The sequence below is a fragment of the Ambystoma mexicanum genome, chromosome 2p (assembly GCF_040938575.1).
Source record: "Ambystoma mexicanum isolate Mex_15411 chromosome 2p, UKY_AmexF1_1, whole genome shotgun sequence".
Classification (NCBI taxonomy): Eukaryota; Metazoa; Chordata; class Amphibia; order Caudata; family Ambystomatidae; genus Ambystoma; species Ambystoma mexicanum.
The window spans coordinates 1156488293-1156776650 of record NC_090923.1 but is presented as its reverse complement, the minus strand read 5'-3'; the positions used below and the strand labels follow the sequence as shown (position 1 = coordinate 1156776650).

Here is a 288358-nt window from a genome sequence, read left to right as displayed (position 1 = left end):
GGCCCAATGCCACAGATCCTGCGCCTCCCTGGACAGGGCTGGAGACCTGGTTCCGCCCTGTTTCCTGATGTAGAACATGGTGTGGTGTTGTCGGTGAAGATCCTCACCACCTTGCCCTTGAGGGACAGAAGGAAGGACCTGAGGGCCCAAAACACTGCACGGAGCTCCAGGATGTTGATATGAAGGGACTTCTCCGTCGGGAGCCAAAGGCCTCTCGCGTGCAGATTTTCGGTGTGCGATCCCCACCGTTCCAGGGAGGCATCCGTGGTCACTGTCTCCTGGTGGCCGGGGGTCTGGAAGTCCATGCCCGCCGTCAGATGCGCGCGGGTGCCCCACCACCGGATCGCTCGTCGGAAACTCTCGTCGAGTGTGATCCTCTCCTCGAAGCTGCCTGTCATCTGGATCCAGCGCGTGTCCAGGAACTCCTGCAACGGGCGCATCCGGAGCCTGCACAGGGGGATGAGGTAAATGCAAGAAGACATCATTCCGAGGAGGGACTTGATGGGCCTCACTCTGGCCGCGTCCGCAACCAGCATCCGCTGCACCTTGCCCAAAATGGCCCTCGTCCTTTCCTCCAACGGAGAGGCCAGAAGCGACACTGTGTCGAGCTTCGCTCCCAGAAACAGTGCGTCTTGCGCGGGCACCAGGTGGGACTTGGCGTAGTTTATGGAGAATCCCAGGTCCGTGAGAAGTTGGACGGTCCTTGCCGTGTGCTCCACGGCGAGCTCCTTCGTCTTCGCTCGGATGAGCCAGTCGTCCAGGTAGGGGTAGACGTGGATCCCCTCTCGGCGCAGATGCGCCGCCACCGGTGCGAGGCACTTGGTGAACACCCTGGGTGCCGACCTCAGTCCGAAGGGAAGGGCTCTGAACTGATAGTGACGCCCTTGGACCACGAACCTGAGAAACTTTCGGTTTCCCTTTAGGATGGGAATATGGAAGTAGGCATTCTCCAAATCCAACGACGACAGGAAATCGCCCTCTTCCAGCTGATCCAGGACGTGTTGGAGGGTGACCATCCGGAACATCTGTGCCTTGATGAATTTGTTCAGTCGTCGTAGGTCCAGGATGGGACGCCATCCTCCCGTCTTCTTCTTCACGAGGAAGTATCTTGAGTAAACTCCGGAGCCCCGAAGCCTCTTTGGGACGAGCTCAATGGCGCCCTTCTTGAGCATCGCCTTTACTTCCAAGAGAAGTTGAGGGACGTGATGTTCTTTCCTGGCCACAGGGGGGGCGCGCGGGCACCTCTTTAGAAACTCGAGCGCGTGACCCTGGGCTAGGGCGTCCAGCACCCAACGGTCAGTGGAGATGGACTCCCACACGCTGATGAAGCTCGCCAGCCGGCCTCCCACCGGGGTGCTTCGGTGGGGGCCCGACCCCACGGCCGGTTCAGTCCTGCTTCGACGAGGCTTTGCCGCCTTGACCTCCTTGGCGACGACGGCGGGGTCCGCCTGACTTGCCTCGTCCCCTGTAAGCTTCCTGCGACGACGAACGGGCCGCTTGACGGTAGGTGGAAAATCCGCCGCTGGAACCTTTGGAGGTTACCCTGTTTGCCTCCGCCGCTCCGAAAGGGCGGCCGCCGTTGTTGGAGAACCCCAGGAGCCCGGGCCGTCTCCGTGTCTGCCTTGATGGCTTGAAGGGAATCGTCCACTGTTTTCCCAAACAGGTTGTTTCCGTCAAACGGCATGTCCAAGACTCTGGTCTGCACGTCCTGACGGAAGTCAGTAGCCTTGAGCCATCTACACCGCCTAAGGCACACGCCGTTGCCCAACTGGCGAAATCCAATGTCAGCGATGTCCGTTGCAATTGTAATGGCGTGGTCCGACGCCACCTCTCCCTCCTGCAAGATCTCTAGGGCATCCGCCCTCTTGTCGTCCGGTAGGAAGTCCAGCAGGGGGGCCAGTTTGTACCACAACTCCCTGTTGTAGCGGGCTACGATAGCCAAGGCGTTGGCCCCCTTAATCGTCGTCGCTGCAGACGAGATGACCCTGTGTCCCATCGTATCCAATTTCTTTCCCTCGCCGTCCGGTCGACGTAGAGGCCGCGCCCCCCCCCCCCCGCTTTCTTCCTGGCCGCCGCGGAGAAGACCGAGTCCGGGGACGGCTGTGCCCGAAGGCACAAGGGGGCCGCGTCCGGGACCCGGTACTTCTTCTCGTACCGATCCCTTCTAGCTGGCGTCGTGGATGGGTTCTTGAGGAGGGCGAGGCCCTCATCCCAAATATCGTCCAGTAGAGGTAAGGCGGAAGCCCGGGTGGGAGGTGACGATGGCAGATCCTCATCGTAAACCTCGTCGTCCGTACCCGTCGCGGCCGTGTCAGTCCCCGTATCATCCCCACGAGTCGTGGACGGGGAGGAGGGCTGAACAGGGCGCGATGGCTGAAAAGGAGGTGGAGGGTGAATCCTTCTTCTCTTAGGGGGAGGGCTCCCAGAAGGGCCTGGCTCCGGGTCCCCCGTCGGGAGTGGTTCCTCCGCTGGTGGTAACGGCAGTCTCGTCCTTATCTCCGAGCATAAGGACTGTATAGCCAACAAAATGGCCGCCGAGTTGTCTTGCGGCACTGGTTGAGGGAAGTCCGACGGGCGGTCAGGGGCCCCGTCGGCACCCTCGACATTATCGTCGTCTCCTACGTCGGGGTCCCTCCCGACGGGCTGGTCTTCTTCCACGCCAACGCCGTGGTTTAAGACTTCGATCAGCTCTTCCTCAGAGGTTGAGGCCAAATCCACGACGACCTCCTGCCCCCCCTTTTTCTTCTCCGTCGGAGGTTTCACGGGGGTCCTGTCGATGGGCATAAAAGAGGACTCCCTCCGTGGTGGCAGGGAGACTCTGAGCCCCGAGGTCGCCACTACTGGTGTAGCCTCCACAGGCTGAGCCAGGGCCGCCGCGACTGTCTCGATAGAGGCCTTGGCCGGATGGATTAAGGCTTTCACCACCTTAGGTGCGCTCACCGCCTTCTCCTTGGGGGGAGGGTCACTGCCTCGCTCTCCCTCCGATGGGGCCTTCGAGCTCGACCGGGGCCTCTCCAGGAGCTTCGCCGGGTGCTCGGCCTTCCTCTTACCCGAACCAGAGCGTTGGCTCGTGGTTGATGGTGCCGGGGAGGATGCGCCCTGCCTGTTGCCCGTAGAGCCCGACCGTTCGGCGCTCCCGGTGCCAGCGGACTCGCGGTGCTTGGCCTTGTGTTGGACCCCCGTCGCCGGGGCGTCCTCAAAGGTCTTAGAAGACCGCTCGGATTTCTTCTTCTTCTTCTCGCCTGACGGGCTCTTCCCTTCCAGCCAGTTGGCGAGATGTTGATGGCGGTCCTTCATGGTCCGCTCCGACATATTGCCACAAAACGCACAGTCCTTCTCCACGTGCGTCTTGTCCTCATGTAGGCAGTAAAGACAGAAGGAGTGTTTGTCCCCCTTAAAGACATTCTGAAGCTGGCATCCAGGGCAGACCCTTAACAGCTTTCCGGGTGTCGAGCTTCCCTTCTCCTGGGCAATGTCCAAGATGGGCCTGAGAAACTTCTGGAGTCCTCCAAAAGCATGGCTCGATGAAATCTTCACCCTTGAGGGGCGTAGACGAATCCGAAACAGGTCCCCATTGATCGGATGAAGAAACGGTGGAGCTTGAGGCTCTTTTGACCGAAAAATCGAAGTTTTTGAGAAAAAAAACGTGAAAAAATAGCACTAAGCTCGAGAGCAATAGCACGAGGATCCCAACACTTGAACGTGCGGTAAAAATCTGAAGATGGCTGCCAGAGGCGGGGCTTAGATAGAGGGCAGTCATTGGCTGTGGTCAGTATGATGCAGAGATCAGTGATTGGTTACTACTACGAAAGACAGATCAGAAACGAAACTGATACTGGTTTTTTCTTTACCGAGGATTCCCAGCCTGACGACGGGGAATATTCATGAGCATGTGAATCCATGCCAGACCCTATGCTGGAGAAATGTCTCACTTGCGATTTGGCCCACTGTGTCCTAGGCTTTCTTTTTCCTACCTTCAAGTTTGAGTTTATACAAATTAAAGTGGAAAAGTAACGGTGTCACTTCCGATCAGCGGATGCTGCTCGCCACCGAGTGGGGAGTGTAAGGGTGGGCAGCTCAGAGCAGAATAACCTGATGCTGTATTACCAAGTAACAAGTAAGGGAGCACCTGTAAGATACCTCCTGCTAATAAAGCAACTGCGGCCTGTACATCCACAACCCGAGTCAGTGTATTATTTCTGGGGGGGTGTTGGGGGAGGTTATGGGAAAAGGGAAATGTGTGGAGGGCCACAGGTTAAACCAAAGTGAATTTATAAACCAGGTAAATCAAATGCAGGGCATGTGGAAGGGTGTGGGGTGTTGCGGCTAAGCAGGGGGATGCACCGAGTGCAAGGAGGAATGTAGCAGACACCATCATAGCCGCTACACACAGCCGGACACACTTGGGCCCATGTGCCCCATCCCCCTCCAACAACAGGATGGGGGGATCAGGGGTGGGGGGACCTCCTCAAACTGGATGGCACAAGGAGACAGGAGAAGGGAGGGAGCAAGGAGGTGCAAAAGGGGGTTTGGGGAGCGGCCTAGACCATCCCCTATCTCAGGCTTAAAGGCACGGGGAGGTGAGGGAAACAGCCTCATTCTCCAACAACCAAGAAGTGTTTTCCAACTTTAAAGCATTATACTTTCTCAACCCATATGTGGCCTTCCCCATCCATCCCACTACTAGCCTGTGCCAGCAGTTGCTGCAGCACCAAACATGTGACATGGAGCAGCAGCAGTGTGATGGGCTGGTGGTGGGCCAATCTAGGTCTAGCTCTGAACTGGCATTATGGGGCCAATATCTTTTGGGCACTGGCACTTATTTTTTTACAAATTAAGCACTGGATATCATCATCCACTACAGGCAGGCTGGATCTCTAGCGTTTGGTGGCAGTGGCCTGGCTGCGTCACGTGGACAGGGTGCTGAAATTGAAAGAATGAAAAACGCACTTCCGTGCAAATGAACATGACACTCTCCATTCTTACGGGGAAACTGACATGCCCTTAAGACAGTCAGTACCGGGAAACGCTGTTTTCCGTAGTTTCTTTTATCATGTTGCGGCTTTCGTGCAACATGACACAAGAGGGCACTGTAAGCTAGGTTACTGCTCTCTTGGGTCTCTAGCCTTCTACGGGCCCTAGATACTCTTTTAGGATTGTAACTGATCGGTGCAAGTGATTCACGGACGGGAATGGTGGCAGTGATCGTTTCTTGTGTTTTGAGCTCCTTTTGGCGTTTTAAGCGCGTTTCTCGCGCTTAGCCCAAAATGGTGGCCTGGCTCCCAAAATGGCCAGACCACGAGGCTCCTTTGTCCTGTCCGTTGACCGTCTTGCTCCCTTCGCCTTCCCCAGGTCGAGCCGACCCGGGGCCTTCCTTATTTGGGCATGTACTTTCCCGCGAAACACGGATGCTTTCGCGGGCTTCTACATGCCTGGTGTGTGCCTCCAGGATGTGGGCTGGGATGTCTGGTCCCAATACACATCCTGGGTGCCAGAGAGTCTAGGGTGGTGTGAATGCCTGGGACCACCGTGGTCCGTGATAGGTCCACGTATGGTGTGAGTGTTGATGAGCGGATCTCCCATTGGGTCCCCTCCGTTTTGGCGCGAAGGGAACCGTGGATAAGAGGGGGCTGGAAACACCACTACCATGTCGATCTCCTGAGTTCTCACGAACAAAGGAATACAGGAGCCAAGTATCATGCAACCAAGAGGCTGAACCGAGGAATCGCTGGTGACCCGCTGAAGGACTGCTCCTCTGCACTGCTGTCGCCTTGTGAAACCCTTTTCACCTTTGATCGAACCAGAAGGCCTGTACTGGTACTTCGACCCTTGGAATAGCGGGGACAGCTATTCTTGGCATCTTCACCATCTCCTGCTAGTAAGCCTTCGGAAGCGTCTCTGGGCCATCCAGCAGACTGACCAGCCTACACAGGAGTCTTGCTCTGTAACTGCCGCCAGGTTGTGTAGTATTTCGAGTCCTTGTCACTCTCACACGATTCGTACACTTGGCGTTCCCAGGTCTGAAGTGAGTAGTGTACATTTGGCTCAGATACACACGGCCGATCCGTTGCCCTGCTGTGGTAACAAACTGTGCGTGTTCCTTCGTTTGGGACGTCTTTTACACAGCTCTGCTGCTGCAGACTCAACACGACGACGAGACGTCCCCTGCTCTTCTGAACCTGCCAGCGACTGAAACTGACGCGGAGAAGCTTAGGTCTGCTTGCATCGGGGACCGGTGAGTAGCATAGATAGGAACTGGTCGCCCTCCTGCAGGAGCCCATAGCTTTTCCCCGCTGTGTCAAAACAGCACGCCTTTCCGTACTCGCGCTCTGCTTCTGCCCACAGTGGAGGCTGCGCTTGAGTTGCAGAACACTGTTCTTCTTCATTTGTGCACTAAATTGAACTGCCTGATTTCCCTCGAAGAGACTCCCCTTTTGCCCGTTGGCACCAGCGTGTGCAGGTACCTTTGAGCACAAGGCTCCACTCTTCGTAGGGCTCGGACTTCCTTTCAGTTAGGTGCCGCTGAAGGCGGACTGGGTCTAAACATTATTTTGCACTGCCTGTTTTCCTTCCCTTTTAGGTGGACTACACATTTCGTGCATCTAACGCTTGAGACTTGTTGTATTTGTATATATATTGTATTGGTATGGTATGTGTTGGTTTACTAGAGTTGTATTGTGATTTCTCGCTACGGTCATTGTTTTAAAGGCCTTGGAATAAATGTGTATATATTTTTAATATAACACCTGTTTGGAGTAGTTTGTAAGTGTCCTTGCTTTGTGTGCTCATTGCGGGCTTTCAGTCACCCTCACCCCTCTTGAGACCTAGTCTTGATCGCTGCGATCGCTACCCTGATTGGTCTGGCTTGTCCAGAGGTTACCCTGTTCCAAGTAATTAGGTTGACCTTCTGAACTTCTGCGCCACTAGGACAGAGTTCAGAAATCTGTCTTAACAAATTGGTGTACAGCAGTGGGATACGACTGAAGCTATCCAGTGTTGCGCACAAACTAAGGCATTTCAAGTTATTCCTACCAGGACACGTAGTGAATTGTTGTAGTATAACTTTAAAAAGGCCATAGTCCTATCTAATAGTATGGAAACAAATACCTTGTTAACTTTAAATGCTTCCAAATCAGAAACATTGAAAAAGATGTGTGCGGAGAGAGGTGTTTCCTCTCAAGGCACGAAATTGGATATGATCCAAAGAATCGTGGCGTGGCAAGAAGCGCAGCTTGACGCTATAACTTCTGAGGACAGTGCGGAAGGAGGTGGGGCTGCTCTCACTGGTAGAACCGACGGTTCGGCCGCTGCACTGATCCACCGCGACCACGAGGACAGGGAGGATGAGATGTCTAATGTTTCCTCTGCCAGTGCTGATGGGGAGGCTATGCTTGAATTCAAGAAGCAAGAGCTGCGGTTTAGGCAGAAGGAGCTTGAATTCAGCATAGCCAAACTAAAAATCGAATAGGCAGAAAAACAGAAAGACAGGGATCACCAGTTGGAACTGGCCAAGCTTCAGGTTGCAAATGGGTCCAAGGGTCCTGGACATGGGTCTGGGGCCTCCTCTCATCCACGGTTTCCAAAAGATCTGCTCAGTGTGTATGAGGAAAGGAATGACATTATGGACTGGCTGAATGCGTTTGAGTATGCATGCGAAGTTCAACAAGTTGACAATGCTGATAAGATTGCCTGGTTACTGAGCAGACTGCCCCATTCTGGCTGTAGTGCCATTATGGAAATGTCGAAGGCTGAGCGAGCTGATTTCGCAACGTTAAAGCAAACTCTCATTTTAAAGTTTGGGAAAACTCCGGCCCAATATTTGAAACGATTCAGAGAGTATAAGAAAAAAGAAGGTGGTACTTGGGTATCTTATGTCACCGAATCCTTGAAAAACCTAACTGGCTGGGTCGAAGGTTATAAGGTTTCTACCTTCGAAGGCATGATAAATCTTGTCATGCTGGAACACATTTTTGCATCTTCTTCCCCGGAGCTTAAGCAGCATTTGGCCGATTCGAAGGAGATAGATCCTAAGAAGCTGGCCATTGCAGCAGACTTATGGGTGTCACATCGAGTGTCCCATAATCACAAAACTCATCCTGGTAAGCAGGAGGAAGGGAAAAAGTCCAAAGATAAGGAGGGTGGAGAATCTGATAAATCTTCTTCTCAAAAGGGCCACAAAAAGAAAAATAAGGGTAAGACACAAGAGAACTCACAGGGTAGTGGAGGTCAGCCTCCGAAACAGAACTCTGGTTACAATAAGCCTCCCTATGTAAACAGACCCAATGGATCTTGTTTTGCTTGTGGAGCAACTGACCACGTGAAGGGGGATGCCCGGTGTAAGGTTAGACCTTTGGGGGTCCACTCCGCTAATCTGGCCTTCTCCTCCTACGAGGAAGAAGAGATTACAGAAGCATCCTTCTCCTCAGACTCATTCCCCAGCGGGATAGAAGCTGAGGTAGTTTTAGTTTCCCTGGGTTCCTGGGAGCCTAAAGTCGCAGAGGCTTATGCTAGGATTCCAGATAATACCAAGCACTACTTTAAAGACAGTGTGCTGATCAATGGAGTAGATACTCCAGCTCTTAGGGATAGTGGGTGCAGTCGAACTGTAGTGGATTCTACCTTGGTAGACTCAGAGGAAGTTGCCAGAGCTACTCTGATGCCCACTAAGTTGGCTGACGGCCCACTCCGCATGTTCCCAGTAATACCTGTAAATCTTACTTTAAATGGTACAGCAGTCAGGATTCCAGTGAGCATTCAGAGAAACGTCCCAGGAAAGGTCTTGTTAGGTAATGATCTTAGAGCTTTAGGGCTCGTAGGAGACACTGCCGAAAGACCCTACACACGGTCTCAAGCACGGGCAGCATTGGCCAAGACCAATATGCCGCCCCAGCCGAAGGGGAAACCCAAGGCGAAAGGAGTAAACAAGTCAAGACGAGGGAAAGAAAATATTCCCCCGAGCTCGCCTACCAATGCGGTGGAGGAAGTTGGTCAATCGCCCGGGCCTGACGAGGAGGTGGCGATGCCTGAAGTATTTGACCCCAACGACCATCCTGAACTAAAAGACTTGTTAGTTGAAGGAGGTCCTGATAGGGACGAATTCAGTAAAGGCCAACGTGAGTGCCCATCTCTGGAAGGCCTAAGGAGACAGGCCTGCTCCCAGCTTGAGAGTGAACCTCCTGGGACGCATAGGATTTATTGGGAAGGTGGACTCCTGTATAGTGAGCCCACAGAGTCTACAGAAGGAGACCATAGGAGGTTTGTGGTTCCCCTTGCTGTTAGGCCCTTCCTCCGGCAGTTGGCGCATGAAGTGCCCCTTGCTGGTCACCTTGGTATTAAGAGGACCAAGCAAAGGTTATCCATGCACTTCTACTGGCCCAAGATGGGGGTGCAAGTAGAAAGTCACTGCATGAGTTGTGCCTCCTGCCAGTTATCTGGTAAGGTTGGCTCGACAATCCAAGCTCCATTGGTACCACTCCCAGTTGTGGGGGTACCATTTGAAAGGGTAGAGATCGACATCGTTGGTCCCCTTGACCCGCAAACATCCTCAGGCAATAGGTTTATCCTGGTGCTGGTCGACCATGCAACCAGATATCCTGAGGCCATCCCATTGAAAACTGTAACTGCCAAGTCAGTTGCAAAAGCTTTACTTGGCATATTTACTAGGGTTGGCTTCCCTAAAGAAGTTGTGTCGGATCGGGGCAGCAACTTTATGTTGAAGTATATGCAGGCTATGTGGAAGGAATGTGGGGTCACCTACAAGTTCTCTCCTGCATACCACCCCCAGACCAATGGTCTGGTGGAACGTTTCGACAGAACGTTAAAAAGCATGATTGGGGCTCTGGAAGAACCTCAGAGAAGAAAATGGGATCTTCTTTTACCATGCTTACTGTTTGCCTACCGAGAGGTATCACAGGAGGGTGTTGGCTTCAGCCCCTTCGAACTTCTGTTTGGTCATCCTGTACGGGGACCCTTAGCCATAGTCAAAGAGGGATGGGAGATGCCCACTCCCCCTGTTACTACCAACGTAGTTGATTATGTGCTAGGGCTCAGAAAACGGATGGTACTTCTGATGGGCTTGGCTAGTGATAAATTGAAGGCAGGACAAGCGCTGGTGACACATTGGTACGACCAGAAAGCTTCCCTCATCAACTTTACACCTGGTCAGCAAGTCCTGATCATGAATCCCATAAGGCCTCGAGCTTTACAGGACAAATGGTCAGGCCCTTACACAGTGGTGGAGCCCCTGGGTGAGGTTAACTATTTAGTGGACCTTGGAAGGCCTGGACAGGCTCCAAAAGTGTTTCACGTGAATAGGCTGAAGGCTTTCGTCCCAAGAGTCGAAATCGCAGCACTGCTACGGGCTTCAGATGTTGAGGAAGAGGAGTCTGAACCTCTCCCCGCCCTGTTCCAAAGCGGTCCTTCAGATAGCTCCTTTGAGGGTGTCCGAGTGGCCCCTCAATTGACTTCTGATCAGCAGGCTGAGGTGAAAAGTTTGCTTAGGCAGTTTTCCCCCCTGTTTTCACAGTCGCCTGGTTTGACACCTTGGTGCAAACATAACATAGACACAGGAGACAGTGTACCTACCAAATGTAGGGGTTACAGGATGTCAGACAAAGTACGCTCTTATATTAAGACCAAGGTCAACAAGATGTTAGACCTTGGGGTGATTGAACCCTCTAGTAGTCCTTGGTCCAGCCCTGGGGTTTTGGTTCCAAAGGCAGGCACTTCTGAATTGAGGTTCTGCGTGGATTACAGGGCTCTGAATGCTGCCACCAAGACAGATGCACACCCCTTGCCCCGAACAGATGAGCTGGTGGATACTTTGGGTGCCTCCAAGTACCTCAGCACGTTTGACCTCACTGCTGGCTATTGGCAAATAGCTTTAGCAGAACATGCCAAGGAGAAGACAGAGTTTTCTACTCCATACGGCCTTTACCAATTCCGGGTAATGCCGTTCGGGTTGAAGAATGCACCTGCCACTTTCCAGAGGCTTGTGAATCATGTTTTGAATGGGTTGGACGAATTCTGTCTTGCATATCTGGACGATATAGCAGTTTTCAGTGCCACCTGGGAAGACCATGTGAAACACCTCGGGATTGTGCTCCAGGCTCTTCAGAAAGCACACTTGACCATAAAGGCTAGTAAATGCCAGATTGGACAAGGCTCAGTGGTTTACCTTGGACATGAAGTAGGTGGAGGCAGGATACAGCCTCTACCCAGTAAAGTACAAGTAGTACAAGACTGGCCTACCCCCACTACACAAACCCAAGTGAGAGCCTTCTTAGGACTCACGGGGTATTACCGCAATTTCGTGGCAGACTATGGCACCATAGCTGCCCCTCTGACTGCCCTCACAACTCCGAAGAAACCCAAGAAGGTAACTTGGACCGACGAGTGTGAGAAGGCCTTCAATGGCTTAAAAGACTCCTTGTGCCAGGCCCCTGTCCTCAGGGCTCCTGATTATCAAAGACCTTTTATCGTGTAGACGGACCCTTCTGACACTGGGATAGGAGCTGTACTATCACAAGTAGATGAGAAGGGTAAGGAACACCTTATTGGTTTTATTAGTCGCCAGCTTAAGGACAGAGAGCTCAGATGGTCCACGGTAGAGAAAGAATGTTTCTCTGTTGTGTGGGCCCTAAGGAAGCTGAGACCCTACCTCTATGGGACCCACTTCACTGTGCAAACTGACCATAAGCCCTTAAAGTGGCTAATGAACATGAAGGGGGAGAATCCAAAGTTGCTTAGGTGGTCCATAAGTCTACAAGGCTTCGACTTCACTATTGAGCATAGGCCAGGTGTCCAACATAGCAATTCTGATGGGTTGTCCAGAATGTTTAACCGACCTGAACAAGAGACTCATCCAGGGGTGGATTAGTTCCCCCTGTCTATAGTCTGGGAGGGGCGAGTGTTAGGAAAGATTTCGTAATTGTAGGTAATTTTCCTTCCATGTGGCAACCCCTAAACTTATTGCTGTTGTTTTTCACCTTGTTCTCGACTTTGCCAGAGAAGTGCAGCCTTCTGCCGTACTCCTCTGGGCTTTCGCTCCATTCTTACGGGGAAACTGACATGCCCTTAAGACAGTCAGTACCGGGAAACGCTGTTTTCCGTAGTTTCTTTTATCATGTTGCGGCTTTCGTGCAACATGACACAAGAGGGCACTGTAAGCTAGGTTACTGCTCTCTTGGGTCTCTAGCCTTCTACGGGCCCTAGATACTCTTTTAGGATTGTAACTGATCGGTGCAAGTGATTCACGGACGGGAATGGTGGCAGCGATCGTTTCTTGTGTTTTGAGCTCCTTTTGGCGTTTTAAGCGCGTTTCTCGCGCTTAGCCCAAAATGGTGGCCTGGCTCCCAAAATGGCCAGACCACGAGGCTCCTTTGTCCTGTCCGCTGACCGTCTTGCTCCCTTCGCCTTCCCCAGGTCCAGCTGACCCGGGGCCTTCCTTATTTGGGCATGTACTTTCCCGCGAAACACGGATGCTTTCGCGGGCTACTACATGCCTGGTGTGTGCCTCCAGGATGTGGGCTGGGATGTCTGGTCCCAATACACATCCTGGGTGCCAGAGAGTCTAGGGTGGTGTGAATGCCTGGGACCACCGTGGTCCGTGATAGGTCCACGTATGGTGTTAGTGTTGATGAGCGGATCTCCCATTGGGTCCCCTCCGTTTTGGCGCGAAGGGAACCGTGGATAAGAGGGGGCTGGAAACACCACTACCATGTCGATCTCCTGAGTTCTCACGAACGAAGGAATACAGGAGCCAAGTATCCTGCAACCAAGAGGCTGAACCGAGGAATCGCTGGTGACCCGCTGAAGGACTGCTCCTCTGCACTGCTGTCGCCTTGTGAAACGCTTTTCACCTTTGATCGAACCAGAAGGCCTGTGCTGGTACTTCGACCCTTGGAATAGCAGGGACAGCTATTCTCGGCATCTTCACCATCTCCTGCTAGTAAGCCTTTGGAAGCGTCTCTGGGCCATCCTGCAGACTGACCAGCCTACACGGGAGTCTTGCTCTGTAACCGCCGCCATGTTGTGTAGTATTTTGAGTCCTTGTCACTCTCACACGATTCGTACACTTGGCGTTCCCAGGTCTGAAGTGAGTAGTGTACATTTGGCTCAGATACACACGGCCGATCCGTTGCCCTGCTCTGGTAACAAACTGTGCAGGTTCCTTCGTTTGGGACGTCTTTTACTCAACTCTGCTGCTGCAGACTCAACACGACGACGAGACGTCCCCTGCTCTTCTGAACCTGCCAGCGACTGAAACTGACGCGGAGAAGCCTGGGTCTGCTTGCATCCGGGACCGGTGAGTAGCATAGCTAGGAACTGGTCGCCCTCCTGCAGGAGCCCATAGCTTTTCCCCGCTGTATCAAAACAGCACGCCTTTCCGTACTCGCGCTCTGCTTCTGCCCACAGTGGAGGCTGCGCTTGAGTTGCGGAACACTGTTCTTCTTCATTTGTGCACTAAACTGAACTGCCTGATTTCCCTCGAAGAGACTCCCCTTTTGCCCGTTGGCACCAGTGTGTGCAGGTACTTTTGAGCACAAGGCTCCACTCTTCGTAGGGCTCGGACTTCCTTTCAGTTAGGTGCCTCTGAAGGCGGACTGGGTCTAAGCATTATTTCGCACTGCCTGTTTTCCTTCCCTTTTAGGTGGACTACACATTTCGTGCATCTAACGCTTGAGACTTGTTGTATTTGTATATATATTGTATTGGTATGGTATGTGTTGGTTTACTAGAGTTGTATTGTGATTTCTCGCTACGGTCATTGTTTTAAAGGCCTTGGAATAAATGTGTATATATTTTTAATATAACACCTGTTTGGAGTAGTTTGTAAGTGTCCTTGCTTTGTGTGCTCATTGCGGGCTTTCAGTCACCCTCACCCCTCTTGAGACCTAGTCTTGACCGCCGCGATCGCTACCCTGATTGGTCTGGCTTGTCCAGAGGTTACCCTGTTCCAAGTAATTAGGTTGGCCTTCTGAACTTCTGCGCCGCCAGGAGAGAGTTCAGAAATCCGTCTTAACAACGCCTTTCTGGCTCAACGCTGCAGGACAGGTAAGAGAGCAAACGCACTGGCATCCAGCGGGCTGCAGACTCAGCCCATTACAGGCTGGGCAACACCCTGCGTGGCCAGGGAAACTACTCTGGGCATTTATTGAGATTGAGAGATGAACGTGCACAATCAGCGACATTTTGGAATGCAATTATATAGCACCCGCAACCCCCCCAGTCCCCACCCCACCTCATTTCCTAAAGAAAGGAACCGGATCTCCATTGCCCTTTGCAGATGTCTGGAATGCCAGACTGGGGGACGGATCATCACAGAGTCAAGAGCTGCATTGCTCAGCCCTGCACACAGGCAGCTAGGCTGGCTGGTCCTCGGGGCTGTACTGGAGTGGCCTATTTTCAGCAATGTTGTTACTATTTCCAGGGTGGCTGAGTTAGAGGGCAGGAGGTCTGCTGTCACTGTATCATTTTCTGTACCCCATCAGTGTACTTTGTGCCGACCTTTTGCCACGTCTGATGTGTTGAGGTCTTAACGATTGGAAACTGCCAGGTGATTTTGCAATACTAGTGGATCATTATCAGTGTTTATTAAAGTGTGAACCAGAGCTGGGGCTGGTAAAGTGTAACCAAGCTAAGCCCCTTTCTCCAAAGATGTTTTTTTGGGAGCGGGGGCTCAGGGTAAAGGAGTCTCCCTGGCTGCATACCTCCTGTATTGTTGGGCTCTGTGTCCAGTTCTACAACGTAGAATCTTTTACACGTAGAATCTATGTGTAACTTTGATCGTGTTGAGTTGAAGAATTGTTTTTTGTTGCTCTAAGAACTTGTTAGAGTCTCTTTTAGGGGCCATCCACCCAAGAACAGGTCAATGGGCTGTGTTCGTGCTGGGAGAGGGATTCCCAGAACCCCCCTTGTTTTGCATATTAAGTAACTTTGGGTCTCAACCTAAATTACCAGGTGAATCCAGACGTGAACCCCTTGCTCACTGTTCTTAGAGAGGCACAGCTCCACCTCACTGATGATGCCCAACAAGGCTGAAACATGTGTATGGGATTGCTGTTGGTACTCTTGTTCAGAGGAGAATTGCCTAGCATTTCGGTGCTGGACTGCCACTGGGCAGGACAAAGACTAATATGCAGGGAAATCTCTCCTCTGTGAAAGGGACAGCGAGCTATAGACTTGGCAGAGTCTCTCCCAGGGGCCATCCACCCAAGAACAGGTCAATGGGTTGTGTTCATGCTGGTAGACGGATTCCCAGAACCCCCCTTGTTTCGCATATTAAGTAACTTTGGGTCTCACCCAAAGTTACCAGGGGAATCCAGACGGGGACCCCTTGCTCACTGTTCTTAGAGAGGCACAGCTCCACCTCTAACAAAATAACTCAGCATTTCTGCAAACATATCTCACTCAAAAATCTCACACAAGCATCTCTCGCACAACAACCCGCACGCACTTCACAACACCGCAACAACACATAAGCAACACCAACAGCACACGAGGACTGGCATCGACCCAATACTCGCACCAAAGCTCAGCACCCGGTGTATACCGAGTTGAAGCTGCCAACAGAACACTACTCCTCTCACTATCCTACTCCCGCTTCACCTACTAACCTATCCCACCTTCTCATTTACAGATCCGCCAGAGCGCCTGCGGTGCGCGGTACAAATACCTTTAACATTTAACATTTAAGAGAGTACCAACGTTAAAGACTGTCTCGTATTTTAATGCGAGGATTGGCAGCATGTCTGGGTTCATGAGTTTTTATTTTTAACAGGGTGCACATAGAGTTGCCAGTGTGCCATGCCCGAACAGAACTCATTGCGAGAACAGGTGTGGGGGGTATTGCATGTACATTTCTGCCTTTATATCCTGTACAAAGTTTAATCACCCAAAACATTTCTCACTGTAGGTTTGCTCTTGCGACCCCTCCTCTGCCTCCGAGCCACTGTGCCCCCTTCACCTCTTGATGTTGTTAATAATCTTTGTGTCTATATTGAATAGGAGAGTTTGTCAATGTTAAAGGGCGACGCCCAAGAGTGCACATGTCAGTTCGCACACAGCGTGTATCCTCGCCCGTCTTCTTCCAGCTGTTGCTACTCAGTTTGGAGTATGCAGAAACGATAAGGCTTTGTGTTGTAGCTTGGATGATCAGTGTGACTGTGTGTGTGTGTGTGAGTGCAGGGCCTCACGGAATGGTGAAGTGGAGCTTGGAGTGTTGGAGGCTTGAGAGTTCCAAAGAGTGATGGTTGGGGACTTGGAGTATAGCAGGGAACCAGGACAGATGCTTGTGACCTTCTCTCCCACCTTTCATGATCTGCATCTATGTAACTAAGTAAATAAAGCATCTTCTGTTTCTACTTACCCGGGTCCGCCTGGTTCCTACACCATGTCATCTTTCATCCAGGCATATCTTGCAGGAGTCAAGATACTACACTTTGCAGCGAAGGCCGAAGGCCGGCGCTGTGTTTGGATAAGGCCAGATTAGAGTGGACGTGGACATGCTAATCAATGGCCCCTTGCAGGGGGCGCTCCATGCCTTTGTGGCCCTCCTAATCCATTTACCTCTCCGCGGGAGGTGACAGATGCCCGAATTCTTGACTTCCTGTTGTTCTGCACTGCCATTTGTTCCGTTTGTCCAGGGGAGGAGAGCACTGGCAGCCTGGGGATGATGGTGGAGTCCACTGCAATGCGCTCAGCCCCTCCTTGGAATTACTTTTCTGCAGGCATTTGGAGCTTTATAAATGCGCCACTGAATGTTTCAGGCGGCTTCAGGGGTTTGTGTGGTGCTCTTGTTGCCTGGTGTTGGGGGGAGAGCGATTGGAGATGAGCGAGTACTGTTTTTTTTGTTGACCAGGTTTTATTTAAGCCATTTACTGTGTCTCTATCACGAACATGGCTGCCGAGAGGCCCTAAAGCAGCATGCTTGTCTATGTGACAATGGCTGTAAAATAGCACGCATTTGGTCAATATACCAAATTAGCATTTCTTTGGTGGGGGCGGGCTCATTGGTCATTTGAACGTACGATTAGCTCTTTAAACTTTCTATTTATTGCTCAAACTTAACGTTTGCAATCTACTATTTCAGGATGCTCTTTGTTTGGGGGTGGGGGAGGCAACAATGGGTTCGAATAACCCGGTACAAATCAATCTACCTGGACACATGCCTTTGGCCCCGCCGGAACGTTTTGCGGGGGATCCCAAGAAATATGCCGTTTTTATGAACCAATGCCGTTTACACTTTTTATGCAGGCCCGGGGCCTTCCCCAACGACCAGACCAAAGTAGCCTTTGTACTATCTTACCTCAGTGGCTGTGCTGCCGATTGGTCTATTCCATTGGTAAGGGTTCCCTCTACCTGAATGTTCACTTGAATATTTTGTCTAATGTCGCTGTGCAGTCTGCTTCTAGGTTCTTACAATACTCACACAATATGGGACGTAGGCTCAGGAAAGTACATTTATTTGCACTAGATCACAAAGCAAAGTGTAGGGGTCGCGCTATTCAACTGCCAAGAATGACTAGACGCCATGTGCTCTGCTAGGCGCTAGCTTGTGCAATTGTCCCTTATGAAAGGTTCTGGAGGGGGCAGTCCTCACAGCTGGGAAGAGTTGCCCACGCGCTACCTCGATGCCTCCCAGGATGGTAAAAAGGTGCTCATTGTGGTCTTGACTCGCTCCGCAGAATCCGTTGTGTGTACCTCATGGAAAAGAAGGTCTGCGTGAAGGCACCCACAGCCAGCTGTGGTTCATGCCTGCGCATAGGCTGTGGTAATTCTGACAGGCAAAGGGGCACGGGAGGAAAGACCACTCAGAGGTCAACCATGGATAGCAAGGGAGGGCTGGGGGTCACTGCAAGTAACTGCTGCTTCTGTTCCGCATCTGGTCACCAACAGGGTATGAACTTTTCTTCACTGCTCTTTCCCAGTTGTCAGTGGCAGGGGGCAAGATGAGCAGACCCTGCCGGGCTCCCAAATGGTAGGGTGACCAGACGTCTGGGTTTTCCCGAGACAGTCCGGGGAAATCACCCTCCGTCCCAGGAGTTTTTTCATTTTTGAAACCCTTTCCAGGGTTTGCATATTTGGGGGGCTACACCATAATTATTTTCAGCATTTTGAAGTTGGAGGAACTCCCAACCTCTCAGGTACAAGTCAGAACACTTACTGACTGTGCTGCGGAGACTGACTTGCAAACGGTTGTCCAGAAGGCGATGTAATATCAATTAAAGCTAACGCTCGTCTTGAATTAACATGCCACGATCCACAGACAAAACTGCACAAATGTGATCATATACAGTTTATTGAAAGGAGAAGTGCTGGAAATATGGTTGGGGGTGGTTGTGGGGGCGTGTTGGGGGAGGGGCGGTAATTGGTGGGCTGCGATGGGGTAGTCCCTCTTTTATGTTGTTGGCCGTCCCGGTTTTTTGTTTTGAAAATCTGATCACCCTACCACATGGTGCTCAGTGCACCACCCAACCTCCGTCTGGTGCCCTATTATCCGCCCCCCACCCCCCGCCCAAGCACAAAAACTGTCTCAGCCACTGCCTCAGCTTCCAGCGCCCTTACCTTTTCTGCCTGAACGGAAACAGTCCCCCTCCCCAGCTGCCAGCTGGTGAGGGGCAGTGCCACCATTAAGGCTGAAAAGGCGAGGCAATGTCCCCTGCCAGGCAAGCCTTTAGAAAATAAATGCAGAGATCAGCACCCTCTCCCTGACCTCTACAAAAGGCTGCCTGGCGGGGGTGCCTGTAGCCTATTGAGCCGGGACTCGTCAAGGGGGCCTAACAGCAGGGGCGGGGGTTTGCCTGCTTGCTTATTAGGCCACCTCCCCTTGATGAGCCCTGACTCATTTTGCAGTACCACTTAAGACACTGGCCATGTTCCTTAAAGTGAAAGCAACCCTGTTCCCTGTCATAAGGACCAGACCTGCATTCCTCAAAGGCACAGTGGTGCTGCCCCCTGTCTAAGAAGTGCTGAAAATAGACATTGTTTACTATGGGATCCCATCAGCAATGGGGAAGGGGGTATTTTTCTCACTCTGTCCTCCCCAATGCCCCCATGAACATTTGCCTCTCAGAAGATTAATCATGAGCACCTGAAAAATAACCTGAGATGGGAGCCTTTCCTATTATGTTGCTGGCAAAGTTTAAAAGATGCACACCTTTTAAAGCTAAAATGCTGTATTTGAGTATTTCCTGCAGATTACAATCCTAACAACCAATTTCACAGGCCTCCTGAGCAGATGTTCTAGTGGTCTTGTAGGTAAGTGTCCTGCCCCTAATCCTAAGGACCTGGGTTCAAATCCTGGAGACATTCTGCCTGATCCTGGACCTGTGAAAATCTGTCCCAATGAAAATCTGTCCCAATTCCTGGTGTCCCAGGAATTTATAAGGCCATAGTCCTTCAAGAAATAGTAACCCTACTCCCAGTCCTGAGGGTTTAGCCCCCTTAGGGCTCGGGTTACCGACTGGTAATCTTCATTACTCCTAGTCCTACTTGTCCCCGATAGAGTACTTCCCTTTGAGCTGCCCACCTCCATCACAGGAAACATTTCCAACCTTTATTTGTCATGCCTTTTCAGCCAGTAGAGGTATTAATACCTCCCCAATCCAACAATCCTTTAGCTAACATTTCCCTAAGTAGATTCTGGACCCCTCCATCCTTCCATCATGTGCCTGAAAGCTTGGCGTTAGAGGAACACCTGCCACTTCTTAGACCATGACTCGACTTGAACAAATCCATCTTCTAATGCAGATGGCTCACATCTCCTTCTTCAGCTGCAGCCGTTCTGAAAGACACCAAGGGACTGTCTGAATTTCTCACAGTTTCCTTTCACTTTAAGGGAATATCGCCTTTAGCCCGCAATCCTGAGGAGCCACTTCGTCTACTGTCAAACATTCTTTGGAAGGAAGCAGGCCAAATATTGGCCTGTCGCCTATGGAATTTAGGACTTTCCGTTTGGAAACACAATGGACTCCATTCTAACATTACAGTATCCTGTCGGTAGAGCCGCAAGGATATCAGCAAATGTTTTGACCATTTCTGGCACCCGGCCTGGCGGCATTGCCGCCAGATTACGGGTGCCAGAGTGACAGTGTTGACTCCATGAGGGTATTTGCCATCATGACAGCTTTTTTGCCGCAAGGGCACCTACCTTACCTCCAGCGTTTGGCTGGGGGTAACTCAGGTGCCCCACGTCAAACCGGTAGTCGTCCTGTAAAGTCCCGGTATCCATGAATACCAGCAGTTATTTACCAGACCGACCTATTTAGAATGAGGCCAATGTTAGCACAATAGCATCAACCACATCCATGGGTGGTCATGAATTAGCTGTCCCAAAAGGATTTCCCAGAAGAAATAGTTTCACAGGATCAGATTCACCAACCCCTTCACTTATGATTTAGTCATCTCAAGAATCCCAGAGCTACTAATAGCTTCTCACTGATAGGATAGGCTGGCTCTAACCCAGAGGAAGATCCTGGATAGAACCACTATATTCATGCCACCAAGGTGAAACCGAGACATAGAAGCCCCCACGCAGGGCTTTAACAAAGGAATTCCAGCGCTCTACTTGAGCACATATCAGACTAAAGTGACCACTGTCAAAGCAGTAGGACAGAGGGCAGGAAGGTGAAACCAGACTGGACAATACTACCAGAGGACCTGGACTGGAGTATGTGACTGCAGCGGGTGGAACCTCCCATGTAAAGAGCACAGGACGAGGAGACATAACAAGCACAAGAACAAGTGGCGTGCAGGATGAAGTGTACACAAGACAAGCCAACCCAGAAGAAAGGATAGTTTGTTGGCTGCACGAATGATGAGCCCCGACTCATTTTGCAGTACCACTTAAAACACTGGCCATGTTCCTTAAAGTGAAAGGAACCCCGTTCCCTGTCATAAGGACCAGACCCGCATTCCTCAAAGACACAGTGGTGCTGCTCCCTGTCTAAGAAGTGCTGAAATAGACATTGTTTACTATGGGATCCCATCAGCAATGGGGAAGGGGGTATTTTTCTCACTCTGTTCTCCCCAATGCCCCCATGAACATTTGCCTCTCAGAAGATTAATCATGAGCACCTGAAAAATAACCTGAGATGGGAGCCTTTCCTATTATGTTGCTGGCAAAGTTTAAAAGATGCACACCTTTTAAAGACCACCTTGAACTTGCAGAGAGATCACCAAAATCATACTGCAGCCCTTTCTCTTGCACAGTGAACCAGCATCTCTATGGGGAAAGAGACCTAAGGCTGTTGGTTTGTGCTCAAGTTGCTGTGAAGCACCTACTCACTGGCACCTTTGGTAAAAGGATCGGTAACAAAGTGAAACAGATACAAATCACAGGAGAGCGTGGATTAGTCTGGTCCCGGTAAACACAGGAAGGCTGAGGAGGGAATCTATGACAGAGCTCTAAGGAAAGGTGGGATAGGTCGTGGAGCCAGAGACTGGGACAATGGAACTGCAGCCAGCGGCTGGAAATACAAGACAAACGAAGGCGCAGGGACAGCAGGGAAGAAAAGAATAAGCAGGAAACAAGTTTAGACAGCACAGCCCTGCCTCCCTCCGGAGCTCCTTAAGTTCTGGAAACTTCTAAAAACTCTTCTCTTCTCTACTCCTTCCCTCTCACTGTCCCCTGCTAATCACCCCACTGCCGCTGAGACTGGCAATGGAAGGGGAACTGTACACTAGAATGTGGCACATATACATGGAACGACACTAGAAACTGATAGAAATCTATCATGGATCATTGGTATTTGTAACAGTAAAGGGAAAACAGAATGCTATCACAATACCTGAAAACTGGAGCGTAGATATTCCTAATAGCAGCAAGGAACTGAAATCTGCTATAAAACGCACACACCCGAAGCATTAAACTGGTGCTGCATGGGAGACTGGGGAACACTGGCATCAGCACCACACAACAAATCAGCAAGGTAAGGCTTCAAGCTGGGACAAGGAGCTTGCAAGCCAATGCTTCACTCTGGGAACTGTGCTTGCAAGCCAGGCTTTAGACTGGAAAACAAGAGGTTTGCAAATCTTGCCTCAGGCTGGAAAGGAGTGCAGATGGCTCTCCTAATCGGGAAACAATGTAGAACAGGCAAACCACAGGCTCAAGATCTGGCTCAGAGTGGCAAAGTCTAGGAGGAACAGCAATTACAGGAATCCTGAACTGAAAACTCACAGGGCTTTTAAAGGCATGCTGCTCACAGGTGATAGGCACGGTCAGTTGCCCCAGGGCCGGCATGTAGGACTCCACCTCTTAACAATGCTCTTTACCTAGTTTGAGGCAAAGCTACTTTTTTACCTCCGCATCCCTGATGATGATGCTGCGCTGACGCGGCCTGGCTTGCTTGCCGTGACGTGGAGGAGCGAAAAAGGCAATGCACCTGCACGAGCGGCGACAGTTCGCGCTGCAGGAAAATAAAGGAATTACTGCTTGCCGCTCTGCTACTTGTTCTTTATTTAGTTGCGGGGGCTGCTATTCACCATTATCACACGGCAGCCCTAGGTTTGCACTTTATCGGGGAAGCAGGGGCTGGTCGTCCATAATGGCTGACTGCAAAACTGCTTGCCTCGCAAGGCCCATTGGGCATGGGAGCTGGGGAACTAGAATATAAAGGGAAATTACTTTTCCCTGCTGTTGGTGGCTGCTCCATAAAGGGGGGTGGGTCAACTTTTGCTTCCCCAGCCTTATATGGTCCATTGGGCAAGCAGGCTGGAGAACTGCAGGATCAATTCTGCATAGGGGTGCTCCGGGCCCTTCCCACATATGAAAGTCTTACTGGCTCCTGACTGTGGGGTGCACGGAAGCCAGAGGTCTCGGGGGAAGAACCCGGGGAAATCCTGACGCAAGGGGAGGAGCAATAAAAATGGGACCAATAAGGCCAGATTTCACTATGTGAAAGGGAACACCATATACCAGATACCCGTCACCATCCAACAAAAACAGGTGTGGGCCCAAGTGGATAGTGAGAGTAGAAGTGTGCCATTAGACACAAGTTGTTGCTAAAAATTGGAGAAGGTCCCACACTGAAGAAATGTACTGTGTCCCTGGGCATATAGAGACGTACCCTTTTGTAGGATTCCCAATCCCCATCTTTAAAAAAGAAACTTGAATAACAGCAGCTGTGATCCCACAATTACTGGCCCAGATAGTTATAGGGAGTAACGTACCCCAGTTCAATCAATGGGTATCCCAGGTGGTCAGATAGGGATAAATATAAAAACCAAAAGGTGGGAATCCCCCATTGATTAAGTCACTTACTACAAAGTCAAGGGAAATGGCATCTTCCTTTACAAAAGGAGAATCCAGAAGGATAAAGTGTTGGTCTCTTGACCTTCCATTTTTCCAAAAATGCAAAAATGGTGCAGAACCGGGGAAATTGGATCACCTATATCCCTTTCCCCTGAAGGACAAAGAGACCAACAACCTTAGTGGAATCTAGCGAAGTAGTCACTGGTTCCCCGGGGAAAAGCGCCCCTCATGTGGCCAGGGAAAGGCAGAAGCTACCTGACTCTGACCCTGGGGGTGGCTATCTGTGGGAGGACCACATGAGGGGAGACAACCCACAGGGGAGTGGGATAGAATCGCTAGAGAGAACATTGTATCCCGGTTCTCCATTAGAGCCTCATAGCTCATTTTGGACTCCCAATCCTCCATGACATGTTGTCAAATCAAACAAGAATATCCGATGAGGGATAATATATTGGGCTTCATTACACGGAATGCGGTAAACCATGGTGCTATTAGCACCATGGTTGCCGCCGGTACCACCATGGAGGAAAGGGGAATTACCACCCCATTCCAAGGTTGGTGGGGCGGTAATTCCCCCTTTCTCCATGGCCCTTCCCCATTCCCATTTTTTGCCCCATAGGGCTCAATGGGAATGGGGAAGGGGCTAATTACGGTACCACAAATTGTGGTACCGTAATTAGCACCAAGGTCCCTTTGCAGGTCCCAACTTTAATGGCTGGTCTACACCATTATTTTACGCCGTAAAATAATGCTCCCCATTCCCATTTGAGCCCTATAGGGCTCAATTGGAATGGGGAGGCCGAATGCACCGGCACCATTCGTGAATGGTGCCGGTGCATCCGACATGGTCTGCTCGCGGGTGCCGGTTTGTCCGCCAGGACAGACCTGGTGGGCGAAAAGGCACCCACAAGCAGACCTCGTAGTTTGCCGGTCCGGTATCAATGGTACCGGTAAGTTTACCGGTACTGTTGTTACCGGACCGGCAACCTTATAATGATTCCCATTGACTTTTTGCATTTTAAACAGCACACTGAGACGAGGAAGAGGGCTGGAGTGGTGAGGATTACTGGAGCCGGCGAGCAACAGGCACACTTTAGTTGTTTTGAGCATGTGATAGGTACTGGGACATTCAAAAGGACCAAACAGTCTGGAAGAAGGAGAATCACTGATCAGACCCGGGTCGGGTAAATCGAGAGAAGCAGGGAAGCGCCTGGAGACGCCGTCCAGGGAAGCTGAGAAGTCAGAGGTTTGCCCCAGAAGTGCCAGGCATAAGCAGAGGAAGCTGCCGGAGGGAGGCGGAGGTACTGCAGGAACTGGGGAGCAGATTAGATGCCTACCAGACCCGATGGCGGGCTGCAGAAGGAATCGGAGAACACAAAGGTCCTGGAAGCACCCACTGGAAGCCAGTGAACCAATGGAGAGAGGCTGGGATACCGGGGAGCTTCACTGGGTATAGCATGCACTGATAAGGGTGAATTATAGGAACAGGGGAAGCTGGAACAGGGAAGTAGGGCCCCTGGGACATTTGGCAAGAAAGCAAGAAGTGACTAAGAAAAGCTCTGAGACCCGGAGCTTTAATGGAAGAAATATAAAAGTTGAGAACAGTGTGACTGAGAAAAGTAAAGGAAGATTGTGTTTTAATCAAGCAAGTCCTGGCAGGAGAGTGTATTAAAAAAAAGGGGGCCCTTATATTATTAGGATTTAGGGCTGGAATACTATTGTAATGCAAGGTGTCCCAATAATCACATTTTCCAAAGATGTCAATTTCTGTGTCATTCATTAAGAAATATATGGTAATTAATAAACATTTCCCTTCAAATAATCTTTTCAGCATTCATAGGGTTCTATATTGAGCGCCTTTTATTGTCCCATTTTTATCATGCTTTGTTATATAATAATAATAACTCAATTTGTCAAAAAACATAAACATTCATAGCAAACATTAAAGGGAACTTGTGACACCCAATAATCCGTGTTTTTTCTGTACATCCATTTGCTGACATAACACATATGTAAATATATAGACAGAACCTAAAATACAACACATATATATATATTTGATTTGAAGGTGGGGATGACTAGGAGGAGTGCTTAACAAACAAAAACAGTACAAAATCTGATTATTTAAACTTACAATCAAGTAGATAGCATATATTTGCACACGGGGAAGGGCGCTCAGTCAATCAGCTGGCTGGAACAGCGGACGAGAATACACAGGGTACTGCCCGCTGTTTCCAGCTACCATGGGCCCTTTCCCGGGTTGCGCCATGTTGATTGTGGAGAGGCAATAGGGAGCCTCTTCCTGTTGCCCCCACGCGTCCCCACCCCCCCCTCTACCCCTGCCCCACTTACTTCGCTTCTCACAGGCCTACCTAGGCTCGGGCTGTTAACAGCCATTTCTGACCCCAATGCGGGGGTGATTGCCATGGTCTTTAGGATGAGAACAAAAGTGAGGAATGGAAGACAGAGATTGAAGAGGTAAAGGAAGTGTGTTCCAATATTTAAGTGCAAGGAGGGAAAATGAGCAGAAACGAGATTGAGCGCATGGCAGGTGAGGAGTAGATAGAAAGAATTGGGACAGTGAGCAAAGAGAATGGTGAAGTGCCATAGAAAGAGGTCAGGAAAGAAAGGTAAGGAGGAGTCATGCCATAGAGGCATTTAACACAATACAGAGAAAGTTAAACAGTTAAACAGCAGACGAGATTTGAAGACAAGCCAGTGAAGTTATAGCAACCAGGGAAAAAGGAGTCATGAGGGGATAGGCAAAAGAGAATACGAATAGAAGAATTACAGATGGAGAGGAGAGGGGCCTAGCTGATAGGCAGGAACACCAAGAAGAAGACTGAAGCAGTAGAATAGCTGGGAGAAAACAAGGGATAAAACAGTGTTAGGCAGAATCCTGTGCAGTTCCCTAGCAGTAAACCCAATTGGTAGCAGTCTGCACCACCCAGATCTACCTGGTAACTGCGGCTGAGCAGTCAGACTTCTCTCAAGAAGAGTAGGGCAGTATACAGAGGATACACAATAGGGCTAAAAACACAGCAGAGCAAGCAAACACTGACCAGAGCTTTGTATCAAAAGTATATAGTTATTTATTTAACACACACTTAAAGAAATACACTAGCACTATAAATCCAAGCAAGTTCAAACACAGTCAGAAAAGTATACCCCCCTCTCTTAAGAATTATTAGATAAGTCTAAGTCAAAACACCACTATTTGTCAAAACAGATGCAAGCGCGTAACTTAGATGGTACTCCAATAATTAAGTAAAAGGGAGAGAAAAAGGCAGGTCATAAAAATAAAACAGTTCCCAACACTTTTATAAGACCAAAACAAGTTAGTGAAGGCAGAGTCTACTGTAGAGCCAAAGTTCATAGGCCAGGCCCACTTTAAATGGAGCAAGGGAAAATGTGCCCAAGATCACACAGTTTAGAAATGCATTCAAGTCTTTGTAAAAATGTTCAAAAGAGGTCGGGTTAATTTAGAAGGTAAAGTTAGAAGGTCTGGGGGCCAACCCAGTTGGAAAGCCAAGGATTTAAGGGTCACCTTTAGCAAACTGTAGAAAGGGAGGCCAGGTGGAACACAGCACCTTTAAAGTTGAGGAAGCTCCAGCGGTGGCAGTTGTTCCTGGCAGCGGGTGCAGTTCATGGTTTCGACCAGGGGAAGAGAAGATCTCGTCGAGGAGGAAACGTGGAGTCATTGCACTGCCCAGGGAAGAGACCAGCCGCAGAGTTTGTTGGTTAAAAGGTGCGTTCCTTTTATTCGCGGTCACAGTGGTGAAGCTTGGCTATCCGGCCGCCGGGCTGCTTGGCACGGGCGATTCGACCAAGAGATGTCCTGGAAGGCAAAATGGCGAACTGGTTGATCCCACCAGCTCAGAGGAAGAAGACTCTTCCAGCAGAAGATCTTCTCTTGTCGTCGGGAAAGTGGTGAGGTTGTTGCAGCAGGGCTCCACCGGTGGGGTCGTCGTTGCAGATGGCTCAGCTTCTCCCCTCTTCGGATTTCGTAGGTCCTGTGGCGACATCCGAAGTTCCAGCCCTGCTTTTATGCAGAAAAACCCCCATTCAACAGCCTATCTGTCACTCATACATGCTAAGTGGTGAGTCGAGCGGCTCACCACTGGGCCAATCAGAGCAGAGTGCGACTTGAGTTGGTAAGGCAACGCAGTCCAGGGTGCCCATTCCCCCACCCACACATCCTGTGGAACCCAAACAGAGTGGCACCAGTTGGAGGGCTTCTGTGGAGAAGCCCGCCAAAAAGTGGAACAAAGGGCCCGACCTTGGTTGGAGTTACAGAGACGGACACAAATGCCATTTTAGAAAAGAGTTCTGGCGAAAAGACCCAACCAGTGATTTTTTTTAAAATAAATAACCCGGCGGTATCTTTCACATTGCACCAAAAAGTGGTGCGTTTAAAATCAATGGGAAAATCCCATAGGAAATATTCCGGTGGAATATTTTGCGTGGTAACCACTACCACCAGCCAGAAACTCGACAAGTGGGGACTGGACTAATGAACCCCTTCCAGTACTTCCACAATATGATGGTTTGTACTGGTTCTGTTCACAATTTTGGACTAGTAAAGTCAATGGTGACTTTACATGCCCTGGGAGACAGTAGTCAGTCCCAGGGTATGGAGTCTATGTTTGGGGGTCACTATGACACCCCTGTGTTACTGCACCGAGGGTGCTGTGTAACACATACACAAAAACAGATGATACCCTAGGGTGTAAAAAAAGAAACAGCCCAAAGCACACAAAAAGTCAAAGACATACCTAAAATCATGCCTAAGAGTGGGAGGAAAAGAGTCTCACTCTTAGCAGGAGATAAAAACAACCCCCAAAAATCCAGCAAAGCTGCTGGGGGACTCACTAGGTTTGGGAAATTAGCCTTATAAGAGAATTCTCCCTAACACAAGGGATAAGACAATAATGTTGGTGCCATGAAAGGAACATGCTCGCCGAACGTTAAAGAGATGAAAACGACAGGAGCGAATAGGGGTGGAAATATTAAAAGAAATTGAAAGAGTAAAATCAAAGATGACTCAACGATTAAGAGCAGACGAGGTAATTAGAAAATAAGATGGGGAAAAGAAATAGAAAAGGGAGGTAAAGGTGGAGGAATGGCAGTTAGGGGTGGGTAAAAGTGAAATTTCTGCCTGTGTAGCGAAAGGTACAATAATCTAACTGTAATCCGCGTCCACCTGTTCCGTGAAATCAGCATTTCACCAGGTTTGGCGAGGAGTGTGGTGTTTTGTTTCCATGTTGGTTTCGTGTAGCGAGACGAGAAACATTTGCACAGGTCTTTTTTCGATCTGTGCTAGTTTCATCCAGCAACACATGAAACTATGTGCGTTTTTTCCCAAACCATGTTAGTTTTGCGCGGTTCTTGCAGCGACACGAGAAACTTTGTGCGGTTCTTTTATGAACTGTGTTAGTTTCGTGCAGCAACATGAGAAACATTGCGTGGTTTCCCCAATCCATGCTAGTTTCATACAGCGACACGAGAAACTTTGCACAGTTTTAGGAGTTGTCCAAGCCGCCGCAGGGGGCGCTAGAGAGACATCCCACATAGCGGGATGGCCCTCTGGTAACCCCACCCCTCTACAGGGTCTCTCCACCCCTCCCGCAGAAAGGGGGGGAGCCAGTCCTCAGGGCACAAGCTTCCGGCTCACCCTGGGGACTGCTTATAAGCTGGGGAGGGACTGGAGCCCAGTCTCTTTCCAGTGCCTCCCCAGCTTGAATTCGTGGCCGCCCGTGCTGTGGAACCTTGACGCAGTCGCGATCAAAGGGTAAGCTGTTGTACCGCTGCCGTTATGGCGTGTGTGTGAAGAGGGACATGCTGGGGGTGGTTCATGCGGGCCCAGGGGGGAGAGAGGAAACGGAGGAATATGCTTGCGCTGTGCTTGAATTTACAGGGCGGGTTATTACTGTGTAATGTGAAGCATGATGTATGGGTTGCTTATGTATACATCGATGGACGGCCGCCGTGCCGCATGGGTTGCTGTTTGCAATCTATACTGATGTTACCACGAGTTTTTGATCACGTCACTTGTTCGCTAATTGTCATGTTGTTCTGTCTGCAAGCAATTTAATTGCCCAAGGACGGACAGCGGCCTCCTGGGCTGCTTTATCTTTTGTGGATTTGTCGTGTCTCAAGGAGACGGTGTACGGGGGTTGCCTCATATTTAGTTCGGGTTCCACAACTACGACGGTAGTTTGAACTAGGCCCCCCCTTTTGCCCTGCACATGTGGGCCCCCCTTCTTGCGCAAGGGTATCAGTAGGTAATATGCGGAAGTATAAGGCAGGCGCAGGGTTTGGGGGGCTACCGCGAAAATGGCATGTTGAATTTAAGGGAACTGGGGCCTGGCCAACAGTATGGGTCGTGGTGAAAATTTCGGGCAATGGCCGCCACGCAACACGTGGAATGGAGTATTTTCACCAGTTGTTGCTCGAAAATGATGGAATGGGGAAGGGGGCCTTCTTCCTCCATGTATGTAAATATGTGCTCTGTAAAGCGCTCTGGATTAAGGCGCCATATAAATAACACATCAGTATCCCGTTGCTTGTCTAAACTGTGGGGAAGGGCAATGATTTGGGGCTAGGTGCCCCGGGGCGCATTTATGACGCCGTGTTTTTACTTGCACTGCCTTGTTTAGTGTCACACAACACGAGGAACCGAGCATTTTGTTGTTGCTCCAGGTTGATTCCATTGGGAAAGGGGGGCTTCTTACTCCATAAGCGCTGCAAGTGTTTTTGCATAGTACCGTTGCTTGTCCGGAATGTTTGGAAGGGCAGTTATTTGAATGTAATGATTTGGCGCCAGGTGCCCCATGATGCATCTAGGATTATGGCGCGAATATTGACTATTTCACTATTTCTATTGCAATGCGAATGTTGCTGAATTTAACAGGGTGACGGCCAAGGGGCCCCCGTGCTTGCATATGTTAGGATGAGTTAGAAGCTAGAGTCGCATCGCTCTTGGAAGCAAGACGGCGCAGGGCGGCAAAGGTCAATGCGCCACATGGATAGCGAGTACTTTGGGGTTATGCTTGTGGCGGGACAACGAACAGAACACTCTTTTCTGCTTACCAGACAAAAGGAACGTGTCTAATTTAAAACACAAGTATGCTGGGGGGCTGGACTACTCAAAGAAGTACAGATTGCCGCTAGCCAGACGGTTGGCCTGTTTAAGTTGCAAAGGACAGTTGGGGGGGGGGAGGGGCACAGGTGTGAAAAAAGGAGCATCATGCAAAAAAACCTTGTTGGACAAAAATATGAAGTAACCTGTTTTAATTTTGTGTCAAAAACAGGTTTAGTCCATCTGGAAAGAGTACTTGTGTACGGTGAAGAGGGCCTATTTATCGGTAAGGTCGATTGTCTTTTTCGTAATTGCACTCCCCTTACAACAGCCAGGAAAGGTGGGCAGGGTACATAGCAAACCACAAGGCCTTTTTTGCCCAACTAACAAAGAGGGCTTCGGGTAACAAGGACTGAAGGTCAAGGCTGAACCTTGGTAAGGGGTGGGAAGCAACAGAGCAATATACAATAATTGACGGTTTCTTTTTTCACCCAACTACAGGTTTATACATGTCTCAGTTAGGGTCACCAGACTTGTTTTCAGGTGTTGAAATAGTTTTGAACACCTCGGGCGACGAATTCGAGGATGAGGCCAGATTGATTGCGCATTTCCAGGAACAGATGCGACAGAGGGGGGAAGGACTGGGCAGAGAAAATGTTGGAAGGGGGGCAAGGACTGCTCCCTCACCAGCAGATTGTCCAGGCACAGGTGTGTGTGGTTCCCGACACACCACCGCCTACCGAGGTACCTGCAGCTGTGACTCTGGAAACGAAGAGGCCGACACAGGGTGCAAGAGGTAAGACTGTGACAGTGTTGCCTGTTGATGATGTATTGCAACTGCAACCGGGGGTGCTGGTTCAGAGGGCACCATCACCAAAGAAACAGCCAGCTAGAAAGAGCAGGGCTAAACAGCCAGTGACCAGCCCACTGGGGAATGTTACGCCACAGGCAAACATTGTGTGGGTTAACCTACCACAGAACATCCAGGCCCCCCTTTCTCCCCCTGCATGTACTTTATCTCCCCTGGCCCCAGCCAGCAATGATTTATTGAGTTCACTTCCGGGTGTTATGGCAGGAATGAGTGAGAAAATTAATGAGACTTTAGGGGAAATGTTGAAATTACTAAGGGCATCGGTTTTACCTGCGCCAACTACACCCAGCACGGTATTGGGGGAAGTGTGGGGAACACCACCACAGCCGCCGGCAGTTATTGGGACCAGTGGGACACCGGCTGGACTCCCCCAACCTAGTCCACTGGCTTTGCAGAACCAAACTGTTTTCGGGGGCACAGGGTTACAAGTGCTAGCTGGAAAAAGTGTGGGTGCCTCTGGATCAGAGCTAGGCCAGCAGTCTGAAGGCAGGGCAGGTGACAATGCTGAGAGCAGCACTACAGGTTCAGTCATAGGTGGAGTCGTCCTTGTACCGCCAGCAGCAACACCTGCCCCAATGGCTACCCAGTTGCCAGTGGGAGCAGGGGTCCCAACCACCAAGGCGAATGCACCTAGGGGTGGGGGAGCTGAGGGTACTATCCAGCGGGTTGCAATCGCGCCCTTAATAAATGACAGTTTTGCATCAGCATGGCATATCCCTATGGAATTTAAGCAGAGGATTTGGGCAAGGGAGCAATTTGACATTTTTTGCATATTAGAAACTGAAAATGCAGGCCCAGATTTTAATCTTAGCAGGGAAGAGGACAAGAAAAGGCAGAGGAAGGCCAAGCCAGAAGAGAATATACAGAATTGGGAATTAACTTTTGAGCTCTTGTCAGCAGTGTGGCTAGAAAAATTCCCTACCCATGGCCAGGCGTTGATCACATACAAAAGGGGGATGACGATGGAATACAGGCAATATGAGACCACGGGTTGGATTGACTATGATAGAGCATTTAGGAGGAAAATGGCCTTAGTACCAGAAATGACTTGGGACCAGAAGGATATGGAGGCACGGGTAGCCTTCATGGGAGGTAAGAATAGGACCAGCAGGCCTAATGATGAGCTGTATAAAGGATCTAAGAAGCCATGGTATACAAAAGGGGAGCACAATAAGAAGAATGAATGGCGGCCCTTTCAATCACCCCCGCAGGACAAAAAGGGGGGGATCGAGCACGCAAGGGCCCCATGGCAGGTAAGGCATGTCGATCATTCAACAAAGGATCCTGCACTTGGGGGCCCAGGTGTAAGTTTCCCCATCAGTGTTTCAAGTGTGGAGGTAGCCACCATATCACGTCCTTCTTTAAGACAGAGGGGGCTCCAAGGGCAGGGGGGCAGCATAAAGAGGGCCAGTAACGGGGGGCTGGCGATGGGCCCATCCCCAGTGGACAAAGGGGTGCTCTGGGAATTCTTGCAGGAGTATCCAAGAGTGGGGGGTAGGGATTTGTTGTGGGAAGGTTTTTCTAAGGGGTTTAAGATCCCCTATGGGGGTCCCTTGACAGGGCGGATGGCAAGGAACCTGCTGTCTGCACTCAACCAACCCCAGGTGGTGACACAAAAAATTGGCAAGGAGTTGGAATTGGGCCGGGTGGCAGGCCCCTTCCTCACCCCCCCCCCCCCCTTCCTAACTGTATTATCTCACCCCTTGGAATTGTGCCCAAAAAAGGGAAAGGCAATCCACCACCTGTCCTACCCAAAAGGAGACTCTGTGAATGACTGGCTGAACCAGGACCGGTGCTCGGTACACTATGCCTCATTCGATCAGGCCATGCTGATGGTCGCTGCCACAGGGTGGCGGGCACTCCTAGCAAAGGTGGATATTGAGTCTGCATTTAAACGTCTGCCAGTCCACCGGGATAGCTTTCATTTGTTGGGGTTTCATTGGGAGGGGCAGTTCTATGTGGACAAATGCATGCCAATGGGTTGCTAAATTTCTTGTGCTTATTTTGAGGCATTTAGCACTTTTCTAGAGTGGCCAGCACGCAAGGTGGAAAGAAGGGGCGACATGATCCATTATCTTGATGACTTCATGTTTATGGGTCAGGAGGGATCCAAGGATTGTGGGCTCGCATTAACTTCATTTCAGAGATTGATGGCCAGGATGGGTGTTCCACTGGCGCCTGAGAAAACACAGGGACCCACAGAGGTGCTGTCTTTCCTGGGGATTAAGATAGATACCAGGAAGGGGTCTTGCAGGCTGCCACTAGAGAAGGTGTCTGAGCTGATTGAGGAACTAGAGTCTGCTTTAGCAAAAGGCAGGACCACATTGGAAAGGGTGCAGCAACTGTTGGGAAAGTTGAACTTCGCAGCCAAGGTTATCCCGGCGGGGAGGGTCTTCGCCCACAGGTTAGCCAGGGCCACAGCGGGGGTAACAGTGCCCCACCACCACATCCACCTGGGGGCATCTTTGAAGGAGGATTTGCGCATGTGGCAGGCATTTCCCGCTGATTTCAATGGGGTACTCTTATGGAGGAGCCCCTGGCAAACCAGCAAGGAACTGCAGCTGTACTCCGATGCTTCAGGAAGTGAAGGTTTCGGGGTTATTCTGGGCCAGGAGTGGTGTGCCCAGAGATGGCCAGGGCAGTGGCACAAGAAGGGCAGGACTAAGGACATAATGGCTCTGGAGCTATTTCCCATTGTCCTGGCTCTAACGCTGTGGCCCAGGCAACTGGGCAACAGCAGGGTGCGTTTCTGGTGCAATAACAAAGCTGTGGTTCAGGCCATTAACTTGCAGTCTGCCTCTTCCCTGGCAGTGTTCAGCCTACTCAGGAGACTGGTGGAGGCATGTTTAAGAAGGAACATTGAATTCAGGGCACGGCATGTATAGGGTGTTGTAAACGTGGCTGCTTATGCTCTTTCTCGATTTCAGTGGCGCAAGTTCCGGGCAGCACACCCAACTGCAAAGATGGAGGGAGTGGTGTTCAGGGATGAATGGTGGCAGCTAGTGACGTGGACCAGGCGCTTTGGAAATTGGGGGAGCGATCGCTCACACCAGGCGTTAGATCCCGGTACCGGCAGTGCTACGGTAAGTTTATCAGCATGATTGAGGGTCAAGAAATTGCTGGAGTTTCCCTGGAAGAACAGGTAGGGGCATTTGTTGTCTGGGCTAATAGTAATGGTAAGAGCAGGTGTTGGGCAACGGGCCACCTAGCGGCCATTGCTTTCCATTGCAAATTGCAAGGGTTGTGTGATCCTACCAAAGGGTTTGTGGTGCGCACAGCCTTGAAGGGGTGGGGCCGGGTGGAGGGGCCCAAACAGGACACTCGGAAACCCATTAGCTTTGAATTGCTTGAGAAATTACTGGGTGCACTGCCTGAGATATGTTTTGATGGTTTCGAGGTGGCACTGCTCAGGGCAGCATTTTCACTGGCATTCTTTGGGGCCTTTAGGATCAGTGAACTGGTGGCAGCAAGAAAGGGAGATCTCTCTGGAAGGGCTCTGGCATTGGGTGATGTACAGTTCAGGCCAGAGGAAGACAAGTGGGGCTTAACAATAAAACTGCGCTTCTGTAAGACAGACCAAAGCGGAAGAGGGAAGCTCGTGGTGCTTCGCCAATCCAGCAGCAGCAGCTTTTGCCCAGTCACTTTGTTGAGAACGTACATGACGGTGAGAGCCCAGCATCCAGGCCCCCTCCTAATGCACGAGAACGGCACTCCACTCACCAACTACCAGTTTAGGATGATTTTATCAGCCTCCTTGGGGGCAGTGGGGGCTAAGGGGCAGGGCTGGTCCTCTCACAGTTTTCGTATAGGTGCAGCCACGTCTGCCTTTTTACAGAGCATGCCTGGACCTGCCATTCAGAAAATAGGGAGAGGGCAGTAAAAGCGCTTCCAGCTGTATGTGAGGCCACAGGAGACCAGGCAATCCGGGCCAGGTAGGACATAAGGGGGACCTGCTGCATCGACAAATGGACAGATTTGAAGTTGTTGGACTTGTGTTTTTCCAGTTTGTTTGCTCTGACCAAATTTTCTTTGCTCTGACCAAATAATAATTTAATAATTTTGTACCCGCAGAGGAGAGCGTGTGGATGGTAGGCCATTCTTTTATAACACGGGCGGAGGCAGCGGCCCGCCAATGGCACCTGGGCCTCAACCTGGGAATGGAAAGGAACAAGGTGGTCTGGCTAGGCACGTCAGGAATCCGGTGGCACTCATTGTTACTTAAGGTGCACAGACGGTTGCAGTGGAAGCCTGCGCCCAGGGTGCTGGTGGTGCATCTAGGTGGCAATGACCTGGCCATTATGGTAAGAGGGCGATTGTGGGCCCAAATACAGGTCTGCCTCCGTGCCCAGGCACAGGAGTTGCCGGGCACCGAAATCATCTGGTCAGAGGTGGTGCCCAGGCTGCAATGGCGGGGGACGGACTCGCACAGGGGTATGGAGAAGTCCCGACGCAGGTTCAACAGGGGGATTGAGAGGTTTGCAAAGGCAGAGGGGTTTGGTTTCGTGAGGCCCACTTGCCTGAATTCGCTTCCTTTCCACTATGCGACAGACGGAGTACATCTGCCGAATAAAGGGAACGATCTGTTCCTCACGGCCATCCTGGGGGCCCTGCTGAAAGCTGGGTGCAGCTAGTAACATGGTAAGTTTAAATTGAGCATGGGGGCATTGGAGGCAGCGGAGGGGCCACCCCCAGAGCGTGGCGGAGTTCGGGGCAGTCCTAGCCAGGGAGGAGAGAATGCCCCGGCTTGAACCATGGGCAGGTTTCCCGATGGCCGCACGCGAGCCAAAATCGGACGAAGGGCACTGAGTCCCTTAGGGACACTTGAGATTCCTCACCTTCAAGATTCAGTGGCCCGAGGAGGAAGTGCTCCGTGCAGTACAAAGCTGGAGCGTATGTGCGGTGCCTTGCGGAAGCCAGATGTGGCAAGGGGACACCGAGAACATTCAGCAGTAGAACTTTGCCCTGCTTTTGGGCCACTTTGAAAGTATGGTTGTGAACCATGATGTTTGTGGGCTGGGGCTGCCCCCGTGTTGTATGCTCCAATAAATTGTGACCTGTTGTTTCCAAATGTAAAACCAGTGTCTGTCTTTTGTAGTTAGTATGTAGGTCTCTAGATATGTTTCTTCCTCACAACAAGAGGGGGGGTGGTCAATGGGGGCTGACACCGCTATGGTCGATTCATGCTAGGTTTTTCAATTTGTGCTAGGTATGTGAAACTTTGGGCGGCTTTTTTCGATTTGTGCTGGGTTCGTGCAACAGCACAAGAAACTATGAGTGGCTCTTTTCAGTTTGCGCAGTGGCACCAGAAACTTTGTGCTGCTCATTTCGATATGCTGGGGTGGCAGAACGGCGGATTGGGGAAAGCAGATCAAAATCAAACAGATTTTGTTTCAACAGCTGGCAGAACGGAATATAACTATTTCGCCCAGCCATAATGGTAGTAGCAAGGAAAAGGAGAACTTGTATTTTGGACGGATTCAAATGTAAATAATGATGAGACATGAAAGCTGGTCAGATAGCACAGCGAGTGCACGCTTTGACATCTGTGCAGAGCCTGCTGATGTAGGTTCGAATCCCGGCAGAGCCAAACTCAGCCTTTCATCCTTCCGAGGTTGATAAATGAGCCCCACACACCATGGGAAATAAGCAGTGCTGAGATACCTGAGGGTTCGTAGCGCTACATAAATGCACAAACAAACTGCATGGCCAAGAGAGGTCGAGTGGCCGGTTTCAGAGAATAACCAGAAATACAGAAAGATCAGAGAAATGGTGCCAGCCATTTTCAGAATACTCCAAGTGCCGCAGCTAGGAATGTTGCTTTAATAGTGTTGCAGAATCTACGGAGGCCTTCCTCTTCTTGGCTGCTATATTTGAAATTTTTATGTGGCTTTTCTGGCCTTCAAATATCCAAAAATAACTGGTCCATCACCTGCTCCCTGGCCTGCAGATCAGAACTGTAGTCCTTAAAGAGACAGTAACAGTGTCGCCTAGACTGAGAATTAGAAGTGTGTCTAGCGAGGAGCAATACTTCGCCATGGCAAAGGAAACACGTAACAGCTTTCTCAGCTGGCGCTCGAATAATCGCGTGTGAGTAGCCATCCATCCATGCCTTAATTCGACTCGCATTCTAATACTTTGATGCATTTACAACAGAAAACAAAAAGCGACTTGTATCGCAGCGGGGCGGGTGGCGGGGGGATGATGTGGGGAGACAACTTGAGATGGGTGCATTATTTCAGAGTTGCACCTCCACGTCAGAGGTGGAGGCTTTTAGGGGAGGTTTGGCCTTTACACGCCTGCATCCCTATGACACCGATCACCTGTCGCGGAAAGAACGCTAAGTGGATTAATGACCCTGCGGAGAGACCGCTGTGAAGCCTTCTGCTCACAGGATCCAGCCGCATAGCTCAGAAGAGAGACATGCCTGCATCAGAGATCTGTCTACCTCTGTACCTCTGGGGCTATAGCCACCAGGTGCAGAGGGAAGTGTATTATTTAGGTCTCAGAGAAGCAAGACGGCTCGAGTGATTAATGTGTCTGTTGAAAACAAATGGCTGTAACCTGCTTATTATCACAGGATCAAATCCCAGTACCAGGTTCTGTCTTCTTGTCCAGCACCTAAAACACTCCTCGAGGCAGGCCACTGTAATCGAGTGCCTGGGAGTAAGGAGAGAGGAGGAAGCAGGGCAGAAACAGACAACCTGATGTTATGCTGATGGCTCTAAGTACACTAACATGGGGGGTACTAACTTGGGCTAGGGCCGGCTGGTGGTGAACGGAGGCTCCTTTCCAAGGTCTGCTAGCCCACCCCACCTGCCAAGACCTGGGGGCCCATTTCAAAGGTCTGCTTCGGGCCCCCCCCTGCCAAGACCTGGGGGCCCATTTCAAAGGTATGCTTGGTGGACCCCGCTGCCAGTACGCGGGATTAACCATTCCCAAGGGGTACACATGATGCAGGGCAGGCTGAAGATCTGGCAAGGCTGATGGGAGGCCATTTCGATAAGATATTTGCCCTCGCCCCCCCATCTCTTTGCCTTAGTGGTGCAAATCCAGCCCATCAGAAGACAGCAGCAGGAGGAATAATCACGGCAAATTATCGCTGGACAGGCCCCCAGCAGGGAGCTGAAAAACCTAATGTCCTCTGAAATGCTACTAATGCAAAAAGGTAATGGGTGAAAGAAAAAGGGGACATTTGGGAATAAGAGGGCCTTTAAAAAAAATCAGCAGAGCTGCAAAGCTAACAGCCACTTTTGAATACGATGCAAAGTGCACAGCGGAGAGGAACGCACAAAAGCAATACTGTGTAGCGATAATGTAGCTGTCATGAATATTTCCCTTGCCCCCCTCCAATACCCATGGACCAGAGGCACACGCCCACTCATGTTGATCAACGCTCGCTGAGCAGTCGTTCACGCTGCAGAGATTGCTGACCTCATACCGCACAACAACCTTGATGCCCTGTTCATCACTGAAACATGGTTTACCCCATTCTCCCCAAATGTTCATCTAACATGCCAACCGGCCAGGAAAGCAGAGTTGGACTGGGACCAGAAATAGGCCTGGGCACCAAAAAAAAGAGGCCCACCCCCTGCCTCAAAAAAAGTGTCCCTCAAATCATCATCGGTGAATCGCGTTAATTCACGGGTTCCATGTGTTAATATCCCGGCAAAAATATCGCCATATAAGAATGGCGCCGTTTTTTTCCGCAATATTAACCCATGGAACTTGCGGGGGACACCCTCACAAACCCCATATTTTTTTAAAGGGTGCGGGGGACACCCCTATAACCTCCGCTCCCATTTACCCCATAAATTATCCCCATAAATAATGTCGCCTATGGCCTTTCCCGGCGACCATATATATGGTGACATTATTTATGGGGATAATATTACCTGATACCAATTCACGAGGGTTAATGTCTTTGTTGCATGTTATGTTTTGTGTAAACGCTTGAGAAAGTGATAACATTCCTTTTGTTCTTTAAAAAAACACCATCATCATCACATAGCTAAATACTGTACTTATTTTGCAGAACCAGACTCAAGGCATGTCTACTAGTTGCCACCAGTAATGAAAATAGAGTTGCATTTAATAAGCAGTACAGCCAAATGATGACACCGGAAAGTACCTTCCCAGTTGTATTTATGCTCAAATATTACATTAAAAACACAACTCATAAAATAACATAACATTCCATACTTACAGTTCTGTGACAGGGTCCACAGCTCGAAGGTGCAGCAGTGGCATGAACCAACCACCCCCACTTTGGTTTCTGGGTCCTGCACGTCAATGCTTATACAGGGCGCTGCAACCCCAGCAGGGGAGGAGGGTTTGGGTGAACATGGTTGGATAGGAAGGGGGAAGTAGAAAAACCGGAATGAGGTTTAGAGAGACGTTATGGATAGATTGGGGATGTTAGGGTAAGGTTTTGACCACTGCAATGATGTTGGAGAGGGGGTATCAGTATGGGAGGGAGCGACGTAAGGCAGGCGTATTCTGGTGTTTCGCCCTGGGCAATATGGTCTAGAAATTGCTCTGGAAACAACAGCACAGCTTTTACCAGAAAATGTGTTGTGGGCCTATGGGCTCGTTATGAAAAAGTTGGACTACCACTGCATAGATTGTGATATAGCTCAGGTAGAGAGTGCGAGAGCCTGATGGCTGCATCAATCTGCGTGGAACCTGCATGTGGCCATGTCAATGCACCATTACCAAGCCACCACGGCTAGAAGCTGTTCGGTTTTGGTGCACAAAGCGTTTATTTGGGCATTTTCTAATGTGCCACCTATGTTGGCAGGAGGTGGGCACTTCATGGGCAGTGAGCGAGCAGTGGCTAGTAGTAGTATAGCGAATAGCGAGCAGGCTAGTGTGGGCCTGTTTTTTTTCTCTCAAAGTGTACCACTTTTTTGGCCAGTGTGAGAAGTTACTTCACCATCACCATGCGGCTAGTAGTTTTGACCACTTAATGAATAAATTGCACAATTTGCATCACATTTATCAAACACCTCCCCCTTGGGTACTACTCAAACGGTCTGTCCCAAAAGGAAGGAATGAATTGCCATTTGCAACTGTGGGCCACTTATTTGTTGATGAAACAATGTTATGCCCCAGTGACAGTCCGACCCTGATCTCGCAGTATTGACGCTATGCAAACGTCAAGAAAACACACATGCAAGACATTGTACAACATAGTACAGCTAAACTGGCACGGTGCCACCCCGCCTCCTCTCCTCCTCCAAAATGGCAAAAACATCAGATTGTGGTGGAATCTCAGAGCAGAGACTTCCTGCGCATGCAGGTGGATAGTGTTGGCAACATTTTTTGGGCATGGTCTGTGGTCACTCACTACCCAGTACCCAGTACTTACCACAGTATTTGTCCTCCGTCCTGACGGTTGACATCCTCTCTGACTCGCCATCGGCGGGCTGGGCATGGGTCAGCACAGGCTGCCTGCCAGTGCCTGGGTGGTGGGTAATGCTGCAGCAGCAGCCAGGCTGAAGCAGCTCAGCAACTGACCCTTCGCTCGGCGCAGCCAGGCAGCAACGGCACAGGCATGCATGCACACCAGTTTTTCCTTTGGTTAAAAGCAGAGATAAGTATGGTCCACCTCCTGCTCCCTGAGTCCTTGTGTCCTGCTGCGCTGCCTGCCTCGTGCTGGGGTGTGCAATTAGTGGCCGCAGACCCAAGCTCACGCTCATGCGCATGCCATCCGGGCCAGCCTAGCCGCACAAACTTGGTACTGACACAACAGGAAGTCACAACAACGTGAGGAGGCACAAACTCAGCGTTCTGCACCCCCGACCCCAGAACAATTGCACTTGCAAAGTTGCAAGCCACTTGCAAATGCAATTGACGAGTCAACTTGAGTATGTTGTTACAATCCGCTGGCCGGCTGCCTCAGCAGCCTCCTGACTGGTGCCAGCCACGCCACCGCCGGCAGGTGGGAGGCTTGGCTCAGGGGCACTGCCAAGCCAGCAGGGCCTATTGGGATCCATTCATCAAAGCAAGGTAACACTTAGCTGTTACCTTTCTTTGATGAATGCATCCTGTCTGTGCCACGAGCTAGCTGGCTGCTGAGCAGACCGCAGCCAGCAGCCCGCACTCTGTAGGCAACTGAGGCAAGCAAAGTAATTTACATTACTTAAAGTAATGTAAGTTACAAAAATATTGAACCTTCAAAAAATTGCCCAGGATGGTGGCTTGTTATGAAACCGGCCCCATGGCCTCCAAATCATTTGGCCCATAGCTGAATGCTCGATAGCCCCAGTCTGACCCTGCAGGAAGGGCAGGAGGCGGAGTGGCGACCATACACAGGAGTGATTGGCCATGCTCCATCATCCCCTCTCCCAGAACAAGCTAATTTGAATCACTCATCTGCCGGTTCCCTCTATCACCTTTCACCTCATCTACAGACCACCTCACAGGAGTGACTTTTTCATTGCAGACATTTCCAATGTACTCTCCTCTGCCAAATGAGCACATTCAAATAATGTCTTTCTCTGTGATTTTAACATCCCAGAGCCACAGGCTGACAACCACACTCGAAGCACGCTTTTTGCATTGATCACTTCCATGGGGCGTAAGGAAATGGTGTTCTCCCCCATGCGCAACTAAGGCAACACCCTAGACTTAGTCTTCACATCATCCCCCTGCATCACCTGTTGGCTGGGCCTGGGGTGTTTTATGATCCGTAGTCATCGTGTGCTGTTGTGCAAGTCTATGTGTGGTTTGTTTAGTTGCTGCATTGTTGTGAAGTTTGTGCGGATTGCTGCGTTTTAGGCTTGTGGTTGTGTTTGGTTATAGTTTGAGAGGTGTATGCAGAGGGATGGAATTGTTAGTTGGTTGGTTAGTTGGCATTGCTGTCCTTGCAATTGTTGGATTCCATCTAGGTGCGATACATGCTAACAGTCACATTTCTATCTAGATGCCGTGCAAGCTAAAGTTCGGAATTCCATACTAGTGTGGCACATGCTAACGGTCACATTTCTATCTAGATGCAACGCAAGCTAGGTTCAGAATTCTAAGTGTGGTACATGCTAAGAACCACATATGCTAACAGTCACATCTCCGTCTAGATTTGACGCAGACTAAACTTGTGAAATTCCATCTGAGTGTGGCATATGCTAATAATCACATTTCTGTCTAGATGCGACGCATACTAACTTGAGAATTCCATCAATAATAATAATAATAATAATAATAATAATAATAATAATAATAATAATAATAATAATTTAGCATTTATGTAGCACTATGAACCCTCAGGCATCTGAGCAATGCTTATTATTACCCATGGTGTGTGGTGCTGATTTATCGACCTCGAAGGATGAAAGGCTGAGTTTGGCCTTGCCGGGATTCAAACCTGCGTCAGCAGGCTCTACACAGATGTCCAAGCGAGGACTCTACTCGCTGTGCTATCGGACCGGCTAAATCCAGCCGGGCTAAAACCACACCATTCGCCCCATGGTAAACCACTGAGCTAGCCTCCAACAAACGCTCACTCCGAGCCCTAAGAAACAGTGGCACAAAAAACATAAATCGGGAGACATTGTCAACCTCAATTCTCTGCACGCAAACCGTAGGATTCTGATTATGGAGGCGAATGCTGCTTAATACTCCAGCACCATTGCAGCAGCCTCTAACAGGGGCAAAGCCCTCTTTGAAGTAGTAATGCATTGTACCAAACTCTCACCTGACCCTGAGGTACTAGCAACTCAGGAGAAATGTGACAGAATCAACAGAATTTTCTATTGAAAAAAATAGACAAAATCTGAGAGACTAACGAAGCAACCTCTCACAGCATTGCATGCCCTGCACCTCGGCATTCACACTGCTCTCTCTCTGGACTGAATTCTATCCTCTCTTTCCCCTGAATCTCCTAAAAATGATTGCCTCCATCAAACCGACTTCTTACTCAGACAATATAATTCCGGCCTCCATCATTAAACAATTCAGCATCATCATTGCCTCCTTTGCAGAAAGATCATTCCTAGACACCCTCAAGACTGGTCTCATACGACCCCTTTTGAAAAAACCAACCCTATATCCATACAACCTGCCAACTACAGGCCCACTTCGAACCTGTTTATTGGCAAAATCTTGGAAAAAGTAGTTGCTACACAACTATTGCCCAGAATCGAACAACTCAACCTCCTAAATGACTATCAGTCAGGGTTCCATCCCAGAGTGTAGCATCAAGACAGCCACCATCCAGATGGTGGATGATGCACTCCAAATCATGGATAAAAGTGACGCATGCCTCCTCCTCCTTGACCGTTTGGCTGCATTCAACACAGTCGACCACAGCATCCTTGTCTATCTCCTTGCTGGCATGATGGGAAGCTCTGGCATGTCCTGAACTGGTTTACTTCCTACCACTCAGGCAGACACCAGGCTGTCCAGATGAACTTGTTGAATTCTAACTGACTCCAGGTCTCCTGTGTAGTCCCCCAAGACTCCATCCTCTCACCAATCCTTTTTAACCTTTACATGGAACCTCTGTGCACTCTCCTGAAAGATCTGAATATAGCCATCCACCAATATGTAGATGATATTCAGTTGTACATGAGAGTAATGTAACGGTTTATTGAGAGGTCACCCTGAACACGGGGAGTTCCTTCCCTGCCCACTCCAGGCGTCACGTAACAAACTGTTTAATGGACTCTTTTATTCAGCCCTACGTCAGACACATATCATGCCCCTTGGATCCCTCCTCCTGAGCTACCAATGAACCAAGAACCAGGCGGTGTACAGGAAATATATTTGTATTTATTTAAATTAAAAGTTATAGAAATTGCACAACTACACCTGCCACCTTCTTTGCGACTCACCATTAACTTCTTGTAATACAAATCAATTATGCAAATGAGTTAAGAAAGAAAACACAAATCACAATTCTTTACTTTCTACAAATTTCACTTCAAGAAATAATTAAACTGAACAATAGCCAAAACAAGCATAAATGTAGTGCTGTGCAATTTTGATTTTCCTGCTGCTTAAAAGCTAGCAGTTTATTTTTACAAATTTGTGCAAATGCATATGTCCATTTTTATTTCACCTAAACCTTTGCTTTAAAATAAACACAGTGTGAGTTAGTGGTTTGTTTTTCAGACGCTCCACCCCCCCCTACTATTGGTTTGTTTTTCAGACGCTCCACCCCCCCCTACTATAGTCTGGGTTGGGAAAGTCTGACAGAAAAATTGGGATGTTTTGAGAATTTAGGATTTTCAGCCCCTTTACCACTTATAGGCCTGTGTTAGGGGAAGGTTGGACAAAAAGATTGGACTGATTTAAGAACAAAGGCAACCCTCTTCTTGAAAGAAGTCAGGGTCAACGTGACAAAAGGGATTATCCAATTAAATTATAGGTTATAGGTTTTCAGCGCACACTGGGAAGTGAGCTTTGTTAATTTTGAATTTTAACAAAATCTCCCCAGGGTGTTCTGCCAAAGGGAATTAATTACATTTATATTTTTAGTTAAATAGGCAAAAGATCTACACACTTTTGCCCCGCCCACTATAAACAGAAAGGATTTAGGGCAAGCAGTTTCCCCCACCTTTTGGTTTCCCAGGGCTCAGTTCTACTTACATAGAAAGCATCTGTTAAAAGTTCAGGAAAGCCAGCTGCGTTTCAGGACACTCTGGAAAAATAAGGAAGGGGCCTGGTCACTCCACTCTCAAGGATGGCCTCCCGCTCTCCACCATAGGCCCCAGTCAGCTTTTAATTCTTCCTAGCAATAGAGAGCTACATGCGGATGCACTCTCACCAATCTCCTCTGGTGTTTCCTTGCAGCTGTCAGATGGTATCTTTCAGCAGCCCTATTCGATGGTAAATTCTAACAGCTCTGTCCTTTCCTCCTAGTGCAGTCCCCCTTTTATAGCAGCAATGACACACCAATGTTACAATCTTGGGGAAGTACCCTGCAAGAGTTCTCGCAACTAGGATTGAATAATTACCATTCTCTCTCCTCCCAAATCAACCCAATCTCAACTGATAGGTTAAAGAGTCTGGAGCAGACATATGGCAGCCCCATTTGCAATCCCCATTTGTTCTCCTGTCAAATTTGTGGCAGAATTTCATAATTTTACTAGCAACTGACATAATATATATATATATTTTCTTTTTCAGTTAATCATGGGGAATCAATTAATACAACAGCGTTTTAGCAATTATCCGCCGTTAGGAACATGCAATTATTACCCATATTCCTAATTTTATCCTCTACCCGATCACCAACTCTCACATTTGGAACATTTTTAGTTCAGCCAGAAACCCATTTTAGTTGGCCACTAGAGATCCCTGCATCGCAGGTGGGTGAATTTGAGATCACTATGATCGTCTGGAAATTAAATAAGAAATTACACAAATAAAACATAAATGTGACTTATGGTTGCTGGGGAAAAAGGCCTAAATCATAATAGTCCTTTTAAAAAAAAATAGTCAAATTTCATGTGGAACAAATTGCAATTCTCCAACCTTGAGGCCATTTGTTCTTACTGGACCTGCCTGTAACTAGAGTTTTTTTTTGTTATCAGTCTCTTTGTGTTGGAAGCTTCTTCTTTGAAGTTGGAGATCAGCCTCTCTTAATGGTAGCCCCCATCTTCGCACCTACTGTCTACATTCTGGTCATGCATCAGCTAAGGGAAATGGTTCTGAAGAGACAGCCAGTCTAAAGGACTCTTGGTTTGAAAACCGCTGGGGGATGTAAACCAGGCTTCCAGTGAGGGAGTTATTTGTGCCATGTGCCCAAGACTGCAAAAGGGTTTGCCTCTGGCCTACAGAACATTTTACATGGAAAACAAAGTGGGTTATTCTTTTCAAAATGTCTACTCATATTTCTTTTTTGGTCAAAATCTTTTTATTGAAACATCGATGATATTTTGCATGCGATACATAACATACATTACTTTTTGTCAACTCGCAACATGTCTTTTTCCCTGACATTTTTCTGTTAACAGTGGTACATTTTTCACATTTAAACTGCAAGCACACATGCAAAGCCATTTTTGTGTCCGTGTTTAAAAATCTTGTTTTTCATGTGAAAGGGATCTTTGATTTTTCTTCCTGCTTTTGTGAATTAAAATACTGCTTTTCCTTTGGTATTGACAGGTAGGCCTTTTCCACATGTCCCTTCAATTTTGACTCGAAAAACACACATGCAAAGCCATTTTTGGGTCTTCAAAAATCCTGCTTTTCAGGTGAAAGGGACCTTCGGTTTAGGGCCTTTAAATGCACCCCACATGCCCCCCCTGTTCTTCCATGACTCTTTGGGGGGAAGAGCAGGGCAGAGTGGGATTTCATTAAACACCCCTTTTTTTTCTTCTTATGTTGCTCTTTCTGTTGGAGTCCATCCAGCTCAATTTCCTTTGTTAGGGTGAGTGCACTTCAGTCTCCCCTTCTGTCTCTGGGATGGGGGGTGAAGCATGGCACCCCCTTTCTTCCTTCATTAGGGGTGGGCAATCTAGCCTCCCCTTCCATCTTTGGGTTGGAGGGTGTGGCACGGCACCGCCTTTCCTTCCTTCTTTCTGGAGTCCCTCGGGTTCTCACCAGACTCCCCTCTCACCTCCAGGCTGGAAGTTAAGGAGGTTAATTCTCTAACAATAGAAAGAAAAAGAGGTTCAGTACTTTTTACACACATATTTCCCCAGGAAGATTTACATAGAATTGACAACAATAGCATACAGATATAAAAAGACATTTTCGTCATTTCACAAAACATATTTTCATGTATTTCCTTCCTTTTCACAGGGAGCATCAAGTAAATTACTCCCTGTTATATATCTATTCATCTTAGTTTCCATCTGATTTTTTATCCTTCCTTTTCATGCTTCAGGGGGTTCCTCTGCTCGACTTTCATTTGGCTCCTCAATCAGTCGTAAAGGGAGTCTGGGATGACAGCTTTTCAACTGATTGATGTGGACCCATTTTTCTTCTGTCTGATCTCCTTTTGGGATGCAGATCTTGTAGACAACAGGTGATATTTGATCTACAATTTCCAAGGCACCATGCCAAGATGGGAGGAAGTTCTGCTCCTTGGCCTGATTACTTTGAAAATTGTACAAGTAAACCTTGTCCCCTACTTCATAATCTTTCTTAGTGGTCTTTAGGTCATAATAGGTCTTCATTCCTTCAGCCGACTTTTCTAAATTGCATTGGGCATAAGCAATATGTTGGAGGTCGTTCCTTACATTTTCAATGTGCTCATGAGTCGTGGATGCATTTATCAGTGACAGCTCTTGAGTTCTATAGAGCAGAGGCTGCGGTAACACCATTTTTCATCCGGTCATGAGCTCAAATGGAGACATCTTTGTTGCAGAAGATGGTGTAGACCTAATAGCCATCAGGTCAAGAGGTAATCGAATGTCCCAACTGGGTCCAGAGTCTGCCACAAACTTCTTTAAGATACTCACAATTGTTTTGTTGTATCTCTCTACCCCCCACTTGAGGCCAGGTGGAAGGCAATGCAGAGTTTTCTTTTTACCCCTAGAATCTCCCACATCTTCACCATCACCTCATTGGAAAAATGGCTTCCTCGGTCCGACTCAAACCTTTGTGGCAGGCCTTCCAATTGGGCGCTGGAAGACATTCTACCCACTTTGTGAACAAGCCTGTTACAGTCAACATGTACTTGTTTCCTCTAAAGGAGCGAATCACTGGCCTGATGAAATCGACTTGCAAATTGGTTCAAGGCAGTGTCATTCCCCATTTTTGTAGGGGGGCTCTGTGTGCGAGTGAACTGGGTTGAAATTGAACACACACAAGACACCCCTTTAGGTAAGTGTCAAGGTCCTGGCCCATGTGGGGCCAGTAGGCAACCTTGTGAAAGATTTCTAATGTTGTGTGAAACCCCCTATGACCGGCAGTGGCTGCGTCATGGATGTGGTTCAACATCAGGCTTCGGAACGAGGTAGGTACCACCCACTGGTCAAAGCCAGATAGGGCTCCCCTTACCAACAGATGGTCTTGGATCAGGGAACATCTTGGAAAACTTCACCTACACCCGGAGATCCTCTTTACCGGTATGATCTGCCTCTGTTAGACAAAAGCTTACAGGGTCTTTAATGTGTCGATGACTTTTCCCAATGAACGGGTCCTCTTTCTGTGCAGTGATCAATTCTGCATCTGGGGTCTCTTTACTCCACTGGGCTGTCGAGAGTTCGCTGTTAGCACGGGTTTGTAACCTGGTGACAGCAGCAACTTGGATTTCACCCAGCAGGGATTCTGTTTCTATGAAATACCCCCGCAGAACTCTGGTTTCAGCCAGCTGGTCAGCCAGGTAATTCCCAGTCTTATCTGGCCTCTCTATTTTGGAATTAAGCCTTATTTTCTTCCATTAGATGGTCATCTCATTGGAGGTCACCAGATCGTCAATTGACTGGATCAGTGTGGCATGCTTTAGGGGTTTATTGTTATGATATGATGTGATATGGCATTTGTAACACGCCTATACACAAGTGTTTCAAGGCGCGACGAGGCGGGGGGGAACAGGGGGAGACAGACAACGATCCTACTAGGCCAGGTGTCATTCAGATCACGCAAGTGCAAGGATAGAGGGGAAAGGGAAAAGTGGAAGGGGAAGGGGAGAGGGGAAAGTGCAGTACATGGTTAGTAGAATACAAGATAAATAATAGGGCCAGCTGGTGGCAAGTGCAAGGTAAGTGCCGGGAGGAGGGGCTGTAGGATACAGAGACAGTCCCGTAGTGCAGGTAGGCAGTGCAGGGAAGAGTGGCTGGGCCAAGGACCGAGATCGGTGAGTGGCCCAGTGTCAGATTCAGTGCACGTTTGCTGATTTTAGCAGGGGAGAGGGGGAGAGGAAGCGGAGGCAACGAGGAAGGTTTTGAGGTGCTTCCGGAACCGGAGATGGTTCTCCTCAAGTTTCAGGGAGGCAGGAAGGCTGTTCCAGAGGGAGGCCCCTGCTGCAGAGAGAGATCTACCCCTAACTTGTTGCTTGGAGAAGCGGCTGACCCTGAGGGAGTTGGAGGTGGATGAGCGAAGAGCTTGAGAAGGAAGATGTTTAGGAAGAGAGAGTTGAAGGTATTTTGGCCCAAGGCCCCAGAAGGCCTTGTGGACAATGCAGAGGGTTTTGAACTTAATCCTCGCAGCCACTGGGATCCAGTGTAGTGATTTCAGTCCTGGAGAGATACGGTCCCTGGGCTTGAGGCCAAGGACAAGTCTCGCAGTCCTGTTCTGGATGAGTTGCAAAGGGCGGAGAGTAGAGGCAGGAAGATTTAGATAGAGGCTGTTACAGTAGTCCAGTTTCGAGAGAACCAGGGCTCTAGAGACAGTGAGCTTCTGGGGGAAGGAGAGGAAAGGAAGGATACCTCTGAGGAGGTGTAGCTGGTAGTGTGACTTCTTAGAGACATCAGATATGTGAGAAGAGAAAGAGAGTGTGGAGTCGAAGATGACCCCAAGGTTTTTTGCCTTGCAGGTAGGAGCAGGGAGAGGGCCAAGGGGGGCCGGCCAGAGAGCTGCAGGGAAGGAGGAAGTGGGTGTGCCGATGAGTAGAATCTCAGTCTTACTGGCATTAAGGCAGAGGTCGTTGGTGGCACACCATTCATGGATAGCAGAAAGACAGTCAGAGATGAGGGAAGGGGAAGAGGAGGCCGAGGGTAGCCTGAAAATGAGCTGGGTATCATCCGCGTAGCACTGAAAGTTGGGACAGAGAGCGGTGATGCGGTGAGCAGGAAGTGCCAGATACTGGTTGAACAGCCAGGGGGAGAGGTTAGATCCCTGGGGGACACCACAGGTAGAGAAAAAGATGTCAGAGAGGAAGGACCCCAGTTGGACCTGGGAGGGTCGATTGGAGAGGAAGGAGGTCAGCCATGCCAGAGCCTTACCAGTGATACCCAGGTTATTGCAGAGACGGTTGAGCAGGATGGTGTGGTTGACAGTGTCAAAGGCAGAAGAGAGATCGAGCAAAATGAGAACACAAGGGGTGTTAGAGTCAAGGTTTGAGAGCAGGTCCTCACGGATGTTCAGGAGAGCAGTTTCGTTGCTTCTGGCAGCTCTGAAGCCGGACTGATGGTCATGACGACTACCAACAGATTCAGCATGGAGATTAAGCTGGGAGATGGCCAGTTTCTCCAGGAGCTTTCCCAGGAAGGGAGTGATAGAGATTGGGCGATAGTTAGCTGGGCAAGAGGGGTCGGAAGAGGGTTTCTTAAGAAGGGGGTGCACAAGGGAGTGCTTGAGGGGGGATGGGAAGACTCCAGAGGCGAAGGAGTGATTGCAGAAGTCAGCCAGGGCAGGAGCCAAGGAGTCGATGTGGTCCTTGATAGTTTTGGAGGAACAGGGGTGGACCTGTGTTGACGAGACTTTCATAGATCGGACTTGGCTCGAAACCTCGTCAGCAGAAAAAAGGGGAAAGGCAGAGAAGAAGGGAGGAGGGGTGGATGCAGAAGGGCCAGAGGAAGAGCAGGGAATAGAGGGGGGAGGTCATAGGAGGAGAGTGAGGACAGGATGTCCTAAGTTTTTTAAATGAAGTGAGAGGCCAGTGCCGTGCAGAGGGCCTGGGAGGGGACAGGAGAGGTAGAGACTGCAGCAGGGTTGGCCAGCTCCTTGCAGATTTTAAAGAGTTTGGTTGAATTGTTAGATGCCGCAGAGATACGGGCTTGGATAAGGGCTCTCTTCTTGGTGAGAACGGAGAGCCGGTATTGCCTTTGGAGCAGGCGGCAGGCCAGTTTGTCAGAGGATGAACATGAAGCACGCCATTTCCTCTCTGCCACCCTGCACTTGCGTTTAAGGGTGACGAGATCTGAGTCATACCAGGAGTTACATTTGGCTTTAGGCTTCAGGTGGATTCTCATGACAGGGGCAAGGATATCAAGAGTATCAGATATAGCAGAGTGGAGAGGGCTGTGTCAGGGTGGGACTCAGCCGAAGGGGGAGGTGGGGCGAGAAGGTGGTAGCGAAAGCCTCAACTGACATGCGCTTCATGGGTCGGATGACCGCAAAGGTGGGTGACAGTGATGAGGGTGGCTTTGCCTGTGGGGTAGGGAAGGTGATGTGGGAGGATAGGAGAAAGTGATCACTCCAGGAGAGGAGCAGAGAGAGGGAAAGAGAGGGGAAGGTCAGAAGAGATCAGAGCATCAAGATTGTGCCCTGCAGAATGGGTCGGCCCAGATCGGAGAATAGAGAGTGAGAGAGAGTCACAGAGGTCGCGAAAGAGTCCAGAGGGAGGACAGGAGGCATCAAGGTGGATGTTGAAGTCTCCAAGAAAGAGGAGTTGAGTGGTTGAGGGCAGGAGTGAGGAGGAGAGGTCAACCCATTCAGAGAGGAAGGAGGAAATTTGACGAGGTGGCCGATAGATAGTAGCTACGGTAAGGGAATGGCTAGGAGAGAGAGAGAGTCGGCAGACAAGGCATTCCAAGGAGGAGTAGGTCTGTGTAGCAGTGGCAGTGGCAGGAATCCACTCAGGGAAGATAAGGGCCACACCCCCCCAGCACGGTTGGGCCTAGGCAAGGAGAGGATCTTGTAACCGTCAGGTAGGAGTGTGTCAAAGCTGGTGACAGAGCTGACCGTGAACCATGTCTCAGTGAGACCGAGGATGTCAAGGTCCAGTTCCTCAAGAAGGCGACAGATATCAGAGGAATGTTTGATGGCAGAACGAGAGTTGAGAGTGGCAATGTGGAGAAGGTTGCCATCCTTGAAGGACTTCCTGGGAGGGGTACAGATCAGAGGTACGCCCTGTGGAGGGTAGAAGAAGGAGCAAGAGAGGGGGCAGGGAGGGAGGGAGGGTAGAGGCAAGGTAGCCGAGGACAGAGGAGGGGGGACAGCAGGAGAGGAAAGGAAGTTGATGAGGCGCGGGAAGCGTCTATCAAAGAGGTGGAGGTTGGCCTGAGGGCCTTGGACCAAGACGGTCCCATTAGCGTAGACATTAATGATGGCCTTAGAGGAGCGTAAGGGGGCCAAGAGGACATCCCAACGGGTGCCACCATTGATGGGAGAAGAGGAGAAGGGAGAGAGCACAGAGACCATTTGAAGGGTCCATAGGTCAGGGGAAGGCACGAAAAAGAGGATGTCAGTAAAAGTTTTCTTGGAGGAGGCACTAGTGTAGGTGTCAGCGATAGGGAGGCCTGGGTTGGAGACTAGGATATCCTTTTTAAACTTTTTCCTATCAGATTTAGTGAGGAGAGCAGGATAGTCAATGGAGAAGCAGTTAGAGAAGATAGGCGAGATAGAGAGCACCATGGAATAAGGAGGGAGTGGGGGAGGAGGACAGACGATACAAGAGCATGCAGGCAGTGAGAGAGCGGCCAGCCCTAGTTTACCACATTACAGAACAGTGCACCTCCAGTGCATGAGTGCGTATTAGGTACAGAGGCCACCTAAGTTTGAGAATCCTGCGGGGGAGAAAAACCCTGATTACCACAATTCAGAACAGTGAGAGCGTATTAGGTACAGAGGCCACCTAAGTTTGAGAATCCTGCGGGGGGAGATAAAACCCTGATTAACACAATTCAGAACAGTGAGAGCGTATTAGGTACAGAGGCCACCTACGTTTGAGAATCCTGCGGGGGGAGAAAAAACCCTGATTACCACAATTCAGAAAAGTGAGAGCGTATTAGGGACAGAGGCCACCCATAAAGAACAAGGAGTTTTTCTTGGAGACAGGGTTCTCAGATACTTGCTTAACAGCGGTATTGTACCAAAAGCATGACCAGGTCAACCGAGTAATCAAATACACGAGAAATACTTTTTCCTCTGTGGAGGACAAATTCAATGACTGCGAGAAGGCACTCCTGACAATGGTGTGGGCATTGAAATATTACCACCTTTTCATACAGGGGGGCACATGATTGTCGAGATTCCTCACCAACCCTTGCAATATCTACAAAGTGACAGAATACGTGCAGGGAATGTTAGTAATTCCAGAATTACTTCATGGATTCTGTCCATGCAAGGCTTTCCTGTGGAGGTCAGATATGGTCAAAATAAGAAGAGTCCCCTAGCGCAAGGGTTGGCGGATTTGCATGATTGCGCTCAAGAAAACTGTCTTGAGGACGAAAGTCTAATGACCAACTACAACATAAATGCATGCATCACTTCCCCACACAAGGTCTATGAAGAAGACACGTTTCAGGGGATACCCACAGTTTATGTGGATGGGTGCTACTACCATGTTGATAACAGCGGGGAAAAATAACTGGTGGCTGGCATTGTGAATGCCTGTGTGAATGATACCACGGAACCCTCTGCTGGTTAAAAAATAGGATCACGAAGTATTCAGGTTGCAGAGTTGATGGTCGTTCATCGAGCCATCCTCACTGCAATGCACCACCAACTCAATGAGGTGACCATAATCACTGACTATGATTATCTCAGATATGGGTTTATGGAGCACCTGATTAACTGGAAAAATTCGAGGCATGCTTTGTGCCAACAATGAACGGGATTGAGCGGTCGCCCATAGCCCTGTGCGGCCAGCTGTGAGGCTGCCTTCCTGGCCCCGTTGGGCTTACGGGAAGTTTAGTTATTGAGGCACTGTTGTTTCTGGCGCTCCGTGCGCGTTGTGCTGCCCCCTGCCCCCTCCCTCCACCTCACTTCCTGGTCCTCCTCTCCCCTCTCTCTTCCCGCCTCCCTGCCCACCCACACCTCCCTCCCCTTCCTCTCCTCCTGCCTTAAATCCCACCCCACTGGGCAGCCCCCTGCCCGGCAGCCCCCTCGGCTAAGGGCGGCTCCTACGGCTGCGGCTCCCAGTGTGTCTGCAGGTGTCCGCAGGGGACGCCATGTGCCGTTCTGCTGTTCTTTCTGGTTAGCTCCACCTGCTCGCCCAGCCCACCAACCTACACCTTTTCATTTCATTCACATGGTTTCTACACTTCACTGTGTTCCGCTAATTGTGGTAAACTAGGGCTTTTTTCTCCCATCGCAGGACTCTCAAACTTAGGTGGCCCCTACACTGGGTACCTAATACGCATTTACTGTGTTACTGTTGCTCTGAAATTGTGGTAAACTAGGGCTTTTTTCTCCCATCGCAGGACTCTCAAACTTAGGTGGCCCCTACACTGGGTACCTAATACGCATTTACTGTGTTACTGTTGCTCTGAAATTGTGGTAAACTAGGGCTTTTTTCTCCCCCCGCAGGACTTTCAAACTTAGGGGGCCTCTACACTGGGTACCTAATACGCATTTACTGTGTTACTGTTGCTCTGAAATTATGGTAAACTAGGGCTTTTTTCCTCCCCCCGCAGGACTTTCAAACTTAGGGGGCCTCTACACTGGGTACCTAATACACATTTACTGTGTTACTGTTGCTCTGAAATTGTGGTAAACTAGGGCTTTTTTATCCCCTTGCAGGACCCTCAAACTTAGGTGGCCTCTACACTGGGTACCTAATACACATTTACTGTGTTACTGTTGCTCTGAAATTGTGGTAAACTAGGGCTTTTTTCTTCCCTCGCAGGACTCTCAAACTTAGGTGGCCTCTACACTGGGTACCTAATCTGACCTTCCCCTCTCCGTCCCTCTCTCCACTCCTCTCTCCTGGAGTGATCACTTTCTCCTATCCTCCCACATCACCCTCCCTACCCCACTGACAAAGCCACCCTCACCACTGCCACCCACCTTCTCGGTCATCCGACCCATGAAGCGCGTGTCAGTTGAGGCTTTCGCTGCCACCTCTGCCCTCTCCATGCTCCACTCTGCTATATCTGATACTCTTGATATCCTTGCCCCTGTCATGAGAATCCGCCTGAAGCCTAAAGCCAAATGTAACTCCTGGTATGACTCGGAGCTCGTTACCCTTAAACGCAAGTGCAGGGTGGCAGAGAGGAAATGGCGTGCTTCATGTTCATCCTCTGACAAACTGGCCTGCCGCCTGCTCCAAAGGCAATACCGTCTCTCCGTTCTCTCCAAGAAGAGAGCCCTTATCCAAGCCCGAATCTCTGCGGCATCTAACAACTCGGCCGAACTCTTTAAAATCTGCAAGGAGCTTGCCAACCCTGCTGCAGTCTCTACCTCTCCTGTTCCCTCCCAGGCCCTCTGCACTGCACTTGCCTCTCACTTCATCTCTAAAACTCAGGACATCCTGTCCTCACTCTCCTCCTATCACCTCCCTCCCTCTCTTCCTGGCTCTTCCTCTGGCCCTTCTACAGCCACCCCTCCAGCCCCCTTTTCTGCCTTTCCCCTTTTCTCTGCTGATGAGGTTTCCAGACAAGTCCGATCTATGAAAGTCTCATCCAAACAGGTTCACCCCTGTTCCTCCAAAACTATCAAGGACCACATCGACGCCAGAAGCACGGAAACTGCTCTCCTGAACATCCGTGAGGACCTACTCTTGAACCTTGACTCCAACACTCCGTGTGTTCTCATTCTGCTCGATCTCTCTTCTGCCTTTGACACTGTCAACCATGCCATCCTGCTCAACCGTCTCCGTGACAACCTGGGTATCACTGGTCAGGCTCTGGCGTGGCTGACCTCTTTCCTCTCCAATCGACCCTCCCAGGTCCAACTGGGGTCCTTCCTCTCTGACATCTTTTTCTCCACCTGTGGTGTCCCCCAGGGATCAAATCTCTCCCCCTGGCTGTTCAACCAGTACCTGGCACTCCTTGCCCACCGCATCGCCGCTCTCTGCCCCAACTTTCAGTGCTATGCGGACGATACCCAGCTCATTTTCAGGCTACCCTCGGCCTCCTCCTCTCCTTCCCTCATCTCTGACTGTCTGTCGGCTATCCAGGAATGGTGTGCTGCCAATGACCTCTGCCTTAATGCCAGTAAGACTGAGATTCTACTCATCGGCACACCCACTCCCTCCTTCCCTGCAGCTCTCTGGCCGGCCTCTCTTGGCCCTCTTCCTGCACCTACCTGCACGGCAAAAAACCTCGGGGTTATCTTCGACTCCACACTCTCCTTTTCTCCTCATATATCTGACGTCTCTAAGAAGTCACACTACCAGCTGCACCTCCTCAGAGGTATTCTTCCCTTCCTCTCCTTCCCCCAGAAGCTCATTGTCTCACAAGCCCTGGTTCTCTCAAAGCTGGACTACTGTAACAGCCTCTATCTTAATCTGCCTGCCTCCACTCTCCGCCCTCTGCAACTCATCCAGAACAGAACTGCGAGACTTGTCCTTGGCCTTAAGCCCAGGGACCGTATCTCTCCAGGACTGAAGTCTCTACACTGGCTCCCAGTGGCTGCGAGGATAAAGTTCAAAACCCTCTGCATTGTCCACAAGGCCTTCTGGGGCATGGGGCCTAAATACCTTCAACTCTCTCTTCCTAAATATCTTCCTTCCTGAGCCCTTCGCTCATCCGTCTCCAACTCCCTCTGGGTCAGCCGCTTCTCGCAGCAACGAGCTGGGGGTAGATCTCTCTCCGCGGCAGGGGCCTCCCTCTGGAACAGCCTTCCTGCCTCCCTGAAACTTGAGGAGAACTGTCTACGGTTCCGGAAGCACCTCAAAACCTTCCTCTTTGCTTCTGCTTTCTCTCTCCCACTCCCCTGCTAATTCTTCGCTGAATCTGCACCGAATCTGCAACTGGGCCACTCTCGCCGACCTCGGTCCTGGGCCCAGCCACTCTGCACTTGCACTGCCTCGCTGGCAACCCCTGCTCTGCGGGACTGTCTCTGTATCCCTACAGCCCCCGTTCCCAGCACTTGCCTGCACTTACCTTGCACTTGCCACCAGCTGGCCCTATTCATTTTATTATATATACTTACCTTGTACTGCACTTGCCCCTTCCCCTCCCCTTGCGCTTTGTCCCTTCCCCCTTCCCCTGCACTTGCGCGATCTGAATGACACCTGGCCTAGTAGGATCGTTGTCTGTCTTCCCCCGTTTCCCCCTCCCTGCCTCGTCGCGCCTTGAAACACTTGAAACGCTTGTGTATAGGCTCGTTACCAATGCCATATCATATCATATCATGGGGTAAACCAAACAAGGATCCTGGGAAAGGCTTTTTTTTCAGTTGTTTAACTGCCTCGTATTGTTCCGGACCCCACTCCCACTTGTCTCCGGCCTTTGATAAATGAACCAAGGGTCCAGTGACCTCTGCGTAGTCTTCAATGAACTTCCGGCTATAATTAATGAATCCAAGAAGTCTTCTTAATTCTCGAAGAGTGGTAGGGTCTTTTAATTTCAATAAGGCTTCCACCTTCTTCGCCTGGGATTAAGACCCTATGGAGTGATCACGTGCCCTAAGAGGTGCACTCAGGTCTTACACCACTGTGCCTTCTGAAAGAACAGTTTTGCTTTGTCTTTCTGCAACTGGGCTAGAACATAGCAGATTTCTGCTATATGTCCCTCCAGCGGTGAACTCTTGATCAAAACATCATCCATATAGGCCAGGTTTCCCCTTTCGCCCAAATCAGGCATGGCCTTATATAGGAAGACGTTGAACTAATTGCCAGAGTTTATGTATCCAAAGGGGGTTCGGGCCCATGTGTACTGCTGTCCCCGAAGGTAAAGTCAAGCTTCTACTGGCCTTCCCTACTCACGGGTACTGTCCAGTAACCATTGGTCAGGTCAATGGCGGTGTACACCTTTGATTCTTGGATCTGGGCCAGTCCCTGATCGATGTAGGGAAGGGGCCATCTTGACATGTGGACCCATTTGTTCAACTCCCTTAGGCCTGCACATAGTCTCCATTGGCCATTTTGTTTGAGTATGCCCAGTACCGGGTCATTTAAGGTACTGTGGATCAGACGAATTATGCCACGAGATTCTAAATTCTTAATAATCTCTGTGAGTAATTCCATGGATATGAGCGGTAATTGGTATTGTTTCACAAATACTGGAGCCTTCTCAGGGTCTGTGGGAATGGTGGTTGAGTGAATGGATGTGCGTCCACATTCATATGAGTCCACTGAAAAGGTATCTTGGAATTCCAGGAAGACCTGTTTTGGCTTTTGTCTTTGCTCCTCAGTTTCATAGGCATCAGCAAGATTGATCCTTTCCACGACCATCTGCTTGAAACCTGGAAAGACCTCAGGCTTGGCAATTTCAGGGGTATCCTCCAGTTGGGTGGAGAGATCTCTTTTGGTGGTGTTGATCTGGACAGGGGATTTGAGGTAGCGGTCCTTAACTCCGAACACTACCTCCTCCCTCCTAATGTCACAGGTCACCTCTTCTACTCCATAGGGGCAGGAAGAGTACACCAAGAAATCCCCCCATGTCTAGTAAAGATCTTTTCTGGAGGAATACCGTCGCTGCCGTCTAAACAGTCATTTGGGATTGGCCCCATGATTTAATTACCTAAATCAATAGAATAATGTTGGGTATCAACCGCCATTCCAGTAAAGGTGTCTGCGCCGAAAGTGATACTTCACAGGTCGCTGTTATCCACCAATATTCAAATGGTGCCATGTTCTAGGTCTACTAGAGGTGTTGGATTTAAATACAAACCTTGTTGTTGGACATGGGAATTTAGATTTATATATGCATCCTGATGTTTGGGTTTCTGTCATCGCTTAATTTTGAGGGGAAGAGTAAATTGTTGCACCTGTCCTCGGTTGGTACCTCTTCTCGCACTTCAACTTCAACGGCATAAGGCAACAATTGAGCTGACCGGAATGCTTTTTCAGTGTTGTCAAAGCCCTTGGGGTTGCCCCCAGTCGGGACCAGGCTTTATTATTAATTAGGTCCAAATTGATTGCGGACCGTTTGAGAATGTCACTGCCCAAATAAAGGGCAGAAGAACATCTCTCACAATCTAACAATTATGCGCTATGCACCAATGGAAGTCTTTAGCATACACCTGCTAGACAGGAGATGTTTGGAATTTGGGGTTTCCAGACCTACTTCCCATTTGTCAATCAATTTAAATGTGGGAATGGTCTGATCTTTTGGGAGTTTCCTGAATAATTTTCCACTGATGAAGCTCCTTCCATTATTCAGGCTTACTCTGGCGAGCAACGGCTTCGCCCACTCATTCAGCTGAATCGGGAAAAACAACTGCTCACCCTTTTTCTGAATGTCAGTCAATCTCTGAGCGGGTTCTTCCTTGTTTGATTTCACGGGACTCAATGTTTCTTCTGATTTTGGACTGGTGTAAAATGTTAGGGTGCTCCCTTTGTAAGGAACTTGTGGAGGAAACAGTAAAGACAGACACAAGTGATCACAGTTCAAGGATGTTTATTAAATTTCAAAGGTAGGTTGCAAAAACACCTTATCTAAACCTAAATCTGAGATGGGAGCAAGCTTCGACCATCAAATAATAATAAAGCAGTCCTAGTGGCGTTGTGTCAAATAAAAGGGCCTATACTAAGAACAACCTATTGCCAATCCTTATCCTAAAAACTAAAAAGAAGTGTGGGATGATGTTCTTAAGAAAGAAGGAAGTGTTCACAAATATAAGTCAGGAAGTGGTACTTGAGATGGCTCTTCCCCATGTTTTCAGCACTGGACAAGGTGAGACTTTGGAGAACAGCACACGCTCGAGCTATCCCAGCATGAGCTAACAGTTCCGCTTTCAGCAATAAGGGCATTCAGTGGTTAAGTCTCTTTTCTATCAAAAAGTCTCTTGCCGCCGTAAGTCTGATGTATTCAAATAATCGCAAAGAGTTCCTTTTCACATATACATCGGGTGATGTCTTTCACCTCTGGATCCCCCTCTTCCAGGCACAGATCCCTAGAAAGTTATTTAATGACACCAGAACCTTTGATAGTTATTTCTCCTGGTTTCGGGGGTCTGTCAGATTCACAGTATCAAAACAAAAGTTCAATAAAAAGGTTTTTCTCTATTTTTGGATGATAGTTCTTCACCCTTGAGTTCCCCCTCTTCCAGGCTCAGACCCCTTTCGAATATCACTTCTCTTTGTCGGGTTCCCTCTGGTATGTCATGTATTCAAAAGGCTTTCCCTCTTGTATTTTGATTTGTTACACTCACGGGTCGCTGGGTGTCGGCTTTTCACCCTCGGATCCTCCTTTTCAGAGCTCAGACCCGACTCAACTGTTCGCCTCCCTCGATCAGGTTCACTATGGCTTTCAATGCAACTTATCTGGTAACTTTTCGTAAATCTTAATGTCTTTTTGTACAGTTCACTGTGGGCATCCCTCTGCCGGGTTCACTCTTGTCGAAACACTGTATTTCGGGCCTTAGACTTTCCCGCTCTCTATCGGCATCCCTTGTTCAGGTCCACTCTTGTCAATCTGTCTATTGCACCTTTTCTTATTCAACTCTTACGATGTGAGATTCACTTTCCTTAGCTTCACAATCATCTGTCGGTCAAAGACTTTCGACTGTACAGAGGATTTTTCAAGACCCCGGTATTACCACTTTGACCCCTCTTCTCGCCTTTCTCAAGGCCTTCTGGTTTCGGTAGTTTTAATAATCCGGTAATCGCTGAGAGTTTCCTGAGTGAGCACCCTCATGGTGCCGGACTCCTCTGTTGCTGGTTTTCCCCGTTTCACATCAATCGCTCTTTATGCTTTCAAAGTTCAATTAGCAGTTTGCTACTTTTCATTCAACAGTTTGGTTTACTTTTCATTCAACAGTTTGGTTTCTTATCGACTCTCCCCTCAACTCACCGGCTGTGATGAACCGCTTGGCCTTCGCTCTCGTTGGAGTCAATGTTGGTACCACAGAGACAAGCGTCTCTCCCCGGCTTGGTTATCAGCGGAGGAGGGTCTCGTGGCCCATTGACATCTGCTGCAACACACGCTGGCTATTGTGCGCAGTCTTCCAATTCCTTCTGTGGAGGTTTCACAGGCCTTGGTCGGAAAGGACAAGGTCGCTTCTCTCCTTGTCACCCTCTCGGTGTGTGCCGTCTTTCTCCTCCTCTTGAACTGCTGTGCTGAGTTAGCTCCCTGGACGTGTGATGTGCCTTCCTCGTATTGTGCTCTTGTGCTCCACCTTTTATCCATATGGGGAAGGGAAAGGGCCATCAGGTGTGTGGTTCTGGTCAATTGCCTGACCCTGGGGTTGGGACATGTCAGGAAAATAGCTTGAGTGTTAGTCTGTCTTCCATTGTAATATCCGAAGGTATTTGCGTCGGTCCCACCTCCACTCACCAAGGACCCCCCATCCAGCTGATCCTCCCTCATTGGTCCACCCCCAGGAACTGGCAAAATGGGAAAGGTGGTCTCTTTGTAGTCGCATCTTCAGCCACTCTAACTCCCTCACTATCTCATCATAAAAGTTTTCATGGTCTGAAGTACTTACAGTATTTATCCTTACTTCCCAGAATACACTGGCCCAGCCACTTTCCCTTCTGTGTGGTAGAGATTAATACTCATCAGTATCAGACAGGGACTAGCCTTCTTGATCAGTTGGGCTAGGCCTGGTTAAGTCTAACTGCCTCAAGTCACCCTGTTCTTGATAGGTGGCATGCATGAGGTTAGTTCCCATTTGGACATGGGGGGGTTGTAAAATGACTGGCATGAGGCCCCTATTGGGAAGTGCGCCTCACCTTGATCAGTGGGCCTTTCCCCATATTGTCACGCTACGCTCGCGCGCGCCACTTACCTGTTCTGGGGTCCCGGTTCTTCGGCCACGAGGGTCTCCCTCGTGGAGACTGTATCCGCGCTGGCGTCTTCCCTCGCGACGCCCCGCGGTCCGGGTCGGCTCCATGGGCGCGGCCATCTTGAATGTTCTGCGCATGCGCGGATCGTCAGTATCCGACGTTCCGCGCATGCGCAGTAGCGGGTGCTTGCGTTCCAAGCCTCGTCTTGGCCCGGAACTTTAAAGAGGCTCCGTACGCACGGAGACTTGCGTCTCAACGTGATTCTTCCGTGTGTACGCTGCTGGAGCCTTGCTTGTCTCTGCCTCCAGTTCCCTTCCTGATTGTGCTTACCTGCCTAGCCTGCTTCTCTGTATTCTTCTTGGGTCCCCAGTCCCAGTCCTTCCTGCCCACTGCCCTTCCTCTACCCCTTGCCTGCCCCCTGATTCTATTACTGGGGTTCTAGCTGGCCTGTCTGGGTCTTCCTTCCCCTGCTCCCTCTTCTTGGAGTTTTCTTCCCTGGGTGGGCTGTTCTTCCTGCCTCCTTCTGCCTGTGCTGTGCCCTGCCGGTATCTGTGCTCTACCTTCCGGAGGAGTTCTGAAGACTCGCTTTTGGATCTGCTTACTGGACTCTGCTTGGCCTTCTCTGTCAGTGGTAACACTGTCTCAACGTCACGCTAATACAGAGAAGGACCCCTCGTGGCGTTGGGAGCTGATTCAGTCCCATCCTCTCGTTAATCGTCAGGAGGGGGTTGGGTCGGTTCCTAGCGTTGCACTTTCCTCGGCTGTGATTCATCGACATACTGGCAGCCTCAACTCAGCGCTCTCCAGTAAAGAAAGGTAATTTAAGCTCTCGTGACGCATCTTATAACACATATCCTGATTGGGCAGGGTGCCTCAGGGTCTGTTTATAATTTTCAATTTCATTGTTGAGGCTCTCACACCTGCTTCTCTCTGTGCTTATTTCCTGTTGGTATTCAGAGAGCTGGCTTTTTAATTCTGACACTAAGGCCTGATTAATGTCATGCACCCTGCTCTGAGCTACCAACCAATTTTTTGTTTCCTGCACTTCATGCTGAAGTGATTCATTCTCCCTCTGTGAGCCTTGTATGCTGTGTGCATATTCAAGGCGCTTTTCCTTCAGGAGAATTATCTTTCTCTTGCTCAGCCCACCAATTCGCTGGCTCTAATAGTTCAGCTTCTATTTGCCACACACGTTCTACTAGCTCACTCCTTTCTTCTCTAATTATGGCCAGTTCCTGAGGACTTGACTGTTTTTTCTCTGCATCCATTTTCAGCCTGAATGCATCTTGGTCTTTTCTGTTGTTTCAGAATATGTACATTATGCCGCATTTCATCAAACTACTTTTGTGAGTCCATCTCTTTAATGATCGACTGACTGTTTTCCCTTTCCAATTCCCTAATTTGTTGTTTGGGGGCCATAATGTGATCTAACAACCGTCTGTGATGACCAGTCTGATCATTCAATTGGGAATGCAGGTGAATTATGCAGTGCATTGAACTCTATCTCTCTTCACTGGCTTGCTGTTTTGTTTTCTGCTCATCCTTTAGTTGCTCAACAAGTCTTTTTTGTTGTAACTCAAAACACTTGCAATGCTGCACTTTTCTCCAAGTTGTGTGAGTTCTTTCTGAGCCTGTTTCCAGGCCTCAGTCTGCTTCATCACATCAGCCTCTTTATTCTGCCATCTTTCCTCAAGTGATTGCATATGAAAATATAAGTGAGCAATGAGTTGAGCCATTTGGGTCTGTTCTTCACGAGCATTCTGGGTCATATAAAATGCCTCTAGTGCTTTGGGCAATAGCCCACCTTCACATCAAATATCAGTGCTGACTGAGGTGACCTATTGCACCATTCTAGTTTGCCAGCTCCCGGCTTTGCCCTCACTCCATTTCTCGCTTGAATTATAAACTTAGCCAGAAGGTGCTTAGTCCTATGCTAGTCATTTTAAAGTGGCTTTTTGCAACTTTTGTCGAACTTTGTCTGAGCAGGGGCAAAAATCACCCTGTTTCTGCTTGATTTCCTCACACAAATCAATTCTTATACAATCTAAATGTTTTACCTATACACCTCCCTGGAACTCAGGGGTCAAGTCCCTGTGGCACTTTAACAAAACAATAATGACTTTCCCTCCACCTTAATGCAATGGCATCAAAATGAATAGTCTGTCACAATTACTTGTCATGGGTCAGAAATAGGCAGCTAAATCCTGGCCACGAGCCCCCAATTTGGAACAGTTTATTGAGCGGCCTCCTTCAACACAGGGAGTTCCTTTCCTCCCCACTCGTCATGCAACTAACTGTTTAAAGGGGAAGTTAGCTCAGAACTTTTATTGTCCCAATTGATCGGGCATGCATTTTTATGCATACTGTAATCGATCTTAAAAAAACTTCCTATGCATCTTACCTTCGTTTTCCTCACATTTACACATGCGAAAACAAGTGGTTGGGTGCCACCATCTTGTGCTAATCTTATCCGTCAATACTTCGCCCTAAGTTCAAGTGACCTCACAGCAAGAATATAGATTGCCCGCCCCTCAAACTGACATCACTAGATGCTTACGTCCCTTTTCACAACTACAATGCACGTCTCATGTCAACGTCCTCTGTGCGCAATCTATTGACGTGTCTCCATGGAAATGCCAAGACGCCTCGTTCCTCAGTGTTATAAAAGCTCTTTCTGATCACACAACATTGGAGTTTCTTTTTCCTTCGTGTCAGTGTATTTCGTTTCAAGCCTTTGTAAGTTGTTTATGCTCTTTTCAGCTATCTTCCTAGTTTGACACCCTGCGAACAGGTACTTACACTATCTGAACTGATAGAACTCAGTAGTTGCTTTTTAGTCAAACATTTCTTATATTATGTGCAAATGTTTTTGCCAAACTTAAATTGTACTTTTACAAGGCTTATTTTTTACATGTGTGAATGCGAAATTTCATAGTTTGTGTCTATTGTTCATGTCTTTCCACTATGGGTTTTTGTAACATGGCAGTGTGTTCTCTTCTCCTTCTTTAACAGTAGTTCTTGTGTACAAACAAAGACATTCTTATTTTTCTGAATGTTGATTTTGTACTTATTCAATATTCAGGAACTATGGCAACAATACAGCCATACCATTACGAGCCTGAATATTCAGAGGAGGAATTAATTGAAAGAGAAAGAAACGGAAAGAAGTGGAAACGAGGGGGAATCAGATGAGAGGCATGATGATCAATCACCGGAGCCTGAACACAGTTGCATGGAAGAAGTTTTGACCTGGAGCACCTGCAATGGCTGCGAGGTTATGCCAACCGAAGGTGGAGAACTGCTGCTGCCGAGAAAACTATGGATGCTTGTCCTAAATAGCCGAAAAAGACACACCACTGATATGCGTTACGGAGCTGCGTGACTTCAGGTCAGCCTGACTCACAAGAGCTGTGTTGCGTATGATGATGGTCCTAATGCATGAACTTTGAGCAGCACTTCTCCCTCGTAATCCAAGTAATGAGTACGTTTACTCTAGATCTGATGTATGTTTGACAATTGAGACAGCTAACATTTGATGTTGTTCTCCTAAATCATTGTAACTTCCATCGTTCACCGACAAAGGTTTTTTTATGTAATTTGAATACATTTCTCATACTAATGTAAACCTAGAGTATTCATCACTGGATGTAACGTCCAAATAATTACATTTCTTTCACTTTGAACTTAAAACTAATATTTCCTTAGGTCCCAAACTGTTCTTGCTTCAATTGGAGTTCACATTTGTAATTTTACAATACTTCAAATCACAAGTACTTTACTCTGAAAGCTACTTTTTTAAGGGTAACAATGACATCGAATTTAGAGAGCATTTCAAACTAAATAAGTACAGTTATCTGGTTCATTCTAGTAAAATATTTCAGTTTCTCTTTCAAAGGTGGTACAGGCTTGTGGCCTATCGTGTGTTTACATGGATTCATGGAAGGCTTGGATTTCGCGTTCGACAAGTAGTACATGCCTGTGCTGTCCTAGCCATTCGCGTGATATTCCCCAGTGACAACGGACAGTACAAGGGATTTGTTATACACAATACTGCAACCGCATCAATACAATTTGTAGTTTGTTTGTGCCATCTACATTACCAAAGTCAATTAAAAAAAAAGAGTTAATATGAAAAGTTGTTTGAATTTTTCAGGCAGTCAACAACGCGTCCAACAATCTAGGAGGTTCATGAACAAAGTTTGGTGGCATTTTGCACTCGCCTCATGCCCATCCATCCCCCTCCAGTGTCAATGGCAGTTCACACCTATGACCGTGCATTCCCGGAGGACTGGGTTATGGGGACGCTTAAGGTGCCAAACACCATATATACCTCAAAGGGGTCTACCGCACTGCGACCATTGTCTACATGGGCTCCCCAGACCTGGAGTCTCCACACTCCCCTTTGAAGACCCCGTCCCTGTATCAATGACAGTTCGCACCTATGACCGTGCGCTTCCGAGGGGCAGGGTAGATGGGGATGCCCAAGGTGCCAAACACCATGTACACCTCAAAGGGGTCTACTGCACTACGACCATTGTCCACATGGCCTCCCCAGATCCAGTGTCTCCAGACTCCCCCTTGAAGAACCCCTCCCTGCAATCAATATATGTAATCAATATATGTATGCATCTCTTGAACATTGTTCCAGGCTTATTGCGCTCACCTCACGCCCATCCATCCCCCTCCAGTATCAATGGCCGTTTGCACCTATGACCGGGCGCTCCCGAGAGGGCTGGGTGGATGGGGACGCTGAAGGTGCCAAACACCATGTACACCTCAAAGGGGTCTACCGCACTGTGACCATTGTCCACATGGCCTCTCCAGACCCGGTGTCTCCAGAATCCCCTTTGAAGAACCCATCCCTGCAATCAATGTATGTATGTATCCCTTGAACATTGTTCCGGGCCTATTGCGCTCGCCTCACGCTCATCCATCCCACTCCAGTATAAATGGCAGTTTGCACCTATGACTGTGCTCACATGAACAGGATGGATATGAGGATGTCAAACCTTGCCATCAAGGCTTGGTTGGTGTCAAAGAACATGTCACACATTCACATAGGGACCCACTTTTCTAAGACTTTATAAACACCTTGATAGTTACCTCGGAACATCTCTGAAGTCCACAAGGTATATCGCCATTGATCTACCACACTTGCTGAATCGGTTTAATGTTCGTCCAAGTAAGGGCTGGTCAACTATTTTGTTCTGTAGTTTCATTGATCGCTGCTCGGAAAGTTTCTATTACTTTATACCCAATGTACACCGTATTCTCATTTTAAGAGTTCACCATTATCAAACGTTTTATGTATTTTTATCTCTGGAATTACCACATTTCATTACAGAGCATTGTATCAGAATGTAATGTTTAGTAGTCCATTTTTTAACGCATGTTCTTTTGGTGGCTCAAAGTTTATTGAATAGACTAGTAATACATTACAATGTGTGGTATAACAATGAGTTATGACTAATTTGATCGCTGTGATAATTAGACAAGGTTACAGAGGTTTTAAAAAGAAATGTCAAACAAAGTTTATAAACAAAGCTATGCGATCGTTGCTTTGCTCACAGTAATACTTTATTAATTGTATTCATTATTTATATTTCTTTAACAGATCTTACGGACATTTCAAGAATGCCTTCATGTATCGTTTTTGATTGCCCTACTGTGAGCCATGTCAAAACTCCTGGCACACTCCTGCATGCATTCCCAACGGATTAGATTGCGAATTCCATTATCCTAGATTGAAAGCAGAGACAATAATGTCTTGGAAGACGTAAGGGGCAATTGATTCAGCGTCTGCAGCATGCACTTCTCAGACGATACATACGAAGCATCCCACTACACTAAAAAGCATCACCCCAGACGCCTTCGCAAATTACTTCTCAATGCAGTCCCAACTAAATTTCAGCACACGCTGGCTCCAGTGAGTAGTGGAGGATGAATTTGTTATGTATGTTGGTACATAAAAAGAATGTTCTAAATGATCTCTCAATCTAATGAATTAGTGTGTGGAAAAGTTAACATGATGAAGGTTTGACTTTTTGGGGAATATTTCCATCAATGTTATGTTACACAAGTTGCGCTTGCGACACAAAGCACTGTATTTTAAAGAATGTTCACTTTTGACTACTTTGTCTTTTCCCACATTCGCTTAATTTTTTTAAATGTATTGGTTAACATGTCTTTCTTTACGTATAGCTTACTGATGAAAGTACTGACCTTCAGCAATGAAGAAACCACAGACACATCAAATATCTTAATGGTGAGGCCAAGCAACATGCATGTAGTAATGTTTTTGAGCGTTCGATGTGGCAATATTTATAATACTAATGTACATTTTCAATTGGACCAGTTTTTGCATATATACATAAAATAAAGGAGCAAGATTCATCATCAATCACTATTCAGGAGTCAACAGCAACATCACTCACCAATCAAGTAATTATTGTATACTAATCCGTCATATACATGTGTAGGAGTGTCTCAATATATACCATCATCTGCATCTGAGGTTTTCTTTTTAATTTTGCTTTAACATCTGTATTACAACAATTACTATGTTATAAGGGGATGCTGGAACTTCAATACTTTTAAAAAAGTGCAAAAAATTCAATCAACAACCTTGTTGTATTTATCGCCCATAGACATGCAACATCGAAAGTAAAATATCCCCAAAAACAGAATATAACATTGAAATACATGTAGCCTTTTCTGTTTTTGTTAATAACATTTTACTTCCTACCCAAAGCAGAATAGATTCAAAATCAAACATTACAGCGCAAACTAATTTGGGAGGAAACATTTAAATCACTATGTTTTGCATGATGATATCACATCGGCTACATGTGACATCTCAGAAGGTTATCAGGTGAAATGTAAAATATATATGTTGAAAACGTCACACGTTCCTAGTGTTCGACTTTATCTTGCTACGTATTTTCAAATTGTATTACGACTAACCTTATCATTTCAGGTCGACAATTATTTAAAACAACTTTGTTGAGATGTACTTTGTGAGATCAAAGAATGTATAATTAAATGTGCTTGACAATTAACTTTTTTAAATTAATGTTTTGTCCAAGGAATGTACCACTGAAGCAGTCGAAATTGAAGATACATAGAGACTAGAGGTATACATAACATTATACGTAACATTATCTGAAATATAATTTATCAACACATCTGATTAGCATGTCATTTTTAATATGTTGCAATGTTTTACGTTTGTTAAGTAGGTTCTGTTTGTAGATATGTACATATGTTTCTTTGAGTGGAAAACACATTTGCTGGGTTTATACTTGGCAAAAATGCTTATTATGTTTTTAGTTGGTAAATGTTATCTTCTGTATGTGTGCTATAAATTGAGGATGTTTTTATTTCAATCTGTTAAAGGGCCCAGGAGGAAAAGGAGCATAAAAACTCAGACAACAACAGAAACTAACGCTGTCACTTGCCAAACGGATGTCACTATGGAACAACTACTTTTCGAGGCACGGCATGGTCCAGTCAAGAGTCGTGATGCAAATGTTAAGTGGCTAGAATATGAATGTAATGTCACCAGCGAGCCATGGAAAGTAATTTCCATAGATCATTGCTACATTGCAAAACGTCTAGATGAAACTGAAGACACAGAAGATATATTGGAATTGTTTGTAGACCCGTTGACACAATCTACACCCTCTAAAAAAATGTCCACCGACGAAACATTAAATTATCCCTGTTTCTACAATTCAGGCCAGCTGTGTCCACCAACATAACACATTTTCAGGGTCAGCACAACCTATCCTTAGAAAGGTGGCTGCTGGAAATCTACTTTTTTCATCTGCTTTGCTATTCAGTGGATCAACGTTCAGTAAAATGTCAGGTTTCTGTCAATTTGTGGGACTTCAGTTCCTTGCTAAAACCCACTAGTACAAATATCAGAACGATTTCTTGTTCCCTGCTATTAGTCAGGCATGGAAACTTGAACAGTAATCAACTGACAGTACACTTGATGGCAAAAGGGTCATGCTTGCTGGCGACGAACAGTGTGATAGTCCAGGATTTTCCCACTAAATATTGCACTTACCACTTTCAAGACATGAAAAGTAAAAAATAGTGAGTTAGGTCATTGTGCAGTGTACATCATCTGTTGCCATGGAGAAACATGGTTTCATTAAATCAGTCGAACTTCTGGAATCCAGGGCAATGCAAATATACCTGATAGCCACTGACAGGCATGTTGGAATACCAAAGGCCAAGCAAGAGCAGTTCCCACAGATATATCATCAATTTGATGTATGGCACGTTGCAAAATCAATTTCTAAACAAATCACAGCTGGTAGTGAAATAAAGCGTTCAGAAAACATTTTAAAGTGATTGATTGATAGGTTATTTAGAATGCAGTTATTTAGAATGCGCCTATACACAAGTGTTTCGAGGCACAACCAGGGAGGGAGAAAAACAGGGGAGACCAAGACAAACAATCTTACTAGATCTAGTATAATTTAGAGTGTGCAAGTGCGCAGACAAGGAGTGCAGAGGAGGAAAAAGGGGGAGAAGTGTACCCACTGGAACAGTGCCCTTGGTTAAGTGCAGTAAGGCAGGGCCTCCAAGGCGAACATGTCCAGGAAGTGCAAGGAAGGCCAGGTGGTAGTGCAGGAGGGCCCAACGGCAAGTGTTAGGGACTGGGCAGGGGGTGGGGGGACAGGTGTCCTATATCACTCAGAGGAGCAACAGGCAGCCAGTCAATGTAACAGGAGGAGGAAGGGAGGGATAGCAGAGGGAAGGCACAGAGAAAAGGAAGGTGGGAAAAGGTTAGCCGGAGAGAGGCAGACAGAAGGAATAGGAGAAAAGTAAGGTCTTGAGGAGCTTCCAGAACTTAAGAAGGACCAGCGCAAGGCAGAGAGTGGCAGGGAGGCCATCCCAGAGGGAGGCACCTGCAGAGGAAAGAGAGCTACTGCCCAGTCTCTGCTTGGAGAAGTGACTCACCCATAGAGAATTGGAGATAGAGGAGCGGAGGGCTCTGGAAGGAAGGTACTCAGGAAGAGAGCGTTTGAAATAGTGCAGGCCACAGCCCCAGAAGGCCTTGTGTACAATGCAGAGGGTCTTGAACTTGATCCTTGCAGCCACCGGGAGCCATTGTAGGGATTTCAGAGCCGGTGAGATGCTGTCCCTGGGCTTGAAGCCAAGGATAAGTCTCTCAGTCCTGTTTTGGATGAGTTGCAGAGGACGGAGGGTATAGTAAGGTAGATTGAGAAAGAGACTGTTGCAATAGTCAAGCCTTGAGAGAACCAGGACTCTGGAAACAGTGAGCTTCTTGGGGAAAGTGAGAAAAGGTAGAATACCTCTCACAAGGTGCTGTTGGAAATGGGACTTTTTAGAGACGTCTGTGATGTGTGGAGAGAAGGAGAGAGTGGAATCGAAGATGACCCTGAGGTTTTATGCCTCACAAGAGGGTGATGGCGCAGGGCCAAGGGAGGCCGGCCAGAGTAAAGGGGAAAAGCGGGAGCAGGGGTTCCAATGAGAAGGATCTCCCTCTTACTAGCATTAAGGCAGAGATCATTAGAGGTGCACCGTGCCTGAATAGTGGTAAAACAGTCAGGGATAAGCAAGGAAGAGGCCGAGGGTAGCCCGAAAGAGATCTGCGTGTCTTCCGCATGACACTGAAATTTAGAGGAAAAGGTAGAGATCATCCGGGCAGGGAGACACCTGTTTGGATGAGACTTTCATAGACCGGATTTGTCTGGAAACCTCATCAGGTGTTACAGGAGTGAGGGAGTAGAGGAGGAGGGGGAGAAGGGGCAGCAAGGATGGCCTGAGAGAGGTAGAGGGGGTGAGAACAGGATGTCCTGAGTTTTTGTGGTGAAATGAGAGGCCAGAGCCGTGCAGAGGGTCTGGGTGGGAGTGGTAGAGGAAGGTACTGCAGTAGGATTGGCCAACTCCCTGCAGATTTTAAAAAGCTTGGCCGTGTTGTTAGATGCCACAGAGATGCGGGCTTGCATGTAGACTCTTTTCTTTTAGAGAGGATAGAGAGTCTATACTGGCTTTAAAGTAGGCAGCAGGCCAGTTTGTCAGAGGGTGAACCTGAAGCTCCCCATTTCCGTTCAGCTGCTCTGCACCTGCATTTCAGGGTGGCCAGGTCGGAGTCGTACCAAGAATTGCACTTTTTGGCAAGCCTCAGGCAGATCCTCATGACAGGGGTAAGGATATCAAGAGTGTAAGAGAGTGAAAGTTGAAAGTTGGCAAGGGCTGTGTCAGTATAGGAGTCAGCCACAGGAGCAGGCGGAGGAGAGTAGGTGGAGGCAAAGGCTGCCACTGACACTCTCTTTTTGGGTCGGATGACTGTGAAGGAGGCTGTCAGTGCTGGTTTGGCCATTGCCAGGGGAACAGGAAGCTTCTAGTGCGAAGAGTGAAAAATGTGATCAGTCCAGGAGAGAGGAGTAGTGAGAGGGTTAGTCTATCAGCAAACATCTTTGGTGGAGCTCAGAAACTTGTAATGGATCTGTAGATATTCTACTTGAAAAGTGGCACTCATTGATGCACCATTGTTCCAACATATACTCTTGGAGAGAAAACAAACATTTCCTCAAATATGGACATGGACCTTTGACTAAGGAGAAGGAGCATAAGAAGAAGTGGTTGGTGTCAGGTTCTCCTCCTCACGCAGTACTGGAGAAAAGAAAATTGTGTACAACAAAACGCTTTCAAGAGACCTGAAAGGACTCACCAAATTCTGCCACACTGGAGATTTGGAGGTGTTCCATAAAATGTGCCTAAAGTGCAGGCCAAAAAGGTTGCATTTCGGCATAGACGGTATGGAGGCCAGAACAAGACTGGCTGCACTTGTGCACAATGAGAACATTGGGAGGGAACAAGCAAAAACTGCAGGACTTTCGGGATGCTTTGTTACCACATGGCGTTTACAAAACGAAGCAAACAGTGGGTGGCCAAGCCAATATTCCAGGAAATCAATTTTGAATTTGTGAAAGATCTGACATTGGCTGTGCTGGCCAGGCATACACATGGAATGGCTCCAGATTTTGTTTCCAAGGCCTGGACTATGCCACAGAACATTGCAAAAGAAGCTTGCCCTCCAAAACTTGAACTTGTTGAGAGGTTGATTTCCAGATTGAAATGATTTGTAGCTGTCTTCCCAAATTTTTCACAAGCAAGTTTCAATATGTTACCCAATGATTGGACACTGTATCGATTTAAAAAATAACATAATAGTATAACACTTGCTATGTTAATGTTCAATAATGTATTTTTATTTATTTATTTTTGGCAATGTAATCGTGTTAAATATGCATAAATGGTTTCATTTGACCTTTGTTTATATTGCTTTTTCTCTGTCATTGTATATATATTAAAACCTAAAATGTCAATGTGATTATTTCAAGTATGTTCCTTTATTTCAAAATCATGGAAACGTTTTTGGATTGAAATTCTTGAGACACATGCTTTTCCATTCTCTAATACTTTTTTAAAAGTCTGTGTAAAATGTTCAGTACGATAAATCAAAAATCACCTGTAAATAATGCGATCACATCTTTGAATATTTACAATACAACAGAAGCAAGATATAATATTGACATTGTTCAAATTTATCGTGAATACAGAACAATCGCTGCCCGGCCTGCCCATCGCTGACACCAACGTCAATACTGCTTCCAGGCAGACTGTCACAGACACCCTCTTTGTCGCTCCTTCTCTGGACGCATGGACTACCCACATGGTCTCTGTCCTCACTCCCTTTCACGTCGTCGCCCATTAATAGTGACACTAGATGGGAAGTACTCTTGCCTATCACAATGGGCCCCTCTTGTTGACCCTCAACCCATACAAACATTTGCACTTTCGCTCATGGCCTCTCCTTAGCAGTCGCCCTAGCCCCGTTGCTGTCTCCATCCCCCCTTTCTCCACCCGCCCATCCCTTTCACCTACACGCTCTCCTCTTTACCTGTGATAATCGTGATTCTGCGCACCCCAAGGTTTGCATATGTAGCATAGAAATAAGAAAACATACCGAGCTGAATCAGAGGCCGCAGGTGAGTAGCCGTGAGAATCCATCTAGTAATTCTTCCCTTCCCTGAGATAATGCTAAGGCATGGGTGAGTTTTCTGGGACGCAGAGGGAATCACGCATTCTGATGGGATGTTCAGATATGGCCTTCTTTGTAGTGTCCAGGCAAGGGCCTTCAAGTACTGCAAGGAATAGAAAGTGAGAAGTTAGAAAGGTTCTCTAAGGGAGGTCTTTCCATTCCTAGGAGAAGGGTCAGAGTATACCTGGTATTAGGCTATTAATGTCCAGGAGTGTTTGAGAGGTAAGGGTCCCTTTCTGGATACTTGGTAGTATTCTGAAAGGGAGGTGTTTGTACTGAGGAAAACAAGTAAGGTTGTGAGAAAGAGGAGAATGTGAGCCCGGCGATGCAGGCAGGAGGAGAGGAACGGCACCCAGTGTAACTGGCTCATGTGAACAGCTGACTAGAGACAGCTGCTGCAGAGACACAGAAGCCGGGAGTCTTGGAGTTCCGTGAAGAGCGGCACGAGTTCAGCAGAGGAAAGGCTGATCCTGAGGTGAGTGGGGAACAAGAAGGATTGGTAAATTCACTGATGTAGGAAAAGAGAGGTTCAGAATGGGGAGATCAGAAAGTAGTGGCCGCAAACGTACTGAAAGGAGAGAGGTCTCCCAGTGTCACGACCCTCAGCCCTGACCCCCACTGGCAAGCCCACAAGCCAGATGGGATCAGGGCTTGGATCTTTAATAAGGCCAGACTTCCACTTTTCAAGCCCTCTTGGGGCCAGTCCTGTCAGTTGGGAGAGGCATCTGCTTAAGGGACTATTTTATTAAGGCTTTCAGCCAACATGGAGGCATCCACATAGCTAGGTTCCTAGAACCAAGCTATGCGGTCTAGTGTTTTGGGTGTGGCGGCCTAGGGACTACTTTACCTGGTCTACTTTACAGTGGCTATTTAAACCACACCCGAACAAGAACACAAGCTTCGCGTTACTTTGCTTCTAGCAACGTGACGCTCACCGTGTCCAGCTTCTCGTGAACCCGACGAATTCCGGACCTGCAGAAAAAACAAAGAAACATTGTTAGCAGCAGAATCTTACCTGCAATCTTCATCCATCTCTGCTCACAGCTCCTGGGCATCTCTGTTGGAGGAGTTTGCCGCCCGAATCGAGGGACCAGAGAAAAGGAGAAAGACATTGTTAACGGAGGTACTAGAGACATTACAACCATAAAGCGCTTAAGGACTTACCTTGTTGGCTACTTCTCGACCGGCACTGCTCCGGAAACCCCATCTGCACTGGGTACTCTCTGCGACCTACAAAAGGGACAAAAACAGGTCAGTGAGAACAAGGCATCGCTGCGTTACGCAAAGTTCCTCCTTACCGCATCATAGCGCTATAGTGCGCCATCACCTCCCAGTGAGAACCAGCACATCCCGTTCTCCGAGTGGACACTCCACGCCCCTAGAGGAGATAAAAGAGACATTAGAACAGACAAAAGGCATGCAAGAAATACGACGCCATTAATTGCAATAAAACCTACCTGAAAGACACTACAAGGGCTGCAGTCAGTGAAGTAACTGGACCGCCAGCGCCCACAAAAGCCAATGCGCCCCTGCCCAGAGAGCAGGACGGAGAGCCCACCGATTCCGGCAACCAGGTGAGAAGGGAACCTGGAGGGGCTGGAAATATAAGGAGGTGGGGGATTAAACTGCTTACCTCGGTCGCTCAGTCCTGACATAGTCTTCATTTTCCAAGCAGAATTCCCTCGACACCGAGGCCACAGGGGAACCATCAGGAAGGACATCAGTGACCAGCTGGCTGGGTGGCGTCCCCGTGGATACCAGGTGAGCGTAACAGAACGCAAAGCCTCACATAAATAATCCACCTGGAAACATCAGAAATTGACCAATTGGCCCAATTGTTGGGGGACCTTCGTGCTGAGGTTCTTTCCGCTCAACAAGAGACTAATACACTCCGGAGAGACTTAATAGTGACCAGGGAGCGAACCGACGAAATCAGCAGACAATTCTTGCAATCGCAGGCAGGGCAGACTCCTCTGCCTGGGGGAAATACACCGATGCAAACTCCTGTTCCAACATCTCATGCCCCCACACCAGTACAGATCACGCTGCCTGGAACAGTTCCCCTCGCACCACCAGAAAGGTTTTCAGGGGACCCACGGAAGTATGCAACATTTATAAATCAGTGTCACCTTCATTTCCTTTGTCGCCCTGGGGCATTTCCCAATGACCAAGCTCGGGTAGCTTTCATCCTATCATACTTGAGTGGAAGTGCAGTGGATTGGTCAGTGCCGTTAGTGACCCATAACGATCCGTTGTTACAGGACTATGGGGGGTTCCAGAGAGAGATGGAAAAACTGTTTGCTCGCCATACCCATGAACAAGCAGTGGATAACAAACTTTTATCCCTCCGGCAGGGAAACCAAGACTTGTTAACACATATTGCAACCTTCAATAGACTGGTGGCTGAAGCCAGGTGGCCAGAGAACAAAAGAACCACGTTATTCCATTGAGGCTTACGAGGTGAATTAAAGGACGTCTTGGCCCAGGTAGTTGATCCTCCCAGAGACTGTACCGAATTCATAAATCTAGTCGTGCAGCTAGATCATCGTTTGCAGGACAGAAAAGCAGACTGGTTCAAAGCAGACTCACGGATAGTTTATGTTCAGCCTAATGACAATGCACCACGGGGAGAGACAACACCGTAGAACCCATGCAGATCGGAGGATTATGACCTCCATTAACAAAACAAGAGCGGGAAAAAAGGAGACAACAGCAACTTTGTTTGTATTGCGGAAAACCAGGACATTTCCTGAAAGACTGCCCAATTAAACCCCTTAGGAGAACAGTTGGGGCAACAGAAAAGGATGAAGGAAAGGAATCGGAAAACTACCAAGCTCGGCAACCGTAGAGGTCAGTTTGTCGAGTGATGAAAAAGAGCCACTGACCTCACACTTTGCGATACCTGTGATCTTAATAAATCACCAACAATCGTCAAAGATGCATGCCGTAGAAGCGTACATTGACAGCGGAGCAGTTGGGAACTATATAGATCAAGAGTGGCAGCAGAGATGAGGCTCCCTTTGTGTTCTAAATCTACCAGGGACAAGGTGACGACCGTGGATGAGACGGAAATCGCCTCCGGGCCAGTAACCCAGTGCACAGCAGTAGTAACCTTGTTGTGCCAGGATGGGCATCGGGAGTGTATTTCATTCGATCTAATAAAGGCACCTCAATTCCGGTTGATACTAGGGATGCCATGGTTGGTTGCTCACAACCCTTTGATAGACTGGCGGACACGAAAATTAACCTTCTCCAGCAACTGCTCCATAACCTGCTATTCTCCTGACCCGAATCCCGACTCCTGTGGCTCCAAAGCTTCCAGTATTAAAGCCTCTACCTTGGGAGTAACTAATACTTTGCCAGATGAATATCGTGACTTTCAGGATGTATTCCAAAAAGACCAGGCTAACACGTTGCCGCCGCATAGGCCTTATGATTGTCAAGTCGACTTTGTTCCTGGGGCACAAATCCCATGCGGCAGGATTTACGCTCTCACCGAGCCAGAAAACCTTCACCTGAAAACCTATTTGGACCAGTACCTCGCAAACGGTTTCATCCGCCCATCTAAGTCTCCAGCAGCCAGTCCTTTGTTCTTTGTACCAAAAAAGGAAGGGGACTTGAGGACCTGTATTGATTATCGCACAATAAACCAGATAACTGTGAAGAACCGCTACCCCTTGCCTCTTATCCCGGAAATGCTAGACCAAGTTAAAGATGCCCAGATCTATAACAAATTAGACTTTCGGGGAGCATACCACCTGGTCCGGGTCAGAAGTGGAGATGAGTGGAAAACCGCTTTCCGTACCAAATATGGCTTGTTCGAAGATCAAGTCGTGCCCCTTGGCTTGTGTAACGCTCCTGCAGCGTTTCAATATTTCATGAATGATGTCCTGAGAGAACTGATTGACATTTGCGCCTTAGTATACATAGATGACATCTTGATCTACACAGCCTCAAAACAAGATCATATCAGGCATGTTAGTTCAGTCATCACCAAGCTGCGCCAACATCGTTTGTACGCAAAGCTGGAAAAATGCTTTTTTCACGTCACCGAAGTAGAATTCCTCGGTTTCATCCTTTCGCCGAAAGGCATCAGAATGGACGTGCATAAAGTGGACACAATTTTAAAATGGCCATCACCAACATCTCTGAAGGGAATACAGAGCATGTTAGGCTTTGCAAACTTTTACCGCCGGTTTGTTCCAGACTTCTCTCAGGTGGTGCACCCGATCACGGTATTGCTACGAAAAAAGCAATACAAAGTTTGCTTGGACTGAGGCAGCGGAAAAAGCCTTCCAGGAACTAAAACAAAGGTTCACCTCTGCTCCCATCCTCTGGCACCCGCGTCCAGACCTCCCTTATGTCATAGCGACCGATGTTTCCAGTATGGCGATGGGAGCGGTCCTGTCAAAGAGGGACCCAGAAACCGGCCAGCTGCATCCTGTGGCCTTCTGGTCGAAAAAGTTTTCACCTCCGGAACTAAATTACACTATCACGGATAAAAAAACTCCTAGCCATCAAGTCCGCTTTTAAGGCGTGGCGGCACTATCTTCTAGGAGCCAGACACACCATTACAGTGGTCACTGACCACCGGAACCTGCAATATCTCAAAACAGCCAAAGCCCAGTCTTCACGCCAGTTACGGTGGGCCCTCTTCTTTGCCGAATATGACTACGTAATCACCTTTCGACCTGGGGTCAAGAATGGGAAAGCTGACGCCTTATCTCAAATGAGCATTGATGAAACAGTGTATACAACTCCAGACCTGGTACCCATCATACCTGAAGACAAACTCTTGGGCATCACAACAACCTTATCACAAGCCAAATTACGGGACAAAATTCGTCAGTCAATGAACCCGGATGCTTTCCTTACATGGCAAACTCAGGGCGAGCAGTATTGCATCATGGATCAGTTATCTTACTTTGGAGATCAGCTATATGTACCCGGGAAGGAGTTGCAACAGCATATCATTTCAGATTATCATGACTCCCTGATTGAAGGACACCCTGGAATCGCTAAAACTTTAGCCAAGGTAAAGAAGAACTTTTGGTGGCCTACCTGGCGTAAGGACATTGTTCAGTATGTTCAATCCTGTGGCGTCTGCGCACAAAACAAATCACAGAAACAGAAACCATCGGGTCTCCTACAACCACTGGACATCCCTCCCACTCCATGGCACACTCTTTCCCTCGACCTTATCACGGATCTGCCACCAAGTCAAGGCTTTAACACCATTCTTGTAATCGTGGATTTGTTCTCAAAGATGGCACATTTTATTCCTCTTAAAGGCCTCCCGGACACATCCACTCTAGCAGGAGTATTTCTGGAAAACATTGTCAAGCTGCATGGCTTTCGATCAGTTCTGGTCTCCGATCGAGGCAGCCAATTTATATCCAATTTTTGGAGAAAATGTTGTGCGATGGCTCAGATTGACGTCCGGCTATCCACCAGTCACCACTGGATCTTTAATAAGGCCAGACTTCCACTTTTCAAGCCCTCTTGGGGCCAGTCCGGGCGCCTTTGGCGCCATGCTCATCAGTTGGGAGAGGCATCTGCTTAAGGGACTATTTTATTAAGGCTTTCAGCCAACATGGAGGCATCCACATAGCTAGGTTCCTAGAACCAAGCTATGCGGTCTAGTGTTTTGGGTGTGGTGGCCTAGGGACTACTTTACCTGGACTACTTTACAATGGCTATTTAAACCACACCCGAACAAGAACACACGCTTTGCGTTACTTTGCTTCTAGCAACGTGACGGTCACCGTCTCCAGCTTCTCGCGAACCCGACGAATTCCGGACATGCATAAAAAACAAAAACATTGTTAGCAGCAGAATCTTACCTGCAATCTTCATCCATCTCTGCTCACAGCTCCTGGGCATCTCTGTTGGAGGAGTTTGCCGCCCGAATCGAGGGACCAGAGAAAAGGAGAAAGACATTATTAACGGAGGTACTAGAAACATTACAACCATAAAGCGCTTAAGGACTTACCTTGTTGGCCACTTCTCGACCGGCACTGCTCCGGAAACCCCATCTGCGCTGGGTACTCTCTGCGACCTACAAAAGGGACAAAAACAGGTCAGTGAGAACAAGGCATCGCTGCGCTACGCAAAGCGCCTCCTTACCGTATCATAGCGCTATAGCGCGCCATCACCTCCCAGTGAGAACCAGCACATCCCATTCTCCAAGTAGACACTCCACGCCCCTAGATGAGATAAAAGAGACATTAGAACAGACAAAAGGCATGCAAGAAATACAACGCCATTAATTGCAATAAGACCTACCTGAAAGACACTACAAGGGCTGCAGTCAGTGAAGTAACTGGACCGCCAGCGCCCACAAAAGCCAACGCGCCCCTGCCCAGAGAGCAGGACGGAGAGCCCACCGATTCCGGCAACCAGGTGAGAAGGGAACCTGGAGGGGCTGGACATATAAGGAGGTGGGGGGTTAAACTGCTTACCTCGGTCGCTCAGTCCTGACATAGTCTTCATTTTCCAAGCAGAATTCCCTCGACACCGAGGCCACAGGGGAACCATCAGGAAGGGCATCAGCGACCAGCTGGCTGGGTGGCGTCCCCGTGGATACCAGGTGAGCGTAACACCCAGGTGCTGGAAACAGGACTGGGCTCTTATGATGTCACGTTGAGAGTCACGGGACGAAGAAAGAGATTCTAGGAGTTAGGGAAATGGGACAGGAAAGTTAGCAAACTAGTCCTAAGTTAGGGGAGCGTTGTAAGTGTAACCTAATACGAACTTACAGAGCATAGCTGCATAAGGAGTAGCTATGCAACTCAGCACCAGTGGAGACTGAAGATAAACATCCGCCCACACCGGGGGAGGAGCCAAGCTCTCAGGAAAGACTGCAACGCTGCATGGCATTCGAGTCTCCATTTTGGGAGAGAAGCAACCCTGCACTCCATAGCGTTTCTATCGGGCCCAAAAGGACCAAGTGCGCCTTCTAGGCATGACATTACCCTGCACTTCCCTTCCCAAACTAGCACTCTGCATTTACCCAACCAGCACTCACAGCCATACCTCTTCCTTGCATTTCTTGTTAATGCACTTCCACTATACAAATATCCAATGACCTAGTAGGTAGGACCGCTATTGTTATCTTTCTCCCTTGTCCCAGACCGCCCCAACTTGTCAGTCTTGTGGCACCTTCAAACACCATTAGTTGTATAGCCGCATTACAAACATCCCCATAAAATGTATTAAAATAAATACAATTCAAACAAGGATGGACGGAACAATAACTATTAGTTGTGTGGTTGATATTAATCAAGCAATCTTATCAGGAAGAAGTCGTAGGAGTGCTAATGTTTTTACATAGTAACCGAACTGCATTAGCCCACATAGCTCGTTGACCTCTTGTTTGCAACTCACCACCCGACATTGCCCTGGTTTGGTTCACATGTACATGGTAGATCACATTTATTTACCATTCAGGTTACGCGAAACACAAGAAGTAGTTGTGGTCGTGCACTTGATGGTAATTGTATCTATGGGGACCAACCCACAAATAACTGAGCCCCCTTGAGCTAATCCAGAATAGGGCTGCAAGACGTATCCTTGCCTTCAAGCCCAGGTACTGCATCACTCCAGCCCTACAATCTCTGCACTGCCTCCCGGTGGCTGCAAGGATCGAATTCAAGACCCTCTTCTTCATCCACAAGGCCCTCTTTCATTTTCGCATCATCTCTCTTTCGCTTCACCACTAATCACCCCACTGCCGATCTGACCAGTAGCCTGCTCATCATGAATTTCACAGGATCCCAGGACCATCCTCTCAGTCAATACAGCACCCCTCCACCCCACTTCACTGTCCTGCAGTCCATCACTTGATGACTCCACCTACCACCCTTGAGAGCCCTGAGGTTCTCCTCCTTGGCTCCCCTTAGCACTTTTCCCTTCTAGGCCCTTCTCCACCACTTCTAGATAAATAGATAAATACACCTCTTTAAAATTAAATAAACACATCACATTGAATTCCCACAGGGCAGAAAATGGTCACTTCAAGTGCGCCAAAAGGCAAGAGACACAATAGGTAAGAGTACACAGTGTTTTAAAGCCTCACCTTCTGGTGCATGTGGCTACTTGACATGAGAATAAAAACACAGGAGACATATGTAGTGTGAGCATGCAATCTAACCCAGTCTTGCCTCATGGTACACAGGGCTTATTCAGGAGCGCAAGTGAGCATAACCGGACATGCAGGAATTATAGTAAGAGGCGTACAATATGTGCCAGAAATGAGGTAGCGAACAAACAAATCAACGTTGGAACAGGGACTTAGTAATGAAGGTCAGTAGGTTTGAAGGAGACTAGGCATAGGGGTATGCTTTGGGCAATGAAGGAGTGTAGGACAAGCGAGAAGGGGGTATGGATCTCCTTTTCTTAAAGCGCACAGATAGCCCCAGAGGTAACAGCAATACATAATGCTCTCCTGTTGAGGCACATATTGTAAATCGCTTAACTGTCCTTAGTTTTCTAAACTACGTGTCAGAAGCATGGTCTTATGCTGTGTATCTTTGTGTGCCACTTTCTCCAAAATGTAACCTACCTCTCTCTGGCTCAGATCACTGAATACAGGTTGGCATTGTTATTTGTCCTTGAATGAAACACACTAACAGTTTGAAGGACACAATGTGTCGAATAGCCACAAAGAATTTATAACATTGATATATTGAAAGTGGACATACAAAACTTCAGTTTCTATTTCTGGGATCTGTTGTTCGGAGTGGTTGTTCAGCGTGACATCGAGAGAATGGAATGCCTTGAAATTATGTAGGTGTAACTTTATATAATATTTGGCCGATTGAAAATGGCATGTGTGCTGTGCGCTTGATGACTAACTATGTGACGGACGAATGTACTTTTTGACGAAAGGAATGCACATCATATGTTATTTTTTGTCGAAGAATATTTATACTGCATGGTTTAACCACCCGAGTGTTGTACTTGCGGTTTGTTGTGCCTTTCGCAATCATATATTCTGTGCAGAGTCGTGGGTTGTTAGGTGGCCTATATTGTGGTGATGACTGCTCCAATACCTGAACCCACAATCTGTGTTCAGGCTAATGATGTCTGAATCACTTTGTCCCATGGCATATCCCGGTGTGCAGCCACCATCGCATCCCTGGTCACCGTTAACGGGGGGGGGGGGCAGAACCTTTTCCCTGGGCCCTTGGGCTCCCTGGGCCCGGGGGTTATCTGTTCACTCGCTACTCTTTCCACTTCAATTATAATGCCCTCTGTCTGTGGTTCAACATAAGATGTTCCTACCTCGGTCCTTAGTTTCAGGTAGAGGCTGCTATGGGAAACTGGTGCACCTGGGTCTCCCTCCCATTCGGTGGTCTGACTACTTCCCTTAACGTCATGGTGTGACTTACTCCCCCGTCTTGATATCTCTGTGTTAATTCTGTGTGGTGTGGGTTTTGCTCATTCGTTTTTCGGCCTGTACTGAACTATAACGTAACTTGTTAGCTAACATATTTTAATGTGTATATTCAATTATAAAACATCTACTGAAATATATTCTTTTATTCGGTCATTAACATAGCTATATTCTACCATTCTGCACATGTCATCGTTTTCAGCTCCCGTCTGATGGATTCTTCATTCAACATTGGATGATAATAATCAACGGGCCTTCTGTGATTACCATTATGTGGGACGATCGCCAGGGACCAATCTGTCCTTTAGCGGTAGCAGCAATAAGGAACAACCTTTTCCGTGTTTATGATGTGAAAATGAGCTGATGTGAAGGTGTTGCATTTGAAAGTGAAATGACTCCTTATCTTCTGACTAATGGAACACCATGTGGGTTCAACAAAGATCGGTGATGGAAGATAAGGACACAAGGAACATCGAAGAAATGAAACACAACGATTAATCGATTGCTGAATGCAATCAGCGTTTCATGAGGAAATTATATAAAACATTTGAAGCATGCAATGTTCTCTAGCTATAACTTCTAATGGCTAAAGATATACATTTTTCGTGGACATAATCTTCCATTTTGATCGTTTTGTGAAAAATAAAGGGACATATAAGATTGCAGGTCTATTGTTTTCTTCAAAATAAAAGTTTTCTTCTCCTATTTGTGAAAAGAAAGAAAAGTTTGTGCTGTGAGAGGATGTGTGTGTTTATCTTCCTGGTTCTGCATAAGGTAACGTTATGGCGTGGGTGATGACGGGGTACGTTTGGCTACGCTGGCTTCGGCCGTCATGAAAATAGGTTTAGTATATTGTTTGGACAATTGATGTCAGTTTGAGGCGTGGGCAATCTATATTCTTGCCGCGAGGACACTTGAATTTAGGATGATGTATCAACGGATAAGATTAGCACAAAATGGCGGCACCCAACCCATTGTTTTCGCATGAGAAAATGTGAGGAAAACTAAGCTAAGATGCATAGGACATTTTTTTAAGATCGATTACAGCATGCACAAAAATAAATGCCTGATAGATTGGGATAGTATAATTGCAGAGCTAACTTCCCCTTTAATGGATTGTTTTCTTCAGCCCCACTTCAGAAGCATATCATGCCCCTTGGATCCCTTTAACTGACCTACCAATGAACTAAGAACCAGGCCGATGAACAGGTAATATATATTTATATCTATTACTTTTAAAAGAAATCGCACAACTACTCAGCATTAACTTCTTGTTACAAAAATCAATTATATAAATTAGTTAAGAAAAAAAAAACACAAATCACCATTCTTTACGTTCTACAAATTTCACTTCAAGAAATAATTAAACTGAACAATAACCAAAACAAGTATAAATGTAGTGCTGTGCAATTTTGATTTTCCTGCCGCTTAAAAGCTAGCAGCTTATTTTTTGCAAATGTGTGCAAATGCATATGCCAATTATTATTTCACCCACACTTTCGTTTTAAAATAAACATATGGTTGGGACGTTTTACACAAAAATTGGAAACATTTGGGAAATTTGGGATTTTGGACTCCACTCCACTGAAAGGCCTTTGTTGGGGAAGCTGAATGGTAATAATTGGGATGATTTGAGAATTAGGATTTTCAGGCCCCCCGCTCACCTATAGGCCTTTCTTAGGGGAATGTTGGACAAAAACATTGGACTGATTTAAGAACAAAGACACCCCTCTTCCTTAAAGAAGTCGTGGTTAACCGGACAAAAAGGATTACCCAATTAAATTATAGGCCATAGTTTTTCAGCACACACTGGAAAGTGAGCTTTATCAATTTTTGAATTTTAACAAAAATCACCTGCAGTGTTCGGCCAAAGGGAATTGATGAAATGTATATTTTGTGCTAAATGGGCTAAGGATCTACACAATTCCCACCCCCCCACACCCGCCGTGCCGACTATAACAGGAAAGGATTCAGGGCAAGCAGATTCCCCCACCTTTTGGTTTCCCAGGGCTCAGTTCTACTTACATAGAAAGCCACTGTTTAAGGTTCAGGAAAGCTAGCTGCATTTCAGGACACTCTGGCAAGATAGGGCAGGGGTCTGGTCACTCCACTCTCAAAGACGGCCTCCCGCTCTCCACCACAGGCCCCAGTCAGCTTTTAGGCCTTCCACAAAATAGACAGCTTCAACCGGATGCACTCTCAGCAATCTCCTCTGGCGTTTCCTTGCAGCTGTCAGATGGAAAGTTTCAGCAGCCCTCTTCGATGGTAAATTTCAACAGCTCTGTCCCTTCCTCCTAGTGTAGTCCCCCTTTTATAGCAGCAACAACACCACCAATTTTACAATCTTGGGGGAAGTACCCCGCAAGAGTTCTCGCAACTAGGATTGGACAGTTACTCTTCTCCTCCCAAATCCAGCCCATTTCAACTGATTGGTTAAAGAGTCTGGAGGAGACATATGGCGGTGGCATTCGCAATCCCCATTTGTTCTCCTCTCACATTTTGAGCTAAAACTAGTTATGTAGCAAAACGACCTAATTTTACTAGCAACTGCCATAATATATATATTTTCCTTTCCAGTTAATCATGGGGAATTACATAAAACAACAGCTAGGTCCAGGGGAGTTGCTAGGTCTGGAAAAGACCAGGGGCTAAGCTGATGTCGGAACTGTTGGGACTGGGGGCTAGCTAGTCTTTTGGCTGTAGCTCCTGAGATTCTATCAGGGGCTACAACCAAAAGATCAGGGGCTATAGCCCCCTTAACCCCCCCCTAGCAACGCCCCTGGCTAGGTCCACACCATGTCTTTTTCCTTGAAATATTTCTGTTAACAGTGGTACATTTCTCAATTTTAAACTGCAAAAACACATGCAAAGCCGTTTTTGTATCAGTGTTTAAAAATCCCGTTTTTCATGGCAAAGGGACCTTTGATTTTCTTCCTGCTTTGTGAATTAAAAAGCTGCCTTTCCTTTGGTAGTGACAGCTAGGTCTTTTCCACATGGCCCTTCAATTTTAACTTGAAGAATACACATGCAAATCCGTTTTTGTGTCAGTCTTGTGTCAGTGTTGAAATATCCTGCTTTTCGGATGAAACAGACCTTCAATTATTTTTTATTGTGGTGTATTTAATACAGAAGTCAAATCTTTTCACATATACCCTGCACTTACTTTAAATTCAGGTGAAAGAGACCTTCAATTCGGGGAGTTTGAATGCACCCCACAGTAAATAGCATGCAGGAAATCATTTGTCTCTGCGATTACCTAGCCATCATCCAGTCCCGGACGTCGAATGCCTACCTCAAACTAAACCCACCCAAGACTAAATTTCGTCCTCATCGGTCCGCCCACTAAAAAACAACTTGTCCAACAATGGCTCAATTATATGCCTTGAAGGATTTGATCCACAACTCTCAGACTCAGCAAAATCCTCAGACTTCACCATTGACAGCAAACTGTCCTTCTAGAAACACATAGCCAAGAAGGTCCAAGTAGCCTGCCTCAGAAATCTCTAACCTTCGAATAAATCAAACCCTTCATCCTGCTGCAGGACTTCCGGACCGTAGTACAGGCCCTTGTGGTCTCCCACATTGATCGGGGAAATGATCTGACAAGACTCCCAGCTGCTCACTTGCCTCTCCTAAAAGCAGGCAAGCACGCAGCAGCAAGTCTTATTACAGGAACATGGAAATGTGACCAAAGTAACCCCATCCTCGTCGAACTACATTGGCTTCCACTTCAAGCAAGGATACTGTTCAAGACTGCATGTATCATCTACAAAGCAGTCATGAGTAGCACACCAGCGTACCTGGTGGCTATGCTCCACGTATCTGGTGGTACACGCTCCTTGCGCAGCAGATTGGCCAACCGGCTTGAATCACAATTCATCCGCAAACTTCTCTTGTCATGCTTCCACCCTCTGGAACTCGATCCCGGTGTTGGCTCGGAATGTCCCCACCATTCTCCAATTTTGCAAATCTCTCAAAACATGCCTTGTTAGGTAAGATTTCCACAGAGCTGGTAAATCTTCCTTTCCTGGTTCAACACCAGAACTTTTTGCTTTTCTAGTGGGATATTTTTCATTAATACCTCAGTGAGTGGGAACCTTTTTCCACACTCAACTGATCTTTAAGTCTTTTTATGGGTGTCATTTTTAAGACTCTCCATAGTGTCTTTTTAAAGTCATCATGTCTAACAACTTATTGGCAATAAGTGCCTGTTGTTGCTGGGTTGCCCTAGGGGCTCCCCATTTAACTTTCTTGTGCTAACCTTGAGTGAACTACAGTTCCCAAGGGTAGAGAGGATCTTTGGATCCCTTTTACATTTTATTGTGTGAAACCAGCACCCACACCTTATGTGGAGTGCTGGGGAGATACAATGTACCCCCTTTCACATTTAAACTGTAACAATTATGTTACAGTGACAAGCTTACCTTTAATGGCTGATGGCAGTGATACCTTTTACTAATTTGGTGCACCTTTACCGCGGGCTGTAATCACAGCTGCAGTAAAGGCACCTAACGGTGCTTTACCAAAATGGCCCCTGTCTTCTTTTTCTGCCATTTTAGTGTTTCGTGTCGTTTCTTGTTCCTTCCCCTGACATCCAGGGTGGGAAATTCTTTTGTTTGAGTTTTGTCTTTGGCGGGAGTCCCCTGGACACCCCGCCCAGGCTCCAGTCAGTCTGTAAACACAGGAAGTGGGGGAGGAGTCCGAAACTTCCCCCTCCTTTGTCTTAGGCCTTCCTTCAACTGGGCCAAATCCCAGTGGGGGGTTGGCTATCCTGATTGGACAGCCAAACGCCCCTTTCTTGTAAAATGCGGGAGAGAATGCAGGGGTTGTGTTGCAGTTCCTGATAAATACTGGAAACCTGGAAGCTGAAGTCATGTTGGCTACTGGAACCAAAAACCGAAGAGGATGACAAAGGAAAAGCGGCGGGAATGATTTCCAGCGGCCAGAGAGCCTGCTGTGTAACCGGAGCCTGCTGCAGCCCTTCCTTCCGATCGACCTGGGGTCTCCTAAAACGACGACCCGAACCCAGAGCCTGGTGAGACCCACTAGACTCAAGACGACCTGCATTTTGAGACATCCCACGGGTTGCTGGGACCTTGCGTTCTTGCAATACCCCAATACCCTGGGACCTCCAGCCACTGTGCGGTGCACGGTTTTCCGAATTCAAAATCTCGCTAAAACTTTGTGGGCTTCCTGGTCTATCTCCAGAGACACGTAACAAGTCCAAAAAGTCCCCTCATAAGAGTGCTGGACCTTTTAAATGACGAGAATTCAACTGCGATTTTCTGTCTTCTTCTGTGCTCCTTGAAAAGGCGCCAAACCTGCAGGACCGCATTCAGCTGCGAGAGAAATCTTGCCTAGAGCCTTCTTCATCGATCCCTGCTGCAAAGTCCCTTCTGAGGTCTTGTGTTCCGTCTCCAGGACAAGGAATCCAGTGACCGGGTATTTCGCTGCAGTCCCTGAAGTTCGCCTGCTGCAATCTCTTCTTCATTGCTGAGGTACTGTGTTGGCTTGGGTATATACTTACCTTAAGCCTGTTGGGATTTCTGTGTAGTCCTGGGGTGTTTTCTGTGATTGGGAGGTCCCTCGTCCAGTACACCCAGCCCCACTGCTAGAATCCTGCTGGGGTGTCTTCTGTGAAGCCCCTGGACCCTCTTCTAACCCTAGAAGTAAAGTACTCACTTGTTTGCCAGTTTTCCTAAGGAAACTCTGACTTTTGCCACTAAAGAACTTATTCTAACACTGCCTGTTGGTCACTAGTCCTAGTGACCCCCCTTCTGCCACTGAGAACACTCATTCTCTAAGTGAAAGACTTTGAAGGGATTGGGACTTCTGCCTAGAAAAGAAATCAAGTGTTTTACTTACTTGTAAAGAGTTGGTTGGTTGGTAACTGTAATTCTAAGAGTGAATAGTTACAAAAGTTCTTACTGATCTTGAAGGTGTGATGCACTATTCTTAAAAGTATGGTTAACATCTTTTCTTCCTTAGCCACTGTTTTATCAGTCTAAAAGAAAGTAGATGTGAAGGTATTTTACTCTCCTGTGATTAGGTTGTGCCTCTTTACAAAAGTAATGTGTTGGTTTCACCAGATTATTCCTGTAGGGCAATTGTATGAGTGTCTTCCAACTGTTGGTATCACCAGGTTAGTCCTGTTAGGATAATTGTATGAGTGTCCCCCAACTGGGTCTTGCTTCCCCTGACTTGCTGCTAGCCTGTCCTTAATAAGTCTACATTATGTTGTTGCCTACCTAGAATAACTATTCAGTAAAGTGTGACATTGGGTTTTACTTTCCCCTTCATTGTGAAGTTAAAGTAAGTGGGTTTTACTTACCTTGTGTTAGCTGTGTGCCATCCAAAACAAGTTACCAGAGTTATTGCTTACCTCAATCTGGGGTTCCCTGATTTCCAAAGCATCTGTAATTGTACATTACATCCTTAGGTTTTACTCACCTGGTATAACTGTGTGTTATGACAAAAGTAGTTATAGGTTTTTACTGCACCTACAATAAGTGTTTCACTATTCACCAAAAGTATATTGTCCAGTTGACTGTTTATGTGATTTGTTCCAAGAGTCACTGTACAACTGGAAGGGCCTACTGTCCTTGTATTACCAAAAGTAATCTAAAAGTAACCATTGGTCTTTTACTCCCAAAGAATAGGCTTGACCTATACTAAATGTGTATAACAAGGTTTTGACTTCCCTAGAACTACTGTTAGTTGTTCCAAATAAGGTCTACACTTGGGTCTGTGTACTTTCAAGTATAGTGTTGTGTTTTATATTGTGATTTCATATAATGTGTTAGTACTTACTTAACCCCTAGATTTATCTGGGCCTACCTGTATTTAAATAAATCCTTTATTTTTACAATACATAGTGTTTCAGTGTTTCTTTGGATCCTTTGTATTACAATTTCACTTGTACTGTATCTACTGCCCTCTCTCCCTCCTAAAATAAGCCTGGCTGCTCGGTCTACGCTACCCCGAACTCAGGTGGTACAGCCTTATACTAAGAGTGGAGTCTTGTACTGCCTCAGTAGAATGGTTTTGCTAGGCCCTTAACTGGACTTCAGAAAAACTGTCCTAACACTGTTGGCATGCGCTGGGATCAAGGTGGATTGCATTACATTGATTATTGATATACTTTGTGTCCAAAGGAAACCATCCAGTAGGTTTGGTTTAGCCGAGGCAAAGTGTACTTATTGTATTTGACACAAGAACCAACACCATGCCCTGCTTTAGGCATGAGGACTACTCTTATGCTGCAATGGAAAATGTGGTCACAATTTGTATAGAGAAGGGCCTCAATTGTGAAGGAAGTAAGCTTGAATTATTACAAAAGTTATGGGACCATATGCATGGTTTCAGTGAACCTGTGTCCACTTCTTACAATATTGCTGGGAGTGAGGATGATGAGGGTTCAGACAGCTGTCCAAACTCCTCAGAGGAGGAATATGAGGGTTCTGATGAGGAGGATGTTAGTTCACCCCCCTCTCCTTCTCTTGCCTCTACCTTACTGCCTACCATGTGCTCTGAGATATCTAAGGAACTGAATATAAGAAAATTCCTGTGTGAAAACAATATGAAGATGTGGGAATATGAGAAAAAGTATAACAGGTCTGCAGAAGACCATTTTCTGCACCCCTCTTCTTTTTCCAGGTCTTCTGTGTCTACAGCTTCCATGTTCCCAGAATTGGTGAGTCAGTATGATATGAAGTATGACATTGTTGTATGGCTGAAAACTTTTGACCTTACTTGTAAAAGGTTTGGTCTGGGTGAGAGTGATAGAATACCCTGGGTTCTTTTTAGACTTCCCAAGAGAGACTACCAAGTGCTCTTGGATTTACCTGAAGTAGAAAGAGGTAACTGGGATAGGCTAAAAACAACTCTCATGGATAGATATAAGAAAAAACCTTCTACATATCTACACTCCTTAAGGGACTCTGAGCATAGATGTAGGTGAAAAAGTGCTGTCTCCTCATCCCTTAAGAAATCTGGCAATACTGAGTATAGCAGAAAAGCAGTGGTCTTAGACTCAGATGAGCCCCCTTGTAAAAAGGCTGAGGCTCTTAAACTTGAAATAAGAGAGGCCCCCTTAGGAGACCCCTCCTTAGAGATAAAAGGCATTAACTGCCACTCGGAAGGGCACTTGGGTGTGGCTCCCACAACTTCAAATAGGGACCAAGCCCCTAGGCCCACAAAGCTAGAGGTCACTCCTGTGACCCCACCTGTAGCTGCTGCTAAGGTGATAGAGCCTCTTGAAAAACCACATGTAGTGGAAGTGGTTCAACTAGTTCCCAGAATCTTAAAAACTTCTGTCCTAGTACCAATATGGTGTAATACCATTAACCAGGTCACTGTTGTGACTCCAACTTCAGTTAACACTGAGTTGAAAGAACCTCTTGAAAACCCACCTAGAGTGGAAGTGGTTCACCATGTGGATAGAAACTTATATATTCCTGTCCAATCTATAACACTGTGTAAAAACTTTGTTGAACCTGACAAGAACCTTAGTGTTCATGGCACACACACACCCTGTGTGGTGTATGTCCTTTAGAATAAAGGCCCCTTCAGTTAAACCTGTAGTGGCTGAACCACTTGAAAACCCACTTACAGTGGAAATGGTTAATTAAACTCTAAACATGAATACACCTGAAAACCCACTTACAGTGGAGGTGATCCAGATGGATGTACAAAGCTTAGGCGTTTTTAACAACCCTAGGAGGGCAAGGAGTTTCCTTGACCCCAAGGTAGGAATTGAGTTTTCTCCTTTAGTTCAGAGTGCCCAGAATGTAACTTCTAGGCCTGAAAAACTGAAAACCAAAAAGAGTTATAAGAAACCTAAGGATAACTTTCTTACTAGGCCTTCTAATAAAAAGCCTGTGACTCCAACTACTCCTACGGGAGAGATGGATAGGTGTTCTGACAAGGCTAGGCCTGAAAAACTGAAAACCAAAAAGAGTTATAAGAAACCTAAGAATAACTTTCTTACTAGGCCTTCTAATAAAAAGCCTGTGACTCCAACTACTCCTACGGGAGAGATGGATCGGTGTTCTGACAAGGCTAGGCCTGAAAAACTGAAAACCAAAAAGAGTTATAAGAAACCTAAGAATAACTTTCTTACTAGGCCTTCTAATAAAAAGCCTGCGACTCCAACTACTCCTACGGTAGAGATGGATAGGTGTTCTGAAAGGCTAGGCCTGAAAAACTGAAAACCAAAAAGAGTTATAAGAAACCTAAGAATAACTTTCTTACTAGGCCTTCTAATAAAAAGCCTGTGACTCCAACTACTCCTACGGGAGAGATGGATAGGTGTTCTGACAAGGCTAGGCCTGAAAAACTGAAAACCAAAAAGAGTTATAAGAAACCTAAGAATAACTTTCTTACTAGGCCTTCTAATAAAAAGCCTGTGACTCCAACTACTCCTACGGGAGAGATGGATCGGTGTTCTGACAAGGCTAGGCCTGAAAAACTGAAAACCAAAAAGAGTTATAAGAAACCTAAGAATAACTTTCTTACTAGGCCTTCTAATAAAAAGCCTGTGACTCCAACTACTCCTACGGGAGAGATGGATAGGTGTTCTGACAAGGCTAGGGTCTCTGTTTCAAGAGACCACTCTAAACCTGTAGGATCCTCTATAGCGAATCCTACTGAAAGTCCTAATGTTAGAAGGGAAACCTCTAACAAAAGCAAATCAAAATCTAGACTATTAGGGAAATCCAACCCATGCTCTACCATTTCAGGTCCAATTCTAATGTCTTTGACCCACACTGCTTCTGAGGAAGGGGTGGATAGACAAGTTGGAAACCTAACTAGGCCTTTGAGGACTGGTAAACCTCAAAGCTGATGGAAATCCAGAAAACATATGTCTAAGGCTAAACCCCTTGACATTGTGGGCTCTTCTGCTGAAGACCCCCTTGTAAATCCTAGTGTTAGAAGGGAAAACCCTAACCAAGGTAAAAACAGATCTATGAGGAAGTGAAGGATGTACAATGCTTTGCCACAACCCCTCCAACTAGGATACCTGAGACCCAACCTGCTCATGTGAGAGAGGTGGTGAGGAATCATGGAGACCCCTCTAGGTCTAAGGGATTTCTCTATAAGAACCCTTTTAAAAAGCCTATTGTAGGTTCAGAGGTTGTCACAACTTCTGAGGGACTGTTTAAACAGATCCCCTATACTTTAGACAAGAGTAAAGTGCCCAACACTACTTGTAGGTCATATAGTTGGCAAATGATAACTAATATAAGAAAATGTATCACAGCAAGGGTTACAAAAGATTGCTAGTTGACTCAGCAAACAGTTTAACCGACTTGAAACAAGAGATCCATCCAGGTGAGGAATAGCTTCTCCTGTTCCTTAGTCTGGGGGGGGGGCGAGTGTTAGGTAAGATTTCCACAGAGCTGGTAAATCTTCCTTTCCTGGTTCAACTCCAGAACTTTTTGCTTTTCTAGTGGGATATTTTTCATTAATACCTCAGGGAGTGGGAACCTTTGCCCACACTCACCTAATCTTTAACTCTTTTTATGGGTGTCATTTTTAAGACTCTCCATAGTGCTTTTTTAAAGTTATCATGTCTAACAACGTATTGGCAATAAGTGCCTGTTGTTGCTGGGTTGCCCTAGGGGCTCCCCATTTAACTTTCTTGTGCTAACCTTGAGTGAACTACAGTTCCCAGAGGTAGAGAAGATCTTTGGATCCCTTTTACATTGTATTCTGTGAAACCAGCACACCCCACCTTATGTGGAGTGCTGGGGAGATACAGTTTAAATGTGAAAGGGGATACATTGTAACAATTATGTTAAAGTGACAAGCTTACCTTTAATGGCTGGTGGCAGTGATACCTTTTACTAATTTTGGAGCACCTTTACCGCGGGCTATAATCACAGCTGCAGTAAAGGCACCCAAGGGTGCTCATTTTACCAAAATGGCCCCTGTCTTCTTTTTCTGCCATTTTAGTGTTTCGTGTCGTTTCTTGTTCCTTCCCCTGACATCCAGGGTGGGAAATTCCTTTGTTTGAGTTTTGTCTTTGGCGGGAGGCCCCTGGACACCCTGTCCAGGCTCCAGTCAGACTGTAATCACAGGAAGTGGGGGAGGAGTCCAAACTTCCCCCTCCTTTGTCTTAGGCCTTCCTTCAACTGGGCCAAATCCCAGTGGGGGGTTGGCTATCCTGATTGGACAGCCAAACGCCCCTTTCTTGTAAAATGCGGGGAGAGAATCCAGAGGTTGTGTTGCAGTTCCTGATAAATACTGGAAACCTGGAAGCTGAAGTCATGTCAACCACTGGAACCGAAAACCGAAGAGGATGATGAAGGAAAAGCGGTGGGAATGATTTCCAGCGGCCAGAGAGCCTGCTGTGTAACCAAGTCTGCTGCAACCCTTCCTTCCGATCGACCTGGGGTCTCCGAAAACGATGACCCTAACCCAGAGCCTAGTGAGACCCACTAGACTCAAGACGAACTGCATTTTGAGCCATCTCACGGGTTGCTGCGACCTTGCGTTCTTGCAATACCTCAATACCCTGGGACCTCCAGCCACTGTGCGGTGCACGGTCTTCCGAATTCTGAATCTCGCTGAAACTTCGTGGGCATCCTGGTCTATCTCCAGAGACACGAATCGAGTCCAAAAAGTCCCCTCACAAGAGTGCTGGACCTTTTAAATGACGAGAATTCAACTGCAATTTTCTGTCTTTTTCTGTGCTCCTTGAAAAGGCACCAAACCCGCAGAACCGCATTCAGCCGTGAGAGAAATCTTGCCTAGAGCCTTCTTCATCGATCCCTGCTGCAGAGTCCCTTCTGAGGTCTTGTGTTCCGTCTCCAGGACAAGGAATCCAGTGACCGGGTATTTGGCTGCAGTCCCTGAAGTTCGCCTGCTGCAATCTCTTCTTCATTGCTGTGGTACTGTGTTGGCTTGGGTATATACTTACCTTATGCCTGTTGGGATTTCTGTGTAGTCCTGGGGTGTTTTCTGTGATTAGGAGGTCCCTCGTCCAGTACACCCAGTCCCACTGCTAGAATCCTGCTGGGGTGTCTTCTGTGAACCCCCTGGACCCTCCTCTAACCCTAGAAGTAAAGTACTCACTTGTTTGCCAGTTTCCCTAAGGAAACTCTGACTTTTGCTACTAAAGAACTTATTCTAACACTGCCTGTTGGTCACTTGTCCTAGTGACCCCCCTTCTGCCACTGAGAACACTCATGCTCTAAGGGAAAGACTTTGAAGGGATTGGGACTTCTGCCTAGAAAAGAAATCAAGTATTTTACTTGCTTGTAAAGAGTTGGTTGGTTGGTAACTGTAATTCTAAGAGTGAACAGTTACAAAAGTTCTTACTGATCTTGAAGGTGTGATGCACTATTCTTAAAAGTATGGTTAACATCGTTTCTTCCTTGGCCACTGTTTTACCAGTCTAAAAGAAAGTAGATGTGAAGGTATTTTACTCTCCTGTGATTAGGTTGTGCCTCTTTACAAAAGTAATGTGTTGGTTTCACCAGATTATTCATGTAGGGTAATTGTATGAGTGTCTTCCAACTGTTGGTATCACCAGGTTAGTCCTGTTAGGATAACTGTATGAGTGTCCCCCAACTGGGTCTTGCTTCCCCTGACTTGCTGCTAGCCTGTCCTTAATAAGTCTACATTAGGTTGTTGCCTACCTAGAATAACTATTCAGCAAAGTGTGACATTGGGTTTTACTTTCCCCTTCATTGTGAAGTTAAAGTAAGTGTGTTTTACTTACCTTGTGTTAGCTGTGTGCCATCCAAAACATGTTACATCCTTAGGTTTTACTCACCTGGTATAACTGTGTGTTATGACAAAAGTAGTTATAGGTTTTTACTGCACCTAGAATAAGTGTTTCACTATTCACCAAAAGTGTATTGTCCAGTTGACTGTTTATGTGATTTGTTCCAAGAGTCACTGTACAACTGTAAGGGCCTACTGTCCTTGTATTACCAAAAGTAATCTAAAAGTAACCATTGGTCTTTTACTCCCAAAGAATAGGCTTGACCTATACTAAATGTGTATAACAAGGTTTTGACTTCCCTAGAACTACTGTTAGGTGTTCCAAATAAGGTCTACACTTGGGTCTGTGTACTTTCAAGTATAGTGTTGTGTTTTATATTGTGATTTCATATAATGTGTTAGTACTTACTCAACCCCTAGATTTATCTGGGCCTACCTGTATTTAAATAAATCCTTTATTTTTACAATACATAGTGTTTCAGTGTTTCTTTGGATCCTTTGTATTACAATTTCACTTGTACTGTATCTACTGCCCTCTCTCCCTCCTAAGATAAGCCTGGCTGCTCTGTCTACGCTACCCCAAACTCAGGTGGTACAACCTTATACTAAGAGTGGAGTCTTGTACTGCCTCAGTAGAATGGTTTTGCTAGGCCCTTAACTGGACTTCAGAAAAACTGTCCTAACATGGCTCTTTCAAAAAGACCTGACCAAGCACTAATTCCAATGGACGCACATACCGACCCACAGACCTCACAGTACCGTGCTACTGTTAAAAGATGGCCACCCAAATGCTGGCTACTCACACTCTTTACAGTGCTCCACTGCCGCGTTTTAAACAATAAAGTAATTACAAAAATAAAATAGCAGCGGGTGCAGTGAAAAGCATTATACTGTAGAATTCTACAATTGAAGCAGTGCGATATTTGCCTAGTGAACTGTTCGCGCTATTTCATCTATAACATGCCATATCTCAACATGTCCTCAGACAGTCATTTACCTCTGAGTGGTAGGTGACTGCCTGAGGACATCAATAAAGGCAGCCTGTAACGTGCGCGCCCTGCACATTTAATTTCCGGAATTAAAGACTTACGTTTAGTGTCATGAGACTGCTAACCTGGGGCAGCTCCTCAGGGCTCACTTCAAATGAAAAGGTTGAAAAGCCCTGACGCTGTCCATGAGTCAGGCAGCAAGCTTACCACTTCCGGAGACCCCAGCTTGCTAACACGAACTATGCATCACATTTTCCAAACCCAGGAAGACCATTGGTTAATGCACGATCCGAAGAGACCCAGGTGTAAAATCTAGTGTTCCCGGGACCCTTGCAAACCAGATAAGATAGATCAGATGGACATGGGGCTCTGTGTGTCACCTACAGGTCGGATGTTCTAAATCAGCAACATAGTTGACCGGTGATAAACCAACTGCAGAGATTTTTTTGATTGACCTGCAGCTGTCTAGCTCCAAGCCCAGTAGAAAAAGGCAACATGACTGCTTTAGAAATAAATGTAACCAGCTTGTCATACATTGTACCAGAGGAAAGCAGAGCAGTGGTTTCCGGTACTTGTGTGGTACTAGAATGATTGATGTGTAACCTGCAGATCACATTTTCGGATTCCAAGTGAGATAGCCCAGAGGGTTAATGCGCCAGCTGTAGAGAACTGGCGCCAATGTGCAAATCGCAATTTCTAAGGATGGGTTAGTATATAACACGGTCTTCGCATAACAGGCTGCAGTCGAGAGTACAGATTTACTGCACCAGTTACATATAACCGTTGTGCAGATCAGACCTCGGAGAATAGCTGAAGTTGTTGCCGGGGCAGCTTGCAGTAATTAGCTGGGCTATTTTCCGACGGGCAGCTTGTACCCTCACTTTACGAGCGCGTGTGCCCAGCCCTCCACTGGTCCTCCCTTCCCAGGGTGCTCCGAGGTGTTGGGGGTGTGCCAGTATTGGAAGCAGGAGCCGCCCTGCCCAAGGAGGCGTCAGGGCAGACAGGGGCGGACCAGGTTCAAACCTGCTTCTGACAGGCGCCTGCTCGCGCCCCCTCCCTTCACCATCCTCCTCCCCCTCCTGTGCGCAGCTCACACCCTCATCCGCCGCGCCCAAGAATCGCCGAGACGTTCGCCCGGCCCGCTCTCTGCAGCCCTACTACCGTAGTGGGTGACCCCCTTGTGACCCAGTACCCGGACCCTCGCGCTCGGTGCACCTTCTCGCCGCCAGCATGTCGGACACTGGGGATAGGGGCGAGAGCTCGCCCGGCTTCATCGGGGGCTTCACTTCCTACCTGAGGACCCTGAAGGGCATGATTCTGGCAATGGAGACGGTGAGTGGCAGCTCGTGTGGTGAGGCAGAGCCGGGCGCTGGGGAGAGGGGGTGCAGAGTTTGGGCTTGAAGTGACAACAAACTGACCTGGCGCCAACTCCGGGCTGAGACCCAAAGGCAGCTGTGCAAAGCTTGCCATGCAAGCCCGTTAACTTGGGAGGGGAGGGGTTCTAAGGCTGCAATTCAATGTCCCTGTTCTGAAAGTCTTGTCAACGTGAAGGCAGCCTTGGGTTTTATCAGCCCTAAAGAGGAGTTCAGATACTTTTCCTTTTCGTTCTCCAGGCGTGCCACAGTAGCCAGGACCACGAGATGACGGTGGAAGCCCACACGTGCATGCAAACTGGTGCGCCAGGAAGACACGCAGGCACGGGTACAGTTTGTCCTAGGGTGCGGCGTCCCAAAAGCATAAATGGGGCGTTGCCTTTAAGTCAGGGGCGTGGCATAATGGTTTTTACTCAGTATTGCCTCCAACCGTTTTGGAACTCATCCATGGATATTTCGGGGGATTATTTCAATAAATCTTGCGCTATAAGAATACAGGGGAGGACACTGGCACAGATCAGCGTCGCAGTGGAAAAAGCCCAGGCAGAACAGAATGCCCAATTTGTATATTTAAAAAAAACTATGTATTTTGTACAGCGCTTCCTTGCTTGAGACCCGAGTTTTCATTTGAGCAGGATCACATAACATAATAGTTGTATGACCCGGGGAAGCCGGGATTGACACCGAAGTCTTCTGAATACACATCTCGTAAACTAGAGTTATTCAAACACGTGTTTTTTTGCATAGAAATATTGTCCCCCCCCCAGACGCCATATTTGCCGATACTGTTTATTAACAGCAGTCATGGTACTCCCTTTTGGGAGAGCCTTGTACACCCCCCCTCCATTATTTGGCCTGCCTAGGTGGGGTCGAGAGGAAGAGAGAAACCACACTGCTTGAAGACCACTATCGTAAACAGTTATGGATTTGCAGGAGAAAAGGCGAGAGACTGAGGTGTTCTCGCAAAAGGGCGCAGTATGGCACCTCGCCCATTTACCTTTTTTCTGAAAAACGATTCATGAGGCTTTTCGATGTCTATTTGGTCCCCTTGGCCGCCTGGTCTCTACCTTTCCCTCTAACTTTCAGTGTTAAGCGGATGACACGCAGCTCTCTTTCAGGCTGCCCTTGACCGCCGCCTCCTCGCCCATCCCTGTCTATGCGCTATTCAGGCACAGTGCGCCTCTAATGATCTCTGCCTTAATGCAAGTAAGATGGTGATCTTTCTCATTGGGACCTCAGCTCACACTTTTCCCCTTTCACTCTGACCAGCCACCTTTGGCCCTCTGCGCTCCCCCTCATGTGAGGCAAAAAACCTTGGGGTCATGTACGACTCCACTCTCTGCTTCTCTTCACACATCACGGATATCTCCAAAAAGTCCCCTTTCCAACTGCACCTCCTCTGAGGTGTTCTACCTTTTTTCACCTTCCAGCAGACACTGTCTCCAGAACTCTGGTTCTCTCTAGGCTGGACTATTGCAACAGCCTCTTTCTCAGTCTACCTAACTACCCTCCAAAGCTCATCCAAAACAGGACCACAATACTATTATCCTTGGCCTCAAGCACAGTTACTGCATCTCCCTGGCTCTGAAATCCCTTCACTGGGTCCCGGTGACTGCAAGGATCAAGTTTAAGACTCTTCATCATCGACAAGGCCTCTGCGCACTCCAACGCTCTCTTCTTAAGTGCCTTCCTTCCAGAGCCCTCCGCTCGTCTACTTCCAACTCTCTGCGGGTGAGTCGCTTCTCCAAGCAGAGACTGGGTGGTAGATCTCTTTCCTCTGCAGGTGACTCCCTCTGTAATGGCCTCCCTGCCACTCCCCACCTTGAGCTGGACCTCCTTAAATTCCGGAAGCTCCTCAGGACCTTCTTTTCGCCTCTTCCTTCTCTCTGCCTCGCCCCTTCTAACCTTTACCCACCTCCTATTCTCTCTGCCTTCCCTCTGCTATCCTTCCCTTCCTCTTGCTTAGTTACGTTGACTGGCTGCCTGGTGCTCCTCTGAGTCATATAAAACGCCTGGCCTCCCTGCCCAGACCCTATCACTGGCCTCCCTGCCCAGGCCCTATCACTGGCCTTCGGACCCGCCTGCACTGCCACCTGGCCTTTCTTGCACTTTACGCAGGGCACTGTTCCACTGGGTGCACTTCCATCCCCTCCCTCTCCCCTGCACTTCTTGTCTGTGCACTTGCACGATCTAAATGATACTAGACCTATTAAGAACGTTTGTCTTGTCTTTCCCTGTTTTCCTCTCCCTGCCTGGTTGCGCCGCATTATAAATAACCTATCAGTTAATCAATCAATGTGCTAAATGGTTGATTTTGAGTGTTAAACTGCAGACTACCATAAGATCTCTTGCACAGGCTTTTTTTGGCAAATAGGCTAGAACCCTCTCAGCTAGCTTGGTTGCTCTGCACCAGCAGCTGGCAAGGGGTCCCATGCCACCTTTGGCCAGTCCCGGCTTTTCTTGTTGGGACTTATAATGAGAAAAACAACACTACAAGTACGAACATGCAAAGGGAAAAGCCAGGACTGCCTCGAGGTGTTAAGCAGACATGGGTAAAGGGCACAAGTCTTTGAAAAAGTGGGTGTGGGTGTTTATTAACATATGCAATGGAAAGAGACATCAACAGGAAGTCGAGTATCAAAGTGAAATATGCAAGTCTGTGAGAAATCCTTTAATGGTAGATTGGATTGCTGAATATCTCTGATTGAAAAGGTCTTGTTTTCTCAAATGCAGAACCTTTATGAAAAGATTTGGGACAGATTCATTGATATGGACCTGTGAATTGTATACCCTTAAGTCAATGTGTACCGCGAGACTTGCAGAATTTGGTCGTCATTTGTGCTGTTCTTCTTTTTTTGTAAATATATAAATAACAAAATAAAATTGAAATATGCAAATTGCATTCAATTCATAATATCAGCACACAAGAATTTACCGAAGAGGATATTTTCTTATAATGGTGTTGGAAAATGATAAAAGGTGTGCACGTTTTATACTTGAGAAAGCGTACCAAAATCTTCCTGAAGAGCAGTTCCAATGTTTGCATCTAGTCTTATTGTCTACTGGTGCAGTGTCCATCTGGGGACCATGGTTCGAATCCCCAGCCTCAGCTGTGTAGAGCAAACTATTTCACTTTAATTTCCCCTCAAATACAAAGGATGGGGGAAGAGGGGATGCAGTATCTGCCCTCTGAAAAAGTGGGCTGACGTTGTCCACCAGCATGTACCCTTGACATGATAGTTTTTTTGACAGTGAAAGTTTTCTCCACATCGGCAGACCCAATCCAAAGAACATGCAGTGTCCCTCAAGGCTCTTGCGTCTCACCAACTACGTATAACATATTTACCAAGCCCCTATTTGACAAAATTGGACAGACTGGGTGTCACCTACATGAATTATGCAGACAACACCCAGATCCTCATTCCCCTTTTGAGCAGCTTTGTCTCTTATACGGCCTTGGTAAATTAAATATACCTCCTCAATCAGGCATGGATGGCAACCCACGGCCTCTGCCTGAATGACGACAAAACAGAGATCTTGATCCTTGGATCTGCTGCTAACCTACAAAAAACGTATCCCCAATTACTCTGCTTTCAACATTGATGGTAACACAATCACAGCAGCTAAAGAAGTGAAAACGCTAGGCTTTTCCCTCGATTCCACACTAACATTGAGGAAATGGGTAAACTCTCTAGCATCATCCACCGCCTATACCTGCAAACTTATTAGGGCATGCAGAACCTTTCTAACGCAAGCTCGATGCATTATACTCGCCAATGCCCTAGTACTCTCAAAACTAGATTATTACAACACCCTATACCTGGGAGCTAACAAGTACATCACTGACAAAATTCGGATATTGCAAAACAATGCCTTTAGAACGGCCCCGAACCTACCCACTAGAGAACATGTACAAATATGAGAAAAAAACACCACTGGCTAAAAATTAGCGACAGGATCTCACTTGAAATAGCCTTGCTAACATTCAAGTGCCTAAATAACGCAACTCTCCCCCTTAACTTACGGAGAGAATAGTCAGAAGAACATCGACTCGCCCCACCAGAGCTGCAAACTCCCACTGCCTACAGATACGCAGATTTAGGCTAAAAAGAACAGGCAGAAGTAACTTCCCGGTGAAAGCTGCCCAGTATTGGAATGCACTCCCACTTGACCTCAGAATAGACCAGTCTTACTACAGCTTTAGACGTAACATTCTCAAATGGGCAAGATCCAACGACCTTCACGACTAACCAATATGCACCATGTACTAGCCTCTGAACCCCCTCTGGCACTTGTCTAGTATTCTGTACCCGATCCCCAGATGTATTGTGTCCCTCCTTTGTAGGCATATCTGCATGTTCCTTTACTAGATCTGTCAAATGTGTAATGTATGGATGTACCTCACCTATCCTCCCTACTGTGTAACTAAGCTTTCAGTATCCTTGTATTCCCAGTTACCTAAGCGTTCGGTGCGCCCTACAAATCAATAAACAAACAAACATGGGGTCACTCATGGGTGTAATTTTGGGGGGGCATGTATGTTTGTCTCTCCCCCTCTTCGTGGCACACCATTTTGTCCTTTATTTGGCAGGGGCCCCTTTCCTTTCTATGTGATGTCCCTCCCAACATTTTCCGCAAAGTTACTCCACTGGGGTCACTTGGCAGGCGTTATTGCCATCCTTGGGCCAGGCAAAAACAGGAGCAATGCAAGGAATGGTAATGAACTGAAAAAAGGAAGCCTTGGACCCAGGGGCAGAGCCGAGCTCAAATCTTTGGCGATGCTGGATGAGTGAGGCCAATAAACCCATTGCACTGTCAGTCTCCATACAATCCACCCAGGATTGGCGGCCGGGCCTTTCAACCTTTTCAGTTGAAATCGGCCCTTGAGCAGCCTCCCATGTTGGCAATCTTATGACACAGAAAAATACTCCTTTAATGCGGGTGTTAAGTGTGCAGCAATGCCTTTTCTGGCGACCTCGGGCCTGTCACCTCTCTCTTGCAGCATTTTTATCACCTCGTTGCGCGTGTTCCTAACATTGGCACTCTCCTGTCAATATCTTTTCAGCGGACTTTTAAGTGTTTCAGCGTCCCGCTTACTGCAAGCTCCTTGTTGATCTGCAGCTATTGCATTCTTTTGACTTCATTATAATGCAAGCGCTCCACCAGTGATTCAGACTGTTTTTCCCAGCAGTCATGCAAGTGTCACCCCCGCCCCCAAACATCATATTGAAATGGGGCCCCGAGCAACCCTGACACATGGCCAACCCCCACCTTCCTCTGGAATAACTTTCCCTTCCTTTCGCTGTTAGTTGCATCTTTCACGCCAATTCAGAGGCTGTTTACTTTGGCAAAGATGCTTATCTCTGGAGGCGTGGGCCATCTAAAAGCTGACCCCAGCAGTTAAGCCCTTGGCTTTGCCATTCATGTTGCCTGGGCAGGCACGTTTGATTCTGCTGCTGACATCACGTGAATGCTTTTTTTTTTTTAAAGTCTTAAGTAAATACACCCGCTCTCCAAGGTGAGAAATGTGACAGGCTCTTGACATAGCATGGCTGTCTGAGCCCTGGGCTGGGTGTCACAACACAGTGATGCCTTCTGCCTGCGAGTAACTAGGGGGTGGTGCCGCCCCTGCCAGCACATCTGGCGTTGATCATTGGGACTTGCCCGACTTTAAGCCCTGGTACAGCTGTCAACATTCACGTAATCATCCCCATACACTGTGAATGCACACCTGTCTGAAATATTGTGATCCGTGTACCCCGCAGAACACTGGTTCAAAGCCTGGCAGTGCGGACTCAGCCTTCATCCTTCTGAGGTGGCATTAAATTGGGTAATACCAGCACTTATTATTTCAGAGCTTAGAAGGTGGCTGTATCTGGACTGAAGAGCTATATGAAAACATTATTTAACGGCACATAAGAATGTCCTGGTTGGAGAATCAAATTCCACCAGAAATGACTGCGCTGTGTGCCACTGTGCTGCTAGTAGGATACAAGCAGGTACTGATGCTCAGTATTTTATCGTGTTACTGCTACTGTAGGGGTACTGCCCAATGTATGTGTGGGTGTGGGGGGGCATTCCTCAGTATGCCTGGGGAGCTATTCATGGATGCCAGCGTACTAATAGTAGACGCGGAACACTGCTCGCACATGGCCAGGTGCTGTTTACATGTCAATGTACCCATAACTGTGCCATAGTGCTGCTCAGATATGTCCGTGGCATTGCTTATTGGCGTGTCAATTCGGATAGCAAGCTACCCTATGTGCAAGCATTTTAGGGTGCTTCCTACAGGCTTCCCCCTCCATTCTCTGGCCACTTACCCTTCGAGTGTAACCTAATGTGCTGAGCAGCGGGAGCCTGCCTGGTGTATTTGTGTGTTGAAAGAGAGGGCCCAGGCAGAGGCGTAGCCAGGATGCTCTGACAAGTGGGGCCTGAAGCTAATTTAGTTGGACCCACCCCAGAAGCGGACATTAACATCTGTAAATGACCACACAGTGCTGCTGAGTGGGCATTTACAGATTTTGGGTGGGCCTTGCCCACTCAGGCCCCACCCTGTCTACGCATCTGGGCCCGGGAAGATTGGAATCCATCATAAGACTTCAAGCAGCGGGGTGTGGACAATGCCAGCCCTTCCTCTCACACATCCCCACCTTGCTTTGCGCCATGGGATGGGACGAGCCGTGCACCAGGTATGATTTTGAAGTGGGAGTACGCTTGGGCCACAATTGACCTCTCTGTGTCTCACTGGCTGCAGAGATGGATCTGTCTTCCGAAACACTTCACTTGATCTGCCACCAATGGGACGGGCGGAGGCTCGAACTATGTCTCAACACGTCGCATCACACCACCACTCACCTCTCCTGGCTTTGCCGTTGTGAGAAGCGTCTTGACGCTCTGATAGTGGACTTCCACGGTCAGGCTACGCTGGTCTGTGTGGGCCTCCCCTGTACTCTGCTCCTCTCACTGGTGGCAGCGCGTGACCTCTCCCGCGCTCTGGCCTGTCAGACGGGCGGTAGATGCTGGCCTCGCTGCTCCTCTGCGTCACACTGACTGGAGAGCCTGGCATCTCACTATCTCTCTCTGGGCTATCTTTCCCCTGTCGGCAGACACAGGTTCCTTCCCGCTTGCATTAACTGAAGAGCCGGTCTCCTCGTTTATCTCCTCTTTATTTTTCTTCCACATTAGTCTTTCCTCTCTGTTTACTTGTCTGAGCCTTTCCCCTCTGGGCACTGTCCTGCTATATTCGATTCACGTGTCCCTCTTTTCGCCCTCAGCCCCTCTCTTCTATAAATATATACTAAAAAATCTAAGGCAGAATTGGTGTTTTCTCTGGATAAAAGACTGTGGGCCAACGTAGAGGTCCGCCCCCCCCCCCCGCACCTCCATCTCCACAGTTCAACCCTTGGCACATATCCACGCAATTCATACACCCATTAAAAATGAACAGAAATGTTATGGAGGACAGTAAATAGAAAATGCCTTACCTCCGTATTGCGCTGTAGTGAGTTGAAAGAATAAAATCTAATCTGCACGTTAAAATCAGTGGAGTAACTTTCCTGAAAATGAGGGGCACATGACATCTAAATGAAAGGGGCCCCTAGTGAGTGGGACAAGGTGGTGTGCCACAAACGTTGGGGACAAACGCCCTTGTCCTCCCCTAAAATTACACCAGTGCGTGGAATGGTGCAGATGTCTCTCCACACTTATGGCAGGAGACGCCTGTAGTTTAGATTGTAATCCTTGTCATCACTACAGCGGATACGGAGGTAGGCATTTTCTGTTGACTGTCCTTCATAATACCTGTAACTTTTTAGTGGATAGATGTGAATGGCTGGACTGTGGAGATGGGCAGAGCCTCTGCGTTGGCCCACAGAGAACTTTATCCGGATAAAGTACCAATGCTGCCCTAGGTGTTTGTATGTATGAGTTTGGCGTTTCACCGCTGTTATTCTATAAATATATATACTTGGATGAACATTTTCCATGCTGCTGCTGGCGGCAGAAACTCGTGCGTGTTTTTGTCTGTGGAGTTTCATTACTTCCATGTCATGGCGTGTCCGAGCAGAACGCTGCTCTGTTATTGCACCCCCAAACGTGCCCTGAAACAGTCCCTGTAGTCCCAGTCCTGGAACCGCCACACAGCTCAGCTAGTCCACCGCCATTATCTCCTACAGCACCACACGATTCCCAGATTTGTGAGAACTATACACAAATGTACCAGCGCTACACCCCAGCCAAGAGTGAGGCCTCGTATCTCGGCTTTGAGTTGCATCACACCTGGCCAGTGCCGCGGAATGAGGGACACATGGAGCTACAGGGCACGGGGGAATAAGCAGGGGGCTAAGGGCAATGCCATAGGACACAAGAAATATAACAGGGACATACGCAGCAACAAGTATCAGTGCTCCCTGCCATCACACATGGCCCAATGCCACCAACAACAGACAGGAAGGGAGGCACACCAGGGTGCTAATAGCAGCCAGGGGACGAAAACCTAAGAACAGGATGAGGCAGGGAAGAAGGGACACCAGCAACAATGGAAGAAAGGCCCATCACAAAGGGTGAAGGGCCTTTGGGCGCCAGCCAACCAGGCAGTGCATCCAAGCACCCAAAGGACAAATGGCGTAGCTTCAGGCTATGGAATACTAATATAAGGAGAGGCCTCTGAACGGAGCACCAAAAGTCACCCCGCGAAAGCAGGAGACTAAATTTCTTTTCCCAGAAAGAAGAAAAACGAAAAACGAGAAAGGAAGACGCAGAGAAGGAAAGGACAATGAACCTTGTTCGCAAAGTCGTGGGTAGAAGATGGCGGAACGGGCCAGGAGGTCGCCCTCTTGCAAACATGCACTTGGGGTCACACAAGATGGTCTCTGAGTTTGTTTTTTATCCAGTCTGCCTATTCTAAATGAATGTATGTGGGGGTTTGCAAATTAATCCCTCGTTCAGTAAATAAAGAAGTAAGCAAATGGCCATCATTCTCTAAATCGCCTATGAGAAGGGCTGGGGGGGGGACAAATGGCACCACTGTGGTTTTTCCCAATTTACATAAAATCAAACGGCGTTTGGGGAAACGAATTTTATATATGAAATATGACTGTGATAGCAATTTAAGCTTGAAATCCCTCTGAGCATACAATGCACACAGGACGGACACAGGCATGTATGCTCATTTCATTCATTACAACACACTAACAGTAAAACCACAAGACACGTACACTCTTCCTAACAGTGTCACGGTGTGGCTGTGAGGCGTGGCTTGAGCACGAGAATGACCCCAAGATCACTTCCGGATTAAGGATGTGTGCCGAGGAGAGATCGCAGGGCCTGCTTATGGGTGACCGACGCCGGACCCCAGCTCGGGGGCAGTTTTTTGGAGGCTGTTTGGCGCTGCTCCGGCCCGCTGAATCTCTGCCCCCACTCCCCATGCAGCTCTGCTGATGCACCCCGTCCCATGCCTGCAGCAGCGCCCCCCTTGCTCTTGCAGTATTCAGATGCACACGCAGCTCTCCTGAGGCACCCCAAGCCTAAAGTTTGACGTTATAAATCGACCCTCAGTAAACGAAAGGCTTGATTGAAGCTTAACAAGCAAACGCGGGCAGAGTTTCCGCCAAATGTGCCTGAAGTAACGTCATGACGTGTTGAGCGACCTTTGACCTCAAGAGACGCCGTTCATCTCCTTTCAGTAGCACAACCAGGCGAAAGCGCCCCTGCAGGGTTGTCACGCGAGGCCTTAATTAAAGGAGCAGTGAGAGGATCACGCTAAACCAGCAAAAAGCGTTGCCTAGGCAATGCACTGAAAACCTAATATCCGTGTTCACAGTTTGGATTTTCAGCAACCATAATACACAGGGCACTCCCAAACATATACCAAAAATGCACCTTTATAGAAACCCCTTTGGTGGGAGGTGAGGGGGGCCTAGGCTTTGAAAGCCAAGATAATCATAATAACGAGGAATCTTTGCAAATGTATGCATTCACAGGGTTCGAAATTGAGGGGAGCTGGGAGCTATTTAGTTCCTGCTTGTACCCTTGAATAGCCTGGTTAGCTTGACAACAACCGCTACCAGGAGCTACTTTTGGCTCACGGGTAAACTGATGCCAGAAAAACACACCAATGTGAATTTAACTCTGTGCATTTGGGACAATCTATAAATAAACATGACACATGTATAGGACATTTAAAGCGTAAAGGGTCATAAACAACGGACACAATGATATATTGCCATCTTATGTCAAAGTTGGATTTGCAGAAGGCTGTATACTAGATCCACATTCCCCAGTGGTACCTCCTGGTCACTGGTTAAGGCTGGATACCCAGGAGCGGCTTTTGGCTCTTGCTTCTCCAATCTTAATTTCAGGCCCCGCTGCATGTATTTATTTGAAATATACGCATTTTGAGTTCGCTGCATCCAAGGAATAGGCAAGAAAGAACTGGTTGTAAAAAAATAAAGAGAAAACGATTATATCAAGGAGGTGTGTGCAGATTTTGGGATGCTGAACGCTATGTATGGCCTAAAAGCAGGCCAGAATATAGCATGCAGGATATAGCCCGACACCCCACTGGTATAGTTGAAAATACAGAGGGAGAGAACTTAGGCAGGGATCAAAATACGGATTTGATAAGCAGGAGCTAAATCTAGTTCCGGTGTATTGGGCATCACCAGTGGCGTGTCGGGGAAATAACCCTGGCTGCTTCCTTCCTCTTTTCTCCTTAGTGCCTTGATGCCTTCATTGCTCTTGTTCGCGCTTCATTAAATTTCAGTACAATACCCGGAAAGCTGCAGCTACTTCGGGGGAATGAGGAACTGGTGCATTGCGAGTCCTAAATCTAACTTCTACACCAGAAGTACACTACAATCGTTTGCTCATTTTGTATGACCTGTTAAGCTGCTCCGCCACATTCCTAAACATCCAGTATTAATGGCGCATATGTATGTTTCTATGGCACCAGTCGACATGGACAGTCAACATCAGCGCCTGGTTATGACTCCTGGGTGTGGTTGCTCATGCTATTGAGGAAAAATTGGGCGCTGATAGTTATTTTTACTTCGTCATTGCCTTGCTTATTTATTTTCAGGGGAAAACACACCATGGTAATTAAGTGGGCATTTTTCAGTGAGCCATTTTAACCGTGCAGGGATTGAAATAAAGATTTGATGAGCAGGAGCTCAAAACAGCTACTGGGCATCAGTTGGTAAGCAGGAAAGCTACCTCTGTGGAACAAGGAGCTAGCACACAGTGAGCCACTTCCGCGTGAGATGCAAGCAAATATTTGTTCACTATATAAACCTAGGTTTCCTGATGCTCCTCTTATATGCATTGCCAAGCTCAGTTAGCATTGCATAGGTACACTTCCCTAGTCCCTGTTGGGCGCTAGGGGTCAAAAGTAGGTGCTGGCTTCAAGCTAAGCAGACACTTCTTGGCGACAAGCAGGAGCTGAATAGCTCCCAGCAATTTCAAACCCTGGAACAAAAATCAAATGATTTGTGATGATTATCTGCGAGAGCATTGCTGTCTCATGTATATGTACATATTTTCAGGGTGGCGAAGAAGCAAGCTGACGCAACAATGGCATGTTGGTTGCTATAACATTTTATTTGTGGAAAAAAAGAACCTCACAATCCCTATTTGGCGGTTCCCTGCCTCAAACTAATACTAAAGGATCTGTCAGAATGTCCGTCAAAATCCAACTCCACCATATTGAGTTACAACCGACTTCTATCCCTTACACTAAAGAACAATATAATTCAACAGAAAGTTCCTTCTCCAGGAGAATGACTCCCATCTCCTGGTATTTGGTTGTCGTTCCCAAAATGTTCTCTAGCAAACAGGTGCCAGGGGGAATGACTCCCTTCCCCTGACTTGCAGCAATCTAACAAAGTTCCTTCTCCAGGAGAATGACTCCCTTCTCCTGGTATTTGGGTGTCGTTCCCAAAATGTTCTCTAGCAAACAGGTGCCAGGGGGAATGACTCCCTTCCCCTGACTTGCAGCAATCTAACAAAGTTCCTTCTCCAGGAGAATGACTCCCCTTCTCCTGGTATTTGGGTGTCGTTCCCAAAATGTTCTCTAGCAAACAGGTGCCAGGGGGAATGACTCCCTTCCCCTGACTTGCAGCAATCTAACAAAGTTCCTTCTCCAGGAGAATGACTCCCTTCTCCTGGTATTTGGGTGTCGTTCCCAAAATGTTCTCTAGCAAACAGGTGCCAGGGGGAATGACTCCCTTCCCCTGACTTGCAGCAATCTAACAAAGTTCCTTCTCCAGGAGAATGACTCCCTTCTCCTGGTATTTGGGTGTCGTTCCCAAAATGTTCTCTAGCAAACAGGTGCCAGGGGGAATGACTCCCTTCCCCTGACTTGCAGCAATCTAACAAAGTTCCTTCTCCAGGAGAATGACTCCCTTCTCCTGGTACTGCTCCGTACTCTTCAATATAGCTCACAACAAGGGCTAGGGGGAATTGCTTCCTTTCCCTGGCATCTCTTGAGTGCACTTGAAAGGATTCTGTTTCCCCACCAGAAGAATGACTCCCTTCTCCTGGTTTTTGAGAGTTCTTTTTCAACTTGGGGTTTCTCTTGGCACTCTCTCACATCATATCGGCCAAGTCCTTCTCTGGATCCGAGTGGGCTTGGCTCTGCCACTGCGATGAGGAAGATTTCCTCAGATGCCTGTTCCAGTGGCTTTAGGGTCCCAGACCCTTCTCTGGTGGTCAGTGGGCTTATTTCTGCCACTGAAATGAGGAAGATTTTCTCAGATGCTTGGTTCTCTTCTGTTGGGTGTCTCAGGCCTTTCTTTGGTGGTCAGTGGGCTTATCCCTGCCAGTGCTATGAGAAAACACTCCTCAGATGCACTCTTTGCTCTGTTTCGGGTCCCCGGCCCTTGACAGCCCTCTGATATGCTTTATGCTTGCCCTGGCATGAAGCGGAGACCTCTGTTCTGTCCCCCGACCCCACGTCACTAGTCTGCCTGTGCTTCCTGTAACCTTCTGGGATTTGCTTGCATGTTGCCGGTCTCTGCAGGGACTGGGGTCGGTCTCCTTCCTGCTTCCTTCAGCCGTCTGCTTCATTACTGCTTCTGCAGCAATTCTGCGTGTTGTGGGTCCTTGAATTCTCAGCACTGTTGGTGGACCGCACGGTCCACCTCCTTGTGGAGGTTGTACCACTGCTTCGTCTGCTTTCAGCTAGGCTTGGTCCTGCAGATGTAGGACCCGCCACAGACTCCCTTCTGTGCTCTTCTTCACTCTAGTGTTTTCTGTCTTTGCTGTACCCCAGGTACAACAGAAGTACATTGGTCTACTCTCAATACAGTGGTTTGAAATGGAGGGGGGGGGCTAATGAATATGGAAGGGTGATGTTATTTAACAGGTTCTCCTCCCATATTAAACCACCCTTTGGGGGACTATTGGGTACCAGCCGCACCTCCCTAGCCTCATGGGAAAGGGCTCCCCCCAGGGAGAAGTGACGACGCCCAGTGAATCATCACAATATACAGTCATTGAAACATGTGGTTGCTTATGACCTCTATTGCTATACACAAGATTTTTAGAAGTAGTACGTTCTAGGGAAGGGTTTTGATGTATTGAGTGGAATGGGAACCAATCCTGTAGGCCAAGTAAATTCAGTAGGTGTAATTCACAAAGATTAACCCACTTTTCAACTGCAAATTTTGCTTGAAATTGTAACTTTGATTGCAACTATCTTACTTGTTTTAAAGGGTCATGGCGTCCCTTTTGGACATACTATTTAATAACTACAAATACAATGGAATACAAATAATATTTTTTGTAGTTTGTGTTAATGAGGGGTCATTTCAAACCCCTCACCAGAGGCTCTGAGAACCTGAATACATACATGGCAATGCTCATTGAGTATGATTGGTGTAATGTTTCACCAATTGGTAGCCATTTTGTTGTACGGCTCCTAGGAGGATGTGGTTCTCAGCCCGCCAAAGCTGAACCTCCTCTGCTAGGGATGCCTATCTATTGGCTGTTGGCCAAATGGGCATCCACCCAGACCTGGCCTGTCCGCGTGTCTGTGCCTAGAACCTGGACGAGGTGAGCAATGTCTCACATAGGAGCCTAAGTGCCAACACATTGCACATTTCCGCATGCATGGTACGAGTTAAGTGGCTAGTGAAGGGAGTTGAGCGCTCGGCATGCAAGAATCCAGTGACGATGGCGCTACTTGCTAAGCCCAATCTGGGCCCGACCTGAAACTCGTACTTGTGAAATTTGCAGCGCTGTTTTTATGGGCAGGCCTACCGGGTAACGGCCTGGGGCACAGATGGAAAGTGGGGGTGCAGCACAGGCGACCTGTTAAATCTCCCGCCTGGGAGAGAAGTGAGCCTTTCATTAAAAGGCATCAACACTAGACGACTGAGGCGGGTGGCAATAGTCTGCCTTGTCCAGGTCCATCTACTCCCATTAAGCAGCCAATGCCTTAATACATTGGCCACGTGTTTTAAGAGGGCTCCCACCTCCCAAATGAGTATGTCTTTGCAGTTTGATCATTGGTCCACAGAGCCGACCTGCTGAAGTGAAGGGTTGACGCCTTTGCTGGCTTAATCAAAAGAGCCAGAGATTTACTGCAGGCGTAGGGGGTTGTGTGGACAGGGTTGGAACACTGAAATAAATGGCAAAAGGTAGGAAGGCTTAATTATTATTATTGTTGGTTATTTATAACGCGCTTAATACCCAGAGGTAAGATCGAAGCTGTGTTGCTCTGCGTCGTCTTGCTTCCAAGGCAAGTGCGTTGCCCTTGAGCTATCCTCCCGAGACCTGCAGAAGGGAGGAAATGTGGATCATTACTGGTCTTGTACAAGGTGTGTAGGCTACATTTTAATTATTTTGATTTTTGTGGCATATTTTAAGGAAATCAAATGAGTGATTTTGTCATCTGAACACCATTGGGGTTTCTTTTGAAAATCATTGTTTTCTGCTGTGTTAATCAGTTGAAACAAAAAAAAGACGGCAACCCCCAGAATTCACTGATTTATACATGAACGCTTAGGACTGTGGCGTCACCTTGGCAAACTGTTGGGCAGGGAGGGGAACAATATTGTTACCCGTTATGTTGGTTGCTTCACCTAGCAAAGGGGCCAGAAGTTGGAAAAATAGAAGGTTTGACGGTTGAGGGAAATGCGCTTAAGGCGATTACTTCCTTTATTTGGTGTTGGATGTGTCCAGGAGCAATTGTTCACATGTTATGTACTGTGAAAATGATGTGCAACGGTAGAAAGCAAACATTAACAAAGCCAACAGTTTTTGCGTGGGTATAATGACAATGTTTTCCTTTGTTGCTATCACGGGTCCATGTACCATCATGATTTGACTATTGTTAAAATTGCATGCCCAAGTTACCATCGGATGATGGGTTTTGCCAGCATATGTTAACATACAACCTACACCTTCAATTGAGCAGGATATTTTTGGAAAAGTTGTTTACACAGCAGCAATATATGCTTTTGTAGCAGAAACTTCTAGGGGGGGTGCCCTTTATTTAGACAGATGAACATACACATGGGTTCATGAAAATGAATTCCGCTTTGTAATATTGTTTATTTGATACATTGTCTACTTCAATTTTAAGTACAAGTGTTATTTAAATTGCAATGATCTAATGATTTTGGAGAGGGGGTGCATGGTAGCAGTAGAAGAGCAACGTGGGGGACGGGGGCGTGTATTCAGGTGTTTCGCCCTGGGCGCCATATTGTCTAGAAACTGCTCCGTCTTATTCATGAACATCTGTGATCTGAAGACACATGCTGCACTTCCCACATGCTGTACGCCTCTCTCCCCAGCCAATCTGCTGCACCCAAAAGCACACACTTCAAGAACATAGAGGTGCACAAGATATATGCAGTGCAGCCGCATGGGTGTTACCGCCGCAGCCAGAGCGCCCTCCTCGGGACTATTATTCCCACCGTCGCCCCAATTCCTCTGCTACATAACTCTTAGAAAACCTCAGCGGTGGCACTTTCCCCATGCCTCCCAGCGGAAACCCGCACAACTTCCTGTACCGCCGCCTATGGCAGTGGTGCCCCATGCATATCCCGGCATGAAAAATACATTGGTCTACTAGGCCTCACCAATTTGCCCTCCACTGCCATAGACCACATCAACACTTTTCTCCACATATATCCAGTCACCCTTTACACCCACATCACCACCTACCGGCATATCCTACCTCTGTCGTGCATTCTACCACAATTAGGCGCCACGTGACCTCTCACAAGTAGCACATCGCAACAGACACACATCTTTTGATCTCAGGCTACACTTTAAATCACTCGCCACAACTCCAGACACACGTTTTCCCTTGTCTGATCCTGATCCAGACTCCACATCACAAACACAAAATGCCCAGCTCCACACCAGTCCTCACCAGTGCTGGAAATGGAAATGATTGGCTGTGGGATCCCAACAGCAGGGTGTGGGATTGGGTTGTTCAGTCCACCCCGCAATAAACATTTCCATTTCAGGAGATTATTTTCCCGTTGTTAATACATTTTTTATTCAAACGAGAAAGGGGCGTTTCCTAGACTGGTGCAAGCAAATCATAAAAGGTGCACAACTTTCAAAAGTACAAAGCTGTACTTTATTTTTTCAGAGTACTGTCTCTCATCAGACGATTCAGTAGTCGTAAGTTTCTCCACTGTGGCCAAGACGACCTGAGTTTGAATCCTGCCATCAGCAACAAAAACATTGATTAAAATAAAGGGTGCAAAAAGAGGTCATGGGGGGAAACAATTTGTTGCTGGATCTCGGATCTGGGAAAATCCGGGCGCAATGACCAGCGCTGGTCCTCACTACAGAACCCCACATTCACACACCATGCCTCTCCACAACTCAATACACCACACCCTACCGCTGACCGCCAAATTTGCCCCAGATTTCCCTACACCACTGCCAGTTCACCATCAATTCGCAGCCATGGCTACAAAGTCATGCTAGTGCCACATTGACATTCAGCAGACCCCCCCCCACCCCATTATCCTCCCAAGGAACACTATCCACAACACCCCGATTTCCTTGATGCCTTGCCTCCTGCAGCAGTGTTATGCTGCATGCAATCGCCACTCTCCATGCTGCCATCATTCCCCACACCTCCATCACTTCCCGCGCCAGAAGTTCAACTTTCCAATACCACCTCTTGCTCCATGTTCCAACCCCACGATTGCAGCACTACACACACCATAGTTGCGTGCGTGCTCTACAATCCTTATAACTCCTCCACCACTATCCCACCTCCTACCATTCCCGCTCCGTCGCATAACCTCCATATTCCTCCCTCTCAACTCCTCTTCTTTACCCAATCAACCCTCCACATTCTTAAGGGACCACCCATATGCCCAGACCAAAATAGACCCTGGACCCTAGCCTTTCGTGCAAACTGCCAACCACAGTCATACATGCTTCAATGCAGGCCATCTCGCACCGATACCTGGGGTCACGGAAGTCGGATCAATCTTTGCCAGTTCTCCACACTCGGTGCTCACTTCAAGGAAAGGGGAAAGTGGTAACGCTCCTTTTCCCACAAACCTCTGTCAGGTCAACCCAACCCAACCCGGAAGAACTCCCTCTCGCTCATAACCACGGGCTGTGCGAAGGGGGCATGACATTTGCGGACCTAACATTCTATAATAACTGTCTACCAAATTCCCCCCGCCCCACAAACACCTGTTATTCCAGGAAAGACTTGACTCTTACTACAGCTGTAATCGTAACTGCTTCCCTATACTTTCTGGCCATAGCCCATAGCACCAGGAGACCCCACCAACTGGCGGCTAATGATAATATTTGGTGATCACTTATCAAGACGGTGCATCATTTGTTTCTCAAGATTTCTGGATGGCACGGGTTCCTTCTTTACGCGGTCACTTCTCTAATCACTGCCCAGCTTCCTATCCTTGTAACACACAGTCATGCAGGACACTTAGTCCAGCAAGGTATATCTGGAGGCCAATAAACGTCTCCTCTCCCTTGGACATGTCCCATTTAATAAATGTTGCCCAAGCAGGGCCGGGCCTAGGATTTGCAGGGCACTGGGTGGCAAAGGGTGTATAAATGCTGGCATCAGTGATGTGACTGAAAATGCTATTATGGAACGAGTCTTCAATACGCAATAATGCGTTGCCATGAGTCGGCAGGAGACAAACTGCGATGTCTAGTATATGAATGGTCACTGTTAATATTTAGCTATCTGGCAATATCGGATGGAGGCCTTTTTTGAAGTAGCAGACAGAGTGGGATGAATACCTTGTAGAGGCTTCTAATGTTGGCAGATACAGCAATGTCGGATCAAAAGATTCGCCTGGGAGCACACACTTTGGTTTAGTGCAAAGCCGGGATTGGAGAGCAGTCTGCAATTCAGACACTTAAACGCATCTCTTCCCAGATGTCATTGGTAGAAATGTTTGCAAAAGGTCTTTTTGAAACTTTGGTTTGGAAACACCATCTGACTATGTAAGGCATTGCAAATCTATGGCGATTGCGTTTTGCTAACTGAAACTTGCTGTTTTTGCACAAGTTTCACAATTGTTTATATGTGTATTGTTTGTGTATCTGGTCGTATTGTCCCTATTAGCAATTGCTTTTATTTCAGAAGCTGCATATAAGGATGATTTCACTGTCGGAAAGAAATAACCTCGAAGCAGATAATAACTAAGCTTATCAAGCGCTGCTCTCTACAGAATAAGAAGGGATAGTCGTTAATGTACACCCCGAGCCTTGATTGGAGGGGGTGAGCAGCTCAAAACTGTTTGCCGGGTGTGGGAATAGCAGAGGATCGTATAGTAGAATGTTGCAAAGGCAACTCGGCAGGTTAGGGGACTTGCTGAGATGTTCTGTGTTTATACCCTCAGGTAATTTGGCTTTTTTCCTATTCCTGTTGCGACATGTGCTGTAAAATGTGTTGTGCTGACCTGGGGATGAGATGGCTCTCGCTTCACTCGATGTGGGAACTTCTGCCCTCATAGCGAATCCAAAGCTGCACCCCCCAGCCCCCCCCCCCCCCCCGAATACTCCCAGTAAGTGAACCAACGTTAAGGTCAAATACATTTAGTTCAATTAACCTATGCCCTTGGAAGAAAGTACACAAGATAAAAGGGCATTTGCCTTTTCAAAAAAAAAAAAGAGGGATGAGAGTTTCCAATAACTACACTGGCAAAGTATAAAAGGTGCTCACCTTTTAAACCCAGCAGTCTATAGTGATATATTCCCTGGGAAACAAAAGCGCAATACGAGACATGTGCTTTGATGACAATTTGATGTGGTCTTGTGGGTAAGCGTCAACACCGGGAACATGACAACCTGTGTAAAATCCTTATGGCCAAACACTTGAGTAAGCTTGCCAGTCTCAAAAACACACAGGGGGTGTTGCGTCCAACCTCTGGGGAAAAAAAGCAATGCTGTTCACCCACATGTATCCTTTACTTGTGCCCTGAAAAGCAGTAGATGGCCACAATCATGGGAAAACAACCGCTCCAGTCTCTAGGATTGCAACCTCTCTTGCCACATCCTGGGCAAATATTCATTACTCACTTTGCCCTCTCATCATCTCGCCTCCTCACCCACCTGTTTGGATTTAAACAATACTCTGCTTATAGTAAGGTACTTGCACAAATGTACACATTCTTATAGAAATTGTATTCACCCTCCCTGACCCCCCCCCCCCCCAGGCGCCCCCTATCTTGACTGGGGTAACAACAAATAACCGGAATGCAATTCAGCAAAAGGCAAAATCATTGCCTTTTGGAGTTTGAAACTTTAGTTTAAAGACTTGAAACCTGTTTGTGTTTCAGTGTTTGACAAATGCAGGCTTCGTATATGATGAAAATATTACATTCTACCAAAAATAAACGCTTTTTGGTGTCTTCATCTGAAAATAGTGTAGTTTGTTTTAAACTGTTTTGTGTGATATACGCCGCCTGCCAGTGGGCGTAGTTTTAAACAGCTAACTGGCGCTTCCTGTGTGCTTTCAGAATGAAAATTCCCATTTGTATTTCTTAACACGGAAACGTTATGAACGTCTTGTCCAAAACAATGGCCCCTTACATGAGCCATGAATTATTACTCGCTTGTACTTTAAAAGCTTTGCTTGAAGAAATCGTGTTCAGCGTAATTATGGGCCCTGCAACCTCTGATGGGCCGCTGGGAGGGGCGCGTTTGTGTCTCGAGGGACACAGATGGTGACACAGTGGCCTCCCTAGACAAACAGAAAAGCGAGGCTCGTATATTCAAGCTGCAGACGTTACCCCTCTTTAAAACAATATTCCTAATCTAGTCGATGCAGGCACTGGTGCCTGCGGGCCACCTCTGACAGCAGGGCCCTGGGCCACCGCACAGACTGCCTATGCCTCGGGCCATCTCTGTGTCTAAGCCTACCACCACGCCTTTTGGCGCGTTATGTGGGTTCCGGCTCCTGGTTAATCAGTAAACCTAATGCTGGGATAAGGCTGTGTGCGTGAGCTATATACATCCCGATTGTGACAGGAAAACACTGACGTCCTGGCAGTATATGGGCTGAATCCTTCGAAGCATATGGACCACACTACCTCAGTCAGATAATGAGCATAGCCAAATCCAAAGGTTTCGGCTTTTGTGTTGGCCGCGGGTAGGCATTTGCTAGGCACTGCCATCTAATCCCCATACACAAGCCCAAACTAATGACTGTGCCAATGTTTGTTTTTACAGGATTTCTGTGCAAGGAACAGGTGCGAGGGCACTCATGCTGCTTATACATCAAGTGGCCGAAGGCGCGCTTAGTTAAGGAATGTTATATTGCACCTGTAGCCGATTTACAGATGCAATTAAGCCATTCACTTTCAGCAGACGGTTTTGAAAGAACATTGGCAGGTCGTATACATTTGATCGTTGGAGCTATCTGAAAGCGGTCCCAGGAGGATGTGTTTTGGGTGGGGATGGGTAATGTCCACAGGGACTCACATGGCAGTGGCTGTCAATGGGTAGGGACATTAACATACAGCACCCACACGCTGTTTTGTTCCTCCTCGCATCCCACCTCCCTCCTATCTGTACTCCAGGGGAACATTTTCAGCACCACCCAAAACCCAAAACTACAAATGACGAGCTGAGCGCTAGGATTGTGGCCCATACACCTTTTGCTACTTGGGCACCGCACCAGTCTGGAGCCCGCATCCCATCTGCTGTTGCATTTTCGCCCTGCACTCAGTCCTGGCAACCTCTGGCTGACCTTTGACCTCAGATTACCTGGCCTTCAGCTTCTCAAGCCGGCCCTGGCGCACCGCTCAGGTCTGCTGCTCTGCAGTACCACTCCATCACCTTCTGCAGGCTGTTCCGCCTGGCCCCACTGGGGGCACTCAACGGCTGCAGCAACAAGGCCGGCCGCGAGTCCGTGTGTCCTGCAACCCATCTGACACACATCTCGCCACGGTTGGCAAATGCTGCATCCAACAACATAACTGCATGCCAAACCCCTGCCACCTTTATTGACTGCCTCTTTTCCTGCATAGTGACTGTGAGTGTAGGGCAGGAGGTTGCCAGGGTCCCCCCCTTTTCGCCTGTGCAGTACCCCCACACCATTCAAAAGTAGCTGACTCGGTGGCATGGGGAGCAAGTCATAAATGTGCCTAGTATGGGGGAGGGGAGCCTTGGTTACAACCTGGAACCCCAGTGATGGCATGTTCCATCACGGCAAGAGAGCTCATTGGAAGTGAAGCCACATAAAACGCAAGACACACGTGTGGCCTCATCTGGACCACACTTGTTCCGAGCGCATGATTGTGTGAACAGAGCCAGGCAGGGCCACCTCTGATTTAAAGGTAGTTGGTCACAGTTTGTGGGTAAAGATACTATTAACTATTGTTTTTAATTTTTTTTCTATAGAGCGCTTCATGCGGATTTTGTCTTGCTTCGAAGTGCTGTAATGGAGGGTGTTAAAATCGGACAGTTTAATGGTACTCCATTTATTACCCCTAGACGGATGAAGAGCTGAGTGGCCCCTGTCACAGGATTTTAGTTTGCAAAGCGCAGACCAGGCCTTTGTCTGAGGTGAGCACTTAACCCGTGATTTATCTACCGGGAACTTGGCTAGGTGGCAAGAGAGGTCAATGAAGCCGTTTCTGGGAATTGGGCCATTTACCTCTCGCCACATATGCCATGTCCTTCCGGGTGGATAGATCACGATTTAAATGCTCAAACCTGCCTGCACTTCGCAAGTTCGAAACCTGCGACAGGGGCAACTCGGCGTTTCTGGAAATTGGCTCCGCCGTGAAAGATTTTATTTTTAAAACTTTCCAGTGATCACCAGGGGCACCTTGAGAAACCCAACAGATTTATGAAAATGCTAGCCCTGCTGGTGGCTTTTAGGGGCAGCCATCTTTGCCACAGTCTTCAATGAAGCGACACCTCCTGTTGGAAAGAGTTAACTCATCACTGCGGAACAATTCCTTCCACGGAGAGGCAATGGTTGCTGTTGAAAAATATCAATAATGTGTTTGTTTGACTAATAATATTGGACTTGACCGCAGGAAACGTTGTGCATTGATAACATTCTGAAATTGAAATAATTCACAAGTGAGACATACTTAATGATATTTTACAAGGATATTTTGACACTATATTTTTGTTCAAACATGGGTTTATTTACAAGTAAGAGGTAGTTGGGTTAAATGCCTGTGTGGAGTCTGGTTTCATCCATATGGAACAAGGAAGCCCCTCTTTGGATTGGTCAACATGACCAGAGTCAGGAGGGCCAAAATGATGTGTGTCAGGGCTGTCTCCCAGTGAGGATACCGCCGTCCCCCTTCCCCAAATGCAACACTTGGATGTATAGTGCAGTGCCGCTTCTTGGCTCAGGTTGCAGTCCACAGGGAATAGGGCTCGGCTGCTTCTTTGTCACAGACCCCTTTCAAAGGGCTAATGTCACCCACCACACCATTGCTAAGCCATTCCAGAAGGGCAGTGCCTGGCTCGCTTCTCCCTGACCCGAGGTTAAAGTAGCGGTATCCCTTTCACCCTAGCAGCCAATTGGTGCCTGTGTCACTATATTTGGGATCTCTCCTGCGTTCGCTCCTCCCTGGTTTCCGGCTTGCAAATTCTGATCTCTAACGCGCTTCTCACTGCTCTCCTGTAACTTCCGCTCCCCACCCTCTGCTTCCGTCTACTGGCTTTTTATAAACCAATCACAAGAGCAATCATTCTTTATTGTTTTCAGATTGGCCCATCATGTTTTTAACCTGTTTGTCGTTTTGCTATTGGCTGAGCCTCGTTTCAATTTCATTCGCCGCGCTTGCATAGGTCCATGGTTCAGAGAGGTTATAAAAGGACGTTTTCAAGTAAGGTAGAAGTCGCACCTTTTCTTTGCGTCCACACGTCCCTGCGATCTCTGAACTCGCCATCCAAGTTCCCTTTGCTTTTCGAGCGAGTCTCCTCCGCGGTGTCCTGCCATCGGATCTTTTTTGCAATATTGGGATGTTTCTGAGTGGGGCTAGCAGCAGGCGCATGAGTTCTCAGCAGCTGCTTCCGCCTGGCTTATGTTGGTTATCTCTGCCCCCCGCCGCACCACAGTCCACCCACCACATGCTGTCGTGCAGGCTCTGATCCACGTTAGCACCCACTTTCTGAGATGTGAAGGTGCACTTTGGTGAGGTTAGGTTTGGCTCTTAGGCCATCCGCTACGTTTTTGGGCCTTGCGCTGACCACTATAGCTGCAGCCTATCACGCTATGGCGTGGGTCTGTACTTGCTGAGATCTACTCGTACCAACAGGGACGCGGTTTTGGCCACACAATATAAGCACAGCGGTCTTCAGAGTCTGAGACTACATCACTTAGGTCAGTGCAGGGCCCCGAAATGGAGGATGGGGTGGTCCTCTTACACTCCCACCCTCCAACCCATCCAAGGTGGCAAGCCTTCTTTCCTGGGCTGCAGAGGCCACTCCAGGCCTTGTTGATCTCAATCCGATCTAAGCCCTCCTTACGACCGGCAGCCAAGTCTTGGCCTTCCTCCAACCTGGAGTAAGGTAGTGATTGGCCCACTCTTCGTGATTGCTTCCTATCTTTTTTACTCCGCCTCAAGCATCAAACATCATTTAGTGTATGGTGTGTGGTATGTAAATGATCCATTTTGCATAAGCTTGTGAGCCTCCTTTTCATTGGTTATTTGGCACGCCTTCAAAGCAAATGAGGGAGAAGCTTTGCATGAAGTGGTCTGGTGTTAAATGATTTCATTAGGCACCTTATAGAAGCAGCCTAAGGAGCTCATATAGATGAGCTCTTAGTTTTTTTCCCCCAAATGTTCACTGTGACTCCTCTGTTTCCAGAGAGTATGGGGCAGAGGGAATATGCTGGTTTAGAACTCAGCCCCCGAACAAGAGACCCTGTGCCCATCCACTGGGGCTGGATGAAAAGGGGAGAAAGAACTAATGGGAAAGGGTTCTGTCACAGTGTGGCGGCTCCCATCTGATGTAATTTGTTTTATTTTACTTTGTTTAAAATGTAAACTACCACAAACGCACAATTTGTAATACGTTACCGTATTCCATCTTTAACAATATTAAAATCCAAACATATACTGTAACTTTCAATTCATTCTTAAAACAAATTGACGTACACTAATTTCATTCATAAAATGCAATTAAAAAAATTCCAAAAATGTAAAAAAATAATGATTTCATCACAATAAGCAGTAACGCTGATAATCAACAAGAGATGGATTCCCAACATCATCCTTGACCAAAATTCCTCTGTACTTAACCGTGCCACATTGTGCACATAGCGCTGGGGAGTGTATGTTCCTTTTGGTAAGGCTGCCCCAGACTTTAATACACAGATGTTTTAACCTTTCTATTGAAGCCATGTTTAAGTGCAAAATAGGGTCTATTCTGGGAAATGTTTGTTTGTGCTTGCTCCTAATCTTTTGTATGTGTCCAGCAAATTTAGACTGATTCTTAAAAACCGCAGTTTGCTCTGAACCAGCTGATGTAGAGCTGTATCGATGCTGCGCGTGCTGTACGTTCGGAGGGTACGCCGTCAAATGGAGTTTTTGTGTCCAAGTAAATACAATTTTCGTTCAAATCCCAGAAGAGTTTCATCGATGAAGTGGGATTGTACAAGTCTGTCACTGGGAACTCGTCTGCGTTGTAACCAATCTTCACAACTTGCTGTAAATTTGGTTAATAGTAGATGTGGCCCTTTGGCCGTTGCCTTATTTAGCCTACCCAAGGGTGTTCCTTTCTCTGCTGATGGGTTAGATAACGTTATGGCTTGCATACACGCACCTGTAGGGAGACTGTGCTAGCTTACACACTGGACTATTAGAATGTTGGGAGGTCATGTGGAATGTGGGGAGGGGGTTGTCAGTTGGAAAGAGGGATGCTGCTGTTGGGTCTTTATGAATAAAGCTTAACTTGTTGCAACCATAACAACGTGCTGGAATACATCAATTTGGCAACGAGCATGACTGGCTGGCTTGCTGTGTTGCTGAGGGCCTGCGGAGCGAACACCAGTGCTGGCAGGTGCTTTTGACCCTGTGGCGGGCACAGTGGGGAGTGCTCTGTGGGCGGTCCTGGATCGGCAAGGCTGCTGAGGTGCCAACATTGTGAGGAGCAAAGGGCGGCATCGGATTAGCTTTCCTTGCATCGCCGCCTGAATAAGAGGCAAGTGGCAGAGTGAAGCTGCTGACACGTTCGTGGGTTAGAAGAGAGGACACGCGAGCGTTGAGAGGCATCAGGTGGCCATTTCTGCTGCTGTAGCAACATCGTGCTACGTTGACTTTGTCCCGGAGTGCCTGGAAGCTATTTCCAGCAGTTTGTATGCTTGCAGATTAGAGGAAAGGACCCATGAGCATCGTAAACCACGAGGAGGTCATTTTGGTTGCTGTAGCAACCCACCACAACAACTTCACGGAGATCTTTATTCCCTGTTCTGATCTTCTTCGTTCCAGTGGCTTGCATTCACCTTAATTGTCCCTAATTACCACCCTGCGCTAACATGCAGGTGCTGGGTGTGGAGGAGGGGGAAAGGAAAGGAGTTTGTGGTGGAAGTGTCATTAGAAGTGACAAAGGTTGACTGAATACTTGGTGTTGCCTTGTCTTGGTGTTGGGAAAATTTCGGTGACTGTCCACCACCCCGTAGACCTTCCTGCCGAGTCCAGGTATGCCCAACATACCGTGGAAGGAATATTGGATGAACTACTTGGGTGCCATTGAATACGAAGGGATGACACCTTTCAAAAAGAAAATGTTGCTGTTGGGAGGACAGGAGGGGCAGAAGAAGTACCGAGATTTGCTGCTCGTGACAGAGACCCAAGGGGGCGGTGGGACGATATGGATGAATATCAAAAGGCTCTCATGCAATACATTTTTTGCACCCAAGACCAATATAGTGATAAACCTCTTTAATTTCTACACTAGAAAGTAGCAGGAGCACATATCGGCAGAGGAGTATGTTAGTGTACTGAGGACATTGGCAAGCACTTGTGAGTTCACTGCGAGGATGGGCACTGATGAGTTGATAAAAGATCAAATCATTATTCACACGAACAATGCAGTCATCCAAGAACGCTTATGGATGTGTGGGAATCCCACTCTTGAAGAGGCTATTGCGATTGCTAAAAAGGTTGAGCACACCTGTTGTGTTCCCGTGCCATACAGGAAAAGAAGAGTGACTTGTCAGAGACGAGCAAATGTGATTTGGCAAAAGAACTGAACCAGGTGAACGTTTTTACCAAGAGATGTAAAAAGGACAATGTGAAGAAGGAAGAACCCAAACGGGAAAGTGAACCCCTGGTTGAGAAGAAGGCATGGTCACCTTCTGATGGTGAAAAAGTGAAATCTTTAAAATGTGGCCGTTTTGGACATTTTGCCAGCTTCGAAATTGTGTCCTGTAATCAATCAAAAGTGCACGAATTGTGGACTCAAGGGGCATTATGCAGTGACGTGCAGGAGGAAAAAAAAGGTTTCCTGTGTTCAGGAAGATAAGAAAATAGCTCGGATGAGGAGGAGCGGGTCGTGGTAGTTCAAGAGAATAAAGAAGATTATTTTCAAAGGAAGTGCCTGAGCTGTAAGATTAGGATAGACGGTTTCTACGTTAAGGTAATGGTGGTCAGCTGTTCACCTTAAACGATATTGTCAGAAAACAGAAAGAAAAAGCTTCAGGAAGCAGGGTTATGTGGAGTGCTCAAGAGATCCAACATCGGGGATCCTGGTGGATTTGAAGGTTCTAGGATCACCATGAAGGGGATGTTCCAATCTGTGCTGCAGGACATAGGAAGGCTGGCAGTGGTCAATGAGGAAGGGTGTGGACGTTTTGTGTTGGCGACATGTACCACACCTTTCAGTTTGTTTTGGTTCCGTAGAATGCCGTTTGGACTAGCGTCCGCTGTGGCCATATTTCAGATGGTGATGAGTATGATACTCAACGGGATTGAAGGTACGTTAGTGTACCAAGATGATATTTTGATACATGGGCAACATTGGGACATAAGAAGAGATTGTTTGAAGTATTAAGTAGGCTTGGGATAGAGGGTTGACAATAGAGTTGAGTAAGTGTCGTTTCAGGGTGGAAGTAGATGAGTATCTGGGACATGTGATGAGTGGGAAGGAGGATGCCATGAGTGTGGTAAGAGAAGCTCTGGTACCTTAAGGATGAAGTGAGGGGATTTTTGGGACTAGGTGAATTTTACAAGTTTGTTGGGAATTTTGCTGAGGTATCGGAATGCATTCGCAGACTTTTGACGAAGGGAATGGAATTTGGGAGGAGAAGTGTCAGAGGGCTTTGGAGGTTATAAAAGATGAGATTTGTGATGCACGGAATTTGGGAGGGTTCAGAATGGAGGATGCGTGCACTATTATGGTAGATGCCAGTGTTAAGGGGTTAGGAGCGGTTCTTTCTAAAGGTGTTGGGAGAGAGAAGAGCACAATTTGCCATGCTTTTAGAGCAGTTACGGAATGTGAAAGTAGATATTCGGTTATGGAGAGGGAGTTGCTGGTAGCTGTTTTTCTGTCGAGGGCACTGTTGGAAAGGGCAGAGGTTAGACGTTGAGCAGGAGGAAGAGGGGCTCATGGTGGCATTCTTTGAGGAGGTTTTTTGCGGATGAATATATGGGGATTAAGAATGAGGAGTGGAAGGACGGTTTGGCAGAGGATCCTGTACTTGGTAAAGTGTGGATGAAACGAGGTTGACCATGCAAAAGGGAGTTTTCAGATGATCTGAAGGCATACTGGGAAATTCAAGATCAGTTGACTTTGGAAGGTGAAGTGTTATTGAGAGGAGGGGCATTGGTAGTACCAATGTGTTTTAGGTAAAATCTTATCAACGAAGTGCATTAAGGGCATTCTGGCATGACGTGCACCAAAAGGAAGCTGAAGGAGAGGTATTGGTGGCCAGCGATGGATGTGATGGTGGAGAGAGTGATTAGGGCATGTAGCGTGTGTTGCAATTGCGATAAGGCTTTGAAAACTCACAAACAAGAATTGTTGTCGCCACAGTTGCCCGAAGAGGCGTTGTCGAGGGTGGCCATTGATATTCTAGGTCTGTATGAAATGTTTGGGAAGGAGCATAGGTTTTTGATTGTTCTGGTAGATAATTTTCCAAGGTAGCTGGAGGTAAAATGGGTGAATAAAATTTCCAGTGGCGAGGTAATAAATTTCATGAAACAAGTGTTCAGGAGAGATGGTTTCCAGTGGAAATGTGGAGTGTCAATACTCAATTTGAAAGTCCAGAGATAGCGGAGTATGTGAGGAAGAGGGGTTTCAAATGGAAGTTCACATCCTCAGGAGGATGGCTCAGGGGCAACGTGCTCACCTTGGAAGCAAGACGACGCAGAGCAACACAGTTTCAATCTCCGGGTCCACGCTTAGAAACCTCTGGGTATTAAGCATGTTATAAATAACCTATCATATTGTATCATATCATATAGTCTCAATCCAACAGTGTGGTCGAGCGGTTTAACGTGGTGTTGGTTGGAGTGATCGACCAGGCAGTGAGGAATGGAACAGAGGTGAAAGAGGCGGTTCAGAGATTTTTGTGGAATGTGAGAGGATCTCCCAAAGTGGGTTACTTGGGTATCACTGACGAGGATCATGAGAGCTAGAGAGGCCAACACAGGTCTTTTTGCGTGTGTGGGTGAAAAGGATGACTAGAGGCGATGATAGGGCAAGGGGTGTCCAGGAAGGTGCAGAGTTTGGTGCCAGGTTGAAGGAATGTGGTTTTGGAGGATGTGTTCAGAGATGATTGTGTACAGGAGTTGGAGGGAACGGCAGTGGAGTGTGCTCATATGGGGTTAATGGTAATGTGATGGGTTCAGTTGCGGTTGGTGTTGGCAGTGAGTGTCAGTGGGATGAGGAGAAGAAGAGAGCCAGTATGGATGAAGGATTAGATTTGGCGATTCTGATTGTGTGTCTGGAGGTTCGATGTGAATTTATTTGGGTTTTCCTTATAATGTCCGGTGACGAGGTTAATTTAGAATGTTAGGAATTTTTACAGATCAGCAGCGTTCACTATTTTCTTTGCATGTTTTCTTCTTTCTTATTGGCTCTTTGGGGGTGGGAAGACGGGTGGTGGTATGGTTTAGTGCCATGTAGTTTTACAGTATGCGTTTGTTCACCTTAGAATGCAACATTTGTTCTGTAGCTTATCCCTGCTCTTGCGGAAAATATACTATTGTGTATTGTTAAGTTCAGAGTGTTGGGGTGAAGGGGAGGGCGTTAGATGGGTGGTAGCTTACACACTGCACTATTAGAATGCTGGGTGGTCATGTGGAATGTGGTTGGAGGTTGTCGGTTGCAAAGAGGGATGCTGCTGTTGGCTGGGAGTCTACTGCGGGGTCTTAGTGAATAAAGCTTACCTTGTTGCATACATAGCAGCGTGCTGGAGTACACCCGAGACCCAGCCAGCATTTCCACAACCTCACTTCCACTGCGTCCAACCACTCAAAATTGAGGTTCAAATGAATATTTAGCTTATATAAAATGATCGGGCTAACTTTTTTGTTCTGTAAAATGTGAGGATTGGAAGGAAAGAGAAGCCTCCAACCCTCAGATCTATCTAGTGATTTTACTGAGGACAAGAGGGTGTTTGCTTTGTTTGAGATTTGTCAACACGGCTTTGTATCGTGTTTGCCATTTGTAAATTAATATCCTAAATACAATATTTAAGTTCTCACCTTCTAGCAGTTCCGAGTTTAAATATCAAGCAGAGTTTGTATTCTTCTCACCAGTGGTGAAGTGCACGACTGCTTTATTATGTTAATTTCTAAGTGGTGTTTATCGATGTAGTCAGCAAATACGTTCAATGACCGGCTGACGGGAGTCTGATCGATTTTAATGCAAAATTCTTCGGCATAAGGGAATCGCGATACTCTTTCCGATGATTCTACTTTAGGTGGAGCTGTTTCTGCCGCTGTTGTCTCCCAGACATCTGCAACGTATGAATTAAATAATTTAGATCCCAAAATGCATCAGCGTCTGAGGCCAGCAGATGTATTCAATATGCTGGATACCGTGGTATTTGGGTAGAGTAAAAGTACACATTATAGAAGTACGTCATGTTAATGTTAAAGGATATTTGTACCGCGTACTATCACCACCGAGTGGTCCCTTGATTTCTTAACCTGGCCCTCAGTGGTTCTATCCAAACCTAGCCGCAGCAGCAGTTTAAGTTGTGACTTTCTAGTTTAAGTGTGTGTTAGCATAGGCCACTTCCGCACATACCTGTACCTTTGCGAAAGCCCCTCTAGAATGGCGACAAAATTCATTTCGCCTCCATCCAAAGATTGAAATACCATGGTCGAACTGAGGCAACCACTTTGCTGCTTGTGTAAAAGGGCAATTGTCCAAAGATCTTAAGAGGTTACATCTTGAGCGCTTTTTAAAGATCATGGTACGTGCAACCTTCATCGCGTGGCGGAAGAGTGTGGAGACTGCACTTTTGGGGGTAATTGGGGCAGAAATCAGGCTGCCCTTCCCTTTTTATAACTAGATTGCCAAAGACTGCACGTTGATATATCAGATTTTCTAACATTTCAGAGGACCACAGAATTTGGGACTATAGTTAAGGAGAAAAAGAAAGCAGGAAAGGGAAGGAAAAAGAAAGAAACGAGAAAAAGCAAGAAGAAAATAAGTAAATAGATGGAAGACAAGAAATGGCTAGATTAAATGAAAGAAAGTTAGAAAGCAGAAACATTGAGAGTGATGGATAGATGGAAATCCAATGGCCAGAACGGGAGAAAGACATTGGAGGGCAGAGTCAGGAAGCAAGAACACAGAAAGAGGAATGAGGAAATAAGAGATGGATGGACAGAAATGAAGGCATGGAAGTACAGAAAGCAGGAAAGAGAGGGAAAGGGGGTGAACATGTTGCGAAATATAATTTGTCAATTTCAGAATTGTATCACTGCAATTCAGTATCGGCCCCTTATTCTTGCAGCCACGTCTGCTCGTGTTACTCTGTAGTAGGAGGTTGCCTCTGTGTCCCGCAGCCGTCAGCCAAGGCTACTCTGTAGACTAGAGTGAGGCACGGGCGCGCACCCGAGGCCGCGGGGGTAGAGGCTTCGTGCTCTCCAGTGGGCCACTGCTCAGTACTTCAATGTTTTAAGATGGAATTATTCCTGACGCCGCCCCTTTAAGGAGGCCAGTGTGGCAAGCACGCGATCACCTCGGCTGCAATATGTTTACATTGTATTGAGCAAGTAGGCAGCCGCTGAAGGCTTGTGCCAAGTGCCGACCTTTGTCCTCACTTTATGCAACAAAGAAATGCCGAAGGTCTCGCGAGGACAGGGCTGGGCTAGCCAGTATTCTCTGGCGTTCTCCTGCACTTTCTCTTAGATTGTTTTGTTTTGCACAGCAGTTCCTAAATGTTACTGCATAAAAGCACCCGGGCCACGTCCTATTTGAGCTAGTCCCAGTGGCGAGGCGGAGCACTGTTCTACTATCCTAGGCCCGTGTGATTGGACCTTCCTGTGGATAAGTTTGTGCACAAATTGTGCAATGTGCAGTATTGTGGTGGTGGGGATGAGGCGGGTAGCATCACACTGGTTATGTGGCACCCCACGGAGATTGTGCAGGGCGCGGGCGATTAAAGTGGGAGCTGTGGAGTGCAGGCAGGGGGCGCACCTTGGTGGTGCGGCTATTCGGTGCTGTGGTGGTGATTGTTGCGGAGGGTGTGTGGGGTGGATCTGTGCGGTTCGAGAAAGCAGGGCCGTAGTAAGGGCGTGCGGTGGAGAGTATTGCGAGTGCACGGAGGCGCTGCCCGTAATGACGGGCTTACGCGGCGGCGTGACGTTGCACGCCGCCGCCGAGTGTATAAATAAAGGGGCGTTCCCGGCCGCGAGCAGAGCGACCGGGAAGCCCGAACCGAAAGGCTGTGTGCGTGTGTCCTTTCAGGTGGGGGGGGGGCTTACGGGAACGCAGTGGGGGGCTTAGGACCGCCCCCCAACAGTGGCGACGAGCGAGTGCGGAGGCCCGGGCCCGGCGGTGCAGGCTTCCGAAATTTTTTCTGCATAAACGGAGCGCCTGGATGCTCCGCATTACGCCGTGGCTGCGGCTCGTACATGCGGCCGGCGGCCATTTTGTCTGACAGGCCGCGGATATTCTCCAAGCTCCGGTTTGGAGGGGGAAGTGAATCCGGGCCAAATTTTTGGCAATTCTGCTTGCAGGCAGCATGATCTGCACACCCATGTTTGGATTGTGAATTTTTATGTAGTTTTGGTGCAACTACGTCGTGTGAAAGCCAGGAGAAGGGTTAATATGGCTGGACCTTCTTAGCCTACTCCATGCTCATGGCTTAATTTTTGGGACACCTATACATTGGTGGATGCCAGCGGATGGAGACAGCAGTTTTTCTTCGTCCCCTTCATCATCAAGTCGCTGTGGCATCTTCTTCATCCTCTTCATCTTCGGTGAAGGTTGTGATTGAGAGACATTCACACCTGCATGCAGTGTTCCTGGTCCTTGGAGCTGGTGCCCGTCCCAGGTGAGCTGTCAGGCTCGGAGTGTGTACCTGGTATCGGATGTGACTGTTATATGCACTCACACTGTGGTTGGTGAAGGCTGAGTTGCGGCCTCCAGGACAATTGGTGGGGGTGCCTGTGCGCTCAGACCTATGTTTGACTCTGAAGATTCGGATGACGGGGCAGGGGCTGCGCCGATTCCTCAACAGCCTGGGCAGCCTCCAATAAGTTCAATGCAACAGCCGGCACCGGCTCCACAGCTGCCCCTGCAAGGACCTCCTGCAGTGCTGCCAGCTGCCCAACCTGGAATCCCCATTATGGCTCAGGCGAGAGCACCTGCGGCCCACGCTGCTCTGCAGCCCATTCCGGAATTTGATGCATCGGGGCCACCTTCGAGCATGGGCCCCCGGTGGAGGAGATGGATGAGTCGCCTTGATATGTATTTCAGGGCCTCTCAGGTGACGGACGATGACAGCAGAGTGGCCACCATGCTGTATTCCGCAGGGCCTGCGGTCCAGGAAATATTTGAATCCCTCACACCTGCTAATGCCTCCTATGATGCAGCCAAGGCGGCACTCCTTGCACATTTCCTCCCCCTTGCTAATGTGGACTATGAGAGATTTGTTATGCTATCGGCCAAACAGAAGGATGATGAGACACTGGACACCTTCTATGGTTGTTTGCGCCGCCTCTCCCTAGGATTTGCATGGACGGACGCAGAAGACATGATGCGCACGATGTTAATCCAGGCATGCTCCTCTGGCAAACTCAGGAGGCAGGTCCTGAGAGAGCCAGGCATCACTCTGCCCCGCATACTGGAGCTCGGCCGTTGCCATGAGGTGGCAGAGGCTCGGGCCAATAAGATGGAGGCAGGATCCCGGTCAGTGAGATCGGAGGAGGTGTGCGTGGTGTGGCGAGGTGGCAGAGGCATGAGACGTCCTGGTGGAGGACCCCGTGACAGGGCAGGCAGAGCCGCGGAGTCGTGCCAGAAATGCGGGTACGACCTTCCTCACCCGACAGAATGTCCGGCGGTGGGAACGACCTGTGGCAGATGTGGACTCGCCGATCATTTTTCAAGGGTATGCCATGCAGCCCTGCCGGTGATGGTGCCGAGAGGCCAGCCACGGACGTGGATTCCACGCCAGAACCCGCCGCCAAATGTGGCACAGGTGGATCAGGGCGAAGTGGATCCCCAGGTGGAGGGTGCTGAGGAGGAGGACGAGGAGAACATCTTTTTCGTCTCGAGCGTGAAAATTCTGAAAAGGAAGAGCCGGAGACAGCCCAGATGTGTGGTGGAGGTCAACCACTCCCCAGTCCCGGTGCTCGTGGATACGGGGGCCTCCGTCAATGTAATGGCCAGAGGACATTATGACACGCTTGAACCCCTCCCAGGTCTGGACACACCGAAGGCTCGCATATTTGCGTTTGGAGGGCTGGAACCGATACCACTGGATGGTGCCTTTGTAGCCTGTGTTGAACATGACGGCTCACAGATCAAGGCTCGCTTCTATGTGACTCCTGTGAGTGACAACACCCTGCTCAGCTGTGCCGCTGCCGAGGCCCTGGGGATTGTCAGTTTCGCCTATTCAGTCTACATAGAAGACATCAATGATCTCCTAGACAAGTACGCAGCACTCTTCAGTGGGATCGGGAAGATGACCGGCGAACCAGTTTGGCTTCACATTGATGAGTCGGTCCAACCTATTGCCCTGAAACATCGTAGGGTACCGTTTCATCTGAGAGAGCAAGTGGACAAGGAGCTGGACAGTTTGGTAAACCTGGACATCATCGAGAAGGTGGGGGGCCCGACCCCCTGGGTGTCTCCGATTGTGGTGGCCAGAAAACCTAAGCAACCTGATTTGGTCCGCATCTGTGTCGACATGAGGCTCCCTAACAAGGCAATAAAGAGGGAGCGGCATCTCACACCCACGATCGACGACATAATTGCGGAAGTACAAGGGGCTCGGTTCTTTTCAAAACTGGATCTCCGAGCAGGTTACCACCAGGTCGTTCTCCACCCTGAGTCCAGGTACATAACAACGTTTACCACCCACCGGGGGTTGTACCGATACAAGAGGCTGAGTTTTGGCGTGTCATCTGCCGCCGAGGTGTTCCAGAACATCATCAGGGGTGCCCTGGCAGATCTCGAGGGCGTCCTCAACATCAGCGATGACATTCTGGTGTTCGCGAAGACAGAGGTAGCCCATATGAGGAGGCTTGGTAAGACCCTGGAACGGCTCCAATCACTGGGCCTTACCCTTCATAAGGAAAGATGCGAGTTCATGCGCACCTCCATTGAATTCTTCGGTTTTATGTTCAAGGAGGGAGGGGTATCGCCCGATCCAAGAAAGGTCCAGGACATCAAATCGGCGCAACCTCCCGAGTCGGTGTCTGATGTGAGGAGTTTTCTGGGGATGGTGACCTACTGTGGACGTTTCATCCAAAACCTCGCCTCAAGGTCGGAACCACTCCGGGCCCTGACGAAGAAGGAGTCAACGTGGCACTGGGGCCTACTTGAGCAGGCCGCTTTTGAGGACATTAAAGCTGCCCTCACGACGGAAGACACCATGGCATTCTTCGACCCAGCCCTGGAGTCAGAGATCGTTGTTGATGCCAGTCCTTTTGGCCTGGGGGCCGTGCTAACTCAGGTGGATCGCAACGGGGGAGTTCGGCCCGTGGCATATGCCAGCAAGGCACTCTCAGAGACTGAGCAGAGGTACTCCCAGATCGAGCGGGAGGCCCTTGCGGTGCTGTGGGGCTGCAGACATTTACAACTCTATGTCTTGGGTCGTCCGGTGACTGTGGTAACCGATCACAAACCGTTGCTTCCAATCCTGGTTGGGTCATCGTCAAAACCACCGGCCAGGATTGAGAGGTGGATGCTCGCCCTCCTTGAGTATTCGGTTACCCTGGTGTACCGGCCCGGGGCCAACAATGCGGCGGACTACCTGTCCCGCCACCCGGGGGTGTGCGGGAGAGAGGGGCATGATATCTGTGAAGAAGAGGCTGACAGCCATGTACGGATGGTGGTGGAGGCGGCCACACCAAACGCGATGCCGCTGGCGGAGCTGGAGGCTGCGGCGGCCCATGACGAATGTTTTCAAGTACTGAGGCACTCGATGCAACATGGCTCCTGGAAGTCCGTCCTCGAGGCTGTGGCCAGGCGGACACATGAGGCCAAAACAACACTTGAACAGCTGTGGAAAGTGAAGGACGAGTTGTCGTTTTCGGAGTCTGGCCTGCTGCTCCGGGGTGGCCGGATTGTCGTCCCCCTGTCAAAAGTGAAGGAGGTCATCACTTTGGCACACCATGGACATCAAGGTGCAGCCAAGACCAAGGCGTGACTCCGGTTGAAGGTCTGGTTTCCTGAACTAGAGAAGAGGGTTGATGACTTTGTGGCGGCATGCGTGTGGTGTCAGGCAGCCTCTCCTCTGCAACGGGAGCCAGCAATAGAGGTGATGCCCCGAGGCACCCGGCCTTGGGAGGTCGTCCACGCGGACTTTGGATCGACGTCAGTGGGCACCCACTTCCTGGCAATTGTCGATGAGTACTCTAGATATCCAGAGGTGGAGTTTGTCGAATCCGTGGCGTTTGAGCATGTGGTGGTCGCGGTGGAGAAGATCTTTGCAGCCCACGGGTTTCCCCACACCCTGTGCTCAGACAATGGGGCTCCTTTCCAAAGTGAGCGGTTCTCCGAGCTCATGGAGAGCTGCGGGGTGCAGCACAGGAAGGTGTCACCGCTGTGGCCCCGAGCCAATGGCGATGCGGAGAGACTCATGCGGACTCTTAAGACATTCCGAATCGCCCAGGGACAGGGTCAGCCCCTACAACGGGCCCTGTACCAATTCCTGCGGGTGTATCGAACCACCCCTTATGCCTCAACTGGAGTGGCTCCTGCAGAAGCCTGTTCAAGATATGCCCCCGGGGTCTGCTACCCGAGGTTGTGGAGAAAGAACCGGGAGTGATTGATAACCAGCGGGTTGCTATGGAAAGGCGAGTGAGAATTGACCAAGAAAACCTGCGAAGGGGTCTCCGGCCTCAACGGCTTGAGCCGGGAGACGAAGTTCTAGTCCGCAACCGACACCCCCATGGGAAACTTTCACTCCCCTATGAACCCGAGCCTTTGGATGTTGTGGCTGTCAAGGGATCCATGGTGACGGCCTTGGATGGGCGATCTGCCGTCACCCGGAATGTGAGCTTCTTCAAGAAACTGGGTGATCCCCGGACTGAGACTCCGCCTGAACCTGACCCACCAGAGGACCCCGATGCTGGAGATTTCCGGGACGAGGTCCCAGGCTCCCCAATCCGGGGAGCCGCGGCTGAGGGACACCATGGGCCGGAGGTACCCCCAGAGGGCTGGGCGAGGGAAACCTGCTTACCTCAGCGAGTATATTCTTGGACACTTAGCCAGTAAACTGTGATGAAGGGATCCGGGTGGTTGACAATAAAGGGGTGTTGGGTGTGCAGTGGTGGTTTATAGTGTAGCTGTGTGTTAAAAGTTATTATCGTTAAAAGTGCCGTTGTTGTGGTTCCTCCCGAAAAAGGAGGAGTGTGGCGCAGCCCGTAATGACGGGTTTACGCGGCGGCGTGACGTTGCACGCCGCCGCCGAGTGTATGAATAAAGGGGCGTTCCCGGCCGGGAGCAGAGCGACCGGGAAGCCCGAACCGAAAGGCTGTGTGCGTGTGTCCTTTCAGGTGGGGGGGTTACGGGAACGCAGTGGGGGGCTCAGGACCGCCCCCCAACAGGCACCGCGTGGCCCTGGTTGATGTGGCCGTTGTGAGTACACCAATAAGCTGTGGTGTGAGTAGGGCACCCGGTCTCGGTGGCTACCTGGCAAGGGCTGAGAGATATGCAAGACGAGGGGGCGGGGCTTCTCTGGGCTTACAGGTTTAACTACCAAATATTCTAACTTTGAAGTAGAGCAGGCAGAGAGAGTGCTGCAGATAACACGTTGCCTAGGCACGGTTTGCAAATTGACATTGGTGGGGGTGCGGGAGTGGGAGGCAGTATGCAAACACAATGTAACATATCAGTTTTAACCACGTGTACCTGGTCGCGCGGGGGCCGAGCCGGGGCCCCGTGACAGGATGGCACATCTCACCGAGCCGGCTGCGATAGGCGCCATCTGGCTCTCTTCTGCACACCTGCTGACCACGGAGACCCATGAGGCCTCTGCGCGTGCTCGATTTTGAAGTGGCAACTCGTGATTTAGATGCACCAGTGCCTTTGAGATGTGGGGGCTCTTTATCTGGGAGCACCCCCGCTTTTCTACATGGGGAACTATGACGCATAGACCAGATAAGCCGAGTACACTTGTCTTGCCTCCACCACGCCTTTCAACACGGGGCGCTGGGCCATTTGTTGCATCCAAGAAACATAACATTGGCAGGAAGTGCTCTCCAGCTGTGCAGACGAGTCGCACACCCCCACCCCCCAAAATAAACCCTTCATCCAAGGGTACACATTTCAGGCTGCAAGCTATTAGCCAGCCATAAAGTCAGTCACCCCCTCAATTCTACACATGCACACAACACCATTTCTTACTCGCCAAGACTCCATTATCACTAGCCATTGGATACAGTGCATTGTCTATGCTGTGTGATATTTGTATAGTGCTTAACTGCCATTGTCTTAGGGGGATAGCTCAGGGGTAACGGGCTCACCTTGGAAGCAAGACGGCACGGAGCACCACAGGTTCGATCCCCGGGTCCGCGCTTAGAAACCTCTGGGCATTAAATGCGTTATAAATAACCTATCGTATTGTCGTGGCCTCGTAGTGCTTTAGTTTGTCCGGGAATTCAGCAGACTGTAGTCTGAATGCAAATGACTAACAGTACATTGCTCTGCAGGAGAAGGACATTCTATGATACTAGACATTTGCAATAACATGCACATGCCAGTTGTTGACGGTGTAGACTTGCACTATAACTCTGTTTAGCAGTTGTATGTGTTGGGTGCAGGGTGCTGTGTGATTTGCTATGTAAATATGTGGTTGCTAGCATGCACCAAATTTGTTGTGGGACCCCGCCAACTAATATGGGTACACTGTATTAAATGGTGGCACAAGCAACCTGCATACCCACAGCTTTCTGACCCTAGAGCAACTGATTGCTGTTGAGGGTCACTAAAATGACATCACAACAGGGCCATGTCAACTGTTTACGATTTGCACCCAGTTCTGTGATATTCTGAGACCTGTGCGAATATGTGTGGGGGCCCATTATAACATGGTGGTTGTGCCCCTGCCCTTACTTAGCGCGTAACAGCCTGAGGCACCTGTGGGGTCATGCAATGCAATGCCAACAAATAAATGATTAATAGCCATCAATTACCAACGGCCGGCCAGCCAGCAGGGAGCTGAAACACTAAATGCCCACTGAAAAGCTATAAAGCGTTCTTTGTCAGCAAGGGACTGATGTTGGGCGCCCTGTGTTAGTTGATAATCCTTCTTTATACCAAGGGAAGTGATGCCAGGAAGGCCTGCAGCAAACGCAGCTTGTATGGTGAGTGCCGCAAAGCGCACATTTAAAGCTGCCCGAACAAAATATATAAGGAAATATATTGATGTGTTCTAAGACTGGCAACATGGGGCTCCCCTGAGGCCGCTTGCATTTGAAAAGGTTGAACGGCCACACCGGCCTGTGCAGCAATTCATAAGCCAGATGGGCCCCAACCCCAAAGAGCCTTATCGATGGCAGATGTTTGCTGTACAAATAGCAAAAGCATACCATTAGGACCTGCCACCTGCCCACGGTACCCCACCAGGTGGAAAAAAACATGAAATGGGTAAATGTACCACTGTCCATTCGGCTCAACTCTGGATTTGCTTATTCAGTCCCACCTGAAGCCAGAGGACTACCTAGACTTCAGGAAGGAAATACAAGCCAGACTTTGCACGCCTCCCAATGACTAGCACGCATCTCTCAGCGCAAAGAAACCCGCCAAAATGCAGGCGGGCAGCAAGAGCTTTGCCCTAGCTGCCAGTAGGAAAGGCTGACCTACACGCAGGCACTGCAGAACAGACGCCCCACTGGAAACATACTTCCGGCCCAGGCCAGGACCTGAAGGGGCGGTGTCAATGCTGAACGGGTTCCTCAAAACACAGGGAGATGGGACGCACTTAAAGGTAAGCGGATGTGTAAGTCCTTGGGACAGTGCACGTACATCCAGGAGGTTCTGACTGCCCTCCCAGCAGAAGACTTTTTACAGGACGAATGGGAGGAACTGGGCCTCTTCCACCTTCCTGCCCAGCTGGCACTCTTTGTGTACCCTCCACTCTACCGCTTTTCCTAACACCTCCATCATGTGACCACCCTGTATCCCTTCCCCTTCCCCCTCCCTCTCACGTGAAAAATGCTTGCATTATAGGCTCCTTCCAACGGACCCGCTCACCTCCCTAGCCTTGCATGGAAGGGCTCCACCATGGGGAGAAGTGGCGAGACCCAATGAATCGTCACAAACACCTGTCAGTGTCCAACCAGTGGCGGGGCAGAATTTGGTGGCAGACGGGGTGGGGGGGGGGGGTGGAATCCCAAAGGGGGTACCTCCGTGGTAAGCATTTGCCGATTTCTAAAAGGATTTTTTTTTATTTGAGGTGCATTAAAATGTCCTGCTAATGAGCATATGCAATCTAGAGTAGATAGGGTGCCGCAAGCAATCTAGACGCATCGGGAGATATCCATTCCCGAGAAACTTTCCCAAATAATGAGTTGAGATGGTGCATTTCATGACACAAAGAGGGTAAAATCTGGATGAAAAGCCAAAAAATGTAAATTCAGTTTTATAGGGTGACGCATTAAAAAATCCAATCCATGGATCCCGGGTCACCAACAGAGCACAGGAGCTTTGTGCAACATTTTCTGATGACGTCGTCTATAATATATGCCAGCACTGCCATGTAAAGCACATGTTCATTATTCCTGTTTATGCAGCCTGTGCCAAAATATATGCCACTATTGCTACTGTTATTACTTCAAAACACTTTATGACTCGTCCCACAATATATGCCAGCACTGCCACTGTAAAGCACAGGTCATGATATATGCCAGCATTGTTCCGTAAAAGAGTGTTTTATCTTTCCTGAGCCCACATCTAGGTCAGTATTTCCACAGTTAAATACTTTCAGTGTGCATATGCTATATTCTTCTAGTCTAAAGTATATGTTCACAATGCCTATGTTTGCCTATATCTGCTGGCATTGCCCATGTTCAAGGTGCTAGTGCCCAAAGATATATTGAGTATTTCCACCGCAAAAACTCTTCCACCATGGTGCACACAGCATATGTTCAGCGTAAGAATGCAAGATGTTAGCGCTGGTGTCTTTCCGCAGTTAATAAACACACACGCACACGCACACGCACACACACACACACACACACACACACACACCCTCACCCCTCTCTCACCTCTCTCTCACACACACACACACACACACACACCCTCACCCCTCTCACCTCTCACTCACACACCCTCACCTCTCACCCACACACACTCCCCTCTCTCTCTCTCTCACACACACCTCCTCCCCTCTCTCACACACACACACACACCTCCTCACCTCTCACACACACACCAACTCTCTCCCCTCTCTCACACACAACTCCTCTCGCTCATTCACACTCGCCTCTCTCTCACACACACACACACTCACCTCCTCACCTCTCACACACACACCTCCTCACCTCTCACACACACACCTCCTCACCTCTCTCACACACACACTCACCTCCTCACCTTTCTCTCTCACACACACTCCCCTCCACAACACACTCACACACACACCTACCTCCTCTCCTCTCTCTCACACACACACTCGCCTCCTCACCTCTCTCACCTCCTCACCTCTCTCACACTCACCTCTCTCTCACACACACCGCTCACATGCTCCTCTTTTCTGTACTCTCATTCAAGTGTGCGCACAAACTCTAATCCATGCACACACACACACGCATTCAAACTTTCTTTCTCTCTCTCACACACACACTCGCCTCCTCAACTCTCTCGCACACACACACACTCACCTCCTCACCTCTCTCACACTCACCTTCTCACCTCTCTCTCACACTCACCTCTTCACCTCTCTCACACACACACACCCACCTCCTCACCTGTCTCTCACACACACTCACCTCCTCACCTCTCTCTCACACACACACTCAGCTCTCTCACACACACACTCACCTCCTCACCTCTCTTTCACACACACGCTCACCTCTCGCTCACACACACACTCGCCTCCTCACCTCTCTCACACACACACTCACCTTCTCGCCTCTCTCACACTCACCTTCTCACCTCTCACACTCACCTCCTCACCTCTCTCTCACACCTCTCTCTCTCTCACACACACACACACACACACACACACACACACACACACACACACACACACACACACACACACACACACACACACACACACACACACACACACACACACACACACACACACACACACACACACACACACACACACACACACACACACACACACACACACACTTTCCGTTTTTTTTGTAAACTAGAAACTGATATTTGTATGGTAGTTCCACAGTGTCTCTGCTCCCTGGGGTCCTCGCTCTTCCCCTGCGTACAGGGCACCCGTTTGCCATCAGCAGGAACAGTGAGTGACACTGTGACTTTGGGTCTGGGTGGTATCAGGGGTCAAGTCCTAAAAATGTATGTGGGGGGACTCATCAACAAACGCAATGGAATGTGACGTTGCCAGAAATTAGCATATCAAGGTGAACTATGCACATTTCATTCAATTGGCTTCGCATAACCACCCAAATTGCAAGGGACAAATGGCATTTGCCTTTCGTAAAATCAACACACACACAAAACCAAGAGAGGGTATTTTCTTCTAATAGTGTTTTTGAAAATGTTAAAAGGTGCGCATGTTTTACACTCTAGGAATAAATACAAATGTTTTCCCTGGGACTTGCAGAACCTAAACGGGACATTTCACCTTTAGTTTGTTATTTTATCATCGGGTTATATAGAGCAGTGGTGAAGTGTCTGGCCTGCAAACCTGACAACTGTGGTTTGATTCCGTGGTCGGAAAAAAAGTGAGGGGACTGTGCAACCGTGACCTTCTGAGGAACGGTGAATGCTGGGCAGCTTTAAAGAAAATCAGAAAGATTATACCTACCCGTTTGGCGGCAATGTGGTGCCACCCCCGTCCACCAGCCTATGGACCACAGGGCCTGAGAAATTCTGGAGGGGAGGCGTTTACAAGGTACTTTGCCGCAATCCTTGGGGTCTTCCTGCAAATATTTGCAAACTGCAATGCATTCGGACACACAAGGACACATGCAGGGTTCTAAGAGTGGGCACCTTCTTCCACTGCAATCACCTTACCTCCTCCACAGCCCAAAGGATTGAAATAAGTATTTCACTAGCAAGAGCTGAAAGCAGCTCCTGGCTAATCGGCATCACCCAGTAAGCAGGAGCTATGTGTTGGGAACCAGGATCTATGATATAGCGTCCCTCAATGGTAACTCCCATGGGAAATGCAAACTTTGTCAGTTACATATGACAATTATGCCTTAAATGTCTTCTAGATGTGTCCTAGTGTTCATTTATGCTCATTCCCCAACACACAGATTTATGGTCATGTAGGTATGTTTGTGCAGCCCAGTTAGGCTTTAGGAGCCAAATATAGCGCCTGGTAGCTGTTGCTGTCGAGTCAACCAGGCTCTCTAGGTTTTCACCAGGAGACAATGGCTCCCAGCAATTTCGAACCCTGCCAGCACCCAGCCCTGACCGCACACACGGGACACAGAAGAATGATGACCAAAAGCAACTAGGCTCCCAAAAAGCAAGAAGAGTGAGATCAAAAAAGACAAGGGGCCTGATTACACATTTGGCAGTAAATCCGCCGATTTACAGGCAAACCTGATTACCATTACGAGCATTGGGTCCTCTGGCATCACAGTGGGGTTAGAAGTGATGGTCTGGTTGTGTAAATGCCCATTTTTTGAGTCTATAGGACTCATCTGGATTTTTAGCAGATTACCGCTAGCGGTATTACAGTGCAGTAAATCGCTGATTTTTGGATATACAGAAGAGGATTCCATTTTTTTCCTGGAGGTGAATCCTCCGCTTTGCCTCGATCGGAATTTCGGCCGCTGCAACGAGGAGACTCCTGGCAACATCAGGAGAACAGTCTAAACCAATGCCTGAGGAAATCGGGATACTGTCCACTCTCCACCTGTCCCCCTCACACATGCCTAGATTGACATGCTCAGATCAGGAGTTTTAAGAACCTTGTGCTCAGTTCATGAGATGGGGTTGGGGGCGGGGGGAGGAGCTTTTGATCAAGAGGGACATAGGGGATGGGGGGCTGGGGTGGTGGGGGCGGGTAAGCATAGTTGCAAAGACTACCACATTGTCCATTGCCCAATGCCAAACGTGCATTAGGAGAGGAAGTGAATGCCCCACCAATCTCTTTTCCCCAAAGAAAGGCTGAGGGGATCAATGCATACCCATCTCCTGTGCCTGCTGATGGCAGACTGAGATAGCCACTACAAACCACCTCCCTGTGCCCATGGCCGTTTCTAGGGGCGGTCAAATTGGGTGGCTGCCAGGGGCGCAGGTTGTGAAGAGGCGCTCCAGCGCAGATGTGAATCTGCCCCAGGCCCCTAGGGAAAGGGAAAGATGGACGAAGTGTTTGAATAATTAATAGCAACACATCAGTAGCACACAGACAACAGTGCCGAGGATGGAAGCTTATGCACTATCCTCCCACATGCAGGCAGTTTAGCCGTTCTTCAACAGAGTCTCTTTTACCATTCCAAACATGTGCACCTCTCAACACGTCCTAAACTTTTTTGGGCCCCTGCTATTCTTGGACAAGGTGTGACGAATAACTTCCAGGACTTCATAAGAAAGCAGAAGGAAAATGGGGGAGGAGTAAAGGAAAGCAAGTAATTTAATGAAAAAGAGGAAGGCATGTGTGTCTACATTCACATGCTTTTTGGCTTGTCGCCCACCTTGGAATAGATGACGCAACACACAGCAAGCCTCAGAAACACCCATAGATTTAAATGTGCTATCGCCCATGTCCTCTCCTCTCTCTGCCCCTCCCTGGCCTTCCTCCGTCTCCCTCCCCACATTCCTCTTCTGGCCTCAGAGGGCTCTACTCTCCCCTCACTGGAGCACACCCCTGTTCTGCAGTTCCAGGGGATCTCTTCTGCAAACATCCCCTCTTCCGCGGATCAAAGTCACTCTCTCTTTCTACTTTGTACCCGTCCTTGGCTCACAGGACTCTCTTCCTCTCCCTCACTAGAGCACATCCCTCTTCTGGGGTTCCAGAGGCTCGTCTTCCCCTCACTGGAGCACTCCACTCTTCTGATCTACCTGGGGATCTACCCCTCCCCCACAACCCCTTATTGGAGCACAGCCATCTTCGGTAGTTCAAGGGGGATCTCCTCTTCTGTTACACATCCCCTCTTCCAGGGATCAAAGTAACTCTCTTATGTAAGGGAGGCATGGTATTACAAGTATTACACTGACACTCAAGGTACAATTTGTAAAACATTTATTCATTTCTCAGGGTTTGGAAAAACTCCTACTTTGCCCTATAGCTAAGATGGGCGTAGTCTCTACCATCAACTAATAGAGAAAACACAAACTCTGAGTCAGTCTCTGTCAAATCAAAAGGGCCAATGCTAACAAAACCTAATGCCTGCCCTAGCTCTTGTAAAAAAAGTGTGTAAAGGGGAATATGGGAATATGCATGCAAAGGAAAATCAGTGTAAGAATATACAGAATCAAAATGGCTTAGTCGACTCTCCTCCGCAAATTGGACAGCACGGAGTAAGGCAGTCCCTGTAGACACTCTGGCTCAGGTTCTCAAAACAAAGCAGTTAAAAATGTGTAGCCAGGCCTGCTTGGCTTTCCACGTTAGTCACTTTTCCAGCATTCCAAAGGTTTCACAGTTCAACAAAAAGGGTTCACAATTCAACCCAAAGTTCGCACAGGCCTCCCTCGGGCTCGGACCTCTCAAAGTAAAACATTCATATAGGCCTCTCTCAGTCAGGTTCAGAGCTCTCACTCACATCACTTGTATCGGTTCCCTTCCCCAAGCTTTATTCACCTTCGTTAGGGGTTTCCTTCCCCTAACTTATCACACTTCACTTCTGGTCTCCCTTAGTCGGGCTCTGACCTTTTTCTGATGTTGAAGAATTTCAAATGTCCAAGGCTTTTACAATAGACCTCCACAGGACCACTTTGACTTTCCCTTCAACTCGCACTCTTGTGTTATTTGCCCCCAGAGTTTCTTGGTCTTCAATCTCATAAATACAAGAGTTCAACATTCCTTCTCTACTTCCTGTAAGGAAGGCACAGTATCAAACAGTGAAGACAGACACGTGATCCCATTTCAAGGGTGTTTATTGAACTTCACAATGGGTTGGATGAACACCTATCTAACCCTAAATCTAAGGATGGGAGCAAGCTACAACCATCAAAGTAAAAATAACACAGTCCTAGTAGAGTATTGTCGAAATAAAAAGGGCCTAAAGTAATACACCTATTGCCAATCCTTACCTCTACATACAATTGGTGTGTGGAAACTGATGTATGCAAAAGAAGAGTGTTCAAGAAACAATATGTCAGGACAGATGAGTGATAAGCTCTCCTTCCCCACGTTTCAGCACAAGACAAGGCGTCACACTTGAGCTTTGCACACACTCTAGCTTCTTTGAGCACAGGTGTGCAGTTCAAAAATCAAATAGTACCTTCTGCGATAAAGTCTCCCGTTCTCCACAAGTCTCTCACTTGCAGAATGTCACGGCTTACCAATACAACACTTAAAGTTCTCTCTCCTCAAAAGTTCACTGTCCTCATATATAACATTCACTTTGGGTCTCCCTCAGCCGGGCTCGGACCCTCTTCTAACACAATGTCTCAACGCGTCTGTTGATCGGCCTTGGACCCCTTTTTGACAATTCAAAGGCACAATAGGTCTCCCTTGATCGGGCTCAGACCCACTTGATATGATATGATATGATATGGCATTTGTAACGCGCCTATACACAAGTGTTTCAAGGCGCGACGAGGCAGGGAGGGGGGAACAGGGGGGAAAGACAGACAACGATCCTACTAGGCCAGGTGTCATTCAGATCGCGCAAGTGCAGGGGTAGGGGGAAGGGAAATAGTGCAAGGGGAAGGGGAGAGGGGGAAGTGCTGAACAGGGTAAGTAGAATAATAAATAAATAAATAGGGCCAGCTGGTGGCAAGTGCAAGGTAAGTGCAGACAAGTGCTGGGAGGGGGGGCTGTAGGGATGCAGAGACAGTCCCGCAGTGCAGGGGTGGCCAGGGAGGCAGTGCAAGTGGAGAGTGGCTGGGCCAAGGACCGAGGTCGGTGAGAGTGGCCCAGGTGCAGGTTCAGTGCAGTTTCAATGAAGAATTTAGCAGGGGAGAGGGAGAGAGAAAGCAGAAGCAAAGAGGAAGGTTTTGAGGTGCTTCCGGAACCGAAGATGGTTCTCCTGAAGTTTCAGGGAGGCAGGAAGGCTGTTCCAGAGGGAGGCCCCTGCCGCAGAGAGAGATCTACCCCCAGCTCGTTGCTTCGAGAAGCAGCTGACCCTGAGGGAGTTGGAGACGGATGAGCGAAGGGCTCGGGAAGGAAGATATTTAGGAAGAGAGAGTTGAAGGTATTTAGGCCTCAGGCCCCAGAAGGCCTTGTGGACAATGCAGAGGGTTTTGGACTTAATCCTCGCAGCCACAGGGAGCCAGTGTAGAGATTTCAGTCCTGGAGAGATACGTTCCCTGGGCTTGAGGCCAAGGACAAGTCTCGCAGTCATGTTCTGGATGAGTTGCAGAGGGCGGAGAGTGAAGGCAGGCAGATTAAGATAGAGGCTGTTAGAGTAGTCCAGCTTCGAGAGAACCAGGGCTCTGGAGACCGTGAGCTTCAGGGGGAAGGAGAGGAAGGGAAGAATACCTCTGAGGAGGTGCAGCTGGTAGTGTGACTTCTTAGAGACGTCAGATATATGAGGAGAGAAGGAGAGTGTGGAGTCGAAGATGACCCCAAGGTTTTTTTGCCTTGCAAGTAGGAGCAGGAAGCGGGCCAAGAGAGGCTGGCCAGAGCGCTGCAGGGAAGGAGGGAGTGGGTGTGCCGATGAGTAGAATCCCAGTCTTACTGGCATTAAGGCAGAGGTCATTGGTGGCACACCATTCATGGATAGCAGACAGACAGTCGGAGATGAGGGAAGGAGAGGAGGAGGCCGAGGGTAGCCTGAAAATGAGCTGGGTATCGTCCGCATAGCACTGAAAGTTGGGGCAGAGAGTGGCGATGCGGTGGGCAAGGAGTGCCAGATACTGGTTGAACAGCCAGGGAGAGAGATTAGATCCCTGGGGGACACCACAGGTAGAGAAGAAGATGTCAGAGAGGAAGGACCCCAGTTGGACCTGGGAGGGTCGATTGGAAAGGTAAGAGGCCAGCCACGCCAGAGCCTGACCAGTGATACCCAGGTTATCATGGAGACGGGTGAGCAGGATGGCATGGTTGACAGTGTCAAAGGCAGAAGAGAGATCGAGCAGAATGAGAACACACGGAGTGTTGGAGTCGAGGTTCGAGAGCAGGTCCTCACGGATGTTCAGGAGAGCAGCTTCCGTGCTTCTGGCAGCTCTGAAGCCAGATTGATGGTCATGAAGACTACCAACAGATTCAGCATGGAGGTTGAGCTGGGAGATGGCCAGTTTCTCCAGGAGCTTGCCCAGGAAGGGAGTGATGGAGATTGGGCGATAGTTAGCCGGGCAGGCAGGGTCGGAAGAGGGTTTCTTAAGAAGAGGGTGCACAGGGGAGTGCTTAAGGGAGGATGGGAAGACTCCAGAGGCGAAGGAGTGGTTACAAAAGTCAGCCAGGGCAGGAGCCAGGGAGTCGATGGGGTCCTTGATAGTTTTGGAGGAGCAGGGATAAACCTGTTTAGACGAGACTTTCATAGATCGGACTTGTCTGGAAACCTCGTCGGCAGAAAAAAGGGGAAAGGCAGAAGAGGAGGGAGGAGGGGTGGCTGCAGAAGGGCCAGAGGAAGAGCCAGGACGAGATGGAGGGAGGTGATAGGAGGAGAGTGTGGACAGGATGTCCTGAGTTTTAGAGATGAAGGGAGAGGCCAGTGCAGTGCAGAGGGCCTGGGAGGGGACAGGAGAGGTAGAGACTGCAGCAGGGTTGGCAAGCTCCTTGCAGATTTTAAAGAGTTTGGCCGAGTTGTTAGATGCAGCAGAGATGCGGGCTTGGATAAGGTCTCTCTTCTTGGTGAGAACAGAGAGACGGTATTGCCTTTGGAGCAGGCGGCAGGCCAGTTTGTCAGAGGATGAACATGAAGCACGCCATTTCCTCTCTGACACCCTGCACTTGCGTTTAGGGTGACGAGATCCGAGTCATACCAGGAGTTGCATTTGGCTTTGGGCCAACCCCTCCCTCAGCCGGGTTCTGGCCTTGGCGGGGTTCACTTTAATGAGTAGTGCACTTTTATACAGAAGACTTTCAATTGTGCAAAGGATTTTTCTCAGACCCTCACATGACCACTCTGATTTTCTCGTATTGGATTTTCATCTGCAATGTCGCTATTCAAATATCAAAGTTTTGCTGCTTTGTTTCTTTGTAAGACACCTTTCGCCAGAGACCTTCGAATGAGCACCCACGCAGTGCCGGACCACTCTGCAAACTTGTATCTTTGTTTTCGCTCATAAAATGTTCAACACACTAATCGGCTTTCTGTATTTTACTTGGGTCGTTCATCAACATTTTCAACGTTCGCTTTCTGAGGATACATTGTCGCTGTTCGTAACCTTCATTTAAACACAGACCAGCCTCGTACAGTTCCTCCTGACTCACTGGCTGTGTTGAAGGTTCTGCTTTCGGCCTTGATCCGGGAGCCAAGGGCGATACCACAGCAGCTGCTGTTCCTTCCTGACTCTGCCAGTCATGCACGAGGGCCCTGGGTATCTCGGACACATAGAATAGGATTATATTGCTTCACGTCCTGGCTTTACACGTGCTGCTTTCAAATCCTCAAGAGTATAATGATCACTCGTCGAAAAGCTCAAGGGCATCTCCCTCCTTTTTTTTTTTCTTCTCGACCTGTCCACTTTCTCCATTCATTCAGCTGTGGCCTGGAAGAAACTGCTCCTTCGTGTGCTCTGCCGTGCTCAAAATATGCTCTTGTGCTCTGCCTTTTATCCGTGTGGAGAAGTTCAAAGGATATCAGGTGCAAGTTGACGGTGATTGCCTGACTCTGTCTGAACATGGTAATGGGGACATGTCCGGTACATTGTTTGGGTACTAGTCTGTTTTCTCCCAGAGCGGGCTGTCTGTGTAGCAGTGTTCGTGAAGGTAAGGAGGGGGGGGGAGTTACAGTCCCCAGATATCCTAACTGGTAGGATGGGTCAAAGGGATTATAGGGGGCGGGGGGTACTGTGTCTCGCCACAAGGTGTCCCACTCCTCCAGGACCCCTCACCCATGTGATCCTCCCGCACTGGCCCACCCCGAGGAACTGGATCCATAAGTGATGCTTGTGTCCTGGCCACCTGGATGACAGACCCCGGGGACTAGTGTCACATTCCCCTTTCGCCGGGGTCGGTCTTGATTATCATGCTCTTTAAAGTTCATTCACTTCATTGCTTTACAATAAAACATTTCATCTTTTGCTGAGACGTGGGTTACTGCCTTTCGCCGGACCACTCTGCTTCTCTGTGTCACTGGCTTCACAGTTATTGGTAATTTAAAGTTCACCACAGGTCTGCCTTTCTTCACATCTCATCCACACGCGTGCAGCCTTCAATTGTGCGATATACTTTAGCAACTTCAATCTTCCCTTAAAGCACACCAGTCTCATGTCACTCGCAAACTCACTGGCTGTGTGCATTCCTTTCTTGTCTTTGCCTTTAATTCATGAGTCAAGGTTAATACCACAGACTTGGCATCGCCTCCCCAACTCTGTCATTCACCCGAGAGGGTTGCAGGCACCTTTGAAACACAATGCAGTCTTCTTGTTTGGAATTTGGCCTTCTCCACGTTTCTATTGCGATTCTTTGGAGGCAACAGCCTCTTGCAGGGAACTCCTGGGTTCCTTTACCCTTGGTTCTCGTCCCTCGATCCGTCGCTGTGCTCCAGTAGGCCCTCGACCCGGAAGTTCTGCTTCTCGTGTTCCATCTTGCTCAGAGTGCATCTCTGTTCCGCCTTTTATCAGTGTGGGGAGAGCTAATGGGTATCGGATGTATGTGATTGAAGTCAAGTGCCTGACTTTGCCTGACCTGATTAGCGGAACATGACCAATGGGATGTGTAAGGGTTAGCCTTGTTACTCTGTCACCCTCTTCCTCGGCCCATTGTTTGTTTGGAAAAGGGGGTGGTGGAGTTGGGACATTGGAGAATCCTATGAATTGGGAGGGGTCATGGGTACGGGAAAGGGGGGAATACCGCGTCTCGCCATTGGTTGCCTCACCCCCACTCCCTGAAGAACCCTCACCCAGGTGATCCTCACGCACTAGTCCACCCCCAGGGTCTGAATCCAAAGGCGATTGCCGTGCCCTGGCCAAATAGGGGAGCGATCCCTGGGGACTAATAGGTGAGACATCCTTTGGTTTCTCACACTTACTACTTTTTACCCCTCCTCTTTTGGGTAGGGGTCTCTTCCTTCTGGTCTCAATGGGCTGTCATACCCCCTCACAGGACTCTCTTCCTCCTCACTATAGCACATCTCTCTTCTGGGGTTCCAGAGGCTCTTCTTCCCCTCACTGGAGCCACTCTTTGTAGATTCCAGAGACCGACCCTACTCCCCCTGACCCCCATCCCCGCCCTCCTCACCGGAGCGCAGCCATCTTCTCGTTTAAAAGGGTTCCTCTTCATGGCATCTCCAGCTTCTTCAACAATCTCCACAGCAGGAGCTGGTGTATGCCTGCTCCTTCCTTGCTCAAGGTTGTCCCCTTGCAAAAAGTGCATTTTGTGGGTTTCTGGTATTTAAATGGCCATAATAAGGTACACGAAAATCAGTCCCCACCTGTACAAAATCGTTCCCCTTTGTCTAGGGGGAAGAAAGCATGTATCCCTTTAAATGCTGCAGCGGAGGATGAAAGGTGGTGTCCTTCGCATGCATTGCTGCTGGGAGGGTGGGGATTGGAATGAGCTAAGTTTTTCCTTTCGATGATCCACACCTATGGACTATGGGATCTCTCCGAATGGGCTGACATTCTGCAATCCGCTCCGAGTTTTGAATCTCTGAACATGATGCATCCTGGGAGATGCAGTCCTGAATATCATGTCAAGGTGCGTAATGTGGAGGAGAGGATGGGGAAACATACTGGGCGAGCAAAGGGACCAAGGATGGAGGTCGGGTGGTGTAAGGAGGAAAGGGCAGGAAAGAGGTGAAGAAGATGGAAAGAGAAGATGAGAGCCAATGTTAAGAGGGGAACTGGGAGAGATGGTGAGAGGGCAGTTGACCCGTTCTTTGAGAGTTGTGCGTGCAGGAGAAAGGTTGGTGATGGCGATTTCGATGGTTACACAAGCGACAGGATGGTTAGAGTGAAAGATGATGTAAGGGTAATATAGAAAGAAGATGGAAGGAAGGGGGAGAGACTGGGTTCAGAGGAGAGCACATGGAGAGGAGGTTGATAAGGGAGAGGGGGGTATGTGTGAGAGACGAGACTGGGAAGCGAAAAAGCAAGGAAAATGAGACGCAAGAGAGGGAAGTAGAGACTAGGAAAGCGGGAGAAGTGGCTAGGAGGGGTATACACCTGATGGGGGGGGGGGTGGGGGGAGGGGGCATAGGAGAAGGCAACGGGAAGAGAAGGACCGGACCAGGTGAAGGGAAAGGCCTAGACACTTCATGGGCCAGTGCCTCTGTTTTACACACACTCTCCATACCTCGCTTTTTGCAAATACTTTTATCAATGGGGCCACTCTAATCGTAGCGCCATACCCAGTGAAGTTCAGTCTGGCTCTAGAGTGCCCCCTACTCCACAACCTGCTAAGTCTTTGCCTGGACACGTTTTACCTTACCTACGCGGTGGTGGTTACCCGGTAAGTTTCCGAACTCTGCCCTGTCTGCCAATTTCTGATCCTGGTGTTCAGGTTGATTCTCTGGGCTTCCCGAAACATTTTGAGATGTACCACGTCGTTCTTTAATGTGGCCCTGGAGACAGCAGTGGAATCCATGTAGGCCACAACAAATTAATCTATGTCCACCAGCAGCTGCTTGGCTAACCTATCCGGTTGTGCTCCACACCACAATGTATCATCTTGCACTGCACAAAAAACATTCATTTCATGAGGATTAAAGAACTGCAGTACTTTTCATACATAACGCGCATACATTCGTGTTCTGTGCATCACAGGCTGAATTGGCTCACTCATGACCTCCTCACTTGTGGGCTATTGTCCTCTCGAAGGACGAGCTGAATGATATACTGCATGGTGGAACAGATTGTGTAACATGAGAACGAGCTGGGCTTGCATGGGGGTGGGGGGGTGGGGCCATTGTTGTTTGCCCTGGATAGGTACGGTGTTGGAGCCTCGATCTCCAACTGCCCCCATGTTGCCAGTCAGCAGTCTTGTAACACGGCAATATTTTCATTCTGGGGCTTAAAATGCGCGCTTTGCAGTGCTCGCATTACAAGCTGTGTTTTCTCTACCCACAGGATATAGATAAGTGTTATCAACTCATTGCCCTCTGACACTGATTCCTCCACATAAGCCACTTGCGGATAAAGAAGGGTTTAGAGCTCTTCAGTGGGAACAGTTTGATGTTCAAGCTCCCTGGTGGCTGGCCATCTCGTGATAATCAGCGGCTATTAACCTCATCGTTGTCGCCAATGTGATGTATGCACCCCACAGGTGCCTCTTTTTGCTGTAAGCAGGCCCGTCCTCCCCCACCATCATGTTGAAATTGGCCCCTACACATCTTGAGCCGGGCCTGGCACTAGGCACCATATTTCCTAGAAACTGCCCTGCCTGTGCTCTCAGAGGGGAACTGGGCACACCCGCCAGTCTGTGACCACTGAGAGTAGACTGAGAGGAAAAACTGCACATCGCTTGCCTGTGCCCTCTGATTTCAGACTAAGGGGAATACTGCATAAATCGGGGAGTGCCATGTCCTGATGCGCCCTCCCCGCTGGAGAATGGAGAGACAGAGACCTCTTCACTGTATCGGGATCCCGTGCCCACAATGCACTTGTTGCACGGGATGGCCCCTTTTATTAAAGCTATAACGTGTTACGCCATAGCTCTCTTAAAGAGGCACACACATAAAACGCATCATGCACTCAATACCACAACGGGTGGATAGCACTCAATACTACAACGGGTGGATATAACAACAATGTCAAACAGTTATTGGTTCAGGTCAATAACAACGTCACCATGTACTGGTCAATGGGGACCTACTTCAAAGTTCTGCATGTAGCGTGGCTGCCGCTGGCGTTCCGCATGGGATAATGCCTCTCATCCACCTTGGTCAGACAACCTTCGCCCATTGCAGCAGCGTCTCCTTGATCTGGTTGGCTGTATTCATCACTGCTGGACAGGGAGCCCCCGTGATCTGACTCGTCGCTGCCAAGTCCTGGCCATCGTGGCGGACTCTATGTCCTCCTCCCTCTATCCTCACTCGCCGTAGGCGACCTCGCCAACTTCTGAAAGAAACTGGAGTTCCTTGTAACTGTTGCTTGGCCGTCTGAAACGGTAATCATGGAGCCTTTTGCGTCCACAAGACTTAACGGGTGTGGCTCATGTGGGAGCGACAGCTTCCCTGTCGGGTGTCTGGAACATATCAAAATGTTATCCCCCACTTAGAGGTTGCTCTTGCAGCCTTCTCCAGTCATTCTGCATCTCATTCATTCGCTCTTCTCCTATTGAAAACAGCATCATCGTCGATCATCCCCGGACTGCGAGGCGTGTGATCTGGCAGCAGCCGTTTTGGATTTCATTGGAACAGTGCTCCCGCTGGCGGTACACCAGTTGAGCTATGGCGGGTGGTGTGATACTTAGACAGGAATTGGTACAATGCCCTCTGTCCACATTTCCCTTGTCCATGTGCAATTTGAAATACATTATAGAGCATGAGCATTAGCCTTTCTGCTTCCCCGTTCGCCCTTGGCCAGAAAGGTGTCACCTTCCGGTGTCACACCCCATGGTGTGCAGGTATTCAGAGAACCCCCCACTTTGGAAGGGCGTGCTGTTTTTGGTGCAGAGTTAAGCGGGGAGTCTGTGGGGGGGGCAAGATCTTCTCTAACGTAGGCACCACGTCTTCCAGACAAGTGGAATCCACAAACTCCACTGCTGGGTATTGACCATTGATCCACGAGCAGTAGGAAGTGTTGCGGCACGTAGACCCAAAGTACATGTGCACAACTTCCCACGGGCAGGTAGCTCCGGTCCATGGACTCAATGCGGGGTTCCTTCTGGTGGGGCATTGCTACCTGGCCCCACACGCAACTGCGAACAAACTCCTCAACCTTCTCCTGTCCTGTAAACCAAACCTTTAGGCAAAGACACGCCTTTGTCTTGGCCACCCCCTGGTGACCTTTGTGGGCTAGCTCCAGCACTGTGGTACTAAGATCACTGGGATGACCATTATCGATCCTCGGAGGACTAACCCATCTTCCATGAACGTGAGCTAATCTCCAATGCACCACATCTGCTTGAGTGCTTGACGGGCCTTGCGTGTGCATTGGTCCAACTTCTCGAGCACCCTCTTCCACTCACCGCTGTTCCCAGCAGACTGCATTCATCGCCTGCCAATGTTTCTTTGATGCCTTTTGGACACTTGAAGTTCTCTCTTGCTGGGGATGAAGAAAATATCTTCCTCGTCCTCTTCTTCCTCTCTTTGGTCCACCCCAAGGGGAGGCTGCTCCATTTGGCCAACCTTGCATGCTGACCTTTGGAATGTATGTTTTGGGGAGGCCTGCCCTCTCAAATCTGTGGAGGATGCTGATGCACGTCAGACAAGTGCAAAGTGATTCGATATGTCACATCTGTCACAGACGTTGCCTTTAGCTGGACAGTCTTTGGAGTGGGGGAGGTTGTAGCCACATTGGGGGCACAGAGTAGCATTGTTCCCTGGGACCTCTTTCTTGTTCCATGACTGTCTTCTGTCCGTTCTTCGGGACTGTTGTCTCCCCAGGGCACATGCATCTTCTAGCTTGACTGGTTTCATGGCGGCACACATCTTGGTAGCCCTGATATGTGCAAGCTTGTGCAAGCGTCCCCGTTTTAGGATGCTTGCTAGGGTAATGCCGGGCTTGCACAGTTTCTGGCTCCTAATCTTTGATGAGCAACCCAGGATAACCTGTGGCTGCATTTCGTATTCCTCATTGGGCCAGGCACATGTTATTGCCATGCGCCGCAGTCAACCTTGGAAGGCGTTGAGGGATTCCCCTTCCTTCTGTGTGGCAATCCTCACAAGGCACCTATGAGGTTCGCCATTGGCGCGAAATACTCTTGCAACGCATTCTTCGCAGCATCAAACTTGCCATCAACAGGTCGTAGGGTCTCAAAGATGTTGTGCACAGCTGGGCCAGCCGAGTACAGCATGATTGACTTTTTGGTGATATCATCGTCTTCACCCGTGGCTGCCAGGAACATTTCTAGATGCTTCACCCATGTGGACCGTCTTGGACCCATAGACGATGGGGCCCCTTTGATGTCAAACTCTTGCAGTGGGGCAAGGAAAGCTTGTGGGCATGACACCCTGCTGCCAGAGGGCACCCCACCCCCAGCATTGTTCGCATTTTATGTGTCCAACAGAGTGCTTTACAGGTAAATGCGTCAAGAAAGCAGTCACTGAAATGGAGAACTTTGGCTGGAACCCGGGGCAGGCCAGTGGGCACGTATCGCCCTTGTCTTGGGTGGGGAACCAACGATGGGGCGCACAAGCATCCCAGAAAGGAGCTACAACTCCTTCTAGGTCTGGGAGTGACAAAGTTCCTTCATATGTAGTATGAAAAACATGCAGGCCTTCTTTTTTTTTTTTTCTTTTTTTTTTCTTCAAATCATTCCTGGCACGTACCTCGCACGTGGTCACCACACTGGGTGGCAGATATCCACAGGCCTGCTGCCATTCCCAGTATGGCGCGCTAGCCCGATAGTGTCTCACCGGGAACATTACTCCTCCCCAGATTATACGGTGCACAGGAGGGAATGGGCAGAATCCCGGAGCCCTTGCACGCCCACAATTTCACCAATGAGAGGGTGCCGGCGCTGTAGTGTCAACCGAAGCGCAGCCACCATCCAGCCACCATCCTCTGGCGTGTAGCGCTCATGCCAGTGCAGCTCCCCAGCATGGCCCAGCGTCATATGGCCGCTCTGGAATACAGGCAGCAGGCCGGGACCGTAAAAGCAGTGCTGCCGGCAGTCAAGAGGGTGTCTGCCACAGGGATGATATTCCGGTGTGGCAACCGCCTCGTCACCAGTGTTGTCAGGGAGTGCCACGTCCTGGTGTGGACTCCCTGCTGGAGAAAGGAGACACGGGGACCTCTTCACTGTATGGGGCTCCCGTGCTCACGATGCCCTTGTGACACGAGACTGCCCCTTTTATTAGCAACCCGCTATGACGTGTTACACCATACCGCACACCACTCGCATGTTCCCGGTGGGGGCAGACTGAGGGGAAACCTTTTACATTCCACCTCCTACCTGTCCCTCTCCTGATGGTAGAGTGAAGGAAGCACAACACCCGCTGTGCAGGTTGAGGCAGGGCAATGCCATATAAAGTGGTCTTCTATATCGCAATCTGTCCCATTTTGGCAGTCTGTTGGTGCATGCCAGACAGCCCGGCGCCAGTGAATCCTGCTGCCTCAATACTGCACGGGGGTTCCCACCACCTGAGGGATATCATCTGCATCTTGTCTTGAGTCTTGAATGGCTTTTTCGCCTTCAGACGCCGCACCACCTCGGTTTGAAGAGGCTGTGGTCTTGGTAGACACCTGCCTGAGCTTTGCTTGTACCTTCCTGAGTGCCCTATGAACCAAGGCATCTTGATCCTGTCTTGCTTATCTGGTGGCACCATTGTGGAAAGTTGAACCAAAACCAGGCCGTCTCGTTGGCTATTTAAAGAATGACGTGTTTATTGTAGACCCACACAGGCTATGCACTCTGGGTAAAGATAAGATGCAAATAACGAGCTTTTTTTTTTTTAAAGAATAAGTTGGGTAGACGGCATCTCAGTGTCTTTAAAATAGTTGCCGGGTATCTGGAGCCCTCTCTTTTTTGCCGTGCTGGACAGGTACGTTTTTGTGGGTAACCACACACTCTGGCAGGTTTTTCATCAAAACGTCTAGCTTTTTGCTGTCAAAACTGGCAGTGGCTGAAATAACAGCCAACTGTGGACTGGGATTAAAATCGGATATTTGTGGCATGGGGATATATAGAAGTTACACCTCAGCAGTGCTCATTTTACCATACAGTCAAAGAGGATCTCCGCTGATGGAGATGGGGCCCATCCAATCACGAGCTTACCCAGTTCTTGGGCCCATCCAATCACGAGCTTACCCAGTTCTTGGGCCCATCCAATCACGAGCTTACCCAGTTCTTCAGGTGTAGAGCTTGATTTTAGGAATATTATTTTAGGGAGACGCTGATTCTATTTAGTCCGACACTCTTCTCACTAAGGTGATGGGCACCTGTGTGTCTACAAAGCAACGGCCTTAATATATAAGGTGCCGGATGCGCTCGTGGGTGGCAGCAAAACTGTGGTCAACATTTCCTCAACCCCTCTAAAATACCACCTGTACAAGAGTAATACAATTATTATAAATAACCCTGCCGTACTTGGGAAGGCAGCAGACTGTCCATCCAGGAGCGCCTGGCACCTATAAGGCAAGCTTTGGGACTAAATGGGCCTTCCTTATTGAATGGGACAACTGTAGCCCCTCTCTATAATGGAGCTCCCGTTTCAAGACTTTTATCGAAAGTTAAACCAGAATCAGAAAAAGTAGCTAGCCCGCCACCCCTTGTTAGTAAGGACCTTTACAGAAACACCAGCGGGGCCTGCAGCACATCAGTTCTTGGTCACTGTGTCCATATAAAGAGCCTCACCTCCCCGTCTGTATTATTGTACTCATTTAGAGTTTTTTATAGTGCCCGGTGGGGCGCAGTGGGCTGTGGCTCGCTGAGCATTAAATGAATTCCGGTCAAGATTAGGGAGGCCATTTATTCAGGATGATCTGAAAGAGAAGAATATGGCCATAACGCAGCAGCCATTTTACTGGAAGTAAAAATGGCAACAGGAGTGGTTTCCCTGGCAGGTAATTGCAGTACAGCCCTCTGCACGCAGGAGAGCTCAAAAATGCTATTTCATTTTTTTATTGCAAAGACAGTGTATTGACTAGATGGTGTAGAAACTGTTCACCAAATAAATTGGTTTATTCTTAAATACTTATCAGTACTCTATAACTTCATGAATTGCAGCAGTTGTGATCTATTCACTTATATTGAAATGTATTAAATTAAGTATCTTGCCTTTCTGTTATGTTGCTTGGTCATCATTGACCGTTTTGTGCTTAAGTATTGCTGACAAAATATGCCGGGTCAGTTGTTCTCTGCAAACATGCCAAGAAATGGCGAGAGGAGGCGCTGTCCTTATGAGTTGCTAGGCTTATTTTGCTGCACACAGGTTTTCTCCTGTGAAAGTGACCAGCAGGCCCTGGCACTGACCAGTCCATGTCCGACACCCTGGTGAGTTACCTGTGAAGTAGAAGAGAACTAGTCTGCAGAGCATTTGCACTCGGGAGCAGTGATTGCAAGAACCTAGAAGCAGGCGGGTATGGACAGTCGGTAAGATCTCGATACACTAGTATTACCCGCTGGTTACACAAACGGGGTTGGGGTGATACGGGCACGGACACCCTTACGGACAGTTTGGACTCCTCGTCAACTGAATGCAGTGCACCTGGGTTGTTTGCTCCATGCCAGGACGTGCGAGACTCACTGGCCTGGCAGTAAAATAACAAGATGCGGTCGGCCGCTAAGGAATAAAACCCAGATGTGACGGGGACACTGGGGGAAGGACTTTAAACCGAAGTGCTGGTGCACCAATTGTGGAATCCCACGAATGGCAAATGGCTACCCGGTGAGTGTTTTAGGCCAAGTACAATGAGCAAGACTGTATCCGCCCATTATGTTGACTCCATAAAATGTGATCTGTTTTTTCCAATCAGAAATTGTCCTTGTCCGTTGGGCTACCTTCCCCGCGTTTTCAGCACAGGGCAAGGCGGTACGTTCGAGCTTTGCACACACTCTGGCTTCTCAGCCACAAGGACACAGTTCAAAGCATAGATATCGGGGCCTTCTGCCAAAGCCTCTTTTGCATTAAGTCTTTCACTGCAGAGGTGCTGTCGTGACAAACAAGCATCAAAGTTCCTTTCTTATTAGGATTTTCACATGTACCAGTCCTCACTTTCAGTGTTCATCATGGGTCTCCCTCCTTCAGACTTGGACCCCTTTTTATCACAATGTTTACATTTGGTCTCCCTCGTTCGTGGTCATACCACGGATTTCCCTCATTCGGGGCTCGGATCCCTTTAGCACAATATTTACATTTGGTCTCCCTCGTTCGGGCTCGGACCATGTAATCTCACTTTCTACATTTTCCTCTTGATATCAAAATCGAAGACTTTCGAAGGTGCGATGGGTTTTGCTTAAACCGTTGCAGGACCATTTCGATTCACTTCACACAATGTTCTTATCAATCTTCTACTCGTTTCTGCCACTTCTTGGCAGGATACCTTACCAAGACCTTCGATTGAGCACGTTTGCGGTGCTGGACCACTCTGTCAACGGTATCTTTCCTTCTCAAGTTCAAACATTCATCAGCAGTTAGCTTTATCCGCGTCTTTCTTCACACTATGTTTGTTCCTGCACTCGGTATATAATGTTGCCTCCTTGACTTCAACACAGATCGGCCTTGCATCAGTCTCCCTAACTCACCGGCTGTGTTGATCTGTCTGGTGCTACTTTGTTCTTGGGGCCAAGGACGATACCACAGCGGCTGCTGCTCCACTCCGCCTTGGTCAGTTACGAGGGAGGGCCTGCGGTATCTGACACACAATGCAGGATTCATCAGTCTGGTTTCCAGGCCTTACGCTTTCTGACTCGAAGGCTTCTGGTAAGAAACGGCTTCTTGTCGAAAAGGTCAAGGGTATTTCCCTCTTTGTGAACCCTTTTTGGTTTGCCGTCTTTCTCCCCTCGTTTAGCCGCCAACTCGAAACTGCTGTTCCTTCATGTGCTTTGGAGTGTTTGTTAGTAATTGCCTTACCATAGTAGCGGGACATGTCGGGTACACTGCTCGGGTGTGAGTCTGTTTTCTCCCAGAGCGGGCTGTCCGTGAGAAAGGGAGAACGTTTACGAAGTGAAGGGGGCAGGGGGTGAAGTTCCCACATATCCTACCTGTTAGTGTGGGGTAAAGGTGTTAAGGGAGGAGGGATACTGCATCTCGCCATCCGGTGTCCCACTCCCGAAGAGCCCTCACCCAGGTGATCCTCCCACACTGGTCCACCCCCAGTGTCTGGATCCAAAGGTGATGGCTGTGTCCTGGCCACTTGAGAGAGAGATCCACGGTGTTAAGCAGAAACCTGTGCAGTTCCCTTTGTGAGCACTGCAAAAGATTTAGGACTACAGGTGTTAGCAGTAAACCCACTTGGTAGCAGTCTGTACCACCCAGATTTACCTGGTAGCTGTGGCTGAGCAGTCAGACTTCTCTCAAGAAGAGTTAGGCAGTACGCAAAGTATACACAATAGGCACTCAGATACAACAATACAAGCAAACACTGACCAGAGCTTTGGTATCAAAGTATATAATTATTTATTTTAAAACACACTGGTTGAAACACTCCAGCACTCTTATCGTAAAACACTCTAAACACAGTTACTATTATAGTACATACAACCCTTGTTCCTTATCAGATAAGTCTTAGTTAACACCACTTATTTTCATACAGAGGTGAGCGCTTAATTATAGATGGCACTCCAACAAGTTCATGAAGGGAGGGGAAAAAGACAGAATATGGGAAGGTACACCACTCTAAGCTTTAGGAACACTATTAGCAAGGCAGAAGACCAAAAGTCACTTGTGAGCCAAAGTCCATAGGCTGGGCCCACTCTTAGAGAGAGCAGAGCACAAATGCACCCAAGATCACACAGTTACACTAGGCTTAGAAAGTCTTGCAGAGAGTTCAAAAAGAGTTTAGAGAGGCTCAGAAAAGTTTAGCCAGGGTATCCCAGGCTAACCCAGGTTCGAAAGCCAGGGGCTAAATCTACCCCGTACAGTCGGTGGCAAGGGAAGCCGGGCGGGACACGGTACCTTAAGTGGGAAGGATCCTCCAACGGTGGCAGTTGTTCCTGGCAGTGGGTGCAAGTCTCGTCGTCGTCCAGGGGAAGAGAAAATCTCGACTTGGAGGGAATATGAAGGTCGTTGCACTGCCAGGGAAGAAACCAGCCACAGAGTTTTCCGGTTAACGGTATTACCCTTTAATTCGCGGTCGTGGTAAAACGTGGTATCCCGGTTGCCGGGGTGCTTGGCACAGGCAAGGCGGCCACGAGATACGTCGGGAAGGCGAAAAGACGGTGAAACTGGTTATCCCCACCAGTCAAAGGAAGAAGACTCTCCGGCGGGAGATCTCCTCTGTCGTTGGGAAAAGTGGTGAGACGGTCCAGCAGGGCTCCACCGGTGATGTCGTCGTGGCAGGTCGGCTCAGCTTCTCCCTCGTCGGATTCTTAGGTCCTGTGGCGACTTCTGAAGTTCCAGTCCCCAAAGCCCTGCTTTTATGCAGAAAACCCCCATTCACTCAGCCTAGCTGTCACTCAAACATGCTAAGTGGTGAGCCGGCCGCCTCACCACTTGGGCCAATCAGGACGGAGTGCGACTTGAGTTGCCTGGGCAACTCAGTCCAGGGTGCCTAAATCCCCCTCCACCCCTCCTAAGTACCCCAGACAGAGTGGCACCACTTTGGAGAGCTTCTGTGGAGAAGCCTGCCAAAAAGTGGAACAAAGGGCTCGACTTGGGTTGGAGTCACAGAAGAGAACACAAACGCCATTTTAGAACTGAGTTTTGGCAAAAAATACCAACCGGAGAATTGATATTAATTAAATAAACCAGCGGTTTGTTTGAGGCTATCGTAATTAAATAAATAAAGATAGTAGCCTCGAACAATGGGAAAATCCAATAGAGAAATATTTGCAGTTGAATATAAAAAGTAGTATCCAGTGCCACCAGCCAAAACTCGATCGGGGGGACGGAGACGTGCCCCCTCGACTAACAGACCCCGGGGCAATCGAATTGCCTCAGCCAGTACGTCCACAATATGATGGTTTGTACTGGTTCTATTCAGAATTCAAGACTAGTAAAGTCACTGGTGACTTTACATGCCCTGGGAGACAGTAGTCAGTCCCAGGGTATGGAGTCTATACTGGGGGGTCACTATGGGGGGTTACTGCACTGAGGGTGCTGTGTAACACACATCACAAAAACACATGAAGCCCTATGGAGCCCTATGGAGTAAAAGACCCCATAGCCCATTAAACACATCTAGAGTCAAAGAAACATACTCAAATCATGCCCAAGAGTGAGGGTAAAAGAGTCTCACTCTTGGCAGGAGAAAAAAAATAAACCCCAAAAATCCAGCAAAGCTGCTGGGGGACTCACTGGTTACGAAATTCAGCCTAAACGGAGAATCCTCCCTAACACGCGGGGACTAGCGGGTGAGACACCTTCTGGTTTCTCACAGCTGCCACTTTAGGGGTTAGCCCTACTCTGCACACTGCCACAGACGTAGGCTGTTCTCTGGAGGGCTGACTGCATGGAGCAGTCCTCTGCCAAGGCTGCGGCTTGCCGTCGTGCACTCCATGCATCTTCGTGCCAATGGCAACCCAAATAAACCAAGCATTGGTAAAGCAAACCTGTCTTGCTTTGCTCAAGGAATGCTCTTCAACCACTTGGGCCTCGTCCCACGTCCCTGGAAGAGAGACTTGGGAGACGGCTTGCGTGGTATCTGAGAGTGCAGGGCACTGCCCTCCCTCCACCCCAGGCCGCATCCATCTCCTCAGTTTCGGTGTCTTTTTAGTGATCATGGTATGTTGCACGCCACTTCCACTTCCCATATTTCTATAATAATCTCTTTGACTCCATCTGGCACTTAAGGGTCAAATAGGAAGCAGAACTAATAGTCGCACTAAACTCCCACCTATGACTCCAAATTATGTCACTTCGCTAGGTGGTGAAGTGCCACCTATCAACTGAAAATAATGGTTCTAAGAAACCAACACTAATCAGCCTAAGATAATTGTATACCTCAATATTTATAAATGTGCATGGCGCTGCAGGCATCAGGGTGCCAACATAAAGACAAAGGTCCACATGGATGAAACAGGATAACACGAAGAGAAACAAGGAGAGAAAAGAAGAAAAAAAGAAAACCGCACTGTCTCGAAAAGCTCACTTGAATAGGAAGGTCTTCAAAGCTCGGCAGAACTTTAAGCTGTTTCTTTCAAGTCTCAGAGCGGTTGGAAAAGCGGCCCATAGCTTAGCGGCTCTATCGGAGAAAGATCGACCCAATCCATTGTTCCGCTTGTACGCTACACAGTTAATCTGACCGTGGTTTCCTGAACAGAGGGGTCTCCTGGGAACCATGGGTATACCGGTGGCTTTAAATAGAGAGGAGCATCTCCAAAGAGGCAGCAGTGTACTAATGTGCCGGCTTCGAAATCAATCCGATCTTTCACCGCCAGCCAGTGAAGATCTCTTTCCGGCCGAGATGTGCTCACCTCTTGGAATCTTTTTGATAATGTGCACAGCATTGTTTTGAATGGTCTGATATTTTGTCAGGCAGGCAGTATTGACTACTATCAGAAGCGCGTTGCCGGAGTCCAGCCTCAATAGTATAGTGGCTCGAGCAATGGTGGCCCAGTTCTTCTCAGTGACCAGGGGCCTGATGTGTCTAAGCAGGCATAGATAGTGCCATACCCTACTTCTGCACATACCATACCAATATTTTTGCCTAAATACCTGGTGCTAGATGAAACTAAACAAAAGATTTACGAAGAGGTGAATTTTAAAGAACGTCAATTCAGTTGCTTTGGTGTTGGGTGGCAGCTATAGCACAGTAACGGGAGCGGCCATCGAATGCCCTCATGGGAGCTTAGACATCCGGTATCCCTTGGTGTGATGCCATCAAAAGCACATAAGCTTGTATGCAACACTGTCCTATATCTCTGACCCTACTTTTTGGCAACACTTGTAGCCTCACACGCCATGGTAAAAAAATAGCGTGCATTTCTGGTGACAGGTCGACATGTGGAGATCTTGTGGAGGCCTGCAGGCTTTGAGCCCTTCACTGACATCACGTGGGTGCTCATACATATCTGAGTATCCATCACTCCACCAAAATGCTGCCTACCCAGCATAGATGACTTGCCAGGAGCGACACCGGATCAGTCTTCAGATAGTCCAGAGCAAGGCCCTGCGAATAGCGACTGGAGCTCCGCTATTCACAAGGACATCTGACCGGACATTGAGATGTTGGACGAACATCTAGCAAAGCTGAACAAGAACTTCTGCCAAGGACTGGATCAGAAAGCGAGCCTCTGATCAGGAGACTCGCTGCCACCACTACAAACCCTTTCGACCGCTACCCGCGGCCCATCACGGCGAAGACCCTGTGATAGCAGCCTTACTGTGACAAATACACACCGACCATGAAGAAATCCAACCCACAACTACACACTTAACCCGAGAGGATAGATTAATGAGGGTCAAGCTCGGTATTCAATAATCACTGCTGATGGATGCAATCTGTCAGCAAGAAGAAGCAGAGGTTGCGCAAACGCTCACAGTTCAGCCTCCTACTGCACGCCAGTTTCCTTTGTGAATATGGATCCAGCGTTTTGATCCTGCCGGTTTCAGGTTGTGATGGGCCATCTGTGCATGGAATCCTGCTTCCTATAGGAATTGCGTGACCTGGTCTTAAATTATTTGGAGGCAAATTCAGAAGCCTAATATGCAAAACTAAAACCCACTAATGATTCAGAAGTGGATTACCAAATACAAATATGTGCGTCAGCATATGTACCATGTGAACTTGTTAATGATGGCTACTGTTTGCCCTTTAAGTCAGACTGTGGAAATATGAACTAGTTTGCCACAGTCCTGGACTATGTTGGGGCCGCTGGATTGAGTGCCATTGTGTAGGAGCTGCTTAGGAAGCCTTATCGAAGGCGGAAGGCGGAACTTAAAATCAACAGCCTCGCTGGAGAGAGGACATCTGTTTTCCCTTCCTCTAGGAACTTGCCACGCCTCACTAAACGCAACACAAATAGAACCACCTTATCAGGAAATGAAATGTGTATGGACAGTGCCTGGAAAAACTGTAGCGCGAAAGCTAAAAATATAAAAAAAATGTAAAACCTAAACCCACAGAGAAGCATTGCAAAAAATGATTATGTACATCACACGCACCCATGTAAGCTCTAGGAATGGATTCCATACCATCTTTCAATGTTACCTGTTAAAACTATGCACTTCTTTAAATTTTAGCAGGATAATCATCCATCCGGGCTTGGGATTTTGCAAAGATATTCTTTTTTTAAAACCCCCTTTACTCTTTCTTCCACCTGATGGCCATGTATTTTTTTTTTTGGTGTACAGGGTTGGAGGCACGAACTATTTATTTTTTAAAAGGCACCTAAAAGCATTTCTTTTTATATCCACTGAATAGATGACACGGAACCGGGATTCGATACATGATTTCGCCAATATGTTCACAATGAAACAACAAGCAAATACGGGATTCGAATTTGCCAGGAGCTGGGAGCGATTTAGCTCCTGGTTCTAGCCAAGGGGGTACCTGGTAAGCTTGAAGCCAACGGCTACAAGCAGACACTTTTGACTCCTCTGGGAAGTGGTGCCTTTCAAACATAGGTATGTGATAATAACTGTGTAGGTTTAGGAAGGTGTATAAAAGAGAGTGAAGGACGCACAAAGGGCATTTAAAGCATATTGGCTTTTATAATATGGACACAATGTTAGTTTGCGTCTTGCGCACAAGTTCTATTTGATGCGCACTACGTACTCACTCCGGGTTCCTCAGTGGTAGCTCCTGCCTAACAGGTGATGACGATACCCAGGAGCTGCTTTTTGCTCCTGGTCAACAAATCCTAATTTCGAGCCGTACTGCTACACAACGCGCCAAAAATCTTGCTTCAACATGCAGTGTATATTTCTCCTCTTTTCCATTTTGTATAATGACCCGTTATGCTTTTCATTACTTCTAGTTGTGTGGTAATGTTCTTTTTTGCACGTTCCTAAAATATACAGAGTTAATAGGCCAGTTTGCAAAGCACCAGTTGGCTTTTGGTGTTGAAAGTCACACCTAGTAGCTGCTGATGTCAATATCCCCAGGAACCTCTGCTACATGCAGGTCGTCATTAGTAGCCCTAATTTTATTAGACCCCCCTCAGGAGGAAGGCCTCTTGATAGCCTCATTACCTAGGTTCTTTTTTCACAACTCTTCTCAAAACTTGACTGAATCATTTTGGAAAGATTCATGAGCTTGTTATGGACAGGGGCTGCTATAGAGTCACGGTAGGTTGCAAAACGTGCGTTGCCTGTGCAATTTTTCATTTTGCTCTTACGTACACCCCAAATTGCTGGATGGATTTGTGCAAAATCTTAGTGTGGATCTCGTCTAGTCTGACACGCCGTCCTTTTGTGGTTCGGTGCCAATCCATCCAACAGTTCGTTTTAAATCTTGCCAAAAAGCTCTCCGGGATTTGAATTCACTGGGATGATCAGCTGACCCAGATGCCCTTTCTTTCTGGAAGTTCATTGGACTTAGCCTTTGAACCCTGCCAGGATCCTGGGTTACAATAAAAAAGCTACCAGATTGGCCAGTCCAAAGATAGCTGAAGGGGTTGGAGAATTGCGAGTTGAGGACGTTTTTGAGTGAAAATGTTTCATGATGTTACATCACTGTATATAATTATTTATAATTCCTCTTTTAACATATATGAAAGAAATGTAAACCTCCTTTAACAAACATATTTTTTGCAACGCATACCGAAGTGTCGTTATCAGCAGTGCATGCTGGGGATGCAAGTCCAGGTTGAATTGCCTAGGGCATGAGGCTCGACCATGACCCCAGCCCCACCAAACCACCCTAGTTATCCACCGTACCTACCATACATTCTAGTTCAGTGTAAACTATACCGTCATAATGTGACCAATGGCCAGTGGCCATGGCTTGCCGCCAGGGCCAGTTTCCAGCTTCGGCCCTGCCGCATGGCCCAAAATGCAAATCAGATTAGACATTTGTCCTTGCTCAGGGCCAGTTTACACTGAAAAAATAAAATGCAGGACAGATTTGCAAAACCATGCTTTGAAGTCCTTGCTGATTCCCTTCGCAAATATTTTGCTTTAATCCTGTCCAGCACTTTGTGCAGAATTTGTTTTTCCATTCAAACCTATCCCGATTTTCTTTACCACATAGCCGGTCGCTGGTGGCCATGGCTACTGTAACCCCATTGCTGGTTCCTCGTGGTCATGGCCTGTAGCCAGATTGTCTGGGCCATGCCCGCAGACCGGACCCAGACATCACAAATTCTTTTTACCTACTTTTTGCCCACTTTTTTTTCAAAATCTACTGCCCAGATTTACACCAAATTTACAAAAGCACGCTTTTGGGACCAAGACGCTGCTGCTGGCGCATATTGGGTGAAGATCTGTCCAGTGGTTTGGGCTGTAGCTGTGAGCACTTTATTTTTTTTCCCATTGCGTCTATGAGGATTTCCACAAATGTTGGTGCCCCCCTGGGCTTTAAGTGGGCTGGGGTCAGCCGGTGAAGGGGCCCTGGCAGTCTCCAGAAATGGCTTCTGAGCCGGGGCCCTGCCGTTGCCCACCCCGACTAGCCCCAGCAAGCCGACACCTCAGGCAACCCGTGTAGAGGCTGCACAGTTATACGAGCTGCCTGCAGGTGTTAGCACTTCGGTGTAGAAAAAAGAAAATGCATCGCCTTTTCTTTTTTCTAAACTGAAAGGTTGAGTCAGCAGGCCTAACCGTGCAGTGTGGTCTGTCTGATGTCTACGCACTTGAAACAGGAGGAGGGCTGGACTGCCCAGCTCTCCTTTTGTTTCGAGTAACAAACTAGTCATCACCCAGCATGATGCTGGATTAAGACTAGTTACTCGAAAACAAAGGAGAGACTGGGCCCTCCAGCCCTCCTCCTGTTTCAAGTACAGACTTTTCATTCAAGGAGCCCATGGTTAAAGCGGGCTCTTTGAATGAAAAGGCTGCCTGCTTGGTGGGAGCTGGGGCACACTGGTGTCAGACCTTTTGGTGCGCCCAGCCCCTTTTTTTTTGTTTCAAAGGAAGGGCTGGGCACATCAAAGGTAATAATGCCAGTGTGCCCCAGCTCCACCTTTTACCAGCCACACCCCCCCTTTCACTTAATCCCCCTAACTAGAGCCCCCCTCGATTTCTAATACCACTTAAAGCACTGGGGCCACCCATGGACAAAGCCACACCAAACTTTGCAGAATCATTCCGAGGGGGGCCATATACTTGTTTTGAAGTCTGGTGAGGATTCGTCCCGAGGGGGGGGGGTTATAAACCTCTCCAGAAATAACTTCCTATGGGTTGAGCAACTTATATATTTCAGTCGCAGATTCAATACAATGTATGCCTCACAGTTGCTGACTAAATGCAATTTATGCATCAGGCTCTGACTAAATGCAATGTATGCCTTGCAGTCCAAGGCTCAATACAATGTATGCCACTGTTGCAGAGGGAAAGGGTCCAGGTATGGCTTAAGAGTCTGGAACAGGCACATGTTATATTAAATTATATTTATACTAGGCACTATCACCACCGTAGTGGTCATGACAACTTCCCTTTGAGATCCCCTTTTTGTTTCTATGTCTGCTTTTGGACAAAATTTTGTTTTGTACCAGAACATCATAATTTTACTCGTAACTGCCAGGACATACATATTTTCCCCTTCAGCTACTCGTGGGGAATTTAATAAAACAGCCATTTCCGCATCATGCTGCACGGCCGTGTGGCAATTTTCTGCCATTTACACAAAATCCATAACAATTATGAACACGCACTTTACTCCCCGCAGTACTAATTTTACCCTCCACCAGTTCGCCAACTTTTAAATTCGGGGCATTTTCAGATCAGCCAGAAAACCATTTTAGCTGCTCGTTGCAGTTCCCTAAATCGGTGGTTGATGATATTTTTTGCAACAAAATTGCCTGAAAATGACATACAAATCATTGCAATACGGCTTGTGGTTGCTGGGGGAAAAAGGTCTAAGTTAGAATAGTCCTTTTTAAATTAATTGTACATCTCTATGTTCAGCAAATTGGAGCGCTGCTTCCTCCAGGCCATTTGTCTTTGCTGTTTGAAGTTGTTGTGCGGCCTTGGCAGCACAGAGATCCCCTCTCCCCACATTCCTGTCATGCACTGGCTAAGACATTTGCCTACTCAGAACTGCCTTCAGAGACCGCAGGTCTAGGGAAACTTGGGTTTCGACACCCTTCGGGCCACATTTTATTGCAGTTAACAGTTGGGATGCCCAAACCAGGCTGACAGGGGGAAAGCCATTTGTGTATTTTTACCATTGTCCTTGACTGTCATTAACTTGCATACTGCATTTTCTAACATCGGCCTTTAGTCTTTGGCACACAGTGGCCCTCATTACGACCCTTGCGGAAATCAACCGACCGGACCGCCATAGCGTAAATAGCGTTTCCGCCATTGCACGATGGAGCAAAGTGCGGCTCATTCCGACCCATCGGGCACGAGCACCACGCCATGGCGGAAGTGCAAAGTCCGCGATGGCGGAAATGACCCCAAAACGGCCCACACCGCCGCCGTACGGCGCCCTAGGTGCAATACCGCCACCCATCACAGCGGACACCGCAGTGAGCGCCAACCGGAAAGTACGGTGACCGTAAATATACGGAAACGGAAGTAAAAGCATGGTCCCGGAACGGGAAACATGCCGCCGTACACCTATAAAACCACAAAATCCACACAACCATAAAAAAATACTACCCTGAGACACATCCCAACCCGTCATCCACCCTAGTGAAACCAAGAAAAATGGGAAAAGTAGCGAAGAAAGCGTGCGACCGCAAGCGGCAGGTCCACTTCTCCCGTGAGGAACTCACGGTGCTCACGGAGACCCTCCAGGAGAATGCTGCCGTCGTCTTCTCCACGCAAATGACCAGGACGGCACTTGCGAACAAGAAGGCCATATGGGCCCTGGTGGCACAGCGTGTAAGTGCGGTGGGGACCGCACCCCGCAACCCACAGCAATGCAGAAAGCGATGGGACGACCTGCGGATACGCGTCCGTAGCATACTTTCTGCCAACCGCAACATTGCCACAGCTACCGGGGGAGGATCGGAATCACCCATCAAGTTGACCCCCTGGGAAGAAATCTGTGCCTCCACCATTGGAATGGAGAGCATAGAGGGAGTCGGAGGGATGGAGAAAGGAGTGCAGACATCCGAAGATTCAGGTAGGTGCCCCAAATAAAACAATGCCAAAACCACAATGTCCAATCATGTGAAGTACCACGTGCCCACACAGTGCAACAGGAACACATGTCCAGGAGAACGTCCACATACATAGGCCTGATAGCACACTTTAAAACTCACATCAAATACATAAATAATTAAAAATCCTAAAAACACCCTCTACACGTGCAGCAGGAACACCCTAACTGCAGGCTGCCAAACAACTGCACCCTCACTCCACACACAAATGAAACCACCTCCAAGGCCCCGACCCAAATCACCCTCAGGTACCACCCCAATGCATGTGATACATTGCCATTCCAATTCCCACAGACCCATTAATAACGCTCGCCCTCCTTTACTCCACCACAGGGTCCGATCCAAACGACGAGCTCCAGGACACCCCTACCAGCACACCTGCAAAGAGGGCCAAGACCAACGGCCAAAGACCCTCCACCTCAGCTGCACGCATCAAGACACGGCAGCAGCACAAATCAAGTGACAGCACACAGGAGGGAACTCCAACAGGCACCCCAGCAGCCAGCATGCCCACAACACCACCACCACAGGTCCCCCCAATGGATGCCACAGTAGGCACTGCTTCTGGTGGCAGCAGCACCATAGGTGATACTGCATTAATGGCAGCATGCTCCGACACAGAAAACGGGGATGTCGAAGTTAGATCCATCCATGACCTGTCTCAATCCCCCTGTCTGTTCCATCCCGTACACCATGAGGATACCATGCAGGGGCACCCACAAGACGACGACTGGCCATCCCCCACAAGCCCTGTGGCAAGGCAACATGAGGTGATCAGCCCCTCTGTGACACCACCGCAAATGGCCATGGCCCAGCAGAGGCAACAGTCCCTCGACCAGTTAATCGTGCAACAGCAGCAACTGGCCACGCTCCTCAAGGACCATGCCGATGAATGTGGGGGCACTAAGGCAGACATAGAAACATCAACTGAGACACTAAGGGCACAAATGGAGAGTAGCACCGAGAGCCTGAGAGTACAAATGGAGAGTAGCACCGAGAGCCTGAGAGTACAAATGGAGAGAAGCACCGAGAGCCTGAGGGGGGAACTGCATGCGACGTCCAAAGACGTATGTGCCGAACTTGCCGCAGTGCGCCGTGTGCTCACTGAGCTCTCACAAACCCTTAGGGACATGCATGGACGTGAGCAGGCAGAGACATCATCCGTTGCAAGTTCCGTCCAGGGCAGCCCCCAACGTAGATCTGGGAGGAACCTGCGCTCCACAGGCAGGGGTGCCCCTGATACCCGCAGAGGGGGCTTGCAATATCGACAGCCCACTGACAATGAGCATCTTTGGACACTGGTGTTCGGGGGGGAGGTAGGAGGGGGGAGGGGGTGTGTTGGGCTCACTTGGGTGGCAGGTCGATAGGGTGTTCAACATGATATCACATATGCCATAAACAATGCACGATCATCCAATGAGATGTGTGGACATTGATCTTTGTGTACGAGGCCATTATAGGCGTACAGTCCATATTGTGCATGTCCCAGACACACACAGTGCCACGAGTCCCGTGTCCATGTATCAGCCACCAGGCGTGAGTGCTAGAAGCATGCATCTATGAGATGCTGACGAATGTCACGGCCCTCCTGTGCCTCGCAGACTCCTTGAGGTGCTGCCACATCCCCACCCTCATCATGACCATCATCAGGTGCTTGCAGTTCTGCGTCAGGGGGCATGGGCACATTTCTACGTACGCACATGTTGTGGAGCATGACACATGCCATGACCATCTTTGCAACCTTCACATGGCGGTACAGGAGTGCCCCGCCAGACCTGCTGAGGCAGCGGAAACGAGTCTTCAGTAGGCCGAATGCCTGTTCTATGACTACACGGGTACGTGAGTGGGCATGGTTGTAGTCCTCCTCATGCTGGTCCCGTGGGTTCCGGACTGGTGTGAGGAGCCATCTCTTCAGTGGATACCCGGCATCACCTGTATGTGGACAAGAAAGGAATATTGAGGAATGCCATTGCTACGTACGCACCCCCCCCCTTCCTGCCAGGTCATTGCCGCATCACATACCCCACATCATCATGCATGAAATGAGACTCACCGAGTAGCCAGGATCTGTTCCCTGCGTGTCGCTCCATGTAGCGTGGTATAGTGGAGTTCCTCAAGACCATAGAATCATGGGTAGATCCAGGGAATCTGGCACAACAATGTGTAATGATCCTGTTGGAGTCACACACCATTTGTACATTCAGGGAATGAAATTGTTTTCGGTTGCGGTACTGGGCCTCCATGGCATGTGGGACGACCAATTCCACATGGGTGCAGTCGATGGCACCAATGCAACCCGGTATGCCGGCAAGTGCATGGAATCCCACTTTTGTGTTCGTAATTTCCTGCTCCGAGCGTGGTAGAGAGATGAAGTCGTCTGCGTGCTTCAGGAGGGCATCGAGCACTTGCAATAGTGTCCGTGAGAACAGTGGCTGTGAAATGCCATGCAACTGTCCGACTGTGTGCTGGTAGGTGCCTGTGGCCAGGAAGTGTAGTACAGACACCACCTTCAGTAGGGGTGGGATGGCGGTTGGGCTATCTATCATGCTGACAAGGTCAGCCTGTGTCATGTCCACAATGGCGGTTATGGTGTCCCGGTCCAAACGGTAGAGGGTGTGGATCTGCTCATCAGTGAGGTTGAACGGATGTGCTCGGAGGCGTGGGATTGCGGGCTGCCTGCGTGGTGGTAGTGGCTGTGCTGGCGGCCCTTGCTGGCCCTGCCTTGGCCTCCTCCTCCTCCTCCTGCGTCTCCGCCGTGCGGCCGGTAGTAGTTGGTGTTCGTCTTCTTCTTGAAGTTGGAGTACTTGCAGTGCTATCAGGTCCCCCAGGGCCAACATGGCTAGTCCTGCCGGTAGCATTTCGGAGTGGGTGTGGTTGTGGGAGGAGACTGGGTGTGCAATTTATGTGTTTTCAGGCTGTATGGCCTCCACCTGTGGTGATTCATTCCACCTGTGCAAGCTGCACTCCCCTTTGGGCGAGCACGTCCCGCACACAACGCTGCAATTCGACGAATGGCATCTTGCTATTGCAATCATGTATTTGTACCCGATGGCAGTGTAACATTGGTTCATATGTTCATTCGGCTATGGTCCCATTGTTTCACATACAATCTTTGCAGTCGCGAACAGACTTGTGAAGGGTCAGTGGAATGTAGTACTCGAGTAACGGTGGACCCTCATGCAACACTGTACCGAGCTTCACCGACGGGCGGGGCGTTCCATTTGTGAGTGAAGGCAGTTGCCATTTTCACACACAGCCGCACTAGATGGATTAATTTGTGGTTTCAAGCGGCCACAGATGCCTTTGTGACGTGATGTTGCAAATGAGGAATTCGAAGGGCGGCGCTTTCGGTTTTCAGCTAGCGGCGAGGAGATGCCCACAGGTCTGACTGCAAATATAACGTTCTATTGTTCAATGTCCTTGGGACAGGGGCCATGGCGAGGATGCAATGATTGATATGAATAGTATGGGATGCGCAATAGCGACGTGGGCGATGAGGCCGGACGTTCCCAAATACATGTTACTTCACAACACTTGAATAACGGGCTGGGGCACGGTGGATTTTGCAGGCTGCATAACGCACAGACTCAATGGAAATTTCACATGTTATGTGAGTATGGAAACAGGCGTTTTCATTACGGGATGAGGGAATGATGTATGGATGCATGGACAGATGATTTGATACAGAGTTTGCCATGTACAGGGCTTCTTGGAATCTATCCGCCTCCCCTGCGCTATGTGATGCAGGGCTGCCATAGTGGGGCCATCGTCTATCTGGCCTTGTTGAGCCCTCCCTGTCTCGACGCGCCTTCAGACACTTGTGTCTATGCACGTTACCAATCCCATCAGATGGATTCTGTTGTAACAGACGCATGCACAGGTGCACTCGTTTGTGATAGTGTTTTCACCTCGATATAGATAGTTATGATTCGCAAGTGGTTTGTGGGTGGTGATGATCCTTTGGAGTGGGCTAGCATGCATATGGCTGTGGATTTGGTGTGATCATTGAAGTGGTTAATTCAAATGTAGTTCTGATGGCCATACTATTCTTTTTCATTTCATTTGGTTGACAGGTATCTCCTCCCCTTTTGCCACTGCCATCTGTATGCCACTCCTGCAGATGTATTTTACTCCCGACACCTGCTGCTTCGTGTTAATCAGTGGAGCAGCATTACGATCTTATGGGACGATCGCCAATGGGCCACATGCCCTTACGCAGTACTAGTGGCTAGGAGCAACATTTCGGCCTTTCAGCTGGACTAGTGCCTCCCTATTGGGACGGCCCTGCGGTTCTAGGCGCTTCCATGTTGCCTTTTCGTACGGGAATGTAGCCCCTGTGTACCATGAAGGAACAGGGCGTCACACAAGAAGTAGCTGGTCATTTATTGCGGATGCAGCCCACGATAATGAAATATATTTTGGAGTTCATGGCCTAATGGCTGTATGGGCTTGGTGAATTTGTTGTGCATTAAATTTCTATTCTGATATGAACCGTGTAGCGTTCTTCTTTGCGAGTGATGTGGCATATTCCTATTTGGGGAGCGATGTATTGTGAGGAGATCTGCATTGGGTTCCAGCTTCGGAGTATAGTTGCGTGGTACTGTGCTGGGCGCGTTTGCCTACGGAGCCCAGTGAGGTCAGGGATAAGGGCTGCCATTATGACTGTTTTGATGATGTCATGCTCAGGGGCGGGGGATTAGCTTTTGTGTAACAGATGCCGGTCAGCCAGTTGGATTGGTGGAATGATGTGATTATCGGAATTTTGCTGGTCACAGGTGCCTGTGTTTGCGTGCGTTTCTTGGTGGGAGACTGAGGTCATGTCCATTTGTATAGCTTCTGTATTCGTGCCATCTGTGCCCTGCAGCTCCCATTGGGCACTCTTGAGATTCATTTGTTCGTTGGCAGGCATGGATGACTAGTACATTTCACTGGTTGCATTGTGTGACTTCATTGCACCTACGGGGGGTTGTACAATGTGGCCAGGGAGCGGTGTACAAGCACTCAGTAGGGCCGTTTACGGTTGGTTCGCGATGCCGTACTTCTCACCATGGCGGAATGGTACTTTCCGCCGTGCTTGATGGCGTTAGGTGCATGTCCGCTAGGGTCGGAATTCGCGTACCGTTGCGCCATGGTGGTAATTACGGTTTGGCATGGCGCGCGCGCGCGTGCTTGGTGCAGTTAGCGTTGGCGTTCACTACGGTGTCGCTAATGGCATCGTACTTTGCGGTGACGGGTCATGATCGCACCGAGCGCTATTCGATGGCGGTATTGCATTTCCGCCATCGTTTTTCGATTTCCGCCAGGGTCGTAATGAGGCCCAGTGTGTTTTACTGATCAGAGTTCTTGCTTTTGCGCTGAAAGTGCAGGGCTGTTTCTTTCAGTCATTCACAAAATAGACTTTTAATTATTTGCTGTTCGTTTTTTCTGCTGAAAAGTTGGCCTGAATTGTCAGAGTGCACCACCTTTTGATGGTTGGCAGTTTCAGTGAAAATGCTGCATTTATTTCTCTGCCAGTAATGTGATGTGCTTTTCCAATCTGCATTTGGATTACATTTTTGTTTTAGCCTTCTCTGGATTTCCACTGCAGAAAGACACCCACATAGTCTGCCTCAGGCCTGCAGGAACGTTTCATGGAAACAAAGTGGGCTTTTCTTTTCAAATACTTTCTGGTATTTTGCAAGTGAAGCATAATATACATTACTTTTTGTCAACACACACCATGGGCCTCATTAGGACCCTGGCGGAGTGGGTTTACGCCAGCGTTATTCGCGGCGGACCCGTCCGCCCCACTACGAGTTCCCGTAGCGCCATGGAGCGTTTTCCGCCTGGTTTTTCCGGGCGGAGAAATCCATGGCGCTACGGGACCTTGTTGATAATTACGCCACCGTATTTTACGGTGGCGTAATTAACGCCTTCCCCACTCCCATTATACCCTATGGGGCAAAAATGGGAATGGGGAAGGGTAAAATGGGGATTTACCGCCCCGCCAAGGTCGGAATGGGGCGGAAAATCCGCCATCCCCCATGGCGCTATCGGCAGCTTTCCGCCATGCTCCATGGTGCATTTTGCACCGCGATTTCCGCCAGGGTCGTAATGAGGGCCCATGTCTTTTCCCTTACGTCTTTATGTTGGCAGGGGAAAATCCTGTTTTTCGTATAAAAAGGGACCTCTGAATTTCTTCTGCTTTTGTGAATTAATATGCTGCTTTTCCTTTGGAAATGACCGGTCGGCCTTTTTCACATGGCCCTAGTTCTGTTGCTTTTGGTTTTGATTACACCCCACAAGGGGAGGGCAGGTCAGGCGCTCCAACCCAGAGAACCCATATTCTTGAAAATTGGGATTGGGTTGCAATAGGGGCTTGTTTTTTCAAGATTATCCCCTCTTCGGTCTCTCTTGGCTGGCATTAGCTTTGTCTCGGAGTTTACTGAAAGTAAATTCCTTTTTTAGATTCAGGCAGTTATGGCCAAACCAGGAATGGCAAGGAGGAACGTCATACCAACTTTTCTGCCATTTCTGCCCATGGTCTCTGATAAATGGCTATCTTAACACACTGCCCAACGTATCGTGAGCGATCTCTCGATTCCTGTCTGGTCCCTGGGATTTCGAGTCCGGTGGTCCGTTCCATGTGAAAATGTCCCTTGGGAAATTGTAGTCATGTGTGAAGGTAGCCAACAAAAATTTAAATGTAGCCATTCAATGCAAAGTGTGAAAATATTGCCAGTAATAAGGTTGCCAAAAAAATGTTTAAATAAAAAAATGTACTAGACTATAACCCTAACAATGACTCCAATCCTTTCATAAACCCTCCACAATTGCCCTAATTACATTTCTAAACCTTCTCCTAATTACTACCCTGAACTCTTACAGAACAAGAACTGTTCAGCGCCCTAAAGCATTTTATTTGCAGGTTACTCAATACAAAATCAATAAAAAATGAACAGTGAGCCTAACCCCAACCCCAGCTCACCACAAATGACCTAGCCCTTGGCCTCACCTGAAGCCTTGCTCTAATCATAACCTTAACCTTGCACTAACTGCAACTCTAACACGTACCCTAATGCTTGCTTTGCTCTAACCACCAGGTTTATCCTAATACCTATTTTATGACAACATCGCCAGCTCGCCCCAAATTCCCTATCCCTTTCTTTAACACCAACGCACCCCATTACTCTATTTTCCCTGACCTTACCACAACCCCTATCCTAACACTTACCAAGACACTTAATCCACACTAACAATTCACCAAACCCTTATATTTTGTCTACTTTTCAGCTGCATTTTTTTACTAGTTTTGCTTGGCAACTTTTTCACTGCTGAGGTATTTTCACCATAACTTTTTCACCGACTCCATTTTTACTGGCAAGCATTTCACTGGATTCCCTCTGGTCAGGCCAACAACTTTAGACATAATCCGTACGATAGCTCTAGTTGGGAGGTCCCCAGACTACATCAATAGCGCCTGGTGAAGCCATGTAGAGATCATCTAACTCTATCCATCTAACAACCAAAACAGCCATTGAGGCATTCTAGAAAACTGAACTGTGTGCATCCAAGTTGAGCTTTTTCCACATCCAGAGACTCCGACGTTGTCCCTTTTTTGCGTTTCATTACCCCCCACCCTGTAATTCTGCTGTAAGACTTGTGTGCGAGAAGATGTCTATTTTTGCAAAAGTCCTTTGTCTACACTACAGCTTCTTCTTTCTCCATAAAGTTGGAATCGAAGTCTGCAACCAGACCTTTTGGCTTTTCCCAAGATTTGATGTGGGCGTGTCCCTTGCATTCACAGACTGAAAGGGCAAAAATAGACTGCGGTCCACGAAGGAAGAAGGCAAGGGAGCAGGAGGCCTTGGCAGGCGCTGAGAAACACGCCAGGCTACTAGGTGGGGCACCACTGCAGTGGCTTTTGGGTGCCAGTGGCGGTTTGATAACTCAGTGTACTGTGCTGCCAGTGCTTTAAGTGGCAGGCAGACTCGAGGGGCCTGGCGGGTGGTGGTGGGGGCTGTAGTTTTGGGGCAAAGCCTATGTATGGGTGGGTCTGGCAGCGGGGAGTACACCACCCCCATCAGTACATGAGGCCACACCCCTAACTACAGCACCCCCATCGCCTATGGGGCCCTACTAATTGCTTGGCTCACTGGCAGTGGAAGCCATGCACGGGTGCTGGGGCGCACTGCTAACAGACCTTTCGTGCACCCAGCCTCTCCTTTTCTAAATCACTGGCTCCAAGCCCCGCTGGCACTGTGCCTGTACGTGGTAGGAGGGGGGGTGGACCCTGTGATTATGCCTGATAGCAGTGCGTGACTGCTCCCCTTTTGTCTATTAATGAGAGGAGCTAACCCACAGCATGCAGCCCTTTCACTTGAGGAGCAGCATGTTTGGTGGACTGCCTGCAGGTGTCGGTGCTTCCATTAGAAAAAAGGAGGCATTGGCCGGTGCTCCGCCTTTTTTCGAATCGTAATCACTGACACCTGCCGGCAGCCTTTTAACCATGCAGCTCTTTGGCTAAAGGGGCTGCCCGACGGGTTGACGTATCTGCGGCTAGTGGGGACGGGGAAGGGAGCCCTGGCTAGGGAGCCCTTTTTGGAGTCTGCCAGGGTGCCGCCTTGGCTAGACCTAGCCCACTAAAAAACCCTGTAAACAGCTGATGGTTATGCCCGTTATTAATGGCACACGTTACTGCATAATTTCCACTGATCTCCTCCTTAAACAGTCCCCCAAAATTGAATCTGAAAAGTCATGAACACACGAATGTGGGGCAGTTTATATGTTGGTATACGGTTGGTATAGTGGTCCGTTTGTTTGGGGCTGTGACATATATATTTTTTTGTACACGGGACAGCCAGGTGCTGTGTGTCTGTCTCTGCCGCTGCTCGCGAAGAGGCCCCTATGCCAGCTGCGCAGTGCGTGTGGGCCGCACTGGTCTTCAGACGGGCCCTGTGAGAGCCTCTTTTGTTCCCTGCAAGCCGTGTATGGCGTGTGTTGGCCCGTTGCATGCCCTTAAAGGCACTCTGTGTCGGTGTGTGCCGTACCCTATTAGTGGCTGAGGAGGACTGAAACAAGCCGGTCCGAACTGTGCCTCTGCTTTCGTGCGGGCTGGAATAAAGCAACCCTTCGTTTTTTTTGTTTTTTGTTTATTTGGACCGAGAGCTTGGAAAGAAAGTGAGTACATGGAAGAGTGCCCACTAACCTTCGTGGGCGGAGCTGCTAATACCATGTGGACAATACGCTCTTTTTAACTAGGATACAATACAGGCGCGCATTTGCTCCATAAACATCAGAAAGACCGTGTCCCACCTGCACCAGGACGGGGTTATGGCCTCCCAGCGAAAGGCGGGCCTGCTTTTCCTGATGACCTGTCTTCACTGGTGCGGTTTCCCCAAAATAAAACCGTGTGCTAAAAATAGTGTGACCAGATTTTATTTTGTGGAAATCCATTGCATTTCCTAAAAAAGAAACCATTAACACAAAAAGCAGCAATAACCTAGCAGCACAAGGTTACACGGTTACCTACATTTTCCATGGTAACAGTTTACAGATTAACAGACGAAAAAACCGAGTTGATCATCCTTGGCACTCACGCCAAACTCAAAAAGCTCAATCCTGCATTTAACTCCTTCACCATTGATGGCAATCTCATCCCCGTGTCAAATAACACTAAAACCCTTGGGGTCTACATCGATGCCACCTTATCCTTGTCCAAACAAACTAATGCAGTAGCATCATCAGCCGCTTACACCTGTAAGTTGATCACTGCATGTAGGCCATTCATCTCCTCACCCAATTGCATTACTCTTGCCAGAGCATTAGTCCTTTCCAAGATAGACTATTGTAACGCCCTCTACTTAGGCACTAGCTACAAGAATATCAACAAGCTACAAGTAATTCAAAATAATGCCATTAGAGCTGCCCTCAACATCCCCAAAAAAATGCACATTTCGGAGACCAGACGCATGCTACACTGGCTTCCAGTCAAGCACAGAATATCCCTTAAAACTCTTGCCCTCACACATAAAGCCAGGGCCAACCTTGCACCAGCCTACCTCACTAACCAACTTACACCTCACACTTCATCAAGACCACTTAGAGCAGCACAAGCTAACACTATGTCCATACCGAGATTTAAACTTCACAACTCGGGCGGTGCTAGCTTCCCTGTACAAGCCTCCAAATTATGGAACACAATACCTGCACTTTTGCGAGCAGAACCGTCATTTAACCTATTTAAACATAACACTAAGCGCTGGCTTCACAACATGGACTCTATGACAGCCTAACTGCCTGATTCTAGCATGATCAACTGTCACTATACACTCGGGTAATTTATATAATTATACTAGACTATGTATATATGCATCTGCATGACTAAGTTTGTACCCACTTGTAACTGCAATGTAACGTAACCCTATTGAATGCCTTCAACTGCAATTGTAACCAGATCTAACTTATGCGCCCGTATGCCCTTGGGCCTGGCCGCGCTTTATAAATAAATAAATACAAATACAAATACAAAGCTTGAACGCCGCATCAGGCAGCCCCCCCCCCCCTCTTCTCAGGCAAGAGCTACACAGCTCAACACAGACCAACCCATGCCAACTACGCTCTCATTGACTTCTCTATCCACCCGGGAGACTCGTGGTTCTCGAAATCGGGTCCCCATATGCCCCTTGGCCTGGCATTCGCCACCGCCGTGGCCCTGTAGTGTGCTTCCATTCCCCCCCCCTCCGCCCCCATCCCCCTCACAACCGTCCAATCCCATTGTCCCACGTCTTTTGGTCAGCAGTTGTAACAACCCTATTAACATTCTCAAGTGACCAGATCTTCAAAAAAAAATTAAAAAACGAGACTAGAACCTACAATGGCTACAATGCTTCGACTTTAGTGGGATGATGGGGGGCATAGCTCTCAACCATTTGTGTCGAAAAGGCGGGTGAAATCACCCGATTTTGTTTTTGGCGGGTGAGACGCCCATTGAAATGAATGGGCGTGCAAGAGGCTTGGCGGGTGAGTCAGCTGTTTAAAAGGCGGGTGACCCCCGCCAAAAGCGTGTGAGTTGAGAGCTATGGGGGTGGGGGGGAGACGCGGCGCGGGGTTATTCCAGTTCCAGACATCCGCTGGATAGCCACACTGAGATTTGGCGCTGACGTGTTAAAAATGATGGCGCTGCTGGTCGCTATTTCAAGCCTTGCTATGAAGCACTTCCCCGCGAGGTCTCTGTGGCACAAGCGTAGCCGTGAACTGAAAGGCTGGGCCGTGCGTTCGGCCTACCCTAGATGCCATATATCCGGCTTAAGTGTTAATGCACGTACATGGTGGCAATAGGTAAGTGACCAGGCCTGGCTTCCGTGCAAAGGGCATGCAAATCAAGGATGCCTTGAAGTTAGTCACCTACGTTTGTGCCACTCTGCTTGCGCTCTGCTTTCTTGAAGGCAGTGATTCGTTTATTTATTTATTGTGCACTTGTAAGGCGCTTATACAACAAGAAATTGTGTTTCAAAGTGCCCACAGGACAGCAGGGAGGGAACATGGGAACGAAAGGCGAATGTACTAACATTGAAGGTAAAGCGGTCCTACAGGGCCTTGTGAGCATTCAGAACGTGCAAGTGCAGAGAGGGAGAAGGGACTAGGGAAGGGGGTATAAGTGCTGGGAGTTCAACTGGAAGTGCTGGGAAGTAAGTTGCGAGCAGTTGTTAAGTGCCTGATTTAGTAACGGGTAGGTCACGCCACCACACACCTCCCCATCCCAGAGCCTGTGGCCTGCTGCTGCAGCAGCTGTGCTGAAAAGAAAGCACACATGGCTGATGTAGAAAAAAGCACGCTTCCTTTTCAGCCAACCAGTCAGTGCTGAAAATTATTTTTAGATTTTTTTTTTTTTTTTTTTTTTTTTTTTTACTATGGGGGTCCTGCCAGCTAAGATGGGGGTAGGGTGGTGAGGGCTTGGGGCTTTTGTTGTCACCCCACATAAACATTTGCCGCTCAGAACATTAATAATGAACACTTAGAAAATAACCCAAGAGAGTGGTGTGGTGTTGCCTTTAAAGTTGCTGGCAAAGTATAAAAGGTGCACACCTTTTAAAACTAGAAGCTGCATTTTAAATTATCCTGCAGAGTTCAATCTTAACAAGCGATTTCACAGGTATTCTAATCGGGCATTCCAGTGGTCTTGATGGTAAGGGTCTCGCCCATGGTCATAAGAACCGGGGTCCACGGTCTTGTGTGAACACTATTAACCAATGGAAGGCTCCAAATTGATTTCCCTATATCCAGGGAGTATTTTTTTGCCGGATCTGGGAAAATCCAGCCCAAGTCCAGCACTGCAACCAGTCCAATGTTTTTTCATCCGGCATATCATTAGAGTTCATCTGGATTTCGAGGCGGATGTGGAGGGTGATGTACCGCCTTAGCACTTTACTTCATGGCACTTTATTGCGCGATCTGTTGGCACCAAGCATTTCTCATTTTTTAGTATGAAATGTCTTCTGCAGATCTGGTTTGTTTCAATTGTACCTACTTCATTTGTACTTGTTTGCAATGTAGTGATGCTTTGATTAAAATTAATAAACATATGCATCTACATTATCTGCTAATTAATATGACCCCGTTTTTGAGTTATGACTTGTGCGTAATGTATGATGCTTATTTTACTTGTCTCGCGCTCGTACACAGGTGTTTCCGGGCGCGAGAACGTAGAATGTAACCTTTTCCCATTCGGTAAACCTGGCTGATGCAACAGTTCGTCAACAGCAACAATAATGAAGACATATTTTCTTTTACTTTGGTGCCGCTCTCCTGTTGCCAACCTAAAATATACCATACCTTCATGCCCGTGGGCTGTAGTGCGTTTTACAAATTCAAATAAATAAAGTTCTAGGGTACATATATCGCCTAAAAAAATAGATGCACGAACCCCAAGGTTGTTCCGAATCCTTAAACCAACAAAATAAAAAGAAAACCTGGTGTACACCTTCAAAAAGCTAAATATATTTCTGGAAAAATACAGCCAGAACTCTGGCTTAACCCTAATACACTATTTAAACCAAAAAGTATGTAACGATGCGTTGAAGACCACAGACATTGAGCATTCGTTGCACTCCTGAGTGCTATTGCCACATCCAGAAGTGCAGTCTACTAAATGCATTTGTTTTCTTATTTTTTTTTTACAAAAATAGTCACACCTATTTTTGCCAGTTTATACAGAAAGTGTGTCTGTTGTGATCCCGAGACCATCCAGGTGCTGAGTGATTTTCTGAAGGCCACCTGTAGTCTGTTCTGTGGAGTTCCTTTGGCACAGTGTTCATAAGTTGGTTGCCAGGAATGAGGAGGAGGATCTTCCTTAGGGGTTCAGTTCGAGAGCGGTGTTGGAAGGGGCGAGGGGTGTTACCAGGGCCTCATGGCTGAATAGGAATGTTCTAGTAGGTGTGTAATGGCGAAACAACTTCTTGATGGATTCTGGGCCACTGCCATTGATGTTGCGATGTGTGATACCATAATGTTTGGAATTGTAGTCTGCATTTTACCAGGAGCCATTAGTGTTCCCAGAGCCACAGTGACGCGTCTTACCAGTGTGTGTGTGTATGTGTGTGTACGTATACACACATATGCAGCCACCGGTGCCGTTTGGAAATCCTCTACAAAAGGAAAGGATGCAAATATAAATGCCACATTCAAAATTAAATATACAAACTGCATTTTGCGCAAAGCATTTGAAAGAAACCCATGCAGGGAAATATTGTGGTCAGCAGTCCTTTTACAACAACAAAATTGTATTGGTCCACACAGTAAATGGTAAGGCCCAAAATAAATTGTTTCAGTTACATGAAAGTATACAGCAATCTTAATTAAATGGAGAACAATCAATCGGGGGAGAGGGAGGGGGGTCTGGGGAGGGGACAGCGCAGCATTTTATAGAAAAGTGAAAATCAAATTGTGTCCTGCATCATTTCTGCTTTCTTGTTTACAGGATAGAAAATCTGCCTTATACAAAGAAACCTACAGAGACTTGAAGTGTACATTTTTATTGACTGGATCTTGAATTGCAAACATGTTATAGTTATTGACATTAGCCCATGAAACCAACAGCATTGGCTAAAAAGCAAAATTGCCATTTCTCTGACGCTGACAACAGTGTAGATGAGATATTCGCCAAAAAGAAATTAAACCAAGGACTTTTAGACTGGGTTATACAATTTGACACAGACCTTGCACCAAAGGATCAACTGCTCTTTGGTCTCAAAAACAGGCCTTGGTAATAAAAGATGATGCCCATTAACAGCTTCTATTTGTCACTGGGTCGATCTAAGAATTTGCACATAGTGCCCTAGCCCCAATTATCAGCACCTCTAATCAAACAAGCTTTCCATTTAAGGACGGCATTCACTCTTGCAGGGGCATGAAGTCTGGCATCTGTGACACCAGTTGGTGTAATCGCACAAGGAGTAGAGATCCGTGTCAACATTTGGCTCTGAGCAGCATCATTCCAAATAACTTTCTGGCAATAGTGTCATGACCATCTGGCCTCTCGGGCGTCATAAATGGCTCATCTGTGAAGCCCCAAAGGACTGACACCATATGGCCTGAGACCAGGCCTGGGAATGGGAACACAGTTTAATATTTTGTTAAACCTATTACATGGAAAGAACAAAAAATACTATTTGGATGTTACATAGGGCATCATATTTTCCAGAATATCTTTTGGTAAGAGTGTCATAGCAACTTAATTTCGTTAAGATGTTCAGAGTGAAAAACATGTCCGATGAATGTAAAATGATATTTTTGTGGTATTTGTTTAATTATGCAAGTTATGTTCTAGATATTTCAGCACAGAAAAGTCACAAACCAGTGATTCATATATCTTATCGTTGGTGATGCCGATATTCTGAGATGGGAAAATAATCTTTGAAAGCATCAGAATAAAAATCAAAAATCTGTCCCATGCAAATCATAGGTCGTGCCGAGATGAGACTAGCATTATTTGATTCACCTGTAGGAGAGCAATCTGGCAAACTAATTAGTAATTTAATCACGTGTGGAACATAACGTTTTAGAAAATCGTAATTGTTTAATGTAAACGATCCAACATGACATCACATCAAATGGGCGGGAAACTGGCTTTGGAATGTTACTCTCATTGGACTGCCTCTTCATTAATATTGCCAATGAGTATAAAAGGGATGGTTTAGTGTGATGTTACTTTTGGAAAACTGGCCAATAACATATACTAACCAATTAAGTAGAGAGATGGTACACACCTCTAAAGGGAGTGGTCTGTAATCTATAAACGTCCAAACCCATAGATTTAATGCGACTGACTTGGAAGTAAGGGATTGCAAAAGAATCGACAACAACAGAAAGGAGAATTGAATTGTTAACTTTCCTTTAGACTCATTTTGGATAGCTGGCATTTTGGAGGCTTGTGGAGTTCAACCCCAGGCTTTCCTCAGTGGAAAAGCAAGCACACCGGCCCAATACAGAAGGAGATAAACCAGACTGTGAATGGAAGCTGGCCCATCTTGCTGACTGATGCCCTCCTTTGAACCAGTCCTTAAGAGGGCACACATCTGTTTGAGAGGACAGCCAAAGAAAGTCATTTTGATTTATTAGATTTATTTATTGGATATCTGTAAGACGCCTATACAACAAATGGTGTTTCAGTTCTCCACAAGACAAAAAGGGGGGGCAGGAGAGAAAGATATGGTAACGGTCCTTCTAGGCCTTGTGACTTTCGGATTGGGCAAGTGGAGAACAAGAAGTGCGCCGGGGCGGGGGGGAAGGGTTGCCTGTCTGCGCATAAATGAACTGCTAAGGGAAATGGGTGAGAGGTGAAGTGCAAGTGTTCAGGGGAGGCCAGAGGGCAGGTGCCAGGGAATGCAGGTAACTGCAGGGAAAGTGAGGCGATGGACTGGATGGAGGGGGCCTGGAGCCCAGTAGTACTCAGAGGGAACCAGGCAGCCTGTCACTGAGGCAGAAGGTGTTGGCAAGGGAGGGGGAGAGAGAAGGAGGAGAAAATGAGGTTCTTGAGGAGCCTCCTTCCACTCCTCCAAGACTATCATTAATGTCTATCTGAATGGCACTGTCTGTGGCCCTCAGCCCAGTCGCCTCCTTTTCGATAGGTGAATCCCGTGTCTTATCAACTTCCTTCCTTTTTCTGTTCTCCTATTACTCCTACTAACACCTCTCTTGCTCTTCTGCCACTTCCTGCCTCTGCCACCTCTCCGGCACCTCTTTCCACCTCTCTGGCTACTATGCCACCTCCGGCTACCACCTCTGCCCACTCCTGGGCCGCTCTAGCACTTCCACTGGGTGTACCTGTAGCCTGTTTCCCACCCCGGAAGACTTTCAAATGTGGCAACCTGCTCCACGTCACTACTCTCAACTCTGGCTATGCTGTCAAACATCTGCCACCTCCTTGAAGAACTTGACCTGGATGTTCTCGCTCTCACCGAGACTTGGCTCACGGCCAGCTATGTCACAAGTTTTGACACTCTCCTCCCTGATGGCTACATAATCCTCTTTGAACCCAGAACCAACCGACCCGGAGGTGGAGTAGCTCTGATCTTCCTGGAGTGAGTCCCTGTTTCTGTCACTCCTACGCAGGCCTACTCCATGCCTTGTCTGCAAACTTTCTGTCTTTCCTGGCCTCTGTCTGACTGTGGCCACTATCTGCAGGCCACCCGGCCATGTTGCCCTCTTCCTCTGTGAGTGGGCTGACCTCTCCTCTTCTCTCCTTGCCTCTACCTCTCAACTTCTCCTCGGAGACATCAACATCCACCTTGGTGCTTGTAATCCCTCTGGGCTCTTCTGCAACCTCTGCAACATTCTCTCTCTTTCCACTCTACCCTCTGGTCTGACACACTCTTCTGCACACTCCCTGGATGTTCTCATCTCCTCTGACACCCCCCCTCTCTAACGCCCTCACCACTCCTCTCTCTTGGACTGACCACTTTCTGCTCTCCTCTCACCTGAAATTCTGTTCCTCAAGCTAAACCCACCCCAGCACTGCCACCCACCTTCTCGCGCCATTCGGCCCATGAAGTGTGTGTCAGTGGATGCCTTTGCCGCCACCTTCTCTGCTCCTCGTACACCTCCGGCTTACTCAGACTCTGACACAGCCCTCTCTAACCTGCATCTTTCCTTTTCCATTTTTCATTGTCCCTGTCATGAGAATACATCTGAAGCCTACCTCCGAGTGCAACTCTTGTTATGACTCCGCCATCGCTGTCCTTCACCGCAAGTGCAGTGTGGCTGAAGTGGAAGGCTTCGGGCTCATCCTCTGACAATCTGGCCTGCGGCCTTCTCCAAAGGCAATACAGACTCTGTCCTGTCCAAGAAGAGAGTCCACATCCAGGCCTGTGTCTCTACGGCCTTGAACAACACTGCCAAACTCTTCAAAATCTGCAAGGAGCTGGCCAATCCTTCTGCAGTCTCCACCTTTCCTGTTCCCTCCCAGGCCCTCTCTGCGGCTCTTGCTTCTCACTTCACCACTAAAACTCAGAATATCCTGTCCTCTTTCCTATTGCTCTCCCTCTCTTGGCCCCCCTCTGCCCCATCTCCTTTCTACTCCTTCTCTCCGACAACACCTGATGATGTTTGTCCAATATAGGAAAGTGTCGTCCAAACATGTGGTCCCCTGCTCCTCCAGAACCATCAAGGACCACATTGACACCCTCGCTCCAGCCTTGGCTGATTTCTGCAATCATTCTTCCACCACTGGATCTGTCCCCTCTCTCCTCAAGCACTCCCTTGTGCACCCCCTCCTTAAAAAGCCTTCTGCTGATCCTACCTGTCCGGCAAAATATTCCATCTCTTTCACTCCTTTCCTGGGCAAACTCCTGGAAAAGCTGGCCATCTCCCAGCTTACTCTCCACACTGAATCTGTTGGTTGTCTCCATGACCATCAGTTGGGCTCCAGAGCAGCCAGGGGCACGGAAACTGCTCTCCTGAACTCCTGTGAAGATCTTCTCTCTAATCTCGATTCCAGCCTTCCTTCTGTCATCCTCCTCCTCCTTGACCTTTCCTCTGCTTTTGACATGGTCAATCACGCCATCCTGATCAATCGACTGTGAGAACCTGGGCATCACAGACCTGGCCCTGGAGTGGTTGACCTCCTGCCTCCTGGACCGACCCTCCCAGGCCCAACTTGGGTCCTTTCTGTCCACCGACTCACTCTCCACTTGTGGTGTCCCCCAGGGCTCCAACTTCTCACCCTGGCTCTTCAATGTCTACCTGGCCCCCTTGTCCCACCTGATTTCTACCTTCTGCCCTAACTTTGTGTTATGCAGATGACACTCTGCTCTCTTTCGGGCTCCCCTCAACCTCCTCTCCTCTCTTCCTGGCTGTCTATCCGCAATTCAGGAATGGTGCGCCTTCAACGGACTCTGCCTTAATGCCAGTAAGACAGAGATCCTTCTCATTGGGACTCCTGCTCCTGTTTTCCCTCTCTGACCCTGGCCGTCCTACTTTGGTCCTCCCTCTTTGCCGTCCAGTGAGGCAAAAAACCTTGGTGTCATCTTAGACTCCACTCTCTCTCCTCGCATCACAGACCTTGCCAAGAAGGCCCACTACCAGCTGCACCTCCTCAGAGGTATTCTTCCTTCTCTCACTTCCCCCAGAAGCATGCTGTCTCCATAGCCCTGGTTCTCTCTAGGCTGGACTATTGCAACAGCCTCTTTCTCAATCTGCCTTCTTCTACTCTTCGCCCTCTGCAACAAATCCAGAACAGGACTGCAAGACTTGTCCTTGGCCTGAAGCCCAGGGACCATATCTCTCCAGCCCTCAAATCTCTCCCCTGGCTCCCGGTGGCTGCAAGGATCAGGGTCAAAACCCTCTGCATCATCCACAAGGCATTCTGGGGCTGGGGCCCGCACTACATCAAACTCTCTATTCCAAAATATTTTTCTTTTCGAGCCCTTCGCTCCGCTACCTCAAACTCGGAGAGTCAGACCCTTCGCTAGGCGGAGAGTGGGGGTAGATCTGTGCTCCACATGTGCCTCCCTCTGGAATGGCCACCATGCCCCTCTCAAACTTGAGCCAGACCACCTGAAGTTCCGGAAGCAGCTCAATACTTTCCTTTCCCTGTCTGCTTTCTCCCTCCCCCTGCTGACCTACCTGTCTTCTGCGCTGACTGGTTGCTTGGCTACCCTCAGAATGTTGCTGGGTACTAGGCTCCTCCTGAACAGTCTCCCCTGAACTGCCTCTGGGGCTACCGCACACTTAGGGGCTGTAAATGTAACCCTACAATTCCCCTGCCTTCTTGCACTTAACCAGAGCTGCGCTGCCCTGGCTACACTTACTCAGAGCAATGCTGCCCTGTGTGCACTTGCCCCGCCCCTCTACCTGGCACTTCCCCTTCCCCTGCACTTTGCTTTGTCACATTTGCCTGATCTGGATGACGCAAGGCCTAGTAAGATAATTCGTCTTGTCCTCCCTCTGTCTTCGCTCCCTTGTCTTGTTGCGCCTCGAAACACTTCTGTACTGGCGCGTAATAAATTACTTAACATATAATAAGGAGATCCGGCTCAAGTCTGAAAGGGGCAGGGAGACCATTCCTCCGGGAGGCCCCTGCAGAGGAGAGATATCTACCCTCACTCTTTGCTTGGAGAAGCGTCTGACTCGCAGAGAGTTGGAGCTAGCAGACCAATAGGCTCAGCAAGGAGGCATTTAGGGAGAGGGAGTTGGATGTAGCAGGGTCCAAGGCTCTAGAAATCCTTGTGTATGGGGCAGAGGGTCTTGAATTTGATCCTAGCAGCAACCAGAAGCCTGTGGAGAGAAATTGGGGCTGGAGACATGCAGTCCCTTGAGGCCAAGAATACATCTTGCTGTCCTATTCTGGATTAGTTGAAGGGCACAAAGGTAGGATGAAGGAAGATTGAGGAAGAGGCTGTTAAACTAGTAAAGCCTAGAGAGGACCAGAGCTCTGGAGACATAAAGCTTCTGGGGGAAGGTGAACGAGGGAAAGGGAGAATACCTCTGAGGAGGTGCAGCTGGTAGTGGGCCTTCTTGGCAAGGTCTGCGATGTGAGGAGAGAAGGAGAGCGAGGAGTCAAAGATGACACCAAGTTTTTTTGCCTCACAAGAGGGTGAGTGGAGGGGACCCATAGAGGGCAGATAGAGGGAAGAAGCTGGGGTCCCAATAAAAAGGATCTCCTTCTTAATGGCATTAAGGCAGAGATCGTTGGCATTGCACCATGACTAAATTGCAGTCATACAGTCTGGGATGATAGAGGAGGAAGGGGAGCGAATCTTGAAGGGGAGCTGCGTGTCGTCTGCATAACACTGTTCACAGTTCAGATAGTCTTGCTAATCTTAGAGAATGTTTGCAGGAGGAGATCCATCTCTTCGCCACCTTGCACATATTCATTTGTTACCCCATGTTGCCTGATCCACTTGCAAATCACAGAAACACTGGCTCTCTGCTACCAGTGCCTTCCCCAAAGCAACCCAGAGGGCTGCAGTCCAGGACCCCCCTCAGCGGTGTTGCCTTAACAACTTGTGGGGCTCCTATCCCATGAGCCACTGCTGTGTCCTATGCAGGAGTTTGGTAAGGTAAGCTTGTGAGCCAGACCCTCACTGCTTGCCTGTAATGGTTATGCGTTATCAGGCATGTGTCTCAATGTGCTTGGGTGGGGCTTGTAATCAATTTCATGCAAAGTAACTCACTCACATGCTGCCCGATTTGCGGCCTGTATTTTGTGCCAAGATGGCTGCCACATCAGCCCAAAGACGAAACCCCACCTGGCAGTTTGTCTCTCCGGGAAAAGGGTCATCAGGGGACCGTCGAGGGAGTCCCAGGCTAAGCAGCCATCTTGTGGTAAATTGTAGCTCAAAGGGTCCATGCGCATTTTCAAAGTATATCTGGCATACTTCGTGTGCAGCCACTCTAGAATAATGCACGCACAATGAGGGGGCCTGCGTGAGCAGGAGCCAGCCCACTGCAGTAGACTGTCGCCTGTCCGGCACAATTTCCAGTGCGGGTACTCTCCGGCAACCCATTTGGCAGCCCTCTCACCCTGCTCCAAGCATCGCAGCGAGGCAGAGCCTAGTCACTTCTCACAGGAGCCAACATTATCTGGCAAAACACAAGCTGTAGTTGATCCTCCACAGCCCAGCCAGAACGGCCAGACTCCCTCTTTTCGTCAGACCGCTCACAGCAAGCCCATTCCCTCGCCCCAGGCCGCCTGGGGTCCGCGCCTCCACGCGGCGCTTCCCAGCCCACACAGTCAAAGGCTGTAGTCTCAGCAACAACACCACCGACGGTCCTCAAAAACGGACCACAACTGCACCCAAGCTCGAAGCACCTCATAGCGCTGTCATCAGGATAGCAAACTTGGCATCACCGGTCACTGGCCGCCTCCTGCCAGCACTGGATGGCAGAGCTCACACAGCAGCGGCCATCTATTCCTATTTCTATTCAAGTATAATGCTAAGGGGACAAATAATTCTGAGCGACGGTATACACTAAAGGTTAATGTATTAAATCACAGCCCTTTTTATTTGTGACTAAGGGGGTTTATCAATTGGCGGTACATCCTGGGAAATTAGTAACTATTTCAGAAGTGTAAGGGATTCTGTAACTTTGGATTTGACAAAATAGGCCCACATTGCGTGTATGCTGGGAGATCCCCGACTCCCTCTCTGTGCAATTTCCATGTACAGACTGGGAGCCAAATAATGTCTTACTTTCCATATGCCTAGCACAATAATGTAATTGAAGTCATTTCCTGGTTATATCATGGAGCAGAGTCCTATTATTGGCTCTGAACTGCTTAAGGAAAGCGTTTTTTTTTAACTGCCACTTGTTTTTTCCCACTTTAAATTGCCCATTTAAAAAATGACATATGTTCTTCATACACATCAATGCAATAGAAAAACCGTTGAAGGGAACCTTGCAAATATGCACGCTGAATAGGCATTTTTCTTTTGCAAGCGACTTGCATACCAATAGCCTGTCTTTAAATTGAGTTTTCTAAAATGCCTTTTGAAATACTGGTATATTATTGAGCATAACAAGGGTATTTATTTTCGATACATGAAAAATGGGGAGATTAAGAGAGGCTGGGATGGTCTGCTTTAATTTTGTTTATTATAAAATAAAAGCTTTGTCCTGAACCCTCTTTCACTTTTCAACCTATGGCGATTGTGCGCTCTGGGTAAAACGAAACTTACATATGTTGACATTTGCTTTTTTTTAAAGTTGATACCCAAGTTAAAAGCAGCTTTGTTAATTGATTGACCAGTGTATTGCTCATTCATCATAGTAGTAACCATTGTTCTCCAGCATGGGGTGGCATGAATTCACAGGCTCATGAATATTCCCTGTCAGGCTGAGAATCCTCGGTAAAGAACAAAATCAGTTTGTTTAGTTTCTGAACTGTCTTTCTACTAGTAACCATCACTGGTCTCTGGGTCATACTGCCCTCAGCCAATGACTGCCCTCTACCTAAGCCCCTCCTCCGGCAGCCATCTTCAGATTTTTACCACACGTTCAAGTGTTGCGATTCCTCGTGCTGTAGCTCTCGAGCTTTTACTGCGTTTTGCATTTTTTTAAAGAGTTTACTCTTATATTTTCGGTCAATCGAGCCTCAAGCTCCACCGATTCTTCTTCCGGTCAACGGGGACCCATTTTCGGAATGTTCAACTCCCCCCCCCCCCGCCCCCCCCAAGGGCATCTTTTCATCGAGTTTCCACTTCTTGGAGGATTCCAGAAGATCTTTGAGGCCTACCCCGCGTGGATATGGCCCATGACAAAGGAAGCATGACGCCTGTTACATCCAAGCTGTTCAGGAGCTGCTCTGGATGCGGAGTACAGAATGTCTTAAGGAGGATGAGCACTCTCGGTGCCTCTACTGCCTTCACAACGACAAATCGCACATGGAGAAGGACTGTGCGTTTTGTAAGGACATGTCCGAACGGACAATGGGGGATCATCGTACTCGGCTCACCAACTGGCTGGAGGGGAAGAGCCCAGCAGCAGGTGAGAAGAGGAAAAAGTCCAAGCGGTCTTCTAAGACCTTTGAGGGCGCTCCGGCGACGGGTGCCCAACAAAAAGCAAAGCACCAACGCTCTGGCTCGGTGAAGAGGAAGTCGGGGAACCTGACAAAATGCAAAGCACCAACGCTCTGGCTCGGTGAAGAGGAAGTCGGAGAACCCGGGTAAGCTTCGGGAGAAGCCCCAGTCGATCCTGACAGACAGCCGGGGGGGAGCGAGGTGGTGACCCTCCCCCCAAGGTGAAGGCCTCAGGCACGCCCAAGGTCGTGAAGGCCCTGATTCACCTGGCTAAGGTACGATTGAGGGAGTTGTGGCGGCCCCAGCGAAACCTACGGAGGCTTGCCCAGTGGAGACGGCTCCAGGGGCTACAGTTTTACTGCCACCCCAGAGGGAATCTTCTTTTCTGCCTATCGAGAAGACCCCTGTGAAACCCCAGCAGGAGAAAGAGAGGGGGCACGTTAGCCATAACAGACATGGATACCACCTCTGAGGATGGGTTGGCTAGCGTTCAAAAGATCCTGGACAGGAAGCCCGACGAATCCAGGGCCCACGGGAAGGATCTCGACGAGGCTGACAAAGAGAGCAATGGGGGAGCCAATGAGGAAGATGGGGCCGCGGAGGGCCCCACGCCCCAGCCGTTGGCCCCGTTGCAGCCGGTACCCGTATCAGGGGACAATTCAGGAGCTATCTTGATGGCTATACAGGCCCTGTGTACGGAGATGAGGACAAGGATGCCCTTACCCCCCACCGACGACCCAGCGGAGCCTGGACCGTCAGGGAGCCCACCTAACAAGCAGAGACAAGTCCATCCCCCCCTCCAGCCTTCACCCCCATCCCCTCCTCTGAGGGATGAGACGGGAACGGAGACAGCGACGATGGGGACAGACGACGACAGTGGTGACGACGGGATGGATCTCCCATCACCACCTACCCGGGCCTCTCAGTCCTGTTACTGGACGACATCTGGGACGAGGGGCTGGCACTCCTGAAGAAGCCGGCCACGGCTCCTGCTAAGAGAGACCGGTACGAGAAGAAGTACCGGGTCCCGGACTCTGCCTCTATGTGCCTCCAGAGCACAGCCGTCCCCGGATTCAGTGGTCTCAGCAGCAGCCAAGAAGAAATCGGCGGGAGCGACAGCCTCAAATTCTACACCCGGGCGGCAAGGGGAAGAAGCTGGACGCCATGGGTCATCTCGTCAGCGGTGACGACGATTAAAGCGGCCAACGCCCTCGCGATCGTGGCACGCTACGCCAGGGAGCTGTGGTTCAAGATCGCTCTGCTCCTGGACTTCCTCCGGGACGACAAGAGGGCTGAAGGCCTGGAAATCCGACAGGAAGGCGAGGTGGCATCAGACCACGCCATAATGGTGGCCACGGACATCGCCGACACCGGGTTTCGCCAGATGGGCAATGGCGTTTGCCTTCGCGGGCGCGGTTAGCTCAAGGCCACCGATTTCCGCCAGGACGTGCAGACCAGGGTTCTGGACATACCCTTCGACGGGAACAACCTGTTCGCCAAGACAGTGGTCGAATCACTGCAGGCCATCAAGGCGGACACCGAGACAGCTCAGGCCTTGGGCGTTCTTCAACAATGACGGCCATCCTTTTGGAACTCCGGAGGCAAGCAAGGTGCCTCCAAAGGATTCAGCGGCGGTTCCTCGTTGTACCGCCAAGCAGCCCGCTCCCCGTCGCAGGAGGCCTACAGATGACTCAGCAAGACCGGAGGATCCCGTCGTCATCGCCAAGGAGGCAAGGCTGTGACGAAACAGGATTGAACCGGCCGTGGCGTCGGGTCCCCACCCGAGCACCCCGGTGGGAGGCTGGCTGGCGGAATTTGTCAGCATGTGGGAGTCCATCTCTGCCGACCTTTGGGTGCTGGATGCCCTGGCCCGCGGGCACACTCTGGAATTTCAAAAAAGGTGTCCCCATATTCCACCCGTGGACAGGAAGGAAAACCACATCCCTCAACTGCTGCTAGAGGTACGAGCGATGCTAAGAAAGGGAGCCATCGAACTCGTCCCAAAGAGACTGCGGGGCTCCAGAGTGTACTCGTGATACTTCCTCGTAAGGAAGAAGACTGGCGGCTGGCGACCCATCCTGGACATTCGTCTTCTAAACAAGTACATCAAGTCCCAGAAATTCCAGATGGTCGCCCTCCAGCACGTGCTGGGACAGTTGGAGGAAGGTGACTTCCTATCGTCGCTGGACTTGGAGGATGCCTACTTCCACATCCCCATTCTAAAAGGACATAGAAAATTCCTACAATTTGTGGTCCAAGGGCGACACTATCAGTTCAAGGCCCTTCCCTTCGGATTGAAGTCGGCACCCAGGGTGTTCACCAAGTGCCTAGCACCAGTGGCGGCGTGGCTGCGCCTGTAGGGGATCCACGTCTACCCCTACCTGGACGATTGGCTCATCCGAGCAAAGTCAAGGGGAACTCGCAGTCAATCACACAGCGAAGACCATCCAACTGCTCACGGATCTGGGATTCTCGATCAACTTTGCGAAATCCCACTTGGTACCATCGCAAGACGCCCGGTTCCTGGGAGCCAGACTCGACACAGTGGTGCGATTGGCTTCGCTGTCGGAGGAAAGGACGAAGGCCATCCTGGGAAAGGTACAATGGCTGTTGACCATGGACATGGCTAGGGTGAGATCCATCAAGTCCCTAATCGGAATGATGTCCTCGTGCATCTACCTCATGCGCCTATGCCGGCTACGGATGCGACCACGCAGGAGTTCCTCGACGCCTGTTCGATGCAGGCGGCGGGCAGCTTCGAAGACAGGATCTCACTCAACGAGACTTCCCGCCAAGCAATCCGGTGGTGGGGCAACCGTGCGCATCTAGCAGCGGGCATGGACTTCCAGACCCCGGCACATCAGGAGATGGTGACGACAGACACCTCCCTGGAGGGATGGGGCGCACACCGGAGATCTCCAAGCAAGAAGCCTTTGGCTCCCGAAGGAGAGGTCACTACACATCAATGTCCTGGAGCTCCGAGCAGTGTTCTGGGCCCTCAGGTCGTTCCTTCCGTCCCTCAAGGGCAAAGTGGTAAGGGTCTTCACCGACAACACCACCACGATGTTCTATATCCGGAAGCAGGGGGCACCAGATCCCCAGCCCTATGCAAGGAAGCGCAGGATCTGTGGCACTGGGCCGTCGCCCAAGGGATGTTCCTGGTACCCTTCCATCTGGCAGGAATAAAGAACACCATTGCTGACTCACTCAGCAGGGAGCTGCGCTCGTGCCACGAGTGGGAACTGCGGCAGGATCAAGTGGATCTCCTATTCCGACGATGGGGCAATCCTCAGATCGACCTATTCGCGACGGCAACGAATGCCAAGTGCCGGAGGTTCGCAAGCAGGTTTCCCCAGCCAGGGAGCATGGCCGATGCCTTCTCGTTCCCCTGGTACGGCCTATTCCTGTATGCGTTCCCCCCGTTGCTGCTGCGACTCATCAGTCAACTCAGACGGTCCCGGTGCAGGATGATCCTCGTCGCACCGGCATGGCCGAGGCAGATCTGGTTTCCGGACCTTCTGGACTTGTCAGCATCCCCCCCCGGTCAAACTACCGACAGACGCAGATCTTCTCACCAGGGAAGGAGGCGCCATCCTCCATCACGACCCAGGATCGCTGAACCTGCAGGCCTGGCTCCTGCAGCACTAAAGTTCGGAGGGTACGATATCCCGGCAGACTGCAAAGAGGTTCTTGCAAAGGCCAGGGCGTCCTTGACTCTTAAGTGCTATGGACACAAATGGTTCTCTGTCTGGTGCCCTGCACAGAAGATTAACCCTCTGCGGATTACAGCCCCTCAAGTGCTGCTGTACTTGCTATCGCTGGCCAAGGCGGGGCTGGCGCATGCCTCCATCAAGATCCATCTGGCGGCTATCTCCCGCTACACCAAAACTCTGGGGCGGTTAGCTCTATGGTCTCATCGCCTGGTGAAGGAGCTCATGAAAGGACTGTTCCGATCGTTCACGCCAGTGAAGGCTCTGGCCCCGGCATGGGAGCTCAACATGGTGCTGACCAGGCTCATGGGGCTGCCATTCGAGCCTCTGCATTCGGCACCGTTGAAGTTCCTGTCGTGGAAGACAGCGTTTCTTGTGGCCATCACCTCCTCATGACGAGTGGGAGAGATCCAGGCCCTCTCCTGTAAACCTCCATACCTGACATTCCACAAGATGAGGGTGGTGCTGAGGACGCACCCCTCCTTCATGCCCAAGGTGCCGTCGGACTTCCATCTCAACGAGCCCTTGGTGTTACCTGTTTTCTTCCCGTTGCCTTCGTCGCCGGCTGAGAGGACTTTGCACTCGCTGGATGTCGCTAGAGCGCTGAAGTTCTCCGTGGACCGCACAAAGAGTTTTCGGAAGACATCACAGCAGTTTGTGAACTTTGGACCTGTGAACCAAGGGAAGGCCCTCCTCGAAGGCTTCAATTTCCAGATGGCTCTCCGGCTGCACCGGTTGGCAAACCGACCGTTGCCCGGCTGTCCGAGAGCCCATTCAACCAGAGCGTTCGCTGCTACCACAGTGTTCCTGTCTGGTGTGCCCCTGCTGGACATCTGCATGGCTGCTACGTGGAGGTTGATGCATACCTTCACGAGATTCTACTGCGTCGACCGGGATTCCAGGGAGGAATCCAGAGTCGGCCAGGCAGTGCTGCGCAACCTGTTCGCCTGTAGGTGAGCCTGGTGAGGAGGTAAGAGATGCTTAATGTTGAGTTGTTGTAATGCTTAATGTTGAGCCTTGCCATCTCCCGTGGTTGTGCATGTGTGTATTGCTATGTATTCTTGTATTCATGAGCATGTGAATCCATGCCAGACCCCATGCTGGAGAAGGAACAAGTTACTTACCTGTAACTGTTGTTCTCCAGCATGGATTCACATGCGAACCCTCCCGCCTACCCCTCTGCGGCTCTTCTCTTGGTGCTACTGCCACTTTACGTGCTACTGAATCTGAAGATGGCTGCCAGAGGAGGGGCTTGGGTAGAGGGCAGTCATTGGCTGGGGGCAGTAAGACCCAGAGACCAGTGATTGGTTACTAGAAGAAAGACAGTTCAGAAATGAAAGTGATTTTTTCTTTACCGAGGATTCCCAGCCTGACGACGGGGAATATTCATGAGCATGTGAATCCATGCCAGACCCATGCTGGAGAACAACAGTTACAGGTAAGTAACTTGTTACACGTCAGGATTTCATAGAGAATGGTAAGGCTGTTTCATTTGTTCTATTTTAAGTTGTCTTTGTTTATTTTATTTTTTCATAAATAGACTTTCCATACAATCCTGTGTGCTTCTTGTGCAAATAGGGGAGGTAGACTATATGGAATCGATACTGTTAAGCTTGCCTAACCCAGGTTCATAAAAAGAACTGTGTTAAATAAACATTGTGTGCCAGATTTGGGGTGGGTGGAAAATTCCCCCGAAACGGATGTCACCCTATGAAATCACCCTAAAGTGCACAGTGGAAGCCTCTGCAAGGCAGGAAAAAGCTCTGAGCGCATTGGGGCTGATTCACAAAGATTTGCAATGGAGCGAAACAGGAGATGCCTGTGGCCAGCCCCGGTGTGCACCTCCTGCCTTACACCAACCTCACAGGAGGATGGTGTAGATTTGGAGATGCCTGGAACATTGTTGGGATGCCCTTGAGTCACATTTGCACATGAGCATCACAGAGATGCTCCAGGTATTCCCAAATTTGCTCCAGTTTTTGGCTTTGTGAATCCGGTATAAGGTAGCTGTTGCACGCCTGGGATGCTCGTGGGCATCTCATTTGCTCCAGGACAAAGCTTTGTTAGTCAGGCCCTCTGTGGGCCGAGCTGAGCCGTGCATCCCAACAAAGCCCATTGTGCATGAACAGAATGACTCGTAGCAGAGCAACAGAGAAATGATTTGTCTTTCACAGCCCTGCGCAGACCCAGAAGCTAAGCAGTGCCACCCCCGTGATGGGCACAACTCTGTTAAATGACAATTGTGCCACTGCTTAGAAAATAGATGGCATGGCGCCTAAATGACTACAGCCATGCTCAGGTCTTGGACGCCTGGAGAAAAAAAAACCTTTGCCCATACAATGTACGTCAGTCCCAACACCATGAACCAATCAGCCCGTCTCCCTCATTTTAGACGGTGGCTGAGGACTCTGGCATTCGATTAAATAACTTTTCTGCCCCATCGGTAACTCGGTCACAAAAAGGTGTCCTGCTGCATATAGTGCAGTCGACAGGGCGGAGCATCGGGTTACGAGTTGAAAAAACAATGGGTTCCTGGGTGTCCCTCTGCCGGACATTAGTCCCGGTTATGAGAGCCTTACCCAGAGTCTTTAGCTCACTATCTTTCACAGAGAAGAAATATCCCTGCATATCAGTCTTTGTCCTGCCCAGGGGCAGTCCAGCACCGAAATGCTAGGCAATTCTCCTCCTGAACAAGAGTACCAACAGAAACCCCATACACGTGTTTCGGTCTGGTTGGACCTCATCAGTAGGGTGGATCTGTGCCTCTCTAAGAATAGTGAGCAAGGGGTCCACGTCTGGATTCCCCTAGTAACTTTGGGTCCTTGGAATTCTGCGCCCTCCTCCATACTCCACTGCCACACCGGCCGTTGTGGGATCCCCTCCACATTTTTTCCATTTCCACCACTGCCATCTGCAACCCCAGACACGTGCTTCGGTCTGGTTGGACCTCATCAGTAGGATGGAGCTCTGTCGTTGGTAGTCGGGTTCACAGGAGAATTGCCCAGCATTTCGGGGTGCTGGACTGCCCCAGGGCAGGACAAAGACTGATATGCTAATGGTTAGTTCTTCTCTGTGAAAGATAGAGAGCTAAAGAATCCGGGTAAGGCTCTCGTAGCCGGGACTAGTGTCTGGCAGAGGGACTCCCAGGACCCCCCTTTGGGTTACGAGGTAGGAACATGGTGGAGGGAGGGGCGCGATGCATAAAAAGGACATGGAAGTGAGGCAGAGCATAGAGAGGGAACAGCCGAGCCACAGAGCTTGAGAAGACATGACTGCCAGGGCCATCTGGGCTGCCCCATGAAATGTGGAGGGGATCCCACCCGACTACCAACGACAGAGCTCCATCCTACTGATGAGGTCCAACCAGACCGAAGCACGTGTCTGGGGTTGCAGATGGCAGTGGTGGAAATGGAAAAAATGTGGAGGGGATCCCACAACGGCCGGTGTGGCGGTGGAGTATGGAGGAGGGCGCAGAATTCCAAGGAGGCAGAGTTCAGAGGGGGTGGAGCTGCCAGTTGAACTCCGATCAAAAGGAAATGTTCCAACATAATAGTTTAAAAATGGCAGAATTTCTTTCATTGCTTGAAAAGTACACACACCACATATCTTACAATGGTTTGTGTACTTTTCAAGCCATCACAGCATGTACCATCCGTTTCACAATTTATTCTGACATCCCCAAATACAAATACCAGAATTCATTTGGGAAAGGCAACAGTGACTGAGCCCGCGAAGATGGGGGCTTGTTGATTCTTGCGTTTTCCAAATGGATTCTGCTTTGTACACACTGTGCGCTTTCTATTCAGCCACAGGGTCTTTGACCCTCAGCGAACCTGGGGGCTCGCCTAAGTCATCTACGGTGCTCTGTGCGAGCCACCTGACCTCATCGATAGACACCAGCTCTGTCTTGGCTCCCGAAATAAGGACACGCTTTGTTTCGTTCTCAATCCTTTTAACATCTGTTTAAAGAGCACATTCGCTGTCTGAGGCCCTGCAGCAGCTGTGCAGGCCCCTGGCCCCATGCTAAACCAAACAAAGCATACCAGCTGGAGGCAAAAATAGTTGCAGCTACATGGCCATAGAAGGCCACGTCAATGTCACAATAGCTACATTCATTCGTTTCCGTTATTCTAACTTCGGTATAGGAAATCTTGTCAGACGTGCTGCTCCCTAGCTCTCCTCAACCGAACCGCGTGCAGCCTTCTGCTTTCGCTCTGTCACTCGCCCCCACGTACTGGCAATTCCTGCGCACCCCAGAAATGATACGCTCCCACATTACTCTGATGAACAACCTTCTCTCCAGGGGAGGGCCCCGGAACCCCCGCCCCCCCGCCCACCGCATTGCACACCTGCCTATCTGCGAAGGCTTCATGCCGGTCTTGTGTTGTCCTAATTTACTGTTTCCCGCTAAACCGTACACGCCATTTAGGGCATACGCTCTTGGCGCACTGCTCATTGGCACTCCCCATTTCGTTTTTAATAAATACCTAAGCTTTCTGATGCTTTGATGGGAACGCTGTGAAAGCTATTGTTGGCCGTTCATACACGCGCTTTTGAGAATTGGCAATGGGCCCCTCCTTCGTCTCCCCTCATCTTAAAACGTCTTGTGTTCGCAGTGCTTTGGGAGTTCCTACAGGGTGGGCAAAGCGGCCGGCGCCACAGCCGTGCTCCCCTCCCCTGCCCTCGCTTAACACACAGGCAGGAAGGAACATAAAGAACCGCCCCCGGGGGCGGATGCGCAGTCTACTGTTTACACACAGTGGTGAAGGGTTAGAAGGATGGTCACACCCCCTCGCCCCATAGTGACAGTGAAAAAATGTGTTAACACGTGACAAAACCAGCCAGCATCCAGATTTGTCAGCATTTGCACCAGGGCCCAGAATTTAGCAAATGCATTTGGCACCAGAATTGGCACTTGTTTTGTCCATATTGCCCTAAGAATTTCACAATGGAATGCACTGAAGAATGATGGCTAGAAAGCTTTTTGGAATGAACCAAAAACCACTGGCATTGCTAGGGCCAAATCAAGGGGAAAGACCATACGCAAATCAGGCTTGGTCCCGGCCCCAAAAGCGGCAGGCCAGCCGGAACTGCTAGGTCACATCCCTGCTGCCAGGGCTTTAAGTGGGGTAAGAAATCGAGGGCGGCGGGCTTGTTTGGGGGCATGGCTTGCAGAATAGGTGTGGAGTAAAAAGTACACAAACCATAATAAGGTATGCCTATGTAAGCTGTAGAGGAGCCGCTGCATGCGTCTGCAGGAAATCCCGCCCCCCCACCTCCTATATCTTGAAGTCCGAGACTGCGCCATGTTTGCCACCAGCAGTTGTGCCAATTCCGCAGCAAGTGTTTGAGAAAAGTTATCGTCTGAGGAAACCCTATTGAATGTATCCCCTTGAGACAGCAATCTGAGGGAGGAACTCCCTGAAGGAATAGGAAAAAGAGTGAAAGAGAAGCCAGTGAAGTCACAAGAGACAAGCATGATGCACTGAGAATATTGGCTGAAGAGAATGTATGGATCTAGCAGAAACTGATGATGAAGTTAAGAATCGATTAAACTTTAATATGCAGAAAAGAAGACTGCACGCATGCGTTAGAAATGTGACCGTTCAATGATTGTACAGACGCTGAAACGCAAGTAGACTAAGTGATCATAGAAGCTGGCTATACGTAGTGAATAGACTGCAGGCGAAGGCCCCATTGTATAGAAGCTGGACGTGTCATGAATTTTAGTAAGCTGAAACCCATGAAGAAGAAAGGCAGAGAATTGTCGGAGCAGGAATAAGCTAACATTCTGGAAGAGCCTGGCAGGGCTGTCTGGCTTGGCATCAAAACAGAAGTAGCCAAGGTCGCTTATCTATTCTCGAAAGCAATAAAAGTTACAAGGATGAATCCTCCCTTATCGAGGGGCAAAGAAAGAACACCAAGATTGCCAAGTTTTATTCCTTTAAGACATTTACATGCTGCAGAATAGACCAGAATCATGGTCTCTTGTCATGTGAGCTGAATATGGAAATGGAGTTGAGCTTGGAGTCCTAGAACAACAATGGTGAAAGTGTGTACTCCCATATATTCCCACAGACGAGGATACTTTGCAAGGCCAAGTTCAAAGACAATCTGCATGGCAGAAGGCATGGGTGATAAGAGACGTCAGGCTAATTGGGTGGGGAGGTAAAGTCAAGTCCACCTCCTGGCACCTGGGTATAAGCTTACGTGGTGCTAAGGGAAACAAATGTTCCAGACATGGCACGAGCATGCCATCCAATTGTAGAAGGCTGTATAACGAACGGCCTTATAGTTTGAGAGCCAATGATATACTGTGTACTTAACATTGTTGAAGATTACATGTTTAAGAGGTAGGCATAAGTTGTCCACCTGACAGTAGATAGCCAATCACAATCCCAGCCCTTATAGAAAGTATACTTGGATGTTCCTCTTTGTCCACCTGACAGTAGATAGCCAATCACAATCCCAGCCCTTATAGAAAGTATACTTGGATGTTCCTCTTGAACATATCACAATCCCTCGTAGGTGTTTCTTTGCCACGTAGTATGACATCACTGCTGATTTATTTTGAATACAAGTATTTTTGTATGCAAAATTTGTCAAGGACTGAACAAATGTCCGTTGATGTCCATTGTAACCTCCCTGTTTTAGATAATTGTTAATAAACGGCAACCTTTGCCATCTTCCTGTGTTGGTTTGATTATTTGGACAGTTATTCTGCGAACCCCATCCATTGCATGCACGATACTAAAGAACCATAAATTCAAAGCATTTATATATTTATGTGCGTACCTTACTATGGTTTGTGTATTATGCAAGCCATCTTTTATAAACATAGAAATGCTTGAAAAGTATGCAAACCATAGCAAGGTAGGCACACAAATATAACATTTATATATATTTGTGTGCATACCTTATGGTTTGTGTACTTTTCAAGCCATCTGTTTTAAACATTCTATGTTTATAAAAAATGGCTTGAAAAGTACACAATTGAATACTCCTTTTATAAAGCTTTGACGAAAGTCTGAGGCGTCTTTGGCCATCCGCAAAGCTTTATAAAAGATGGCTTGAACTGTGTACTTTTCAAGCCATCTTTTATAAACACATAAAAATGGCACCGAGTCCCCTGATTTCGCCGAGGGTCAAAGACGCCTTGGTGACGGGAAACAAAAGGACAGTAACTTCCTCTGGTGGGCCCTCGCGCGAGGGGGGCACCAGAGAAGGACTCGCTGACTCAAGTGCCAGTCAGCCACAACTGCGGCTGGCTGGCTCTTCTGTCAGCTTGCCTGACTCGAAAATGGCAGGGCACATCTGTCACGGCTGCGGCCGCAGTGGGATCATTTGTCCCACCAATGTTGTGGTGGGACCGGAGGGCCCTGGCAGGGCCCCGGCTCAGCCCCACTTTTTGGAGACTGCCGGGGCACAGTGCCTGCTTCACGAGATTGCAGGCATCCCTAGACATGTTTCGGTACCCTGGGGTGTCATCAGTCAGGTGTAGCTTTGGTCTCTAAACGGAGCAAGCTCCAGACCCTTGTCTGAGCATACCTGTCACAAGTGGTGAGGCTACTGCAATACTGAAGAGTGACGGCTGTAAAGTTTGTTATTTCTGTGGGTGTTAGGCAGGAAGCCCACTTTTTAGTACACATGGTGGCCCTCTGTACTTTATACTGGCTTCTTCGGGTTTGTGGCTTGTTTTCTCCTAGCAACCCTCGAGTAGCTGTGTTTTTCTTTTTTGTGCTCTGACTTGGTGTCCTTATGACTCCTAAGGCAGGGAACCCCAAAGTTACCCGTACCCCTTAGATTCCCACACCGAGCCCCCTTTCTCTGTTAGTCATGTGGCCAGGCTGGTGGTGGCGTTTAGCCTGTGTAAAGTGGTTCCACTGGGTGCTGTGCCACGACTATCACTTAGAAAGCCCAGTGAGCTTGAGAGAATCGCTGATAGTACTTGTACCTGGGGGCCCAGACCACAGGGCCTTAGGGAAGATCTCCCCAACACTGAGCAACACCCCCGGCCATGGTTTCTCAGGCTGCCATGCCAACTGCCATGGAACTTGTTTGGGTTGCTTGTGTCTATGTGAGGAGGGGACGTGGCTTAGCAGTTGGACTGGACTGCTGCCATTGGTGGGACTGATTTGCACAAGGCCAGTCCCCATCTGGGTACAAAATGATGGTGTTGGCGTGGAAGGTTGTCCAGAGCACTGGCAGTGGTTACATTCAAAATGTTCCATCCCTCACATGTTTAGTGACATCGTTCAGATTTTTTGTGTTTGCCTGATGGGTTCCGAGCGAAATTTGGAGCAAGCCTGTTTTCCCAATTCCATAATAGTGAGTGCACAGGCGGTTTCTTCTCTTTGTCTGCTTGTGCAATAAGGGACAGTTAAAATGTTGCTGCTTTTTTCCAATGTGGAAAATTGGCCTTTACAATAAAATTATGCTTTTCCTGTTACGCAGCACAGTGCAAACATTACAATGCGTGTTTGCGTGCATTATAAACAATAAGGGCCTGATTATCAGAGCATTTTCCTATGGGATTGCACCATTATAAAGCACTTCTGTGAATCAGGTCCTATATATGTAGTATGCTTTGGTGCAATGCTGCTCCTTTACATTCTGTGTTACACAAGCTGCAAAACGGGTAGTAAACGAAGTTGCTCAATTTATAGCTGATGTTAGATAATGCAGCCCCAGTTGTTGTGTTGTCACCTTTTGATTGTGGCAAAAAAACAAGCATTGATCAAAGCCCAATCAAAAATGGGCGTGCCAGTGGGCCTACTTTTCGTTGCATTCTGGGACTGGTAGTATTTTTGTATAATGATCAAACGAAACCTCCAAGTATCCAAATGCAAGGATTTAAAGCCAAACCAGCAGACCTTGTCCCCCATTCCATGTGGTACTTTTGGCGCACCCCCTTTTGGAGGGCCTTTCCTGAGAAAGAATGCAGAGTTTTTTTTTCAAATGCCACCTTTATCTCTCCCTTTTGCTAACACATTTACTCTGCTGCCACCTTATTTTCGGCTGTGGTACACGTGGTACACTGCCCATGCCACCTCTCCCTTACCCAACAGCGCTGGCCAATGGGCCGGCTCTCGCTGGATCCGGCATCAGATCTCTAGCTGGATCTCGGGATACGGCTTGACCCTGCCCCAGCCCCGGAAAAGAACCGTGCACAGTGCGCTTGCATGCGATCTAATGTACGCTAAGTGAGCGCACTGTGCACAAACCAGTGTACACAGTGCGCTCGCACAGAGTACATTCGAACACCAAGGCCCAGTGGTATACCGAGCGAGAGGGAGCAGTCAGTAGGACACCTCTCCCGTTCGGCACCTCAATGAGGGTCAAAGAACCGTGCACAGAGTGCTTGCATGCAATCTAATGTGCGCTGTGGGCGCGCACAGTGCGCTCGCACAGAGCACATTAGAACACCAAGGCCCAGTGGCATACCGAGCAAGAGGGGGCAGTCAATGGGACACCTCTCCCGTTCAGCACCTCAATTCCTGCCCAGCACGCTCATTGTCCAGAGGCGCTGCGGGCAGCGGTGGGGCTGTCAAGTTGTTCTGTGTCAAAAGAGCATTAGAATGTGAGCCACTGATGGGAGGCAGGGAGGGGGACCTATTAGCAGTGACTTTGTCTTGAGACATGTGAATGGGAGGGAGTGATAAGTGTGCATTATGGTGCATGTGTTATGACATGACTCTAGCCTTAAAACCCAAGGGGGGTTTATTAGGCTCACTTTGAATGCAGGATGCAGGATGGCGGGAATAAAACTAAAGCCATACTCGTAGTGCTCAACTTATTTCTATGACAATGTATGTAGTGTATAGTTAGTTTACTATGAAAGGCTAGTTTATTACGTAATGTGGTTTGCTTCTAAGGCATTGCTATAAATAAATTATTATTTAAACACAAGAAATGCAAAGCAAAACCTTAATAAATATGCATATCAACTAAACCTGGGAAGATTTGCTCAGTTGCTTAAATGGTCTACATCCCGGTTTCACCATTAACCAAAGTGTGTCATCCTGGGCAAATCATTTAATCCCATTGGGCCTCATACCGGCAAGGCTACCTCCAAACTCGCATCTGGATCTGGCACCCGTGAATGGGCAATTACCGGGCTATTCTGGCTCAACCAGACCCGGTAATTGCCCTTTCGCAGGTGCCTGGCCCAGTACATCCCCCATTCCCATTTGAGCCCCATAGGGCTCAATGGGAATGCGGAGGGTGGTAGCACCGGTACCGTTAATAACGGTACCGGTGCTACCATCATGTTCTGCTCGCGGGTGCCGGTGCAGCCACCAGGTCAGACCTGGTGGCTGCAAGGGCACCCCCGAGCAGAACTCCTAGTATGGCGGTACGGTAGCAACAGTGCCGGTAGCGATACAATGAGGCCCATTGTGTGTTATCTGCAGCTCTGTAAGTGATTCTGATTCACTTCAGAGCTTCTGTTAATGTATCATGCTATTAAAAAAAAAAGCCTAATGACTATAGAGTTGCTCCATATATACTAGTGGAATTTAGGTATTTTGCAGCACAAAGTTATTTGCCACTTGGCTTACTTATGGCAACTTATTGTAAAGTAACTTCCATGGTGCCTCCAACTATCCAAGACAATGCCCCTTGCTATGTCATTTTCTGTCTAGTCACTTCTGCTTGTGCAATCCATATGCAATTGAAGAGCTTTGTATATATTTTGCCCCAAAGCGAGTGGACAGAGCACAATATAGATGAATTTTCTGCATCTGTAATGACCCTGCAGTTTTATTTTTTTGTATTCTTTCAAATGCCATCTGCCACTAATGGCGTGGTGGTGGGAGGGGGGGGCGGGTATGTGCGTGCAACATCGGGCTCAGACGACATACGTTAGGCACACGCATCAAGGAAGGTTTCCGACCTATATTGCGTGCACTGGCATGACGTGCCCGCATATCCTTTACAGTGGCAGCGATGACAGCTGTATGTTGTGGACAGAGGCATCCTGGGAAAGTGATGCTTATTGTGCTGTTTGTGATCATATTTTTTTTTCAAGGTACAGAACCGATTATAATTGGCAGTGTTGTAGCATTTTTTTTTTAAAATAAAAAAAGTGATGTAGTAATCCACCATTTGAACCCATTATTTTTAACTTTTCGTCGCGGGAGGCCCGCTTGCCCCCTCCACCACGGGTCCTCTGTGGGTTGGTTCGGATTCCCTTGCTAGGCTCAGTTGCTCGCGTCAATTGGGAGGAAGAATTTCCATCCTTCCTCTGGAAACAAATCACCAACTGCCTCTGAGCGAGACGTTGGAGGAGTGCCAGACCAAAAGAGGAGTGGCCCATGTGGGGCCTCTCCCAACGTAGCCCTGTGTTGCTGCGAGCCTCGCCCCAGCTCGGGCGGGAAAACGGGGGCTGCGCCAGGCCTTGGCAGGGAGAGGAGATTCAATACTCGCGCCCGTGACCCCATAACAGCCAGACTGCGTAGCCAGAAAAGCTGGGCAGCGTGAATGGCGCTCTTCCGCAAGCCTCTGGGAATCCCATGGGCCTGGTGTAGCATTGTGGGGGGCTGGATCCCTCCTCGGTAGTTATGTGCGCAACCCAGCCTTCTCTACAAGTACCTGACTGCAGTTATCTTCTCCTTTTAAGAAGGCAGCCGGGTGGTACTTGGTCCCACAGTGTTGTTAAATTGGCTTGCTAGAAAGGGTGGCTGGGAGGGGGAAGAAAAGAGGTGTGTGTGTCTGTCTGTCTCTGTCTGTCTGTCTGTCTGTCTGTCTGTCTCTCTCTGTGATTTAATCAGGGACTGGCACCAGGTCGCTATGTCAGGGCGACATTTACAGACTTGGTGGTTGACCCAGCTTGGAACGCGTGGTTTCCCCGCAATAGTTGACAATTAGTGTCGGTGATGAGACGCCAAGTGTTGTGGCCATGCACGCACCACATGGCAAGGGACCGCGTGGAATGGCACAGCATAGCGCATCTTAGAATTGCATAGCAGCGCGTACAACATTGGCACTTAAATGTGCTGTGGGGTCGCCTGCATGCAATGTTCAGTGTCCACGAGGCGGAGGGGAACTTGCTTGTACTTTCATTGTCGTCTCCATATTGTGGACAGGTAAACGCCCCAGCCAAGCTTTTACTAATGGCTGCCTGGTTTTGAGCAGGTGCAAAACTCAAGTGACTTCTATAGGAATACGCTTTTTTTACGTCTGCTTAGAAATCTTGTGCAGGTGTAAAATGAAGTCTTAAGTAGGCTTATTATCGCTCTTGGCCAATCCTCTGCATTGAATTAGCACACAAAAGAGGCAGAGTGGGAAATGGCGGTGTACGTGTGTTTTGCATCGCATTTATGTCACCATTTCTCCCACTCCACCCCATTTTAAAAATCGGGACCTTTGGTAACATAGCTCTTGAGCACTGGACCTGGGGACCTCTACTCTACGCTGGCAGTTTTGTCTGGAGGTTGCCAAATTTCCCCCATTCGACGTCTGCATTCAGTCTGCACGCCTTTCTGGGCGACTGTCGACCAGTGCTGTTTTTGTGTGAAAAGTGCTTCTTATCCCAGGTTTGGATCTCAAACCCCAGAGATCAAAAATGAATATAAGAGCTTGACCTCTAGTAAGGGGAGCTAGTGCCCCGACGGCTCATGTCCTCTTTTGGGATCTGGTCCATGGTTTCAGCAGTTGACCGGTGTGGCGTGTACCAATAATTGTTCCATCTGTGCCCTTATTCCACGGCAAGCCATGGATCTGCTCTGTGCGTTCCGCAGCCTCATGTTACATTATATGAACTTATTAGATCTTTGACCTTCTGTAAGAATGAATTTATAGACTCCGATACGAAATGTTGCACCAACAAGGTTCTCTGAGCGGAAACATAAGCTAAAAAAGGAGTTGCCCAAAGAGCAGCAGATTGCAAGAGGTACCCTAAGGGACTGCTGCTGACCCCCTGTTAAATATCTGTAGCTCTGTGGTTGTCGTCTAGGGCCTTCAATGTGCTGAAGGACCTCATGTATACATTTGTTCTGGGGACCTATTCTTCTAAAGGGGTCCCACACTTGTGTGTGTTGCACCGCAGATGTATGTGCACCCCTGTATCCATGATGCACTTTTGGGTGTGTGTGAGCCTGTGGGGTAGGGCGGGGTGGGGGGGTCATACAAAGATTCCATCAGTGCCTGGAAGCACATGGCTTATTAACCCTGCTACATTGCTTTATCCTGCTCATTGCACCCTCCTTGAGTGCTCCTGATTCACTCGTTCCTTCTGTCTGTGTTACCCTCTCAGGTCCTGTGTATAGTCATCCTCATCTGCTACGGCGCCTCACGGTACGCGGGCTACACCACCCTCCCGATTGTGGAAATGATCTTGTGCATCATCTTCTTCGTCATCTTCATGCTCAAACTGGACAAGAGTATAACCTTCATCCATTGGCCCGTGACTGTGAGTATCGGATGACATTAGCCTCGGCGCGCACGGAGTATCTATAGCTGGGTGTGAGCTGTGAGTATTTGAAGGCTGTGGTCTGAGTGCAGATGGTGAGCATCTAAGCAGCATGAGCTGGTTGTAAGGAGAGTATGTGCGACGTCTGCCCTGAGGGTAAGTCGTGAATATGGGAGGAACATTATTTGGCTGGAGTAGGCACTGAGCATCTGAGAGCCCTGGACAAAGTGCAGGCGGGGACGTATCGAGGGATACTGACTGTGGTGTGACGTGAGGGTCTGGGGAGCCCGGCCTGAAAGTAAACTCTGTACAAGAGGTGCAGGCTTTGTGCAAACAGTGAGTGTTGGCATGGTGTGTAATGGTGCAATGGGCCTCAGGGTTTCTGTGTAGGGCTAGCGGTAAGGAGAAGAGCACACAACAGACAAGCTTTGTTTTAGCAGGGGATATCCCAAATGTATATTTGACCTCAACAAGGATGTGATATGGAGATGGGGTAGAACACTACCATATGGCACACTCTACCAATGTTTTTCTTTTAAAAAAACATGTTTTCATCGCATTTCACATATAAACAAATCTGGGCAAGGGGAAATAATGATTTGGCCAGAATTGGACAAATGCCGAAGCAGGGATTAGAACCCAGGCATCCAGGTTCCAAATACCAAATGTTGGTACTTCGGCCACGGGACCTATCCCACTCCTAAGGGACGTATCAAGTGGACTTGCATTGGTATGCACTGTGAGTAGCTGAGTGGACTGGCTTTAATGGCAACTCTTGAGTCTGTGGGAGGACCTTCCTTGGTGTGCAGTGTGTACCCAAAGGCACTAGCTTGTGAGTGAACCGGAAATTAACTTTAGAGCACTGTCTAGTGCATATGATGCAGAACATCACAGTAATGCATTGCTGCGAGTTAGTGGATGCAAGAGAACAAGAGTACGTTTAAGCTGGGATGATATTTCAAGATGGCAGCAACTGGTCAGTCTTTGCAGTTATGGGGTACAGCGTGTAACCAGCACTTTATGACAGGAAGCTTATAGCAGTTGGTCATTCTTGATGGTTACAGGTTGTATTATTTGAACGATTCTAATGTTTACAGAGTCATCCCGATGAGTATACCTTTCTTGCTGTTGTAGGATCCTGGTTCTCCAGCATGGGATCTGGCATGGATTCACATGCTCATGAATATTCCCTGTCGTCAGGCTGGGAATCCTCGGTAAAGAAAAAATCAGTTTCAGTTTCGTTTCTGAACTGTCTTTCTCCTGGTCTCCAATCACTGGTCTCTGGGTCATACTGCCCCCAGCCAATGACTGCCCTCTACCTAAGCCCCTCCTCTGGCAGCCATCTTCAGATTTTTACTGCACGTTCAAGTGTTAGCTCTCGAGCTTTTACTGCGTTTTGCGATTTTTCAAACAGTTTAATCTCATTTGTTCGGTCAATCGAGCCTCAAGCTCCACCGTTGCTACTTCCGATCAAAGGGGGACCCGTTTCGGAATTTTCTACGCCCCTCAAGGGTGAAGTTTTCGTCGAGTTTCACTTCTTGGAGGATTCCGGAAGATCCTTGAGTCCTACCCCACGTTCACATGGCCCAGGACAAAAGAAACATGACGCGCGGATCCAAGCTGTTCAGGAGCTGCCCTGGATGCGGATTGCAGAATGTCTTCAAGGAGGATGAGCATCCCAAATGCTTCTACTGCCTTCACGAAGTCAAAACGCACGTGGAGAAGGACTGTGCGTTTTGCAACATCATGTCGGAACGGACTACCAAGGATCGGCATATCCGCCTCACCAACTGGCTGGAAGGGAAGAGCCCAGCGATAGGTGAGAAGAAGAGGTCCGAGCGGTCTTCTAAGACCATTGAGGGCGCTCCGGCGACGGGGGCCCAACAAAAGGCAAAGCACTGAGAGTCCGCGGGCACCGGGAGCGCCGATCGGTCAGGCTCCTCGGTTGCCAGGCAGGGCGCACTTTCACCGACGCTATAAACCACGAGCCAACGCTCTGGCTCGGGGAAGAGGAAATCGGAGAACCCGGGTAAGCTTTGGGAGAAGTCCCGGTCGATCCCGATGGAGACAGCCGAGGGGGAGCGAGGCGGTGACCCTCCCCCCAAGGTGAAGGCCTCAAGTGCGTCCAAAGTCGTGAAGGCCCTGATTCACCCGGCTAAGGCCTCTATCGAGGGAGTCGTGGCATCCCTTGCGAAGCCTGTGGAGGCTACCCCAGTGGAGGCGACCTCGGGGCCCAGAGTTTCCCTGCCACCGCAGAGGGAATCCTCTTTTCAACCCATTGATAATACCCCTGTGGAAAAGAGGGGGGGGGGCGGTGGCCATCACGGACACAGATACAGCCTCTGAGGAGGATCTGGCTGGGGTCGCGAAGATCCTGAATAAGAAGTTAGAGGAGGTCCGGTCCCACTGGAGGCGGATGAAGAAAGTGATGGTGGTGCCGACGAGGAGCCCGTGGAGGCGGAGGATTCCACTCCCCAACTGTCGCAGCCGGTACCTGGGCCACAGGACAACTCGGGAGCAATCTTGATGGCGATCCAGGCCTTGTGTACGAAGATAAGGACAAGGTTGCCCATACCCCCAACGGACAAGCCAGCGGAGCCTGGACCGTTGGGAAGCCCTCCAAGCAAGCGGAGGAGGATTCATCTCCCCCGCCCTTCCAGCCTTCACGGCTTTCGCAGCCCTCATCCCCTTCCCCTGATCCAAGGGATGACACGTGAACAGAGACGCCCACGACGGGGACGGTTGACGACGGTGGTTACGATGGGATGGGAGTCCCATCACCACCTCCTCGGGTCTCCCCGCCCGATGAAATTGGCTCCTTCCACCCCATGATCGCCAGGGCATCCGTGCTCTTCCAGCTCTGCCCTGAGGAACAGAAGGACGGTTTCCTCTATCAACGGCGTGAGGCCAAGAGGAAGACGGTCCTCTCAGTTCCATTACTTGATGACATCTGGGACGAGGGGCTGTTGCGCCTGAAGAACCCGTCCACGACTCCTGCCAAGAGAGACCGGTACGAGAAGAAGTACCTGGTCCCGGATTCCACCCCCATGTGCCTGAGGGCGCAGCCGACCCCGGATTCGGTCGTCTCTGCGGCCGCCAAGAAGAAAGCGGCCGGGGCGAAGGCTTCAACTTCGACCTCCCCGCCGGACGGCAAGGGGAAGAAACTGGACGCCGTGGGACGGCGGGACATCTCGTCAGCGGCAACGACTATTAAAGCGGCCAACGCTCTCGCAATTGTGGCCCGCTATGACGGGGAGCTGTGGTTTAAGATCGCTCCCCTGCTGGACTTCCTCCCGGATGACAAGAGGGCTGAGGCCCTGGAGATCCTACAGGAAGGCGAGGTGGTGTCGAACCACGCCATAATGATAGCCACGGACATTGCTGACACTGGTTTTCGCCAGATGGGCAACAGTGTTTGCCTTCGCCGGCGTGGTTGGCTCAAGGCAACCGATTTCCGCCAAGATGTGCAGACCAGAGTTCTGGACCTGCCTTTCGATGGGAACAACCTGTTTGGAAAGACAGTGGACGAGTCACTGCAGGCCATCAAGGCCGACACGGAGACGGCTCGGGCCTTGGGAGTGTTGCAGCAATGACGGCCGCCCTTTCGGAACTCCGGAGGAAAGCAAGGTGCCTCTAAAGGATTCGGCGGCGGCTCCTCGACCTACCGCCAGGCGGCCCGCTCCTCGTCGCAGGAGGCCTACAGAGGACACAGCAAGTCGGGAGGATCTCGTCATTGTCGCCAAGGAGGCCAAGGTGGCAAGGCTGCTGCCAAGCAGGACTGAACCGGCCATAGCGTCGGGCCCCCATCTGAGCACCCCGGTGGGAGGCTGGCTGGCGAAGTTCGTCAGCGTGTGTGAGTCCATCTCCACCGACCGATGGGTGCTGGATGCCCTGGCCCGCCGGAACACTCGAGTTTCTGAAGAAGTGCCCCCGCATTCCACCCGTGGCCAGGAAGGAAAACCACATCCCTCAACTGCTGCTGGAAGTAAGGGCGATGCTGAAGAAAGGAGTCATTGAGTTCGTCCCAAAGAGGCTCCGGGGCACCTGAGTGTACTCGCGATACTTCCTCGTAAGAAAGAAGACCGGCGGCTGGCGACCCATCCTGGACCTTCGTCTTTTAAACAAGTACATCAAGTCCCAGAAGTTCCAGATGGTCACCCTCCAGCACGTGCTGGGACAGCTTGAGGAAGGCGACTTCCTATCGTCACTGAACTTGGAGGATGCCTACTTTCCCATCCCCATTCTAAAAGGACATTGAAAGTTCCTCAGATTCGTAGTCCAAGGGCGACACTACCAGTTCAAGGCCCTTCCCTTCGGATTGAAGTCGGCGCCCAGGGTATTCACCAAGTGCCTAGCACCAGTGGCAGCGCGGCGGCGCCTGCAGGGGATCCACGTCTACCCCTACCTGGACGACTGGCTCATCTGAGCAAAGACAAGAGAACTCGCCGTCGGGCACACAGTGAAGACCATCCAGCTGCTCACAGATCTGGGATTTTCGATCGCCTTCGCAAAATCCCACTTGGTACCGTCGCAAGTCGCCCTGTTCCTGGGAGCCAGGCTCGACATAGTGGCGCGATTGGCCTCTGCGTCGGAGGAAAGGACGAAGGCCATCCTGGGCAAGGTACAACGGCTGTTGACCATGGACGTGGCCAGGGTGAGGTCCATCAAGTCCCTTCTCGGCATGATGTCCTCGTGCATCTACCTCATGCGCCTGTGCAGGCTGCGGATGCGTCCACTACAAGAGTTCCTCGACGCCCGTTGGATGCAAGCGGCGGGCAGCTTCGAATACAGGATCCCGCTCAACAAGACCTTCCGCCAAGCGATCCAGTGGTGGGGCACCCGTGCGCATCTGGCGGCGGGTATGGACTTCCAGACCCCGGCACATCAGGAGACAGTGACTACGGACGCCTCCCTGGAGGGATGCCGAGCGCACACCAGAGATCTCCACACAAGAGGCCTTTGGCTCCCAGAGGAGAGGTCACTACACATCAATGTCCTGAAGCTCCGAGCCGCGTTCTGGGCCCTCAGGTCTTTCCTCCCGTCCCTCAAGGGCAAGGTGGTAAGGATTTTCACCGACAACACCACCACGATGTTCTACATCCGGCAGCAGGGAGGCACCAGATCCCCAGCCCTATCCAGGGAAGCCCAGGATCTGTGGCACTGGGCCGTCGCCCAAGGGATGTTTCTGGTACCCTTCCATCTGGCAGGAATAAAGAACACCATCGCCGACTCACACAGCAGGGAGCTGCGCTCGTGCCACAAGTGGGAACTGCGCGAGGATCAAGTGGATCTGCTATTCCAACGATGGGGCAAGCCCCAGATTGACCTGTTCACGAGGGCGACGAACATCAAGTGCCGGAGGTTCGCCAGCAGGTTTCCCCAGCCAGAGAACATGGGCGATGCCTTCTCATTCCCCTGGGACGGCCTGTTCCTGTATGCGTTCCCACCGTTGCCATTGCTGCTGCGACTCATCAACCAACTCAGACGGTCCCGTTGCAGGATGATCCTTGTCGCACCGGCGTGGCCGAAACAGATCTGGTTCCCGGACCTTCTGGACATGTCAGCGTCTCCCCCCAGTCAAACTGCCGATGGAAGCGGATCTCCTCGCCAGAGAAGGAGGCACCATCCTCCACCATGACCCGGGGTTGCTGAACTTGAAGGCCTGGCTCCTGCAGCACTAGAGTTTGGAGGGTACAATATCCCGGCAGACTGCAAGGAGGTGCTTGCAAAGGCTAGGGCGTCCTCAACTCTCAAGTGCTATGGACATCAATGGAAGAGGTTTTCTGTCTGGTGACGGGCACAGAAGATTAGCCCTCTGTGGATTACAGCCCCTCAAGTGCTGCCGTACTTGCTATCGCTGGCCCATGCCTCCATCAAGATCCATCTGGCGGCTATCTTCCCGCTACACCAGAACTCTGAGGCGCTCATCCCTGTGGCCCCATCGCCTGGTGAAGGAGTTCATGAAGGGTCTGTTCCGATCGTTCCCGCCGGTGAAGGCTCCGGCCCCGGCATGGGAGCTCAACGTGGTGCTGACCAGGCTCATGGGGCCGCTATTCGAGCCTCTGCATTCGGCACCGTTGAAGTTCCTGTCGTGGAAAAAAGCGTTTCTTGTGGCCATCACCTCCGCATGAGGAGTGGGAGAGATCCAGGCCCTCTCCTGCAAGCCTCCATACCTGACTTTACACAAGACGAGGGTGGTGCTGAGGACGCACCCCTCCTTCATGCCCAAGGTGCCATCGGACTTCCATCTCAACGAGCCTTTGGTGTTACCTGTTTGCTTCCCGTCGCCTTCGCGGCCGGCCGAGAGGACTTTGCACTCGCTGGATGTGGCTAGAGCGCTGAAGTTCTACGTGGACCGTACGAAGAGTTTTCGGAAGACATCACAGCTGTTGGTGAACTTTGGACCTGTCAACCAAGGGAAGGCCCTCTCGAAGGCTTCCATTTCCAGATGGCTCTCTGGCTGCATCATGCACTGTCACCGGCTGGCAAACCGACCGTTGCCAGGGCCGCCTGAGAGCCCATTCGACCAGAGCGATCGCTGCTACCACAGCGTTCCTATCTGGTGTGCCCCTGCTGGACATCTGCAGGGCTGCTACGTGGAGGTCGACGCACACCTTCACGAAATTCTACTGCGTCGACCGGGATTCCAGGGAGGAGTCCAGAGTCAGCCAGGCAGTGCTTCGCAACCTGTTCGCCTGAAGGTGGGCCTGGTGAAGGGGTAAGAGATGCTTAATGTTGAGTTGATGTAATTGCTTAATGTTGAGTTGATGTAATTGCTTAATGTTGAGCCTTACCACCTCCCGTGGTTGTGCATGTGTGTACTGCGTATTCTTGTATTCATGAGCATGTGAATCCATGCCAGACCCCGTGCTGGAGAAGGAACAAGTTACTTACCTGTAACTGTTGTTCTCCAGCACGGGTCTGGCATGAATACACATGCGGACCCTTCCTCCTACCCCTCTGCGGCTCTTCTCTTGGTCCTACTGTCACTTTACGTGCTACCAAATCTGAAGATAGCTGCCAGGGGAGGGGCGTAGGTAGAGGGCAGTCATTGGCTGGGGGCAGTATTACCCAGATACCAGTGATTGGTTATTAGGAGAAAGACAATTCAGAAATGAAACTGATTTGTTCTTTACCGAGGATTCCCAGCCTGACGACAGGGCATATTCATAAGCATGTGAATCCATGCCAGACCCATGCTGGAGAACAACAGTTACAGGTAAGTAACTTGTTCCTTAGGAGAGAAGCGCTTCAATAGGAGGTTGAGTTTGAAGAGGTCAATCTTTACGTCTTTCTGAACGTTTGGTGGGTGATGGGAATTCTGTTGTAAAGTCTGCACTCTTGTTTTCTTTCCAGTGTTTGGTTACCTCGAGGGTGGCTCCTGCTTACCCAATGGTCCTTTGAATGGCACGGTTGGATGCCCTATATGATGGGTCTGTTTAGGTTGGTGCCTTGTAGGCATGAAAAGAATGAGTTCTTTGAACAGGGTACATGGTAAATTTAGAATGTGGACAATGTGCTGAAACATTCTGTCCTTTGCTGTGCGTGCTGCAGCCCTGAGTGTGAGTGGGTCTGAGTAGACAAAGAGAACTGTGCCCCTCTATGGAGGGGCGAGGTTAGTATGACGGTTTGTACTGTGGACAGGAAGGTATGGGTTTGTTAATAGTGTTTTATTTTGTATCGCTTTCACTACACGTGTCTACATGGTGGCCAAAGACGGCTTCTCGCTTCGTGGACTGCTGACCTGGAGGATTGGCAGGCAATCGGTGTCTGCATTGCACTCTGAGGAGCTGGCCGTTGTGTATAATGTGTGTTAGGGCACTGCCTCGGTTGTGAACTACAGAACAAGTGTCAGCCTGGCCAATCTGGGTGAAGAGACTGGTCTGGGTATGAACTGTTAGCATATGATGCAGCTATGATGACTGAGGGGGAATAGCTGAAATGTGAACTATTGAAGTTTGTGATGGACCTGGAATGCCTAGACTTCTTGTGTCTGGGGACATGCTCACTGGCACTGTATCAGATGCGTCACACTGGTGTTTGCAGCAAGAGGCTCTGTGACCGATCTGGCCGTTCTCTGTGAGTACCAAAGGCATGGCTTGCCTCTTTGACTCAGACCTGTACCTATCTGCTGACCGTCTCCTTCGCTTCCTCCCATAGGACCTTATCCGTGCAGCGATTGCAGCTCTTTGCTTCCTCATCACCTCCCTCATCAGAGTGATTGGCAGCCACGGAGATGGAGCTGCGATCGCAGCAGGGGTGAGTACCATAGCCCTTCTCCCCAGTGCTGCTAGACTCGGGGTGCCTGAAAATCCTATAGTTCTCAACGCTTGAACGTTATAATTGGGACCCTCTGCCACCGAAACATAGGTCCACCTTGAACATACAGTTGAAATGGATCGCAATGGGTGAATGTTTTGGATGGTCGAAGCAGAAAAGTGGTCACTTTTTGCCTAAAGGTGGGTAAGATTACTTTCTGACCTTCAAAATTGGAGTGTCTTGAGAGAGATGACATTCCTTCCTTAGTACCCAACATCATGAGCAGTGAGTAGGTACTCTGGTTGGCCAATAGTGCAAGGCAGGATCTGATCTGATGTTCACTTCTACATTCTCACCGATACATCATACTAGAGGGGATACCGTGATTTCACTCTGTGTTTACTACACTTCCCCCGAACACAATGAGATGGCCCTGCCATATGGCGGCACAGAGGTACTAGTTAGAAAGGCATGCAGAACTGCAACACACCAGAGCGGTGTTCCAATATAGGTTGGGCTAGACTGTCAGCATAGCAAAGGGACCTGCTGCCAACTGGAAATGTGGAGCAGAGGTTGAGAACCTTTGGTCCATCTTGGAAGGCCATTATTTGGTAAACATTGATCCCATTACCTGTTACCATTGTGCACTGGCAGGGAGGTTTGGCACCAAACCGTCTTGTTTCTTCATATTCATACCCAGACAGTGACATCCTGGTGACTGACCTACTGCAGTCAGATGGTAGAACCGCTATCAAAGGAGAAGCCATTAGGCTTAGGCATAGCAAACGTTGGCTTGCATTGTGGGAAGCCGGGGAGGTGGGTGGGGTTAATACATCTGTTTACTGGCACAACTCTGCCATCCTCAAAAATTGATTTTAAAATAGGAAAAAGATTGCTAGTGGATGTGGACTGAAGGGCGTCTATAATCTCACCCCCGCCAAGAGGTATACTGGCAACACAAGTCCCCACCATCGTAGACTTCTATTTCTGCTCTCCTATTTTGTCGGAGATTGCTTGATCAGGGACATTGAAGCTGCCTTAACCTTTTTATAGATATAGAAACAAAGGATCCCTGTGGCTGCCTCGACACAGTGGCAATAGGCTGTGGTATCCATTTAGACCAGTCTACAAGATCTGTACCTACATGATTGGGGAATAGCCCCTGCATACAGAGAACACTACAGGGGGAGTAAATGCATTATTCAAGAAGGGCTCACTCAGACACTGCTCTTCCACCGGAAAGAATCAGGAAGTGGCTTTCCTGCAGTTCTCTATTGGCTTGATGACTCCTTCATGGGCCGAGTCTAGAGTGTTGCCTTGGCTCCATATGGCTCTCCTCAGGTCTGTTTGATGTGAGGTTTCTGTAGGGACAACCAGACCTGTTTATTAAGGGTCCAATATACTGGGGCGAACAGAGATAACTTGTAGCTCCTCTGTACAAAAGAAAAGGATGATCTTCTCAGTGTAAGTCTTTCTTGCTGGGTCCAGTTGCCAGGCCCCTCAGCCCCTGGTGCCAAAGTCCCAGTCTTCAGAGTTCCAGGGAGGTTATGCTGCTCACCCACCCCCCTTCCCTGGCATTACCGACTGGCAGGGTTCTTTAGTCCGTTCTAGGTACATTCTTTCTGCGGTTACCAAACATTATGAGATGGCTGGTTGTTGGTCACACCAGGCATGGAGAGCTAGAGTGGTGTCCCTTGGGCAGGGTGACCGTACCCTAGATTTCTTCCACTGCTCCTCTCTGAACTAATCATGCTCTACCCTGACCCAGACTTGCTCCTCCTCCGACCTGCCCCGTCGGAAACCTGTCCATTCTGATGGGTAGGCCCTGATTCTCCTCACTCTTTCCCTTACTCTTAGGCCTCTGCCCCCTCCTCACATCTTTTGTTTCTTCTCTTTTGTGGCCACAGCTGCCTCTGTCACTCTGAGGTTCTCACTTTGCCTGTGGACTTTACCTCCTCCATCTAGACCCTTTCACCTTTTGTTGTCACTCTACTTCTGGTCTTCCTTTTTTTGTTATTTCCTCCTCTGTAATCCTCGTCCTTCTGGTCACCTGCAGCGCCAACTTTTTGCTGCATTCCTTACCGCGACCTTGATTCCCATCACCTCCTTATCCCCCAACTTTTATGTTAATAGTACATGGTTTTGTGCCACCTTCTCCTGCTCTGTTACTTGCGTTAACCCACTTCTTCCTTAAATCCAGTCTCTGCTCCACTGTTATGACTAATGCGCCTGGTTTTATGACATTTTCTTTTCAGAAATGGTGTCTATATTTATTGATATGTGTTAGTCATTTTATTTGTATTCACCCACATTTATATTGGCTGTGTGCAAAAAAATAAGTTGCAACTGGTGCATTTCCACATTTATTGAAATTAAATTGTAGTGCCTTAATTCTTGTAATGGGAAAATAGGAGCTGGGTTCCTGCAAAGATCCATTTTAACCTGGAAAATAAATAGCTTCTCCTTCTGCTGATGTGTTAAACATGCCTATAGTCCTTTAAACAACTTGAAAAAGAAAAATAATCGCTTGTTTTATCCTCTCCATTGTGTTACTTTGCACATCCATTGGTTTGCAAGGAATACTTGACAACATTAATCATGGGAGCCCGATGTGTAACCTCCCTCCTTTCCACTACTCACGTAACCGCCTCTTCTCCACTCCTGATACCACGTCCTTCTATTTCGCTCACGTAGTTGTCATCTCCTTTAATATATCACAACCTTCCTCATTCTGCCAGCTTGCAACACCTTCTCAAGCTCTACACTACACCTCTCCAGTCTCCTCCTCTGCAGTAGCCTCTTTGTCTTCCACCGCCTTCAGCTTCCAACCTTCACCAAACGTGCTCCTCCTGCTCCTGACCGAGCTACAGACTGGGCTGCATGGCTTTTACAATTTCTTCCCACCTGCCTCTGGGTGGGCTTTCCTTTGAGGGTCTGCACTTGTGACACACAATTATGTTGTGATCGGTTTGCTTCTTTGAAGGCAGCTGGGGGTGGTTTGTGTTCAGGGGACGGAACAAAGCTTATAGCTGGCCTCTTGGTCCTTGTGAATCTGCACTGTGTTCTGCTAATCCGCCCCAAATCTGCCTGTTCTGGGCTGATGGTGGTGGGGATTTCGGCCTGTTTTATTTCATTTTCATTTTATTGAATTTATAGAGCGCCTTTCGACGAAGGCGCTGAACAATAAGAAATGATCAAAAGCAGTAGAATTCATCATGGTAAAATATTAACATTAGCACAAGGAGCCAGGGAGTTTAAGAGACAAAAGAAGATAGGAGATAGATTTTGGGGTTTGATTGAAAAATACAGAGATGAGACGGAAGAAAGTGAAAGAGGAAGAGAGTTCCAGTGTTTGGGGGCCAAAAGGGTAAAAGAGCGGAAACGAGAAGAAGCACAGGGAGCTTTAGCAACAGTAGAAGAAATGCATTCTAAGGTCATAAGGGGCGTGAAGGGACATGGAAAGACAGTAAAGCAGGGGCGCCAGACCATGAGTACATTTGAAAGCAATCAAGAGAAGGTGGTAAAGAAGACGAGATTCGAAAGGGGGTAATGAAATCAAAAGTAGAGAGGGTGTACTGGACGATTGAGTGCGTTAAGAAAAAAGGAGACGAATGGAGGAATTATAAATGAACTAAGAGGAAGAAGGTGGGAAGCAAGAAGACCAAGCAATAAAGATGAACAATAGTCAATATGGGAAAGAAACAAGAGAGAAAAGAAGTTTTGTAGCATGAAAAGAAAGCTAGGGGCGAGCACGAAGAATGTTAAAAAGTGCATAGTGAAAAAAGCGTGTAACAGAAGAAACATGAAGTGTAAAAGAGAGAAGGATCAAAGATAAATGCCCAAGTTGCGCACAGTGTGTGAGAAGATGGGGGAGGGGGAAGGAGTGAGAGGGGGCGAAGGGGAGGAGAAATAGAAGAGGCAAGAAAGAACAGATCCTCAGTTTTAGAAGGATTAAGATGTAGAAAATGAGGACATCCAGTTTTGAACGGCAGGAAGACAGTTTGAAACAGTAGGGTGGAGAGCAGAATCAAAGGAAAAAATGAAAGATCTGGGTGCCAAAAACGTACAGAAAAGAAAGATGAAGGGAGGAGATGAGGGTAGAAAGAGGAGCAGTGAAAAGAGAGGAAAGAGGCCTGAGTACCGAGCCTTGAGGGACACCATATAGAAGAGGGAGGGAGAAGAGTGACCAGCCCAGGTTACGGAATAGGATGTTAGAGAGCGATAACAACTGAACCACTTAAGAGCAGACCCTGAGATACCCAAGGGGGAAAGGGAGGAAATAAGAAGAGTGATCCATAGTTTTAAGCGCTGCAAAGAAGTCGAAGATTAAGAATAGAGGAACGTTCGGAGTGGCAGGCTATGAGGAGAGGATTTGAGACATGTAGAATAATGGTCTCTGTAGAATGGGATGGACGAAAACCAGACTGAAGAGGTGGGAGGAGAGAATGGAGATTCAGATAACTGGTTACCTGGGTATAGTCAGCCCGTTCAAGAATTTTCGAAAGGGAGAAGAGAAATGGGGCAGGAATAACCAGGAATAGATGAGTCAAGAGAAGGTATTTTCAAGATAGGAAGAATAAGTGCATGCTTAAAGGTAGAGAGAAAGCAAGAATATACAAAAGAGGGGTTAATTGAGAGGTAAGGAAGAAGGAATCCGTATAATAAATTGGAAAAGAAACGAATGGTAGATTTGTTTGAATTTCAGCTGTATGAACATTTTGAACACATCTACCACTGGGTACCATGGTAGTGAACTAGAGGAGCGGAGGTGCCCCCGCACCCTTGTTCATTACGATGGCATCAGCTCAGTAAAACTTTTTAAAAAAAATAAATAAAAGGACCCTTCCGCTCCGATTCCCATGCACGTAAGTGAAGGGGACCAGGGTCACAGAGGGATGGAGGAGTCGGCGGCTCACAGCGAAGTGTGCCGCCAAAAGGTAACTAAGGGGATGGGAGGGTGTGGGTTACCAGAAATGTCCAGGGGAGAAAAAAACTGTCATTTTCGTTCAAATTACTTTCGTTTTTGTCTCCTTTTGACATTTCTGATTAGGTTAAATCATGGAAAACCAAGGAAGAAGATAAGGATATACTTGTGGGATAAGAGAAGAGGGGAGAGGATCAGATGGAGCAGCAGTGGGGTGAGCACGAACTAAGAGGTCAGAAGTATCGGAGTCCGCAAGGGGAGAGAATGATGATATAGAATGTAGCGATGGAACAGGAGAGGGGGAAGGAGTAGCGGAAGGAGTGAAAACTAAGCAGAGGTTTGCTACTTTAGATGTAAAGTAGTTTGCAAAGTCAGAAAGAAGAGTGGCGAGAAAGAAGATGGATCAGGAGCTTTAGGAGAAAGAATATAGGAGCTGATGGAGGCGACAAGGATGATGAGATGAGTGTGAGTTCTGAGAAATAGTATTTTGTTTGAAATAAGTAAAGCAGAGTTAAAAGAAGAGTGCAACCTAGAGAGTGCAGCAAGATGAAGGCGGGGGGGAGGGGGTGAGCGAAAATATTTCTATTGCCTGCCGGCTTTACACTGACTACGGCAAAGGGAGATCAGATCTGGAGAGAGCCAGGGCTGTGAGGTTTTATGAGTTGGAGAAAAAAGGGTGCAGAGGAGAAGGTGAATCAAGGACAGTTTTGGAAACATAATGGCGTATCTAGCGATTCCCTCAGAGTCATTGTAGACCATATGCGAGCAGGGAGCATGATATTCGTTTCTCCAGTGGCTTGCTGTGTTTCGCTCCCCATGTTAGGAAAGGTGTGGACTGAAACTATGGTGTCTGTTGGGTTCGGCTTTGGTTCTACCATTCTCGGGGCACAACCCCTTTTGATATGCAGACTTAGTTGGCAACAGTAACATTATCTGCACTACCATTGTTCAGGGGAAAGCCTGCCTTTGTTGTAACTTTGGGTTTGACGGGTATTGGGAGAGCACCCTGGGAGATTCACCCCCCAACCGCCCCTCAGACAGCCCCCGGGGCTCATCATCCACTGGTTCAGAGAGGCTGCTGGCCCCAGGGTTGTCGCTCTCCTGAACATCCACAGAGCCAGGCAGGCGACTTTGCCAAATGTCCCTCAAAGTTTGGCTTTGTATTTGTTTATTTTATTTATTTATTTATTTTATATCACTGCTGCTGTCCAACTTCTGTGTCCCCCTCCTGTCCCTCACCAAGCCCTGGGCTACTTGGTTCAGGCTTTTGTGTTGCATTTCTACACCTACGTGGACCACATGCCGATTCTAAACCGGTCAAAGGAATCTCAGTTTTTCCAGTATTTAGTTTGTCATCTTTTCCTTTGATTGCTGTCAGAAGAGTTCTGCCCCCTTGCATCAGCCCCTGTCCCAGCTCAACTTATGTGAAAAACCAACAGAAAATTGTGCTACTCCATCTTTCAGTATTGGTCTCTTTTAAAGCCACATCTAGACTTTCACATCTGCACCCAGATAGCCCTGGTAGATGCCCTGGTGTCATATAGACCTGACTCTTTGTAATGAAATCTATTGGGGGCGCTCTTCTCTTGCTATTCAGATATTGCTTAGTTTACGGAACCTGGCAATACATTCAGTGTGTATGGTGGGCCCTTGTGGCCATGTTCCCCACTCGTCATCATTTGCACTAGTTGCCGCTGCAATCTAGAATTCAGCATTGAGCCCTATGCTTGGCCCACAAAGCAATCAATTGTTCAAAGCCTATGGTTTGTTACAAAGACTACATTGGCAATTCCGTCATTTGGTGGCGCATGTCTCCAATGTCAAGGTCCTGAAAACTCTCCACTATGGTTTATCCTGAACTGGGGGCAGGAGGTTCGGCCATTAGGCCACCAAACTCTGGAATGTTCTTCCTTTACCCATTGAAGACGTTCCAGACTTAATTGTGTGGCCTTCTTAAGACCCCAACTGTTTCCCCTTTAATTGGCCCATCTGCTTTTTTAAATTCCAGGACTCCTCTCAGGTACTCGTCTTGGAGCGCCAATGCCACAAGGGGATGTAAATGCAATGCCTTGGCCCGAATTAGGCAGAAGTGTATTAAAATGTTTCATCAGAAGTCTGCAGTTTTTTTAATGGTATTTTTACAGGACCTGATCTCCAAGCTCCAGCAGTTCATGGCGATATATATTCAAAGGGCACTTCTCCCCATATGAAGTCGCATGCAATACTTTTATTTCATGGTAGGTCAGTGATACTACTGGCTAACAGGGTTACTCTTCGGTAGAAAACCTGCATCAGTCTGCTAATTGACATAATGCTAGCTTGAGTTTAATGCTAGTCTGTGGTTAGGGTAACGTCTAGCAGGAGGGGACCCATGTCTACTGATATGGAGGCAGCACATTGGGGAGAATGGAGGGAGCAGAGACCAATGCCACGTGGCTTTTAACATCCAAAAATCGAACCCATGTCTGAGAATGGGGCATCGAAAGCACCAGCACCACGCACCTGTCACAGGGGCGAATAAAGGCCTTTCTGAGGTCTGTGCCCTTGTTTCAGTCAGCAGCATTTTGATGGGAAAGGTGGACTCTGTTGCTGGTCAGGAAGGCTTTATCGATGCCGCCAGGGCTCAGTCACTTCTGATTATTCATTCACTACAGGAATGGGTCACGATCTTTGGGCACAGCCATTGGAAGATTGGGAACATCCAGTGCTTCTCACAAAAGGGGTCAGGTGGTGGAACCAAACCAGTGTAATCCAAGAGGAGATTTAGGGGTCCAGCTACACAAGGAATGGCTGTCATGCACGTGTAATGGACTGGAAACATTGGGAAAACATGATGCAGGCTAAGTGGTGGAAACCTAGCCACACCTAAAGTTGTTGGGGCTGAGCCCTGTGAAACAGCTGCTCAAATTCTTCATGCTGATAATAATTGTTCAGGTTTGGATGGAGATCAACAACGCAGCCGCTATGTGCTATAGTGAAATAGGGGACACCTCGGTCAAGTCAGCCACCTCAAGAACCCAAATACTCTGGCGCATTGTATTTTAAGTGAAATGTTCCTTCTTGCAGAAAATGTCCCAGGAGAATAAAAGACAATACATGTATGTAAATGCTAATTTTCCAGAGCTGTATGAGGGGAGCTTCATTAGTGCTGCCATTTTCTTACTGGAGGCTCTATTTTCTCATTGATGAACCACATATGCCAGTATATCAGGAGATAACCACATGGTTGGGAGCAATGCATGATTGGTTAGATGTTTACTTGCACTTTTCTGCCGCACTAATTATCCTTTACAAGATGTGTCAACGGTGGCCATAGGCAAGACATTCATGGTTGTCCGAATTAATGAGGTTTTACATTCAACCACACAAGAAGACACCAGTGGTAGACGAGATTCACACCAAAGACCGAGCGTACCTTTTTAAGTCACGTGACTCAAGAAAATGGAATCTGGCAGCGTTGCACCAGGGGCCAGAGAATTTGGAAACCTCAACTTCAGACCCTGAGCGGCATTAGCGTGCACCAGGAAGCAAGAGAACCAACAACCAGGAAGTGCTATGGAAACCCATTTTCCTGCTTAGAAAACAAACTTTTTACCATAGTGTTCAGTATGATTATCTATCTATGTATATAAGTATATAAAACGCTTAGGTATGTTTCCGTACTCAGCTGATGCAATTTCTCAGTGTTAAGTTGCCCTCTGCTGTCCAAATGGCAAAGTGCACCTCTGTGTGCCCTTCCAATTCAACAACAGCTATTATTTTGACAAACGGAATGAGAATGGTTCTATTCAGTCACCTTCACCTTTCACCATCGCAAACATTTGGAATACATTGAGAATAATTTCAAGTTACTTCTTTCCACCCCCACTTCTCTTCACACACTTCTCTTCACACAGGGCACGGCGGTTACAGTGTCAATGAACAGTTAATTACCGGTTTAACGTTTGTCGCTAAAGAGTGAACTGCTGTAGGATGAATGCCTCAACATCAGCTAACACTGAAAGTAGGTGCTGTAATTATGCTACTACGCAATCTTCTCCAGCATGGGGTCTGGCATGGATTCACATGCTCATGAATATTCCCCGTCGTCAGGCTGGGAATCCTCGGTAAAGAAAAATCAGTATCAGTTTTGTTTCTGATCTGTCTTTCGTAGTAGTAACCAATCACTGATCTCTGCATCATACTGACCACAGCCAATGACTGCCATCTCCCCAAGCCCCGTCTCTGGCAGCCATCTTCAGATTTTTACCGCACGTTCAAGTGTTGGGATCCTCGTGCTATTGCTCTCGAGCTTTAGTGCTTTTTTCGCTCTTTTTCTTAGGAAAATGTTCTCTTTTTCGGTCAAAAGAGACTCAAGCTCCACCGTTTCTTTATCCGATCAACGGGGACCCGTGTCGGATTCTTCTACGCCCCTCAAGGGTGAAGATTTCATCGAGCCACGCTTTTGGAGGACTCCAGAAGTTTCTCAGGCCCATCTCGATCATGGCCCAGGAGAAGGGAAGCTCGATGCCCGGAAAGCTGTTCAGGGTCTGCCCTGGATGCCAGCTTCAGAATGTCTTTAAGGAGGATGAACACTCCCTTTGCCTCTACTGCCTGCATGAGGACAAACGCACGTGGAGAAGGACTGTGCGTTTTGCGGCAATATGTCGGAGCGGACCATGAAGGACCACCATCTGCGTCTCGCCAACTGGCTGGAAGGGAAGAGCCCGTCGGGCGAGAAGAAGAAGTCCGAGCGGTCTTCTAAGACCTTTGAGGGCGCCCCGGCGACGGGGGAACAACAGAAGGCCAAGCACCGCGAGTCCGCTGGCACTGGGAGCGCCAAACGGTCGGGCTCTATGGGCGCCAGGCAGGGCACATCCTCCCCGGCGCCATCAACCACGAGCCAACGCTCTGGCTCGGGTAAGAGGAAGGCCGAGCACCCGGCGAAGCTCCTGGAGAGACCCCGGTCGAGCTCGAAGGCCCCATCGGAGGGGGAGCGAGGCGGTGACCCTCCCCCCAAGGAGAAGGCGGTGAGCACACCTAAGGTGGTGAAAGCCTTAATCCATCCGGCCAAGGCCTCTATCGAGACAGTCGCAGCGGCCCTGGCTCAGCCTGTGGAGGCTACACCAGTGGTGGCGACCTCGGGGCCCAGAGTCTCCCTGCCACCGCGGAGGGAGTCCTCTTTCATGCCCATCGACAGGACCCCCGTGAAACCTCCGACGGAGAAGAAAAAGGGGGGGCAGGAGGTCGTCGTGGATTCTGCCTCAACCTCTGAGGAGGAGCTGATCGAAGTCTTAAGCCACGGCGTTGGCGTGGAAGAAGACCAGCCCGTCGGGAGGGACCCCGACGTAGGAGACGACAAGAACGTCGAGGGTGCCGACGGGGCTCCTGACCGCCCGTCAGACACCCCTCAACCAGTGCCACAAGACAACTCGGCGGCCATTTTGTTGGCTATACAGTCCTTATGCTCGGAGATAAGGACGAGATTGCCGTTAGCACCAACGGAGGAACCTCTCCCGACGGGGGACCCGGAGCCAGGCCCTTATGGGAGCCCTCCGCCTAAGAGAAGAAGGATTCATCCTCCACCTCCTTTTCAACCATCGTGCCCTGCTCAGCCCTCCTCCCCATCCACGACCAGTGGGGATGATACGGGCACTGACACGGCCGCAACGGGCACAGACGACAAGGTTTACTTTGAGGATATCCCATCATCACCTCCTCCCAGGGCTTCCCCGCCCGACGAGATTGGATCGTTTCATGCCATGATCGCCAGGGCATACAAGCTTTTCCAGCTCTGCCCGGAAGAGAAGAAGGAAGGTTTCCTTTATCAACGGCGCGAGACCAAGAGGAAGACGGTCCTCGCTGTATCTCTACTGGACGATATCTGGGATGAGGGTCTCGCCCTCCTCAAGAACCCATCCACAACGCCTGCGAGAAGGGATCGGTACGAGAAGAAGTACCGGGTCCCGGACGGGCCCCCTTGTGCCTTCGGGCACAGCCGACCCCGGACTTGGTCGTCTCCGCGGCGGCCAGGAAGAAAGCGGGGGGGGCCATGGCCTCTACGTCAACCTCCCCGCCGGACGGCGAGGGAAAGAAGTTGGACACGATGGGACGCAGAGTCATCTCATCGGCAGCTACGACAGGGAGTTGTGGTACAAAATTGCCCCCCTGCTGGATTTCCTACCAGACGACAAGAGGGCGGAGGCCCTAGAGATCTTGCAGGAAGGAGAAGTGGCGTCGGACCACGCCATTACGATAGCGACAGACATCGCTGACACTGGATTTCGCCAGTTGGGCAACGGCGTGTGCCTTAGACGGCGTGGATGGCTCAAGGCAACTGACTTCCGTCAGGACGTGCAGACCAGAGTCTTGGACATGCCGTTCGACGGGAGCAACCTGTTTGGGAAAACAGTGGACGATTCCCTACAAGCCATCAAGACGGACACGGAGACGGCCCGGGCTCTTGGTGTTCTCCAGCAACGACGGCCGCCCTTTCGGAGCGGCGGAGGCAAGCAGGGTGCCTCCAAAGGTTCCGGTGGCGGATTTTCCACCTATCGTCAAGCGGCCCGTTCGTCGTCACAGGAAGCCTACAGGGGACGAGGCAAGTCGGGCGGACCCCGCCGTCGTCGCCAAGGAGGACAAGGCGGCAAAGCCTCATCGAAGCAGGACTGAACCGGCCGTGGGGTCGGGCCCCCACTGATGCACCCCGGTGGGAGGCCGGCTGGCGAACTTCGTCAGCGTGTGGGAGTCCATCTCCACCGACCGTTGGGTGCTGGACGCCCTGGCCCAGGGTCGCGCGCTCGAGTTTCTAAAGAAGTGCCCGCGCGTCCCCCCCGTGGCAAGGAAGGAACATCACGTCCCTCAACTTCTCTTGGAGGTAAAGGCGATGCTCAAGAAAGGCGCCATCGAGCTCGTCACAAAGAGGCTTCGGGCCTCCTGAGTTTACTCAAGATACTTCCTCGTGAAGAAGACAGGAGGATGGCGTCCCATCCTGGACCTATGACGACTGAACAAATTCATCAAGGCACAGAAGTTCCGGATGGTCACCCTCCAGCACGTCCTGGGTCAACTGGAGGAGGGTGATTTCCTGTCGTCGTTGGATTTGGAGGATGCCTACTTCCATATCCCCATCCTAAAGGGACACCGAAGGTTTCTCAGATTCGTGGTCCAAGGGCGTCACTACCAGTTCAGAGCCCTTCGCTTCGGATTGAGGTCGGCACCCAGGGTGTTCACCAAGTGCCTTGCACCGGTGGCGGCGCGGCTGCGCCTGGAGGGGAATCCACGTCTACCCCTACCTGGACGACTGGCTCATCCGAGCAAAGACAAAGGAGCTCGCCGCGGAGCACACAGCGAGGACCGTCCAACTACTCACGGACCTGGGATTCTCCATAAACTACGCCAAGTCCCACCTGGTGCCCGCGCAAGACGCGCTGTTTCTGGGAGCGAAACTCGACACAGTGGCGCTTCTGGCCTCTCCGTCGGAGGAAAGGACGAGGGCCATCTTGGGCAAGGTGCAGCGGATGCTGGTTGCGGACGCGGCCAGGGTGAGGTCCATCAAATCCCTCCTCGGAATGATGTGTTCTTGCATTTATCTCATCCGCCTGTGCAGGCTTCGGATGCGCCCGCTGCAGGAGTTCCTGGACGCTCGCTGGATCCAGACGGGCAGCTTCGAGGACAGGATCACACTCGACGAGAGCTTCCGACGAGCGATCCGGTGGTGGGGCACTCGCGCGCATCTGACGGCGGGCATGGACTTCCAGACCCCGGACCACCAGAAGACAGTGACCACGGATGCCTCCCTGGAAGGGTGGGGAGCGCACACCGAAAATCTGCACGCGAGAGGCCTTTGGCTGCCGAAAGAGAAGTCCCTCCATATCAACGTCCTGGAACTCTGCAGTGTTTTGGGCCCTCAGGTTCTTTCTTCCGTCCCTCAAGGGCAAGGTGGTGAGGATCTTCACCGACAACACCACCACTATGTTCTACATCAGGAAGCAGGGCGGTACCAGATCCCCAGCCCTGTCCAAGGAGGCTCAGGATCTGTGGCATTGGGCCGTCGCCCAAGGGATGTTTCTGGTGCCGTTTCATCTGGCAGGGATAAAAAACACCATCGCCGACTCGCTCAGCAGAGAGCTGCGCTCGTGCCACGAGTGGGAACTACGACAGGATCTAGTGGACCGCCTCTTCCGACGGTGGGGCACACCCCAGATTGATCTGTTCGCGACGGCGATGAACTCCAAGTGCCGGAGGTTCGCCAGCAGGTTTCCCCAGCCGAGGAGCATGGCGATGCTTTCTCATTCCCCTGGAAGGGCCTGTTCCTATATGCGTTCCCTCCTTTGCCGCTGCTGATCCGGCTCATCAACCAGCTCAAGAGGTCACGGTGCAGGATGATCCTCGTCGCACCTGCGTGGCTGAGGCAGATATGGTTCCCGGACCTTCTGGACTTGTCAGCGTCCCCGTCAATCAAGCTGCCAGTGGACGCGGATCTTCTCTCCAGGGAAGGAGGCGCCATCCTCCATCACGACCCGAAGTCGCTGAACTTGCAGGCCTGGCTCCTGCAGCGTTAGAGTTTGGAGGATACGACATACCGGCCGACTGCAGAGAGGTTCTTGCAAAGGCCAGGGCGTCCTCAACTCTTAAATGCTACGGACACAAATGGAAGAGGTTCTCTGTCTGGTGCCACGCACAGAAGATTAACCCTCTACGGATTACGGCTCCTCAAGTACTGCCGTACCTGCTGACGCTGGCCAAGGCTGGACTGGCGCACGCTTCCATCAAGATTCATCTTGCTGCGATCTCCCGATACACCAGAACCACGGGACGGACGTCTTTGTGGTCTCATCGTCTGGTGAAAGAATTCATGAAGGGACTGTTCAGATCGTTCCCGCCGGTGAAGGCACCGGCCCCGGCGTGGGAGCTTAACGTGGTGCTGACCAAGCTCATGGGACCTCCATTCGAGCCTCTGCACTCAGCTCTGTTCAAGTTCTTGTCGTGGAAAACAGCGTTTCTTGTGGCCATCACCTCTGCACGACGGGTGGGAGAGATCCAGGCCCTTTCCTGCAAGCCCCCGTACTTGACTTTTCACGACACGAGGGTAGTGCTCTGGACGCTCCCCTCCTTCATGCCCAAGGTGCCGTCGGACTTCCACCTCAACGAACCCTTGGTGTTGCCTGTTTTCTTCCCGTCGCCTTCGTCGCCGGCTGAAAGGACTTTGCACTCGCTGGATGTGGTTAGAGCGCTGAAGTTCTACGTGGACCGCACAAAGAGTTTTCGGAAGACATCACAACTTTTTGTGAACTTTGGACCTGTCAATCAGGGGAAGGCTCTCTCGAAGGCTTCCATTTCCAGATGGCTCTCCGGCTGTATCGTGTACTGTCATCAGTTGGCAAACCGACCGCTACCTGGCCGTCCGAGAGCCCATTCCACCAGAGCGATCGCAGCTACCACGGCGTTCCTATCTGGTGTGCCCTTGCTGGACATCTGCAGGGCTGCTACGTGGAGGTCGACGCACACCTTCACTAAATTCTACTGCGTTGATCGGGATTCCAGGGAGGAGTCCAGGGTCGGCCAAGCAGTGCTGCGCAACCTGTTCGCCTAAGGTGAGCCTGGTGAGGAGGTAAGAATTGCTTAATGTTGAGTTTTGGATGTAATGCTTAATGTTGAGCCTTTGCCACCTCCCGTGGTTGTGCATGTGTGTACTGCTATGTATTCTTTTATTCATGAGCATGTGAATCCATGCCAGACCCCATGCTGGAGAAGGAACAAGTTACTTACCTGTAACTGGTATTCTCCAGCATGGGTCTGGCATGGTTTCACATGCGAACCCTCCCGCCTACCCCTCTGCGGCTCTTCGCTTGGTCATACTGCCACTTCACGTGCTACCAAATCTGAAGATGGCTGCCAGAGGCGGGGCTTGGGGAGATGGCAGTCATTGGCTGTGGGCAGTATGACGCAGAGATCAGTGATTGGTTACTACTACGAAAGACCGATCAGAAACGAAACTGATACTGATTTTTCTTTACCGAGATTCTCAGCCTGACTGGGAATATTCATGAGCATGTGAATCCATGCCAGACCCATGCTGGAGAACAACAGTTACAGGTAAGTAACTTGTTCCTTATGCTACTACGCAATCTTATGCCATCACGGGAACTCTGCAGTGGAACAAGGTTGACAATTGCGCATCTACAAAGACTCTTCATAGAGGCCTGTGTAATCGATGCAACTTGGATACTGTTCTTATACCGCGCATACCTCTCATTCCATCTGATACAATTATGCCTTTCAAATTCAAAAGAAGACAGTTACCTATACGTTTAGCCATTTCAATGACCATTAATAAGTCACATGGACCAACGCCACTTTCCTGGAAGCTATTCGTGGTAATTCCGATATTTAAGAAGGGGGACAGAAGTAACCCTATGAATTACCGACCGATTCTTGACCTTGAAGATCTGATAGAACAGCGTATGTTAAGCTGGGAACGACAAGTTATTACATTTCTGGAGCTGGATCTGCTTAGATTACATGCTCTGCATAGTCGGACATCTGGTGGAAGTCGTGGAGTATTACAAGATTTGTTTTCGAAACTCAAACGGACGTCGACAGGGCGTGATTAGTAATACTATCCCTAGTGTACTGTACCCATGGTCCTTCCCACGTCGAAGTCCCTCGATTGTTTTTTTCCGCCATCAGTCGATCACAAATGCGGAATTCTCTTCTAGGCTGATGCCTTTTTGATTTACTAAAGTTATAGTGGTTGAATTTCTTCCTTTCCTTTAATGTTTGCCTCGCCGCATGACTGCTCATCCACTCGACGGCTCCTGATGAACACCCACAGTGTCAACGACTGATCGATCGATGCCCAGACACAGCCTTTACAGGTCTCTTCGGGCTTCGGCCCAGTACAGTAGGGAGAGAGAAGGGAGGTTCTATATAATGACTCCTTTTTAGAGAATGTTTATCCTATCAGCCCCTTTCTTCTTTTTTTTCGCCCAACTGCCCTGTCTATATATAATGGACAAAACCCTGTTTAAATTTTGTTCCTCCTGCCATCGTAAATTTCCGTGGAAACACATTCAACGCGTGTGCAACCACTGTCTCCCGAGGGATCACGCTGAAAAGCACTGTAAATCTTTTCAGCTTTTCCGGCCGAAGACCCTAAAAGATCGACGGACGAAACGATGGAACGCTCACGCTATGCAGGGCGAGGCTTCCATAGAGGTGATGGAAGACTCCAGCGAGGGCAGTTACGGAATCATGAGTGAGGGCGATCGGGACCCGGACCCTAAGTGCAGGCCGAGGCCCATGCAGTGACTTGGGATAAAGCCTCGGGTTCCTCACTGTCCTCTGGGCCATCGCGCACGCTTTTGCCTATTGACAGCTCCCGAAAACCGAAAGAAAAGGTTGGTTCGGACACCGCATATAAAAAGTCCCTTCTTTGGCGGGTTGAGAAAACATGCGTCGAAATCATCTCGAGACCAGTGGGGCGGTTGAGCGAGTCAATCACACCCTAATGAATGGTATCAAGATGGCCACATCTGCTGGGGTTGCGCGGGGGGAGTTAGTGAGGAGGAGGGTCAGTGCCTATAGCTGGGTGCCATGTACTGAGGAGGAAAGCTCACACCTCGGTTTGTCCACCCTGGCTAGGGAGTTCAGGGTATGTGGAATGGGACCAACTGAGATTGAGAGAGGTGGTTGAGAGCAAGGCTGCAAGGAAGTAGAGGTTAATGAATTAAAAAGGGTGAAGAAGTGTGAGGTCTCGGAAGGAGAAGGTGTGCAGGTGAAGAAACCAGGGATGGTTAAGAAGAGGAAGGGTCTGTAGTAAGTGAGGAGAGTGCTCGATGATGCAGTTGTATTGGAGGATGGCAGAGTCTGGAACAAGTCCAGGATTGCGTAAAGAGTTTGCGATGATGAAACCCTAAGTATTTGGATGAGGTGAAAGGGGGGAGGTGTTATATTGTACTGCATTGCAGGCAGTGGACTGTACATATTGTTTGCGTTTGATGCTGCTCCTTTAACTGTACTGCGGCTTGTCTAACATGTATATAGTTGAACCGTGTTCCAGGTTCCAAATTGGAAGGATGTGGAGTGAGAGTACTAAGTATCTCAATTGGAGTTCAGCTTGAGGAGAGGTAGCGGCAAGGAAGCCGGAGGTTTGATTACCCACATTTTTCTACCTCATTTCAATAAATATACAAACTGTTAACCGATGGAGGGACAGATATGCTATTATTCACTGAAACTTGGCTAACTCAGAACTTCAAAGTAACCGCACACGATTCCTTATCCAACATCTTCAAACTTTGACAAGCCAACCAAGAAGGAAAAAGTGGAGGTATCGCCGTGGCATACAAGGACCAGCTACAAAAAACAGCACCACCGTTAACGTCCCAAACTGCGAATCACTCCTCTGCACTTAGCCTTAGATCACCAAACCAACCTATCGTTCATACTGGTCTACAGGCCACCGACATACAACCCTACTTTCACGACACATTTGTGTACGTCATCACCAACATCACCATTAAGCACGATCACCTGATCATACTGGGAGATTTCAACATTTGGTTCGAAGAAAACATTGACTCACCCAAAACATCAACAAATTAACTAGCAGCAATGCATCTACAACAACTGGTGAAAGGAGTGACACATGCAGCAGGCCACACCATAGATGCAATCTCTTGCAACAAAAACCTGGTCACAACTGCACCACCAATGCAAATCCTCTCGAGCACCCACCTCATCACACGCTTCATGATCCACCCGCCAACACGGATACTTGCTAACCTCTAAAAAAAATTATCCAATTCAGAGCCGAAACTAGAAATCAATTAAGAGCGTGGACCTAAATGCCAGACTGGAAGTCACAAAACCGCCAATCACGGTTCTAGACTCAACCAGCATAGAATAAAGAACTGACACAATCCAAAAATGCATCACGAAAACATTTTATGACATTGCAGCAGAAAATCCATTCACCCACCTTCTCTGAAGAAAACAATGACCAGGTGGTTCACATCCCAACTCAGAGCACTGAAATAAACCAATGCGAAACTGGAACAAGAATGGAGGAAAAACTAGGACCAACTAAAAAAATAAATGACACAGCAAATACTGATACTACTATACAAAGCTGAAATACTGAAAGCAAAAAATACAATCTACAACAAACGGATCAGAAACTCGAGCAACACCCAGAAAGAGATATTAAACATAATGAGCTAAGAAACCCAACAGCATGCACAATGCACCAACCCATCACAAAAATTGTGCGATGACCTTGCAGACCACTTTAAACAGAATCACAAACTCCAGCATGTCATGAAGAGCATGCCCAAAAAATCACCAACAACCCCCTTAACAAGCCAAAACCAGAACAGTCTACTAGACTAAACCACCTCCTACCAATCTTGACAGAATTCAACAGCCTGGTGAGTAAGAGCAACAGAGCAGGCTCTCCGGCAGACCCCTGCCCACCAGACATATACAAGACTATGCTCACCCAGAAAGCACCTGCGACTCGTTCCTCAACCTCTTCAGCCACTCACTAGCAACAGGAACTGTCACAAGCCTTCAAATTGGCATACATCAAGCCACTCCTTAAAGATCCATTAAGGGAAACATGGAAGACCTAACTAACTACTGACCAATCTCAAACATCCCATACCCGACAAAGCTACAAGAAAGATGCGTCTACAAACAAATCCTGGAACATCTAGAAATCAATTGGTTACTAGACCAGGAAAAAATAGGCTTCAGACCCATGAGAACCAAACGGCTTTACAATCGATATGGGAAAAACCAATGTAGACTCCAATGTCAAATCGACACAAATACTACTCGATCTACCAGCAGCCTTCAACACTGTCCACCACGTAACACTCATCAAAAGACTCAAAGGTATTGGATTCGGCAACACAGCACTCCCCTGGCTGAAATCCTTCATTACAGAAAGAACGAAAACTGCTTGGATAACAACATTCGAGTTAACACCTCACAAAACATGTAGAGTCCCACAAGGCCTATAACTGTCACCACTGCTTTTCAACATCTACATGATCCCCCTGATTAACTTCATCAAACAACACACCCTCACCTGCTACAACTACACAGACGACACTCAAATCCTCTATGAAACCGACCAGAACCATCCAAAGCTGTCAAACCTCTCAGAATATTAATGGACCACAAACTAACACTATAACTGCAAGTCAACGCAGTAGTTACGAAACGCTTCTTCCACTTACACAAAATCAAGGGATACTCCCATTCTTCGCCTTCCCACATATAACACTCACTGTCATCTCTCTCGTCATGTCAAGAATAGACTACACCAACAGCATCTATGTCGGAATGCCAGAATACCTTATGAAAACACTACAATGAATACAGAACACAGTGAGTCTGAGGAGCAGTCTTGATGCTAAGATAGAAAACATCACACCAGCACTGAGAACACTACATTGGATACCAGTCAAAAAACGAATTTTCTTCAAAACGCTGCATAACAATCCATGACAAAGGAGCGGAATTCATACAGGGAAAAATCTCCATCTACAAACCAAAACTAACATTAAGGTCTAGCTACGACATTTGCCTCGAAACAATACAGAAAGCATAAATTCGGGGTGTAAGTATTCTCCTGCATAGAGAAGAGACTTTGGAACTCATCCCAAAGGAAATAGAACAGAAGATCACCTAAAATAAGAAAACTGGTAAAAACATAGCTCTTTAACTCACCAAGTTAAAGAGGAAACACCATCAAAGGAAAACCGCCAATGAAAGCACCAAAAACCTGATTCCCCCCCAGCTGAAAAAGAGCCACACAAAGAAATAAAGCATCAGACTGTAAATTCCATCAAAATTTATTAACGGGACGGATCAACCCAACCTGCAGGAAGAGACTCGGACAACCGCTGACTAACCCTCCTTCAAACACTAATATTCTGCATATCCATCCTCCAACACTGAACAAACCAGACACAGACCTCTGCCGCAAAAACAAAAATAAAACAGCACCAGAAACTACAGACACTCTGACACTCCACAGCACCCAACAGGACACTAAACCAAACACACATAAACCACCTATATACAACCTTGTACCAAACGCCACACAACGTTGACCAACTAAAAACAAAGCAGCATACAGCCACCAGTTTTTCTGAACTGAAGTTACCAACAGCACATCAAAGCTCTCTTGCGCTTTTCCCTCTCAATCCCGCAACCCCTCCCAGCCCCCTTCCTTTTCTGATCTGCCAGATCACCAGGCGACCATAAAAATGGCAGCGGTATGAATCACAATAACGTAACCATATTCTTTTCATAAAAGCAATTCACCACACGTCTTTGTTGCTTGGCGATACCAGACGTTCCTTGAATAAGACTAATTCATTGCTCGCTAGTGCATTCCACTTGATCCCTCTTATCCTTGGACATTTCATTCTTTCTGGTCTTTGGGGGAAAGATACATAGCAGCATTGTGGGTGACCTGGATCCATGTATCAAAATAGTGTGTATATGCTACATATGTTGTTAGTCTCCTTATTTCTTCAGTGCTGACCATTCTCGCCTAACATCTAGAGGATCGATCTAAACATTTCGTCCACGTGTGTTGGTTGAAATTAGAATTCTAGAATATTAGTTCCATTGCAAGCCACAAATTGACAATGTTAGACTGCTTTCTTTTTTCTCACTCTCAAAGAACACATTTTCTTTGAATGGGTTTTTATTGTAGAAACATTAAATGAGGCTTTCTGTACAAATAGAATTTGTAAAACATGTTTAGTAATATTGAAAATACTCATTAGCAAAGTATCGGCTAAAAATGTTTCTTCTGATGAGGAATCAAAGTTTAATTGTACGTTCTGATAGCTGGTACATTTGGCTACCAGGAAAATGTAAAATTTCCAAATATTCCTTCTACAGACATTTCTATAAACAATTGGAGGAATACCTACCTACCTATCGATATACTAATCCATCACAAAACCGGAAACTAAATATGGTTTTGAAATTAATGGGGCTAACCTTTGTACACTAAATAGCCATTATGGCCTAGTAGCCATTCTGTAGCGAAAGATTAGTCAACTACAGGTATTATCAAAAAGTTGTTTCTGACTTCGACCCCTGCCCCCCAGGCTAGGTCTATTGAGGGTCAGATGGATTGCCTACACTGATGACCTAATTCTGCTGGGCAAAACACTGAGTGGGGTACAGTGGAGTCTGGAGTTTGCACACAAATATGCTCAGGAGAAAATCCTAAGTTTGAATTAAAAAAAGACGATATTGGTTATACATGAGCAATGATGTACATTTAAAAGGTATAAGCGGGTCCTTGGAGGAGAGACTGGAGGCAGTGCTTGGGCTTTACTATTTCCAGGAATCCAGGCGAAACTAATTTCCTTCAAAGCTTAAAGCAAAAAATGATTGCACTCCTCTCAAACATTTTGAAAGAATGAGGGGGCATTAATCATGATTGCCCATGATAGCATTATTTATATAAAAAATGGTTCCTGTGTTGACTCATGGTTTGGAAATCAACATTAAGATCGGTTGGAAGGATTTACACTAAGATATATCTGGAGTTTACCTTCTTGTACCCGGGTGCAAGTGATTAGAGTAGAGCTGGAACTATCATCGTAAGGATACACATAACTTTTTGCAACAATATTGCACCCCCAAGTGGATTCTTACACCATTTGGGTGACTCTTCATGCCATCATGCACCAGGGAGATTGAAAGTCGCTCCGGAACTCCACTTTAGACTGTAGGGAGCTTATGGCAATGCTGGATGTATCTTTGGAATCCCTCAAGGGAATAGGTATTTTTAGGAAGGTTATCTTCCAAAACTTAGAGCTGTGGGAAAGAGAAATGGGCTGCACACACATGGCCAGTAGACACTCCCTCTCATCCGTTGCATCCATGGGCCACGCCTTGAAAGTGCTGGCCTATTGCAGAAGATATCCTGCGTAAGGAGGTGGCTAAGCATTGTATGCGTTTTAGATTAAAGTTGCTACCCACTTGGGACAGACTGGGTGCAAGACAAAAAATTCTCCAAACGCAAAGAGCTTGCAGGATACGGAAAAGGAAGGGGAGTGTAGACACTCAGCATCCTGTGTAAATTAGTGCTCTGTGAGACGGCTGTTCTTTGAACGCTTTATGGGCGAATTCAGATTAATGACGGGAGGGTCTTTTTGGAACCGTTTGTTTTATGGCTTTCAAATTGGGATGCTTATTGCATCTTATAAATTCTGGAAGAGCTATATTTTTTAAAGATGTTAAGGTTGGGGAAAGGGATCTTAGCTGTCATGTTGCCTGGTGAGCTTAGTTGCAAATCTTGTCTAATGCTGAATTGTTATATATTGTTATAATAATTTTAGGGAAACATATTTTATACATGAATTGTATTTTTGTTTGGTATTACGGCGAAATTGTTTATAAGATGATGGTTTGCTTAAAACCAAAAAAGGAGGATCCAGGGTCTTAGCTACGCGTCAGGTGAGTCCATAGATTTTATTTCTCATGGATAACATCCTTTCAAGAATCCAACTGACAATTTGTACGCGGACGCGAAGCTATCACAGTTGTACGTATCCCTTTGCATTTGGTCAGAAACATGTTCCAGATATGCTGCAGTCACTGACTGGCGCCATCAAGTAAAACTAACAAAGCAATATATGAAGCCATGTGGGTGTAGATGGGAAGTCCATGCTCTATGCGCACAAGAGATATGGCAGGGGCCAATACCTTAGTTATGCCGCCAGGCTGCATACCCAAATGATACAGTCGGACTCCATATCGCTGGTGATGTATTCAGCCTTAACCTCCAGTATATCAGTGGCTGGCCCGCCTAGGGTCTCTGGTACAAGAACCATGTCCGTGCCCCTGATGAATGCACATCATGATGTGTCGGAGTCCCATACACAATAAGATGGTAGGGTTATCACAATGATATCCGAGCTCTCAAGTTTCCCCTGGACATGCACGAGAAGGCCATCCAGTCCTCTTTTTATTTCCCTTTGGATCTCTTTTGAAATTTAGAATAACTACAATCCCAGAGGTCAAAGCAAAAGCAGGACTGGGTGGCCGTCTCGCGCATGGCCAGGGGACTCTTGAGAATAATGAGATATGGACGGCCGCAGGATGGAAGTGCTAGAATAGAGCTTCAAATTCCAAAGTCCCTTACTCTAGAGCTATGATAATTTGTATGCCTGGGGAAGGGTTAGGCTGGTACTCCAAATGATCGGACAGGGTCCAGAATTTCTGCTCTGACACATACCATGTGGTTTAATGGGAGCCCCATACCCCACCAGTCATTTTATTTGGTTAATCCCACCAATGCTGGGGTTGGGAGCCCTTCCTTATATAACTGAGCCCCATGCCCTAGTGAAAGAGCACCCACCCACCCCCCTGCCTCTGTGATAGGCTAGCACTGTTTAGTTCTGCGACTGAGAAACTGGTCTCCATTCTGTGCTTACCTTTGTTTCTTCCACAGGTTTTTGGGATCTTGGCTGGAGTGCTCTTCGGTTACGATTGTTACACCATCTTCATAACCTTGAGAAGGGCGCATGCACCCGCGGCCACATCTTCTCCAGGTAAGTGGATATGACCCTCCGCTGCACCCCACTTACGGCTTCTACACAATTGCCAAACGCCACACTTGCACTGATGTGTGTGTGTGTGCGCGCGCGCTACCAGCATCTCCTCCCGCCAGCCATATGTCTGAATCATCCCCACCTCTACCAGCAATATTGGATGCCCACTGGCAACTGTGTAAGGTAAGTCTAGACCGGTCTGCGGATAGATGAGGCAAAATTGCAGTCTTACTTCCAGAGGAACCCCACCTCTATGGAGAACCTTTTCTCCATCTTGTCCCCCATCAATCACTATAAGGGTCCTGGGCATGTAAACTGAACTATCTGTACCCCAAGAGAAGCCCGCCACTTGCTCCCGTAGCGCATGTGGAATTCAAGCAATCTGCACTCACTGTGCACTCGGCTAAATACAGGATCTGACAAGCATGTGTGGGATTTTAAATACTTAACAGCTACACCATCTAAATGTATACCATTTCGTTATTTTCAAATTATAGAGCTATTGATTCAGCTCAAATGCCTTTCTTATTCTGTCTTGTCAAGATTAGTCTGCTCTGACACTTGATGCTAAGACAGATCTATGATACTTCAAAACGTTGTCTGCGTGCCACTGGGTTGCAGAAATAAATATATACTACAATGCCCAGAATGCAATCCTTCTCAACTATGGTTGACCTTGTTAGCGCTTCTGTGTTGCGTTAACTTGACTGTGTCACTTTCTCTTTTACCAGTTTATTTGGCTTTGAGTGCTTTGCTTTTTGATCCACTTACACTTGGTTCGTGCTTTCAAACTGGGCTCACTTGGATTTCTCAGGACCCGTAATTTTGAGACTCTTGGTTTAGTGCGCTCACATTAGACTCGCTTGCATTTCCCACTATTGTACACTTGATTGGTTTAGCGCTCACCCTAGCCTCACTAGCAATGATTGACATTGTACACTTGCTATAGTTAATTGGTTTAGCGCTCTCACACTACTCATTTGGAATGCTCAGCATGGTACACTCGATTGTTTTAGCACTCACTCCAGTCTCACTTGGAATGCTCAGCATTGTCCACTGATATACTTAAATGGTTTAGCGCTCTCACGCTACTCTCATTTGGAATGTTCAGCATTGATGCACATGATTGGTTTAGCGCTCTCACTAGTCTCACTTGGAATGCTCATCTCTGTACGCTTCATGCACATGATTGGTTTAGCGCTCTCACTTGGAATACTCGGCATTGTGCACTTGATTGGTTTAGTGCTCTCAAACTAGACTTGCGTTGATTACTCAGTGATTCTATTCTCGATAGACTTGTAAGTGTTCCCGCTCTTTCCTTCTGCTTAGTGGTCCTTCTTAACTTGTACTTGGTTCACTTGACTTGGATAGTGCCGCATGATCTCTGAAGTGGCTGGATCCCCAAGCCCATAAAGCATCTTTTTCACTGGCTAAGTCCCTTTTTTAGCGCCTCTACACCTGCATTGCCTTTAGTTCACTTGGTTTGTCCGCGCCACTATGCTCCTTGGAATGTTGAAACCACAACTCTCCCAAAGCACTTTCTTAACTAGTTCCCGTCTCTTTGCGCGCATCCCGCACATTCATCAGTTCTTCACTGGCACTCTTGATAGTGTTGGAACCACCGCGGCCACAAAGCATGTCTTCTTCAGGCTGAGCCTCAGCGATTCCCTACATTGGTCTTCCGGACCTCAGCCCCTGTGCTCCTGGGCTTTATGTCCCCAGGTGGGATATTCAGGGTGGTCCTTGCTACTCACTCTCTGGATCCGCTGTTGGAGGACCGGCTTATCTCCCAACCTCCACGCATTCCGGTCTTCATCCAACACTGAGCCTGTAGGAGAGCTTGTGCTAGTCACTCCTCTGCACCTGACCTCTCTGGACTGCTCAGCAGATGTGGCGTCTCCCATGTTCTGGGTCACATTGTCGTCTTGGCAGCATCCTGCCTCCTGGATGCTCCAGTGTCTCTGTCCCACCACCTTTCTGCAAGTGCTGGCACCATTGCCATGGCACTCTGCCCTGCAGCCTCTGGCACCAGCGTTGCCCCACCCCCCTCAAACTTCCAAACTGGGTCTCTGATCGTTTCGCTTTCTGCCTCCTCTCTCCAATTGCATTTTGATTACGTTGCTTCATCGCCTTTTTCGCTGACCCAAGACTCTACTTGCTGTGTTCAGTGCCAAGCAAAAGACTGTTGTTCTTAGGTGAACTAGGGAACTTAATCACGCATAGCTCATGAATGAGTGGATATGAGGAGGAGCGGTGAGCTGTTCTCCATGCAAACATGTCCTCGTCACTTCATGAATCCTGTCAGCAAAGTGCTGAAAAAAGTCTAAATCTACAGGGGTCAGACATAAGGTTCTTACTAATCCTACCAGGGTTCACCCTGAGGTTCTTGCATAGCCTAATGCCACTTGCCCCTACAGAGGCTAATACCAACATCTTGTCTTAGTGCTTTGTCAGGATCTTAATGACACAGGTTAATGGCACAACTCCTGGCATTGCTCAAAAATTGACCACCTACTATAAACTCCCTCTTCTGCTTGAGGGTTTGAAGGTGCAAGGTGAGATCATCTCCTAGTGATGTAGCGGATAAGAGGATCAGGTTCTCTCCGATACTGGTCTCATGGGTGGATTCCAAGGTGCACGTATCAACTGATCTGGTACCACTGTCATTCCTTTGCTTTTTGAAGGATCTGACCATAGAGATCGGCTGCCTGTCTCTAGGTCAGGACTGGTATTGCAATCTGTGAATGGGGGTTGTTTCCTGTATCTCATTGATCAATCTCAAGTGCAGCGGCAACTCACTGGAGTGGATAGCAGATCATTTTGCCCTACTGAAGGTTCAAGAATCTCCCACTTCGCCTGCACCCTACTAACAGTGGTTCCTCTGCCGTATCTGACACGGCCAAAGCTTTGATCAGAGTATTTCAGTACCGCCCAGTGCGGTGTCGCCGTCGGTCCCAACCAGACCTGCCTATTTACAGACCCATTTAACTCTAGGTATCCACAGCATCCCGATCACTGACCTTGTCATCTACCACTGTCAGGAGTGCAGCTTTTTGAGCTATTTACAAAATTCAATACAGTGTGGGTTATGAGAAACAATTTGTCAGGCCATCTAATGCAGGCACGGGTGTCCCTCCCATAAGTCTAACCGGGCACCTAGGTCTCCCTCCACTTTAGTTTTGTTAGGACATCAGCTCCTGTCTCTTACACATGGTGGAAATTCAGCCACCCTTGCCTAACCCTATGCCTGACCATCTGTAGAAGTATGGTGGCATACTTCAACATGGTTCTTGAATACATGATGGTGTGGAGGAGGCTAAGCACGCATGCAACCTCCCTTCTCCAGATGGGGGACCTGGGGCCATTTCTACCATCAATAATTTGGGAGAGAAGTTGCATTTCTCGCCAATTTGATCTATTGTGTGTGGCAGTGGCACCAGGGAAGAATCACATACTTCGCCCGAAGGATGAAACAAAACATTTATATTGAGCAGAGTTCTACCCCCACCTTTCAGATATTATTGTTCCGGAGACAGTCCATCGTAGTACCCGCTGTACTGAGCAGGGCCGTAAATGTGTCTTCTCTTGCATCTTCACCCTTTTATAAAAAGCAGGAATTTCAGAACTCCATAAGTAAAGTGTATGAAAATGCTCCCTGTTAGATGTACAATGCCCACGTGGATGTTTTTGGTGGCAGGATGTAACTGCACGATCAAGCTTGGGCGATGGGACACCGGAATGCAGAGCAGCGTTTCAACCAAATCTCAGTAAAAGCAAGCATAACATTTGTACCTTGTGAGCATGGCTTGGTGGCATGTAGGCACTCCATCTAGAACCATGATCCTGAGAGCCTGCTTGTGATGCTCCTGCCTCATAAATGTAGCCCAAGAAAAGGTGCTGGTCTAGCATTTGATGTCAAGGACCTGTTCACTGATACCAATTGTGATCAGTAGCTATTATGACAAACTTCCTTTCATGGCCAACCATTGGCAGTGTCAACGCATGTATTTAAGTACACATCCATATCCTTTGCAGCCTTTTGCACCTTTGCTAACTTCAGATTCCCTCAAGACTCTCAAAATCACTCCTACAGTGAGCACTCCAGAAGCAGTATGTCGTCCTCCACAGCTGCCCAAAAGTAGCAGGCGTGACTATCTTTAGCCTACTGGCCCGGGCCACCTTTATCCTGGGTGGAAAGGAAGCGTGCATGTTGGACCATCTGGCGGTCTTGGAATTGAGCCCCATGGACCTTGGGTCAAGCGTTCAGAATTCCTTGGTCCTCTTCTTTACCTGATTTATAGCGGGCTAGTGTTACCCGAATGCCTTCTTTGGATCCACAAGCACTTGGCCTACAGTAAGAACAGTTCCCAAGCTGACAATGGTCTAAATGCCATGTCCTTTTGTGCCGAGTTACACGTTTACTTAACCTGCTTTTGTTTTTATTGCTTTTGCATGTTACTCCCACTGCCTACTTTAGAGCTGTTGATGTGGAGGAGGCGAAGCAGATGGGTTTCGAGAAGGTTACAGTAAACTATCTTGAAGGGCTTGGATGGATCAGGCCAGTTTCACTGTGGCAGGCTTCAGGGCACAGAAGGGCACAGCAGCAAGGCACTCTATGTATTCCAGACCTGGGAATGCAACGTGTACGAAATTCGGTGTGGGAGTGCCGTGAACACAGAGCTTGTGATGTACCAAGTTTCAAGGGTCTCCTGTTAGAGCAAAGTTCCTGTGCAATCTGGTCGGGCCCACTGGTTGGCCCAGGGACACTTCAGAGAAGGCTTACCTGCAGGGTTTGATGAAGGTGCCGAGAATAGTTGGTCACACTATTCCATTGGGTCGAAGCGTCTTTGCAGACCTTCTAGTTCGATCAGATACAGAGGGGTCCAGCGGGACAACAGCAGGCTTGGGGTGCCAAACCTTCCAGCTGTTCACCAGCGGTTCCTCGACTCAGCTTCTTAGTTTCAGGATACTTCGATCCCATCCTACGTTCAGTGAGAACTCAAGAGATTGACCTGGTGTGGGTGTTTGGGGCCTTCTCTTATCCAGAATCTCCTTTTCGCCAAAACAAAGAGGACCCAATGGGAGATCTGCTCACATACAGGCACACCAGATGTGGGCCAATCACAGACCACACTGTTCCCAACCATTCACAGCACACCAGACTCTCTGGCAACCAGGATGTGTATTGGAACTCGACAGTCCAGCCCACATCCTGGAAGCACACACATAAGGCATGCAGAAGCCTGCGAAAGTTTGGCGTTTCGCAGAGAATGCATGCCCAAATAAGGACTGACCCGGGTCGTCTCGACCTGGGGAAGGCAAAGGGGCAAGTTGGCCAAAGGACAGGACAAAGGACCTCATGGCATGGCCATTTTGGAGCCAGGCCACCTTCCTGTGCCAACCGCGGTAAACGCAGTCTGCGTGGCAAGAAAGGGTTAAAAATACACGAAAAGATAAGCTGTCTGATAAGGAGTCTAGGGGCTTCGAAAACGAAAGGAAGATCCAAGAGCACTGTACTGTAAGGTACCTTGTGCAACTTGTAACAAATTGCAAAAAAGTTGCAACATTGGAAAGGACTAAGGGAAACAAAGTCTCCCAGTACAGACTGTCTTTAAGGGCAGGTCAGTTTCCCCATAACAAAGTGAGCAAAAGCCCAATGGAGTGCAGCTGAAGGCTGTGCTTCTCTGGCAAAGTCAGACTATGGTGTTTAAACAGCAGCAAAAAGTTGGGGGTACAGAACTGGCTGGAAAATTACACATACATGGAAATCTTCTCTGACACCGTGGGGAATTACTTTGGGCTCCGTCATGGTTCCATGGTCTGGTCTTGAACTGATGGATATTCAACCTTCAGATGGTCAGTGCCACTATAGCGTTCTTGATGAATAAGCAGCGTTCCATTTGTGTGCAACATCTTTGTTCCCCACAGTGGACATATACATATGGGTTTTCCAGCAGCAAATGAATCTGTGGTTCATCTGGTAGAAGTCAAGAAAAGCAATGTGGATCAGTTGAACATGCTTGCAACTCCCCAACAAATGGGAACTCAACTACTCTTAGGTTCTCTCCTGTTTCATGAGTGGGATCCACCCTGAAGTGGACCTGTTTGACTCCAGTCTGTGATCTGGGAACCTCTTTAGATAATGCCTTTTCACTTGATTTCAATGGGAAATTACCTAGTGGCCTTTGGCACCTACAATACATGAGAAGAATGTTTTCCATACATAATGCAGTGGCCAACCACCATTTAGATAGCCTTCCATACAACCATGTGATCACCAACTCTTCCTGCACTTGCTTCACTCACCGTATGTCAAGGGGCGATCAGAACATCACCAGGCTGACTACAATCGCCCAAACTCCTCGCCCCAAACTCTGCCCATTACTGAATATGACCACGCCACCTCAATCAACATGTACCTGCCACAGTATCCCTGGGGTGACCAGGATAATCGCCACAGCTATCTGCATTCACAGCAACTCCAATGTATCCGTGTGTGACCACAGCATCACCATATATGCTAGGGTATTCCCCTGCCGTCTGTCGACAGATGACCATGCATTACCACCTTAACTTGCTGGTGACTCCCACTGCCTTCTCCTCTACCACCAACATTTGCCCATGTGTGAACTACAAAATCCCAAACTCTACTACAGGGTGCCCTTCTCACATCCATGTAGAAGATTAACATGGCTTGAATGATGACAGTATCAAACCTTCTGTTATGTTATGTTACTTGGCATTTATATAGTGCCTTATGTATCATTGGTATGACCTCAAAGCGCTGGTAGGTTGAACGCCCTCGGGAACCACAGTTCAAATCAGTAGAGAGAGAGAGTGTCTTATGGTGTGTGGGCGCACCGGATATGTGTGCAGCTGGTGTGGTTGTTGCACGATAGCTGCTTCTTAGCGGTAGGTGGGGTGCTGAGGAAATCAGTGGATGTGTTCTCTCTGGAGGGTGGACACCCAGACTGAGTTCTGGCTGCGTTAGGCCTGTGGAGACACCTAAGCTAGCCGGAATGTGCTCAGCTAGCTGTGTTTTATTAGGATGAGGTGTTCGTGGGGTCAAGACAATAGTTTGGGCTTTTATGTAGGTATCGAGTAGGCATTTTCCTGACACTACCATAATGGTACTACCTGACCATAAGTGGCAACGGCTGGAACATGGTATGATTTATTCAGGCATATGAGTGTCTGGCATTTGCCCATCTAATACCTCCGCATAACGCAAAATTGTTGGCTATGTCCGTGTTTGTTTAGACAGGACGTCCGTGCAATTAACAGATTAAATCAAGTGGTTGAAGGCACACAGGTTTAAGAAATGTTTAATACAGTTATAGGGCATTTGAGGCTGCCGATTACTTAGCAATGACACTAGCAGGCCAACGTTTGATGTTCCTGCTTGATAGGCCAAGCTCCAAGAGATCCTGGAATGGACAGGTGCAATAGTTTTGGCTCTTGAGCACCTCACAATAGCCTAAACTAAAAATGGACTGAAGTAAAACGAAGGTAAATGCAAAGCTCTGTGATCAGTTGCCCTTTCGTGATTGCCCGACGACTTGGGACTCACTTTCATATGGTCCTTTTGGCTCCCTTAGGAGCTGCTGCTCTAGTCCACCACTCGTTTATTTGTTAGCTCACTCGTGAGTCACTGGCCAAAGTAAAACCGATCCAAAACGCTTCCCTTTACTGTGCGCTGTTGCTATTTGTAGAGCACTTTGAGAGCTGCAAACTCCAAGGCTTTCTTGCATGGTGTGTCCGTGCAAAAAAAGTTTGGCAGTGATTGGAGAATGACATGGTAAGAATAGCTGCTTCAAAATCACTCTACCTCCCACTCTAATTGACAAAACAGTGCAGCACACAACCTGTCCAATGAAAAAATACAGGTTATACAATGGAACATACACCATCTGAAGGCACGCTTCTGCACTATATTTCCCTAAACACACCACCAACCCACCACAGATGCGCCAATGCACTTCACACACTCCTTAAGCACCACTCTGACAGGCCCATGGACAAACAAGCGCCTCAGCAGCATGGATTACCCATTAACAACTACTCCAGAGAACCCAGAAAATATTTCAAACATACACTCTGCAAAGGCCTATCTTCAGATCTGCAAACCTCAAAACTGTAACCAAGAAATCTTGCCCTGCTCCCTTGTTGCTGCATTAGCCCCTTATCCCACTGCTTGCGGATCCTGAAACTCCTAGAAAATGGCAGGAGGTGTGCAATAGAAGAAGCCATACCCTAGCATAAGAGGACACAGCAAAGAGTTCCGCTCATTTCCCTGTGGGGCAGCACATTCGACTAGAACCATAACAGCGAACTTTATTATTAATAATAATAATAATAATAATAATTATTAGCGATTTATTTCAAGCTACCAGTCGTCATTGACGTAAGCACATCTTTAAGAAGGTGCTTTGTGTTGCTCACCTTAGCTGTCATAGATTTGCGGTTCCATGTGCATAGCACTCAACCATTTATGTCCACAAGGCGGGTGAATTCGCCTGATTTTGTTTTTGGCGGGTGAGACGCCCATTGGAATGAATGGGCGTGCAGGAGGCTTGGAGGGTGACTCAGCACTTTACAAGGCGGGTGACACCTGCCAAAAGCGTGTGAGTTGAGAGCTATGCATGTGTTAAAATCGTGGCAAAAATGGCAGTGGACACAAAATATTGCGGCAAAAAGGCTGTGGTTTTGCCTCTGCAATCCATGTAAAGGATGCAGGGCATCCCCTGAACCCATTATAACATTTAAGGAGAGCGGGGGACACCCCCACTCCTCTTAAATGGTGTAATGCGGTGCACCTTTAACGGGTCAAACCACAGCATTTTCGCCGTGATTTTTTTTGTACAGGCGACATTTTTGCCGCGGTTTTATCACTGCATACCAGATTTGCTAGGTAACTGGTGCTTTGTGAGGTCTTTCAGTTGGGAACGGTTCATTATGCATATGAAAGGCTCTGCTGCTGTGGAATGTGTTAGATGAGGTGCCGGCTGCAGCACCACAGACTGTGCCCGACCTGGTCCAAGATTTGGGAAATGGGCAGTGCTGCCCAAGCTCATTCTGTTTGTGGCTCGGGAGAAAGAAAAATCATCCAGGACGCTTTTCTTGTTGAGGCTATGAACTGAAGGTACGCTATTTTAAAGTGAATGAACTAGTGGCACAGCGTACCAATGATTTATATCACCCTTCCACCTGCGGGGGTAGAAGCAGGAGGGGAGGACTCCTTGTGTGTGTTCATTTTTTCAGGAGACACGATAGGCAGTGTTGGCATGCAAATGACTCTGTGCGGTCTAGAACTTTCCGATTCAGGTATGCCAATATGGCACTGACCACATCCTGCTGGCTTAGTCAAACCACAGGAACCTGACTGGGAGGACCACAGAGCATTGGATACGTACCGGAGAAGTCTTTGCAGGCACCCTACCCATTGGAGCACTGCAAGTCCCATGAAGATGCAGCTTGTCGATCCTGTGCAAGATACCGTAGTTGCCAAACTTCTGTTCAACACTTTTGTGTGGATTGAAACATTCCTACATTTGTATCTGTTGTGCGGTGTGTGGATTGAAACATTCCTACATTTGTATCTGTTGTGCGGTGCACTATGGCCTGCCTTACGCAATCTTTACGTATACCTTGCTTGAGAGACCACATGGCATCCCTGTGACAAAATGACTACTGCTCTGCAGGAGTACAGGCATGAGTAGTGTATAAAACACCTACATAGGTAGCCCCACACTCCTGCTAAACCAGCAGTGATCCCAATCATAAAGGTGAAAACTGCACAGCCTGACGGGTATACCTCCTTTGCCTCTTTAAAGTAGCATGGACCGAGGGCAGGCTATACTCTTCAGGAGGGATGTCAACGCTCCCAAATGTTTGCATTTGAACATAACTTTCCTTTTTTTAATAACGGGAGTCAAACCCAAAAACGTTGACTAGCGTTCACCCAGCCACTGTCAAGTTAATGACCTCGGACTCACCACAATACTACACCGTTTTAAAAGTTTAAAAGGCGAGTTTACAGTGCTCAGCTAGTCCTTTCTCGAAAAAGCCACGCCCCTTTGCAATGTGGTACTTGCAGCTGTATATTTGAGAAGAGAACCTAAGAGCACACAGTGTTACAGGAATCCTAGATGACACCAGCTGAAAGCCAGCACATCAAGAGCAGGCTCAACATTTTTAAACCTATGCCATTGATCAAGGAATGCTGTTAGGTGATCAAAGTGGGCAGGAGTGTGTCAACATTATAGGTTTATTTGAAGTCCCAGTTACTTTCCATGCAGATTACTTCTTTGTGGCAGAAGCAAAAACATTGACTGCCAATCAAGTAACTTGAACACAAGGGGCCAGATACATCTGCATGTACTAAAAGGGTCAGGCATTGAGTGGATCTCAATGCGTGTCCCCCCTGATATCATTTTCTGTGGTCTGGCACTTTCCCCCTTTATTTTTTTAGAATGCTTTTGGCTGCTCGCTTCCCACTGCATCCGCACCAGTTTGCGATCTGCCCCGCGCTTGTGCTGCACCTTCATGCATGGTGGCTTTGACCAGCCCACTTTCTCAACACTTGAAATCACGCTCTCCCATTCTTTCTTTCAGACGCCGATGGGGTCTAAAAGGTGGCACTCCCTGGTATCCGAGGAAGAAGAGCTCGAGCGACGGGGAGCACGGCACTGCATCACCAGTACCGCCATTTTGTAATCTCTGTAAATAGTGCTGAGAATCGACCGGATATAAAGAATTCCTCTTTCTGCGTCCACCCCAATGCAATTGCCTTCTGCTCCCCGCCCACATTTGACTCATCCTTCCACCTCCTCTGCTCACCATGGCCCAGGCAGCTAGAGCACAGCCACAGTTTACAGGGCCAGCCTGGGAGCAGGCACAGACCTCAGGCCCATGACAACAACCAACATAGAGTGCGACAATAGATTGTGGGTCCAAGTCAACAACTGAGCAAAAATCAATGCGAACTGTGGGTACATTTAACCCAACAACTGAAGAGGAGCGTGATCTGGAGGACCGTGGGGGTCAGCCTACACCTGGGAGTAGCGCAGCTCAGGATAAACGGGCTGCCACAATTTTTCAGCAGCGTGGTCTGGCAGCACCATAGTGCTGGCCTTGTATTGTTTTAATGTATATGTGCACCGGGGGCCTCCTCAGGGAATGCACGTCTGTACAGACGGACGAGGCATGTCAAGTGGGCCTCATGGGATGGAAGTGGAAATAGGAATCTTACTTCCTAAGGCACGTGTCTGTCACTCCCAGTTCTGTTTGGAGAGTCTCTGAGCCTCCAGCGTGATGTGCCTTTAGTGCTCGTTTAGTGCCTTGTTTACTTGAGTGCCATTGGGAGGGTGGGGGGGGGGCTTGTGACATAGGAGTGCATGAATGTGTCAGGGTCTGGCCAGTGCAAGAGACTGCATGTGCTAAGGTCGTACCAAGTGTGACTGCCTGTGTGGGAGAAGAATGACTGTACCTGTTTGTGTCAGGAGAGTTAGTGAGCAGGGAGAGCTTGAGTCAAGTGTTTACCAATGAGTGTTTACTTGGGTGTGAGTGAGAGTGCCAGTGTTCCCTCCACCAATTTTCATGCCCCTAAGCCGCGAGCTGGCTTTGCCGCCTTTCCCTGTTTGGCGAATGCTGGAGTGACTGTGCGTAGGGAGAGCTGGTGCTGGAAGGAAACATTTTTTGCAACTCACTTTTTTTTAGCTTCTTGAAACTCCTTGTGGCTTTTAATAAAACATCACGTTATATAACTCATTGTACGGCTCAATATCTCAAAGTGGACTCAGCCTGTGCATGGCGTAGGCTCGGTTCACAAGTGGGCGGTAGGAGGTGCACCGCATGGCCATAGTGCAAGAGGCCTGCTATGAGAGAAATGGCACACTGTCACCACAACACAAAGTCTGTCATGCACCCAAAGTTTGGAAGGCACTCTCTGGGTTTGGCCTCTATCCCGAGAGCTTTTGATCCAAGATCATGGTCTGAGCCAGAGGCTCTAATCTTGTACTATGCATACATATGCGCTTTTTAAGACCAATTCTTTCTGCTTTAGATTGTAAACCAGTTACAATGTGTTTCACAGTAACAGCATGTACAATGAGATTATCAAGAAACTGCTTATTTTGTGGGGCAGACTGCCATTTTTGTTAAGTGATTTGATCCCTACCACATGTAGTTAACCCAAGTGTGTCTCAGTCTGTCTCTCACTCATGCACGCACACACACCCACGCACTCTCTCTCCCTCAGACACGCGCTCTCACACATGCCCACACTTTGACTCTTACACATGCTCTCACTCACACACATGCACGCTTTCACACGTGCACACATTTTCATTCTCTTAAACATTATGTCATACACTCACTCATGCACACACTTGTTCTCTCCCTCTCCCTAACCTGGGTGGCTGCATCCCACCCTAAAGACCTGGAAGTAGAAATAGTACTCCGGAGATCAGGTACAAGGAATGCAACACACCGGACCCACGTGCGAATGCAACAATGCAAATCCAACAAGGAATAATAGTACCTACAAACATTTGCATCTGTGAAGGAACAAGAGGTTAAACAGGTCACAAACTGTATACAAAACATACACCCGACTAGGATGGCCTTGACAAGACAGAAATCACTGGGCCATCAGCCCTTTCAATTTCCAACCCCCACAAGAGCGCACTCCCTGCCACAGCGGTTGGGGCCTACGGGTGTGCTTCATTGGGGTAGCAAAATATAGAGCATTCTTTAGTGATTTGCCTGTCCGGATGATGCAAAACGATAAGGCAAAAACACCCCAACTCTTGACAGCAAGTGTATAGGGCCAATAGAAGAAATATGGCGATGTAAATGTACTCTTGCAGGGGAATGGAGTGCAATTCTTAAAATCTTGGCACCTGGCAGGAGTCGCATCCAAAAATCGGACAATTGGCAGGAAATTTGTGCTTCTGGTATTTACATGTGGTGTGGGCGGGCACTTCATCTTCTTTGAGATTCTCAGTTTGTTCATCAGCACCCAAGCATCTTTGGGTAATTACTCTGTCCAATCTCAGGGCAAACGCAGGTAATAACTGGGTTAGTGCCTTTCCCCACAAAACATTAAGCACAGACCCATGAACAGGGTTTTATATGGGGCTGTTATGATGTAGAACTCGGCTGAGGGCCAAGTTCCATATCATGAAAAAGGATTCTAGAAGGGAGGAGAGGATGACAGCTAGGAAGTAGGGAGACACAAGGGGATGTTGGTGCAGGGGTCTGTAATCTATGCTAGAATGCAGTGAGGACGTATGATAAAAGTCGGAGCACTGCAACCTGAGGAAGATGGAATAATGGCCGTGGTGACCAAGAAAAACGAAGTTCTGAACCTCCGAGGAAGTCCATTAAGTGGGGACAGGCTTTAGAGGGGCTTGTTGTCCGGGCAGGATTGTGGGTCTCATGGCATCAGACCCGAATTATCCAGCGATAAATGTAGTATATTGGCTGGAAATGCAAAAGGAAAGGACACTTTGCTAAGGTATATTGATCACATGAATAGGAAGGAGGGACCAAGCGTTGATGACTCAAGTAAACGTAGTCAACGCAGATGACTATTGCATGTGCATCAAAAACATTGAATGAGTGCGAAAGGAAATATTCAGTGATTGAGAAGGAGGCGTGGGCATGCTGTTGGGCAGTTAGGTAGGTTAGATCATATTTGTGAGGATTACCTTTTGTGGTGAGAAGTGGCCATAAACCATTAGTTCATTTGTTTTCCACTTGGTGTGGCAACACCTCGAATTGCAAAATGGTTGGCAAACACTCAGTTTAACCTCACAGTAGAACATCTCCAAGTGAAGAATTATTTAGTGGCAGATTGTTTATCGAGCCTGCCCCCTCTAAAGGTATCCAAGGAAGAGGAAATGGAAATGTGGGTATAGTGTGTATGGGATTTGGTGGGGCGGGGAAGTAGTATCAGAAGAAAAGTGGAACAGTGCTGTAGGAAGTGATGAAGAATTGAATCACATAATGCAACATACACAAGAAGGATTGCAGATCAACTGGATTGCGAAACATCATATGCTATGGTAAAAAAAGAGTTGATGCAGTGAAAGCGGGGTTTTGGCAAATGGTGAGCAACCATTTCCTCCTTGAGAAGTGAGGTGGAAAATTGTGAAGAATTGTCGCAGTCTAACAAAAAGGAGACTAAGAGAGCAATGTTGATGGCCAGGAATGTATGACATGGTGGAGTGTGCAGTGAAAGATTGCCAATCATGCACTGAGAGTGATAAGTCAAGGAAGACAGATGCAGTACCATTGAGGCCTGTAGGATCTGGATAACTGTCCCGGGAGGATAGCTCAGCGGCAACATGTTCGCCTTGGAAGCAAGACGGCTCAAAGCAACACAGGTTTGATCCCCGGGTCCGCGCTTAGAAACCTCTGGGTATTTAAGCATGTTATAAATATGCAACTAAGACAAAAAATAACAATTATGCAACCATTCCTGTAACAGCACGCCAGTGCCTGCAGGCTGTGTGAGCGCTTCAGAAATGCAAAATAAATAAATAAATAGAGGTATGGGGGAAAGTAGGAATTGATGGGGTTTATAGAGAGTGTGAGGGAGGAGTGTTGCAACTTAATTGAGTTGGTGGTTTAAATGTTAAGATGGTTTGAAATAAATTCACCAGTTCAGTAACTACTAGTGTGGTGATAGATTTTCTACTGGAGATGTGTGCACATGAAGAATATCCTAAATACATTGTGACAATGGGGTGCAGATTATATGGAATGACATGGAGAAATTCCCGGAGATGCATGGTATTGCTTATCTCAGAACATCACTGTATCATCCACAAGGAAATGGGTTAGTGGAGAGAGTGAATACAATAATTAGGGAGAATTTACAGTTGACATTGGCGAGTGGTCTGCCTTCGGAACAGGTTCTGTGGGAGATGATTGCTGCATAGCGAGAGACCCCTCGCCCAATGAAAAAGCAGTCACCTTTCGTGATAATGAGATGGAGCCAGACTTGTGTCACCTGTGGTAGGGGGAGGGGGAATTGAATTAAATAGAGGACAAATTATGGAGACAATGCATAAGTACCAGTTGGCATACAAAAAGAGGTATGACGAAAAACCGAAGTTTGCAACCAATGAACAAATGTGTGTACGAGATTGGGTGAAGATTAGGACACCATGCAAAGTGTCTAAGAGAGAATCTGTACTTTGAACCAAGAAAGGTGGCAAAAAGTATCACACCATGTAGTGTTGGAAGATGGTCAGAGGTGGAATAAGAGTAAATATAAAAAGGAAGTTTACTTTGGAGGAATCACAAAGAACGAAGAGGAGTGTTGAGTGTAGTGATCGGAGTGGACATGATGAAATTGGGTACGATATGATGGGTGATAATCGCTGCAACTCCAGGAAGTTCTCAGCAGGTGGAGCTTTCTGTAATGGAATGAAATGGGTTTAACATATCATATGTTCTGAAGTACTGGTATCTTTCATAGATTCACATGCTCTGAATATTCCCCGGCGTCAGGCTGGGAATCCTCAGTTACCCTTTTTTTTTCCTTGCCTAAAGCAAAGAACTTTTCATTGTGTATGCTGTCGACGTCTGTATGGGTGCTTTTGGTCCCAACCAACGGGACATCGAGTAGTTAGACCCTTCTTCTCTTCTCAGATTCTAAGTGTGTCACACTGATGGGAGTCCTTGTGTTTTGTAATCTGAGAATTATTTGTTTCAGTGAAGGAAAATAGTTTCCTCAGAAAACAGAATTTCTCTTCGTCTTCAACAGATAAGTGGGAATGTAGAGCAAAAAGAACACCTTATTTAATGCCTGTGCCACCTGTGGTCTTAAAAATGTCTTTGAGCGAGACAGGCAAATTGACTGTATCTACTGCTTGTACCCCACACATTAGAGCACTGTGATATTTGTAAGGGATTTAGTTCTAAGACCCTGAAGGACAGGAATCTGTGCCTTGTCTGTTGGCTCAATTAGGGAAACTAGCCCACTGAGTCGAAATGACCACTCCTAGTTGGGCTCAACCAGGAGTATGTCCATTCCCAAGGACTAAAGACCATGCTCTAAAGAAAGAGTGAGATCAGAAGAAAGGCCACAAAAGAAATATAAGTGCCATGACACTCAAGGCCACGAGCCGCCAGTGCGGGAGGCCTCATCTAAGGAAACGGGGCCCTTGATGCCTCTTAAACCCCCTTTATCAGGTCAATGTAGTCTGTGAAAAGCCCTTGTCGAAAGCATCGACGGACAAACAGAGGTTGAAGGTGAGGAAGCCCTCAACGGAGTCGCTGATGACAAGCCGAGTGATGACCGCCTGTCGAGTAAATAGCACAAGTCAAAAATCTCGTCAATCATGACCACCTTGTCAGGTAAGCACCATAAGTCGACGTAAAGCACCTACGACGAATCAAGCAAAATTGGTCCCATCGTCGAGGCACAACACCTGCCAAAAACCTCATTGATGACAACCTCATTGACGCCCTTGTTGATGAGTAAATGCTGTCAGGTAAACAGTTGGCGGTAGCACAGGGTCCCTCAATGTCTAAATCGGATAAACAGCTCATCATGATGCTGGCCCCGTCGACTGAGAAACAAGCTTCAGCCACCATTACGGGCACCCAGGAGATTGGGGCTGCTACCCCAAGTAAATCAGCTCCTAAGGCAAATCCAAGAGGGGCGATCATCCCACAGAGAGCACTCTACAGCAAGAGAACACTCTGCAACAGGAGGCAGAACATCTGCACGTGATTCCTTCACCAGTATCACCCAATGCTTACTCCAAGGTTATCCCAGAAGACATCCTGCAGCATGAGATAGACACTGACTTTGAGGCACAACAGGCAGAGCAGGCACAACTTTCGGAAAATTCTGTAATCGTGCAGGAACCCCAGCAATGGCCTATGTCTCCTAGACTTCCCCCATTCCCACGGAGAAATATCCCTCTCTTTATCCCTTGAAGGGGCCAACAAGAACAAAGATGCCTGCATTCCACCCAAGACCGGAGCAAGTCACCTAGGTACGCAACAATCCCAGGCAGAAATGTGAGTCCTGCTAACAAATCCACAGGCACTTTTGTCCCTGCAGGCCCCGTCATTACAGAGAGTTACTACACATCTGGCTGCCGCCGCACCAAGGACAGTCAGAGGTTACACCAATGCAGGCACCCATACACACGGCACAGCAACGTCGATCACCCACTCCCACTAGGGCATGGTCGAGGTCTAGATCGAGAAGTAGGACACAGTCCTCCCGCCGCGAATCCTCAAGGTTCAGGTCACTCTCTAGACCCAGTTTACTGCTGGGATCACGGGGGAAAAGTGGGTCACCCATTCCACATAGGTCACCAATACCCCTCTGGCAAGGGCACTCTCCTCCTCGATGCAACAGGAGGAAGGGCAACTGACAGACCCAGGCGCTGATGCTCCCCAAGACACAGCACATCAACTATGCCACAGTCTCCACAGGGAGATGAAGGCTGGGATACGGACACACACGTTGATGAACCTCCAGAAGAGGCACAAAAACCCTTCCCACTGGACGACATCTCTGCTTTTCATAACAGGATTACAAAAATCTGCCAAGAGTTCGGCCTAGTTGCATCGGAGAACAAAAAGGAATGCTTCCTTTTTGATCATATGGGGGAAGAGAAAATAAGTGGTGGCCTCCATACCAATTTTGGAATGCTTATGGGAGGAAGGTCTAAAAACGACGAGGCATCTGTTTTCAGTGCCTGCTGAAAAGGGCAGGTTAGACAAAAACTTTTAATCTACCGGTCTCCACGCCAAAGTGCCTCACCTCACAACCGTTACCAGAATCTGTCATTCCAACAGGAGCAGGTCGGAAAGCCTGATCGGACAAACAAAAGTGTGCGGTGCCCCCAGAGAATGAGGGTCTTGCGACCATCTTGCCAAAAGCAGCATGATTTTGGCAAGAAGAAGCTAGCAATAGGAGTTACCACAGTCCAGGCAGCCAATTCCCTCACCATAGTCGCAGGATACGACTGAGAGATGTGGCATAGGCTGGCCCCCATACTGGAACATCTCCCAGAAGATAAAATGAAAGAGGCGAAGACCATCCTCAAGGAAGGCGAGGAGGCATCAAATCACAGCATTAACATCGCTGTAGACCTGGCAGAGACCGGTTTTAAACAGATAGGCAATGGAGTAGGGTTGAGACGCCATCGTTGGCTCCCTCGCATCATTACAAACCGGAGGTCCTTTGGACCCTTCCCCAGGCTCCCGTGAAGAGCAGGATCTTGCACCTCCTTCGCAGATGTTCCACCTCCACTAGAGGAGGTAGACCATACACCAAGGATTCTTTGTACAAGGTTACAGGAGAACCTAGCAACGGTATCTGAGGTCAAAAGACTTCAGGCAAACGCAGAGGTGTAAACACGCTCCAAGCTCTCAGAGAGGATGACCAGGGAAGCAGAAACAATGACTGCATCCAAAGACAAAAGCAGGTGGGGGGAAACGTGTCAAAATATGTCAAAACTGCAAATGCGTAACATCGGACAAATGGGTGCTGGAAAGAATAACCCATGGACAGCTACTGGAATTTACAAAACTCCCAACCAAAATCCCTCAAATCATCACACACCTGCACACGTTAAAGTATTATTACAGGAGGTAAAACACATGTTGTCAAAGAGAGCCATAGAGAATGTGCTGAGGCGATACAGGGGACGAAGGGTTTGTGCCTGATACTTTGTTGTGCGAAAGCCAGGCAGCAAACGGCATCCCATTTTTAATCTGTGCAAGCTGAACAAGTTCATAAAGAAGCAAATGTTTACCATGGTAATACTGCAGCAGGTCACAAAAGTGGTAAAACCTCATGACTATCTGGCATACCTAGACCTCCAGGACGCATACATCGATATACCAATTCACCCAAGGCATAGGAAGTATCTCTGCTTCGTGGTACAAGGCACCCATTACCGATTTTGAGTGTTGCTGATCGGCCTAAAATCAACTTCCCCATACCTTCCCCAAGTGTCTCGCACCAATAACTGCAAGCCTGCAAAGGGAGGGCCAGCGTGTCCATCACTTTTCGGATGTCTTGCTGGTGCGTGTGCTAACGGTGGCCAGGGCACAACACTCCATGTCTCGGGCAGTGCAGCGGCTCCAAGACGTCAGCTTCTCACTAAATTAAAAGAAATCCTTGATTCTGCCATCCAAGAAATTGGTTTTTCCTGGTGCATAATACTCCACGGAAGAGCCAAGAGTGAGACCATCAACAGGTGGAGCGAACACGGTCACCTCTCTGATCCCCTCTACCCCCCTTCTTCAAGCCAAGAAGATGTCAGTGCGCCACTGCATGCGGCTCCTAGGAACTATGGCATTGTGTATCCCACTGATACCCAATTGCAGACTCCATACAAGTCCCCTACAGGAATTAATTGCTGCCAATTGGTCCCAGGTTTCGGGAACACGGGGAGACAAAATACAGAGCTCGACCAAACTGGCCCAAAGGCTCTAGTGGTGGGCCAACAGATCCAACATCATAAAAGGCAAACCCTTTCAGGGCCCACCGTATCACAAAACGCTCATCACTGACGCATCCATGTTGGGCTGAGGAGCCCACATCGGCCAGCTACATGTCTGGGGGCTATGGACGACCGAGGAGGCGAGTCTCCACATCGGTATGCTGGAACTGAGGGTGGTGAGATGGGTATTAAAATCCTTCCTGCCGTTAATGAAGGGGTAGTAGGTCAGGATCCTAACAGACCATACTACAACAATGAATTACCTCGAGAAGCAGGGGGGACACGAGGTTCAGGACTCTGTCCCCATAAGCACAGCCGGTGTGGCACAGGGCAATCCCCAATGGCATTTCTCTACAGGCTTTTTACATCCCAGGAGTCCAGAACCAGGTGGCGGATAGCCTAAGCAGGAAAACAACTAACTCCCAAGTGTGAGCTCTATGACTGCCAGCTACAGCTTCTGTTTCAGAAGTGGGGTCCCCCATCTGCAGAACATTTTGCTACCAACCAGAGCAAAAAGTGCACATGTTTTGCCGGCAGGACCCCGCAGCAGGGGTCGATGAGAGGGTGGGGGGAGCACATTTCCTTCCCATGGGAAAACCTATTTGCCTACGGTTTTCCTCCATTCCTGGTCATATGCCGGGTAATGCAAATGATCAGGGTGCATCCATGCCGAATGATCCTCATCACTCCAAACTGACAACCCCAAACATGGTACTCGGACCTGCTTCAGCTCTCGTCAGATCAACCAACATAACTGCAAGATTACCTGCACATCATATCACAAGACAAAAATCTTACATCACGACCCACAGTCCCTAAAGTTGACAGCGTGGCTCCGATTTCACAGAATTTGGGCAACTAGCGATCCCTCATGACTGCAAATACATTTTGTCAGCGGCCAGGGCTCGTGCTTGGTGTGAAAAACAGGGTGTCCAATCAGAACCGCTGCTTCCTTATCTACTCTACTTAGCTAAACAAGGTCTAACTCATGCATCCATACGATTCAACCTCGCGACGATATCGAGATACACCAGAAAGAGATAGGGCGTGCCGTTAGATAGCAACAGAGTGGTTAAACACTTTCTCAAAGGTCTGTTCAGAACTTTCCCATGGACAAGAAGAACCCCACCAGACTGGAACCTCAATACGGTCTTGGCGAGTGTTATGAAGAAGCCGTTCGAACCACTGGCCAGTACCCCACTCAAATACCTCTCTTGTAAGGTGGTGTTCTTTGTGGCCATCACATTGGCTAGAAGAGTGTCAGAAATACAAGCTTTAGCAGTAAACGAGCCGTATCTATAGTTTCAGAAGGATACTTTTCTGCTTATGATCAATACAGGATTAATTCCCAAAGTCCCAACAGAATTTCATAAGAACACTACCAGTGCTTTACCAGTCTTTTCTAAAAGGCTACTTCTCCAGCATAAGTAGGTCTGCACTCTCTAGATGTAAAGAGGACATTAAATAATCTATCGACAGGCCTGATTCCTTTAGGAACTCAATGCAACTGTTCCTGGCACATTGCCCAACTAACAAAGGAAAAGCTCTGTCCAAGCAGGGCATTTCTAGATGGATTTCATCTGTAGTATCCTTCTGCCATGTGTCAGCAGCAAAACCGTTTGTTGTTCCACCTCATGCTCGTTCCACCCCATGCTCATGCCACAAGGGCCATGGCAGCCTCAGCAGTGTTATGGGTGGGCGTCTTCATCACAGACATTTGCCAAGCAGCTACATGGTCGGTGCCACATACATTTACAAGACACCACTGCCTGGAGAAACAGCACACAGTGGACATTCAGACAGGGTGAGCAGTTCTGCAGTGTCTTTCAGTAAGGTAGGCTTTTTACTTTTACAGCCTCCGATACTACATACTGCTACAAAGCATATTCAGAGCATGTGAATTGATGAACTATCCAATGCTGGAGAGGGAGTAAGTTGCTTACCTGTAACTCCTGTTCGCCAGCATTGGTATCTTTCATAGATTCACATGCACCCTCCTTCTGCCCCTACAAGGTAAAAACCTTTCAGATCTGGCCAGCATGACGGGTCACAATCTGAAGAGGGGGGGGTTTACTTCTCGATGTCCCATTGGTTGGAGCCAAAAGCACCCATAAGGAGCGTGACAGCCTACACAATGAAAGTTATTTTCTTTACGCAAGGAAAAAACAAGGTAATCGAAGATCCCCAACCTAACACTGGGGAATATTCATAGCATGTGGATCTATGAAAGATATGATATTTTATTTATATCGTGCTCATACACAGGTGTTTCAGAGCGCGACCAGGCAAAGGGAGGGGAACAGTGGAGAGAACAAACGCAACGATCTTACTAGGCCCAGTGACATTGAGAACGCGCAAGTGCATGGGGAAGGGAAACGGGGGAAAGTGCATGGGAGGGGGGAGAAATTGGAAAGTGCAGAGCATAAGAGAGGACAAGATTAATAATAAGTAAAATAAATGAATAAATACGGTGCTCAGAAACAGTGGTAGTGCAGCCTGTGCGGGCCAAGTGCAGCGTTAGTGTGATAGGGAGTAGCTGATCAGTGCAGACAAAGAGTGGGGGGGCCTGTATGGGTACAGATACAAGCCCCAGCGCAAGGGGTAGCCAGGGGGCAGTGCAGGAGGGCGACAGGGTGAGCAGGTACCTGGGCCCGAAGGGCAGACGGTGGCCAGGTGCAGCATTGCTGAGAGAGACAGATCAGCAGGGGAGAAGAGGGGGAAAGGCAGAGGTGAAGAGGAAGGTCTTGAGGAGCTTCCGGAACCGTTGGAGGTTCTCCTCAAGTTTCAAGGTAGCAGGTAGGCAGTTCCAGAGGGAGGCCCCCGCAGAAGACAAAGATCTACCACCAGCTTGTTTCTTTGAGAAACGATTGACCCTGGGGGAGTTGGAGGTAGAGGAGCGAAGGGCTCTAGAGGGATAGTTGAAGGTAATTTGGACCCAGGCCCCAGAAAGCCTTGTGGACAATGCAAAGGGTTTTAAATTTAATCCTTGCAACCACAGGGAGCCAAAGAAAGGATTTCAGAGCTGGAGAGATACAATCCCAGGGCTTGAGGCCAAGGACAAGTCCCGCAGTCCTGTTCTGGATTAGTTGTAAAGGGCGGAGAGTGGAGGCAGGTAGATTTAGAAATGGGCTGTTAGTGGTCCAACTTAGAGAGAATCAGAGCTTGGGAGACAAGGAGCTTCTGAGGAAAGGAAGAGTGCCTTTAAGGAGTTGCAGTAAGAAGTTAGACTTTTTGGAGACATCAGACATATGTGCAGAGAAGGAAAGTGTGGAGTCAAAGATTACCCCAAGGTTCTTAGCTTTGCTGGTAGGGGCAGGAGGAGGGCCAAGGGAGGCCAGCCAGAGAGTGAGGGGCAAAGATGGAGGGGGTGTACCAATGAGGAGGATCTCAGTCTTGTTGGCGTTTAAACAAGGATCATTTGCGGAGCACCAATTTTGAATGGCGATTAGGCAGTCGGAGATGAGGGAAGGAGAGGAGGTGGCCGAGGGAATCCTGAAAATGAGTTGGGTGTCGTCAGCATAGCACTGGAAATTTGAGCAGAAAATGGAAATGCAGTAGGCGAGAGTTGCCAGATATTGATTGAAAAGCCAGGGTGAGAGGTTTGACCCCTGGGGAACACCGCAGGTAGAGAGGGAGGTAGAGGATAGGAAGGACTCAAGTTGTGCCTGGGAGGGTCGATCAGAGAGAAAAGAGGTCAGCCAGGCCAGAGATACCCAGGTTGTCACGGAGACGATTTAGCACGTTGGTATGGTTGACCATGTCAAAAGCAGAGGAGAGATCAAGTAGGATGAATACAGAGGGAATGTTGGAGTCAAGGTTGGAGAGCAGGACTTCACGGATGTTCAGGAGAGCAGTTTCCATACTTCTGGCAGCTCTGAAGCCAGATTGGTGCTCATGGAGAGAGCCAACTGAATCAGAGTGAAGGTTAAGCTGAGAGATAGCAAGCTTTTCCAGGAGCTTACCCAAAAAGGGAGTAATGGAAATTGGGTGATAGTTAGCCGGACAAGAGGGATCAGCTGTGGGTTTCTTGAGGAGAGGATGCACAAGGGAGTGCTTCAGAGGGGAGGGGAAAGATCCAGAGGCAAAGGAGAGGTTGCAGAAGTTGACAAGGGCCTGAGCAAGGGTATCAATGTGGTCCTTAATAGTTTTGGAGGAGCACGGATGGACCTGTCTTGAGGAGGCTTTCATGTATCGGACTTGTCTAGCGACCTCATCGGGCAGAGAGTGGAGGCAAGTAGATTTACCAAAGCTGGAGAAAAGAAGTAACAGGGAAGCAACGTACTCCTTCTAAGAGTTGGATCATAGTAAAGAAGTCATCTTTTCCCTTACCCCTCCTTATTTATAAATCATGTGGTGCGTATGTGAACACGTTCATTATATTTAACTTTATTGTAAGTTGCTAAATTATTCATTGTTTGGAAATTATATGTTATGCTAAGTTTCATATGTTGAACAGGGATTCTCGAAGGGATGGAGGTTGAGGGTTTGGAAGTAGGGAGACCAAAGGGGATGTTGGTGCTGCGCTCTGTAATTTATGCTAAATAAACATGCCATATGAACTTATCAGGCTCCAGGGACTCAGTCCTTTTAAGGGATTTAAAGGAAGCTCCCAACAAGCCGATGTGTCTGTTCTCTACCTCCTTCAGGGTAAGAAAGCGATTACAACAGAACAGCGCCTACCTTAAAGCTCAGGAATCTTCAATCAAACGCCATTCAGCAAAACCCTCGCAACTCTGCAGACAAGGAGGCCACTTCATCCGAGATCCATGGAAACGCAACACCCTACACACCTCCATGTGCCAGTGTTAAATTCCACTCAACTGGACTTGGGTACATGCCCTTGCTTATTTCGTGACTGAATCTTCGATAATGGACACAGATTACACACATCTTTATTGGGGAGCAGACCGAAGGTGGGGTCAGGATGTTGCCTGGGGTAGTTGTCACAATCAATGTGTTACTAGTACTCAGTCTTTGATTACCTGACAGTAGAGACTTGGTTTCCCAATGTGCAGCGTATTCATAGGGTTTTTCAGTTCACTAGAGCCTTTGACATTGCGCTGTCCGATATGCAAGGACTCAATTCTCGCTTCTCTATGGGCTTTGATACTCTGTATCCAACGTGCAGAGTTTCAAAATGAAGTATCTTCAGGACGCCGGTAAGTGATTGAAACCTTGTTTCAGTTTGTCCTGCAGCCGATCCTCCTTACAGTGGTCTCTTTCTAACGACCTCCCCACGCCCCCAACTGCCCACATTCCATCTCCTTGGCAACCCACCTTACATTCTAATTTCAAAAGCCCGTAAGACAACACATCCTCCCTCTTATAAATAATAATAAAACAAGTATGAACATGCCAACTAACAGAAGGAAAAAACAACAAATTTAGTTCACCCACTGTGTGAATGCAGATGGTGTTGACAAAGATGGATTTAACTGCTACTTATAACTACTAATGTTGGCTATTATTATTATTAATAAGGGCTTCTTATCAAGCGCAGCATGCCCTTAGGCCTCTGTGTGCACACTAGAAGTAATATATAGGTTCTCAACTGAACCTAAGTGCCCATGTCCATGATTCTCATTTGATATCCTTGCCCATCTTATACTCGTGGCATCTAGTCTTTAACTTGGTGATACGCCTACGGTGCAATACCTCCATATGTATTGCTGTTTAACCTTTCAAAGTCAAGATCATCAAGCACCCTACTTTCGCTGGGCCCATCATTCACCCTGATGCTTTTGCCCCTTCTTTCACCTGTTACACTATGCCATACTTCAACCCCCAACTCAAAGGTCTTCTCATGCTTGCTATTCTTGCACCATTCCTCCTAACGTCCTTGGTTTCCTGTGCCTCGACGTCCTCACGCCTCTCAGTTTCTCGTTCACAGCGATGAATTGTAACCTTACATTCGAATAACCAAATCCCAAGATACAACACAATTCTCCAATGCTTTCCCAAGGGGCGTGCAGCAATTCAGTGATTTCTCAATGTGCCAGGAGCATGCAGCAGTTTCTCAAATTGTTAAAGACACACAGCATTCCGTGGCTCAAATGTGTCATAATTTGCTGTGGGTATTGAGACTGTGGTGTTGATTTAGAACCACAAGCACTTTTTCATGGCTCTTGGGGCTGTTTCTCAATATGTAATCTTGTTCGCCCTTCCTCTCTTTGTGATTCTCGCTATTCTTTTTTTGTGGACAAGATTGTTATCTGTCAGAAAATGTCTACCTCTGGTTCTCAGTCAGAGAACTTTATTGTTCCCCTGGCGGTGGCCAGTATTGGACATTCCTGGTTTTCTTTTCCATCTTTTGGGCCATCTGGTATTGTTACTGGCACCAATACGCTTCATTCTGCCTCTCCTTCTAATGCCATTTCTCTGTCAGTACAGAAATCTATCATACCGGCTGTTGCCTGTGCTGTTCTTTCTGCGGTTTACAATTCCTTTTCTTCTTGGTTTTATCCTCGTTTCCTTAAACATGCACTGGTGATCACTGTGTTATTATTATTTGGCATTTATATAGTGCTCTATATATCATTGGTATGATCTTGTGGGTTGAATGCCCTCGGAGACCGCAGTCCATGTCAGTCTAGAGAGTAGGGTAGAATACAGTGCTTGGGTGCACTCAGTATGTGCACTGCCAGTGGGATTAGCATGGTGGAGGCAGCATCCTAACATTAGGTGTGGTGGTAGTGAGAGATCAGTTGAATGTGTCCAGTCAGGTGGTTGGTCACAGTCTGAATTATTGTGCCATTAGGCCAGTGTAGAAAAGTTGTGTGCAACTAGGCCGTTTTTCGTGGGGTATAGCTGCTTTCTAGCAGGTTGTTGAGGTGTTCATGTAGAAATGTTCGGCAGTGTACAGCTAGGCCGGAATTGATCAAGGGGTTTAGCTGCATTCTATTGTTTGTTGGTGTAAAGTGGAAAGCGAGCATGGTGGTAGGAGAGGAGAGTGTCTGGTGTACTTTTGGGCTCACTGGTCTTGGTTACTTCTGTATCCGGATGCGCTGGCAGAGATTGTTCTCATGATTCGTGGTAAAGGTATTCAGGAATAGTTTCACATGGTGGACCGTAGTTTATGATTTGTACAGTCGGAAGGTCATTAGTCTCAGGGTCAGGATGTGCCTATATTCATTGAACTCTGAGTTTCCACAGGCATTATTCGTGGTTAGGGAAAAAAGCCAGGTTTTTAGAGCTTTCCGGAAGGCTATGTAGTCTTGGGTGTGTCGAGTTTGAGGAGGGAGTTAGTTCCACAGAATTGCAGCCAGTGAGGAGTAGGCTGACCCCCCAATCCTGGATGAATTGGAAGCTGGGAGGACTAGTAAGAGCGCAGTGCTTGACCTTAGGGTACGTGATGGGTTGCAGGGTATAATCTTCTCTTGCAGGTAAGCTCGGCCAGTTTTGTGCACTGCTCGGTGGATAATGCATAGAATAGTGGCCCTTCATCCAACAGGCAACCACTGAAGGGTGCGGAGAGCGGGGGAGATGTGATCCCTGTGTCCTACTGCAAGAATGAGTCTGGTGGCAGCGTTTTGGGCTCTTTGGAGTTTAAGTCGGTATGCCAGGGTACTTTGATATAAGAGTTTGCATAGTCCAGTCTTGACATTACAGTGGACATAATTGCGGTGAGTCTGTTGGGGTAGTTGGGTATAGAAAAATGTATCTTAAAAGCTTGAGGTGGTAGTGCCAGAATTTTGATACTTTGGTGATCTGCGGGAGAGGTTTAAGGCAGAGTCTATAGTGCAGCCAAGGTTTGACTATTTTGGAGGTGGGGTGGGGGTACCAAGGGAGGAGGCCCAAGGAAGTGGTTATGGGAGGAGGGCAGATTTGCTGCTCACCATCACCTCAGTTTTATCAGGGCTCAGAAGGAGGTGGTTTCTTGTCATCCATTGATCAATGTCTCTGAGGTAGGATTCAAGGTCGGGGCATGGATTGAGGCGGGTTTTGGGAATCCTTAGGATAATTTGGGTATTGTCAGATTACTGGTAGCAGGTGAGATTGTGCATGCAAATGATCAGTGGTAGCACAGTCAGATAGAGGTTGAAGAGGAGAGCAGAGAGGCAGGCGCCTTGTGGCACTCCCGTGTTCACAGTGTGCACGGTTGAGAGAAAGGCGATTTGTTTTCTGTTCTTCAGGAATGAGGCAATCCATTTGCGTGCCGAGCCTCGGATTCCAAAGGAGTGTAGTCGGTCAAGGAGGATAGTGGTTAACAGTGTCGAAGGCGGCTGACAAGTCAAGGAGGACCAGCGCTGCACAGCCTTCTGAGTCTGCGGAGACCTCGAGATCATCCCAGATCAAGATCAGAGTGGTTTCTGTTCCATGGTGCGGCCTGAAGCCAGATTGAGCGCGGTCGAGTAGGTTGTTGAATTCTACAAAGTTGTTGAGCTGAGAGTATGCAGCGCGGTTGATGCGTTTTGCCATGAATCGACTGTTGCCTATAGTTCTTAGGCTCAAAGGGGGGTCAAGGGATGCCTTTTTCAGAAGCGGGTTAACATGTGCTATTTTAAAGGCCTCTGGAAAGTTACCAGAGTTGAGGGAGTTCTTTATTATGGATATGGCGTGTTCTCCCGCAAATGTGGAGGCAATAATGAAGCAAAAGACACCTGCTGGTAGCTTTTGTTTATTACAGCTGGCTGGCTTTTGCTTCATTAGTGCTGCAAGGGCAGAAATTAACACACGCACAGGAGGCTCATCCATTTCACAAAATGGATGCCTACTAGTGCTTGAAATGTGTAAGTTTGAGCCTCATTTGCTCAAAAGTTTACATAGGAACTTTCTTAAAGAATATTTTTTATATATGTTTTTGATCATGGCCCATCTTTTGAGCCAATAAAATTTTAGAGTGACCTATCCCTTTAACAGCAAATAGTTCTGTTCTACGTAAGCAGCACCCATTCAACGAGAAGCTCTCCAATGCCATGTTCCTGTTACACAGGATGCCTGCTTTCCCGGTTACCTTCCGCGAGGAAAACACCATCCACTTACGTTCTTCTCTTGCAATGTTAAGATGGAACACAATATAGCTGCCTGCAGCCTGGCCTATGGATCGTTTTGTGGCACCCACCCCCTTGAAATCAGTGTCGATCAATTTGGTACATTGCAGGTCAAGGTTCCACCACTGTTGGCAATTGAGCACCTCAGCTCATCCAAGGTGGGCTCCATGGTTAGTGTAAATTGCGTCAAATTAGGAAATCATACGTGGGTGGAGGGGCTTCTTCCTCATCCTCCGTCACCATCAGTGGCTGAGACCACCATACACCAAAGTCGTTAGTGCCTCCTAAAGCCTAATTCTGGCAAGCCTCCATCCCATGTTGTCACCCCTTCCCTTTTTCCCCCCTTCAAACCTCATTGACAGCCACCTGGCCTTTGCACGTGGCTCTGGTAAACCACTGCATCTCCACAATTGTCCAATGCCCCACCTGGCTTCACTGAACTCGACATACGCATGCACCTCTGCCAACATAAACAATAGTGCTCACCACCTGCAGTGAGTGTGTGTGGGACCCAACTTGCCTGTCACAGAAGGAGGTTAGGAGGCTGATGGGACCATGAACTCTCATCTATCCTGGCCCCTGATTCTCCTTCATTGACGTCATTGCTGAACCACTTTCCACCTTATGTGAAATGTAACATTCAGAAAAGTGGGCAGATTGGAAGTCTGAAGAAGCAGGAGAAGACCAGTGGGAAGTCTTAGAAAGATTATGTTCTGGGGTATGGTTCTGAATTTATCAGGGAGGTGTGTTGACAAGTAAGAGTCTTGTCCAGTGCAGGAACATACAAGGATAAAAGCAAAAATATGCACAGCCTACAAGCACCACAATGCACCATTCTGGCTGTGTACGAACGGGATGAGGAGTGGTCCCATGATGTGCATTGCTGGCATGTGTTGGTAGTACATTGATCGGATCATGAAATAAAACTGGTCCTAAACATTTGAATGACCAAGAGAAAAATAGTTTTATCAATCTAACTGGACGAACCTTACAGGCTAGCATTATGTTTTTGCTCAAGGAACCAGGAAAATTGCCTGGTCTATCCCCCATACCATACATTTGTCCACTTGAGCAATGTCTGTCCTTTGGGGGGGAAGCCAGATTTATCATGTGCTCCATGTATCCTCAAAGGTGGTCCTCATCGCTGGATGCCTTTGCAGTTCACACTGTCTGCTTGCAGGCCTTTCACACACGTTTAAGGCTTGGCTACCAACCAATACTTGGCCTCACTAACTGCAGTGGTGTTTACAATTCTCTCGCATGGCTTGCCCTGCTGCATATTCTATGGAGAAATTATAATCCTAGAAATCTGGTCTTCTTTACATTGCACGGGGCCAAAGGTAGAGAATAAGCATAGAAATAATCTCTGATGATGATATATACACCCACTATCAAGAGAGAGCCTGCCTTTCAACCACTGCAGATTAGCACTGCTCCCTTCAGTGACCAAAGCACCTGTGCGTCATTTTCCTTCATGCACCAGTGTCAGCACTGCCCCAGAGCTGTATGTACAAGAACTTGCAGACTCACCAGGGGCCCTATCTATGTCTAAGGGTGGGCCTTCTGCAAGACCCCCACCCACCCTTAATCTTGCAGATGTCTGAGTCCTATGCATGCCATTCAAATTTGGTTCCCTTTTGTGACATGCCCAGGATCCTGGTTTTAGCTGGGGAACGTTTTACTAAATTGCTTCATACAAGCCACGCAACAGAAGAAATTACACATTTTAATTGATTTATGTCTTGTGTGGTGTTCTAAGCAGGTCCAACGTTGCCATCAGAGCACTTGCCGTAAATAGTCAGGTATTGCGCACAGTGAGGTGTACCGAAGGAAATAAAAAGTAACAATTGGCATCACAAAGAAGAGGGTGGGGTATGTAGTGGCAAGATGGGGTGAAGGGTTCAGGGTTCGCGTAAGTGTTTTGTGAAGGCATCATGAAGCAAGACACAGACAACAGATTCAAAGTTCAAAATAAAACCCATTATTAATTCAAATGTCAGGATGGTAGAAGGCCTCACTTGCCCTATGCTAAGGTGGGATTTCCCAGCCTGAACGAAACTAAAGTCTGAGTCAAAGAGTTCAACTTAAGTCTGTCAGTGTCCAAAAGCTATCCTTGCCCTCACAACTAAAGGTAAACGGCGTGTAGGGATGTTAATAATCAAAGAGTAATGATCAAAATAAAGTTCTGAGATTCTTCTAGCTTCCTTTTCAGTTCCCCTTCCACAAAAAAGTCTCAAAATGACCCTTCCGATGTTCAAGGAAATAAAGTTCCACACACTCCTTGGGGTTCCCTTCCCCAAGTTTCAAGCAACATAGTTCAAATGAAAAGGGCCTTGAGGCTTTATTCTCAAGACAATACTTGCAGTTCTTCAAGTCTCAGGTTTCCCTTCCCCAAGACTAATTTAGTCACTTGTACTTGTTTCAGTCTTTTCAAAACACAACTCAAGGTCAACCTGACCCCCTGGATTACATCATCAGGTCACTTGCAGTGCTTCTCCTTGGTTTATTTCACAATGTCTGTGGTTCCCATAATTCAGGGCTCACTGGTCTAGGCACAGTTATCAGACCACACGGTCCACGCAACCAGGACCCCTAGGCTCTTTGGCCCACACAGGTTTTTCTATACTTGTCCCTGTGTCCAGAGTGACATTCTCTTAGTTTCTCTTTGTTGGCCTCTTGGCTTTATGTGCAATGTTTACCCTCCTCTGGCTTCTCTTGGTTAGCCTCTTGGCTCTGCCATAATGTGTTACACACCTCTTGCCCGTCTTTGGCCTTGCCACACTGCATTAACTCATAAAGTTCACTTGTGGTGGTCTTGTTCATGTCCCACCCACCGTTCTATGGCACATATGGGCACTTTCACTTTGACTGTCCTCTGCTATTTGTTTTGCCCATAAAGTTTTATTTAATTCCATATTCAATAAGCTTAATTGCAAGGTTTCATTCAGTTCAGCATTCAACAAATATTTAATATGCTACATTTCAAGTTTCCACTCAGTTCGGTATTCAATATGCTTTCGATATGCTGAATTTCAAGTTTCCTTTTAGTTCAGTATTCAATATGCATTCAATGTGTTTAATTTCATGTTTCTATTCAGTTTGGTATTTAATACCTATTTACAACCCGCTAGGAATGCCCAGGCTGTCGAGTAGCTTTCTCCGACGCTCACCGGTCCTTGCCGTTGTTCCTTGGTGGATCCTGCTGCTTCTTTTCTGCTATGTAGGTCACCGGATCAGCTTCTGCAAGCCCCGCTCGCATACTGGGCTGGCTTGCAGATGCCGGTAGCTCTGCTGTCTTTGCATAGACGCGAAAGGCATCCTCCTTTCCCCTGCTCGCTCTTAGCTCCTGCTTCCTTGCTCCAGAGGCTCCCACACTTGCAACAGCCCAACAACCCTACTCGTCTTGGGCTTTACAGGTTCTCTGGGCTGCTGGCAGGCGTCCTGGCTCCTCCACAGATCCCACCACAGTTGCCTGCTTTGGAAAAGGGTCCTTGCTGGTCTGTCCCCCACAGGCCTCCCTGTTGCTCACTATGCTGTTATCTGGCCCTCTCTTTATACCTGCAACCACAACAGGTTGCAGGTGTAGATCCTTAATTGGGCTTGCATGACTATGATTAAGGGGACATGCCTGACTCTTACCATACTCTGCTGACATCTTCTTCGTCCCAGTACCAGAGTGGTAAAATGAAGGTTGTGTTCATTACTCTGTCTCCTTTTCCCAGTACTTTCAGAGGTTAAATGTGGGGAAATGAAGGGAGAGGGTTTACAGTAGCCCATAAAGGTCATGGGAAGGTTAGGTTGGTCATTAATAGGGAAAGGAGAATACTCTGTCCCGCTTGGGTATAGCCCCCTTTTAACCCTTCTCCCTTTCATCCTTTTTCTGATGCCTCTGGACTGGTAATATCTCTTTGTCAATAAAGGGATAATATCCCATGACTGCCTCTGGAATAGAGGCCTCTTCATGAAATGGGAGTGTGGAACACTGCGTCTCACCTGAGGACATCTCGGCCCCAAGGACCCTCCACCCAGGTGATCCTCCCTTGCTTCTCCACTCCCAGGGTCAGGATCCAAAGACTGATGGCCTTTCCCTGGTCACATGAGGAGACGACCAAAGGGGAGTAGATGTGAGGAGCTACAGAACAGAAGCAAAGAAATACCACCATGCACATTGAGTCCAAAAATCACACCCTGGAGTAAATGTTCAAAATCAAAGATTTCAAAAACTCTTCAGTCTGCAGTTATGAAACCCATCCCAACAATGGAGCAAATTCACAGATCCAAGACCACCCGGACAAGAGACACTAAAGTACAGGACCAAACCACACAACAGAACAATCTCCCAGCAACACCCTGAAAACCAGCACTGGGAGTGTTCCGCCCCTTCATGATGCAAGAATTTCTAAGTGCGGTCTATGCCAGCAACCCAGCCGCGTCACCTGAAGAGCCTTGCCCTCCAAACAACTACAAGGCTATAATCAACAACCCAGACTCTCAATCCTCAACTGATCAATAGAACAAAGTCATCCTGCAAGCCTTCAAAACCAGTGTTAAGTCAAGGCTCTACTTAGGAAAACCACAGATTACCCCAATGATCTGGCAAACTTGCAAACCACCATTCACTTAAGAAACCTTGACAATTTCAAGGCTTCCTCAGGACCCCTATTTAAGGCTGGCATCTACCCCCATGATTTGGGACTTATTCACAGATGTTACAAAGAATGTAATTAGGGCAGGGTAGAGACCCAGATCCAATTGCAGGGTTCCATTCATTAAACATTCTGGCAGCCACCCAATCAGTGGGGTCACCCTCATGCAACTTTGAGCAGGTTTCTTCACAAGCTTTCTATAAAGACGTCTGCCAAAGTGAAGTACAAAACAAATCCAATTAAATTTCGAATGACCCAAAATCCAGACGTCATGAAGGGGTTCTCACTTCACCTTCTGGAAATGTGCCACCCTCTGTGCTAGAGAAACCTGCTGAAGTACAATACTGTTCTCAGCTCTCGTATATTGTGTGTTTCTGCTGTTCTCGCATTGTATGTTTTTAAATGGCTGCTGCACCAAAGGTTTGAAGGAATGGTCACCCTCTGCACTGGTTCTCAATGAATCATCAGTACATCCCCTCTGCACCTCATATTGATGTATTAGATGCTTGTATTATATAGAGCATCACTTATATTTCAATGCAATTATCACTGAGACCCACTCTTGTTCATTCCAAATGGTCAACTGCCCATCCCGATGATGCTAGACCCATTAACGCCAGTTTGCCGTCTTGTAGTTCTATCTATTTCCAGCAGCGCACTACACATTGTGAAAAGCAAATGAAGAATTGGCCAATTTAAGGGAAACAAAATATAAAATACTTCACACCCTGCCGTCCTGATGTGGGACTAAAGACTGGAAATGTGTTCTTGACCCTCATTCTTGCCCGCGACCCAATTTCGATCTTGTTTCAGAATGCCATGACACATTCCCACCCGCTATTTTAATGGTTGGAGACTAGAAAATGATGATCTAAACAGGATCTATGTTTTACTTTTCCAGATTGAGGACTATTCTGCTTATATTGAACGGTGGCTTTTTGAGAACAGTGGGCTAAGACCCTCAATGTATTAGATGACATCACTGGGAGAGCTAATGTGCTGGAGTGATGTAATCTGTCTAAAGATGTGTTGGACTATGCAGTAGGTTCAGACAAGTGACTGTGGGTGGGCTAGTGCTATCCGTCATACAGCTGCAGTAAATCGGGGGGCCAGTCTGTGTGATTTAGGGGTGCTGGTAGGTAGAAGAGTGAGTCCATTTGCTAGGGAAGGGGAGAATGCCTTAAGAGTTCTATTTTTGGCCCCTAGGCTAGACTGAACCCAGTAGAGTTCAGTCTGCCATTGATCTATAATTGTAGGTCCGTCAATATCCATTCGGTTGGACTGCTCGCAATGTTAATTGTTTCATTGTGTCTATTGTGGGGTGGTGACTGTTCTGTAGGTCTGATGGGGTTCTCCAAGTACCCATACTTGTGTGCTCTGCATGGGGTCTGTGAGACTACCCCAAAAGAGTTCCGTCTGATACATCCTTGTTCTCAAGGTTAGTGATTCTTGCTGGACTTTGGGGGCAAGTTTATTGTGACTTACTTCCTGGTGCACGTTTAATCTAGCCTTTTGTATATGCATGACTAAAAATGGCTCCTCCAAGTGGTTTTAGTATTTGTTCGTGTACAAGACTGTGGCGGCACGTAGGTTTAAAACATCGAACGGGCCCTTTTATTTTTTTAGGGTGTCATGCCAATTTGTCTATTGCGATATTGTGAACAGCCAGGTTTTGTGAGCTTTCATGAAGGCTAGCTGATCTTCAATTCCAAGATGACAACACAAATGTATTCCAAGACGTGGTCTCCAGGAATGAAAAGAAGGATACCCCTTGAGGTTTCTGGCTGAAGCATTGCACTGCTAGTAAGGCCACAATAATCGAGTTAGGCTTTCACGCCGGCTTGGAGTGGATTATTCCTTTTAGGTGGATTCACGGTCAATGCTGTGTAAGGTGTGGTGGGCAATGCAGAAGGTTTTTAATCTAATCTGGTGTTTGACATCATTTAGCTGCAGTGTTTTGGGGTCTTTGTAGGCAGTTCTCCAACAGTTGTGGGAGGCCTAGGTAGAGACCATGTTATGAAGGCCGCAGTTTACTCAGATGGTGACTACTATGGTCCTTTGTGGGAAGATAAATATTCAGCAAGATGTGCTGGGTGGCTACCGAGTTAGAACCCGTTTTTGTTTTACTATGGCTTCAACTTGCGATTCAAATGTGAGGGCCTTGTCCACTAGGCTTCTGTGGTTTTTCAACATGGTAGCCTGTGGACCGGATAAGATTTCTAATGGCCAATTGAATGGTATGCAATGTGTCATCATGGTGCCACAAACTAGAACTTCCGTTCTCCAGCATGGGGTCTGGCATGGATGCACATTCTCATGAATAATCCCATGTCGTCAGGCTGGGAATCCTTGGTAAAAGAGAAAACAGTTTCAGTTTGTTTGTCTTTCTCCTATAAACCAAATACTCGGCTCTGGATCATACTGCCCCCAGCCAATGACTGTCCTCTACCTAAGCCCCTCCTCTGGCAGCCATCTTCAGATTTTTACCGCACGTTCAAGTGTTGGAAGTCCTCGTGCTTTGCTCTTCAAGTGTTTTGCTGTTTTCTTTGCTTTTTGAGAGTTAAACTCCATTTTTCGGTCAATCGAGCCATTGTTCTCCAACGATCATCTTTCTGACTAATGTGGATCCGGTTTTTGGCTTTTTCAGTGCCCATTACGGGCTGTTTTCATGAAGTGTTCTTCTTGGAGGATTCCAGAAGATTCTTCAGGCCTACACTACGTGGATCGTGTTGGACGGGAAGAAGGACAGCGCTTCCCTTTTCAAACTTTGCTCCGACTGTGGTTTACGAAATGTGTACATGGACGACAAGCATTCCCAGTGCCTGTACTGCTTGCACCCGACGCATAAGGTGGAGGATTGTGAGATTTGTCAAGGCTTCTGGATGCGCACGTTGAGGGATCGACACCAATGGCTGGAAGCCAGTGCAGTCCAAGGCCTGTACCCCGGTTGTCCCCCACGGGCATGCCTCTCCCAGATCCGGCAAACCTGAGTGGGTTTCTAAGTCCTTTGAGGGCACCCCACCTGTGGGGGCCCAACACAAGGCCAAGCACTGCAAGTCCGCTTCCTTTGGGGTCGCCGCTGCTGCTGGTCCCGTGACGGTCAGGTCGCAACATCATCTCCAGCCACCACTCTGCATCGTTGTCCAAGAGGAATTCCACTACCCCAGGGAAGTTGAGAGATAATCCAGAGAAGGCCAAGCAGGAGAAAGCCAGGCAGGGTGTGGTGTCCGACCCGCCCGCGATGGAGAAGACCAAGGTAGACAAGAGGTCTGACAAGGCCCTGAAGGAGAAGGCCAAGCAGTACAAAGTGTCTGACATGGCCAGGAAGGAAAAGGCCAAACTGGACAAGGGAACCAGCCTCTCCGTGAAGACCCAAGTGCACCATGCTAAACTGTCGCCCTCCCTCGAGGTGGTGGTGGCTTCGCTTTCGACGGCTGTAGGGGCGGACCCGCAGGGTGCCCCGACGACGGCCAGGGTGTCTCTTCCTCCCAGGAGGGAGGCTTCGAGCAAGCCAACTGAGAATACCCCGGAGAAGAGGATGCCGGACCTCAGCCCGAGACTGACCCCTCTGGACCCAAAGAAAGGGGATGAGGGGGCATTGAAGGCCTCCAAGGTACGGACATTTCCTTGACTGAGGATGAGATCATTTCCGTCCACACTGTCCAGGAGGGCGATGAAGACGAGAGGAATGCCAGATACTCACCCCACAACTGGGGCAATGATGCCAGGGTTACCGTCGATGGGGGGGGTGATGAGGGGCCCCAGGCCAATGGGGTTCCGGACCTCAGCATTCCTACACCCCAAATACTGCCTAGAGACCTTTTACTGGACATCCTCTCGACACTAAACACGCTGATGTCTGAGATGCAGAGGAGGATGCCGGTGACACCTCTGCCCGCTCCTCCTGCGGTGCCAGTACCGGCCACCCCGTTGGAGGGATCCTAGACCTCCATTATACCCACCGCCCCCCTCTACACTACCCCTCTACCTCCCAAGGGAGACTGAGTCAGACATGGCAACATCGGGCACGGATGACGACGGCAGTATGGGGGACCTCCCGTTGCCTCCACCCCGAGCCTCTCCGCCGGATGAGGTAGGATCTTTCCAGCGCTGAGTACACGAGCATCTGAGCTTTTCCAGCTCACGCCGGAGGAAAAGAAGAAGGAAGGCTTCTTATATCGGCGGCGCAAGACAATGAGGAAGACCATCCTTTCGGTCCCACTCCTGCACGATGTTTGGGTTGGCTCTGCTGAAGAACCGCTCTACAGCCCCAGCGAAAAGAGACCGGCTGGAGAAGAAGTACTTGGTGCCGGACTCTACACCCAAGTGCTTACGGTCTCAGCCATCGCCGGACTCGCTTGTCTCAGCGGCCGCCAGGAAGAAGTCATCAAGCTCGGCTTCCTCCTCTGCCTCCACCCCTCTGGACAACGAGAGGAAGAAGTTGGATTCGATGAATAGGAAGGTTATCTACTCTGCAGACACGACTGTCAAGGCTGCCAACGCCCCGCGATTGTGGCCAGATACGACCGAGAGCTGTGATTTAAGCTGGCTCCGCTGCTGGATTTCCTCCCTGATGACAAGCGGGTTGAGGCTTCGGAGATCCTTCAAGAGGGCGAGATGGCGTCAGACCACGCCATCACAGTGGCCCTGAACATCACGGACACAGGGTTCTGCCAGATGGGAAATGGAGATTGTCTTCACCGTTGTGGCTGGCTCAAGGCCACCAACTATAGACAGGAGGTCCAGACAAGGGTTTTGGACATGCCCTTTGACAGGGTCAACCTGTTCGGGAAGACTGTGGATAAATCCCTCCAGACCATCAAGGCGGACACGGAGACGGCACGTGCCCTAGGCACCCAACAGCAACGATAGCCGTCCTTTCGTTCCTCAGGAAGGAAGTCTATCCGCTCCTCAAAGGGTTTCGGGGGGGCTCATCCTCTTACCGTAAGCCCTCCCATTCCTCGACCCAGGAAGCCAACAGGGGTCGCTCCAAAGCCTTCGGGATCAGACGTCGTCATCAGGGACCACCAGGCGGCCCGTCGACCTCCAAGCAAGACTGAACCGGCCAGGACATCGGGCCCCCACCCATGCACCGCAGTGGGAGGCTGGCTGGCGATCTTCGCCAGCGTGTGGGAGACCATCTCCACCGACAGATCGGTGCTGGATGCTCTCGCCCACGGACACACCTTAGAATTCCAATGAAAATGTCCGCAAATACCACCAGTGGTCCGCCATGTTACAGAAAGGGGCGATACTGGTTCCAGGGCGATTCCGGGGCTCCAGAGTATACTCAAGGCACTTCCTCTTAAGAAATAAGACTGGGGGCTGGAGGCCCATTCTCGACCTCTGGCGACTCAGCAAACAGATCAAGTCCCAGAACTTCCCAGCATGTGCTCAGCCAGCTGGAGGAGGGGGACTTTGTTGTTGTAGGATCTGGAGGACGCTTACTTCCACGTCCCCATACACAAAGGACACCGCAGGTTTCTGTACTTCGTCATTCAGGGGAAGCATTATCAGTTCAAGGCCCTACCATTCGGGCAGAAGTCAGTGCCCAGAGTCTTCACCGAGTGCTTGGTGCCGGTGGCGGCCCATCTGCGACTGCAAGGGATCCACGTTTACCCCTTCCTGGACGACTGGCTCATCCGGGCCAAGTCAAGGCACACCGCCGTCGAACACACAGAGCGGACTGTCCATCTGCTGATGGATATGGGGTTCTCAGTGAACTATGCAAAGTCCTGCTTTACTCCATCATAGGATGTACTTTTCCTGGGATCCAAGCTCAACACAGTGTCATGCCTGGCGTCACTGTCGGAGCAAAGAATACCGGCCATCCTGGGCAAGGTGCAACTCTGTTGGGACTGAAGATCGCCGCAGCGAGGACCATCAAGCCGCTGCTCGCCATGATATCGTCGTGCATTTACCTGATTCGACTCTGTAGATTACGGATGCGACCTCTACAGGAGTTCCTGGGCGCCTATTGTGTCCAGGTGTCTAGAAGCTTCCAGGACAGGATCGCGCTTGATGAAGCGTTCCCATGAGCGATCAGATGGTGGGGCGTAAGCTCCAATATCGCCGGGGGCATGGATTTCCAGAGCCCCCCGTACCAGGAGATGGTCACGACGGATGCCTCTCTGGAATGCTGCAAAGCCCCCACCGGACGTCTCCACGTCAGAGGCCTGTTGCTGCCGGAAGAGATAACGCTACACATAAACGTACCGGAACTACGGGCAGTGTTTTGGGCCCTCAAGTCGTTTCTACCATCCCTCAAGGGCAAAGTGGTGAGGGTCTTCACGGACAATACCACCACAATGTTTTACATCCAGAAGCAGGGGCAACAGATCTCCGGCGCTCTCCAAGTAGGCTCATGACATGTGGCACTGGGCCGTCGGCCAGGGTATTTTCCTCATTCCATTCCACCTGGCAGGAGTAAAGAACACAGTCGCCGACTCCCTCAGCAGAGAGCTATGCTCTTGCCACGAGTGGGAGCTTCGTCAGCACCAAGTGGACAACCTGGTCGACAGATGGGGCAATCCCCAGATCAATCTGTTTGCGACGGCGATAAACACCAAGTGCCAGACGTTCGCCAGCAGGTTTCCCCAGCCGGGCACCATGGGGGACGCATTCTCCTTCCCCTGGGATGGCCTGTTTTATGCGTTCCCTCCATTGCCGTTGCTTCTTAGAGTCATCAATCAACTCAGACGGTGCCGGTGCAGGATGATCCTCGTTGCACCAGCGTGGCCGAGGCAGATCTGGCACCCGGACCTTCTCAGCATTTCAGCGTCCCCTCCAGTCAAGCTGCCAGTGGTCCAGACCTTTTCACCAGAGAAGGAGGCGCAATTCTGCACCATGACCCAGGATCTCTGAACCTGAAGGCCTGGCTCCTGCAGCATTAGAATTTGGGGGTTACGATCTTCCAGCGGACTGCAAGGAGGTTCTCGCCAAGGCCAGGGCATCATCTACTTTGAAATGCTACGGACTCAAATGGAGAAGGTTTGCAATTTGGTGCCGGTCCCAGAAGATCGACCCTCTGAGGGTCGCGGCCCCTCCGGTAATTCCATATTTGTTGTTGTTGGCAAAATCGGGGCTGGCTCACACCTCCATCAATCATCTGGCGGCTATTTCACGCTACACCAGATCCTCAGGACAACCCTCCTTGTGGTTGCGCGGGTTGGTCAAGGAATTAATCAAGGGACTTTGCTGCTTGTTCCCGCTGGTGAAGCCTCTGTCCCTGGTGTGGGAACTCCATGTGGTACTTACTAGGCTCATGGGAGCTCTGTTCGATCTTATGCGTTCTGTGCCCCTCAGGTTTCTGTCATGGAAGACAGCTTTTCTCATGGCCATCACCTCTGTACAACTTGTGGGTGAGATCCAGGCCCCATCCTGTAAACCACCTTACTTGACTTTCCACAAGACGTGGGTAGTGCTGCAGACACACCCCCTCCTTCATGCCCAAGGTGCCGTCGGACTCATCTAAACAAGCTCTTGGTGTTACCAATGTTTTTTCCAACGCCTTTGTGGCCTGTGGAAAGGGCTTTGCACTTGCTGGATGTGGCTAGAGGGCTGAATTTCTATGTGGCCTGCACAAAGAGTTTCTGGAAAACTTCTCAGCTTTTTGTGAACTTTGTGAAGGCCCTGTCCAAGGCTTCCATTTCCAGGTGGCTCTCCGGCTGTACCACTCACTATCACTGATTGGCAAACGGACTGCTGCCTGGCTGTCCGAGAGTCCATTTTACCAGAGTGATTGCTGCTACTACGGTGTTCCTGTCTGGTGTGCCCCTACTGGTCATCTGCAGGGCTGCTACGTGGAGGTTGATGCACACCTTCACAAGATTCTACTGCGTCAACAAGGATTCCAGGGAGGAGCCCAAAGTCTGCCAAGCAGTGCTGCGCAACTTGTTTGCTTGAAGGTAAGCCAGGTGAGGAGGTAAGAGATTGCTTCTGTTGAGCCTTGCCACAGCCCGTGGTTGAGCATGTGTGTATTGCTATGTATTCTTTATTCATGAGCATGTGAATCCATGCCAGACACCATGCTGGAGAAGGAACAGGTTACTTACCTGTAACTGTTGTTCTCCAACACATGCTCGGCCAACTTGAAAAAGGAGACTTCTTGATGTCGTTGGACCTAGAGGACGCCTACTTCCACATCCCCATTCAAAAGAAACATCGGACGTTTCTATGTTTCGTAGTGCGTGGACAGCACTACCAATTCGAGGCTCTAACTTTTCAGCTTAAAATCGGTCCCCAGGGTGTTCATGAAATGCCTGGCATGAGTGGCAGCCCATCTACATCTGCAGGGCATACACGTATACCCGTACCTGGGTGACTAGCTGATTCATGCTCACTCGTGGGAGCTGGCTGACAGACACACGGAGATGACCATCCAGCTACTGACAGATCTGGGATTCTCTGTCAACTATCCAAAGCCCTGCTTATCACCATCACAGAAGGTGCTGTTCCTAGGTGCCAGGCTCGATAAGGTGTCTTGCTTGGCTTTGCCCTCAGAGGAGAGGATATCAGCCATTCTGGGAAAGGTGCAACAGCTGTCGTCATCGAGGACGCCCACGGTGCAGGCCATCAAGTCGTTACTGGGCATGATGTCATCCTGCATCTATCTTGTCCGGCTCTGCAGGTTGTCGCCATTGTTGAATCTGCAATCGGTGTGAATGCATGCACACAATATGTCACTTTCTCTCAATAAAGCACAGAGTCGGGAGATAAGCGTCTCTTCCTTTAATCAATCAATCGAACTAAGGTCCCGGGCGGTAGCCCTGCCCACTTCTAACACGTGGGTCGCAGCCCACACAACTAAAACAACAGAAAGGAGACTCGGCTCCTTACAACAAATAATAACATTGGAAATGGGACATTACAAGGTGCGAGTCACAGGGTACTGGCGATCGACTCTGCCACACATGCAGCCATTACTGGCTGCTGAAATGCCTCACCCACAGCTCTTGTTCCTTTCTAACTCCTATCAAAGCCAGCCTCGTCTTTACTTGAGGTCTCTGGTACCTTGTAGCCTTCTCTCATCCCCTAACCGATTTCTCCTGGGGTGCTTCTGATTTTTACCCTTCTGTAGTCTGCCTCTCTGGCCTCACTCCCTTCGCCTGAGTTTCTTTTATGTTCCCCTCTCCGCATCTTCCGTGTTCTACTCTTAGCTCTCCTCTCCCTCCTTCCACGTTCGTCTTTCTCTATTGCAACTCTGCCTTCACCTCCTTCCAGCTCACTCTTTTCCCTTTCCTTGTGTCGCTCACCTGCCAACATCCAAACCTGATATTGAGTGGTGGGAGTTGCTTTTATAGTTGTGTGGATACCCACCCTGAAACTGATGCAGCTCATTTCTTACGTGCATATAATGCAATTTAGCCTGACATTATAATATGGAACTGGACATGCGCCCAGATTATACATGTAGGTGTCTGGAAGTTTGGCGCTAAGATGGCACCGGTGCAGGGTACTTTCCATGTAATACATGAACCTGCAGCACAAGAACAAATGTTGCTATTCGCCTGTGCAAGACCACCACCTTTGAACCTCCTGCTCATATGTGCTCCAATGCAGTGCAGGAAATGGGCCGGAACAAGACAGAGCGGCTTTACGGCAAGACATGACTTGCCACAGCGCTGCCCCGGCCCCAGAGCCAGCAGGTGACACTCACAGATCTGCTCTCTGAAGCCGCATTGGAAAGCGGTGCATATGAAAACTCGGCTTCAGAACAGGATCCAGAAGGCGAGTTCACATGCATGAGCAACCCACAAACCTTCCCTCCCCCTGCTAATGTCCCCCTCTGCCGCATTTTAACTATCTGCCTGCTTCCCTCCGATTTATATGGGGCCCCACGACCCAGTTTGAAAATAAAATGGTTAACACCCTCCCGCACTGCCTCCGGGTCACCCCTTGCACTGGGGTCTGTATCTGTACCCATACAGCCCCCCCCTTTTTCTTCTTGCACTTATCAGACCTACCCTGTCTGCTGCCTTAAACCTAGCACTTGCAAATTGCTGGCTGCATTACCACTGTTTGTTGCCTTTATTATTTATTTATTGTTATTTATCGGTTTCTCCTCTGCTTCGCACTTTCCACTTCTCCCTCCTTTCATGCACTTTTTCCCCTCCCCCATGCACTTGCACGTTCTCAATGTCACTGGGCCTAGTAAGATCGCTGTTTTGTTCTCCCCTGTTCCCCTCCCCACCCTTGCCTTGTCGCGCTCTGAAACACTTGTGTACGAGCGCGATAGAAATAAAATATCAATCAATTATTCAAAAACGTATCCCGTAGTACGTCTTTTGTGTCCTCAAGTTTCTCACAAAAGTACAGTGAAGTGCCCAGCATTTCACAATGCGATTCCTGCTTAGAACCCAGTTCACCTGTAAGCACAGTAGCCAACGTAGACACCAGACCACATCTTCAATTAATAAGTAAAAGCTTTCAGATACCCTGAAAAAGCTGCACAAGTCGCAACAGAGCACTACTTCTGAAAATGTCGGTGGGACTGGGCAGAGTCACTCACATAGGACCAACTGTCATTTTTTTGCAGGAGACTAGTCATTCCCTTTGTTCCAGGCAGTAACTGCTTAAATGAGTTTTAAGTAAGAGGGTAAAAGCTAATGGTACACGTCAAAGTACATATAGCAGTAACACACATGAATACAGAGGTACACGGGACTTGGGTTTTAGTGCCAGCAAGCAGTGACCTATTTACCAAGGGAATTGAAAGGGCGTATGTATATATGGCAGTCCCCCCCCCCTCCACCTCCCCCCCTTGTCCTACATCTGCTATGGGTTCTTCAGGAAAGTGTACCCATTGGGAAGGGGAACGAGGTGGCCCTTTAAGAACTGCTGGCCTGGGTGCTTCTTGTCCTAACCCACTGTCACACCGTACTGCCCATTGTGACAAGAGTCCACGATGGTGAGGCTGTGAGAGGCCTGTGGGCTAGGAGAAGCCACCTGGTTGGTTATGTTACTACCCAGCCTCATCCTCCATGCCAAGATTTCCACTTTTATGCGTGACACCTCGAGCCAGTCCCGCTTTTTGCTTACAATTGCGTGCTGGAACTTGTAGTTTCTTTTTTCCCTTGGCAAGGGTGGGCCTACAAGTCCCTGCATGCAGTGCAAAAGAAAACACAGGACTGGCTCAAAGATTCTTCATGGAACTGGGCAGCCATGCCTCCTCAACCTGCTGCACCCGTGGATGCCTTCTCCTTTGGAGCATCATATTAGGGATTATATTTGTGCCACAAGAGGATTCCCTCCTCTACATGGATGGGTGAGGGGTGTCTGGGACGAGAGGCTAGAAATAATCCACACCCCAGTTTGAGGGTACTTGCACAACAGACAAGAGGGCAGCAGTATTGTTGAATGCTGCCTGCAGTCTGTGGAGCAAGAGGATTTCTTACACAGTACTGGGCATGCGTGAAAGTGGTGGCAGACAGGAGAGCAGAGAGAAGTGTGTTCAGAACTCAGGACCACATATCGAGGGAAATAATCCAGTGGCAGGGCACAGAACCGTTCTGTGGAGCTGCCCAGCCGCCATATTGGATTATACCCAATTCTGAAATGAGGCCCAGCCCAGCCATCCTGAACTCTCAGGACATGGAAAACAGTGTAATCAATCTATTAGTGTAAGCGAGAGACCAATAAGCACAGCACATGGTGATAAGCTGGGAAGAAAGAGATGGGGCCACAGTCATATTACCCAGAGAAAAGCGTAAGCCAATCATGCTTACTGAGACACTTAGGCCAGTGGAAGCCGTATAAAGCAGGTAATCACAAACCACCAGTAAGAAGACAAAACAGTGCTATGGAGAGTTGGCGTGCTTTCAGAGAAGGAACCAGTTGAAAGGGAGATAGCGGTGAGAGGAGAAGGCTACTTAGTATGGGAGCTCAGGTTGTGGCCAGTTTCAGATCCTGCTTGAGGCTGTAGCCAAGAGCCACGTGGGAGACAAACACCACCAGAACTGTGGCAGAGTTGCGTTAGCGTGCTAGGTGATGTATACCCAGACCCTGGTGGTAGCCACTGTTACTAGAGTAGGTGACAAGCCAAGCCTTCTGTGGTAGGCGAGAATAATAGTCTGAAAAGTACCCAAGAAGGGAAGTAGAATTCCTGCTGGTAGTTCGCCTTCCTATGGAGAAGGTAGTTCCACTGAATGAATTCAAGGAGTGCAGGGGGCAAGGCACTCCTAGGCTCCTGTGACTTAGAACGAGCAATGGACTATGGACTAGGACATTCGGTCCTCTTAGAACAAAAGCTCACAGGTTTTTGGGTTAATCCTCCACCCTGGTACTGTTAGCCATAGATTGACCATGAAGGTACGCATACATATGTAATGTTGTGCTCACACTTGGAGTTTGTACTAATCACCATATGTGTTAAAAGAATGTACCCTTTGTTAAAAGAAGAGGCCTTCTCTTTATACAGCGACATTTAAGACCTGCTGACCTGGCAAGAACTTGTTTTAACAGAAGAATTGTGTTTGGTCACTGTATGTCGAAGCATGTTGAGCCTGCTAAAACTATCTGCAGATTACGGGTGGGGAAGGAATGAGTAAGCACAGCCTCGTGCACAGAGATACACAGAGGGGCACGAGAGAGAGCGAATAACAGATAACAGGAAACCACAATAGCAGATGTTGAACTGTTGACCGTTGATGCAAAGTCATGACTGGGAGGAACCGCCTTGTGGTGGACATAATCTATGTGCAGCAATGTATGACAATGTAAAACAGATGGGTATAAAAGGACCACGATGTGCAGGGCAAAGCGCGGCACTTTGACGACTTGCTTTGCGAGACGTTTGAACTTGCTGCCCATTCGCGAATGCTTGTGCATTAATAAAGTAATGTTAACTTGGCTCTTTTCTGTCTGAGTTATTGCAGGGTCCCTCTTGTACTGGTTATGGACGGCGAGAAATCGCACCCACAATTTTGGTGTCAGAAGTGGGACGCGAAGGAGCGACAGTCCGTCACTGGGTGAGGAACGCCGCGGCGGAACCGGAGAAGGAATTGATCACGGGGCCCCAACAACTGAATCCGCACCTTTGATTGCAACCAACGCGTCATCCTTGTTTTTCCGGCTCCGTCGGCGGTGGAACAGCAGGCTGTCGCCCTTCGGGTCCGGAACACTCTGGCGGGACCCTTAAGATAAGTGGTATGGACGGATGCATGATGGAATAAGGAAATAATGATTCAGGGTTTGTGAAGAGGACGGTGGTAAGTCCGTCTATGAAGAAGTAATGTTGAAATGATGATATGATATGTTAGATACGCCAGGAGGATGTATTATTATTGTTAGCCAATAGGTGCATATTTGGGAAAGGTGAGTGTTTTAGGCAATTGTGGTATACCAACAAAATGGGTCAAGCGGCTTCCAGCAAGAGTGGTATAGGCAAGAGACACTATGCCCCTCTTGAAGGAACCCCTGCATTTGATATGTTGATTAAACATGGATTGAATTCAACATTGTTCTTAAAAGAATGGTCCGAATACACAAAAGATTTGATTGAGCATAAATGGCCAGACACCGGGTCCTTTGATGTGGACCGCATATCCAAAGTAGAAATAGAGTTAGTAAAAAGACGGGTTAGACCCGCACAGTTTGAGGCTATACGACTATGGAGGGTAGAAGCAATGCGCAGGCGCAATGCTCACAATAAACAAAAAGCAAAGGAGCAGAAGAGAACGGTAAATCAAAAATTACATGATCTAGAGA

At 48.6% G+C, this 288358-nt stretch overlaps 1 protein-coding gene and 1 long non-coding RNA gene across 2 annotated transcripts in view; both read left to right on the top strand.

Moving 5' to 3' along the window:
- The first annotated feature begins 97801 nt into the window (after nucleotides 1-97801).
- On the top strand, nucleotides 97802-253293 carry PLP2 (proteolipid protein 2). Its single transcript, XM_069645275.1, has 5 exons — nucleotides 97802-98135; nucleotides 209612-209767; nucleotides 217928-218026; nucleotides 241429-241528; nucleotides 252143-253293. Exons 1-5 carry the CDS (start codon nucleotides 98034-98036, stop codon nucleotides 252157-252159), a joined length of 474 nt encoding a protein of 157 aa, XP_069501376.1. The 5' UTR covers nucleotides 97802-98033; the 3' UTR covers nucleotides 252160-253293.
- Nucleotides 253294-286961: 33668 nt separating this feature from the next.
- The window catches only part of LOC138567257 (uncharacterized), an 8161-nt gene continuing 6764 nt past the window's right edge, over nucleotides 286962-288358 (top strand). Inside the window, exon 1 of the long non-coding RNA XR_011302147.1 lies at nucleotides 286962-287486. This is a non-coding gene — a long non-coding RNA (uncharacterized lncRNA). The remainder of the gene's footprint in view (nucleotides 287487-288358) is intronic.

Coding starts and splice junctions, on each gene's coding strand:
- PLP2 (XM_069645275.1), top strand. CDS start 98,034: ATGTCGGACACTGGGGATAGGGGCGAGAGCTCGCCCGGCTTCATCGGG. Junction 209,768..217,927: donor TCATCCATTGGCCCGTGACT/GTGAGTATCGGA, acceptor TTCCTCCCATAG/GACCTTATCCGTGCAGCGAT. Junction 218,027..241,428: donor GAGCTGCGATCGCAGCAGGG/GTGAGTACCATA, acceptor TTTCTTCCACAG/GTTTTTGGGATCTTGGCTGG.